The sequence below is a fragment of the Chlamydotis macqueenii genome, chromosome 2, assembly GCF_036417535.1.
Source record: "Chlamydotis macqueenii isolate bChlMac1 chromosome 2, bChlMac1.mat, whole genome shotgun sequence".
NCBI classification, from domain to species: Eukaryota; Metazoa; Chordata; class Aves; order Otidiformes; family Otididae; genus Chlamydotis; species Chlamydotis macqueenii.
Genome location: NC_141557.1, coordinates 64,296,046 through 64,584,403, shown reverse-complemented (window position 1 = coordinate 64,584,403; position 288,358 = coordinate 64,296,046). Strand labels below are relative to the sequence as shown.

The 288,358-nt window shown below is 41.6% G+C and overlaps 8 protein-coding genes and 1 long non-coding RNA gene across 15 annotated transcripts; 4 read left to right on the top strand and 5 right to left on the bottom strand.

Moving 5' to 3' along the window:
• Nucleotides 1-51,106: 51,106 nt before the first annotated feature.
• On the top strand, nucleotides 51,107-59,724 carry NRSN1 (neurensin 1). Of its 2 annotated transcripts, none has more exons than XM_086741782.1 (3): nucleotides 51,107-51,299; nucleotides 56,936-57,133; nucleotides 58,141-59,724. In XM_086741782.1, exons 2-3 carry the CDS (start codon nucleotides 56,945-56,947, stop codon nucleotides 58,537-58,539), a joined length of 588 nt encoding a protein of 195 aa, XP_086597908.1. In that variant the 5' UTR covers nucleotides 51,107-51,299; nucleotides 56,936-56,944; the 3' UTR covers nucleotides 58,540-59,724. The 2 variants fall into 2 exon arrangements, with proteins under 2 accessions (XP_086597908.1, XP_086597909.1); XM_086741783.1 differs by lacking the exon at nucleotides 51,107-51,299 and adding an exon at nucleotides 51,601-51,623.
• Nucleotides 59,725-74,767: 15,043 nt separating this feature from the next.
• DCDC2 (doublecortin domain containing 2) lies at nucleotides 74,768-131,628 on the bottom strand. Of its 2 annotated transcripts, none has more exons than XM_086741779.1 (10): nucleotides 131,269-131,628; nucleotides 127,098-127,149; nucleotides 109,544-109,620; nucleotides 109,295-109,426; nucleotides 104,568-104,714; nucleotides 103,418-103,472; nucleotides 100,757-100,958; nucleotides 88,545-88,645; nucleotides 76,128-76,475; nucleotides 74,768-74,884 (listed from the first exon to the last, which is right to left on the bottom strand). In XM_086741779.1, exons 1-10 carry the CDS (start codon nucleotides 131,559-131,561, stop codon nucleotides 74,777-74,779), a joined length of 1,515 nt encoding a protein of 504 aa, XP_086597905.1. In that variant the 5' UTR covers nucleotides 131,562-131,628; the 3' UTR covers nucleotides 74,768-74,776. The 2 variants fall into 2 exon arrangements, with proteins under 2 accessions (XP_086597905.1, XP_086597906.1); XM_086741780.1 differs by having other exon boundaries at nucleotides 100,763-100,958.
• A 764-nt stretch (nucleotides 131,629-132,392) lies between these two features.
• Nucleotides 132,393-136,982, top strand: LOC147601676 (uncharacterized). Of its 2 annotated transcripts, none has more exons than XR_015257786.1 (3): nucleotides 132,393-132,613; nucleotides 133,425-133,532; nucleotides 136,276-136,982. It is a non-coding gene; the product is annotated as an uncharacterized LOC147601676 (long non-coding RNA). The 2 variants fall into 2 exon arrangements; XR_015257787.1 differs by lacking the exon at nucleotides 136,276-136,982 and adding an exon at nucleotides 134,355-134,468.
• A 1,540-nt stretch (nucleotides 136,983-138,522) lies between these two features.
• Nucleotides 138,523-149,458, top strand: MRS2 (magnesium transporter MRS2). Of its 4 annotated transcripts, none has more exons than XM_086743152.1 (11): nucleotides 138,523-138,709; nucleotides 139,113-139,186; nucleotides 140,381-140,417; nucleotides 141,040-141,152; nucleotides 141,608-141,781; nucleotides 142,485-142,615; nucleotides 143,345-143,461; nucleotides 145,831-145,983; nucleotides 147,103-147,220; nucleotides 148,022-148,135; nucleotides 149,218-149,458. In XM_086743152.1, exons 1-11 carry the CDS (start codon nucleotides 138,523-138,525, stop codon nucleotides 149,326-149,328), a joined length of 1,329 nt encoding a protein of 442 aa, XP_086599278.1. In that variant the 3' UTR covers nucleotides 149,329-149,458. The 4 variants fall into 4 exon arrangements, with proteins under 4 accessions (XP_086599278.1, XP_086599281.1, XP_086599280.1 ...); XM_086743155.1 differs by lacking the exon at nucleotides 138,523-138,709 and adding an exon at nucleotides 139,275-139,394 and having other exon boundaries at nucleotides 138,976-139,186; XM_086743154.1 differs by lacking the exon at nucleotides 138,523-138,709 and adding an exon at nucleotides 139,275-139,394 and having other exon boundaries at nucleotides 138,976-139,186; nucleotides 140,342-140,417.
• Nucleotides 149,459-151,710: 2,252 nt separating this feature from the next.
• On the bottom strand, nucleotides 151,711-177,463 carry GPLD1 (glycosylphosphatidylinositol specific phospholipase D1). The gene is made up of 25 exons (XM_086743156.1): nucleotides 176,654-177,463; nucleotides 173,023-173,078; nucleotides 171,989-172,067; nucleotides 169,139-169,236; nucleotides 167,831-167,941; nucleotides 167,506-167,554; nucleotides 166,963-167,017; nucleotides 165,889-165,996; nucleotides 165,118-165,145; nucleotides 164,891-165,030; nucleotides 163,830-163,895; nucleotides 163,151-163,274; nucleotides 162,479-162,618; nucleotides 161,114-161,300; nucleotides 159,994-160,104; nucleotides 158,921-158,995; nucleotides 158,382-158,538; nucleotides 156,346-156,487; nucleotides 155,752-155,851; nucleotides 155,565-155,658; nucleotides 154,814-154,990; nucleotides 154,322-154,479; nucleotides 154,036-154,062; nucleotides 153,892-153,942; nucleotides 151,711-152,660 (listed from the first exon to the last, which is right to left on the bottom strand). The coding sequence occupies exons 1-25, from the start codon at nucleotides 176,748-176,750 to the stop codon at nucleotides 152,583-152,585; spliced, it is 2,508 nt and encodes an 835-aa protein (XP_086599282.1). The 5' UTR covers nucleotides 176,751-177,463; the 3' UTR covers nucleotides 151,711-152,582.
• Nucleotides 177,464-177,777: 314 nt separating this feature from the next.
• ALDH5A1 (aldehyde dehydrogenase 5 family member A1) lies at nucleotides 177,778-187,403 on the top strand. The gene is made up of 10 exons (XM_086743151.1): nucleotides 177,778-178,109; nucleotides 178,332-178,415; nucleotides 180,498-180,668; nucleotides 180,956-181,072; nucleotides 181,798-181,941; nucleotides 182,820-182,963; nucleotides 184,455-184,613; nucleotides 185,904-186,073; nucleotides 186,844-186,902; nucleotides 187,063-187,403. Exons 1-10 carry the CDS (start codon nucleotides 177,804-177,806, stop codon nucleotides 187,266-187,268), a joined length of 1,560 nt encoding a protein of 519 aa, XP_086599277.1. The 5' UTR covers nucleotides 177,778-177,803; the 3' UTR covers nucleotides 187,269-187,403.
• Nucleotides 187,404-191,150: 3,747 nt separating this feature from the next.
• Nucleotides 191,151-237,918, bottom strand: KIAA0319 (KIAA0319 ortholog). Its single transcript, XM_086743150.1, has 21 exons — nucleotides 237,820-237,918; nucleotides 229,136-229,908; nucleotides 220,671-220,854; nucleotides 218,425-218,529; nucleotides 217,682-217,779; nucleotides 217,207-217,294; nucleotides 216,567-216,659; nucleotides 215,800-215,932; nucleotides 213,696-213,924; nucleotides 211,787-211,910; nucleotides 210,199-210,331; nucleotides 209,176-209,324; nucleotides 206,631-206,782; nucleotides 205,358-205,496; nucleotides 203,936-204,095; nucleotides 202,516-202,658; nucleotides 201,036-201,158; nucleotides 199,161-199,251; nucleotides 196,876-196,967; nucleotides 195,813-196,001; nucleotides 191,151-191,374 (listed from the first exon to the last, which is right to left on the bottom strand). The coding sequence occupies exons 1-20, from the start codon at nucleotides 237,866-237,868 to the stop codon at nucleotides 195,823-195,825; spliced, it is 3,237 nt and encodes a 1,078-aa protein (XP_086599276.1). The 5' UTR covers nucleotides 237,869-237,918; the 3' UTR covers nucleotides 191,151-191,374; nucleotides 195,813-195,822.
• A 32,650-nt stretch (nucleotides 237,919-270,568) lies between these two features.
• Nucleotides 270,569-272,372, bottom strand: LOC147601675 (uncharacterized). Its single transcript, XM_086741477.1, has 7 exons — nucleotides 272,341-272,372; nucleotides 272,131-272,250; nucleotides 271,759-271,926; nucleotides 271,342-271,383; nucleotides 271,091-271,175; nucleotides 270,933-270,986; nucleotides 270,569-270,772 (listed from the first exon to the last, which is right to left on the bottom strand). Exons 1-7 carry the CDS (start codon nucleotides 272,370-272,372, stop codon nucleotides 270,569-270,571), a joined length of 705 nt encoding a protein of 234 aa, XP_086597603.1.
• Nucleotides 272,373-276,140: 3,768 nt separating this feature from the next.
• LOC104473551 (U6 snRNA-associated Sm-like protein LSm5) lies at nucleotides 276,141-279,375 on the bottom strand. Its single transcript, XM_086741778.1, has 5 exons — nucleotides 279,313-279,375; nucleotides 278,824-278,919; nucleotides 278,563-278,590; nucleotides 277,849-277,921; nucleotides 276,141-276,426 (listed from the first exon to the last, which is right to left on the bottom strand). The coding sequence occupies exons 1-5, from the start codon at nucleotides 279,356-279,358 to the stop codon at nucleotides 276,394-276,396; spliced, it is 276 nt and encodes a 91-aa protein (XP_086597904.1). The 5' UTR covers nucleotides 279,359-279,375; the 3' UTR covers nucleotides 276,141-276,393.
• Between the last annotated feature and the right edge of the window lie 8,983 nt (nucleotides 279,376-288,358).

The window sequence follows — 288,358 nt, the reverse complement described above, 5'->3', positions numbered from 1 at the left end:
TCATTAAGCTAGCACAACACCAAGTAGCATCCCTAGCAAAGCCTGACAGAAGTTGTGAAGTTGCTGGAGAGTGTGGAGCCTTCTCCCTTTAGGAGCAGCGGAGTACACGTGAAATTGCTCAAAGGCATCAGCAGTACCAATTTATAGTTCAGATATCTTCGTATTTCAAATCCACCAGTCACACACCACTATTTATACATCTCTAAGTCTATAAAATCCTCTAGACAGTTTCTTTTCTACAAACACCCACAGGCAGCATATGCAAAGTATCATTTTAATGCTACATAATAGGAATTCATTTGGCCCCCAATACAGTGTCAAAACTAAGAAAATATTGCCTGATGGCTTAGTTACTTACTAGTCATCTTGGATGGAGCAGAAAATAAGCCAGATGCCAGATTTAGGAAATTTTTGTTTATTTGCCTTTTGTTCAACAGGATAATATTACTGAAGTTCAGCATTAGACTGTGTGCCACCCTGAAACTGAGAATCATTTTCAGGTACTTCTGTATTTTTGCCTGCTATGATACAAGTCTTATTGACAGATGACAGACTAAAATATTTGGCAGAGATGGAAGAAATAACGTAAAAACAGTCCTGTGGCAGACACTAGGCTATGTTTCTGAAGACCTAGCTGTAGCACTAAGATCTGACACAGACTGGGTAAAGTCATTTGAACAGAATGCTCCCCATTTTCTTAGAGTAGGGTTAAACTTCCACATATTTTACACAAGAGATGCTCTGTTAAAAGTTAAAATATACAGAAAAAAAGCTACATATAAAGAATATAGTGAAAAGTGTTATACATCCTTTCTGCATATATAGATCCCACTTCAGGGGAGCTAGGCTTGCACAAGTTTTCTTGGCAAAAGAATATTTTCTGTGGCTACTAATATCAACTGCTTGGCTCTGAAAAATTAGTGAGATCACAAGAATCTGTTTTTGATGTTAAGTTGGGAAGAGGGTAAATAAATCCATCTGCAAAAATACATATGTGAGAAAATAAGCTTTTGTGCATCCTATAAGAAGGAGCCATTGCACCCAGAAAACTGTGTACTGTTTTCTCTAACTGCAGTAGTTAGCTAAATAAAAGGGTAGTAATTTTACAAATCTTGCCTGAAACACATAATGGCTACAACTGCAAAATCAATACTAAAATAAATTAAAAATATCCCCCAAATCATCACTTCTTAAAAAGTGCAAATCAAAATAGTACCTAGACCAGAGGACAGAAGAGAGAATGCACCCTTTGATCTCATTTCATTTCTAATTGCAAAATGACACGTGAAGAGATCCAGTGAGTCATAGCTGAGTAACACAATTTTTTGCAACAGCAGGGAAGAATTAAGGAAACCAAGCCATCATAATACTCAGAGCAAAAATTTACATGTGGATGAACTTAGGTCTTTTTAACTGTGACAGCAAGCATTGTTGTTTGAGTAGGTAAGCATTAGAGAGAAAGAATGGGCACAGAATATTAAGTTAGGAATACTCCCTTAAACGGTCAAATGGCAATTGCTCTAGAGGAAACATCCTTGTTTACAACCTTTACTTGAATTTTTTAATGATGTTGCAAGAGAGGCAAAGCACCATCTTTCCACAGTAATTTTTCATCCAGACTTAATGATCTCCACAGACCAGCAATGCACAAACCTTAGAAATAAATAATTGATTATTTTACACAGTCTGAGCTGGCTGAGTCATTCTCCAATAGACTATTAAAACAGCATCATGAGCTCAGCTGGTATAAAATGCCTAGAAATCCCCAGTTCTTCCTGCAACTGGAGCCTTTATTCTACTCAGCCTGAGACAGCGAGAAAACAATTAATTTCAGGAAAATTTGGGAGTTGGGGAGGGGGGTTGCTTGAGGGTTGTTTTTTTTTTTTTTTTGCGCTTCCCCCCACCCCTTCCCCCCAGCCTTTTCCATGAAAAGTTCCTTCTCTAGTTTGCACAGCTCAAGCTGCAACACTTCCACCACCAGCAGCTCTCAGGCAGGTGAGGAAAACATGAGCTGTTCCAATAAAAGAGCCAAGCTGCCAGTTCAGGACCACAAAGTCAACAGTACTGCTTCTGGGATGCTCCCAGGGATACACTACAATTACAGATCACTGCATTGTAGCTAAGAACTCCCATCTCCGTTTGTAAGCATAAATACCATAGCTCTGCCACTTGCATTTGGGGATGGGGGGTGTGGGTCTACTCCCTATACTGTAAATAACCTTAAGAACTAACAGATCTTACCTGCATCTTTGGAGAAGGGAGGAAGAACTAGCAGACCCCCAACACAGGACTTTAAGGACACACCATAGCTCTTATTAGAAGGAAATTGAGCTAGCTGGCATTTCAGACCCTGTCCAAGTACAAGGTTCTTATGGTAAGAAGTAAAGTACACAGAAGTGGAAAGGATTTATCAACAATCTGCCAAAATGGGCGAGATAGATGCTTTTGTTTGCAGCAAGAGTTTTACAGATAAAAAATACTTTTATGGTTGGACTCTAATACACATGATCTTGCACTAACATAGTTGGTTCTCAAACTCTGTTTTCCCATTTTCTCTATTTCCTCCTTAGACTTCTAAAAATTAGAAATAGAGAAATTAAAAGCAGGAAAGAAAATACTGTATTTTAATTTCTTCAGTTAAATTTTGTGTTCGAAGAATTAATGGTTCTCCTGAGAGAAACTTAAACATAATTACAAAAAGAATAGCATCCCAGCCCATGAGGTTTTCACCCTTCTAGCTGTGAAAGGCAAAAGCTCTGGAAAATTCCCTCACAAGGAAAAAATTATGTTAAAAAAAAACCCACTGACATTTTACATTTGAATGGAAACGATTAACCAGGTCCACATAAATAACTGCAATAAGGTATCCAAAATCCAAACAACTAACAAGAGTCATGACATCCTGAACTAAACATGCAGAGACCAGGTTTAAGTCCAGATACCACTTCAGTGGTATCATCTACCCATTAAAGGTCTCCCCACACAACACAATTATCTAAACCATTATCTTTATGCTGCCATTTACAGAACAGGCATGGGAATTTCCTATCAGTTATCCTATAGCTCCAGTGATTAAAACTGATTACATTTTTGTTAATGTAATGATGATTGTAGATAACAGTTATCCTATAGTGCCAGTGATCAAAACTGATTACACTTTTTTTAATGTAATGATGATTGTAGATTAGGCTGGGACCAAACAATTGGGACAACTGGGTACATTCAATAGACGTCAATTCTGGCTAATATCCTTAAAAATATACCACGCAAAAAGATAAATAAGAAAAAAATTGAAGTCTGTTTACAGCAACTAGCCCTCACCTAATTAATGATTCAAAATCATAGGTAGAACATCCAGATCCCATTTTATTGAACAACATTGTAAGAGTCTCTTTCCCTGACTCATCTGAACAGTGTGCTTAATGAAATTCCTCCCCCCTCCCTGCCCCAAAAAAAAACCCAAACAAACATCCAACGTGCAAGTCCTCTGAGACAGGGAGAAGAGCTGAGGACTTGACAAAAAAAAAATGAATCACCTTTGGAAATCTGAATAGTAGAAGTACTTTTAAAAAAGCAACTTTTTTTAATGACTGAGAACTCTGTCTAAAGCAGAGTTCAGGGAAAGGGGAACCGAAATGGTTAAGAAAAAAAATCTGGATCATGAAGGTACTGTTACCAGTGCCTAGAGGAAAAAATTGTAGTTTTTTTAAAATTAGGTACCATCTTCCAAACAATCTTTTCCTATGTCCTGACAGATTCTTAGTGCAAAATGTGCACTGCCAGAACTATCCTGTTTTCCAGTGCTTCTGATGGGAAGAAATATTATGCTATAATGAATCTAACAATCTTACATCTTCTATTTATAATGGACCCAGGATGCTCCCAAAAATAATTGGACTAGTTTCGTAGCTTCAAGTCTTGTACTATTACCAGTGCTTAGCAGCACAAAGAATTGAACACTTTGCTAAGTAATAACACAAAAAAACCTCAGAGAAAAAACTTTCCAGCATACTGTAAAATTTTATCGTGCATTGGGTGACTGAAGTTCAGTTCAGACTGTGGTCAGCTGAGGCAATATTCCGGACCTGATTTATCAGAGGTAAGGGGTTTTAATCACTACATATTAAAATACGGTATTGAAATAGAGCCTGGTGGCACATAGGAAGACTGAACTAAGCTAAATAAATCTCATTAAGGTGATCAGGTTTTACTTATCTTCCAAATGTAACTTGTAGATAAAATCCTTCCTAGCAAACAGATTAAGACTTATTCTTACCATAATCGTTACCTGGACAAAGGAAAATGGATCAGCAAACTATCCAAAAACAGAATGTTGTAATACTTCCTAGGTCAGCATTTCTGCAGCCTTAGTATATAAAAGAAAACCAAGTCATCCATCTACCTTAACATGGTACCTAACCTTTAATTAGCTCTGTAATATATATCCACAGTAGATTTCCATTTTGCTGCCTTTCCCACAGGCAGTGTCACTCCCACCAACGTCTCCTCTTCCTTTGAGTAACTGAAGGCTTCATACCATACATCCAGAGTAATTAGAAAAATCTACTCAAATGTCTGTATTCGCAACACAATTAATGCAATTCTAATGGATTTAAGTGTTACATAGAAGCAACACTTTCAGGTGGATTTGTCAGTTTCTGAAGCACCCTTAGGCTCTTCAGGTTTGTATATGTTCAGAGCTCCTATATAAACAATCTGACAGTGGCTGTGATTGTGTGTGTTACACTTAGCTTGTTTGCTATGGCTTTATAAAAGCCCTGATAAAATGCTTATTATAAATACGCTCCATTTAATTCCCCCTGCCCCAACAGCTCTAGTAGACAAGATTCTTTACTCCTAAGTATTCTAATTACACTCCACTGCAGCTATGCTTGCTAAAACACTATGCAGCTGCATGTTATTTCACAGACACAATCAACAAAATGAATGTTAAGAGCAGACTTCATTTCAATCATTTCTAGAGAAAGAAGGGTTTAGGTCAGCCAGGGCTTCTGATGGAAAAAGGATGACTCCCCTTTCATATCACTTGCGTGAAAACATAGTACTTGGAATTCCAATTTCTGTGTATTAGGACATAATCATTCTACTTCAATCATCCTATACTTAAAAAAAAAAAAAACAAAAACACACAAAAAAAACCCCCATACTGATAGGTCAAGCTTATGTTTATTCTGAAACAGAGCAAAAAACACCCATCTTTAAGATGATTTAAGGGCATTTTTTACATCCTGAAAAAAAGCAATTAAAGGTTTATTTTCTCTTTTTAGCCCGGGGAGATGCAATTTGCTGTTCCTTTCTGAAATAAAGTACAAGTGTCTTGCATGCAACATGAAAATTTCCAAGAACTCATTTGTTCAAGAATACACTTTATGTGCTTACTAGATGCTTCAGCTAATGGAAAAGTAAGTTCAGAACAGTGAAATTTAATTTTGTAATTAATGATCTATCACATCTACTCCTTTAAAGATGCTTATGCTTCAGCAGAACTTACATACTCCGAAAAGTAAGGCAAATGGCAGACATATTTTGAGGCATAATTTCACTCCAAAGCTTTATAGCAGCTTATGTGTTATCCTATTTATTTCATCACTAGATATTAAAGTACTTAACAAAATAGATCACGACAAAATAGATGTCGTGTCCCACACAACATCCTTCCCTCTAAACTAGAGAGACATGGGTTTGATGGACAGACCACTCGGTGGATAAGGAGTTGGGTGGATGGCCGCACTCAGAGAGTGGCGGTTAACGGCTCAATGTCCATGTGGAGACCGGTCACGAGTGGCATCCCTCAGGGGTCCGTGCTACGACCAGCCCTGTTCAACAACTTAGTCAGCGACATGGACAGTGGAATAGAGTGCACCCTCAGCAAGTTCACCGATGACACCAAGTTGTGTGGTGCCGTCGACACGCTGGAAGGGAGGGATGCCATCCAGAGGGACCTTGACAGGCTGGAGAGGTGGGCCCGTGCCAACCTCATGAAGTTCAACCAGGCCAAGTGCAAGGTCCTGCACCTGGGTCAGGGCAATCCCAGGCACAAATACAGGCTGGGAGGAGAATGGATTGAGAGCAGCCCTGAGGAGAAGGACTTGGGAGTGCTGGTGGATGAGAAGCTCAACATGAGCAGGCAATGCGCCCTCGCGGCCCAGAAGGCCAACCGCATCCTGGGTTGCATCAAGAGAAGCGTGGCCAGCAGGTCGAGGGAGGTGATTCTTCCCCTCTACTCTGCCCTGGTGAGACCCCACCTGGAGTACTGTGTCCAGTTCTGGAGCCCCCAGCACAAGAAGGACATGGACCAGTTGGGGAAGGTCCAGAGGAGGGCCACAAAGATGATAAAAGGACTGGAGCACCTCTCTTATGAGGACAGGCTGAGAGAGTTGGGTTATTCAGCCTGGAGAAGAGGTGGCTCCGGGGAGACCTGATAGCGGTCTTCCAGTACCTCAAGGGGGCCTACAAGAAAGATGGGGAGAGACTCTTCAGTAGGGCCTGTTGCGATAGGACAAGGAGTAATGGTTTTAAAATAGAGGGGGGTAGATTTAGATTAGATATTAGGAAAAAAATTTTTACAATGAGAGTTGTAGAACACTGGAACAGGTTGCCCAGAGAGGTGGTGGAAGCCCCATTCCTGGAAACATTCAAGGCCAGGCTGGATGAGGCTCTGAGCAACCTGATCTAGTTGGGGATGTCCCTGCTCCTTGCAGGGCAGTTGGACTAGATGACCTTTCAAGGTCCCTTCCAACTCTAACCATTCTTTGATTCTATGATTAACCTCAGCTTCCATGTGGAGAAAGATTCTCATTGACGCACACTGTTTTGTCCAACATTATATGGTTTGGCCCCTCCCTGCATCAATGGATCACCAGTCTTTGTAACAATGATCACATTATATTCTTTGTTATGCTTTCCTGGCTACAAACTTGATATAAAATGCAGAATTAGAGATACTGCATGCAGGAACCATGTGGAAGTCAACTGTAACTCAAGTTTGCGGCACACTGGAATCGGAGCTTTTTGGAACAAGTCTACTATAAAGTCATCTATTAAGACAATACTAGAAGCTAACAGAACTGAGTCCATATTATCTCCCACATCTGTTACAAAAAAAAAAAATTATCTGATTTTGTGCTGGCAGAAGTGTCTCTATTCTTCATACTCTGGTGTTGGGTCTAATGCCAAGAGGAAATGCACAGCCAGCGCATCATGTTTGTACGCACTCATGACAGCGCATTGTCACGTAGCCCTCAGGAGACACCTTTGCCTCTCAGTTACTGCACACATACAAGCACGTATAAACAAATGACAATAGATGTCATCATTTAAAGGATGCATTTATGCAATTGCTTGCAACATTACAAGGTTTAATGCCCTTGAGAAGTACTTTTATACTGGCTTGAGGTTAGAGAATGAATTAAACACTATGAGAGGCAATTGCTGAGGATATCTAACAATTCTTGCTTATATAAGTGTGTATTACCCTCACAAAATGTTTTCAAGTAGAAACACCTTGGCTTCTGTGGTGAAAAAAAAACTACTGAAGAACAGTTAATAAACAAGTTTCTCCACTAACCTGAAAATATTTATTTGCATCAGCCAGTTCAATTGCCAGTCTTTACAGCCACAACAAACACAAGCTTCCTTGTGAGGGCAGGGAGAGTAAACAGTGTTAATGGTACCTGTCAAGTATTTCTTGACAAGATACTTTAACACTGATATTTCGTAGTAGAAAGCAAAGGTAAAAACCATCATTACATTATCTAAAACGCACTGTGTCTCACTAATTGCAGCTCTGAGAGCCATCAGCCATTCTACTTATTTCAGAAAGGACTGTTAGGAGCTTCTATTGGAAAACACCTAATTTCGTTCAAGTTACTCTGCAAACCACATCCCTGACATTCACAAGCATGAAGGAACCCTAACATCATCTGGGCAAGACCACCGCGTTCTCAGGCTGGTTGTAAGGTAGCCACAGCACCCTTGCAGCACTCCTCCTCCATCTAGGACCCAGAGTCAGCCAGCCTCCCCTGTCCACCATCCTCCCACCCAAAAAAAAAGTCCCTTCAATCATTGTCAAGCTTGTTTCTGAAAATGAGTATTGTAGTTCAGCCCTGATTGGGACCAGACTAGGAAGTATCTCTCTCGCTCCCCCCCACCCTCCAGTGGGACAGAAGGGAGAATTGGTAAACAAACAAACAAAAAACAAACAAAAAAAAAACCCAGCAAAAACAGGTGGGTTGAAATAAAACAAACAAAAAAAATATATAACAGCAATAACAGAAGAAAGCAAAATAGTGATGGAATACAAATACAGTATAATGGCTTACAACAAATCTCCACACCTAGTTTCTTCCCACGTAGCAGGAGGCTCCCCTCAGCACCCTCCTCACTTAATATACTGAGCATGATGTCAGATGGGATGGAATAGCCCTTTGGCTAATTTGGGTAAATTAACCCCAGCTGTTAGCTAATTAGTTAACTATCCCAGCTGGGTGCCCCAGCCATAGGGGCCACCATCTCCAGTTCTCCTCCCAGCTCAGGTGAGTATTAACTCTATCCTAGCCAGAACCAGGACAATGAGTACTTGTCATCTTTGAAATCCTGCTCTAAAAAGGGAGCAGGAAATTCCTGTGGAAATTATAGGTTAGCGCTCTAGTAAACTCACAGAACAATGATGGCCTCTATGGCTTGCTGAGACCACAAGCACTTTCACATCACCATGTCTTGAATGCACTAGTTATTCATGATCCAAAATCAAAACATTTACTCTGAAAATGAATCGTTTTGCTGTTTTATCCTGTCAAATGAACCTGTGGGAGAGCAGTGATATTTCACCAGGCGCTGGAGGTGAATGACAAAAGAATTAAGCTGAATACTAAATTTAGCACTATCCATAGGAAACCAAGGTCTCAGAAACCAAAACTGATGAATCTTGCAATGACTAAGTATTGGATTTAGCAGCCTGAACACTCCATCAATTTAATCTTTTTTTACAAATCCTATATAAGGAAAGTCTCCCTGCTCAGTTCCTGCCTGTCAAACAGGTGCTGAATAATCAACTCCATACCAAGCAGGTTGTGGATGGATAGCAATGAAATCACCTTATGAATATGACATACAGGTTTTAAGGGTCAAAATATTAATTTCAAGTATCATGTTTTTTATTTAGCAGAATACTACCTAGCTTGCAGTATATGAGTCATTACCCAATTTTACCTTTTCTCTTGCAGTGACAGGAAGGCAACTTGCCACTGCCACTTCTACTAACCTACCTCCAAATCAGAAATTAATAAAATAACAGAGCTGCAAGGACACAGATAGTTGAACCTTCACCAGCAGTTTCAATAAGATTAATTGATAGGACATTTTTAAGCCCCCTTTGACAGCCTGACAGTAACACAAATGGAAACAAGAGACTGTCCCAGTTCCGTTTTCTCTTTGCTCATAAAAATGCCAGGCATCCCACTGCACAGTGAGGAGGGAGGCAGCAGAGCCAACAGGATGTTCCTTCTCCAAGCACATCAGCATAGTATATAGCAATCTTCACCCAAGCCCAGGATGAGAAAAAAGGAAGCCACAAAAGCCAAAAGTAGAAACATTCCAGCAAGTGATTCTCAGACTGCAAGACAGCCACTCCCAGAGAGCACAGGAACAAGCTGATGTGTCTTGCTGGTACCTGGGCACAGCTCATTCACCCAGCAGTAAAATACGTTCAAGGCTTTTATCAGTAGGAACACAGCAACTCCCATTTTTGCCACGTAATGACTTCCTAAAAGGAAAAAAAAAATTAAATAATTTTAAAAAATATATATTTCTTTTCTTATTAGTTTTTTATATCCACCTCACTTTAAAAAAATGTTTTAGATCAATATGGGAGATACTGTACAAGAGAGTTGTTTGCAGGATCATTGCTCTGCTACTGGCACCTCTTCCCCAGCATAGCTGTTCACTAAAAACAGTGGCTGTGAACACTTTCAGACAAGCAAGCTATTTCTACCACACTTTGCCAGACAAGAATTAAATCCAAGTACGCTGCCAAAGGAGGGCTAATGGCAGGCAAGTAATTCATCCTCTGTTCCAGGCTGTTTGCTTCCAAGAAGTTCATTTCACAGGATAGTTAACAGAGCCTCACATGGTAAGGATGACTGCTCAAAGCACCTAGGGTGATGTTGTTTTAACACCAGATCTATATTGAGGTGGTTGACACAAGTAGTGCCGTACAATTCTTGAGATTTAACATAGTTCCTAAGAAAAAAATGGCTTACAAAGGTTAGTGGAGTAGAACAAGACAGGAAAGTTTATATCAACACTTCCCTGTTTCTGAAAGTCCAGTTACATCTCCTGATGCTGTGGGTATTTCTCAGATATGATGCTTTCACACAGCATTTTATTTATAGCAAATAACTACGATTGCAGATTAATTTGCTGGGTAAAGATTTCACATGCAAGATTAGCTAGTGTTCGTCCAATTCTTCTGATCCTTGCACACTTGCTATCTTCAGTGATATTTATGCAGTGTAAAGTTATTCCATTTTTATTTCTTTGGAGGGAAACCACCTGAAAGGAGGAAAATAAATCACTGGATATCACCAGTTCAGTGCATTTTATGTGGTATGTGGTTGTTTATATAATAAATATTTATAATATAAGGAAATTAAAGATTATATACAGCTACTACAGTGAAAGATATTTTTAAGTATGAATGATGATAATTGAAGGCTTCATACAGAAGTCTCAAACAAAACTTTTCCCTTCTGTCTTACAGAACTGCTTTTGACTCGAGGTCGTCACATTTGAACTTGTCCTGGATGTTTCCACAACCATTTCTGAAAATATCCTCTTTCTCCTGCCATAAAGGTCCTTTAACTTCATTACTGCTTGGATCCTTTGAATTCTTTTCCTGTTCACTAGGTACCTAAATGTAACAGAACACCCCTAATGTGTGGTCTGTCCTTATAATCAGAAGTTGTGAGTATTGGGATGGTTGGTTCATGAACCGCATTCTTTAACAGCATTTTAAAAATATACTAGCTCAATTAATTTGGTTGTTAAGTTCTTTTGCAGCCTTTATTTTAACGAAGTATACACACACAAACCCATGTCACTTGCTTAGAAAATGAGTCACTTGCTTTTTATGCTTCTCATACTTTCACCCTTTACTTGCATTAACAATTTAAAAGTATTAATTGAGCATATAGATTGCACTGAAGGTCAAGACCCATTTTAACTCATGCCTAGCTATTTGTTAGGAACAACCATTGAATTATACCATCACTATGATATCTGTATATCAAGTGATAATGTACATTAATATTGCTTTTATCAATATCACCTTGTTTCATCAACTGCCTATAAATTACACTCCCCTGTCACCATGGAAGAATGACAGTGCAGGAATCTGAACTGTCAGCTACTCTGCTTCCTTTCAGGCACATGGAGATGAGACTATCTCAAAATTATTATTAGGCTTTGGCAGTTTCCCTGAATTTTAAGAGAACTTGCACAAATTGTTCATGGACAAACTTCCATATACTTTAAGGGGCCCAACCAGTGTTTGGCTAAGACAAATTCCCAGAGGCTCCCATATATCTAAGATGGTCATGTTCATAGCTCAGTTGGTTCAGTGTCAAAGTCACATTCCCCTCTCCATCTTGTGAACACTACAGATGTTGAGTAGAGAATAGTGTGTTTAAGTGCCAAATCTGCAAATGCCTCCTGAGATTTTGCACATGCAAAAATCAAATTCTGGGCATGGTGCTTAGTAGTGAGACACCAGTACTTGTCAGCCAAGCATTTATGCTCTCTAGTCTGTTTGCAAATACATTTACCAATATGATCGTTAGACATACAGATATTGAATCCATAACATGCAGTTTCCTGCAACTGTAGTTCATCTCAGTGATGATCGAGGAAAGGAGTGAGAAAACCAAAAGAGGCTGCACTTGCATCTGTTGTGTTGAGTTTTGCAAAAAATATCAAGGTGGGTAAAAAATGGAGGAGAAAAAACGTGGGGGAATAAATGTTTTCACTGTCATGAAAAGGAAACTTGGTCATTACAGGGGATCTATATGTACTGAATTCGATGCAAATTAGTAGGTTTGTTACAGATACCTGCAAAAATACACACACAGAGTATTTCTACTTTACGCAAGGGTCAAAAGATAGCTATTTAAAGAGCATCAACACTCACATGAGGTATTAAGAAACAACTCTAAAACGTCTAAAAGACCACAGCTTTTTCCTCCTCCACCTCAGATCATGTTAGGTAACATGATTACACAAACCCTGACACGCAAATGCCATATCAGAGTCCCACCACAACTTAGGTAACGGTGCTGCAATACTGTTGAACAGCTTCCAATGTCTAGATTAGCAAAACAATGAAGATGCTTTTAAATTTTAAAAAAAGTTCATGGCGTCAGTTACTTTGTACTATTAAAGTTCTCCATGGCCAGTATGAGTTTCTCACAGCTACTTCATGGCAACTATAGAAACTGAATCATAAAGCATCAGGGCGAAAGCAGAGTCCCAAAAAAAGCCTGTGATTCATTCTACAGCATCCTATTACTTCAGAGGAGTGAGTACTATTACCAGCACTGATGACAGTGAGCAAGCCTGACTCGTCAACCCGATTTTTTCCAACTCTGAACTCAGAAACCTGTAAGAAATCTTATTTACGGTTGCAATGCTCGTGGGTTTAGAGACTGGTAGAAGTAATATAGAATCTGTTGCAGCTTGGCAACAAGAGTCATCAGAACTAAGTTTAAAATGCAATGCATTTATTGTGTAATGAATTTTCATGTTCCCTGGTTAGCTTGGGTCAGTGCACAGAGGAACCTGAGGGACCTTCTGCAACCACTTCAAGAGGCTTGATATAAGGTCCTTTTTTTTTCTTCTAAGGATCTAAATGAACATAAGCATCAAAACAGTGGTTCTGTCTGTTTCAAGAGTAGTAGCTGACACAGTCATCCTCCTGAGTGCAGTGACCATCCTATATGCTGTATTTCTCGAGTGCATTGAGTTGTCAGACTTCAAAGAAAAAAAAAAAAAGTATTTTCCTGTAAAGAGTTTAAAGCTTTTCAGGTAACTCACTACCATATCATTACTGCCCTCCTCACTGGTATTTTGTTACTGACAATGCAGTGCAAATTAAGAGAAGTAAGCCTTTCTGCAGATAGAAGGGGACTTAGGAAGTTGGTTTGCAGCTTCAGCAGAACTCTAAAGAAAGTCCCTCTAGAAAATAAAAATAATTAAAAGTATATATGTGATAGACATTTGAAAGAAATACATCTCCCAGCCAGATCATCTTCCTTTGCAAGTGCTGTAGGACAACTTATGGACATTAGTCATTTGCCACTGCGATTGGCTTTCTGAATTTCTCCTTCAGGCAGGCAGAAAACTAAAACTGCACGTTGACCCTTTGTAATGGCAAGGAATGTAGGAAGCAGCAGCAGTAATATCTAGGTCCATTTTCTTCGCCCAGTGGAACAAGATAAGGCACAACCTTGATGTTGCCAGTTTTTAATTATTACTCCAAAAGTTATATATATACACACAACAAATCCAAAATATTAAAATGAAGAAGGGGTCTAGGGCATAAAGCTCAAATATCAGCCTCCTCAAGGCTGGGCTGAGTGGATCTGAGTATCCTTTAGAGTCAGCATCAAGGATCACAGGTGCACAAGCACAACACAATTTGGAGAGATTTGTGTTTTATCTCGTGCCTTGGAACTAATAAAATAGAAAGGACCATAGAAAGAAATAAAGCTGGTCTGCAGACAAATAGATTCCAGCCTACCTGCTCATTGTACTTCTGTCCAGAACTCTGGAAGCTAGTGCTTTTCTGTGCCATTGAAACTGTCATTGAATTGATTGCCTCAGTTGCCAAGGAAACCAAACAGATGATGCTAATGGATACTCTTTAGGACACTGAAAAGCTTAGAAAATAAAATTGTTGGACATGAAAAGCATGGTGTCTCTAGTTAGTTAAAAGCTATCTTGAGTCTTCACACAGGAAAGAGAACTATATAGGATTTCTTCCTTTTCTTCTGACTTTTTTTTTGTCAGATACTTACAGCTTTACGCACTCCAACTGATTTGGCTGTCAGCATCGCTTTGTACTGATTTTTCTACTTTTATTTCCAAACACAAAAGCTAACTCAAATACAGAGAGTCATTCTAATTCTACGCAGTGGAATCTAGGCTTTTTAAAAAAGAATCCCACATGGGGGGGGGGGATTTGACTTTCAGAATGCTCTCCAGAATTTGGAATTTTGAAGTCAAAGACCTTTGATTTAAGATCCTTCCATCTTTGCACCACAAACTGCAAGTTATGGAAGATTTTCATAACAGATGGGGTAGACCTCAAACACCAAACCTATTACTATATTTTCAGAAATCTATGTTTGTATTAAAAAAGAGACAGATTTCCTAAAACCATAAGAAAATACCAGAGAACTGTAAATTTTTTTTCATTTTCCACAAGCTATATGTTCACAGCATGAGTCATATATCAAAAGCAACCACACAAGTCTGAACTTATAGCAGTGAAGGATCAAGCTCCAGGCACATATTTATTTACAGAAGGCTTGAGGAGTTATTTCTGCACTGGAGTCACAGATGACCCACAGTCAGACACCTCGTTGCCATGGAAATCTCACACCACCACCCACTGTCTTGCTCCCATCCAAGATCCTCCCTTGCATCCCTTGTGATCCCTGCCTGCCACAGCTCCCATGGGCTCCTTGTCCTGGGCATACACCAGATGCTGGAGGACTGAAGCACACTGAACCCTGCCCAGCACTTCCAGTTACAGGAAGGTCCAGGAAAATAATCTTTAGGCTTATGACTGAAAGTCATCTGCCACCTGAGATTCTCATGCACACAGAGGTCTTCTAAAGTTGTGTCTTACTGCTTAATTAGTGTTACACAGAAATAATTACAGGAACTAGTGCCCTTCTGTGCCAGATATGGCGGCTGGTGAGAGGGTAGGAAGGCCTGGCCAATTAACAAGAATTTCTTCCCAGGGGAAGGAAAGATAAACAATATCCTATGGCCCCTTGTTCTCATAGGAGAGCTATTCATAGAGGCTATTCAGTGGCAGAGCTCATAAGGAGCATCCAAAACAACAAAAATCAAAACAAAGCCATACCAATCAACTAAAAAAAAAAAAAAAAAAAAATCAAGAAGACTAGGAAGCACACACTCCAATTGGAGCACACAGAATCATAGAATCTCTTCTGTTGGAAGGGACCCATAAGGATCAAAACCAACTTCCTGCACCTCACAGGACTACCGAAAACTAAATCATGTGATTAAGAGCATCATCCAGATGTTCCTTGAACCCTGACAGGCTTGGTGCCATGATGACTTCCCCAGGTAGCCTGTTCCAGTGAAGAGCCTTTTCCTAATGTACCAAAGAAGAATCAAGCACCACCAAAGAATCACAGAATGGTTAGAGTTGGAAGGGACCTTCAAGATCATCTAGTCCAATCCCCCTGCAAGGAGCAGGGACATCCCCAACTAGATCAGGTTGCTCAGAGCCTCATCCAACCTGGCCTTGACTGTTTCCAGGGACGGGGCATCAACCATCTCTCTGGGCAACTTGTTCCAGTGTCCCACCACCCTCAGCATAAAAAAATGTTTTCCTTATGTCTAGTCTAAATCTACCGTCTTGTAGTTTAAAACTATTACCCCTTGTCTATTGCTACAGGTCCTCCTAAAAAGTCTATCTCCATGTTTCCTGTAAGTACCCTTTATATGTTGAAGGGCTGCTATAAGGTCTCCCCGGAGCCTTTTCTTCTCCAGGCTGAATAACCCTAACTCTCATCCTGTCCTCATAGGTGAGATGCTCCAGCCCTCTGATCATCGTCCTGGCCCTCCTCTGGACTTGCTCCAACAGGTCCACATCCTCCTTATGTTGGAGGCTCCAGAGCTGAATACAGTACTCCATGTGGAGTCTCACGAGAGGGAAGTAGAGTGAGAATTTTCTCCTTTGATTTGCTGGCCACACAGTTTTTGATGCAGCCCAGGATACAATTGGCCTTCTGGGCTGCAAGTGCACATTACTAGCTCTTGTCCAGCTTTTCATCCACCAGTACCATAAGTGCTTCTTGGCAGGGCTGCTCTCAACCCCTTCATCACCCAGCCTATATTGACACTAAGGATTGCCCTGACCCAGGTGCAGGACCTTGCACTGGGCCTACATGAACCCGATAGAAGGGATGGTTTCCAGATTTCCATTTTCCTTATATTGGGAACCTTGGAGAACTGTTTCAACTCCCACTGGTGGCCAAAAGTCTACAGAACCTGCACATGCTCACCAGGAAGCTCTGCATCAGCAACAGTCCCACCACTCAAGATCAAATAGCACAGACCAGCCTAATATTGCCTTCTGTCAGGAGGGCTGTTCTATACAATATCATTGCTGGCTGCCTTATCCCAGTCCAAAGCATCAGGACTTAAACGGTTTTTGTATCATCTTTGCAGTTGCAAATCTCTACATAAGGGAATAATTATTCCCTCTTTTTTCTGTTGCATCCATATCACTACTTTAGACTCTAGTCCAGAATCATATGTCTATTTATGCATGAAGAATGTTCTAAAAGTTAGTTTTCCCTAATATAGCAGAAGGAACAAGGGCCTAAAATAACAGTTGAAAACACAGGATTCAGCAAAGTCATTGGAAAAAAGTATGGGACAAGAGATCATCATACCCTCCAAATAGATTCAGGACATTAAAATCACTTCCATTGGCATGACTTGGTTGCAGAGATTGACCCTCAGTGATACTTCAAAACATTAATCAACAGGATTACTCAATTTTGTATTCTCCATATAAGCACACAATTCCTTTTCCAGGAAGATATCTCAATTTTACCCAGGGTGTGAGCATTAAAACTGCAATCAAGATAAACATATTTGAAACAATTTCAATACGAGATGTTAGCATCATTGTTTAAAGAGAAGGGAACACAGTTATGCCATTTCCAAGTCAACTCTAGGACAAAACCCTTAAAGAAAACACCTTCCCACCGCTGGCCAGTGCTGCTGTTCACCTTTCAGGCTGCTCTGTAGCCTCAGGAAAGGAAGTAAAAAAAAAAAAGTGTTCCTGACACTTCTACAGCTTGTGAAATTTAAATAGCTCTCTTCATGGTTGAAACTGAAGGATTTTTTTTTAATTATTATTATTATGATTAGTCCCAGGACTGAAAATTAGCCCACTCCAATTAAGGCTTCAACAAGAAGTAATGTTTCCCTTTAGGGAATACACTGACATTTTAAATTAAGAAACATTCCTGCTAACAAGCCTATAAATCTTCCCAATTAACTCTACTCTCCACTAGTTTATGAGTCTTCTGTTCTATTTGACAATCCTGATCTCCCAGGGGGTGCAGGGAAGGACAAGACCTCTATGGAAGCTGCTTTTCATTTCTTGCAACAGAAGGGGATACAGACCTTACTGACCATATTTTTATTTGATGCATCCAAGCCAAATGGTACCTCAGAAGGTATGAAAAACCCACTAGTGCCAGATATCCCTTAATCCCACAGCTTTTAAGGAAGGGGCTGATAAGCAGGAGGCTGTATGTGCAGCATGTGCGCAGGCAGCACGTTCCCTGCACACTCTCTATCTTATTCTGACCTCAGACCGTATACGACATCTCGTTCCTTGATCCATCCTCAGTGAGGGGCTGAAAAGCCTGGGTACTTTTCATTGCTGTCAAGTGAAAGGGGCTTTAGTCAGCTAATAGTCTCTGTGACATATTTCTCACTCTCTGTAAAGCAGCTTTGTGTCAGCAGCTCTAGAAACACAGTGCTAAGTGACCACCCCACAGCAGCACTTCACACACTTCTCCTCCACGAATTACACTTTTTCTAACCAAAGCTTCCAGGGAATAACAGTCAGGGTCTGTCTTAGGAAGCACAACAGTCCCGCAGCGGTGCTTGGTGATGCCAGGTGAGGTAGGCTAGAGGAGAAAGCTAGCACAAGCGCTTCTGTCAGTGATTCTAAATGTAACTTTTCTTTCTGCGATACAGATGGGTTTATTCCCTTTTAATATATTAAGAGGGTAGCTGAAGAGAACAGCTAAGCAAGAGATAAGAGATGTGAATAGTGAACACCACAAGCAAAAAAGGAGGGGGAAAAGAAAACAATATATTAAGAGAGTCCTGACTTTTTGAAAGGCAGCTGTCAAAAGCCATTATCCTGATTCAGATGAGGCAAGCAGGGGTACTGCCTGACACACTGTAAAAACACACCGCTTCAGCTAAGGGAGTGTGGTAAGTCAGAGAGTGTAAGATGCGGTCATTACTGCAGCGTACAACAATGTGTCCTGACATATCATGTCAGGTACAAAATGGGAAATGTTCACAGCTCCCTGGGAAGGTGGTTAGCACAGAAATGGCAGAATGGTAGTCTGTCACAAAGGTGGCTTGTTACGCTCCTTCTTTGGGAAGGCATGGGTGACGGAGCTTCCCAATGCCACCTTTTCTTTGTTGGTTTGTTTTGTTCTTTTTCTTTTTTTTTTTTTTTCCCCCTCCTTTTTTTGGCAGGGGGGTGGTCTGTTTTTTTAGGGTTCTGAAAGAAAACAATCAACTCAATATGCTACTGCTAGGGAAGATCTGTATGAGGTTAAAATCTTTACCTCCAAGGACAGTCAAGAGGAAGTCACACTGACACCCTCTGCCCTACATCCAGGGATGCTGCAGGCACTCTCCCGTATATTCATTCATCTCCAAGTAACAGCATCTCCTGGCAAAAGTCACGAGCCTTGCGCCCTACTATTTCATCTGAATCCATGAGTTATGTTTCGTGTCTGGATTTCTTCAGCCACACAGAGGCAAAGAGCCAAAGCTCTTTCCACTATCAAAGCTCAAGGAATTGACTAACATTTAGACAACTCGAGCATGAAACTTGCTCCTCAGGTATCAGGTGACCTTAGAGAGACTCCTCATTGCATACAAACATGTATCTGTACAGACTTTCTCTCTGTGGCTGTAACCCACTTTCTCACCCATTTAATCTGAGCTATGCACTAAGGCAGATGAGTGCTCTACACCACCCCACCACACACCCTCGCAACAACCGTTCAGGATGAGGAATTAACCACAGAGGCAGAAAAAACAAATGGCACAGAAGAGAAACATGGAGTTTTCAGAGCAACACAAAGGTGCAGCGAGAGCGACATAGAAGGTAAAGTAAACAGAAGTAACAGTGGCTGCCAGCATTGCCATGGTGAAGACAAGACAACAGTGTCGGATGTTCCCAAAAGCAACACCCAATATCACTCACACAAATTCCCCAGCATCAGAGAAGCACAACAGCACACTCAGCACAACAGTATCACACCAGCGCACGTCTTGCAGAGGCAACTGTACCTCACAGTACCATGCAGACACAGCCCCAGAGACCACTTGGTCACAATATCTGTTCTCTGAGGGGTTTGTCTTCACTGTGGTCTTTTTCAGTCCAGGGCTACAATGTCACAAACCAGGCTCACAGATGGAGTGCCCCATTTTGCCAATATATATTAACTCCGCAGTCACTTCTGCCCTCCTCTATTCTACCCAGCTCTGGCCCCTCTTCCAAGAGCCCTCCAGACCCTTTGCTACAAGAAGAAAATTCTGTTAGGCTTTCCTTGGGTGCAAATTCTGCCAGGAGAAGGAAGAAAAAAAAAAAATGCATGCAACTAGGAGTATATAGTAATGTAAATTAATTAGAATAAATAACGGTATCTTGAAAACCTGCCCCAGTATTTATATTTTCTTCTTTCGGTTGCATGCTTTCACAACTCTAGTCGCGCTTTGAGCCAGAAGGACCAGAAAGCTGAGAAAACACACCCTGAGAGGTAAGGATCATTAACACAGGTACAGACTGATGAGCATACAACACTACGCTTTGGGACTGGAAGCTGTTAGCACCTCTCCTGGCCCACAACACAAAGTACCAGTGCGTTGCCTCCCAGGTACGGCCATGCAGGCACAAACAAAACACTTCAAAGACATTTTTTAAAATAAAATATTGCTGATTTAAAAGAAAAAGAAACTAAAATTATTTTCCCAAGCTTATCATCCTGGGCAGAACTGAAGGGGGGAGTGCGGGGGTAGAGGGGAAACACACGTACACACAGAGTTTCTGCAGCGTAGCCTTTGCAAGCCAAATACTAGTAGTCTATCACAATGAAGAACAGCCCCGTGCTGCTAGCTCTAGGGTCATCGCAGTTGACCTCAGTCTTCAAAGTGAGAGTTTGAAGAAGTCTCAAAAGAAAAAAGTGGCCCTTCCCAAGAAGCTCAAGATTGCTGGAAAAGCAGGTAGGAAAGGAAATGAGTATTTCTGCCAACCCTATAAACCATATGCTGAATCCAGGCAGATCTTGACTCTGTCTGTACACCAGGGTTGCTCTGAGGAACATCTGTGTTTGGAAGATCCTGAACACAGAGTGCTAGAGACACACACATTAACATCTCACAGGAAGAGAGAGAGAAGAAAAAAAAAAAAAAAAAAAACTAATTCCAGTGACAACACAAGCCCACCGCCAGCTAAGCGAGTCTGTGTTTACAAAGCCTCTAATGCTCAATTAGGCCTGTTTATCACCCTGCATAATTGTTGATCTTAATGCAGCTTCTTCTATTGATCACACTGCAGCAACTGCTATTGCTGCTGTGTGAAAATCTGTGCAGCGTTAGAAACCTTTCCACGTATGAACCTAAATGAGAGCATTTGCCTCATTAGTCAGGAAACACTGTCATGCTCTATTAATTCAAAGAGACAGAAAATGGATAACATATGGTTCCACTCTTACAGAATCAGTTCAAGAAAAAAAAAGAAAACATGTTTACTTGTATTTCCACTACTAAAAGATAATCTCTACACATTTGCTAAGCATTTACCACCTCTCCTAGAGGCACAGACAGCATCTTTTATAGGTACAGTTCACTCTGATGTTGAATGTGATGAAGTCTTAGACACAGAGGTAGACCACATAAGGGTTTCATTGCTAGTTAAAGCAACTATAGCCATTATAAAGCCAAATAGAAAAAAAAAGTGAATTCAGAATACAGGTTTCCAGTTAATCACTACAGTGATTATAATACCAAGAGTTGTTTCATTAACCAGATACATTGCAAAGATTCAGTAACATTCCTGCACATTTGTCCTTCATAACAACAAAGCAAGAAAAACCACAGAAGAGACTTAACATCCCTAGCAACACAGGTCTGGAAACTACTTCTTGGGTCAGTGAGTCCTACTTCTTGTTGTTTAATTTTAAGTCTCATTTAAATAAGTAAATAAATGAAGATTTAAAAAACAGTTGCAAAGCAGCTGTGGTCTGGGTTAAGTTGCAGAACTGTAGATTTCAAAACTCTGCAATTTGGCCTGGATAGGGAAGAAAAAAAAAAAAAAAAAAAAGAAAGTCTGTACAAACTATAAAGAATTGCTTTGTGGGACATTGTCCAACATCCATGGGTCAAGGTGAAACACAGGTTCCCCCTACTCCCTCATGCAACAGGGAGGGAGCCACGGTACATCACAGAAATACTTCGGCCTGCCTGACAGGGGCATGGCACGCCTCCCTCTCAATGGCCAAACTGACTGGAAACTAAATTAGGTTAAAATCAGATCCTTTGAGAAGGTTCTTCCCCTTCTCTCATCAGAGGCTTATACTATCAAAAGGCAGTTTTGAAAGCTTCACAAGAAGCAATATGCTTATACAATAAAACTTTTCCCACTCCCAAAGTCATCCTAGCAAGTCCTTCCTTTCATTGCGAGTTGCAAAGCCTCATCCCACCAAAGAGGAAACTGCCCTTGTCAGGGCTGGAGGAGGGACAGAGCAGCACGTCTCACCCCAAGCAGCCTACTTTTGAAAACACATATAATTTAGAATATATTACATGTTTATTGTTATTGCTTCCCATAATAAATTGCAAATCTCCAGGCACAAATACAGGCTGGGTGGAGAATGGATCAAGAGCAGCCCTGAGGAGAAGGACTTGGGAGTGCTGGTGGATGAGAAGCTCAACATGAGCAGGCAATGTGCCCTTGCGGCCCAGAAGGCCAACCGCACCCTGGGATGCATCAAGAGGAGTGTGGCCAGCAGGTCGAGGGAGGTGATTCTCCCCCTCTGTTCTGCCCTGTTGAGACCCCACCTGGAGTACTGTGTCCAGTTCTGGAGCCCCCAGCACAAGAAGGACATGGACCAGTTGGAGAAGGTCCAGAGGAGGGCCACGAAGATGATCAGAGGGCTGGAGCACCTTTCTTATGAAGACAGGCTGAGAGAGTTGGGGCTGTTCAGCCTGGAGAAGAGGAGACTCTGGGGAGACCTTATAGCAGTATTCCAGTACCTCAAGGGGGCCCACATGAAAGATGGGGAGAGGCTGTTTAGTAGGGCCTGTTGTGATAGGACAAGGGGTAATGGTTTTAAAATAGAGGGAGGTAGATTTAGATTAGAAATTAGGAATTTTTTTTGTTACAATGAGAGTTGTAGAACACTGGAACAGGTTCCCCAGAGAGGTGGTGGATGCCCCATCCCTGGAAACGTTCAAGGCCAGGCTGGATGAGGCTCTGAGCAACCTGGTCTGGTTGGAGATGTCCCTGCTCCTTGCAGGGGTATTGGACTAGATGACCTTTCAAGGTCCCTTCCAACCTTAACCATTCTTTGATTCTATGATGTCCATGACCTACAGCCCAAGAGGTTGGGATTGCTCCACACATCACAGATGAACTGATAACCATCTAGCCCATGGCAGCACTCAAAATAAAGAGTGAAAAAGGTGGCACAGCCAGTTCAAATAGTGTAAAACAAAAAGCAGGACTCATTTGCAGTGAACATACTCCCTACCATATCCAGCCCTTCAGGACAAGGGGCATCACAGGCACCTGATGTTATCTTCCCTCTTTCCTGGTCTGGCAGCCACAGCAGGAAACACCCCAGGCTCCCCACAGACAGGTGACTTGTAGCTGTCTATTAGTTACCAGCAGCTTCCATCCAGTTGTGGGAAGTGTCCCTTCATCCCACTCATTGAAGGGAGTCTCCCTCTCTGGGAGTATCTTTTGGAGGTGCTGCTGAACTCCTTAAAAACTGACAGTATCAGCTACTCCATCTCTTCTTGCTGCTGTCCCTGGTGGAGTTTTCTTCCCTTTGCTGTGGTAATAAATGACCTCTGACTGATGCAAACCCCAGTTCTTTCCACTCCACATTCCTTTGCTCTCAGCTGCAGTGTTTTGTGTCCCTTTGGTTTTTCTTATTTTCTTGCCCCATCATACACCCCTTCTATAGCATTGTTTCTACTGTGATGTCATGGTTTTGTTAGTGAGGGGGGGGCCTAAGGTGGCAGCTTCTGTAGGAAACTGCTAGAAGTTGCTCCCCTTTGTTCAGTGGACTCAGCCGGGCCTAGGGTGGACCCACTGCTGGCCAAGGCTGAGCCGATTGGTAGCAGAATGGTCCGTGATAACGCCTCTGCGATAACGTATTTAAGAAAGGGAAAACAGAAAAGAAAAGAGAAGAGAAGATGTGAAGAAGCTGAGAGGGGGCAGAGGCGCAGGCCTCACGGGCCTCTCGCCAGGCAGCCGACTGGGCCTGACTCGGTCCAGCCCAGCTGCAAGAAGTGGAAAGGAGATGAGAAATGAATAAGATGTAAAAAAAGATCCTGAGAGACATCTACCAGCCTGTTGTGAGGAACGGCTGTAGACGCCAAGGTCAGTTCAGAAGGAGGGGGAGGAGTAATGCAGCTCCTGGCCAAGATTCCCCAGCAGCCTGTGGTGACGACCATGGTGGAGCAGGTTGTCCCCCTGCAGCCCATGGAGGTCCACAGAGGAGCAGAGATCCACTTGGAGCCTGTGAAGGACCCCGTGCCAGGGGAGGTGGATGCCTGAAGGCAGCTGTGGCCCATGGAGGGCCCGCTGGGACAGCTGTTCTAGAGGGACTGCACCCCGTGGAAGAGATGACCCACGCCAGAGCAGTTCCACGAAGGACTGTGGCCCGTGGGAGGGACCCCACAACGGAGCAGGGGAGGAATGTGAGGAGTTCTTCCCCCGACCATGAAGCAGCGGCATGAAACAACGTATGATGAACTGACTGCAACCCCCATTCCCTCTTCCCCCCCTGTGCCGCTTAGGAGGGGAAGGTAGTAGAGATAATATTAAGCTTGGGAAGAGGGAGGGGTGGATGGAGGTTATCTTGTTCTCTGTCTCATTATCCTGCTGTTTGTAATAATAAATGAATAGTTTTCCCCAAGTCGAGTCTGTTTTGCCCGTGATGGTAACTTTAAGGATTTCACCCTGTCCTTATCTCAAACCTCTAGCTGTTTTTCCTTATATTTTCTCTCCCTGTTCTCTCGGAGGGCGGGGGGAGTGAGAGAGAGACTGCATAGTCTGGTCCTGATCGGGCCTGAACTACGACATGTGGCAAAGGCAAATTTGAGCAAGCGTCACATGAAATGAGGGATTGTGATCTCCCAGTGCATTTGCCCATCTGGAACACTAGGACTCCACCCTCCAACTGCTGCTTTCCCAGCATGAAGGAAAAGAGTTAGCGCCCTAGCTCTTCTTAAGCTGCAGATGTGTGTCTTGGTCTGAAAAGGAATCATACAAATGTCACTTTCTCAATCCCTGCACATGCACTCAGACGCACGTAGGCTGTTTCATCTTTCCACACATTTTTATGATCATTGAGAACTGCAGCTTGAACTTAAGATGCATTCTTACACAAGGGATGATGAGCATATATAACAGAAAAACAAGAAAACAAAACAAACAAAAAAAACCCAAGAAGCAATAAATGAAGAAAAGGTGAAGTAAAAGCAACAAGCCAGAGAAACATTTCACATGAGAAGGCTTTAGTTCTCCTGAAAATAATCTTCAGAGAAACTACACCATCTTACACCAGCAACTATGAAGCTTGCTATAGTGACACTTTGTACCTCTCAATGCAGAATCGTTTACTTGCCCAGTTTTCCTCAGACTGAAGTGTAGAAAAAAAAAAACCACATTCTTTGCCCCAATGTGTGTCAAATCAATTCACCATTTCCCTGGGGCTTGTTTATTAAGTTACAAAAGTGCGAGATGGATATAAAACATCATTAGAAAATATTATCAAATCTTATATGGATTTGCATAGAAACCAAAGTACCACAAGTAATCATGTAGGGTCTAAGTGACGTGGTGAACAGATTTGGGATTCCCTGCCATGGATGAAAGGAAGCTTAATTTAGGCAGGAGAGCAGAGGGGGAAAAAAAAAGAAGCTTATGTGTGTGGTAGGCTTAAGACTTAGTTTAAGGATTGGAATACCAAATATAAAATAAAATTTAAAAAAAAAGTATTTTCTCTGTATACATGCACTTTTTCTTGAGATTCAAAGAAACATACAATTAGTTTTCTTACTTTCACATTTTTGTGCTTCCCTTTGTAGGGAATGTACTGATAAGCTAGGGAAATATTTTGACATATCCAGAAAGAGCTTGGAAAACTACAACTCTAAGTCTTACAAGATTACTTTTTAGTAATCTGCAAATTGTTTTTTTCATACAAACTTTCATCAGGCCTTTGGCAGTATCAACCACCACTCATGAAAAGACATGAGACAGAGTTAAATGTTTAAGTAGTCACAACAAACAAGACCCACTTTGCTCACGCAGCAGGTTTGTAAGGTGCTCAGAAGGAAAAGAGGAGTCAGGACACCGCTCATGTTTCTTCATTGTTAACAAAAGAAAGGTGGTTGAAGAATGAAAATGCACGAGGAGGACGAAGGATGTCATCTGCCATCTCTCCCACACACAATATACTTTTCAAAATGCCAATAGTCTCTGAATGTTCTCCTAGTTTCTCCTCACATAGATCTCCCACAATGATAGGTGCTTCTAGCATTCTCCATTGCATAGCTTGCATTCTTCACAAAAACTCAAATCAAAGGTGCTCAACAAAACATTAAAAGTAGCTCTCATTCCTGGCACATTGCACAAGAGCAGCCTGGCCTGCTTTTGAGTCAGGAAACAAAGGTGACAGCAGCAGAAAAGCTGAAGGCAGAGATGCTGACTATGAAAGACAGGGGCAGTTTGGAACTAAAACTAGGTAACATGAACTTCTGCCCTAGAAAATGAGCACATCAGAAATCCTAGTTGGTGGCCTCAACCCTCTCAATACACCCAATTACATGAAGATCACTTGTGCCTAAGGGAATCGCCAAGGTCCATGGCCATAAGGTTTCTATAGCTTATATCCCAAATACTAGCAGAACTATGTGCTATCTAAATTATATTGGGGAATCAACATTGCACAGCAGCATGAGGATCAAAGGAATGTGCAAGAAGCTTTATGGTTCTCTCATTTGGTTTTTGGTTGGGGTGGTTCTTTGAGAGGTTGGGCGATTTTTTTTGTTTTTTTTTTTTAAATCTTCTTCTGAAATGTTCTGTTGTCACCTCAGCCAAGACAGCTGCTCACACCAAAGCTGCCTGGGTGTTGTAGTATTTCCAACATGACATGCTCCATGCTGCACACAAATGTGATTATATATAGGCAGTATGCTCCTAAAGGAGCGAATGAGGGACACACAATCACTCTATATTGTCTACGGAGAACAAGTGGGTTTTTTTTAAATTCTAGCACTATGAGCTTAAGAGTCATGACTCCTAGATTATTAAGACAACAGCCATAGATTTGCTCTTGGGGTGGGAGCATTATTTCCTCCCATCCTCCATAGCTGCAGCATATATATACATTTAATATTTCTGTACCATACGATGTCATTACAGCTTCACAGCGTTTCCACAATTACAAAACCATCCTGACCCCTAACACAATTACCCCCGTCCCTCCTTCTCTGCCTCCTGCCTTTTTTCCATGATTGTTTTCCGTTCGATAAGAATTTCCTTCCATCAGTGCCCATGGTAACATCCATAGAAATAGCAGCAGGCTAGACAGTGGCCATGAACAGCTCCCTGACCATGGAAACCTGCCAACATTTATCACAAATATAATAAGATGGGCCACAGAAGCAAAAAGCATAACAGCACTTCTTATACTCTCTTGCACATTCTTGACACATTGTGGAAGCCAGGGCAATTTGTGAGCATAGTGTCTAGCCTTTTTATGTTTATAAGTATATGGATGTACCTTCCTGGCACGTTCAAAGATTCTAGGGCTATAAATTCAACTAGATACCTTCATGTTAGCCATCAAGTTAACTCTTGAGTCACCATAATGTCAAGGATGCTATTGTGATAAACATGTACAACACATGGTCTGCCTCATGCTGAAAAAACACTGGACTGTTTTACATTGGAAAATTATGAAGATGTAACTTGAATATTTAAATTTCTCAGCAATGGCTGAGAAATGGCTTTTGGGTATGGGGAGGGTTGGTGGATTTATTTTTAAGTAACTTTTGTTACAAGATTGTGATGGTGTGATACGGTCATATCCCTGAGAATTAATGATGATAGCCTGTAATCCTGCAGTGATTTCTTTTAAAATGATCACCAGTCGCCTCCCAGAGTGTCCGTTTACTGAGAACATCAAATGATTAAGTTTACACTGGTGAATCAGAATGAGCAGCAGACCCAGGCTTATTTGGAAAACAATCTAACTATATTTAGACTGGAAGATGCTGAATGCAATAAAACAGATATGCATGCTGTTAGGAGGTTCCACACAGGGACAGAGAAATTTTCAGCATGCAGCAGAGAAGTGGTCCATCCAGACCTGTGTGGGAATCAAATCCTAATATATATGTACTCTAGAAAAAAGCACAAGAGAGTCTCTGCCTGGCTGCCATGTGATGCTCAACTACTCAAACTGATTGAAGGAGAGGAAAAACTGAGATAGCTTATGCCTCAGAGCACAGAGGTTCACATCCCTCATTTAACAACAAAGTTCAGATCCTCAGCTGCTGTTTAGCAGTCCTTGCCTTTAGGTTACTTATTTTCACCCAAATGCCTTCCACTATTACTTGGAATGCTTGGACACATGTAAAAATGCTTCTGCCTTCCAAATACCTGTCAATTTACAGGCTATAAGCCTGTGGATACATTAAGTCTTGCACAAAAGTTTCTACCATGGAGACTTGCTAATGGCTGTATTTTAGCATTTCTGTATAATGGGACTACTTACTAGAACAAGGACATGACTACTATAGTTGATAATATTATTGATAATTATGAGGCTTTACTTTCAGCTCCTCAAAGTGTGTAAGATCTAATGTGTTCTGTATAATGCGAGGTATGAATTTAAACTGGTGTACTACAGCAGTTTAACACCTGCACATGTGCACACACACCTAAGCCAACACTTTCCTATGAGAGCATCCACACAGAGTTATATTGATCTACCTACACCTATATAATTATAGCAATACTTCTTTTAGAGGGGGATTCAGTCCTTCACCTCCAACAGCTATTAAACTTCTTTCCTAATCCCACTCTCAATTCCTGAAGCTGCCTATTCCTTCTCCCACATATCCAGTTCGGAGGCTTATAGCCTCAGCCTGTGTAAGCTAGGGTAGCACTGCCAGCTTCCAAACTGTACTTTGTCACGTCAGCCTCCTGGCCTCTCCTCACATTCACAGGGCCAAGGTCCATAAGCAGAACTGCATGAACACCCAAAAATGGGGAATCACACCATCTAAAGATGTGTTGTGAGAAGCAGTGAGTCCCCAGTCAGGCTGCAGTGGGAATCAGGGGACTTCCATCACAAAGTGGGGTGCTGCTGTTTAGCCGATCCACAGCATCTTGTCTCATTTCAAGGGAGAAACTCCCTCTCTAACTGTGGTTTTTCGAGCACATGTAACTTTTAATTTGAAAAACTAAGACACCACCTCAGAAAGGTGATCTGCTCCCTTCCAGACTGTTCTGGTTTTGTTTGGTGAGGGTGGCCTAAGGTGGTAGCTTCTATAGGAAACTGCTAGAAGTCACTCCCCTTTGTTCAGTGGACTTGGCCGGGCCTAGGGCAGACCCGCTGCTGGCCAAGGCCGAGCTGATTGGTAGCAGAAAGTTCGGCGATAATGCCTCTGTGATAAGGTAGTTAAGAAGGGGAAAACAGGAAAAAAAAAAAAAAGAGAAGAGAAGATGTGAAGCAGCTGAGCAGGGGCAGAGAGGGGGAGGGCCTTGCAGACCTCACCCTCTGGCCTCCTGCCAGGCAGCCAACTGGGCCCAGCCTGGCTGCAAGAAGAGGAGAGGAGATGAGATGTGAAGAGAACCTGAGAGGCGTCTGCCAGCCTGTTGTGAGGAACAGCTGCAGACGCCAAGGTCAGTGAAGAAGGATGGGGAGGAGTAATGCAGCTCCTGGCCAAGATTCCCCTGCAGCCTGTGGTGATTACCATGGTGGAGCGGGTTGTCCCCCTACAGCCCATGGAGGTCCAGGGAGGGGCAGAGATCCACCTGCAGCCCATGGAGGACCCCACGCTGGAGCAGGTGGAGGCCTAAAGGAGGCTGTGGCCCGTGGAGGGCTCGCTGGGGCAGCTGTTCTGGAGGGACTGCACCCTGTGGAAGAGATGACCCACGCAGGAGCAGTTTCACAAAGGACTGTGGCCCGTGGGAGGCACCCCACACTGGAGCAGAGGAGGAATGTGAGGAGTTCTTCCTCCGACAATGAAGTAGCGGCATGAAACAACATGTGATGAACTGACCGCAACCCCCACTCTCTCTTTCCCCTGTGCCGCTCGGGGGGGGGAAGGTAGTAGAGAGAATGTTAACCTCCTCCCACCCCTCCCTCTTCCCATGTTATCTTGTTCCCTGTCTCATTATCCTGCTAGTTTTAGAAATAAATGAATAGTTTTCCCCAAGTTGAGACTGTTTTGCCCATGACAGTAACTTTAAGGATTTCTCCCTGTCCTTATCTCAAACCTCCAGCCATTTTTCCTTATATCATCTCCCCTATTCTCTTGGAGGGTGAGGGGAGCAAGAGAGAGACTGCGTAGTCTGGTCCCGATCAGGGCTGAACTATGACACAGGCCAATGTACGAGCTGAGTTTAGCATGAAAGTGAACGGACAGAGAGGACTGCAATAGCAGAACAGTAGTTCCACTGGTATTATTAGTCCTGTGACAGTCAGTCAGCCTTTATACCCCGTAAGATCACTATTGTACACGATCAGCACTTCAGTATTCTCCGATATTTTTCCTCAGAGTTGTTCCTAATGGACTCCGACTCACTAAGGAAGACTAAATACAACTTCTGCTTCATTCACCATTACTACAACTGTGACAGGAAAGCAAGCAGAGCCCAAGCACAGGGTCCCTAACAATACCACCCCCTCAACTCACAAGCTTAACATAAGCCACACTAGTTTCCTCTAAAGGCCAAATGATTTAGGCACCACCACTCCAGAAATAGCTGTAGAATTAGTAATATCAAGTGAACTGCAAGAAGTGGTATGGCTGCAGTTTCTAGCACTTTACTAATTACTGTCTGGGTAATGGAGCTGAACCTTTTCACACAGCTTGATGTTACTGCAGTGGTTTTCCTGATGTAGCCTACAGACTCCAAGAACATGATATTTCTTTAGGAGTTAAAAGGGAGGTTAATATCCAAGCACAATTTAAAGGATATAATTAAAATCTCACTTTCATGCTTTTCTAAGCAGCAGATCTCTTAGGATTTTGAAGAACAAAACCTAGTCAGGCAGATGAGAGAGATTTTCACTAAGTAACAAAGCTGGAATGTCAAGACAGAAATTAATTTTTTGTGCTACCATCCCCAAGAACAGAAAGTAGCAATAAAGAGAAACCAAGAATGTAATTGTATGTCTTGAGGAAGAAGGCCTTGCAATTATAATTTTAAAAACTAGCAATGGAATTGAAAATTATCCTAATGATTTAAATATCTCAAAATGATACAGAAAAAGCACTGTTCTCTCTGTTTCTATAAAAACAGCATCCTTGTAATGAAACTCAGTGGTTAGGGAAGATTCCTCCTTGATATTCCTTTTGAAAAGCAGTTGGAAATTCAATACAAGCACTGTATATGTATATTATATATATTAAGGCAAACACAGAAACTAGATAGCGCTTTTTGACCACCTGAATTTGGATTTTATGTATTAGTTTATGTAAACCAAGTAAATTACAAGTTCTTGATGTGTGTGCAGCCTGCAACCTGCCCTTTCATCAGGTTTAGGCTGCATGCATTTGTTTCAGCCTTAGAAAGTTGTCCACTTAACTTTGAACACAAGGAGTAGCTATCACAAAGATAATTGATTTTGGTTACTTTCTTAATTTTCTTTCCAGTGAATATAAGCAGGAGCGCATGCCCCTTTGACTTTCAAAATACAAAATTCCAAGTTAACACCTTTTGTGTTTCTGCCCTTTCCCGTTAACACATTTTCCATTAAAAGCATCTTTGATAGAAACGGTCAGGGGTTGAGGCTGACTCAGGTACACACAAGACTGATGAATCACCAAAGACACAGATGCTACCAGCACAAATGACTTTGGCTGAAGATGCGCGCACTTCTTACAGTGGAGTTGAACTGTGCTGCAAACCGCCAGAGAAAGCATGGTTTGTACTATAGAAAGTGAGAGTATTTGTCTAAAAGACAAAGATTAAACCCAGTCTCAAAGCAGTTCAGATTAAGCTGTGGCTACTTCCATGGCCTTTGGAACAGCATTCTAACCTGAAGTACCCATAGCACCTACCATCACTCCAACATCTATCACTTGATTTTTGGCATCTTTTATTCCAAATGAGTCCTAGCTATAGAACACCTGCATGCCCACAAAAGCAGTGCCTTACATTTCCTTTGCTGAGGAAAACTACATTCTGACTTCACTATTAAGGCTTATCTCATAAAGTTGTCTTCACAGTGATAGAGGCAGTGCACTGCTGATTCTAGCATGTCATGGTTTAATCCCAGTCAGCAATTAAGCACCACGCAGTTGCTTGCTCACTCCCCATCAGTGGGGTGGGGGAGAGAATCAGAAGAGTAAAAGTGAGAAAACTCGTGGACTGAGATAACAGCAGTCAAATAAGTAAAGCAAAAGCTGTCTGTGGAAGCAAAGCAAAAGAAGGAATTCATTCACTACTTCCTGTCAGCAGCCACTTGTTCAGCCATCTCCAGGAAAGCAGGGCTCCACCATCTGTGATGGTTACTTGAGAAAACAAGCAGCATAACTCCAAACATCCCCTCTCCTTTCTTTCTTCTTCCCCCAGCTTTATATGCCAAGTATGACATCATATGGTATGGAATATCCCTTTGGCCAGTTGGGGTCAGCTGTCCCAGCTGTGTCCCCTCCCAACTTCTTGTGCACCCCCAGTGTACTCACAGGTGGGGTGCTGTGAGAAGCAGAAAATGCCTTGACTCTGTGTAAGCATGGCTCAGCAACAGCAAACATCCCTGTATTATCAACACTGTTTTTAGCAGAAATCCAAAACACAGCTCCATGTACGCTACTATGAAAAAAAATTAACTCTACCCCAGCCAAAACCAGCACATAGTGCCAATCTTACATTTTTTTTTTAAAAGTGCCCTTGCACATCCTAAAGTTCCTGTTCTTCCTCCATGATATGTTTGAGAATGGGAAGCCAGCTGCATATAGCTTACAAAGCAGATGAGTAAGCATAGCTTTTGAGGTGACTGTTGGAAGACAGCCTTCTGTCAGTGGATTTGTTCAAGACCTCCTTCCAAATTTCACTTATGTTGTTCTAGACATCTTACAGACAAGGACCAAAGTGAGGCACAACTCCCTCCTTCACATGGGCTCAGTGTGCAAGAGGTCATGGAGCGGTCTCCGAACATCATCCACCCTTCTCCAGTGAGCACCAACAGCCTCATATGTTACACAATGAAGCTGCGTGAAACTTCATTTTTTGCACTAGAGGTTTCTGAGCTCAAAATCAGAAGCCTACAGGTTAAGTTTCATTCCTGCATCACAAAGCCTACCCAACCTCACTGGAAGCAGATGCACAAATATGCTGCAGAGGAGGGGAAGAGCAAAGACATATGGAAGAAAGACTTCCCCCAAATAGAACACGCACTTGTAAAAATTCAGTACAAGTAAGGACTCAATTTCAACCTCTCCCACGCGTGAAGATCTGAGAAAAAGGACAGCAGCTTTGCTAGCTATCTTCAGATTCCTTCCAAGCTCTCCCCTCACAGCAAGCAGTTTACAGAACAGGAAACCATTCACTTTGTATTGGAAATAAGTAATCTTCTGATGCAGAGGGGCCAGGAGGGTTAAGAAGCTTTACATAGAAGCGCTGAGCAAGTTATATGCATGTACTGAAATGCAGAGGGTACACGATATTAGGAGGGCATTGGTGATGTTGATTATAGCTGTTAAAGAGACAATGGAAAAACAAGAGAAGCAAAGGTCACAAGCTTTAAATATTAACATGCTTGAATATCAATCAACTTGAGAAAGTCTTTGCAGTGAGCAGAAAAGTGATGTCTTTGCAGGAGAGATGTTTCTAAAATATGACTAACCAGCAGAGCAGGATGATCACCTCATAGCAAACCAGGTATTTTCAAAACCAGCCTAGTTTGAACAGGGGTGGTAGTGTCCTTGACAGATCTGCTAACATCCACTGTGATAAGTACACGAGAAAATATTTTCAGAAGGCACCTATGAAGTGTAATAATCAAAAGGATATTAATTTTTATACATTCCACGGTTCATACATCAGTTTATGTTGGTACGTGGGACTAAGAACCTCAGATCAGACATGTTTAGGCACCTGTATCATAGGAAGAACAGTGTCAGAGGAGGTGGATCTCAAGGGGCTAGAGCAGCCTGTTGAAATATTCAGCACTTTATTAATTCCATTTTCAGAAAATACAGGAACAATTTATGCTCAAGTTCAGGGCTCTTCAGTTATTGTTTTAAAACCTTGCAAGGCCTCATAGTCAGATTTCTCAGAGGTGTTTTAAATATTTAAATCCCATTATCATATACGGGTTTTCACAGATGAGCACCTCAGCATGTAATTCAGGGGATTTTAAAGCATGCCTTTCTCCAACTGGCTCCTGTGGGATTTAGTAATAAAAAAAAATGTAGGACAGGACTAATTATAGAATAAAACCCAATAGAGATAGTCTATCTTAAGGAATTTCTTTGGAATAACAATTTTAAGAGCAACTATATTTACCTGTATAGCTGAATTAAGTTAAAAATATAGTCCCTACTATTCAAGATAAACCTGCTGTGCAGTATGTCTTGTTTTCTGCAGTGTTAGTGGGCAGCTGATTATTCCTGTTTTTGTAGCAGTCCTGAAATCTTATGCCCCACCTTCAGTTAATTTTTTTTAAACAGGGCACAATTCCTGCCTACTTCCTTTGAAGGGCATATTTCTGAAAGCTTTAGCTTTACTACTTCTGAATCTCCAACACACTCTTTCTGGATGCTTTAAGACTAAACACAGGAATTCAGCAATACCTCAACATTGCCAAGAGGAACATTACCTTGTACACAACTGTCCTGTTTAGAAGCTTTGGAATGGTATCTCCCCCATGGAGGAGCATCATACTGATGATTAGTTATGTTCACAGACTCTGTTAGATCTTTTCCAGGTCTTCTACTTTTACTCCCCTACTAGCTTTCTTCAACTATTTTAAAAATTGGGCCTCACTCTTACCCTTTCACTGGTCTCTGAGATGACACCCATCCTCTAATAGTCCTGATGAGGTAGCTGCCAATAGTACCCAGCTTCCTTTGGCTCACTCTTTGACCACCTCAGAAAAAACGTGCCAGCTTGAAGGAACTTGATTTAGCCTTTTGAAAAACACCATTATTGAAAAAAAAAAAAAAAAAAAATACTGCTTAGAACAGAGTTATTCAGTGGTAGATATCCCATTGCAAACCCAAGGTGTGACCAACTCACACACATGTGCCCACACCAGACTTAACAGTAATTATCCATCTCAGTTTTCATGTCCTTACCAAGTCACCATGTTCTTACCAAGTCTTACTGGCATCTGCTTCATGACTCTGGCACTAGGTCCTAAGTGACCATGGCTACACATTTCTCTCAATGTTCAAACACGACAATATTTAGCTCCCGCAGATATGTCCTGAACCATTGGAAATGGGATCTCCCATGTTAGCCCAGGTGAGATCTGTAGTAATGCCTGAACATAGCAAAACATGAATAAGAGGAGCACTAGTCCACAATGTTTATATAGTCTCCTCTCATGTATCTACGAGAAAAAAGTTAACACAACATAGTATACGTTTTCAAAAGAACCCCACATTTATTGCATGTCACTATAAGATTTATAAATGGATATACCTGTAAACATATTTCTCCATATCACTGAAAATTCAAGTGTGTAGAATCTAAGAATAGAGACCAAAGCCAGAGAAAAGCAGTAAGAAATGCTGCATTGTGACCTTACCACCTGAGGAAGGTGTTAATGCCTAACAGACGACATCTCTGTGGTAATCCAGTTAGCTCTTAAAATGCAATTACAACTTCACAGCAGCCTGGACCAGATAATTTACAACTGCAATACTTCCAGGACTTAAGCAGAATCTTGGTGCAATCAAGCAATTTATTTCTTGAGCAATGAATTTAACAAGCACAGGTGACATGGAAGAAAATATGAAAGTGCAGGTTTCTGAAAAGTGTCATGGTTTAACCCCAGTTAGCAACTAAATACCACACAGCTGCTCACTCACCCATCTCCTCCTGGGGGCATAATGGAGATAATCAGAAAGGAAAACTTGTGGGTTGAGATAAAGACAGTTTACTAGGACAGCAAAGGAAGATAATAATAATATATGAGTAATGATGATAATAAAAATATAGGGATAATAAAACATACAAATTGAAGGATGCACAATTTGTCACTGCCCAACGACTGATGCAGCTCGTCCCGAGAAGCAATCACAGAACATAACCAAGACCAATCTCAGAACAGCAATTTCCTGAGCAGCTATCTCAGAACCATGATTTCCCAAGAGAGAGGGTGCATGTGCTGCCTATTGGCCGACTCCAACTTATATACTGAGCATGACATCTATGGTACATTTCTTTGGCCAGTTTGGGTCAACCAGACTCCATCCCAGACAAAACCAGGACAAAAAGTTAGTCAATTCAGGAGTTGTTTGTTTTATTCACTTAGTAAGTTGTCCTCAGTTCTACGGAGTCAGACCAGGAACAAGTATTTTAAGAAGGGAAAGGTGAACCCTCTGTACAACTGGTAAAGAGGTCAAACATGCAAAAGCCTCAAGTGACAAATCATCCTCTGGCTATATATAGCGAATGCTTCAACAAACACAAAATATGTTGGAGCCCCTCAAGGCTTCTTCCAATACCGCTTGACCATGAGTGCTATTTTGTCCAGCCGCAGTTGACTGATAAGCTCTTTTAGGCTCAGAGCTGAGAAAAAGTCAAGTTCCTTCAGATTCAGACAGAAGATCTGGATGTGAGCATGGGAGTGACAGAAGGGAGGGTGTCACTAAACAAGTGACTCTGGAGCATGGATCTGGAATTTCATTACTGTCCCCCATGGACATGCTTATACTAGTGAACCAGCCAGGGCACAGGTATGAGCACTGTCTCGTGACACCACTTGTTGGCATGCTGCTTGACCCCAATTTGGCCCATGCCAGTCAGACAATACAAAGACATTGTCACAGAGTATGCTCCTCATATGCAGCACAGATGATGGGGAAAAGTGGGGACAGACATGGGTGCAGCCCTACAGAGAGAAGCCATGCCAGGCCAAGTTGCCCTCAAGACCAGAGTGAAGGACTTAGCCTGTTTTATTTACTGGTAGACATGTACCTTACTGAGAACTGCAGAAACAATTGCTTCTGTTTCTAAGAGATGCCAAGTACTATAGAAATTATAACAGTTTTCTTGGTCTAAAAAAAGCCTAACATTCTTTTTATTTTTGACATGGATGAGTCAGCAGATAGGAAAGGCAGTTCTCAAATATAGCTTCTTACGCCAGAGGACACAGCAAGAAAATCTTATCAGGCGTCCTCCCTCACACAGATCACAGCAATACATTGCTTGTGATGAGCCACATCAGCCAAACAGTATTGCCCATCACCAGTTCTTCCTTAATAAGTCCCTGAAGTATTCCAACATTGAGCAAAAGAAAACAGTATTTTGCTCGATATGAGATGAGGAGATGACTTCTATAACAGGCACTTGAGAAGATTTCTGATGCGGTTAAGCCTACTTGGGGTACCCAGTGGAACAAGAACAGTGACCAAATAGGTAGCAATCTGTACTGTCACACTCCACCCCATTTTAGGTAGATCTTTTACTAAGAGGATCTTCTCTGGATCATCTTGATCTTTCCCTGGCAAAGGCTTCTTGGATAGGCACTCCAAACAAGATATTTCTTACTATATATACTGCTCAGCATCAACACTCTGTGCTGAAAATTGTTTTGACCTGCAGGTCTGTTCTGTTGGCTGTATTTCAGTGTTGTGAGACATAACAATCCCATAGCAGTCCAACAGCCAGTCCCTGGCTCATCAGCTTTTTCTGAAGCAGTACTCAGAAAATCCAGTCACCTTAGAACACAAGCCTCACTGAAAGATGAGTATTGCAACAGGATTCAAATTTCAGAGAGCTCCTGGCTTTATGGCCACAGGTCCTAGAAGATGAAATTCACAGCTTTACCAAGTTCAAGCAGAGCTGTATTAATTTAGTCCACAGAGTCCTCCTCTCTGATGAAACATCCATGAAAAAATTATGATGTTTATAAGAGTTCGCTACAAAGATTATGGGATCAAATTTTCTTTTACTTTCATTTGCCCAGAAATCATATCATACCAGGTTTTTGAGACATCATTATCTTTGTAACTTGTTTGGTATTGTTACATATTTCTCATTAAAAACATAAAGATTAAGTTACTTTCACTAATATCTGAGAGCAATTTTTGTGTAAGCAATTATACAATGTAGGAAGTTCCCTATTTTGCAAGGTGCCTGTATATCAGGAAAGGGAATATTCTTATGAACACAGAAATGTAACCACCAGAGCCTAAACGTGTATTGTAGAACTGCTTTTTGAACATAAATACCAGGTAAATTGTTTAAGTTATAGTGTAAAGTGAACCTCATTTCTGAGTGCACCCCAAATACTTTGCAAACTGCTGTGTCTCACTAGACTACAGCAACAAGTTTGAATAGAAGTGTGGTTTACCAAAACTTCCTGTAACATTCAGTGTCTGTACTAAGCAGAGAAGAACTAGATTTTAGGAACATAATTTAATAAGCCTACATGCTAGTGAACATAAATCATGCCATCTACAATAACCACCACCTCAGATAACCTTGATGAAGCTGTCAACCATATTCCACTCCCTAACTCAATTGTCTGGTCTAAGAACAGAAAAAAATCTTGAGATATCTCCATGAATTTCAGAAGGATTTGAGCCTTCAATTTTGGTCATTTTTTTCTCATGCCTTCAGGAGAAAGTTTATACCTTTCCATAAAGCTGTACAGTTGCTAACATGTAATGAGAAATCACTAGAGTATACAAAGGCAAACAATCAAATAATTTAGCAAATTATACGTTGATTCAGGCCTCCAAATCCACAAGTTTGATACTCTTTGCCAGATATCAAACCACATAGCCCTATTTCTATCACTGCCTCTCTATTCATTTCCAGCCTTATCATACTCAAAACGCACCAGACGCTGAACATATTTCTATGCCTAATGGATTGCGCTGCAGGAGGATGGAACAGATTCTTGAAGGATCTGTGCTAAGATACCCCCAAAGGCTCAGAAATAAGACCTCATAGCTGCATCTTTTGCCAGTTTGCACTCTGAAGTCACTGAGTACATTATCTGTAGCTATTTGTTGAGCTAATTGTCTACTGTGAGGTATGAATGCATTGCTGGCAAGGCATCCTTCTTGAGAAGTACATTAATTACCTCAGTGCCACCCAGGGTTCAGGATGTTGTCAGATGAAAGAACAGTGGGCATGAGAACCCGTTACCTTGAAAACATGCCCTTAATAAATGATCAAAACAGTCACCAGACCAAAAGCCAAGAACCACAGATTCTCTTTTCCCCGCAGTTAGAAAGCACAGCACACAGCATCTCTCAGAAAATGCATTTCAGGCCTCCTAAGTAAAAGATACAAACCTTCGTGTAACATGTTCTAGAGACATAGACATCAGAAGCCTAGAAAATATCTGGTCCAATTAAACAGTAACTGGTAGCAAATTCCAATTTGTCTTGGCGACAATGAATTTCAGCCCAGTTTTTTCCTAACTTACCTCATAGTTTCCAAGATCAAGATCACAGAGAAACATGCAAAAAGTATAATAGAAGACTATACATACATTACTAAAGCAAACATATGCATAACAAAGAACAAGTTCTTTGCCAGCCTTTCTATATCAACTTTTTCCTCATCAATAAAAGCACAGCATGAATGTAATTAACATACAAGGGGAATAAGAGTCAAAACAAACTGGATCTCAAGAGAGGAAAACATAGCAACAACAGATGGAGGCAGCAGTAAACACTAAAGATGCTGGCAAGACCCAGTTCTCTCCTCTGGCATTTCTGAAGAAATATTTATTCAGAGCGAAGCATATGCACACAATGATCAATTTACAATGCAAGTATTATCTCTTGAGGGGTACCATTGTTAAGCACACAAACTCAATGTAGAAGTACATGAAATTACAGCCAACTCACACAACTGGTGGACGAGCATCCTTCCATCCAGCACTCTTGGGGACGAAGCTGGTTCTTGAAAGTAACTTTACTTTTATTTTGTAACATGCAATTTAAGCTGAGGCTTGAGAAACAAATTAGTAGCCATTACACACACCAAAAAAGAGAAAGCACTGATACCAGCTGTCTCACACTGACCACTTTGCAGGTCTGCAACCCTTCTATTGACTTTACCAGGAAGGAAGTTGAATTTCTCATCCCCTTATAGGCCAGGAAACAGGTGTGAGTGAACCTCATTATAGTGCACTCCTGATGCTGGGTTTAAATAGGGTAATAGATTAAATACCTATTAATTGGAAGTCAAGGGGCACAACAGTGTTAATCGTGCATTCAGGAGGCCCTTGAGCCACCCTGGCAGCAGGTGTTAATTGGGTTTTCTGTTAAGCCAATTCCTCCTTTGTGATTTATCATGAAGAAATGAAATAGCCCTATTTTGAAATGCTAATTCATTATCTAGCATAAGATTAATTTTAAAAACAACCACCAAAAAAAAAAAAAAAAAAAACACCCCACACTAAAACCCTATTATTGAGACCTTTTGTGTTATCCAGAGACCACCTAACCTCTGCCAAAGAAAGTCTGGAAGACCTCCTTGCACCACTTTATCTCCGTGTAGTAATTCTAAATGCTTGATGGTAACCTGTGGGTACACAGTAGGTACTAGAGGCATTTGAAAATGTCCCTGGCCTAAGGCTTGAAGGAATCTGAGACTGAGGAGTGCTTCAAGGCTATTATTCCCCATAACCACATCAAAATTGCATTTGGACAGCATTGCTACAAGGGTCAGGCAGGAAGTCAAACATCTTGGCAAAACACTTTTATCACCCCCACCCATACAATTAAGGTTCAGGCAAAGACAGCCTCAGGTTTTATTCCACAGAGCCACCTAAACTGAGGAAGCACTTATTGCTGAGCCAGTGGTGAAATATGAATGCTATTGTAGGGAATTTTGTTGTTTACTTCAATGGAGCTACACTATTGCCCAATAGGTAATAAGAGGTGTTACTCTCTTTTAAGACAATGCTGAAAAGCACACAAGTCTTATCTTACGCATAATTCAGGCTATACAATTTCAGACTTCTGAATGAAGCCTGTTATTTCTTGTGGACTGAGGTGTCTTCCAAAAAGACCACCAATCTTGATTAAGAAGTAGAACCGAGAAGAATCTAGCAAACTCCTGCTCAAATTGTTAAAACAATCATTTAGCCTTACAGTTAGAATAATGTTCCTCATTTCTACCCTGCATTAGCACTGCATTAGTTTTGAACCCCTTTATCACAATCCCTTATTTTCTCTTAGATTACAGTCATTAACTACCAGAAATTGCCTCTACTACAATAGCCACAGTGTTGATTCACAGCAATGAAAATACTATAAATCAACTAAAAAGCCTCCCCTATAAAAGCCATAGTCTTGTTCAATGTCATTAAAGAGATTATGACCGAGATGCACCTTTACAACAGCAAGAACATTTAACCACTGGAATAAGTAACGAAGAAAGCTATTACCCCCATTATAGCTGGAGAAACAGAGGGCTGGTTGGTTTTGTGCAAAACAAAATTTTTTTTTTTTTGACCGACACAAAATGAGAGGTTTTGTTTAAATTTGGGACTATTCCATTTCTTTGTTTCATCTTTTCTCTCTTTGCCTTGGTCCATTTATTAAACAAAACCAAGCAACTATGTTAAATGGAAGAATCAAAGGATTAAGTTTCAAAACAGAAATATTTTGACATTTCAAGTATCACTTGAAATATTTCATTTTGAATAGTACTTTATCAAAATGGTTTTTTTTTTAATTCCTTTTCCTTCCATTTTTTTTTGTTTTCACCACTGAACCAAATAAAACCTTATTTCCTCTTCCCAACCTTATAGAAACTCTTTTTTTTTCAGTGAATTTACAATCTGTCAAAATAAAATTATGTGTTCATTTTTGTAATAGGTAAAAATAATTCCAAAAGTTTAAGAAAGATTTGGAGAACAGAATTATTGCTCTTGGTTATGAGAGATGTTGAATAGAAAAGATGTCAAAATGGTATCTTTCAGCTTTGAAATTGATAACAGAAGCAAAGAGAACTAAAGAATTTTCTTTGAATGCCAGATATATCAATCATGAATAGAAGACACCAGTTTTTCCACTGCTAGCTGTAGAGCATTTAGATTGCATTCAAAACCTCTAAAGCTAGCTAACTGAAAAGGTGTATCTGGTGACCCAGGGAAAGTTCCAAGCTCTGTCAGTACTCACCGAACCATATCAGTGACATCATGACCATCTTATCATGAAGCAAAAAATGACTGGCACATTAATGCACTATAGAATTTGAAGTGGTTAAAAAAAAAATACACATATCAATTTCCTTAGATTAAAAAAAACAAAAAACAAAACACTCAAATATATTATTTAGGCAACTATATCTCATTGGTTCCAAAGCTCTCTTCCATGAGACACTGTTGCCTGAATAGACAGATCCTAAAGCAGATTTGAAGATCTGGGTCTCAGTCCTCAATCTTTCCTGCACAAAGCACCTGGAGCAAGCAGCTGTCCTAAGCATGATATTAAACAAGGTTATAGAATGAGAAACTGACTTACCTCTCAGTTAAAAATTCATTCTGCAGGGACACCTGGAATGCAATTCCCTTTCACACTGAATTGAGACCACAACCCATTGCAGCAGTTGCCAAAAGCAAAAGTGGTTTTAAAAAGCAGTGAGACTTCTAAGTTAACAAAAGAAGGTTCATTAATGGCTATTAAATATGAAGAGGTGGCTATGACATCCTCTAGTCCATTTGTCCCTAGGCTGCATGCTGTCAGAAGCAATGAGCTTAGAGAACCTGATGTGATTGTTCTGTTTTTATAATCTTTTCACATGCACCTGCAGCTGGCCACCATCAGACACAGGTGGCCAGAAGGACACAAGGACTGCCCAGTACTCTTAAGTGATGCCTGACTTCAAAGGAATTACCTATCTTTCCACCCTTAGGCAGCTAGCATGTAATAGCATATAACACCAAGCAAGCAAGCAGCAGGAAGAAGACAGAGAAGCAGATTTTGTTAGGGAACACGCGTACTATCTCCTCATGAAGTCTGCACACAACTGTTATTCTACACTCTTCAAATAAATGAGTGCTTATTACACTCTCTTTGTAAGCGAAACAATATTAGTCAAGATAAGTGCAGGTAATTCATCCTTGGGGAGCAACAAAAACCAATGAAATGTGTTAATCACGTGATCCGTGTTCTAAGCTCATATGCACCAGTGCTCACTGTGTCACTCCGCTCCTTTGTGGGTAACCAGAGAACAGATTGAAACTAGGGGAATTCTTCACCTGGCCACAGCTCGGGTCTTTACCTGCTCCAGAGCCTGCATCAAATCGCTGCCAGCCTAGTCAAGGGGCTGAGTGCACCCGACACAATATGCCCTTGTCAGAACTCTCTCTCCAGCTTTCCGGTAGGCCCCTTTTAGGTACTGGATGGCTGCTAAGGTCTCCCTGGAGCCTTCTCTTCTCCAGGCTGAACAGCCCCAACTCTCTCAGCTTGTCCTCATAGGAGAGATGCTCCAGTCCTCTGATCATCTTCATGGCCCTCCTCTGGAATCACTCCAACTGGTCCATGTCCTTCTTATGTTGGGGGCTCCAGAGCTGGATACAGTATTCCAGGTGGGGTCTCACGAGAGCAGAGTAAAGAGGCAGAATCACCTCTCTCAATCTGCTGGCCATACTTCTTTTGACACAGCCCAGGATATGGTCTTGAACCTGATCTTCTCCTACAGTGGGTGGTTCTTTATCCTCCCAGTCCCCGCCTTTGCCTTCTGTGACTTGGGCAGTGTGACTAGAGGCCTTGCCAGTGAAGACTGAAGCAAAAAAGTCATCAAGTACCAAAGCCTTCTCCATATCCTAGGTAACTAAGTCTCTCATTTCCTTCTGGAGGGGGTCCACATTTTCCTTAGTCTTCCTTTTATCCCCAACATACTTATAGAAGCTTTACTTGTTGCCCTTGATATCCCTGGCCAAATTTAATTGTTATGAGGGCTTTAGCCTACTTTACCTGATCCCTGGCTGCTTGGACAACCTCTCTGTAATCCTCCCAGGCTACCTGTCCTTGCTTCCACCCTCTGTAGGCTTCCCTTTCGTGTTTGAGTTTGTCCAGGAGCTCCTTGTTCCATCATTCAGGCCTCCTGGCATTTTTGCCTGACTTCCTCTTTGTTGGGATACATGACTCCTGAGCTTGGAGGTGGTGATCCTTGAATATCAACTAAGTATCCCGGGCCCCTCTTCCCTCCAAGGCTTTATCCCATGGTACTCTGCCCAGCAGATCCCTGAAGAGGCCAAAGTCTGCTTTCCTGAAGTCCAGGGCAGAGAGCTTGCTGCATATCCTTCTCACTGCCCTAAGGATCTTGAACTCCACCATCTCATGGTCACCACAGCCAAAGCTGCCCTTGAGCTCCACATTTCCCACCAGCTACTCCCTGTTGGTGAGCACAAGGTCCATCATAGCACCTCACCTCGTTGGCTCCTCTGTCACTTGCAGGAGGAAGTTGTCATCCATGCATTCCAGGAACCTCCTGGATTGCATGTGCCCTGCTGTTTTGTCCCTCCAACAGATATCCCCATAAGAATTAGGGCTTGTGACTGTGAGACTGCTACTATCTGTCTCATCTGCTCAGTCTTCCTGTTCAGGTGGCCTGTAGCAGACCCCCACTATAACATCACCTGTCCCTGCCCTTCCACTAATCCTGATCCATAAGCTCTCAGTAGGCTCCTTATCCATCCCCAGGTGAAGCTCCATGCACTCCAGCTGGTCATTGACATAGAGGGCAACACTCCCTCCTCATCTCCCCTGCCTGTCCTTCCTAAAGAACTTATATCCCTCCATCCCAGCTTCCCAGTCATAGAAGCCATCCCACCACACGTCTGTAATGCCAATAAGATCATAGTCCTGCAGGTGTGCACTCATTTCTAACTCCTCTTGTTTATTCCCCATGCTATGTGTGTTTGCAAAGAGGCATTTAAGTTGGGCCCCTGATGAAGCTGACTTACTGGCTGGAATTCCTTTGTGCTGCTCTTCAGGCACTTTCCTGCTGACCTGTGTCCAGGCTCTGAGCATCTATTGCTGGCACTGACATAAAACTTGCAGAAGTGGGATGGACTGAGGTTCCCCTCCCCTGGCAAAGCCCTCTTCACCAGTCTGGCAAGCCTGTGACCGAAGATGCTCTTCCCCTTCTCTGACAGATGGACCCCATCAGCCCCTGGTGGACCAGGTTTCTCAAAGTGAGTCCCATGGTCTAAGCAGCCAAACCCCTGGCTGTGGCACCAGTCCTGTAACCATCTGTTGATTCGCCAGATTGGACTGGCCCTTTCAAACCACTTGCTTTTGATGGGGAGGATTGAGGAAAAAACTACCTGCACTCCAGAGACATTTACTGCCGGTCCCAGGGCTCTGGCGTCCTTCTTGATACTCCTCAACAACGGAGGAACAATGGAGTGAACAATCACTTCACGCTCTCCTCAGTTTGGGGTTTTTCCTTCTAAATAGAGGTCAAAAGTTCTAGAGAGCCTTATAGCAACACAGCTGCTGTCTTTGGGTTGCAACTGGATACAGGTTCTCTAGAAAGTAAATATACAGTTGGTTGCAAAAGTTGAGCTGGCGTTCATCTAATCTTTCTCACAGCTCTCAGGGAAGTAATTGTTTGAAGATGGACTTTCATCGCTAAAATCCAGCAGTGTTTTCTGAACAAGAAATATAGATTAACAGACAATCAATGACAGCCTGGCAACTAGCACTTGATATAGTGGCTAATTATATTACAAATACAGTGTGATTACACTGGTTTAGACAACAAAAACAAGTAACTTTTTGAACTAGAAGATGCCTTTGTACAGAGGTTTGCACAGCATCCTCCAGACAATGTGGTTCCTGCCTGATAACAGCCACATAAAAACACTGCCGGTATACACATGCAAAAACAACATTACGGTGTTGTCCTTCCCATCTTTGGCCTTAAAATCAAAATATGCCTTTTAAAACTCTGTTAACATTGATGGCACTGTGTTTGTGTCCTACCTTCACTCCGCCGTGTTGTTAACATTCAGATTATAGATAAAGGTATATGAGAGACCAACCACAGAGTAATTGCATTATAAACTTACAATGGCTGCATTACAAAAGCCATCCAGTCTATCAAAAGCTGATAGGAAGCAATATAATGACTTCTGGGATAGTGATCAGCCAGATAAAACATTAATACTCCAGGCCATTTTGAGAGCAGTTATTAATGTTATCCCTCATGACCCTCAGCATTCACAGTAGAGGTCAAGTTTTCAGATGCTCTCATTTCCATGTAGGCACCCAAACACAGAAAACCTTGGCACGTGGCTTGTAGAGCATCTTTATCAACCTCACATATGGGAACAGAAAGCACAGGCATGCAAGAGTTACCAAAAGATGCTTCAGTTCACACACTTTTCCTCACAGGCGCAGGAGGCAGGAATACAGCAGAGAGAGAAACCCATCTGATGTGGCCTAAGCCACTCAAGCACAGTAACTCAGGCACGTGGCAGCCACAGCTCAGCATGCCTGGAAACTCAGCCCCTGGGTGGCTGTTCCACTGGGAGCCGAGCACTCTTGAAAGTTTGCTCTTGACAGGGGTGCTCAGCACTTGAACATACTTTACACCATATCTCCTCTTGAGAAAACTGAATTTCTTAGACTGAATCTAAATAGTTTCCCCCCACCTGCCCTTGACTTTGACTTACACTTCCCTTGAGAAACTAGATTTTATAAATTAACCCAAGCTCTTAGGCACTGATCTTCATAGGCAGTGTATTTTAAAACAACACAGCCGTCTAGCGGTAGTACTAGCTGCTACAAATAAAATACTCACTGCTGCGCACTTTTGCTGTCCAGCGCCTGACACTTCTAGAAAATAGTGGGTTTGACATTTTGCCATTTCATTGGGATCTAAATTAAGGCTTTTTAGAATCATAGAATAGTTTGGGTTGGAAGGGACCTTGAAAGGTCATCTAGTCCAACCCCCCTGCAAGGAGCAGGGACATCTTCAACCAGATCAGGTTGCTCAGAGTTCCGTCCAACCTGGCCTCGAATGTTTCCTGGGATGGGGCATCCACCACCTCTCTGGGCAACCTGTTCCAGTGTCCCACCACCCTCATTATCAAAAATTTCTTCCTTATATCTAGTCTGAATCTACCTCCCTCTATTTTAAAACCATTACCCCTCATCCTATCACAACAGGCCCTGCTAAAGAGTCTCTCCCCTTCTTGTAGGCCCCCTTGAGGTACTGGAAGGCCACTATAAGGTCTCCCCAGAGCCTTCTCTTCTCCAGGCTGAACAGCCCCGACTCTCTCAGCCTGTCCTCAGAGAAGAGGTGCTCCAGCCCTCTCATCATCTTCATGGCCTCCTCTGGACTCTCTCCAACAGGGCCATGTTGGAGACATTCCTTCTTATGTTGGAGGCTCCAGAGCTGGACACAGTACTCCAAGTGGGGTTTTAGGAGAGTGGAGTAGAGGGGCAGAATCACATTCTTCGACTTGCTGGCCACGCTTCCTTTGATGCAGCCCAGGATGCGGTTGGCTTTCTGGGCTGCCAGTGCACATTGCCAGCTCATCTTTAGCTTCTTGTCCACCAGTACCCCCAAGTCCTTCTCCTCAGGGCAGCTCAAAAGCTCCCTTTTGCCTCTAAACCCTGCAGACACACTGCATCTGCAAAGCTTATTTGCAAACAACCAGAGCAAACAAGCTTCTTACTGAACTCTGGAAACACAAACGTGTTAAATGGAGTCAGTCTCCGAGTGAAGAGGGGTCACTGGAATACTTCTAATTCCTCCTGCGTATCCCTCTTTGCCCAGCATCTACTCACAGGCAAATGTTTGCTCCCTCATACAAACTCCCTGTTGTTGCCATGTCTTCAATTGCTTGTCTATATGTGTTTTGGATCAGACAGCTCCCAAATATTCACTGGCACCATAATATTCACATTCATGAACACCAATAAGAATGAAAAAGAGAACTAACAATTCCTAGCCCATGTATTTTCAGGGTAAGACAGGAAAAAGCACTTAGATTTATGATTTTGATTGTCAGAAAAGTACCTTCTGTATTTCTGGCTCAGCAAATAAGGACAAATCTATATATAAAGATAGCAGTGGCAGAATATGACAAATTATCACAATTAATCATTTTTGCTAGCTAGAACATTCTGAAGAAAGCACTGGGAAATACAGCAATACTTGAAAAACAAGCAACCAAGCACAAATTTATAGAAAATATCAACAGGCACATCACCTCAGATAAAACAGGAATGGCGCAGCTGGCAGTATCTGTCTAGAGTCTGAAAAAAGCACCCCTTCCATTCATAAACCACTCTCTGCATAAGTTCTGACAAATAAAATACTCTTTATAATATACCCTCTCTGGCTACTTGATTCAAGTCTGTATGCAGAGCGAATGGCAACGGTTGCCTCTCCCAGAACCAGCCTGTCTCAGCAGGTATCTCTCCAAAAGCAGCTGGAAGAGGACAACAACAAGGCAAGAACCCAACATGCTCGCAAAGGTATTCATGTTTTTTAAGCTAGCATGTTGAATCTGCACTCGTGATAGCTACAGATTTGTCCCCCAGGTTCTGCTCTCATAAAACAGTGTGGATACTGGGCATCCTAAGAGGAGCATCTGTTCAGAATGTCACGTGGGACAGGATGAGAAACTGTCGCCTTTCCGCTCACACTCTCCTCTAGTCAATTTGAACTGCCATAGTGGCAGCAGAAAGAGTGCCAAAAAAAGCACTACAGACCTTAACTGACCTCTGCCTTTTTGCCTCATTGCTCCCCAGTATTTCTGCCCACTTACAGGCACCGCCTGAACGGCAGCAACCGCTCCTGGAGGAGGCTTGAAGCCAGAAGCAGGGCAGATGACGGCTATTAGATCCTCCTCCTCATGGCCCCCTTCAGCCACTTCTGTAGTGGACGTTCTCCCATCTCTCTCCCACTGCCCTTTGGAGTCTGGAGGATGAGTGGGATCACCTTTAGACGCCCGAGCTGCTCCTTGTGGTTCTGTGTCAACTAAGGGTTTTCCAGGAAGTGGGAGCGTTATGGGCCTTGCTCACCAGGTGAAGATGAGCCAGGCGCTAGAAAGGCAACCATGCCAACAATGTCACCTCAGCAGAACTATTCAGGCCACGGCTTCCCGCAACACAGGAAACAGCTCTGGAAGCTTGCCATTGCCATCAAGCAAAAAGGGATAAACATCTGCAACTCAGTGAACATGAGTCTCATACCAATTGCTGCATTTTGCTACAAGAGAAATGTGTTTTCCAGAAGCTGTAATTCTTCCTAGTCAGCACAGGCTCCCAGAAGCTAACTAAGCTGGCTGATAGAATCACTTCACCTCTCAGCAAGAGAGAAGCCTGTAAACTCTATGGCAACCAACACCACCACCTACAGAAGTTCTTGACAATACAGGACCTTTTCCTTGCCGTGCTCGCTACTGTCCATCACAAACCTTTAGCAGAGCAGGTGGAAGATAAGGAGAGCACTAGGCTTGGGTTCCCTCTCCACAAGGAAAAAAGAAATCAAGTTAACAACATCTACAGCTTGAGGCAGAATGCTACACTTGCTCTCCATGCCACTCCCAGCTGAAGCCTTCAGGATAAACACAGTCTAAATTTTGTGAAAGCAGAGAACTCAGGAAAAACTTGAATTTGGAAATTCCTTTGTATAACAGCAGCTCGCATCCAGAGTCACACCATGACCTACAGGTCCCAGTATTGTAAAACATCCTTTCATTGATGATGTTGATTTTAAGGCTAAACGGGACATTTACACTCTTCTGTTCAGCACCCCGCATAACCAACCTCAGCTATGCTTCGAGAACAGCTCTGATCTCAGACTGAGTTTACAGTTTTCCTGATGCACCAAAGTTCTCCAAAAACAACAACTGAGATTATCAGTGGTTAACCTTCAGGGCTGCTAATTTGGGAGTCCACAGATCATTTTTAGCATTACCGCAGATGTCCCCATTGTTACAATACTCATCTGTCTTGGTTCACTGAGCATATCTTGAAATTGTACTGGGCCAACACAGGTATTTCATATTCCTTTTATTTATTCCCTGTGTCAGCAGGTAAGTAATCAAAAGAAGCCAGCTTTGTGAATAGAGAGAGGACAGCTCGTGTAGATTAATTGCTTTTTCTATAGAAGACATCTTCCTGATCTGGGACAAAGCAGCCTTCAGTCCTAACTGTGATACCACACGTAAATCTGGCGTCAGTCTTAGGGGACAATCCATCTGGAAATCTCTTTTAAGACTGATACTCCAGCCTGCTTTTTACTCCTTTATCCCTTCACTGTATTTTCCTGTTCTTTCGCAAATAATTTTCAGTTTATTGCCTTGTTAGCTGCCCTGGGCTGGGGTATGCCAGCACTACTCACTGAAGAGCACACTGCTGTGGAAGTCGCTCTGCTCAGGTTGGGAGAACCACTTTTGGCATTACTCGTTACGTGAAACAAGAAAGGCGTAACAGCTTTGGAAGGGCAGGATGAAATCCGCTGGAATTGGCCTTTCTTCCTCTGAATGTAATCCCTTACTTGCTCTTTTTGAATAGCTATTTTTTATCATTCCTAATTTGCAACTGGCCAGACTCGCTGTTGTCATCAAATGCAGGGTTTTTTCAAAGGAGCCTGGGCATCAGGAATCTCACCTTCTTCATGTACTATCAAGATTTAAGCAGTTTTAAAAGACCTTGTTTTTCCTTTGGCTAATACTGCCCTAAGTTGCTTTAACATGCTTCTGGTTTTTTTTTTCTGCATGCAACCATACTCTACTTCTGTGCGTATTTCAGCAGAGAGCATTGAAATGACTCCTCAGCGCTCTTGCCCTTTACATTCTCATTATTTTTTCAGAGGAATCGCATTTTGCCTCTTTGTGGGAAACATTTTAGCATCTCCAGCTCTTAGTGCCTCATCAGGCTCTCTAGCTCTTCCCTCGCTAGCTTCCTTAATCCCCCAAACTTGCATCCTTAAGATCTTTTCCAAACAACCTGTTGTTACCAGGGCAGATCCCCAGACGTTGACGCTTGGCCCCCCACCTCGTCCTGTTTCTCTCAAGACTCCAGCGGGGTCTCCCGCTGACCGGTTTATTTCCCCAGAGCTCAGTGCCTTATGCTGTGTACCTTAGGTGTCACTTTTTGGGATGTCTGTCCGCTCGGATGGACAAAAGACAGAGCGCTGAGCCTCTGCGGTTTTTAACGATGACTAAATGGGGAGGGTGGAGGGGGCCGAGGGTGGCCCAAGGCCCCTCCTGCTCCCGCCGCGGCCAGAGAGACCCCCCCTCACCGCAGCCGGCTGCCCGGCCTGGTTCCCCCTCGCCCGCCTCGGGGAGCCACCTCCGGGCGGGGGCGGCGGGGCGAGCGCGGCCCGGCGCCTCTCCGCACCCGGCGGCGGCGGCGGCGGCTCAGTGCGCAAGCACGGCGCGGGAGCGAGCGGCGCTCCGGGCCGTACATAATACGTGGTGTCTGGGGCCGGCGCGGCGCAGAGCGGAGATGGGACCGGGGCGGGAGAGCCGCAGCTAGCGCCGCCGCGGTCGCTCAGCTGCCCGAGGGGAGCGGCGGGAGAGGGACAGGGACAGGGACAGGTAAACCCCGCCGCTCCCGGCCCCTCGGCAAACTTGGGCTCGGCAGTTTGGCGGGGGAGGCTCCTGTGACCGTCGGCGCCCGCGGGGGAGTGGCGATGGGGCACCAGCCGCTCGGCGGGGTATGGTGGGGGGCTACAGCGGGCCCCCGGTGCTTCGCCATCGGACCCGGGAGAGGGGGCGGCCCTCCCCGGGGGACCCTGAGCTGCGCTGCCCCGTCGCCGCCGGGAAGGGGCCGCGCCGCCGCGCTGCGCTAGGGGGCGCCACGGCCGGGGGCTGCGGGACTGGGCCGGGCCGGGCCGGGCTCTCCTCCGCCCTCGGGTTCCGGTACGCGGGGCTGCGGGGTCGGGCCGGGAGGGGAGGGGTGAGGGCCGCCAGTCGGTCGCGCAGCGGGAGGACGATATCTCCGGCGGGGTGGGGGCGCTGGGGATTTTTTCCGCTCTGCCCGGGGAACGAGCGATCGCCAGTCTGTCCCGCTCCGGCCGGTGCGGCCGTTAGCGGCGGGGAAGCTGAGGGGGGGCCGCCACCCCCCGGAGAGGAGACACTGGCCTGTGCCCCTCGCAGGGCCTTCCCCCAGCCTCTGCACAGGAGAAGGCCCCGCTCGCTCCTCCGTGCACGGCCGGGGCGCAGGAGTGCCCGGAAAGCAGCCGGGCAGTCCAGACACCCTCCGGGGGAACGGCGGCAGCTGCCTATCCCGCTCCCCCGGCCCCGTGTGAGGGCAGGGTGCCTCGGGGAGCCATGGCCCTGCCAGGGCGCCCGTCGATTTCGGTGGACTGGGTCAGGCCGAGCACGGCTTGGCACAGCCTCTAGCCCGGGCACTGGCGTGACAGCTGAGGCATCAGAAAGGCCATCTCGGAGGCCGCTGTCAAAGACAGGTTATTTGTTCCGGTATTCGCTCTTCACGGGGGTCTCACTTTCTGTAGGTAAAGTCTGGAAACAGGGCCCTCCAAAAAGAAGGGTGATGGTGTAAATCTGGAGAGGGGAACTTCACCTGTGCGAGCCCCTTAGCGTTTGTGGCTTACATTCTGCAGCTGTGTGGTGTCGCAGGGCAGTGGCACATCCTTTCTGGCTTTGTCCTGCCCTTCAGATGGCAATTCCTTACCTTTTATTTTTTTTTTTTTTTTTTTTTTTTTCAAATGCGTCCAGCTCTTCAATAAGAAGGCAAAGCAATTGGAAAATTTATTGTGGAATTTTTCTCGGAGCTTGCTCATCTTTTGATCTGCTTGTTCACCAATCCAGTCACATCTCCCTGGATCAGTGGAGAATAGTAAAGCTCAAAGTAAACAGGACAGCTTTTGCCATGGAAACAAAAGTTGCTAGGGGATAGATTGCTACTACACAGTGGTGTGCTCTGAAGCTGTGATCGTACATCCCACGTGTTCCTAGGCACCTCGGGTTTAGGCACTGAAAAACTTTTAATGATTAAACCACTTTGTGCTGCCTGGATACGTGTTCTCTGATCGCGCGTAATGCAGATTTGGGTAACAGTGACTCTTTTCAGCAGAAGTTTTCCAACATTTCAGCATTTAGTTTCTCAGCCGTGAAGGTGAGACATGCAAATACATATCAACGCTCATGAGATCTTAGCTACCACAGTATTTATTCATCCAGTGTCAATTGATGCTGTGACACACGTTTCCTTCTCGGTTATGAAGAACTGTTTTCTCCCACCGTACTCTGAGTCAGTTTCAGTTCCTCTGCCCCATCTGTAAGTAGCAGGAACAACATTATGTTTACATTGCAGCTGAGGAAAGAGGCCATCTTAGACCGAATTACCAGGCTGCTTCAATGAGTCATATAGGGCTGGGAAGCCTTTTTCTCTTGTCTCTAAGGGACAAGATATTTTGCAAAAGGTAGGAGATTACTTATCATAAGCGGAAGAGTCCGATCATAAAGGAAATGTTCAGTAGGACTAATAATATGTGGTGCTTGAAAAGAATTAATGATGCTAGCAGTCTTTTTTTTTCTTTTTTCTTCCTTCCATTTTTAAAGGTCGTATTACTTGATGCTATCACAACTCTTTTAAGCAAAAGATAATTCTTTTGTTTTCTGTTCCACCTCCCAAGCTCTTGTTTATCATTTTGCTCATAAGTCTGACCAAAACCACCCATTAGCATTTTAGATTGCTAAAGAAAAAGAACCTATGTGTAATATAAGTGATTCCAGGCTGTGTGGTTCTTATAGGCAATTCTTCATCAAGCTGTTAGAAACCCCACACCTTCATTTCTCTCTCTTGACTAAACCTACAGGGAGTGCAGTGAATGCAAGATAGTGTTTGTACAGCTTTCTGTCACATTACATTGAGTTTTCTTAAGTTAGTTGCAGTAACTACAGTTGCTGGTTCAGACTTGGGAATGTGCTTCATGTGCTTTCTGAAATCTGGAGAAACCAAAGCAGCTCTAAAGTTGTCTCCTGATGGCAGCTGGATTAATGCAGGCCAGCTTTGGCGGGCTGTGTTATCTGGTTGTGTTAGGTCTGGTGCTTCTGTTCATTAACTTTATGGAGTCACACTTGGGGAAAATATGTCCCTTTCTGCTCATTATGTGAGCTTACCTGAATAACTTAAGTTGGCGAGGAGTTAAGCATAATTTATTTAAGCAGGCAGGGGTTGATGTGAGAATAAACATCTAAGTAACAACTCGAGAGAATGAGTTTCACAGAGCTTTGGTTGGCCTCTTTACTTTCTTCTCTTTCTGATTGTCGCCGTTTAACCCCAGTGAGCAAACAAGCACCACACAGCTGCTTGCTTACTCTTCCCCCCTAGCAAGATGGAGGGAAGAGAATTGGAAAGGTAAAAGTGAGAAGACCCATGGGTTGACATAAAGAGTGTTTAACAGGTAAATGACCCCTTTGGCCAGTTGGGGTCAGCTGTCCCAGCTGTGTCCCCTCCCAAATTCTTGTGCACCCCCAGCCTACATGCTGGTGGGGTGATGTGAGAAGCAGAAAAGGCCTTGACTCTGTGTAAGCATGGCTCAGCAAGTCACTAAAACATCCCTGTGTTATCAACACTGTTTTCAGCACAAATCCAAAGCACAGCTCCATATAAGCTACTATGAACAAAAATTAACTCCCAGCCAAAACCAGCACACTGATGTGGCAGGCAGAGTGCTTGCTTACCAAAAGACACATGAAGGCTGTGTGACCCTGTGTTTGAGAGCTGGGGCAGCTGTGGTAAGCTATACTGCTGCTACATCCTCTCCTTTCAGCCTTAGGTATTTTTGTGAGGTGGGCAAAACTCTGGTTTTATGAGAACTCTTCAGTGCTTGTCCTGTGGAAGATGGCAGCTAGCTATTGAAGAAATGGTTCTCTTTTCGGGTCAGGAATAAACAGCAGCAGGAGGGAGTCCCAAGGGAAACAAAGAGAGCTCTTTTGCAAAAGAGTAAGCAGGCTCCAAAGGTAAAATAACTTTCAGCGTTTCCCCACAAGAGTTCTGATTATATACTTACATCCATACCTATGTCACACCATGGGGTGTTTTGTTTTGGTTTGGTTTTTTTTGTACCTCAAAAAGAAATAGTGTTCGAAAGCTCATAGCATTGTAAAAGAGCACAGCAAACTAATTTTTTTTTTCAATATATTAACTGTGGGAAATGTCAGTATTAGTGACATGCAATTTGACACAGTGGCCCAGGTGCCAGCCTCTCCCTGCTCACCTGGTGAGCAGCTGGTGCTGTCCAGGAGTTTCCTGCTGTCTCAAGGTCTTTGTCCACCCTGCCTGTTTCACTGCCTTGCCTGGGAAGGCCAGCGCCTTGAGCACACTTTGAAGGGCACCGATGCTGTACCGTCAGCAGAGAGCAAGCCTGTCCACAGAGTCAGAGAGCACTTCTTTGATTTCCTAATGCTTTATGGTGGCTGAAGAGGAAAAGGGAAGCCTGTGGGTGATGCAAAGGCAGTTCTAGGCTCAAAGAAGAGGCCCCTGCCAGAAGCTGTGCCTGGTTCTACCCCTGCTGCTCTGCAAAGCTCAGCCATCAGCACTGTCCCCTACTCTCCTGGAGAGAGCTCTGGCCCTTGCTAGGGCCCCCAGCGTCATGCAGGTCTCTTCTTCCACTCAGTCATGAGTTCTGTGGGAGCATTGAAACCTCATAACAAGTTGCAAGAGAGATATTTGCAATTACAAGATGTTGAGATCATGAAATCCCAAACAATATATATATATTAGATACAGAAAATAAATAAAATAAAAAATAATAATTATTACCAATAAAGAGGAAAAAGCAAAACTCTCTTTGTCCCTGAGTGAGCCAGGAACTCAACCAGATTCCAAAAGGCTGAAAGATCACTATCATACGAGCAGTGATTTCGGAGCCAGCCAAAAGCTTTATTCAGGCTGTTGCCATTCCCCATCGATACTTTCTGGCTTCTACTTAATTTAAGTGGAGCAGTGGTTGTTTTTCTTGCGCATTCAGATATTTCATAGCCAGCAAGATCACCCAATCCTGAAGGCCAGAGCGCTATAGGGCTGCAAAATTGGGAGGTCCTAGCTGCGATAAGCATGTCAAATTTTCCTTCCTTCCCTTTAAGTAAAATTGCTGTGGCAATCAGATGAACTGCTTGAAGCTGATATAAATTGAGCTGTGACATTCACATGCAAGTACTGATAAACAGTTCCCTTTGGACTAGGACTTTTTGAACTTCTTTCAAGAGAAGTCAGTCAGTTTAAATAACACTGACCTGTTGCTCAAGTTTTTTAGGAGCTAGTATTGCTTTAATAAATTCAGTAGCATTGCACCTGTGCAAGCAAGTTCAGGCCTCTAACCTGCATAGTTTAATACAAATTTTGTGTGTTAGGAGAACTTCCATGAAGTGGAATGAGTAGGGAACATTGTTGGTAGCTTTTGTAACAGCCAAAATTCTGATTTTATTAAAGTCAGCAGGAGCCTGGGCATTGACTTCTCCAAGGAAGCAGTGGTTCACTGGAAGTTTAGTATTTCCCTTCGGTGAGCAGATTGGTGCTGTTGTAGCATTTCATCTTTTACACTTTTAATTATCCGTATTTAAGTACAGGATAGATACAATTTCAATCTGTCTGGGACTCATTTTGTCTCTGTTTCTCATGGCTATGAATGTTATATCAGTGCTTAATCCTACAGTTCAAAAGCTCGGGCAAAAACATTATAAAAACATTACCCAGCAGTTTGGAAAGTTCCTAAGGTTGTGAACTCTAGTTAACTGATAGAAGCAGAGTCTGCATGAGAGGTAACATGAGCCCTAGAGGGATGCTGGCTTTTGTTGCCTGATATATTCTGCTCTTTTCAATCTCCACGGAAACCCAGTAGCACACTAGTGCGAAGGATGGAGAGCAGGCACCCTGCATATGGGGGAAGTGTGTTCCTTGTGGCTTCTTTAGGCTGTGCTGCGCCAAGATGGTGAGTGCCTTCGGTTTTCACTCTCCAGGTAACTCAAATAAAGACACAAGACTGACTTCTCTTTAAAGAAATTCAAAAAGTCCAAGTCAAGCTTGAGCTGAGTCGCTGTACGCAACTCTTCCAAGCGTATTTCTTGGTTTGGAAAAAAAGTGAAGAAGGGGAAAGGTCTCTCCCGGGCTGCTTTTCTTCATGTCACCTGGAGAGTTTGTAGCCAACTTTTTCTCTTGCCGCATTGGTAACTAGATCTGCTTTGCATGAAACCTCTCATTGCAGGTAGGAAGGATGAGCTCCTATGCTGACATCTGCGGGTCCAAGCATGCGCCGGGCAGCACTGAGGGAGGGTATCAACGCTATGGAGTTCGGTCCTACCTGCACCAGTTTTATGAGGACTGCACAGCTTCAATTTGGGAGTATGAGGATGATTTTCAGATCCAGAGATCGCCTAGCAGGTGGAGCTCTACGTTCTGGAAGGTACTGCCCATTGCTGGAGAAAGAAACTCCCCTTTTGAGATTTTTCACATGTAACTAATGATTTTAGGTATTCATCCAGAAAGGCCTGTTGTTTAGTTTTCACCGAGATGACTAAATAACAGTCTGTCTGAAAACAGGGCACTTTTACCAAAATACATCAGCTTCCAAGGGAGTCCTGAGATCTTTGGATTCTCTAGTTTCTCTGTCACTAGGAGCCATATCATTGAAACATCAAATTCTTGGTCTGGGAGACCCCACCCAGTGTAGTCTGCTGCTGCCTTGCACTCACGATAGTCCTGCCAGATTACTGGGAGTAGAACTGCTAGGTTAACAGCAGTAACTCTGGGACTGTGTGACCTAGGGATCAAGAAAACCACAAGATTTAGGTCAGGGAACCTGACAGAATTGGAGAACACCAGAGGTTGGAAGGGGCCTGGGAGGCCATCTAATCCAATGCCTCTGCTCTGATTGTTGGGGCATCCTACATAACCAAATTTTGCACTTAACACTTGAAATGTGCTAGAAATATTCTGTGATCTGTTCATGGCAATAGCAACTTCCTTCTAATCCCTGCAAAGGAATGACATTTCATGGAGTAAAAGCTGGCACGGACTGTCAGCAGGGACTGAACTGTTGCTGCTAACTACTACCTAAAGCTGAAGAAAAATAATCAGTCATGCAGCACTGGGGTTAAACTGTGATCCTCTCTGTGATGGGACCTTTGGACATGAAATGCTATTTACACGTATAGATGCATATTCCATTGTTTCCAGAAATGTCAGTACTAAATTATATAAACATGAGTTGTAAAAAGACAGTTTCTCCATATATTCTAGTTCTAGTAGGGCCACATATGACCTAAACCAAAAATATCAGCCTTTTCCTAGAAGAGAGAACTGTACCTGCAAGACACTGTGAAAGCTAAGTGCCTCCTAAGACCACTCACGAACTTAAAACTGGAAATCTGTATTCATTGGGGTTTTTTTGTTTCTTTCTTTGTTTTCCAGGTCGGACTCATCTCTGGGACGGCTTTTATGCTGATAGGTTTAACGGTTCTTGTAGTGGGTTTTCTTGTGCCACCGAAAATCGAAGCTCTTGGGAAAGATGATTTTGTTGTGGTAGATACCCGTGCCATTCAGTTTAATGGGTCCCTTGATATATGCAAGCTGGCGGGAGCAATCTTGTTTTGTATTGGAGGGTCCACTGTGGCAGCGTGTCTACTGATGTCTGCTTTTGCTAAAAGTTACTCCAAAGAAGAAAAGTACCTCCAGCAAAGATTTAAAGAGAGAATAGCTGACATAAAAGCCCATGCAAACCCAGTCACAAAAGCGCCAGCACCAGGAGAATCAAAGATACCTGTCACTTTGTCCAAAGTACAAAATGTCCAACCTTTATCTGAAACCTGACCCTTTCCTTAGGTTTTGTTTCTCCCTTGTAGATCACTTTAACTGGAAAATACCAGCTGTTGTTGGCATATGTGCTAGTCAGTTACAACATCGAGTGCTCTGCTGTACAAACACACAGCTGAATGGGAAGCTGCTCCAATACAAATTTAGGATTGGGAAAAGGGAAATTATGTGATTAGACCTGTGACCAATATATTCAGTGTATTCAAACATTTTAGTCTGTGTTGAACCAGTAAGTCCTTGCAACAACGATTAGGTGTTCAGCTTACCAGGTTGCATCTCTGGAAAACATAGGGTGCGTTTATGACAGCTGTACCAGGAACACCCTACATCCCACTGTTCAAAGTTTAGATGAGTTGGCTTTTTGTTTAATTTTTTTCTTGCCTTTAAAATATACTGTCTAGTCTTACTTTTGCTGCCTGGTTCTGCTGTCAGAGAAGCCAAGATTCTGCCCTTGAAATTTGCACTTGTCCTCCTGTAACATGCTACAGTCTGTATCAAAGTAACAGTGCACAGGTAAAAACATATATGACAGTGAGTGCCCTTAATTTGATCCTGACACATGTCACTTCCCAGCAATGTTACTTTCTGGGAAAGGCAAGTTATACTTGATCCTGAGTTACAATTAACCTGTGCAAAACTGCCACTTCTGTCTTAGTCATTGCCGTATTAACAAAAATACAAAATAAAGATAAGGAATTCATATGTGAGGAGGAACATTGTACCTGTGTATCTTTGGTTTGATATAGTTTCTTTCATTATATTGTATTATGTTTGAAGCTTATACAAAATGTTTCTGTTTTGGCTGGGTATGGATTACTAAATGTGGTTTGATATGCCCAGACCCATATTCTGTCAGTACATTAATGCCATGTTAGATGATGTTAACATACTTGTCTAAAGACATTTTGAAATGCTGTTTATATTTTTATAGAGGATAGAAAAAGTTATGCTTAACCAGATACATTTGTGTAAATGCTTACCTGAAGACGTGTCCTTTCATAGAAGACCATTAATTATTTTCCCACACAGGACAATTATTTCACTGTCTTAACCTATGGATTTAAATTAAATTGTATAAAGAAAGATGTGACATTTGTACTCTCTGACAATATGTGCCACCTTATAGTTCTGTCTATTTTTTGAATGGATTGAATAAAGTTCTAGGCGTGAGCCAACCATGGATTTTGTGAAAAGTTTTTTTTTTTCTAGTCAAACAGGTTTCTGTATAAATTTAATATTTCCGTTTGAAAGGAGAAATTGGCACTGGTCTTTTAACGCAGTCTGTGTTTTCGGCTTTTATAGGTGAGGAAGTCACTTCGGTGCTGAATTAAAAGGATTCTGGCACACTAATGACAGGTAGTAACAGCTGTGCTCTTTCCCTTGCTGATAAAATATTCTGTGGTCTGTGACTCAATTCATATTTCCACAGCTTAAATAAACCAGAACATACGTGTTTGGGAGTTTCACCTGAATCTGCAATAATTATCGTGGCTGACAACAGCATCGGAAGTAAAATTTTCTTCTGAAAAGAAAGTGCCGATCTTAGCAAGGCGATTGCAGTGTCCAAACATTAGCACTGAAGAGATGGCCAACCAAGAGCTCGTCACATGCACACGATTACAGAGAATGAAATGAAGCAGGCTTTGGTGCATCTGAAAATTCGCTGGCACCTGTATATTTGAACTGCAAAAGCATGTTGCACCCAGTCTTAAAAATAAGATTGTAATCTCGAGGAAGAGGCAGGTGAAGCAGTGCTAAAGAGGAAAAGATGAGAAGACTGGTAAGGTGAGGAGCTGTGTATTACTTGTAAAGACAGCCAGAACAGAGCTGATGGGTGCCGGTTACTCACAAAGCAGGTGGCAGGTCTAGGGCACGAGGACGGGCTGTCACCAGTGCTGTTTGTTAGTTACTCCAGGTGGAGAGGGTCTTCAGCACTTTCTTTTCAGGTTGGGAGGAATTTTGTTTACTGCCATTAGCTTTCGCTGCTGTCGGGCTATTGGTGCGTGGGCGGCAGGGAGTCAGGTTGTCCTGACCTTTTCAATGGAGAGTTTTTAATTAAAAATTGTGCATGGAGGAAATGTGACATTTTAAGTTTTACAGTGAAGTTCACCAGAGGAGATAAGAGTGAGGGCTCCTGACGCTATTACCGAGTCCCTTCTCTCCACCTACTTTTTGTTAACACTGTACTGGAAGTTTGACTGAGAAATCCATCTGGAAAAGAAAGCACAGGTTACTCGAAGTGGCTATACAGGTATATAGTTCTCCTTAAAACACACCCCAGATGTAAATACATACGTGCAAGCGTTGCTAAATTTTTTGTCCAGAGGACAGCTGACCTGACAGGTAATGAATAAAGCTGATCCAGGCACCAGGTGTTCAGTCACATTGCGCATCGCTTCTGTGGAACTGAACATGCTTTGACAGTACGAGAGAGGATGAGTCATGCATGGCATTACCCAGGCATTAGAGAGAAAGAAAAACCCTCGAGGATCTTACTGAAGCTTGCTGGGATGGGGAATGCATTTGGGATTTATCAGCAGCTGCAAAGCTGGTAACGCTGTCATGGCTAATACCGCCACACACATTTCACCTCATCAAACCCTTGATTCAGTTGCTTAGAGCTTTTCCAGAACTGAGACCTCCAAAGGCTGCAATCCTTCACAGGAAAGAATCAGTGCCACACAAGACTTTTGTAGAAATATGGAGCAGAAAATTGCTCTACTGTTATTAAGAAGCTACATGCTGGAAAGTTTAAGACATGTTAGAAACATTTTCAAGATCCTTTTCCTTGTAATGTTTTAACACCTTCAACCTTTGGTGCAGGAACTGAAGCATTGGCAAAAGAGCAGGGGAGATGCGCCTTTTCCTCTTCTCACGGAAAATGCCGGTGACACAGCCTCCAGCTGGGGAGCAGCGAGGGGCAGCCAAGCTCCCTGGGGACTTTCCAGTCAGGCTGAGGGCAATCTGTTCCTGCACATATCGTTTCCCTACCATGTGTCTTTTTCCCTTTTCCAACCTCCACCAAATTGCAGCACACGCTCCACTCCAGGACTGCCTGAGACTTCCCCTCCCAGCACTGGCTGCCATCACCTTTCCAAAGGGCACATTAATGGACTCCCTAGTGCAAATAAAAAACAGCTTAAGCAGCTAAGCTCTTCTTTTTCCAACCCTCTGACCTTCCCACTCCAGAGGCTTCTTTCTGTTTCTTCATGCTCATCTTATTTCTTACCCCACTTCTAGCCTCATTTGGCTTAAAATTACAATGCAACCACTCTTAGCCCAGCACCATTTTCTCTGCAATTGTGGCGAAAGAAATCACATTTTTCAGCCTGAGCGGTAATCACTGACTTCATTTTGATTAATACATGCTCTCCTGATGGTTGGCTCTCCTTCCCCTACCACACTGTGGAGAAAAGGCTTCTCTTTGACATCTGTTCTGTCTTCTCCCCTCTAGGCTGTCTTGACCCCTTTGTTTTCCATTTGTTCCCAGTGTACAGTGAATCACAGGCAAAGGCAGAGATGGAGAAACATCCCCTCCTCCCGAGCTGACGGTAAGCAGATTTAATTCCTGGTCTCTGCTACAGCCTCAGCCTGCCGTTTCCAAGTCTGAGATTTTTAATCATGCGCAAGTGGAAGCAAACAGCTCTTCATGGAAGCAGCGGCGGTAGCAACAAAGTGGGGAGGCTGCAGCATCCAGAGCAGCAGCCAGCAGAGAGGAGGGGGTTTGGCAGGGGGAGAGCAGCAGCAGGGCCTACACCCCAGCAAGGCAGTTCAGCCCCTTGGGGATATGAAAGCCAGGAGAGACAGCAAAAGACTACAAGACCCTTAGCTGGATGCGCTTCGCCAGCAGCTTTCTGTCGAAGGGCTAATAGCAGAGCAATGATTTTGGTAAAATAAAGGAATTAACACTTTGGCTCATTCAGCACTGACCAGTCACTCTGCCATTGCACAGCAAGCTGCCCTCTCAGCTCACTGCATGTCAGGGTAGCGAGACAATACGATGCTCCTCGAGCAGGCCTTGGAGGCACAGCCTCACTCACTCCTTGTCCCACCACTTCCACAGCTGAGAGAAGCAGCGTCTCTACGGAGCATTACCCTGCACCGGCTGTTTGGGGTTAATGCCCACGCACCACTCACAGAAGCGATGTTTAGGTTTCGCCAGGTCATCCCCATGGCACAGTTTGTCCCCAAGGAATGTCATCACAAATGGAGAGATCCACGTAACCTCCTCCTATTTCCAGTATTTAGAGACCATGCGTGCTCCTTCTGGAGCCTTCTGATCTCTGGGCAAACAATCCATCCACACCCTGATTTTCTTCAGCTCTTGTCTGGATGTGTGGCAGACCACACAGCGCGCATTTCCTGCATTAGTTCGTTTGATATACATTAAGCAAGGCAAAGCTCAGTTTTGCTGTCAGATATTTCACAGAGGGACTGTTACGAAAATAATCTCTGCATATTAACAACAAGTCAGGCCAATACTTTTAATGGCCCCACAAACAGAAGATACAGCATGCAAGTAACTGGTTTTATTGTTTTGCCCAATCATTTGCAGCTGGTTTTTTTGCAGGCCCACTTTTTCCATAATTTACCATTCATGGGTTTTTGCAGATAAAGATGGGAGATAATTTTTAAGCACTGCTAATGAGCCAGTCAATTTAACAATGTACCAGATATGCTGCTCTAGCAATTTCAGCCTCAAGACTGACAGCTTCAGGTTTGCCTGGCTAAAGGCAACCCACAGTCTGAGGCAGGGAGGATGCTCATTCGGCTGGCAAGAGGCCTTTCGGGAATGTCATTATTTCCCTGCGTCCACTCGCTTAATGACTTCAGCATCTGCTGCCCTTTCTCTCCCTGTCTCCTTCAGGAACCTCGTGCCCTGATATTTCCTTCCTCAGCCTCCACATCTATTTTCAGCACAGAAGCAGGGGTGAGGCAAGAGGGACCCCTGCCCCAGGGACATCTTGGAGGAGGTGCAAAACACACCTGCCTGAAACAGCAGCAAGGGGGAGGCAGGTCTGCAGCACAGGCAGGAGGGACGTGAAGGGGGAGAGAGGTGAGAGGGAAGGAATCCCTGGGGGAGATCTGGCAAAATGCAGCATTTCAAGCATCAATATCAGTCATCTGTCAATGAAGATCAGACGAGATAGTCAGTGAATATTGAAAGCACAGAAAAACTGTATATAGGTCTAAAACCTGTGACCAGAACAGCATCAATATAGTGACTAAAATCGTTATGGAAGTAGATATTTTTTAAAAACCCCAACTTTTAACATCAATATTGTGTTCACCACAGAGGGCTAGACAAGCATGAGGACCTTATTCTTGGACAAGTGCATTGTCCCTAGTGTGAGAACACATTTTTCTCTTTAATATACTATAATAAAGAAATCTCTTCTGATAGCTCCTGCTCAGACTGGGTTCAGCTCTCACCTGACCCCTTGCAAAGGGATTTCTCCTGAAATTGGAGCAAGTTTGTGCAAAGAAAAAAAACAACACTTCAAAGACTGCTGAACACTTTGCCACTATCTCTGAGAAGCACAGGTTGTCACAGACTTCCCCAGTATCCCTCACGCAGAGGCTGGCTGGCTCTCTGGCTCACTGCTTTGCAAGGCCACAACCAAGTGGGCTCACCTGCATCTCCCCTTGCAAAGCAGAGGTGACTGAGCTGTCCCAGAGCCAGGCACACCATCAACGCAAAGCAGAGCAGAGGCAGTCGCTGGGACCCAGTAGAACCGCAGGAGCCAGTGCCAGCTCCTTTCACCTCTGTCCTGTAGCTCAGCTCTGAGGGTGGGAGCAGCTCCAGCATTTTCCCAAAATCACCACAGGAGCCATGTGAACTTCCACATGCCCTGAGAGCCAAGGTTTCAGATTTCCCCAGGGTAAGATATCACCGTCTCTTGGAGTACTTATGACGTGGGCTGTGGTAGGAGCTTGGTCCCTTGGAGTGAACACCCATCAAAGAGATGATTGCAGCACATGTAACCAGCCCCTGTGTAACTCAAAATCACAAAAGAATGGACTGTAAGTAGCTTGTGCTGACCTCCAGGTGGTCACCTATCTGTGGAAAGTGATAGGTTGAGTTAGTTGGTTTAAATATGTTTAACCGTATGTCTACATGAGCTGCCATCAAATCTTTGCCCTGATGTGGAGCATTCTCTGGGTCCTCTGCCCTACCCCTGTACCTCCAGCAGCAGGGGCTGCCCTCTGAGGAGCACCCCAGGATTGCACTCTGAACCAAACTGCTCTTTCTCCAGACACCATACATGCTTAGCCTGAGGTATGACAGGAAAGCATCCTCCAGATGACACAGAAGTTCACCTGCCTGAACAAATGACGTAAATCCAGGGCCTCAGCTCAAAAGTAGTTCCAGAGCCAATAGCCAGATTGTCTTCTCTCTGCAGATGCATGCATGCATGGCATCCATGTTGAGAGGGTTCTGGTCCCTGTCTGGTACACTGCCAAGTCTCTTCATACAGGTTGTCTACAAGCAACCCAGCAGGCAGACGTACATAAGGCAGTTCCCAATCCACTCTCCAAGAGCAGTGTAGACCAGGCCACTGAGTCCTTACCTTCAAAACGCAGCAGATCACTCAGATGTTGGTTTAGAAGAACCCCAAAGCGCACAGCAAAGTGTCTCCAGATCTGCTCTGTAAGGAGGTCACTGGCTGTGTCTCCTGCACATCACACCTGCGTTCAGGCATGTGCACAGCAAAGCGCAGAAACCAGAGGTGTCAAAGATCACAATCTGCATCCTATGTGTAAGGGAATTAATATAGCACAGGCTCGTTGCTTGTAAGCAGGGGTGAGCAGCAAAGGGGGCAGAGCTGCTGGGAGCACCACATGGCAGGGAAACGAACCGTGGGTGCATGCTGGTGAGCGCCTGAGACATACATCGCTCTTTTCGGTATGGGAGCCCTGATAGGGAAACGATGCATGTAGTCCTTTTCATTTCCTGGTGGAAGCAACAGGCTTTTGGAGAAGTAGGCATTTGTCTGAAAGCAGTGGCAAGCATTGCTAGGTCAGTCAGCACGCCACGATCTCCTTCCCTCGCCCACTAGCCAGGCACCTGCCCAGCCCCAGCAGCCAAGCTGAAGGGCCCTTCACAGCACGGTGGCTCTCCCCGCTGCGGAGATGCAGCGGTATATTGGACTGTGGACAGCTGTTAGTAAGTGAAAAAAACCTAACACTAACCTTAAGGCCTTTGAGATAAACTATCACTCCTTCCTCGCAAAAAAAAAAAAAAAAAAAAAAAAATTACAGACCTTTCATGCAAGAAAAACCTCTGCTTCAGTTCACCCGCAGAAACTTGCACTTGAGAAGGCTCTGCCAGGGAAAGGCTCTAATCCCCTGCAAAGCTATCGCAGCAGACAGCTGCCTCCCTCCGCACACATGGGCCCATCTGCAAGCATCAGATGTGCTTGAGGGCAAGGTTCCCAGCCAGAAGCACCCAAGATGTTTAGCTACCCTACTTTCCTTGTCCTGGGATAAGCCACTTCTAACCACCTGATCACAATGCTTTAAGCGATGACCTCTTCAGTCACCTTGAACTAGGCCTTGTGTGGCATGAAAAGGAGAAATAGCCTTCATCCACTTCTCCTTCTCTGCAGAGAGAGACTACTTTTAAACAGTGGATACAAATCCTAGCTCTCAGCTTACCAAGTTAATTCCTGTTTGGTGCTGACTCTGGGGCAGTGGGAGCTATAAGAGAATGGCAGGGGAAGGTGTAAAGCTCAGGTTTCTCTGAGGACGCCAGCTTTGCACCAACAATCTCTAACAGAGAAATAACATGGAGCACTGACATTATTTATAGAAATACCATTTCTCACAGCCAAGCTGGAAGAAGCAAATGCAGCAGAGAAACAGAAGGATGCAGAGATGGTACACAGTAATGAAACCACAACCTGTGACAGTAGAGGAAACGAGGGCAACTTCTGCATGAGGACATCGAGCTGGGTATCCAAAGCACAGCAGCAGCACGGCTGCTCATCTCTGACACCACCACTTCATCACTGAGGCAGAGGAGTTTGAATCAGTCAAATCTCTAGTCAAATCAGAAGTCCTTCCCAACTAAGACAAGTAGAAAAAAAATCTACGTGTCATAGAGGTCTGAAGATATTTTCTTCCCTCAAGAGCAGGATAATCCACTCACCTATGTGAGCGCAAAGGCAAAGAGATCGTACCCATCCCCCGAGTACTCACAAATAAAATACCCATTCCCTCCTACCTCAAGCATTGACTTTGTGGTCTCCTGATTCCCAGCTCCTTGCTTCTGTAACATTCAACTGTTTCTTCTAAGAAACTGCTTTAACTGAAGGCTGGGGTACTTATTCCTCCACCTCAGGGCTGGCTGTTCCCAGCCTCTCAAGCAGGAGTCCCAAAGACTTCCACCAGCTTGTTTCCTCCCAAGCAGCCACAGTTCCCAGGCTGCAGCTATAGAAATGGGAAGGGGGCTGAGCCTGGCTCACACATTTCACCTGTGCTGGGAAGGTGAGCCAAGGCCTGGAGTAAAAGGGCACAGCCGGCCAGCAGATCTCCACAAGAGCTCCACTATGGCAGGCTTGAAGTCTGCAGGACGAAGGAGGCTGCTTTTTCCCCATAAGGGAAAGCAGAGAAACAGAGCAGACTGCAGCCAGTGGTACCAGGCATGCTGCCAGAGCCAATTCTGACCTCGCACCTCTGAGAGCCAGAGTCTTCTTGTCACCAGTTGCACCTGGGAAGCAGCTGGACCAGCTGCCAGCATGCAGCAGGCATACTCACCACCTGGGCGAGTCTTGCTCAGTTATAGGAGAAACGGGAGGTTGGGAGCAGTCTTCTTAATGACTAATTTCAGTAAATTACTTTTTTTTTTTTTTTTTAAATCTTGCTTAAAAATAAATGATGTCATAGTGTTTTTCAGCATCTTGACAGCATCTATCCTACCAGATAACGCATCGGATTCAGAGCGTGAGCTTCTAGCAATGCTTTTTCATTCTGTGGTGTTGAACAGTTTTTGAATGACGAGGAAACTCAAATGTTTTCATACTTGAAAGCTGACAAGTTGGGTTTTTTTTTTTTCAGTTTCTGATATAGATAGTATGAGAAAGAAGACAGAAAGGAACTGCCCTTAAAAGATTTGAAAGCAATGCAGTGAGTCTTAAGAAATGTAGTTTCCCTTAGACTCTTCTTTTAAAACCTTTTGTTCAGCCTCTGAACACAGTCTCCCGCTATGGGGAAAATGTGGTTTTGCTCTAAATGGTGAGCCTTGAAGTGTTTTACACTTAGGGCAAAAGTCACTCCAAACACAAGCACCAATTTGATCGGTAACACCCACCTTGACTTTGCCTCCCTTCCTCTGTGCAGTTTGCCAGAGGATGCTCCTTGTACCACTACAGCCGCCGCAGCTGTGAAACCAATGGCCAATTCACTGACTGCAGAAAAGTTTGGGTTGGTGGTGCTAGGGCACTCCTCTGTCTTTTGGCACCTTCCCCTTTATCATTGCTGACCCAAGCCAATTACTTCCCAGTCTCTTTCTCACTTTTCCCCATAGCCCTCAGGAGGCCTCAAACACTCTGTGTTGCTCAGGAAATGGGCTGAAGGAGAAGAAAACCCCAAATTGCAAGTAGCACAGTGAAAAAAAAAAAAAGCACACAACTCTTTATAGATACATACTTTTTTTTAAGAAAAGCATCCTACCACTTTACAGTACGGGGTTTGATTTACATATCACCTCTGCAAGCTATACCTTATTTCATGCTTGTTTAAAAAAAGTAAGTGCCTAACTTTGTGGCAAGGGCAGCTACAGAATGACTCTTAGTGTTCCTTTTCTTGCTCTCTGAACAGACAGGAGGAAATGAGACTGTGCTGAAGAGGGAACGACGTTTTGGATATGGCCGACCATTCATCCACCACCACTGGAAGTTGTTACAGGGTCAAGAGTGCTTTGGTATTATGTTATTTAAGCTTTATGGCATGCCATCATTGCCTTTTGCAAGCACCAAAGTTTCTCCTTCCTGTGAAAGTGAAAGTCAGCTTCTTCAAAGTAGAGCAAGGGGAAGGATTTTGAAGTGGACCCAAGTGGACATTATCCTTCCATATAATCCAGTTTCAGGCTAATTCCTAAGCTGCCTCTTCCATTAAGAGTGACTCAGACAGGATCTCAGATATTTCGCATCATCCTCTGGAGGGCAATTTTTCTCTAGTCACGACCTGAAGAGCCTAGAGGACTGGAGCCAGTATAAATACTGAGGCCAAACGTGTTAAGTGCGGTGGTTGAAGACCTGGCTGCTGCTTTTTTGCACCTCTGGAAGCCTGGAACAGTGCAGGACCACTCTTCTTGAAGTCACCAGTGTTGACGCTGTACCTTGGGTATTTAGGGGAGGAATTTACCCTTGGACAAAATTTTTTCATGTTTTATTTTGGAGTATGAAAAAAGTAAATGCCCTCAAAAACAATTCTACAGAGGGAGCTGGGATTAGGAACTTGACTTCACCTGCAACACACACATATCAGTGCCAGCACAAGGGCTGTGGTCCGGAATATGAGAGCACGTCCAGACAAATAATTCTTACAGAAGACAGACCTGACATTGGTTTTTACATTGAAATGCACGGACAGTAACCAGAGAGTTCACAGTATAAATGGTATGCATAAAACCTGTGCCTTTGAAAATCTATTAACCATAATAATGAATCTACATGTTCTTGTTATACAGAACTGTGATTCGTTTTATAGGGAATTAGATTCCTTCTAGTTTATACCAAACAAGAGATTTTGAAACCTTTTTAGGATTAGAGAGTAGAAGCTCTCAAATAATAACATCTGTATTTTGAATTAAATTTTGGTCCCGCTGAGGACAAGGGAAAAATACAATTGGAGATTCATTTATGAAATCACAAATATTAGAACGAAGTATCATCACAACTGTAGGCAACTGCAGGAAAAATATGAACATTTAAAGACATTCCTAGTAACTGCATAGGTTGCTGGAAGTCTGTCTACTGTTTCAAAATCTGTTTAAATCAGATGTTCCCTGCACTGTAGCTAGTGCTAAAGACCTTTGAAAGTTTTGGTAGCACATGTTTTGGTAAAGACTTGCACTTTCTTCCTTGAATTTTCCAAATCCTTTCCACTTCCTTATGGCCCATGTAGCTCCCAGTTGGTTTTAGGCTGCTATTTCCATTTTACTTCAAGGCTTCAAGCATTCTGAGCTTAGCTCAGCAAAGCACCAAAGTATACACGTAACTTAAAAAGATATGTCACCCTTTTACTGATGTTATTACCAGATTTAGCTATGTTTTCTTGTATAATTACAGCAAATTTCAACTACAATTAATATTTTTTCCATCACTAACAATATAACAAGATTAGATTATGTGTGTACATTATACGTGCAGGATGTGTGAACACACAGCAAATGAACAGTTACAGTGTTCACACACATGCCTATCAGTTAAGGCATACAAGATAGCAGACGACTTCACTATTGCCAAGTCTAAAACACTGCTTTTGAATAAAACTAAGATTGAAAGTTGTCAGCTACCCAAAACAATACATCCTTGAGCTGCATCCTATTAAATCATTCTGATTGCTACTACTTAATAAATACACCCTTCCTTGAGATACTTCATTTTGTACTTACATTTATTATCTAACAGTTCTTTTAATGTACCTTTGGGATAATCAATCAAAACACCCAAGCAACAATCCCTTCCTTGTATTTTCAAGTAATCAGAATACCAACATTTATTCTTTTTTTCTTCTGGATGCAGGCTTATTTTGCTTTACTTCAGATGAGACTGACCAGGGATTATATTTTCCTTATTTTTACCCTTTTCTTCCTGGAAACTAATTTTATTTTGGCTCTGATATGTCAAAGCACCAACGCATTAGATAAAATTTAATGAAAATTGCAGTCCTATGGGATTTAAGCATATGCTTTAATGCTTTGCTGAAATCAGGAATTTCAGCAGGGAGACATCTAGAAGTTTAGTAGTTTTCTCAAGTATTGCCAGCGAACAGATAAAACTCATGTTTCTTGCTGAGTAGCCGCTGAACAGTATATACATACTGATAATCCAGTCCTAACCTGAACAATGATATTAAAAAACAGTGGCCAGTTTAACTGTGCTGCTATTTTTAGATTTATAACTTAGATTTATAACTATATAACAGCTAAATTGTAAGCATATTTTCTTTCACACTTGCAATACAAAAAGTACCAAATCTGATTTTTTTTTTCCTAAAGTTCTAGTTATGGGAGAATCATATAAGCTGCAAAATCACCAGGTTTATAAAGTCAGTCACCCAAAGATAGACTTAACATCAAACAGGCCTTGATATGGGTCAAAACACAGGAACTGCTGTATGCTAGTTCTCTTTAATAGCAAATTATTTAAGAAAATAAAACAAGTCTTAAGAAGACCTCAGAACTGTTGCCTATAAGCTTAATAAAATAACATTATATAGGCTTAACAAAATAATGTATTTCTCATGTAAAACCGAGTTAAGCCATCACACACAGCAAATCCAGACAGAAAAAACTATTAGCAAGACCATCTGTATGCTTCTCATTTAATTTCTACGTTAACATCAGAATTATTTGTTATGCATAAATTAATTTCTCTATATAAAAGAACCTGATACAAAATTCATGTGTCAGTGTTGTAAGGTGAATGATAAAATGGTTATATTTCTATTTCCAAAAACTCTGATTTTCTATTCTGAAGAAAGATATCCTGTCTTTCTTACAAGAAAACAGAGGGGAAAATATTTTAAAGGCTGAATAACACTATAGGGATTTCACATTCCCATGAAAGAAAACTATCATATTACACTTCCCTAGAATGTAGTTTAAGCTTTTAAATTACTCTTATTGATATCTGTAAGTCTTTTAAGCATGGAAGACACCAAACCTTTGGGGAAAATGGAAGAAATGGCAGAAACTCTTGGTGGACAGGAGCTATAAATAGATCAAAGGGAGAAAAGTATCACTGTACAAATCCCTCAGTTTCTTCTAAATATTGTTTCTAGGTACAACATTTTAAGGCAAACTTTCTGCAAATTAAGTATCTCCATTAGAAATTTTTCAGGTGTCCACTTAACTTCAAACTTTAGAGGATGAAGGTTGTTCTATCTTAATCTGCAATAAGATTATGTACTTGGTAAAACATTTACTTCTAGCAAAGAGCTAGAAGTAATGTCAATAGTCACAGTAATGTCAAAACAAGATTTCTGTCATTTGTCTCCGTTCAGCAAAACATTTAAGCCCATGCTTACTGGTAAGGACATGAGCTATTCAGCTCTAAGTATGCAAAGTCGCAGTATTAGCCATTGTCCTTGGTCAGCTTTGCACAGTCTGTTCAGTGGGTAAATTCCCCTGAGCATCCTGAGGAGACAGAGCTGCCTTCTCTGGCTGGTTAAGTATTGCTTAAGGAGTGAACATCATTGCTTGAATAATATATGCTATTTCCATATATTATCCCCATCCAGGATTAACTCTGAAGGTACCTAGAGGATTTCTGTGTGTCATTGTTCCTCACTAGCACGTACAGTTATGTTACTAATTTTGTTTGGAGGGGTGGGGGAGAGGTTTGGTTGTTTTTCTGCTTAACTTCAAATGTCTTCTTCAATCCCAGTGAAATCAAAGATATTTGAGCATAGGCTTAATTGCTATATCAAATAAAAGAAGCATACATACTTACTTAAAAGTTTGGTTAAATTAGAAGCATATTTTGAATTAATGAAAATGTAATATTCCCTCAGATCCTTGTCAGACAGTTCAATAAAGGGCACACGAATCACAGACAATTCAGAGACGCTGCAGGGCAAACTGTTCTAACCCTGTTCCTATCGTTTTTAACATTGTGGTTTTTATACTTACATTGCCAATACTTAGAAACATGCTGAAGAATCTCTGTATTTCTACTTCATTGGAAAAATAAATTTAATAGTTAGTAGAAAAAGTGAAGATGTTTGTGAGTTGCAGACATGACAAGTGGTTCTTCATATTCCTCAAACAGTGCTTCAAGTTCAATTTGTTCATAAATTTAATTTTTGTCTTAATGGCATGAAATAAACAAAAATTATATTCTGTTTCTCACAGTAATAATTTACCAGCATTAATGACAAGGAAACCCACTATTTCTTTTGTATAATTAATGAAATTACGCTCAGGGCTGTATTCCTATCAACTACAAATTGTTCCCATTACTAACAGAGAAACGATATGAGCAATGGAATTGGTGTCATTAAGAGAACTAATACTGTGGATCAATCTCTTATTTACTAATGCAAATTAAGCCACAGCCTATCAGGAGCCAGCCTGCTCAAGAAGATGATGATACACTTCTAACCATTAAGGCTATGTAAAGGATTCATAAGTGCAGCACTTGTCACCAACTTTTACATAAAACTGGCAGGCTCATCCTAATGTGTTTCATATTAAAATGGCTCCATTGAGTGCAACAGTTCCACGGGAATTTCAGTCTGAATCCAGGTGGATTCATTTTTTTTTCATTAATAAATTAAATTTCACATAGATTGAATTACAAATCCACACAAAAATCAACTTTTGAAACTAATCTGCTACATACTCTTCCTTTACTTTTTTTTCACTATGGTAACAAACCACTGTTTAGTGAATCGATGCAGGACAATCAACAAAACTTCTTGCTGTAAATGGGAACAAGCTGCAGTATTGCACGCTGTTTACATACTTTCATAGTGCTATTTATGAATGTAAAAACTAATTATTCTAATTAATATATTGAAAATGCCCTGTTCAGTGACATTAGGAATGACACCTCATTATAGCACATTATTTTCTGTGGGCATAAGTCCATTAAGTGAGGAATGTATTCTAATTATATCTTAATAATGTGCCAGGAAATCATATTGTTCTGGTTTTATTGGGGGGGAGGGGGGGGTGTGGCTACTGTGGTAGCTTTTGTAAGAAATTGCTAGAAGTTGCTCCCCATTGTTCAGTGGATTCGGCCGGGCCTAGGGATGGAGCCGCTGCCGGCCAAGGCCGAGCCAATTGGTAGCAGAATGTTCCCTGATAACGTTCCTGCGAGGAACGGCTGCAGACGCCAAGGTCAGTGAAGAAGGAGGGGGAGGAGTAATGCGGCTCCTGGCCAAGATTCCCCTGCAGCCCATGGTGAGCCAGGCTGTCTCCCTGCAGCCCATGGAGGCCCACAGAGGAGCAGAGATCCACCTGCAGCCCAGGGAGGACCCCATGCCGGCGCAGGTGGAGGCCTGAAGGAGGCTGTGGCCCATGGAGGGCCCGCTGGGGCAGCTGTTCTGGAGCGACTGCACCCTGTGGAAGAGATGACCCCACGCCGGAGCAGTTTCACAAAGGATTGTGGCCCATGGGTGGGACCCCACAATGGAGCAGGGGAGGAATGTGAGGAGTTCTTCCTCCAACAACAAAGCAGCGGCGTGAAACAATGTGTGATGAACTGACCGCGACCTCCATTCCCTCTTCCCCCTGCCCTGTGCCGCTCAGGGGGAAAGGTGGTAGAGATAATGTTAAGCCTGGGAAGAAGGAGGTGTGGGGGGAGGTTATCTTGCTCTCTGTCTCATTATCTTGCTTTATTTTTAGTAATAAATGAATAGTTTTCCCCAAGTCGAGACTGTTTTGCCCATAACGGTAACTTTAAGGATTTCTCCCTGTCCTTATCTCAAACCTCGAGCCTTTTTTCTTATATCATCTCTCCCTGTTCTCTCAGAGGGTGGGGGGAGTGAGAGGGAGACTGCGTAGTCTGGTCCTGATGGGGGCTGAACTACGACACATATATATCATGTGGAATTCTAAAGGAAAAACTCTGTATGTCCTCATTAAAAGTCAAAAATTGTTTCTCTTTTCTGAACAAATCTGCAAGGAAGTTTTGACATTGAATTTAGGTGGGGTTTTTTCTTTTTCTAGAATAGTGTCATTTTTGTGGCTATCCTGTTACTGCTAGCCATCTTATACTACAGAATAGTTAATTTATTTCAAATACTACTATACAGTACTCTTGTATTTCACCTCTCAAATTCTGTCAGAAAATGTCACCTTGTAAAAAGAATTTGATGTTTCTCTAGTAGGTATTAGTGTTTGTTTTCTATACCAGTCCATATACCATTATCACTCCAAGACTCAATATGTGGGTACTCAACCTATCTTCCCATTATAAGTTATCAATCACAAAAAATAACATGTTTTATATGTAAAGTATTATAATCTTTAATTTTCTACTCATTACAGTTTTTCTATCTATGCAACTGCAGCACAGTCATTGCTCTGGTCATTTTTTTCACTTTCCTGTGGGCTGGTGATTGTCACCCTTGGATTTGTGGATGTTTTTTCAAGATGAGAATCAACCTAGAGAAAAAGGACAGGTACTGTTAACTTCATTGGGTAACAAAAATTTCATTTCATTTCAATACAGTGTTACCACTTCATAATAAAATTTCCACAAAGTACTCTTAACGTGAAAAAATATTTTCCAAGAGTGATCGCTTTTACATTTTTATTTGCATTGTACTTATATACTTTCCAAAGGAGAAAGTACTCAAATTAGAGGTCCCCCTCCCAGTTTTTTCATCAAATATCTAGTTATCCATATATCCATTTAAAGCAAATGCTCACTCCTTTCTCCACTTCCATAAATAACTTCAGCTTTTCTAAAAACAAACAAAAATCAATATTTTAAGCATAGGATAAATTCAGGACCCAAGAAAATGCCACATTATTCAGCTCTCTTAACTGAAAAATGTTCTTATGTGTCAAAAACAGAAGAAAGCCCAGTTGCAAGGTGCAAGAAACTATTCCCAGTGTCACAAGAAGCACAGTCTGTTTTTCAGCAGCCTATAGGCAGAAAAAATGCAGCAAGTTGTTCTGCTTCTGACACTCAAGAATCCCACTCTTCCCAGATCTAGATTCTCCCCATCAAAAAACCAGTTTGTTTCCTACATTCTGTTCGCTAGTCAGTTCATCTGACAGTCAGGGTAGTCCACTTTAGTTTTCTGGGCCGCATTCTTCCATCTAAGCGAACAGCATGTTACTGTGTCTCCTAAATTAACAGGATATTTGCTTTTAGACCGACTAAAGCCCCTTGCTTTGAGGATCTTGTTTATCTCCACCGTCTTTTCCAGTTTCTGAGAAAAGGAGATGAAACTTCCTCAACGCAATGGCAAGAGTCCTTTATGAAATGCAACTTTTGTGAAAGTCAACTCATCAAAAAAATGAGACGCTGCGGTTTCATGAACACACCCTTCTGCTCTCTCCTAAAGGACAATGTAGTGTGGAAATATATAATGGTTATGCTTTTCTGGAAACTGCAAGAACTTTTTAAATTACTTTTAAAAGAAAATTCAGCATACTCGGGGAAGCAGGAGATACAGATTCATCAAATAGCGAGAAACATCTGCTTTCTCAGTTGGAGAGCACATAATGTAATTATTGATGTAACTGATTTATACACATGGAAAACAGCTTTTCCCACAAACTGAAGTTCTCATGAATGCCCTCCAGACCTTATCAGAAGACTACCTGAGAAGCCTAAGGCTGAGATAAAGGAGGAACAATAATTTAAGAACAACCAAGTGAAAGAATAAACACTCACCTGGTTGTGACTGTCAGAATCTTCTTCTTTTATTTCTTCTGCAGGCTGAAGATCACCTTGGTAGTTCAAGTGCTCCATTCCCTCACCATTTTCTTCATTTTTCATGCCATTTAAATGCATAAGTTCCTCTTCCTCTGCTTGGTCAACATTGTCTGTTTCTTCTACTTCACCTTCATAATTGTAATTTAATTTCTTCTTGTTTTCTTCCACTTCACTTCTTTCTCTAACAGTTTCCCTGCTTTCCTCTCCATTCACTTCTGGATATTCTTCCTCTCCTTTATATGTCTCCTCTCCCTTGTCATTTTCCTCTTCTGCATTTTCTTCTTCATCTACAGTTTCTGCTGGTCTCTGGTGAAAGGAAAAACAGCAGCATTATGAGGCATTTTTAATTAGAATGCTCCACACAATTCTGAAACATGACAGACATCAAAATCACAATTACATCATTACTAGGGACTAAGTATGCTAATTTGAGGTTTGTCTACACAGACAGAAAATGATGCTCCTGTACTAACACCTCATAATGCACTCTTATGCTTCATAAAAACTGTTAGTGAGATTTAAATGTATTACACTGGGTTAATCCATTTGACCACACTCAGAACAACTGGAATGAGACAGATTTAATTAATACAGCAACAGCTATTCTGGGTTCTCCAACATTCTAGCATTTAGTATGTACTTGTTCATAAAATCCTGTCACAACAGAATATCATACACTAGCCCACAAACTGTTCCCCAAGAAGCATTTTACCTAGGGACCTGGCCATGCCATGCCAATCGGTCCCGTTGTGTGGCCTGTCTTCTTTGCATCCACAGAAAAGTAGCAAGAGAGATGAGGCAGACCTACTGGTGACTTCCATAACATCATTCCCCTTCCCAAAGACCTCTATGTAGGGTGGCATGGTTAGGATTTGTTTGACATTTAACAATTAATTTTTCCTACACAGAGTCAGACCAGCAGACAGGAGGAACAGGATCTTGTCCCATATTGAAGAAGAGTAAGCAGAAACTCTCTATAGATAAAGCTGCTAGCAGTATAATTTCATGACAACCTGGAAGACTGATGCAGATGCTATCTAGTTTTTGTCATTTGTCTTAAAGTTTCAGCTTTGAAGATTCACCTGACTATTCAGTGAACCAATGCCCTCGCTGCCAAGATGACTTATGTACTTGTGCTAAGGTTTGAATTAAAATAAAGAGAAAAAAAATCCCACAGGAGTGACAGTGTGTGTGCCTCCCACACAGCCTCATCAGACTCTAAATCTAAAGCAAACAAGCTGAGAGCTAAGAGATTATCTCTTATCAAAAGTGTCTTGAATTTTACTATCATTAGCAGCTCTTTTATGCAGGCAGCTATCTGCTACAGACCTCCAAGTTATGTCTTCTAAAAATCTCTTTCCCTCACTAATACTAACATTTCAAAAGAATTCTCTCATCACCTTCAATATATTAGTAAAAACCAGTTCAGCAATACTGACAATTGATTGAAGCCTCTTGATGAAACACCTTGCTTTTGCTTTGATATCTAAGTTGCAACATAAGACAACTTTATTATGCCAGTGCACAACACTGTATTGACACAGCTTCAAAAAGGACAAGTTATTGTGCTGTAATAATCCACAGAATGACAAATTACTAGAAATATTACAAGGTTACCTGACTAGAAAAATAATAGTTCCATAAGTAATTTATTTTTGAAGTACAGTAGTTTCTGCATGTTTTTTATTCAAGCCTTCCTGACTCACTTTCATCTGGTAATATCCAACTGGCCTTATTACCACTAAAAGAAAAATTAAACAAGCCAAGTCTTTACAGACACCTTCAAAGGCAGCACCATCCAAAGCAAACTTCAGCCAACTTTGGTAACTTTCAGCACATAAAGACAGCAAAGAATCTGTAGATCCATAAATTCTCAGAAGTTACCTGCTAGTCTTACACATGTGACCTACTAATTTGTTTTCAATCTGCTAAGGAAATTAGCAGCTCTGGATCCTGACCAGAAACAGAGGAGGGCAGGAGAAATTAAATGCACTAGACATCGCTAGCTAGAAGTAAGCAGTTTTGGTTTTGCTTAATGACACTTGCTTGCTATGACATTACAAACACCAAACAAAGAGAGGGTAAGAAAAGAAGAAACGTAAACCCAACTTTCTCAGTTAACTGTTGTAGTCATCCAAGATATTGCCGTTTTCAGCTTTTTGTTACTGCCTGACAGTGGGTACAATCAGAAGAGACTATCTGCCCTTGCCCAAACTGCTTTAGTACGGTGGCTCATACTGTGTGTACAGTTTATGCCATTCTGTAAACGTACATATCCTAATGCATATGCTTTTACTGGTTTCACTGCTGTGGAGGCAGTCTGTGGCATAGAAGCACAATGGAGAGGCAGTAACTTCCTAAGGTGCTACACTAGCTAGAATCATTAGACCTTATCCATCTAAAATGGGTGTGGATGCAAATTTTTAAGAGTTAAAACTGAGCAACATAGAAGACAAACACAGCATTATTGAACCGTACCCAGAAATTCAGTGGAAGCTCACAGGGAACTGGCATGAAATAACATTCAAATTTCAAGTAATTTAACTTGACCAGTCAAGCTAAATTGCCTGAAAAATAATAGTACAAAACAAGATCAGCAGAACAAATCCCATCAGAGCAAGTATAATGTTTTTATAGTAACTAAAAATTTCAAGACAGCTGAGCACATTACTACAACACTTATTACTACTACACACAAAAATAAAGTCACATTTACAGCTAATAATTGGAAAGCAAAATGTGTTCTTCATTTAACCTCCTTTCAAGCTGCATTACATTAGAATGGAAATGTCAAACAAGTTAAAATCAACATTGATCCAGAGGAAAAGATCTTCCGCTAGCTAATCTAAAGTGCAGTATGGTTCCCACTGCATGCAGAGTCATAGGTAGGCTTTGAAATGCGTATGACCACAGACGATACATTTCATAACACACAGCAGACCTAAGACAGGACAGCAGGGAAGGAACTGAAGGCCAAAACCACTCACCAAAGCATACATTGCTCTTTACATAAGAAGTGTGATACTTTCCACTGAGGTCTTACTGATCTACTAGCTATGCGTTCTCCACTTTAAGTACAACTTCTTCACTGAGAAAGATATATACTTAGCAAAAGTTAGATTTTTCATATTTAGGGAAAGAGAATGTTTAAGTGCGTATATACATGCAGGGAGGAAAACAGAAAAAGGGAGAAGAACAGAGTTTTTTATGGTCCAAATGCTGTACATGCTTAACTTTACCTTCTTGAACAGTTCCAGTGATTTCAGTGAACCTGAAATAGTGAGCTAAAATCTACATTAAAGTGCTCACTGGGTCAGGGTATAATTCAAAGTCCTCTGGAGTCAACAGGAACCTTTTCATTGAATTGGAAACACTCCAGCCATCCCTCCATCTACAACTGTACGAAATCCCTGTTACACATACATCAAAGTTACTGCAAATCACAGTCTCTCAGTCAGAACAAATCAGGATGGGTGTACTGAAAGCAAAACAGGTATGCTGATTCAGACCTAAATGTCCTTGCAGAAATTATTAGACTCCTTTCTAGAAGTCAGCAATGATCTTGTATGCTTAAGGAAAAACAGTGATACTGTACATCTTAGTTTTTAGCTTCTCATCAGTCATCTTTTAAATAATCAGAATATTCTCAGTAAGAGCTTCCTATATGGAATGCATTTGCTGGATAGCCAAGACAGATGTGGGACTCTGCTATTCCTCTTTGCACCGGAGAAGTAAAAGTTCGGCTTTCAGCCAGTGTGTTGGCTCATAGGAAGTCATACAAGTACATTACATTTGGGATTCCAGTAGAAGCTCAGGGCATTTCAAATCCAGAGAACCAACTGTATCTGCAGGCCTTAGTCAGTGAGGTCTCTCACTATGTTGTAACACAACTAAACAAAAATGAGCATCAAATATTCATATCAACATGTTGACATGAGAGATTCCAGGATTATAAGAGAGAACAAGAGGGACTTCAGAAGTTCATATTGGAAGCACCCAGTCAGTTGTAGCCCAGGGTAGCATATATACTGTAACAAACTACAGAATAAGTGTTCCTGTGTTACTTTAGCCCTGTGTCCACATCACAAATACAGCAGCACAACTTGAACCTGACAGCAATAAACCTAGGATGGGAGAAGCATGAGGTGATTACATTCTTATTCCTTGAGGCAATTTTCACAGAGAACTGAGCAACTTCTAGGACAGGGGACTTTTCTGGTGACTGTGATGGAATACCCTCATTCCTCCTAGTCAGAACTACTCATGGTAAGGTTTATAATTTTGCCTTATGTATGGTTGCAAGAAAAAAAAATAGGAAGTAACCTTCTTTCTTGTATTGCTGGCTGCATCTTCTAAGTGAAGATGATGCTTTTGTAGTTTCCCAGTTGGAAGTTAGAATAACCAGTCTTCAAACCGTTCTTTCATGACTGTGGGCACAATTCTTTGCTTGTCATAGACTAACAATAAAAAGACTCGCTGACAAAAGACTTGTGTATATATATTGAAAGGCAAATTCAAACAAGGGCATGTAGAACAACTGAAGCCATTCTCAAATTCATGCTGGAAATATGGACCCAGCATGCCTTCTGGAAACCTCCTGACTTACTAGCAGGTTGATGAAGAACAGAGTGGATTTCATTTCGCATTCAAGAAGTATGGTATTTTTAATCTCAGCAAAACCAAAGCATTTAAAAAAGAAAGATGCATTCTAATTACACTCATCATGCTATCATTCGTTAAGAGCTACATTACCAAATGCCATCATCATTCAAAAGCAATAAGTCAGGAAATCTTCAGACATTGAAGCATTTGGCTTCTTTTCCGCTAGGGATGCTAATGTAACCTCTCAGAAGGATTGTACATGACCGATACTAGAATATTGAAAAGTGCAGTATCACAAATCATTTGAGGCAGAAATTATTTTGTATCATTAATGTAAAACATAACTTTGCTTTATTGAAGCCATTTGGAAATGTTTGCTTGACTAATGGTCACAACAGACAAACAATGGAGTAGACAACAAAAATCTTAATGGTCACAAATATCAGCATGGACACATCTCACAAATGCAGCGACAGGAACACTTAACTTGGATTGCATCAAACCTCTCCAGAACAGACCTGCCCTTGCTCCTACCCAGTCAAGAATGCTTTGTAGCCACACTGCACAGATTCCAACAGCAAAACATTTTGTTCCTAAACCAGATAGGGTTGCTAAGTGACAGCAGCCCTCTTCCACATCATTTACAAAACCCAGGCTCTTAAAAACAAGCAAATTAATAGTTAAGGGTTGATCAGTCTTACACATCCAATGTAGTAAATGTACTGTTGTTCCTGAAGGCAAAAAAGTCTTTATCCCCACAGCATTTAAACTTCAACCTTTTATTAGTTGGATGCATTTTTTTCTTTTTTCTTTTTTTTTTTTCAACAAATGCAGCACAGAAGTCCACAGAGTCTAATTTTTCATAAGATCAGAGCACCCAGAAGTCTAACTGAAATGAATGGAAACTATGTAATCTAAAGTGTAGGAAAAAAAAAGCTTTTCAAACGGCATTTCTCAGTTTCATTGCGTGGTAGCTGGAAGCATGCGTAATTCCTTAATCACAAGATGGCCATGGCAGAGAAGAAAACATGTGATCAGATCCTTACTTTTCAAAGATGTACCTAAGTCAACAATATTTTTCTCCATCTATTCACTGACAATCATATCTAGTTTTTCCATAACGTCTTCCATGTGTACAGTAAAATTTACCTAAACTTCACACCCTACAATACAGTATGATCTGTTGAGTATCCCTGAAGACAATGAGAAGATTGATAAGCATGTAAAAAATTTAAAAAGAAGTTCTACTGAGGTTGCAAAAATACAGAATTTTTTTCCAGAAACAGATTCTTCTAATGTGAATGAAAAAATGCCTTAAAAATTAAGCAATTTGAGAAATTGTATGCTCTAGGATTGTTAGATTTTTTTTTCAAGACAGATACTCACAGAGAGAGGTAACTTTTTTCAAAGTGGTTTCAACACCGGTCTGTCGTGCCTGAACTACGACACGGTCTTACAACAGAACTGTGTTTGCAAGCTTCACTTAGAAGTAGTGAAAGCCATACAGGCCTTTAAAGAAAAGATCAGACCTTGCTGCTATAGCTTCAGAAATCAGTCATCCAATGCAGAAATTGAGGGAAGATCTCTGTTCTTACGCTAAGCTGCAAGGAACCAAACAGAATAAGTTTCCTAACCTAACAAAGGCAAACAATAAAAAAAAAAAAAAAAAAAGTGTAAATCAGTGGAGCTAAAAGAAGAACATGCAGGGAAAAATCTTACCAGTTTGTCAGCACTCAGAATCCAGAAGGTTTAAATTACAGCTGCATCATTTGTAGTGAAATTTAAGCATAAAAAGTTTTGCACATATTCTTTCCAAATGCCATTTTGAAATCCTTACTGAACCTTTAGTCCAAAATGTTTCCTCATCAAAAGTTCTAGCCTTTTTAATCAAGGAATGTCTCTTTGACCACTCAGCGTATTTTAATGTTGAATCAATGCAAACTTTAACATTTTGCCTTCAGCAATAGGGAGGATAAGCATTTTGTTCTGTTCACTGAGGTGAATCCTGGGTCTCTAAAGCAAAATGTATACTCCATAATGAAAACTGCAAATGAAAGGTGCAAATTTTCTGCTACTGATGATACACTCTAGCTACAGAGAGACCACCCAGGGGAGCTACACAATCTTACATCACACCACAGCCCAGGAAATGGGGAATAATTGGTGGCATCAAGATTGCATTAATCAGTGCACATGTCTGTAACAATGGTTCTTTCACTAGTCATTTGTTTTCCAAGAGTGTGAGCATCTACAAAAAATGCACATCAGTGCCCATTATACAAATTCATCATCCAGTGATTTTTACAAATAAACAGAAAAAGAGAGGGAGATGGGGATGATGATCTGGAGGGTAAAAAAAAAAAAACTCAAACAACAGATTCATTCTACATCACTTACATCTTAATAGCTAGTTTCACATACCCTGCAGCAAAGTAGGCTGGCACAACAACATGCCTGAATTCCTTGTAGGGATCATGCACTGGACAACTTCATATCTTATAACTCTCACCCCACCTCCCAAGGGCTCAGCATGGGAGAAGAACAAGCATGCTTATGGAAATGGATAAACCAATGCAAACTTGCAGTGTTATTTGAATACCATTACTAGCAATTGCTGCTTTTGTATTTCACAACTTATATAAAATTAAAAGTAGTAGTTTGTTCTGAAAGCTTTAGAAGTTAGAAAATTTTCTATCTCAGAAGGAGTTACTTTGAATATATTTATATTACTATCAGCAAATTCAAAGTAACATGCTTAATTACCATTTCAAATAAGAAACTTGTGGTGCTGTCCTGTCTCCCTACCAAGAACTGCAATAAAGCCACCTTGTTCCTTTGTTATTTGCACAACTGATTTCATAGTCTGTCATCTAGTCGGGGATGTCCCTGCTCCTTGCAGGGGGTTGGACTAGATGACCTTTGAAGGTCCCTTCCAACCCTAACCATTCTATGATTCTATGATCAGTTCCCATGGATGTTGACACAGTGATATAAACAACCAACCTGAGCTAAGTCTGCATCTCTAAAGAAGAAACTATCCATTTTGTATTTGGAAGCTGAAGTCTCTGTACAGAACGTAGAACAGAAGGGTCTGGTTTGGTTTTAGGCAAAATACTGATTTTTCCTCCTTGATGTTCAATTACAACTGTCAGCTAGTCTGGAGTAAAGCAAATCCTGTTCTTTTAATGTGTTCTCAGTTGGCAGACAGCATTTTACAGAATAGGACATAAGGGGGTGTCTAGCCAGTATTACACTAAGTTTAGTTAATGGCAAATCTGGCATTTGTTCAACCGTCTACTTCAAATGACAAGACAGAGAAGCTGCAGAAAACGAAGAAAGACTAAGCTCTATCTTCTCCACCTCATTTATGTGGCTGATGGAAACGACAGCGTATCAGAAGTGTCAGCATTCTAGTGAAAGCTGGCATGTAAATATTCATGCATTATGCCAGATAGTCAAGCCCTGGCTGGCTGTCCTTTTCCATATCTCTAGTAATAACAGAAACTGAGTTCAGATAAGAAAAAGCTATAAAGCTTTACATCACAGAATTTAATACACTTTTAAATGGTCATTAATAAGAACCTGAACATGTAAAATGCTAAATGCTTCCAAGGTCTCAGTAACCTCAGTTATCCAGGAATAAAAAGTACTCTGTGCTACTCAGAAGGACCTGGCTTCTTGCCAGATTACCTAGGAAACTATACATGAAGTTTTAAAATGAGAAATAAACCATGGCTTGAGTTGCAATAAATTTTGCAACTTTGTTTGGCTTTTCTGAAAATATGAAAATCAGATTATTACTAGGATGCATTACTGACTCCCCTCACCGTTAAACAAACCTGCTTCCAGTTCCTTGTCCAGGTAGCAAAATCAGTTGGTAGCAACTGAAAAATATTTCCATCTAAGGACGACGCGTAGGCCTTTGTACAGGAGCTTAGAGCTGTGAAGCAAGCTCCTAGTGTTGCAAAGCTTGCCAGCAAAACCGATGCTAACTGGCAACTGTACCAAAAACAACAGCTACCGCTGTCAAGTCAGAAGTGGCAGTGGAGAGTTAACTATTCTCCCCTCCCCAGTGACAGTCACCATCTTCCAGCTCAGGCAAACTGGTCAGACCCACTGGCAGAGCTGTTGCCTATAGCACCTCTGTCGAGAAGTAAGGCTGCCGTCTCCAGGGCTCTTGGATTTCATATGAATTGCAGTCAACCTAAAAACAGAGACCTGACAACCAATTTACACTGTCAAATGCTACCCAGAGGAATTCTTTATGCACCATCAGAGGCCAATAAACAGGCTAATCATTTCTCAATTTGATTATTATGCTGTCAAGACCAGGGCAGGATACACTTCAGGATGTCATAAGAAACAAAGATTAAGACAACAGGTGGCATGTTCTTCACCAATGTCAGTACTATCAGTACAACTCAACACATCCTAATTATCACAACACCTCACAAGGACAACTGGAATTAAAATGGCTGATGAGCCCAATGCTAAACACATAAGCCTCTGAGGCCAGGGCAGGTATTTGCTGTGAAAAGATACAGCTGTAGTATTCTGTATATCAGGGACAGTCATGCTCTTGCCTCTTTCAATCACCTAATTCATGTGTCTTCATTAACAATGTCTATAAAAGTTGATCAACACTCCTTCCTATTAAACTGAACAGATCACTGAGAATGATCCTTCTTACAAATAGCAGTCTAAAATAAAATTGAGAGGTCTTTTTTTTTTTTCAAATGGGTATGGTGCCGTTCTTCAACATGCCTACAGCAGCAATTTCATGTGTGGCTTTTGTTAATGTACAGATTGGTATCACAGGCAGAAATTAAAACAAAGTATAAGCTCGTAAAACTTCTGTCTATTTTCCCCTTAGGCACTTTTTAAAGGCAGAAGACAAGAAAAACGCTTATGTCATGTTTATGTCTAGTAAACTTTTACCCAATTCAAATAAATTTTAAAAAAACCCTGCCGGTTAAATAGTAAACACAAAACCCCAAAGCTTACTAAAAAAAAAATTAATTATAGGACTGAAACCATCAAAGATGAACAAATACAGAACCACAGAAGAATTAGGTTGGAAGAGATCTCTAGATCAGTAGCCTCCAAACTGTTTTGATTGCACATCCCATCAGTAAAAAAAATTTTGAGCACGTACCCCAGACATATGTATATTTACTTATTTTTACTTATATATATGTACTACTGAAGTTTAACATTTTCATCCTGCCCCCCAATGGATTGTCTTTCATACCCACTGGGCTGTGTACGCTCCCTTTGGAGGCAACTGCTCTAGAGATCATCTAGGCCAGTGCCTAGACCAACTTCAATGTAAAAATAGGTTGGTTGAGGCCCTGTCCAGCTTAGTTTTAAAAATCACTGAAGACAAAGATTCCCCACTCTCTCTGGACAGGAAAGTGCTTACAGTTCTTACTGTTAAAAATGCTTTTCTTACGTCCAATTAGTTTTTTCCTTGCTGCAAATTCTGACCATTGCCTCATCCTTTTGCTGTGCAACAGAGAAAAGGCTGGCTCCGCCTTCTGTGTAACTCCATCTGTAGCTGAACACAGCAATTTCGTCTGCCTTCTCTTGTTTAGCCTTTAAGGTGAAACAAATCCAGTACCAATGCACAGTTACCCTGTCCCTGGTAGCCCACGTCATTTCACTTTGTTGAACTTCATGAGGCTTGAGTGAGCTCATTCCTTCAAGCTGTTGCAATTGCTCTGGAAGGGAGCTCTGCACATCACCTGATAATGACAGTTTGGCTTTAACACTGAGCCTGGTTAAGGCTGCATCCTGTGCCATCGTCCATGTTACCAATGAACATGTTATAAAACTATCAGAACAAGTATCAAATCCACCATTCATAAATAGGTGCCAGTTAAATTTCAACCAACTGACCTCTTAAGTCTTATCAAAGCAGCCAATTTTTCATCCACTTTTGTAGCCCACAAATCCAGTCTCTACTTTCCTTAAGGATATCTTCCTCCCCATATCTACCACACTTCTTCCAATTTCTTCTACAAATACGGAAGTCTATGCTGAAAGTAAGATAAATGACAGTAACTATTCTCCCTTCATCCACAGAGCCAGTTATTTCATCACTGAGGCAGAGATTGGTTGAGTATAACTTGCCTGTGGGAAACCCATGCTGGCTATTCTCAATCACAAGCATCAGTTTCCATTCCTCAACAAGCTTTGGCTATCCAAATTTCATCCCTGCATACCCAGGCAATGCCTATATACAGCTCCTTAGCACTCCATCCCCTCTTTTACCTACCATACTCTACCTCTTTTAATGTGAGGAGTCCTCTGTTCAAACTGGCCTTCAGCTATGCCTGCTTGTTTTGTTGCATATGGGGATAGTTCTTGTGCTTTGAAGAAGATCCCTTTGGAGATCAACCAAATCTCCTGTGTTGCTCTGTACTTCAGGGCAATCTCACACAGGATCCTGCCTGCCAGTTTCCCAAACAAGCCAAAGTCCACTATCCTGAATTCCAGGATTTTTTTCTTTTTTTGCTATTTGCCATCCTCACTTCCTTCAGAGTCTTAAACCCTATTGTCTCATGGCCACTGCAACTAAGGCTGCCACTGAGTATCACATCCCCAATGAGTTTCTCTTCATTCATGAGTAGCAAATCCAGCAGAACGCCTCTCCTATCATGTATCCACTACCTACATCAAAAAATTGTCTCCCAACATACTCCAGAAATCTCCCAAATTGTTTGTGCTCTGAGCAGTTAAAGTGTATTTACAAACAACTATTTTTAACTCCCTCCTTCACATTTGTTTTCAATTGCACATTAACAATTGTTCCTCAGCACTGAGCTGACCACCAGGAAGTCAGAAAAATGCTCAAGAATGCCTTATGTTGTTGGGATGATTTTTAGCCTGAGAAATCAACTGGATAAACCGTGATTCCTTACACTGCAGCATGGATCAGAAATATTATCTTGTGGCCTAGGTGGCTGGCCCCAGGCCATTATCAACAGACACCAAAAGCACAATGTAACATGTTGTGGACTAGAAACAAAGTTGAACAATTTGGCAAATTTCTACAAACACAAAAAATTTAAGAAGAGGACTGTCCTGTAAGCAATTTGCTAGCAGAAAAAAAAAAAAAGAAAAAAAAGGTATGTTTTCAGCAAATAATTCAAGTAGTTCTACTCTTGACTTCATTGGAATAAACTTCAACTTACGTATTTCCTGTATTATTTCAGTTCATATGAGTTTCTTTTAAAAATAAATCAAAGTAAAACAAAGATGATATAATCTTAGGTTTAGTTATCAAGACCTATTTATTGCACATAAGTCTTATGATGAAAAAGTTGTCCAACTAAGTACTCTGTTGTTCCAAAGGAAGAAATTGCTGGCAGCTTTAATAAAAATAAGATAAATCCACACCTGTTTGTGGTTCAGGACTGCAGGAATTCTGACCTTGATTCTGTGCCACAGTTCCTTTACACTGCTCCATCAGTATAGAGGGATTGCGATCCAGGTGGACTTATTTGGTAGGTAGGGAGTCCTGATTTTCTAAGGCCCTGTAAGGGCTCTCAGAGCAGTTCTCAAGCTGATGTATGATGAAAGGGTAATTGATATTTGACACATTAACAGAGAAAGGAAGATTTGCTAAAGCTCCCATAAAAGAAGACGTATCGTTGAACTGTTAATCATTCCCACAGAATTATGCCCTGTACTTGAAAGAAACTGGGGAAAGACAAACAACCTAAAACCTGTGATCCTAAAAACCCCATTTATTTAAAGCTCGATCAATACCTGGTCCAGCGGAACTTCGACACGAGTATCTTCATCTTCCTGCACTTCATCTGCCACCCACATTTCAGACTGCTCTTCGCCGGCTTTGTAAATATTTTCACCTGCAGTGGGAAAGATACAGAATGGAAGGAAGTGAAGTCCAATTGTGACACTGTGTGGCACAACTACTGAACTGCATTCAATTTTGTTTCTAAGAGGAGGTTTCTGAGCTGACCCCACCATTCCCTATGCAGTTATTTTAATGAAGTTTTCAGTCTTTCATTATTGTCAATTTGTCTTCCTTTCCTTTCTATTAACAAATATTTACATGCCACACCATTTTGGGAAGGGAAAGGAAACAGAGACTGAACAAAGCCCTGGATCTGAAGTTCCTTCACTTCTGGCAAAGGTCAGGAGTAAATCTGAACTTTAAACATTACAACAACATATTACTTCTATTTCTACAGTCAATGAGAACACCCTCTAGTAAGTAGCGTTATAACACACATCTAGCAAAAATCTCAGGCTCTGAATCAACAACAAACACAGTGAACCAGGAGAGGAGTGAAAAATTAACAGAAACATTGGGATTAATGCTACTCTCCACCCCTGGGCACATACAAGTAGAATCATAACTGAAACTTCATATCCATATTTAAAAAGCACATAGTCCTATGGCTACAGTGATATTCAATTTCGCAAAGATTTTACACCATATAGTTTGAGTCATTTTTTTTCCCACAAGTGTAAGCAATAATTAGGGGTTTTCGAGGTTTCTAATGTGAGTCTTTCAGTATCAGCTAATTAGGAAAGTCAAGATAGGTATATACAGAAAACAACTTTCAAGTGACACACATTCCTCTCTCCCTTCCACTCAAACTCAAAACAACCCAGAAATTAAAAGCACGGGTTACTCCAAATCATCTCCCTCTCTGTCCATCTATCTAGGAAAGATAGATTGTCCTATGTTGATGTGTTCATGTCCAACATAATAAGTAACTACAATAAGAAAGAGGAAAAAAATACTTGTGCTGCTTTGGATTGCCTCTTAATTCTTCATAAAAAGATGTGAATTTGATAATATCAACTGACTAAGCAAATCTATCTACATTGCTGGACACTGTTAAATAAACAGCCCTAGTGAATCACTGATCCATTCACAGAACCATTGAGAAAGAGGAAAAAGAACAGATAAAAAAAAACAAGACTTAGAGAAATCCAGAGTCCACCTGCATAAAAGTTCAGCATTGACTACTCTGGAAGTTATTTTTCCAGTTACTTTCTCATCTCTACGAGAGCCAAGGAAATAGCTTACCCTGGAAACAAAATTCTGAGGCATACCATACCACTGCAAATGGCTAACTGGAAGGGAGGTGCCAGCTCATCCAGATGGCCTTACGTGTCTACCAACAGGCCACTGACCACAGCACCAGAAATGAAAACCGTTCTCACAGTTTGAAATGAAGAGGCAGAAATGGGGAAGTCTACGGAACATCACAATGATATTTCAGAGCAGTACTCCTGGCTGCGTCTTAGGAGAGAGATTTTCTGATGGACAGAGCAGCTTGCGTACCTGAGCATCAGAGTCCCACTGGAACCTTCCCACACAACCAAAAGATCTATATTACTTGTCCTCTGGAAGTATTGGTGCTGGAAATACCACAGAGTTCTCAGCATCATTTGTTGAATTCTTATCCTAAACATCTCACATATCACTTAGCGTGGAAATAATAATTTTATTTTCTTAATTTCATTTTTCGTGGATTATTAAATGTAATGCACCTGTTGAAGTATGTTCTATTAAAACCAACTAAGGACAGCCAATATTTGCTGGCAGAATGGTAAGTCTTGGACACTATGCGTACATAGCTCACTACAGACCCCCCTTGCCAAGAGAGGGGTTTTTTGACAAATTCAGCAGTAAGAACATGGAGTGGTCAAGTGCAGAAACAAAATGCATCTAAATGCATGTACTTTTTCAAATAATCAATGCACTTCACATTTCTCATTTTTCTGAGCTCTCTAAGGGACAGAAGGTTCTGTTTCTCTTACCTGATATTATGATTGTTGCCTCTCATCATAGACATTCGACTGACATACAGATCACCATTCTGAGACAAAAATGTAATGTGTTCCTTGAAAGCCACCATGATGACTCTCCTAACTCAAGGCCTTCCCTTCAGTATATAAAGAAAATAACTTTGTCCTAGATTTCTTGGCTCACTGAACTATAAAAAGTCAAATCAGTGTCTCAGATAACTACATTTAGACTCTGTAATAACATCTTTGCTTTCAAGATCCCGAAGTCTTTCAACCAAAATGGGGTTTGTCTGGCCTCTAGAGATGAAAGGATATTGGGGCAGAGGTAATTCTCGTCAGGCTTTTCCCTGGCAGGGCAAAAAAAAAAAGGAAGTACAAAGGATATGAAAATGTGTTGGCCCTGGAGGCCAAATCCACAAAATTCATCTCAAGAGTTGAGGATTCTCAATTTTAAAGCACTTCTCCTTAGAAGAGTAGATCAGCTTCAGGGCTATGCTGAATAACCCAGCAACTAAACTCCACACAAGGAAATAGACATGAAGTATTTTCAAAAACTTTCATCATGAAACCAAGAGGGAGTGAGGGAGAGGTAAGAAAACAACAAATTTCTACCTGGGTAATGCAACCAACTTTCCCATTCAAGAGAAAGGAAATAAGAAAATTGACAACAAAAGGGAAATTAATCATTTACCTCTGCACAAACCTGAAAGTATGGAAGACAAACGTCCAAAACACGTGTACCATTAATAGTCAGGGAAAGAAGAAAAACACTTATGTCTGAAATGTGGCAAAACAGGTGAAGAAAAAAATGGCACTAACTGAAAAATGGGAAAGTTCTAACACTTGAACAAATTAAAAAATCTAAAGAAGATGACAAGGAATGAAATTAGTCTTACATTAGGACAAGTACCCTTCTTGTCTTTTGGTATCAAAAGTGAAAAGAAAAATAAAAATTGTTTTTGTAAACAATTGTAAAATAATTTACAAAAAATTAACTTGATTAAATGGAGTATTAAGAAAGTAGCTTAAAATGTAAACTATTAGTGTTATTACTCTACTTCAGTCAGAAGTATTTACACTTTTGCATGTGAATTTACAAATAAGTGGAGCAGGGCAGCTGAGTGAAAGGCCAACATATTCCTCATTTATGTGATTCTGTGTCAAGATCTTGTCAGCAGGAGTTTGCAGACCACATTAATCACTATTATCAATGCTGTGAGTTACTTAGCACGTCCCAAGCAAATGTATTAGGTTAGGTAATTTTGCCTCATATTTTATAGGTAATACTTCAGAAATGCTTTTTGATTTAGGAAAAAAAAAATGCCCCCAGAGAATCTTATTGATGCAATATTTCACATCTCTGTCTCTGAATCATTAATCATTTTCTACATACATCTCTAAGGAAGGAAAAAACAAGAAGGCATTTTAGAAAACACTATAAATTAAACGAAAAAAACATTTTTGTAAGTCTTCAGTCTATATTGTTATGGGCTTATATTGCAATCTCTACTAAACTCAGAAATGAGTAGTGTATCTTAACTGAAAAGAGAATTCTCTATACTTCCATTAGATTGAACATTTATGCCTACCCCAAATGGTTCATAAAATATTGTAGATTAAACATGCTCCTCATACAAGAGCTAGTTCTAACTTTTCCGTGCCTCAAACTAATTGAGAATTGCCCACAGTCACGGTCATGGCAACGCTGGGGCAGAAGAGCTATAAAAGTGGATAAGAAAGGAAGGTAGGTCCAAGCCTTACAGTCAAGCTGAGGCATACTCTACGTGTTTGCTCCAAGTGGAGTAGAAGATGATGTCAGCAAAGCATTCAAGGGCACTTTGTGCTCCAAAATGTCTCCCTACAGCTTTGCTGACAAGTATAAATTAGAGGATTTATTTCAGCTAGGTTCTCAGTTCTCCATGCCACAGTAAGTGCTGCTTCTGTCAAGAGGCCAAGGAAAGTATTATTGAGAGTCTCTCGATCTTCTGTGAGGACATTTTTCTATGGTGTCCAGACAACCAGAAGAGACTGTAATTTTTCAAGTTTTGCCAGCCACTGTGTGAAAACAGACTGTGTTGAGCTAAAAATCACCACTATTTTTTATACTCTCTACAGAGATAAGTGAGGCAACCGAAAAAAAAAAAAAATCTCCCATTATTTCTGATTATTTTAAGCAGGGTCATGTAATTCTGGCAAGAGGGAGAAATAAAAGCCCGCAGAGGGCAAAGAACAGATTACAAGAGGGAAAAGGCATTCAAGAAGAGCAGCAAATTGGAGAGAGAGGATATGGACACAGAGGGGGATGATGAGGGCACAGTAATGTGAGAAGGAATGTGTGGAATGAGGAACTGTACAAGAGAAAATAGGAAGATGAGGAAACACAGGTGGAAATGTAGGGAAGAAATGGGGTCCAGCACACTGACAGGAAGGCAAAATAATGAATTACATGCAGTGGAAGAGTAGAAGCTTGAAATAATGAGAGGGGAAGAAAGAACAAACCAGCAGGTAACCACATCAATTTAAACTTCGTAAAGGAATCTTCCTTCAGGAAAGCCTGAGAAGAGGAATGTTTTACTACTACTTAACTGCAACTGAACTTCTATGTTCAGATGCTCCCACACATACTCATTTTTGACAGAGGTCCAGCAAAAAGCAATAATGAAAAAATGCTTATTATTTTTCTTGACTTCTTATTCTTATTTATTCCTAAAACAAATAATATTTAGTAAGACTCTGGATAGTGGCTCTACAGTCTGGGGAAATAATTCTTACAGCATTTTTTTGCTTCAGTTGAATGAAAACTGCAACTGCAAGTGCTTTTCTACAGAGCTTCTTCAAGAGTTATGTTCTATCATCTCACCTCTTCTCCAGCTCCATAATCCCACAGAGAGAAAGACTGATGGAATCTCAAGAGGATCCTGACTTCTTCAAGCTTTGAATTCCCCAAAGCCTTGTGAGGGTTACCAGAAAAAGGAACACTTGGAGCCTGATAGCAGCTCTACTGAAAAGAGGTAGCTAGTGTCTCAAAAAAAAGCAGTGAACCAACTCAACCTGCCCTAAGCAAAGTCAAATGATACAGCTGTTGAAACATTGGCACCTACTTTATGGCTAACCTCTACAGCTAGAAGCAATGGAGCCATACAAACAGTAAGAACAATAGAATATTTTCAGCAGAAAAAAGGTGGTGAAATTACATGAGGCAGGATGTTCTCAGAAGGCTTAGCTCATTGGAAATCAGGTCCAGAGGCTATGGATAGGAGGAAGGCAGAGTGGTCAGGTTTGGATCAGAACCTTAAGAAGGATGATGACTGATAAAAGAGGGTGTGGGGTTTCCAATTTTGTATTTGGCCAAGATCTGCTTCATAAAGTAAGTGGCTCTAACATCAGGTGGTTTAATCAAAGATAAGAAAAGGCGGTACTGTATTCCTACAGTACTTTTTCACCTCTGCGATTTTGTTGCAAATGGACAAATCAAATCAATACAATTTCAGACAATGTTAAGACTGCTGTACATTATGCTTCTTGCATAATACATCTTAATAGCCAAGGATCTTCAGAGTTACCTACTCTGTTCTGTCCCCTTACCCACACCAGCGATGCTGGCTTTGCAGCCCCTGAGAATTCATTTGTGTGAAAGAGAGTTCACTGACCGCTCAGGGGAATCTTCTAGGTGCTTTATACTTCGGGTTAATCTCCTGATAGGTACAGAGCAGATTAATTATCAGCAACAATAAATTCATAAATGTTCAAAACATTTTCATTAACAAAATTTCACCTGATTCATGTTACCCGCAATACACAGATGTTCGGTGTATTGTGCAGTCACTCAGTTCAGTATGTACAGAAAGAAGCAATGAATTGGTGCATGTACAACTGAGCAAATCTTGGTGAAAGTATAAATACCATTTTCTGTCTGATGTCTCATTCAGTATTTCATCTAGAATCCTTTTGTACTCTTTGATAAACGAAAGTTACATAACTTTATTAAATAGTAATTGAGTTATACATTGAAGTAACTCATAAGAAATCTATATGTTTTAAATAAGCACAGAAATTAATGGCTCTTGTATAAGCTCTGTCCTAACCAGCATTAACTATAAAACATTTATTGCAACACAAATTACAACATTACACAGTTATTAATGCATTTCAAATTTTAAACTGATTGAACTTTAGCAGTAGGGATAAAAAAAAAATACTTGTAATAATAGCCTGCCCTGAATATTTTATGGAAATCAGAGGCATTTACTAACTGCAAGCTCTGTATGTAAGCAAGTAAGTTAATATGACTATTAAAAAAAAAAAAATTAATGTGACCTACCACAGAGGCTGCCTCATAAAAATGTTAAGTCAAATTAAAAACAAAATATAAAAAAATCTGTGCCTCATTAAATTGAATAGATTGCTATGAGGAATAGGGAGGACATATGCATTTATGCCTGTCTACTATATAATTTTATTTTCTGGCTTTTTTTTATTGCTTTTTTGTTTTTAATTTTGAAGTATCACTGTTGTACAAGGCCCATTTCCAACGAAATGAAGCCACTGCCTTCATGATAGGTTTGCATATGTGACTTCTGTCATCAAAAAGTAATGGAATTAAAGACAGAATGGTAGCAATATATATATCAAACTGTTGTGAATATTTAAAAATATGTATTTTTCTTCACCTGATACTATTGCAGCCTCAAGCTTCTAAGCAATTAGTTCCTCTTCTCAGAAAATATTTAATTTCTGATAAGATTTCACTCCATTATAGATTGCTGACATCTGGCTACCTCAATAGAAACTGCATAAGGTGCTTCTAGAAGTTGACCTTGTATGCAGCAGTCTCCTGTACTGCTAGGAAATCTGGTAATGGTAGAGCAAAGAAAAAGCTGCCTTAGTCGGCTGCAATAGCTCGTTGTTACACATAAACAGCTACAAAAGTAAGGATTGCATGTCATAATATGAGGCTTTTTCATCCTTCTCCCCACTTTGGTAACTCACCTCATTTATTCTCTGTGTTTCTAAGCATCTAATTCATTCATTTATTTAAATGACAGATCATTAAGACTATTTGCATTTTTAAGTTAATAAAGCAGCTCCCATTCAGCCACATCTTTTTTAATTCCATGCCTGTTCCAAAACTCAGCTTTCTCTTGGGTACAGCTGGGTCCTAAGGGCTAAACTGTCACAAAGCAAATGCAAAAGCCTTGAAATGTCTCTTCTGGTCCAGTCATTCCAAACTAAGCATCAGTACACTGGCACTCCATCCTGCAGCAAGTTAAGCAAAATGGCTTTCCTCCTGCCAAATACTATTTGCCTGCTTTATGTTTTGCAATGTATTCATTTTACTAAAAGCAAACCCAAAGAAACTCACCACGTGCTCAAAGAAAGAGCAACAACGCAAGGTTTACCCTTTAATTAAGAGCTGGACTTTTCTTTCCTTTTTTTTAGCCAATGGCAAAACCAGGAAACTGAAATGATTGCTGACTTCGAAGACCTCATAATACTCAAAACTAGATCTGAAAAACTTTGGAGTGGTTCAGTCCATCTCCAGCATAGTACTTTTCCAAATCATAACAAGAACTCAAATTTCACATTCTATTATGTCTAGAACTTGTTTTATAGTATGGGTTTTTTTGCAAGCTGTGTGACCACAATTAAAACTACTGTCTGAATGGAATAGGCTTTAAAGTGAGGGTGCTCCCTTAGCAGAATTTTCTTCTGCACTTCTGAATTTGCTACTTTCTTGTTTAACTTCCTACAGTATACTATTTACAGAATATGTTGCAAACCAAAAAGTAGGTAGCTTTGGGTTTTGGGTTTCTCTAAATCTTAAACTGATGCTGATAACTAAAATTGGTGTCATGTTCATAAGCTCAAATTCTGCTGAACCAGCTGCACTAGTCTAAGCTCTAAATCTCACACTTCCAGTTGCAATTACTGTTACATGTAATACATTCAATATTATTTCGGTTTCTACCAGTGCAATGAGAGTCCAATCACAACTTTAATAGCATGCCTTCTAGGTTACAAAAACCAAAGCACCAGTTCACAGTTTACTGCATCTGCTCTAAGAAGTGCTGAATTTAAGTCTTGTACAATGAGCTTTCAACACCAGGAAATTCTTCAGTCATCTTGATTTGAGAGGATTATGACATGGATCAGTTGTAACATGAATGGCATGCTGCTGAAATTCTCAGTGTATTTAAAAACAAACAAACAAACACACTCAAAGTAAATACACAGCTAGTCCAACTAAACTTTGCTGGAAGATTAGGTTAAGCTTTAAGTATGCTATGAGCATAATTCTTTGGATGTTAAGTCCCAGGGAACACTTTCAAACACTCTGGCACTCAGAAGATTCCACATAACTGCAAAATTGGCAGTGACAAGGACAGTAAAGAATATGGGATACATTTTCTACCATTAATATTTTCTTTTTATCTATTTCAGTACACTCCAAAATGTATAATGTGTAAACTCACTGTGCAGTTTATTGCTTTCAGATTAAAATAAATTAATCCCACATCAGTGACAGCCAAATGCAGCCAACTAAAATGCCAAGAGTCTTTTTCACTGTGCATCAGGAAAAAAAAAATAAAATAAAAGTTGTAATATGATGATAAGTGCTTCTCTTATCCAATCCAAAGCCTTTGAATATGAAAGAATTTTTTTAAATAAACCTGCAAAGCCAACTGAGGAACTGCAATGAGCCTTCAGAGTAGACAATGGAGCCATACTGATCAAAACACTACTTGGGAGCAATCATTAGCACTGTATTCCTGGAGCTGGCTTCTATCTCTCCATCAAAAATCCATCTCCATTTCAGAATAATACTCTTCACTCTAAAATAAAACTGAAAATGTCATAATCCAAGGCAGGTATTACCTACATGATGCATCCAATACTTTAGCATCTGGTCTAAGCTAGATCTCTAATTTCACTGTCAGCTGAGAGAATGAGCGTCTCCAGACACACTTGTCTCTCCTTGACAGCCGAAGCCTAGAAGCCCAGCTTGAATTAATCCCCTAAACTTCACACAATGGGAGGCAGGTAAGATACATCGCACCCTCAACAAGTTTCCAGTACCAGCTGAGATCTGAAAGTGCACCACGGTCAAGAAACCTTTAGGATTTACTGCACCTTTCTTGTCGCTATGGGGAAACAGATTGAAATAAACAGCCCCTCCAAATAAACAGGCTTTTCTAAACTTCCGTTCATGCCTTCTGAATGAACAAGGCAAAGGTGAGGCCAAGTACACCACAGCTGGAGTCTTTGCAAATAATCCTCTTTTAGTTCTTGCTATGCAGCACTTTCGCTAAGTCACTAATGCAGGTGGACAATGGATGTGCTGAGAAGTCTACTGTGCTCATGCCCGGTCTTCACCCCGCAAGGGCAGAGCTTACAGCTTGGCATTTGTGGGAAAAGGTAGGAAGAGAACAAATGTGCCACTTGCATGCTTCCCTCTCAATTCCTGTTCTTCAAACACATGTTTGAAGCAGTCTTCAAAAGGCACAAGTAAACTGTGAAGAAAGCTGCAAAGCTCTTTTCCATTAACTGAATCTAGGTGAAATACTAGATCTAATTGGCTGTATGGCACCAGCTGCCTGCCTAAGAGGGAAGCTGCATCTTATACAGTCATCTCCAGGTGAAACAGAAGTGCCTTAATACAGAATAAACCACCCCTATTACCAGCTTTTAAAACCCTTTTATCATCCACTTCAGTCCCACTAGTCACACAACTACTGCAGGAATCCATCTCACCCAGAGACAAGGCGACAAACTAGGAGAGAGTGTCTCCCTCCTATGACAGGGAGATACTTCAGAGCACTAAAAATATACATGTTAAGAGAAGGGGAAGAGTTTGCACTAATACACAGAGCAACAGCCTATATTCTGCCCTTTCAGGTTGAACTAGATGTTAACGCAGGTCTTCGCTATATGAAGAAGTACTGAAAACAACAGGTGAAGAAAAACAGTACCCTAAGAAAATGGCATGTACCATTCATCTGCCCACTGGATCCCATCGTACTGCCCCAGCACTATAAGCTCCTTTCACACCCAAAGCACGATGGGCCCGCAGCATACATGTAAATACAGCATACAAGCACAGGATAAGTACAAACACGCACACAGCATGCCTGAGTGCCAGTGTAAGCCATAGCCACTTATTTGTATTCTGAAACTCAGAGGCTCAGTATCTTTAACATTAACGTCACTGAAGCTTTTTTGTTAACAGTTCTTTAGTTCTTTAGTTTTTAAACTAAATTTGTCCAGAGTTTGCTTATTGGTTTTATTTCCTTTTAACTGAATAAAAGATTTCTGTTCCATAGTTGGAGCACAGCATTCACATTAACTTGTAATGAATACTTAAAATGCAAAAACCAACATTCTTTGCTCTTTTCAGTTCTCGTCACACTTCCATTATTTTAATACAAACTATACTGCAAGTGCACAGAAAACTACTTTTGCTTTAAAAAAAAAAAAAAAATCACAGTCCATGAATCAACCATTGAAATCACACACAAGAACTTTTTGAAGAGCATCAGGACATATATTTCATGGATACATTCAAAAGAATAACTTTGTATTAGTCAGGAAAAAAGAAAGTTACATTTTACACTCATAAAACAACTTGGAGCTATAAATCACTCCAAAAGAAAGCTACAAAGCTACGAATGATGACTTGAATAAAGTCTAAAGAAAAAGTAACTTCATAGCATGAAAAGTTATAGGGATGCTTGTTATACAGCTGAGGGTGCAGTGTCTACTCTTCAGAAACACAGCATGTCACCACCTGTTGCAAAGGTACACATGGCTGAGTACAAAAGCAGGAGAAAAACAATCAAATGAGAGTGGTGTGTCCTCTCTGCTCCCAAGCTGATTAAAGGAAAAGGCTTGTGATAACCATGTAGAGAGGGAAACTAGGAGAGCTTTTGTCTTCCCATTCATCACCTCTGAACCTATACAGGGACTCCACAAGAGCCTTGGCAAACCAAGCATTTCCACAGCTGCTCTCTGACATACCCTTTAGTCACACAAAGGAAGTTTCAGAGAAGTACTGGGAACAGGTTAGGAAGGTTGATCTGTCTCCTGTTACACACACTGCTCTCCATGTAGATGCTTCCCCAGCCGCAGAATGTATCTAGGCCTAAGCGATTGCCCAAAGTCGAGCAGGAAGGCTAAGACAGAAATGGGGGCTGAACCTAGATCTCCAGATCCTGGTGAATCAGTGTCAGCTAGAAAGGATTACTTGAGGAAAGAACAACAAATGGCAGTGGAAGGTGTCCCTGCCCATGGCAGGGGAGCTGGAACTAAATAATTTTTAAGGTCCCTTCCAACTCAAACCATTCTATGATTTTATGAAGCTTGAGACCACAATTTGTTATTGCACACTTAATTATTTACACTTACACAGCAGTGAGAAGAAATGTCAAATGCTATGAAAAGTATCATTTCTTTCTCCTGAGAGATATTAATTGGTCTGTATCAATGAGTTTTTTAACTATTCCTAATGAGTAAAAATAGCCATCCCAGCATGTCAGTAATATCTGTAGTGATGGGACAGTCTTCTAGTCACTAAAAAAAAAAAAAAAGAACAGAGGAAGGGGGAATATCACACCATAAGATAAGCAGTTTCTCAAAAAGGATGTTTATGACTCAATTTCTACACTGCTGCCACAGTACAGTGGGGGAGAAATTCCCAAAGTACCTCCAGCAGCTCTGCTGAATGATTAGTCTCAGCAGCTATCAGCTCACTGTAGTTCGTGTTTTGTGCTAGTCCCCCAGGTCATGGTGTTACACAGAACCAGGCAGCTAACCAAGCATTCTAAGGGAGAGAGAGATGTTCTTTGGGCAGATCAGCTCCTTTTCTTCACTTTTTTTGCAAGGCAGAACAGTGGGAAAATGGTCAAAATATGTTTTCTGTTATGATTTTATCAAAAGCATAAAGATAGGACCATGTTAGTTTAATATCCCAGGTATACTAAATATCATACGCAGCCTCCTGTGGTATGTCAATGAAGCCAGGAACGTAGCAGTTATGCATAGGTACATTTCCTAAGCAGAAAGAACTTTTGTCAATTCAGTTGGCCAGAGTAAACAGACAAGTCAAGAACTACACAAGCATATTATTCCACTGTTTCGCTGTTTTAACTGAAGGTCAAAAGCCACTGTTCTATCATAGTGTTTATCTCAGTACTGACCATTACCTTGAAGGACTCCTGTGGAAGCTGTTACTCTTACTTTCTGTTTTCCTTTTGTAGAGTTATTAGAAAAGTGTCTTCTGGATACAGAATCCTCTGGATTCCGGCTTTTTTTGTCCTTCCCTCTGGGGGGCTGAGGTGAGGAACTGTTTTCTCCCGGGTCACTAGATCCAATGGTAGACTTAGACTGACGATCATTTCCCTGAAAAGAAGTGTGCATAATTATTACTGATGAAAATGACAAAGTTTATTTTTTAAATTTCAATATTATTTCAACCTTTTAATACTAAGGATTGTTATCAAGTTAGTTTACAATTAGTACAGCCAAGCGATATCTTAAACTATCCAGAAAACTGTAACTTATCTCATCACCTTACTACATCATTCAATTGATTAAACGCTCCTCAACAATTCCCAGAGGAAAATTACACATTTATTATAAGGAAATAATGCTTCATTTGATTGAAAGAATGGCCTGGTGAATCTATACATGCATGCACATGATATACAGCTATATCTCATCTATGCATATGTGTGGAAAGTTATAACAGGTAACACACACAACTCGTGACAGAACTGTGTAAATGAGACATGGGTATTAATCTGCTAAGCATCAGAAGCAGCTAGAATAGGATGACAGTCTCATGTGGCAGTAACACTGACTGCCAAGTGGACACTAAGAAAGCGGTCTGCCAACAGATCACCTCTGAATCACCTCCAAGGGTGTCAGTCAGTTTCTCTGCTTGCTCTGTGGTGTATCTAGAAACAGAACCAAAAATCTGTTCCTTATTTTTATAGCTTTGATGTATGTAGGTGTACTAGTCATAGATTTCATTACTTATAGACATTTTTCTTCACTCTAAATCTGTTCACAATCAACATTGTAAAAAAATTGAACTGTACACAGCAGCCATTTAGGGTGCTGTTTACATCGTGCTAGACTGTGTAAAGACTTTACCAACTGAACAACCTCATCATTGCCTCTCATCAGAGGCTGTCAGCCTCCTACTTTTGCCAGCCTAACAGTACATGTAGTTCCTTCCAAATCGAGTTCTGTCAAAACACTCCATAGAACGACAAAAAACTCGAGCAGATAGGGCAGAAAAACTTACCAGTATCTGGAACTGTTCACCTTATCACAGACTTAACTAAATCACAGAAGACAAAAATGCTATTTCATTGTTTCACTTAGTGTAGCTGCATGAACAATTCATGCCATTTTAGAACTTGCCCACTAGAAACTTCTTTCATTCTGCAGTGGTCATGGAGAATTATTTTCACCTCACTGCTAAATTTAAAAGGTAATACTACGTAAAATTAAAATCTTTCAGAAAAATAAGTCCTGAACAAAATCCCACATCTCTTTAAAAAATTCTGCATACATTATTACATTTTTAAGTGATTCTTCTAGTTTTCACATAATCAGTAGAAATCAGTTGTGTTTCAAATATCTTACTTAAATACCATCTAGTTTTTACCATCTAATTTATCATTTATCTACCAATACCATCAAATGTACCATTTATTCTTTCTCTATAAACAGAAATGAGGGTATGGCAATTTTTTAGCCTCTTCTAATTCAAACCGGAGACTGTTACCTCCATGCAATAATCATAAAAAGTGTAGATACCAAACTGAAGCAAACAATTGCATTATTTATCCCAGTTCAGGTGTTGCATTAGATATTTAAGAGCAGTCGTACATATTCCTGCCTCTGTAAGTTTTGACACTTGTTATCAGTGTGTGTTACAATCCCAATGGAATAAAAGTGAATATAAAAAAAAAATCTGTAAAGGCTGTTAATACAGAAAATGCAAGAAGTTAAAACTGTTAATGAGTTATTTTTACAAATACTAGAATTGCAAAGCTCACATTTTAAATCAAACACCACTTGAAAGCATGTTATTTACTGAGGTTTTATCTTCCACTGAATTTCTACAGAAAGGAACAGACTTGTATATTTTATTACGTATTTTGTTTAGTGGCTCCAGGCTTTTTTGTTCTGTAAACAGTGAATGGACATGATCAAGTACTGCAATTATAATGCCACACTGTGAGTCTGATTCTCCACTGTCTTGTACTTGTACATTAAATTGCCCTTGTAGAGAATCAGTGCAGATACTTATATTCTGATTTGGCATCGTTTTAAACCCACAGTGGACTCGTTTTGTACACATACAAACAGCTATACAGGATACGAAGCAGTGGAGGCTCAAGCTCTGTGTTTAATGGCTAGCTAGGGTAAAACACATCAGATAGGCAACTGGTTTATGGCCTTATTAGACTCAGCATGTAGAAACACCATCTTCTGCAAGATGTTTTGTAAAAGGTTCTGTGTTTTTCCTTTAGATCTATGATTTTAATAAACAAAGATAGCTGACAAGGTTTATGCGAAAGACCTTGAGGCAGCAGCTGATCTTTGGTATGGAAGGTTTTATAAAAAACAAAGTAGTCATTATTGCAATAATGTTTTCTCAGATTTCTTTTGTCTAATTGACACTGCAAATAGCTACAGATTCATCAGGCTTTAATAAGCATACCACCAGGTGGCTGTGGATTTCTTCTCTTCAGATTTAATTAAAACCCAAAGGACGGGGACATTCCATCTGCCAGAATTAAGAAAAATTAGAAATAAACTTTATTATGGTACTTGATACTTACACTCCCTTTAGACTTTCGAGATCCCACAATCGGAGGTAGTACAGAGCCTTTGGAACTGCAGAAATAAGCCATATCTTAGAATTGTGTACACTGTGACTATCATAGACACTACATATCTATAACCAAGTCAGATAACATCAAGTTGGCTATGGCAACAGAGTTAATTGTTTTATTCATTGCATATTTTTACTAAGAATCACTAATTTCTGTTACTAGACTATATTTAAATGCATAATCATTAACTTACTCAAACAAATGCATTAAATTTCCACACAATGCACCCTTTATAAACCAAAAATTTGCAGAGCAGTATTCAATTAATTACTATGTGAAAGATCCTTACAACTACTACAACAAAGATTTCCAGTAATTTCAACAAAACTCTGTTTGCATCAGTTGATCAACATAGCTTTTTACTGTCCTTAAATGCATTTATTGCAAATGCTGTTTCCCAAAATACTTTCAAGTTATTCATATTGCCTACAAGTTCTCGCTAAAAATATATATATATATATATATATATATATATAAAAATGATGCCCCAGTTTATATGCAGAATATGGGACAACTTCTCTAAATTACACCAATCTGTGGGACAAATTTCCATTTCTTTCCATTTATTTCAACAAAATGACTCCCAACTTTCCTATTTTCCAAAGATAGTAAAAGCCCAAGTTTCTCCTTACAGACACCTGGTATAGAACTCTATTATGTGATAATTCTAGCCTACAAAAAATAGATCCAAACATAAAGCATTCTTAAGGGAGTACATATTCCACAAAATACTACCAAGCAACAGTAAATCTAGATTAGTGTAGCCGCACCTAATCTCATTCAACTGTACATATGTATCCCAGGAAAAAAAAAAAAATTAAGCCAAGTCAAAATAATCCTTTCTTTGACATTAATTTTGTGATATGTGATCAATGGCATGTTTATGAGGTTAAATAGTCTTCTAAAATTCAGTTCTCTTTTGTTTTTGTTATTTCAGCTTTCTCAGAAGTTGTCAATAAAGTTCTGCATCCATAAGAACCCATTCATCCCTCCCTCATTCTTGGAATGATGATTTAGTACTTTACTGGTGGCACTTTCTAAACAAATTGCAATATACAAGCACATAAGAAGTATATCGCACACCTACAGAACTTACCCCTGTGGCCTTCTCACTGTAGATTTGCTAAACAGTAGATCAGCATATGGCAACTTCTTAAACTTCTCTCTACCAACTGCAACATAGATTTGCCCATTCTCCAAGTCTGACCCATTCTGAACAAGTTTTCCATCTAAAGTGTAAAGTCTGAAAAATAGGAAAGTGCTTAATATAATAAACATTAACATTCAGTTAGGTTTATTAAGAGGATTCACAATTACATTAATCTAAACTCGCTACATCATGTTGAATTTCCATTTATGAAACCAAATAAAGTACAGTGGATGCCATACAATGATCAGTAACTACATAAAAAACAAAAGATAAGGAAAGACAGAGCAAAATAATGACCTAAATCACAGTTTATATAAAACTAATGAAGTATGAAGCACTATGACAGACAAAATACTCTCATAATTTCTAAAATGAAATAAATTACTTTGTACTTAGAAGGTCTTTAATGTCTTTCCTGTGATACCTTGGAAGGGATCTCTTCCGTGAGTTCGTGACCTCGCTCATACCAAGTTCCACCTCTCATCTGTGCTCTGCGCGCTATGCATTAATCTGGGAAGAACCGGGCATTCATGGCCCCACGACTGAGAACCCGGGATCTGTCCGCCTACCACAGACCAAGTTTGATTATATTGCACTTACATTGTGATATTGTATAGATCAGAAGGTTGGAACATGGCTGTACCTGGTGGGGTAAGGCTGGAAGTAGTAGGAAATACAACAAGACATTCTAACAAGATGCAGTGTATCTTAGGCATTTACAATACCAACAACTAATAGGTCTACTACAGCAGGTAGATTTTTACCACAACATTGTGTGTTTGTACACTTTACTGAGAAAGAAATGCATTAGGGGGGAGGAGGGTGTCAACGCATTATTTCCACACTATCCCAATTACTTCACTGTATTTCATTACTTCATTACTTCCTTGAGTTTCTGATTTTATTTAAGGAAGGTCAAAACAATGAGGAAAAAGGAAACATTCAATAATAAATAAGCTCTTTCCTGTGAAGCATATTCCAAAACTCAACAATATTTATATTTAATTTAAAAGTCAACATTAACAGTTTTGCATTTAAGTCTTAAATGCAGGAATGTTGAATGGCTATCTTAATTGCCTTTCTATAAGCCTTCTACAGGAGCTACTCTATGTATTATACATAAATTTCAACACAATGCAAGGGGATACAAAATGATATATACACTTATACAATACAACTTTTAGGAAGACTATCAAGAGTCTGCCTTGAGAACACCTTTGACTTATAAAGTGCAAACATTTTCGGTTTAATACAGAAAAAGCTGCTTCTTAAGTTCATACACATGGTGCCACAACCTTGAATAAACACAGGAAAAAAAGAGATTCAGCTTACAGAACCAAGAATCACAGAATAGCTGAGGTTGGACATGATCTCTGGAGACTGCCTAGTCCACCTGCCCCATGCAGAACAAAAGCAACTAGAGCAGGCTGCTCGGGGTTGTGTTCAGGCGTGTTTTGGAGAACTGCAACAATGGAGACTCCACAACCTCTCTGGTCAACCTGTTCCAGTGTTTGATGACCCTTACAGCAAAAATGTTAGGGTTTTTTTTTCTGCTCATGCATAATTTCCTGTATTTCAGTTTCTGCCCATTGCCTCTTGTCCTATCACTAAGCTCCACTGAGAAGAGCCTGGCTCCAAGCTCTTCCCTCCTTCCCACCAGGTATTTATACACATGAACAAGACCCCTCTGAGCCTTCTCTTCTCCCGGCTGAAGAGCCCCAGCTCTCCCAGCCCTCCCCACGTGACAGGTATCTTCAACCTCTTCATCTTCATGGCCCTTTGCTGCACTTGCTCCAGTGTGTTTATTTCTGTCTTATATTCCCCTCATGAAAGTACCTTGATTTTCTAGGTGCCCCCTGCCATATAGAAGTACCTTGGTTTTCAAAGTGCAAAGACCAGACACGCTTAAAGGCGAAATTGCAGATTTAAAAAATCTTGATCACATTGATGCTTCCTTGCAAAGAGGTACGCTAACTCTGAGGCACTCCCTCTATTCTACTGATATTTACTTTTTAGAGCAAACGTTTCACAGGCATGCCAGCAATTCAAAGAGCAATTTATGTTTCACTATCACACAGATGACATCAGTTACACACAAACAATGAAAATAAAGCAAGCAATCTAAAAATCAGCAAGAAGCCTATTTCTGAATTAATCTCACTGTGTTTTGCTAGATTACATTTTGCCTTGGGGAACTTGGGGGAAAAAACAGCAAATCAGTGTAGCACAGTTTAAGAACTGTTTTATATATTTGTATGGTGCTGCAGGTATATAGGGGTACATACAAACAAGATTTTTTTTTGTTCACTTTGCTTGTGTTTTAACATTGTATTTAATTCTCAAAAGTTGTTTGCCTAATAGAACTCCCAAAAAAGTTATGGACAAATATCTGGCAGTCTCTAGTTGCATATTTCACCCTGCAAATAATAACAGTAACTTAATCAAACATAATCAGTCACTGAAGATTAAAATTAAACAAAAAATAAGTTTTTTTAAATGGAACTTCAAAGAAATAAATACTATCGACTTAACAAATATCACACAAATTTTGTGTGCTTACTTCCAAAACCTTCTACCCACCCACCTGGCCACAACTGTTCAAAGACCAACTGGGTTCTCTCCGGCTAGTATTATGCAAAGATGTCCCTGTGGGCACTTCTGGTCACTGGGGGAGGACCTAGAGCTTGTACTCTGGGATGTCAGTGGACTTCCATTTTCCCTCCTCAATCCAAGCCAAAAGTGGCAGCCAAAACGAAGCAAGTATACAGGCTGACACAGGAGACGGCAAAGACACAACGTGCAGGACCAACATCCCCAAATGCCCGCTTGCTGATGCACTGGGTACCTGCCCATCCCCATGTACAATCTGGCAAGCAGAAAAGCTACTTTCTCATTGTCTCCTCTCTCATATTTCTTTCTTACATCCCTATTGTGATGGCAATGATCAAGAATTTTTTTTTTAAAAGCCACATGTGAAAGTGTGTAAGACTTAGCAGCTTCGTATTGCTTTTAATAACATGGAAAAGAAAAACACCCATATACATAATGCAGGTTCTCATAATTCCACTTATCCTTCTACAATGAGAAATTACATCTTCCCAGCATCAGTGGTCTTACAGGACCTCCTCTAATGGTAACATAGTTTCAGTGAACCCCAACAATTAATGTGTAACTTATTAAAGAACAATGACCACTTCACTAATGTATTTAATATGTATTCCTAGCATTTTAAGAAAAAGAAAATGAAAACTGGGTTAATAGAGAACTAGAAAAAGGAACATATTAAATAATTCAAAATGTCATGTACATTATCTTATTTTTTAAAGGATTAAAACTGAGCAGTGAAGGGAGTTTCTCAAAAGCAATCCTAGCTATATACAGAATGACATATGCTTTCATGTACGTCACTCAATTTCACCAAGGAGTGACATGAAGTAATGAGAATAAAATGTGAAAGGTTTGTAAACTGCTAAACAACATGACAGCAGAAAGAATTTTTATGTTGTAAACGGCTGTTACTTTGCTCACTTCTAAGTTACACTAGCTGAGAATCAGATTCAGAAAGTTGCTACATGTGTGTAAGGTTTACTTTATTACAAGTAAAAGTGCTAAGTAACCAGATAATAGGAGCAAAGAAACGCAAGGCTGAGAGGAAAAATAAGATGAGAGTTAATAGTCAACAGACAACTTTACCTTAATCTTTATCGTTTGTACCAGCTCTGGGAAAGCAATTGGAAGAACTACCTTATCTCCACTGATTCGAGAAAGATTTTGCAAGCTCAGCCTCAGACACTGAGTAAGCTGTGAAGAATGATTTTTCCACAAAAGGCCCTTTCCCCTCTGAGGAATGGATTTCTGTAATGTCCTCTGCATGGGGCAACACTGGAATGTCAGTAATTTGCCAGCACACACCCTGGCACTCTGCTTACACTGCAATGTTTCTCATGGAAACTACATATATCATTTTGCTGTAAAACTTTCAGCAACTACCAAATCCTATTTTGGAGAGCTTATTTTACATTGTAAAGCCTTAAGGGATTGAAACTTACCTATCCAAGAGGTCACCTTCTATTCCTGGGATACCACAAAAACTCAGACCAGCTGAGTAACCGGAACGGGCAAACCCCCAGTGACAACTTTGGACTTGGCTCTTACTAGGAGGCTGAGCTAGCTTAGTATATAGCATAGCCTAGTCACAGCACAGGTCTTCAAAAACCAAAGAATCTATAATATTTTCCTTGAAATTGTTTGCCCCAATTAATTTAAAGAACTATCAAAATTAAAAGGTAACATGGATCGCATCTATTATTGCATATTTCAAACATCTTCACCAACTTCACCATGCTCATGGATTTTATTCTGACACAACTTAATTATTAATACTAAATACATTGCACTATTATTGCATTATTACACACCGGCTTAAATATTTAATTAAGATACAACAGTTGAAACAAATTGAGGTTTTTCTTTTTTTAAATAGCAGTTGAAACGAAACCTGAAGGTTACGTGGAGTCAATGTATTTCTATTTTGTGGCTTTTTGATGTATTTTAATGTTCTTATGGTGAAATTTCCCATGAAGCATGAATGATCCATTATATCTACCTATGGAGTTTTAAAAACATATATACGCATATCAAATGTATCTTGCAAATATTCAGCTTCCTGATACCTGTGAACAGCTCCACTTCGGAGGGTAACTTTTCCTGTAACCATTTCAAGAACACGATCCCAGTGGTTCAGTGTTTTCCTGGGAATGAGGAGGTGCACTACAGGGCTAATAAGGTCTCCATTAGCAATCAGGCTGAAATAAAGCAAAGCAAAATAATTTGCAGGAGCATTTTAAATAAAACTCATCCGAAGTTAAGGCACCACACCTCTGCCCAAAAAGGGCAGTTCACAAACTGAAAGTTCTACTTACAAAATAGTGTAGGGCTCCTGGAGTGGTTTTTGAAATCGTGCTGACACAGTGATCCTGCTGTGAGTAACCGGCTTGATCTGCAAGGACAGAAAGAGTTAGGAATTACTCAGTCTTCACATTGGGAAAGTTTGTCCCAACCACCACCAGCAAGGGGAGAGTGTATCTGCAGAATTTCCTGTTTTTAAAACATGTGTTTTATTCAATTCCAGCTTCGCCTTCCACAGAGCATACCTAATTACTGCTGGAGGTTTATATACCTGTTGAATAACACCCACAGCACAGCATACCATAGTGCAGCATGGCACAATGTACGGTTTCCACTGAGAGGTCAGAAGTGTATGGACATCTTTGGTAACTTCTCAGCTGTTGTTCCTAGAGACCCAAAGCAACACTCTCAAATGCTGTTCTTGCTTTCTTATTCCTTACTGCTCATAACCATGGCCCAGGCAATTAAACCATCTTCTCTTTCTAACAATAAATGCCATCTCTAGGTCTCTCTGCTATCATGGAGTACGTACTTTCGCTCTTGTACATGTCTTTAAATCCAAATACATGAGGGATTTATAAATGTTGCTGAATACCATGCTCATTTTAGGGTAGTGACTTACAAAAGAGGTGAACTGAAAATTTTATTCTGAGAGATAAAAACATAGGCTACTTAATTCCCAGCATCATTCCCTGTACTCTTTTCAACAGACATTGCATTGAGATCAGTCAGATGCCTCAACATTAATAGTTACGCAACACCACTTAGCTAGGATTTCCTATTGCATTTATAAATACACTTTCAAATTTAAAAAAAAAGGAGGAGGGGAGGATAAATCCAAACTCCAAAATCATTAAGAAGATTTTTTTTTTAATTCTTCTTAATTAGCAATCAAATCAAAATAATATGTCAAATCCAAACACTCATTCAAAAGTCACAGTACATGCATTAACAAGTTGGCTACATTTCTGAAAAACACTATAAAAGCTTAAATAATTAAATAGCCGGCATGCACAGAGATATGCCTTCAAATAGACGTACAAAGTTTATTTAAATTGGCAACGTTCCAATCACTATGCAAAGCAGTCTAATGATGTGATGTGTTGCAACTTTATCATACTCTGTGCTAACTTAGCCAATAATTCTCATTTAATTTATGGAAAATGGTCTGGGCTCCAGTGCTTTAAGTCTTTGCATGGATTTTCACACAAATTCAGTTAGTACTGACTGCTTTCCAGATACTTCTCTTGTATAGAATGAAAAAAGCAAGAGTGGTGCTCAACCTACAGATATTTCAAACTAGCTAAAAATTATTATTAAAATAATCAAATCTAACTTTCCACATAACCCAAAGAACCTCACACCAAGTACATAAATTCTGTAGTTAAAATAGCTCTTTTAGGGAAAACACAATCAACAAAATAAAAGCAAAACTGGCATTCCTTGATGTACAATCACTTCAAGTGAAAGACAGCAACAGGTAAATCTGTTGAACAAAATCTGTTCACAATGTCTGCTAAAAAAAGAAGCATATCTATTCTGAATTCAACTCACTTCAGCTTCTCAACTTTCTCAAAGGCCCTTGTGAGCAGTGTAGCCCTCCCAGTCTTCCACTTTCTAAGAGACTCAGAGAATCCAAAAGCCTTCACTGGTCACAGAGAGAGGAAGGGAGAGTCAGCCTTTGCACAGCAAAGTGACTAAATAGAAGCAGTCAGCAGCAATAGGGGCATGATGATCTAAGGCTCAGTGCAAAGGGATATTTTGGCCAGACTTCTACAAGAAGAGAGAGAGCAAGAAAAATGTCACTGCCACATTGTGCCAGCAGTGCTTGTCGAGCAGGCTAGGAAGCAGGCTCCTGGAACGGCTGGGGACCTTCCCTTTACACAAGCCATTTACCAGGCAGTGTATTTACTTCGTAACATCTAGTTCCTAGATACATGTTTGTCTTGGTCTTATACAATGACAAATTTTGTACTAGACTGTACATGAGCTATGCCTTAATACCTAAGGTAATTGCAATTCACAGACTTGCTGTTAATTCCAGTGTGCTCTGAATCAGGTGGGAGATTCACATCTACTACTGCAGGCTTGGAAAGAGAGCAAGAGGTTGTTATACAGCTCATTAGGGGATGCAAAGAAATTTTTGGAGACTGCCAAATAACTTAGGAGCTCAGCCATTCTTGCAGAAATATTTAAAGCACATTTTTCAGAGCATAACTCGTTGTTTACATCACCAACATTTGAGATGAAAATGCACTGAGTCCCTAGGAAGAAAAAGAAAACACACCTTAAACTGCAACATCTGAAAACATTTCTTTTGCTGCTCTCAGCCTGTGAGGGTTATTTGCCCAATGTAAGCAATCTAATAGAGAGCTTCAGAATACAGGGGGGAAAAAAAAAAAAAAAAAAAGGTAACTTTCTAAAGAGTATACTACTGAAGGCTGAGGCAATACTGATTTACTTCCATAGCATACCTGATGCTAATGGAGCCTAATATTTAGGCTCCAAACACAGGTTGCATCCAAAATGGAAATGACTTAATTTAGGCTGCCCTTACACCTCTCTGTGTAGCTGCTAGGTTGCCAGGCTAATCCCCTGTAAAGTATTCAATATATAAGCTCACTTATGCTGTTGATACCTGTACTCAAGCTCTCACATACTCCAAACAGTCCATCAAACCAAGTTCTCTGATTCAGTCTGCAACACTCAGGTTTCAATAAGCCACACTTCACTGGAACTAGTTAGAAAGCATTTGCTAAGCATAAAGGATCCCTTCAGGGTAGTCCCAGGTGTGCCCAATTATTTAGTTGTTCCCGCAAGCTGATGAAACCATTAATTTTGATGTAGGCTCCTCAGAAGGCCATGATGTTATTGCATGCAGCCCAATCATTGGGCCCCTGAGAAAACAAGCAACCTGACAGATGTTAAGGGCTCATTTATTATTCAAAGGATTGTATTTCTGCCAATAATAGGTACTGTGGCATCAGCTTGCAAGTTTGTATTTTGGGTTACTCTCTCAAAGAGCCACTAATACTTCTGGCAGCCTTCTGTGGCCTAACAAGTCAGCTCTGTTCCTAAACAAGCAAACTGCAGGAGACTGTAAGATGGGACCAGCTTGGGCAGAGAGTTAATATTTGTCTTTTCTACCTAAACATAGCCTAAACTAGAACAAAATGCAAACTTGCATTGTTTTCCTAAGCGTGTTTAAATCAAATGTACCTCTTGTATTAAAAGGTGAAACGAATACATTAGTGTAATATTACATTTCCTAATGTAACACCACAAAAATCAGTGCGTGGAAACATTAAGATGACTATGACACTACTAAAACACCCACAAGTACTTAGCACAGTGCATAGACAAGACCTCAGTTTCTGGGAGCTTGGAACAGAGTAGCCCAGACTAAACTAAGCAGACACTGGACCGTGGTGCCACAGAACTCTCTGCAGAGACTTTTGCCACACACAGTGTGAACAACAGGGGTAAGTGTACTGCATCTTTCCTTGGGGTCCCACATGCTCTTAGGCAGATGCTTAGGCTACTGTCGTCTGTCTGGCAGAGGAGGGATAGCTGACACCTTCTGGACTCCTTGCCTGCAGAAGGTACATTTTACACCTGATCTGCTTCAGGGGTCAAAAGACAGATAAATTCTTTATATTAATTCAGGACACAGGGACACTCTGATGCTGGAAATGAGAGAGAGGAAATGAGAAAAAAATATATATAAATTATACGAACATTTGAAAAAAAATAAACAGAGGGAAGTGCCTGCACAGGGTCCTGTAAATGATCTATGCACAACATCTTTAATTTTGAAGCTGGCAAGCATGCAGACATGCAAGCAACTACAACATAGCAGAATACAGTATTCCACAACGCACAAGAGAGAACTCCTACAGATGCCCAATGTACGTTCTAGCTACAGCATAGTATATCAAGCTCTCCAAGCACAGCAGCACAAAAATTCAGCACAAGCTACCCTAGCCTGCTCTGAAACCACTCTTTTAAAAAACAGTTTGGCTAGATCTACACTGCAGTGATTTAAAAGAAAAAAAAAGAGAGAGAGAAACAAACAAACAAACAAACCACCCTGTACACATTCTTCTAATTAACCTATCTTGTTGATTTTTTTTTTTTGGCACAGCCTTCAAGTTACTATCTCACATACCTCACAGAGTTTAGAACAACTTCTGCCTGACCAGTTTTAAACTATTTATGGTTATGAAGAGCAAGCCACATAATTTCATATATACAGAAGTATACATCAATAAAAGACCAAGTGCTCAGCCACTGTAAATCAATCTAGTTCCTTTGAAGTAAATGGAGTTATGCCAAACCACCCCAGCAGAAGACCTGTTTCCAGGATTTAATTAAAGAATACATGGTTCTGCTCCTATTTTGTTTGTAGGAGGTACCACAGCGTTGCAGTGTCTGGAATAGCCTGACCCTTCTGGCACTGAGAAGTTACATATTAACAGCAATGTGGTCTTGAGTGAAAGTTTGTGCTTACATTAAGAGACCAGCATCACTAGCCCCCTAAACCTTTTATTTTCTTTTAATTTCACCAGTCACATTCTCAACTGATGTAAATCAGCACTTTCCCATTTACGTCAGCAATTGTAAGCAGATTTACATTAATCAATGGTTTGGCCTCATTATGATTTTATCTTTAAATCTAGTACATTTTCAGTTTGTTTGAAAAGACCCATGCAAGGGCAGCTTCCATATCTTACCGACAAATGTCGCCAACATTTCATAATTTATGATGAGATACTCATCTGAGGTATTACAAGACAACACACAGCAGCAACACAAAACAAGTAGAAGAGAAAGTAGAAAGCATTTTATCAGTTGAAACTCAGAGGGAACTTTAAGAAAGCAGGAGGCAGTTAATCAAATGAGAATTTGTAAGGCAACAAGAGCTAAACACAGTTGGAAATACACCATGGGATTGCAGACGCTCAAAACTACCATAATTTTTACCTTTCTATTCTAAAAAGAATTTGTTATTTCCCACAGTGTCCCTTACACCAACAGCAGTGTGGATCTTTCTTGCTTCAGAGAGTAGTTACTACCTGTGAAATAACTTTGCAAAGCATCTCACACAGTCTGGGAAAAATAAAGCAGCTAAACTCAACACAGGCTAGGATCTGGGAGTGGGGATCAATCTTCAGTGTTTGAGATCTCTGTAAACACTCAAATTTCAGAATACATTCTACAGAGAGTCTCTTAGTGCCCAGCTTTCATCTCCAGTCATAATTCACTGTGGTTGAATTTGTGTTGCTGCAGCTGAGTGCCTCCTACCATCCTTTGGAAAACACAAAGCCAAGATGCAGATCAGCATCTAACTGAAACATGTCAAAAAAATCCACACTCTCACAGCTGCTTTATAACAACATTCTATACATTTTTCCCTTATACTAAAAAATATGCTAAGTACTATCAAAATTTAACAAACATAGACAAAACACTTAGCAAACATATACAACGCATTGCACAATCTACTTCAGGTACTTACATCTTCCACTGTTGACTGTTGGCAAAAAAAACAAACAAAATGATCAGCAGCCAAACCTCAGATATACTATCATATGTATGCACATGAAAAATATTTTTGTAACAAAACCATTTTGAATTAGTGTGTGTATACCCACATGTGTATACATGTACATAATGTGTGTATGCATACATATATACACCAATTTAATATAATTTTAATACAAAAATTTATATTACATTTATGTTCAGCTGACCACATGAAAGACTGAAGACCAACTAAAAACATGTTACGCCTTACATCCAACACCACAGATGGAGTAGCTCATGCAATGCTTCTAACTCAAAGCAGCATTACATTGAGAAGAGAACATCATATATATGGCACTACAGAAAAATTATAATTGGCAATGGCTATTCACGTAAGGACTCTGAGCAACTCACCCATTGGTTTGAAATACACAGATGAAAAAGAATGGCTTTCACTTCTTTCTTCAGAAATGTGTTAACCACTAAAAGGTAAAAAGTATAATCCCTAAAATGGAGACATAGCAAAATTATGTGTATTTGTTTTGGTTGGTGTGAACCTATTTGCTGATCCTCATACATGAGCTTTTTGCTTCTACGAATGCTACATTATACTTTTCACACTTACTATTCAAATATAGACTGGAAAACAGGACAGATCCAGCGAACTACCCAATCTCCTGTTGGCTACTTGGAGCTCACAAGACATGTAACACTTCAGGGAATCAATCCTTGTATACTAGAAAAGTACACAGTTCATTAAATAGTATTTTAATTGTCCTCTGAACATATCATGCTGCATATTTAGTTTCTAAAAAGGTGACTTTTATGTACTGAAGAATAGTTTCAAATGGAAATGTGCCATTCTTAGCTTTTCTTTTGCCTCCGGTGTGTGTTAAACAATAAGAGACATGCTAAATACAGAGGTCTGGCATGAAGATGTTGGCATGAAGGTCTGGCTGCCATGAAGATGCTGGTTAGTTATCCATAGCTAAGAAATGGTATGACCACCTGATTTATTTCTTTTCCTTACAAGAAGAGCCCCTCACCAAAGGAGGAAACCGAACAACTGCAAGATTTACAGGTTTACACATATTTACACAGCCATACTGGACGGCAGCAAAACAACAGTCAAAAAACTTAACCTTCCTGAACTACATGCTCTCTGCTAGTTTGATTTATACAGGTTTAAGAGCTGGCCTTTATTATTGCTGCATTAATATAGTCTTGGGTGCTACGAACATCTCACTCGTTACTCACGTCACTTTATAACTAACCTTTTGAAGTTTCAAATATTTCAACACAATGTCGCATTCCAAGTTTATCAGCTCATGCAATGAACCATGGCTTTGCCAGTTTGTTACAATGGCCCGTTTGTTAATCAATGTGCCCAGGAAAATTGAGAACAAATATTTGCATCCCCCTAGGGTGGAACCAGGGTCAAAAGAACCAAAATCCCATTTATACACATCATCACCACCCGATGATGTGAAAGAAAGGAATGCTCAAGGTTCAGTGATCAAAAGCAAAATAGAAAGATAAGTTTTCTAAAGCTATTACAGTACAGGAAACACCTTATCTTACCTATTTCATAGAAACACGACTTTTTTTTTAAATGGGCATTTTTATACACTTTGACGAAAGAGTCAAAACCCACTGACATGTTTGGTAAATAATTGCAGTTATCCTACACAGTAATTAACATGGATAATCTATATTTCCCAGGCACTACTAGATGGTACACTGGATAGTACAAAAGAGCCTTGAGCAAGAGACTATCAGCCTTTCTACCCATGTGGATACAGAGCACCACTCAAACTGCTATTAACTAACGGGATTTTCAGGCTTACATAAATAGGTCACAACAGCACGGCAGTAGACAAACTGCTCAGCCCACGTAAAGCATAGATGAGCAGGAAACGAACTACGCCAGAACAAACAGTAATGTACTGACTCAGGGAGCCTTCTAGACCACCAGGCTCCTACAAAATTGCCAAAGTGTTTAAAGCCACTCTGTTCACCTCCAAGGTATATCAACCTCCTTTTCGGCCATGGGAAGTGAAATGGAGTTCATACGTCCCATGCATCAGGAGGTAAATCTCATCCCACCTAGCTAAAGCCTGGAAAGAAAAATGTTTCACTTGAGATCTATCATAGTTTTGGGGCATCGGATTAGGGGGCAGATTTTCAGCTGGGATAAATCAGACAATGGCATGGCCTTAGCTGCCCAGGCACTTAGCCTGTGCAGCGCTCCAAAACAGATCACCTGTGTTGCTTCTGCATCCCAAGAATAACTCCCATTTCTTCTCTGAGTTGCATGATGCTATACTCTACACTGCTTACAACACACACAACAATGGAATCAGTAAGGTAGATTTTACTGAAACAAAATAGATCCTGATGCTCATTATTGTTGCTGACGTAATACTGCCAATTTTGACCATTTTTGCCTCTAACAATTTGTGTATTTTCCCCAAATTCCTTGGACTTCTTTATACCAAAAGAAAGTCTCTAGCCTTCATGGATGATCAGAAGAGCCTGAACTTATGAACAGTCGCAGCTGAAGAACAAAAACAACTCCCAAAAAAAAATCTTTTTTTTTTTCATCATTTTTAATCAAAGGTAAAAGCTGTTCCTGTTTCTAGTAAGTCAATTTAGCATGCAGCAACAAGTTTTTAATGAGACTAACGTGCCTCATTAAAAGCTTCAGTACTGGCCTCTCTTCCCTTCCTCCCAGCCTCCTCACAGACCAGAAAGAGCAGTTACCCTATAGAACAAGGCAGACACGTTAATCAAGGAGGAGACCAACTTCAAGTTTCATATTAAACTCAGTATAGACCATGAAACCTGCAGTGGCATGAACCAAAGCCTCTACAAGTCTTTCTGCTGCTCCAAAATCCACTACATCCACCTGTAAGCAAGCTGTTAACTAAAATACTCAGAATTACACAATTCAGGAATACATAACTATATAAAGAGAAATGTTACATATTCACAGGCCCAATAACAAAAAAAGGATACAGCATATGTTTTAACTGGGTGTCTGGTCACTTCTCTGATTCCTCCCGGTATTAGATTACGAACACTCAGTAAGAGTATCTGTTTTGTATGCCTTGTTGTGCTAATTATGTTACCAGGATACTAAATACCAAACAATGACAGATAAAATTTAACTATTAAAAATGTTGCTCTGGAGAATAAAGATGTATATAATTTTTTTTTAATCTTTGCATTTTGATAGTCCTATTAAACTACACCTACAAAATGCTTAATTAATTCAGTATCAGAAAATGAGACATTTCTTACTCAATCTGTTACACCAGCAATAGAACAAATCAAACTGATCCTTTATGTGGATCTTTATACACAATTTGTTTCCAGACTTACAAATATTCTACATGCAGTAATTTTGGGTAGCACAAATTGTGTCTGTTTCTGTCTAATTCTTAAGACAGAACTAGGAAAGAATATCCTGCGAAGGCAGATTATTTTGACATCAAGTGGTTGTAATTTGCTCATGCTGGGATCATTTCTAATATCTTTTTAGGCACTCTCTTACCTTCACAAAACTATGTCCTGTACAGAGAAAATATTGAATGAACGACTTCTAATTGACAGCTAAAAGTTACAGTGAATCAAGAGTCCACTCATTCAAAATCATTTTTCTTATGATTAGACAGGTACATTATTTGTCAGATACAAAAAAAAATGCTAGGTTTGAAATAAACAATAATTACAAATACCGGGATTTTTCATTAGAATGTACTTGGAAAAAATAAGCAAGTATGTTAGAGACAAGGTATATCCAGCATAAATACATCAAAATAATTTGTGAAATCAAGACAACACGATAAATTTCTAAAATTACATTTTTACAAATTAATCCAATCACATCACTGCTGACAGATGAGTGGTGACTCCACTGTCTAGTAACAAAGATGCACTTAAAGGATACAGAAGAAACTATTGCAATAAATAATACTAAAACAATCAAATTCTGAAATATGGAGGAATAGAGGGAAATAGAGAAATGACAGCTCCTCAAAACACTTTTACAGCAACATCTCAGATGCTTATTTGGAAAACTCTGATGGTAAGTTCAGATCTACCAAGTCTCAAGCATTGTATTTTCCACCTCACATCCCCCTGACACACCTGCCTCTTCCATCAGTGCTGGACAACTAGGGAGCCTTTCCTGACCCAGGATCCCACCAGGAACACAGTGGCCAGCTGACCTATGCCGAGATCTGTGAAATAACTATGTCTGTCCCACAAGACGCCATAGTAGAAGTTGCATTAAGCTGATGCGCTGCAGCTAGAGACCACCAGTAGAAGGCACATTCTGCCAGTCATAGTTTCCTTCCACAATCACGGTTCATCACAGGAACAGACACGCTCTGTGAGGGTCCCTAGCAAGCAAACATGCTTGCTAGCTCTACTCCACATCCTAGCACACGTCTGTGTCATCCAGCATACGACCAACATGAGGACTGACAGGCATTGGATCAGATAAAGAAATTTAAATGTTTCAAAATGTTCAAACATTCATTCAAATCTTTGTAGTTATCAAGTGTTTTCATTAGAGAGACATGTTCTGAGGTTGCATGCAGATGTAAATATTCAGGACACACATGTATGAAAGCTTTGAGGAATCTTTACTAATCCACTGAAGAATCATTAGTAAAAATATTTATTATTTTGTTCTACAAATACTCCTCCAAATATGACCACACCTAAACCATCTGATAAAAGAAGAAGCTGCAATTGAAACAGAGTTATGGAAAAATAAAATACATTTCTGTAAAACAGTGAAAAAAGTGATGAATCACTGGGAAAATGTGACCAGGACACAACTCCTACATCTGAGGCAACAGAACTGCAGAAGGATACTCAGGCTGAACATGGGAGGAACCTGGAGCTGGAAAGCTAGGACAACATCTGATGGGTGGTGAGCAGAGACTCAAATGTTATAAAATTGTGGACCAGTATGTTTTCATTGCTTAAACATCATAGAAAACAGTGGTGAATCTAAGGAAAGAAGTCTATCTCTCTATAGTACCTTATCTCTACCTTATCTCTACCCTTATTTCTCTATAGTATAGAGCTAACTCTTGATGTGCCTTACATAGAGTAAGACATATAAATAGAGTTTTCTTAAATAACTTTATAAATGCTTTTCTAGAATATAAGTCCGTAAAAAAATGCAAGTGGAACACAAGTGATAATGAATCTTGAGCAGCACAAAAAAATACTTGTGCCAGATCTTGCCACACAATCACCTTGTCCTAGAAGCCCAGGAGAAAAAGTGAAGTACAGACAAAATGCCTCAATGTTTTTACTACCCAAGAAAATCTGTCTGCTACAAACCAAGGGGAAATCTATCTATATGGCCAGTAAAGCAGCTTAACGCAAGCCTACTATAAACTTTTGATAAGAGATGCTGTTTCACACAGACACTGTAACCTTCCTTTATTCTTTCAGTTGCAAGAGACTAGTTCTTCAATAGCAAAATACATCTGCTTTTTTTAGGTGCCTGCAATTCTTTGCTTTTACATCAACACATTGCAAAGTTTGTTTACTGCAGTGTGTTCAAAAAACTGTTGGTCATACGAAGTCAAAGAGGTAAGGGAGTTTCAGCTGAACACATTTTTCTGAAACAAAGATAATTTAAAACAGAGTTGCCCACAGGATTTTCAAATACAAAAGCTCAGTTAACTCTTCAGAAGCTTACCCAGCTCCAGTGACAAGTAAACTTCATCTTTTTGAGTGCACAGTGAGAGACCATCTAGATCAGAGATAGTATCTAGAGAAATTTAAATGTCCATACTTTACACGCTATTATTGGAAAATAACATTCAGTAGCTTTTACAAACAATTAAGCTTAAAATAAACGAATGGTAACTCTGTTGGTCCGTACTTCCTCAAGAGATTAATTGCTAGATTCCTCAAGCACATAATTTGAAAGGTATTTGTACTTGTAGATCACCGGCAGTACAAAAGGGATCTCTCTTGCAAAACAAGAACCTCAGTTGCCAAAAGAACTGATGGATGGAAACATACCTGAGAAACAGTTTGTACCAAAGCTTTAGCTTGGGTCAGGATAGAATCTTTTTACTACTTTCACTACCAGTAACATAACTGTCTAATTTTTTGAGACATTACTACAGTGTGAGGGCTCTGCCAGAGAATTTAAAACAGCCAAGAGCCTGGCTGCCATCTGCTGAGACTGACACACAATTTTCCCCTGTTTCTGGTGCAAGTGTCTTCTTTCACCCTTAATGCTGTTCCTAGTTAAAAGAGAGAGAAGGCAGAAATCTGAACTTACTCTCTACCCCCACTCTCTGCCAAAAAAAAAAGTCTATACTAAGACAGAATGTGACAATTCTAGGGGATTAGTTTGTTGCAGAGGCCATCAAATGGGAACTGAAAAATCTGACTTTTCCTAGGAAACTAGCCTTCCATGCAGAACAACTACCATGATGCTACAGTGCAAGAGACATGTCATCACTTATCTGCTGGGATAAACAGCAAAACAGAAGGGAAAGAGTATTGCCATGTCAGTAAAAGGTTTGAGCCAGATGCAAATTTGTTCATACAGGCAATCTCTCTCTCTTCACCACTGTTGCCCACTGCTTTTAGCTCTGGTTTGGTATTTTCTTTCTCCTCCTTCATAACCTGCTGCTTGATCTTCTGACCATCATGTACACTCCTAGTTAAGTGAATTTGCGGCACTGTGAAAATAGTGAGTGGCACACTGATCTGGGGTTACAGCAGCATGAGAACTAAGGGGCTTTTCCTAAACAGCTGCGCTGCTGCTATTGCTAAGGAGAGCAAAGTACAAACAGGCAAGGCACTGCCCAATGCACGTAACAGTGGATGAAATGAGAAGAGACAGAGATGTGGCTTTTAAATCCCAACAGCTCTAGCTGCATGCAGTAGGATATAACTTGAGAGGATGTGCTTGATAATTGCTCAAACATTACTGCATTGAGGTTCTCAGAAACCAGGGAACTGAAACAGGGTGTTAATATGAAAGTAAACAAATTGCAGACTGATGTTTCAAAGTGAAAAGGATCTTGCAGGCCTTTCCCATTCTAAACTCCATCCTTTCTTCTACACAGTTATCAATTTTCTCTTGAACTATTCACTTCATCACATACATAAATATGACAGTCTGATGAAGATTTGCAAAAACAAAAATGGTATCAAGACACCTAACTATCCTTGAAATCTAGGGACTGTTAAAGTACCACAAATACCACTGGTATTTTTGCAAAACCAACAGCATCCCATCTCCTTCTTGGCCCTGGGCATGGCTGAAAGTCTACTGAAGTCTGAACTACAGACATCACCTGAAGTGACACTACTGGAACTCCTGCTGCTTACAAACATTTAATAAATATTCAGTATCATTTTCATGTGTTTTGCTTCTATTATAATTCATATCATCTTGCAATAAGATATCAGAGTGGCTCTCCCTCATTCATCATCCTATACTGACACTGGTCTACAGAAAAAAAACTTCACCCAGAAGAACAGGGCTATAAGTTCAAGTCCATATCTGGGGTAGATTGGTGAATAAAAATAGCTGTTTTCCATCAGCTGGGCATTTTGCCCATTTATTTCAGTTATTTGGTGGCCTTAGACAGGTAAACAATTAGATTGGAAGAAACTCAGCACTAAAGAAATCTATCATTTATATCAGAAATACTAACAGATAATGAGATTATTTCATTGAAGTCCACCTTGATACCTGATTTGTATCAGTAGCAGAATGACTAAGGGCTTTTAAAATATCTTTTTAAAATCTCAGCTCTAATGGTTGGGCCTCACAGACCAAGACTAAAATTATTTTGCAATATTTTTTCAGAGCAGTAAGGGCTCTGATGGAGTTTTTTTATGCTTCTCCCTCCTGCCAGAGCAACTTCCTTACAAAATCAGATTCATAGATTTCACTGAAGAAGATAAATCTGTGACTGATGGAGTACTTTTTCTGTCCATCAGAAAAGTGAGAAGAGAGTTTAGGAAGAAATTAATGCTTTATACTTCCCACCTATTCTTCTTTCTGAAAGTAGGTCACCATATTTACAGTGTATCTTGAACATGATTTTTTTCTTGTTTAATTCTAGTTTGACACACATTTTCTAATTATATGCAAATGTAAAGTAATTGAGATGGTGCCTTCAAAGAACAACATTAAAGTACTCCCAAAAGCAGATGTCAAAGATTTGGCAGTTTAAGTAACACATGAGAAAACCTACAGTTGCATACAAATACACAATGTACAGCTTCTGCATAAAGTTTTCTTCTTTTTGCCTCCCTCCTCACTAACCAGAATTGGAAAGAGTTGTAATTCTTTTACTGGAGAAAAACCTGCACTGAGGAGCACTCATCAGATAGGAAATGACAAATTAAATGTGCTTCACACAACCAGAATTTGTACCTTTGTACCTAAGCATGGTGATATCATCCCTAATCATTGGACACAAATTTCTCAAATACTGTTTCTGTGCCACCTTTTTAAAGCTTTCAGATCCTTGATATGTGGCACTATGCAGGAACAGAAAAATTGTCATCACCACCAGGCCAGCATCAATATGCTTCTAAAACTTGGTCTAGGGCAAGCCAGCTCTAATGGCCCAAGACCATCTCCTTCCATGGGCCACAAAAAGTCCTGCACCAATTCCAAATGCATCACCAGCACTCAGGAGTACTTTGGCTCAAGGCCATTTATTGCTGTGATTGCTCACCCTCAAGGCCATGGCCAGGAGCAACCCTCAGGAGCACACCTGAAAAACAATCTTTGCTGTCTTCAGTCTTTGGCTAACAGCAGCACTATGAAGGTCATGAAAATGAGCTGGCATCCAGAGCATTAATTTGGGAACCCTGACAAATTATACTGTGTTCTAAAATCATTTGGGGGGCTAGAGGGAAGAAGGAAAGGAAGGGAAGAAAGAGAAGCAAGGGAAGGAAGGAAAGAAAAAAAAAAAGAGGTGGAGCTACTGAAGGAGAGCAGGTTAATACTTCAGCACCAGCATAAAGAGAGCAAGAATTGCCCTGATAAAGATCGGTCTGAAAACACACCCTAATGTTAGCCTGGACCTGTCTGTGAGGCCATCAGTGAGCTTTTTATTCAACACCTAGCATACTGGTCCTTGATCTGCGAGGAGCCCTCAAAGCTGCCAAATAATTTTATTCATTGCTTTCCTTGTGCCCCGACCCCAGCCCACCAGAACACTAGAAACTCAGATCTGACACACAGATTTATCTACACATGCATAGCTGCACAATAATCTTCCTACTGAAGTCTTTGAGATGATTCACAAACTACACCTTGCTGTGCTTGCAGGACTAGACCATAAATTTCTCTCTTTAGTAATGTTGTCATTGACACATACAGTGATTTTTTTTTTTAATTCTTCTAATGAAACTAATAGGGAGGATTTAATTTCTGAAACTCAATCTAAAATAATGCCTTATGAAAGCAAAACACCTTTGTGGGCTAGGACTAAAGATCGCTACAAGGCTCCATGGAAAACCATGATTTTTTTGTTTGCTGAGGCAAATCCAGCAGAATCAAAGAGAATAAAAACGTAGCAATACTGCTGCCTTCCTGGTCCTAAAACACATCTAGATTTTTTTATTTCTAAGTGAATGCTTGAAAAAAAGTAAAACCAGAACTTGCTTCCTCAAATAGTTTTAACATAAAGATATTTAGGCATTGAAACTTCTGTTACTAGACCCTTGAAAGTTCATTCCTAGGACTAAATTATTAGGGCATGAAAGCAATTGTGTTATTCATCAGCCCAGATAAAAATCTGTAGACTACTACTAGGTTTCATTTCATTTTTATGACTCCTCAAATAAATAAATCACATAAAGTTAAACTCAACACGGGGAGCTAAAGTCTCCTCACAGACCATGGAGATTGCAAATACAAGTCAAATAGGAAGAAAGAAAGCAGAAATAATCAATGGTTTATACTGGTTTACTTAAGAGCACTGATAGATGGATGAAAGTGTTAATATACAATGAGCACCGATTCCAGAAGAAATAATACAAGCCTCTCTTAATAAACATGCGATTTGAAGTTAAAAAAAAAAAACCCACAACTTCTACAACCACTTCTCCACCTGCACAGAATTTCTATTATATCGAGAATCTTCTAAGGATTTGCAGCAAAATCACCAGTCTTAAAGCTAGCCTTAAAGTAGTAAGCCTGCAGTTGTCCTGATAACTAGCAGTACCAGGAGATTTGGTTAAGAGCCATCCATGAAGACAACTACCTTCTCAGCAAAGGGCATACGGAATCAGTCACACCGCACACTATTCATGGGAGTCACACATTATAGCAAATGCCAACCACTGCATTTTCAGAGATAATTAGAAGCAATTTCCTCACGTTCTCTTTTTCTCATCCTGGATACGTAAGAATAATTTTCTTTTTCACCTAGATGCTGTTTTAGCATAAAATACAATGCTATCCACAGATTTAGGCGTTCAGAAAAAATAGTAAAGATTGGTCATGCACCCAAAGGTGGGGTTTTTGGTTCAGAACTAGGTTTTATGTGTTGAAGGTTCACATAAGTGCAATACTGCTTATGTGAACAGTATAAGTTCACATATACTGTTTTAGTATTTTAGCTCCCCCAAAAATTATAATCACAGTTATAGTGTGATGAATTACTTGATTCACTGCCTGTGCACCTTGAAACACCACAAGTAACTAGTTTCAGCAAGATTCACAAAGTTTGGTCAGAGGAGACTCAGGACTGGAATAAGAAAATGCTGGAGGTCAAAAATGGCATTTATGAATAAAAGATACAGGAAAACTTAGATAGTGGATATGTGAAGATATGTTATTCAGTTTTATACATGTCAGCAACACAGTACAACCCTGCTGCCTCATCAATGTTTAATTATTTTTTTCCTATTTTTTTAGGTTGTTCTCTTTCTTTTGTAAAAAAGATGCAAACAACAGGGAGACATGAATGGCTACACAAAACCAACAAAACTATCTTTATAACGTTCTGCTCAATTGCATAAATAAATAAACTGGAAAAAAATCCAATTTAGAGTAAATTGTCATGGTATTTGTAGTCATAAATCCAATCTCCCCCTTGAATTTGATTTTCCTGTTGATTGTGCCCATTTGAATGAAAAAAAAAAAGTTAGAAAGTTACAATAATTTATAAAACGGGAGTGTTGTATTTCATAGCCTCTGAATAAGAAGTGTCCAAGTATCACAGAAAATGTCATTATGGCACTAAGCCCTCACTTTTGAGGGTCTTTTAGTACAAGGTCTCCTATTGTCTGGAAACACTTGCTACACAAATCACTAAATTGCTGCAAACTTGGCATGAGAGTACAAGTGAAAAAAAAATTACAAAATAGTGAGATGACACTTCTTGTCAGGAAGAAGCTGTAATTTAAGTCTTTGTTGGAAATCATTGTTATCTCTCTCTATGGAATAAAACAGTAAAAATAATGCAGAGTCATGCATCTCACAAAAATCCCCATACAGTGTTTTTTGAAGCCTGCGGTTATCTCCTCAGGCTATAGCATAGCACTGTTCAGGAGAAACAGGTGACTTTGGAGAACTTAGTTAGAAGTTTACAACTGACACTGGCAGTGACTGGGAAAAGTATTTAGATTAATGTGATTTTCTCAAATAAATATGTCCTTTCTCCAGAGAAAATACAAAATTTTCAAGAAACTCCCAAAAGTCTCATTCTCAACATCTTTTTCTGCATGAAAAAAAAAGCTCCCTTAGATTTATGACCAGATCCAATGACAACAACATGAGATTTTCTTTACTGAAAGTTTTTAACTGGATGCGGCAACTCAGAAAGCTGAGCTGAAGATAAGCAGTGCATTATGCTCAGAGCAATCAGAGTAACAATCACTGAAATAATATGTTCAAAATTCTAAATAATTTTATTATTATTAAACATCATCAATATATATTTAAAAATCAGGCATGAATGCAGGCACATCACTAACATTAACTTCAGGTTTACTTCTTAATTATTTCAGATATCTTACCTCATTATTGACTTCGGCAGGTTTTTTCTTTACTTCTCCGATGTCCAAATAGCTGTAGAAGGAAAACAGTACTAGATCATTTACAGTATCTAACTTAAACAATACAGATATTTCTACACGTGAAGCTTTTAAAATTTATCATGCCTCAAAATAACATAAAAACTAACTAATTCAATGTATGTTGCTTTTCCAGAGAAAAGGAATTAAATAAGCCTTCAAGCATGAGGAGCCCATAGACTGGCAAACAGGCAACTGTCCAGGTACCCAGACTACGCTAACTCCTTTCCTTTGTCAGGACTCTGAGAACCATAAGAGCAGCTCTCAGTAGCTGCTGGCACTACAAGATGTTTCTAGTTCTCAGCACTGTAGGAACACACACCTTCACAGGCAGTTATAACTCAGTACAGCAGCACCTGTCAGCACCTTGTGCCAAGCGCTAAACATAAGAACAAAAACAGCTGGGGCATCTATTCTACGCCGGGAGCATCTAATTCAACATTAGGTGACCAGCATTTGTCACAGGCTCTCCATAGTCCAATTATCAGTGGGAAACCACAGGTGCTTTGACAGGCCTTCAAGACTAGCAGACCTTATCCAAGAATGTTGGGTATATCTGATGGCAAGCATCAGCACAGGCGCACCAAAAGACCTCAGAGCCCATAGTGCATCTGCAGCCCTCCAGTCATGTCATGCTTTGTAGTTAATGGCTGGGATAAGACTTGTTTGCCAGAGGAAACTTTTCTGCCTGGCCAAAGTGGAGAATTAATGAGACCTGAATGAAGATGTAGAAGCAAGAAAGAAAACAAAGAGAAAGAAAAAGCATTGTTCATTCCCTGAAGGAATGGCAATTGCTTGTTAAGGTACCACAGAATGGTCATAAGGATTTCAAGGCTTCAGTGTGCCGGGACAGTAAGACACACCAAGTCTTCCAGGCAATGCTTGAAAGTGCATGCCAATACTTTGGAAAAGGTAAATGGAGCACTGGAGGATAACATTTAAAAATAAGGTGTTCAAGCCTCATGTTTAAAACCAAACAAAAACGACTGTTGCAAGCTTCTTGTTCTAAAAAGGAACAAGTTCTCTTGAGAAAAAAAAAAAAGTCTTACAGCCTGCAAGACTGAAAATAAATAAATGCATCGGACAAAATAGTTCCAACAGCCTATAACAAGAGCTGCTAACTGTGGTTCATGTTTTCTGTGTATCTGTGAATTACTTCTAGGAGAACTAAGAAAAGTGACAAAGAAAACTAAACAGATAGTCAAAGGCAAAAACTCACTATGTAGAGGTCTAGGCATTCAGTTATCAAATCCTAGTGTTCTACAAATCTGAAAAGGTCTAAATGGGGCTAAAGGCACCCAAAAAAAATCCAGAGCAAAAACTTTACAGTAGTATTTCCACTGCTAAGAAAGCAGAAATACTTCTACCCAGTGACTATCCAAGCCAGTGATGAAACTACAGTGTTATTTAAAGTGGTTTAAAGGAAGCAGGAGGGTAGAGTAGCATGCTGAAAAAAAACATAGACATCAAAACCAGCTCCAATTTAGATAGTTTTCTTTCAGGAAGCTGAGAGGCAGGGAAGAACTCCATAGAGGTGCAGGTCTGAATGTGCATTCTCACTCACATCTGTAACAACTACAACATACCAACACACCTCACCACATATACACCAAAAAAGCTTGTACTCACTTGGTACGACTGTAAATCACAAGACAAGTTGTGAAACTTGATGTATTTAACAGAAACTCCCAACATGGGATAATAATTCTTCCTTTAAAGAAAATTTCTACATAGTTTTCTAAAAGCAGAATTTTTAAATGCTGATTATGTTATTTTTATTTTTAAAATGAAAAACAGCAGCAGCAGCTTATATTGACTATATACCCTCAGAAGTATCTATCTGAAGATGTTAAGATTCAGGGCTTGGCATGACAGAGGTCCGTGTGCTAAAGGGGAGCACAGTTTAGTCTAGAATTCAGAGCAGACTACGAAGAAAAAGATTCAGTGCTCAGTACAAGGCATCTGAGATTAAACAAATGCACTGCTTGAAGTGGAGCAATGACACTTTCAGCTGCTGCTTCTCCTTGGATACTCTCTCTTTTCCATGATGTTCCCACACATTGGTGCCACAAGCCTCCATTTCAAAGTTCAGCCCTGCATAGTCTATCATAGCAGTGAACGTGTCCAACAAGCATCAATGCAAAGAAACTGTAAATATGTACAAACTTCTTGCTGCTATCATACCAGACTCAGATCCTTTAGGGCAAGTACTTTGGTCTCCAACAGCTGCAACTGCTTTATCTTTGCCTGTGACACATACACAGGCAAATATACATAGGATCTTTCATTTAATTCCTTCCATTCCTTCCAGAAAACCATCCATTTCAATTAACCCCTCCTCTCCTCTGATCTTTCTGGCTAAGGCGTCTCCCTAATCGACATTCTGTCTACAACCCACTCAAGAACAAGATCAACATGAAGCTCTTCAGCTTGTCTTAAATCATGCTTGGAAGAGTACTGCCAACATTTACAGCACTATAGAAATAAATACTAATAGGGAAGAACTCCAGCTCTGAACACAGAAATGCAAAAGATCTCAAGTCATCCCGTTTATCCTCCCTACAGCAGAGGACCAGGGCATACTATCATGGATATAGAAAACAGCCTGCTTTTAGCAAGTCCTTTAGGTGAGCTCTTCTTAAAGTATTCTCTTAGTTGACCTTAAATACTTTGGTATCTTGTTGCATGTTGCAACCATAAAAGTTTGAAAAGCTCTCACCATAAAACTCTGACCATAAAACACAAAATGAATAGAAAATAGAAATGCTTTTTCACACCCAAAATCAATCCAGAGTGCTCAATTCTCTACACAGTGCACGCTGATGCCAAACACACTTTTAGCTTGTCTGTTGAACAGAAAACACATTTAGGAAGGTGAAACATGATGTGCTAACAACTTTAAGCCATTCACAGAATCACAGGATTTAGTAACAAAAAGATACAGTAGATCTTTCTTGAAAGTTGAGCACTGCATTTGACATGGAAGAGAATACAGAGGGAAAGGGGCTTCTATTCAGCCTGTCATACATCTTTCTCTCTAGCTTTGCCACTGAAGCGCAAGAAGCTTCAATAAATCTTCAGAAGCAGACAGCGACCAAAAAAGTAAGACTGCTGATAGAGATCCCGTTCATTACACAGAGTTTCATCCTAAAACATCATGAGCTCTCCTAAAAAATGTAGTGTCTTCAACTCTACACAACCAAGATGAATGAGGTCCTGTGAAGCTGGTAGTTCAGCATACAAATTCCCAACCACTTACAGAAAGGGCTTGTTAATTTTTGAGATTTTTATTTTCTAATTCCATTGCAGGAAAAATGTCCACAAAGACTGAACAAAACAGATAATTAGGCAATGAGACCATGAAATTCACTGCCAGAATTAAAAACCATTACTGATCACAGGCAGAGCCACTTGGGAAATACACGTGAAAGCCCAGATCTCCTCCACGATATTCTCCTGGTCGCTCTCTAGAAAACAGAGAAACTTCTTTCTTAATTCTTGTTGTCTAGGCTGGAAAAAGAAAGCAAACAGTCATCTTTTAAATAACAAGAGGGACTGCACTGTTCTGGACATAAAAAAGCCTATACACCTACCCAAAATGAACAGAAGTGATGGAGAGGTGGATAGCTGGGTAGAATATTTTAGACTTTTTCAAAATAAGCAAGAAAGCAAGTGTTGGGAATTAAATTCCCTGGCTAATCAACTTCACAGCACCTTTCTACAGCTTTCTCCCTGTTACCACTGAGCACAAATACTGACACTTGTCTCCCAGTTAAGCACACACATCACAACTACATGCCACTGCCACAAGTCTCTGGGTTAAAGGGTTGTTTCTCCTTTTCTACCATCATGTCAAGGAGATGGCACTATGCGACTGATGGTAACAGCAGGCTTTCTGTGGCTCACCTCTAAAGCTCTTTCGCAGTTTTATCTGTTAAAAGTACCTTTATTTTTGCCTTGGCTCACAGCCTTTAAGCTGTCTTTGTGCAATCCCTAATAAAAGGGGTGGGGTCGGGGGAGGGGGGGGTCCTCTGAAGGACTGCCACAATGCCAAACCCCAAATGCTGATATTCAAGTTCCATATAAATCTTAGGTAACATTTTTAGCCACTCACTTGAGTTTCTTGAAGGCTTCCCTGCCACCAGCCACATACTGCTCTCCGCTCTGAAGCTCCTCAAGTTCCCGGACACGATGCCCACCGCGAGGGGTATAGATGTTACGCACAGCTCCAAAGGGCGCCTTCACCTCGCCTGTCACCTCTTGCAGAAAGACCTCAAAGTTGGACACTTTCTTCTCATTGATGACAATGCGTCGCCCCGGGAAGAACGGGTCCCCGTTGCGATACACCAGCACTCGCTTCACCACCGGCTGCGAGAGCCACGACCCCTTTGTGCTGGGTCTTGTCATGCTCGGTGGCTTCGGACCTCCAGCGCAGATCAGGCCGCCCCGACGCGCTGCCTGCACCTGATGATACAAGAGACTGTTCCTGCCTCAGCACCCCTCTCGCCTCCGCCCTGACAACTGCCTGCCACGGGCCAAGCGCCCACACCCACTCCCACGCCGGGGCCTGGGGACCAGTGCCCACCTCCAGGGAGGCAGAGGAGGGAGCCCTGCCCCGCGGGGAGGGATTTCGGCCTCCCCGGGGCTTACGGCACAGCTCTGCTCAGCCCGTGACAAGCGGCTCCTCCTTGGCAACCGGCCGCTGCTGCTCCCTGGCGCCTGGGGAGGTTAACGGGGGCTACGCTAACCCAGGCGAAGAAAAAAACAACAAACCCACCACCGTTGCATGGAAGTAGATCCGAAACAGCAGGAAAATGGACTGCAAAGGACCCATGGCCTCCCAGGGTGTTTATCCTCTGGGTTTGCCATTAGGGAAAGCGGCTTGCTGCTACCACTCGGGTTTCCTCGGGAAACTTTATCCCGCATGGGCTCGCCCTCCCCCTTGCCCAGCCAGGAGACTGGCAGACCCAGAGCTACCGGCCTCACGAGGGGCAGGGCAGCGCAGGGGCCAGCACAAAACACGGCTGACTTCTTCACCAGGCGATGGCTGGGGGAAAGGAGGACGCGGACGCGTCGTGCCCAGCGGGACGCGGGGGCAGAGGGAACCGGACCCAGGGCCCCGCACCTGAGCCAGGGAGGGAAGTCCCCGCTCTGCCTCCTCCTCCTTGACAACCGGGCCGCTGCCTTCCGCCGCCTCTCCTCTTCAGCGCGCCGGGGCTCCCCGCCGTAAGGGAAAGACCGGCCGCCTGAACTGCCCTGAGACCGGAGCGGCGGCGCGTAAACATCGAGCCGGCTCAGCGCTTCTACAGTGACCGGGGCGGGGAAAAGGCGGCGGCCGGGCCGCGCCGGGCGAGGTGGAGCTGCTCGGCGCTAGGGGGGCCCTGCTGGCTCGCAGCCGTTACCCTCCGGTAACGGTTCCCGACCCTGCCGCCGCGGGGCCACCCGTCTCAAGGGTGTCGGTGGGTAACAGGATTGACAGGCCGCGAGTCCGGCCCCTCACGGGCTCTGGCTGCGCCGCAAAGGGCCGGGAGTTGGAGGCGGCGGCTCTGCGGGCTGGCGCCTGCCGCGGCGCTGTGGCGGGCTTGGCTCCGCCGGAGCGAGCGGAGGAGCAGACCGCCTGAAAAAACACTTACTTCATTCCCATCTGGCCCGCTCTTCTTGCGGTTTCTTACCAAAGGGCTCGGCTTTTTCCCTCTCAAGAATAAAACAGGCCTTTACTAAACCTTCCAGATCGAGGTCGTGAAAATGCCAGGCAGCTGGCCCGGGCAAGCCACAACCGTCACCAAAAGGCAATGTCTACGACACAAATGGCTTCAGGCTCTCTGCCCTGGCTTCTTTTCCGTGTGCCTTAGCTGATTCTGATCTGTGCTTTCTCCACAGGAGATATAGTATTGGTGCCTGGTTTTGCCTTTGCTTCTTTATTACCATCTAACGATTACCACTTGTGTGTGCAGGATGGTCCATGTACAAAGCAAACGGACTACTGAAAAAGCATCCCTACTGTTACTTATTCCATTCTTATTTTCCTTCTTCTTAGTTATTAAAAATCCCACCTGAAAACTGGATCTTTGCTCCAAGCCACCTGTTGCCGTTTGCGGTTTATATTTCCTGCAATTCAGAAATAGAGCTGGGCCGTGGTCTTGCAGGGAAAAAACATATCAGTGGGGTTGAAATTAGGCTTTAGACTACACAAATTCGTTGCATATATGTATGGACAATCGATTTATTTTTTTTTTAATGTGCCTACTAACGTGATGCTTTCTTTTTGAGATGATACATAAATGTTATGGACGCTGAGTGCTTTTCCCCCATCTTATCATCTGAATGGGCAAAATGTGCTCGTAACACACAACTAAACTCTACTCGCCCAGTATTCAGGTAAGTTTATTTAGTTTTTTGCATTCCTGAAATACTGAAAAGCTTTTCAGTACTCCTGGCATTCTTTGGTTAAGTGAGGCTGTTGTAGTTTGTTTTCTTAAGAATCTGGGATCTATCACAAAAGCTAATATCACTTCTGCTGAGCTGGCCCAAATCTGCAATTCTGTCTGGATAATTTCAGTTAACCAGACACAGAGGTGACTTGTCCCACTAAACCAAGCTCAAATTCAAAATACACCATGAACAATAGCCTGATAAATCAGAATAATATCCTTGGGCACACTTTATTTTTAACGAAAGTACATCACCAGAATAAACCAGAAGAACAATAGACAAAAAATGTAAAATAACCCATTTGTGGTTCAAAGACCATAATGTAAAGTCAAATTTGGTTAATGTTGCACTTTTTCCTAAGACAAACAATTTCTATAATTCTACATAGTAGATACAGTATGGCATCTACGAAAAATATGTTAATATACATATTAAGGACCAGATCCAACCTCTACCATCATCAAAAGACTCCCTTGTATTTCACAGATAGATATATCAGATCATGAAATCATCCTGATCCTATTTTAATGTGAAACTATTTAGAACACTTCGTAAACAAGTGATCTACTTGAAGCTACATTTTCCTTGCTAATTCTCAGCCAAACATCTCCAGACTCTCCAATGTTTGGGAAGTAAGAGATGAGTCTCTGATGTGTCCAAATGAATTCTGACTATAGAGAAGTTCTCTTTACTTGAAAACACTTGAGGCATGCTGGGGACATGACTTTCGGCTCTACTTTTTAATGCCATTTGCTTTGCTCTTTCTAGGAAGCTACATAATGAAATATAGTGACTTTGATTCCACTGGATTTTTGTGACACTTTGGGTACAAGAAGCCATAAAACTTGTGAGAAAATAAACAAAAAATGCCTTCAATTCAAACTGAATTCCTTTAATGGCCCCTTTTCCCCACTGATTATTGCAAGACTAAAACTGGTCTAGACCTTCCTACCTGGAATTGTTTAGTGTACAGTAATGATTGTGCTTCCAAATGGATTTCAACATGTGATGGAAGGAATTTTTCTTTCCTTTTATCTTGCCTCCTTTGATGGCAAAATTACCCCCTTGCTGTGAGTTACAACAGGGCAGTTAACCATTACAAAAAGCAATTTTAGGGTGAGGGAAGTCAAATATGCTACTCTTACTGTTTTAACAGTTAAATGTCTCTGCTTGCTGTTTTCTTCTGACTAATAAAGGGGAGAACCAAGCATATTACCATCCTCCAATTATTAGTGTTTAACATTGATCTCTTGCAACCTGAAATAAAAAATTTTATTTAAAATATTCTTATGTGTAAACATAACAAATGCTAGTGACTTTCACATTGTTCTGCAGTCAAATGTCAACCGTCTGCTATTTTGTGCCAATTCTACCACTTCTGGTGATCTTAGGCCTAATTTGCAATCACATATCTTCTTTGGCATAGGAGTGAGCCACTGAATATTTTACTTGTGCACCCGTTTCAACACTTGGGCTACTCCAAAATCCTGTTAGTCTTTGAACATAGTTCAAATCCTGTTAGTCTTTTAACACACTAGTTATAATCACTTTTGTGGACTGCAATAAATTACCCCTTAAATGGTACCAGAGCATTGCTAGCCTTAAAGCAGTCCAGAACTGGTGGGCAAAATCTTTGTCCAAAACTGGGAGAATGTTACGAATCCTTTGAAGAATTGTAATAGAGAATTTTGTCCGTAGTTTTACATACCTAACAGCTATGCCTCTAAGGACTTCCTATTTCCCTCTATAACTTTACTTGAGTTGCAGTGGAATTGCACCATTTTCTTACAGCAACCCCTTCAAATTCAGCCCCTGAAAAGCAACCATGACTGTCCAGTCCACTGTGGGCCACAGAGCTCACTATTTCACACCAACCTTTTCAAAACAACATTTTATATTTTCTTCAGTAATAGGAACAAAGCAGAATGAAACCAATGTTTACAATGCAGTATAAAGTTAGTATGTTTTCCATCTTGCCTAAATACAGCCACTGTCCGAAAGCTGAGAAAAGCTCAAACACTAGCCCACGATAGCAGAGCCTCCATCCATGAGAATCTGCTCCATCCAGCCTTTCCAGGGCCTGACCTGTTATACCCACTATTGTTTCAGTCTCTAAGCCATCTCTTCTCACATTCTCAACAATAACGAGACAAGCTGCTGAACCCACTGACACTATGAAGATAAATGCAGAGACACATAATCTTTTTATGATAAGAGTAATGTCAGACCTCTCATCTGACTTGATGTTGATGCATGAGACCACAACAGTCAGGTCGTGTGTCAGGATCACATGATGGACCTGAGGTCACGTAACAAACACATGTTGGGGGATGTGATGAGAACAGAGCCGTGGTATAGTGACATGGCATAAACAGAGTCACTTTTTCTGCAGCAAAATGCTGTGAGGTGTCTGCCATTTCAGGACTGGGAAAGATTTTGCAGCTTGTTGCAGTCTCTGACAGGGCTCAGGCACATCAGGATTGATGAAATGTTCAAATCATACACGAAGAGATAATTTCCCTGGAGACAGACATCTATATGCTTTTCTACTGTAATTTTACCAAAAAGCTCTCTGAGCTTTTCCTCAGAAGGGATTTATAAAGACTCCTCTGATGATACCTGCAATTTCCTTCTATGGCTGTGTGGGTTTTTTTTGGTGTTTGTGCTCTTTCTCTTCCACGTACCGCAGCTGCAACCAGACCAGTCTCTCAAGTCTGCACTGACATTCAGCCAGCAGTGGGACTAGATACTCACATCATTCAGCGTCACAAATGGCTTCTGATTTGGATGGCAGTTTCATGGCTAAGCAACCCCGAGCGGGAGCTGTCTTCTCATTGTGGCTGAGTGGAGAACAGCCATCGTGCTCATTTCTGTCAGTGAGCTTCTTCCACAAACAGCAGATGAGCTTGACCCAAGATTTTTTGGATTAAATAACAGCAAATTGCTCCCAAAGGTTGGCACTGCAGGACAGTCAGGATACCTGACACACGCGTACAGCGGAAGCAACAAGCACCTTGAAGGCATTTAGAGCTGCAATGGATAGATAGCAGTTCTAGATCTCAGGTTCTCTTTTGTTAGCAGCAGTATGAAGTCAGACATTCTAGCTATGCTTCGTCGCTTAACCCTGCCTGCCAGTTGACACCAATGCGTTGCCTTCACCTCTAAAGACAGAGGTGATATTTGATTATTCCAGGCAATTGTGATGACTGATAATGCAGCTATTACGAGATACAATACCAATACTTAACTGGCATCTTGGCCTATTATATCGTACATGTCAAAGTTGATATCAATATATATTTGGTGTGAAAGTTACGTCATCTTATTTCCAACACTTCTGTTGTGTAAGCAGCCAGAATAACAGATGGACAAAGGAAAATAAACAGATCAAGCCAGTATCTTTTCCCTTTTTTTTTGCTGAGAAGTGTGAAATGTCAGCTGTGTGAGACTTACTGCAAATTCATTACATGTAAATTTCTGGCGGATATTCTTCAGATGCTCCCCTAGCTTTTGCATTCAAAACATACAGTGTCAACATAAGCTGCCCTTAGTTGCCAGCAACGGTGTATGTTCATTTCCTGCTCTCTGGTGTTATTTTCTGTGCTGTCTGGTATTTGCAAATTTTGTTTAAGTATCTCTGACATCCACGACTATTAAATTAGTCTTGTACATACTGCCACCTGCTGTGATTGACCAAAACTGGAGCTTAAATACTCCATTCCAGTAGATTTCAGCTTTTGATCAAGTACAAAGGCAGACTGCTTGCATTCAGGCATGCTTGCCCTGAAACGGAAAACCTCTGATGGCTTCAGTCTACACAAAGATGCTGTATGTAACTACTAAGGAACTTTTAAAATTACTTCCTTGTGAAGTCATTTATCTTTGCACAAAGTGTGTGTAAACTGTCCTTCTGATTCTGTACCTGTGAATTCACTTTGAACAAATGCTCGCCTATGGTTAGGGTTAGGGTCAAGGTTAGGGGGCATGCACTCAAACGCACACACAAACACACAGACGATGTGGTGTGGGAAAGCAGGGGACAGCGTGTGCGCTCAGGTGACTTCCCTTTAAGTTACAGCACAGCCGAGAGTAGAATTTGGCCCCAACTCCCTTGTCTTCAAAACCCAGACCACTGTTCAGGAGGGTGTTTAGATTTGTGCAGTCCTCTTGGGGCAGCCACGCTGTACGAATCATTTCATTAGCAGCATAATCACTTCCTCTTGTATTTCCTCACTAAGTGGGAACGAGTGCTGTGAGTACATTTGGATAGTGTGTCCCGCTGCAGGGCTCTCAGCACTGGCTTTGCCTCGGTGCCAACTGACGTGCCACAGCAGAACCAGCCAAAAGCTGTCTGCATTATCCTTTTGCGCAGGAAAGCTGCAGTTTAAAATAAATTAGCAGTGGAAGCTGCTATGTTACTAACGAAACTTAAATCTCAAACATCCAGCCTGTCTCTCTATTTCAGGTATGCGCGTAGGGCAAGGAAACCCAATGGCAAGACCTTTGCTGGGGGCAGAATTGTTCCACACTTGGAAAACTCCCCACACGTTAAAAGCAAAACCTCCATCAGACAGCCGAGCGCGGTAGGGCAAATCCCCGCCACCAGGAGGTTTCCGCGCGTTACGGGACGCTTCGGGTGGCGGGGGGAGGGCCCGGGGCTGCCCGGGCCTTGCGGGGAGAGCTCCGCCGTTGCGGACCCGCACACGCCGCGGTGACCGGCTGTAGGCTACGGCCGCCGCGCTGCTACCGGCCCCGCCTCCAGGTAGCGCCCGCCGGGGTAGAACTGCAGCCCGGCCGCGCCCAGGCACCGCCGGGAAGCCGCCCTCGGCCGCGCTCCTCCCAGGCTGCGGGGCGGGGTAACCCCGTGGGCCGCCCGGGCTCCTCCTGCGCCGCGGCTGCGCGCTGGGAGCCGGGCCGGAGCGGGTGGTGCGTGCCCATGCTGCGCGCCGGGCTGCTCCCCCGCGCCCTGGGCCGCCCCCGCGGGGCTGCGCGGGGCTCCTCGTCCTGCTGCTGCTGGGCGGGCGGCGGGTCCCGCCTGCGGGCCGCCCTGGGCCTGCCGCCGGGACAGGGCCGCCCCACGGGGCTGGCGGTGCCGCCGTGTGCCCGGGGGCTGCGCTGGGCGGGTGAGCCGTTGGGCTGGCCCTGGCGTGGGCTGGGGCTGGGGCTGGGGCGGGTCGGGTCGGGCCGGGCCGGGCCGGGTTTGCCGCCCGCCGCCCTCTGCGGCCAGGCCCCGCCGGGTCCGTGCCCCGGCAGGCCTCGCCGAGCGGGTACCGCTGTCAGGGAGGGAGGGAGGGAGGGTGACAGCCCGGCCGGGGACTGGGAAGCCAGAGCGGCTGCAGCCGCACTCGGTGCGGTAACGGCGTCCTGCCCGGGCTGTGCGGGACGGGCATTGAGCTCCTAGGGGCCTTGTAAAACCATCGAGGGTTCTTGGTTTCTGTGCCAGGGCGTTACGGAGATGGCTTGTAGCGGGGCACCACGTAATGAAAGTGCATGTGCTGGCAGTAGACATGCGTTGTCTTCCTTTAGGTGATTTTTATCAGCGTGCCACAACAGAGGCCTCCCAAGCCACCTTAGCTAGTGTGTCTCCTGTTTTTGCAGTGGTAAGTACACGCGAGCGTTTCCGCCAGCGAGGGCAGCTTGTGCAAGATGACAGTGCTCTTTCACAGTTGGGGTTTTTTTTTGCTCCAGGTATCATGAGCAAACTGATTAGTCTCCCAAAGAATGTCCCTAGTTCGAAATGGTTGCTTTAAGGTATTCTGACTTGAGGGACATTTTGGTATACAGCTTTCATCAAGATGTTTTTCTAAGGTAAAGCATCTACTGGAAGTTCTCTTGCTTTAACTGTGAAGGCAGGTGAAATCTTAAAAGTGCTGCAGTCAGAAGATTTCTTGTTAAGCTTGTTGAGGCTTTGTAATTTATTTTAATTCTAAGCAAATGTGGCATTTGGGAAAAAAAAGACCTGCTCTATATATTCTTTTTCCAAATGAGTCTGAAGGGCGTTTGCAGACTGCATAATAGACAGTAGCGCGTGTGAGGGAAGGTAAGGCCTCCTTGTCAAGAATGACAAGCTTTGTTCTGTGTGCAGCTAGGTCTTTGTGGCCACATAACACCTGTTGCAGCATTACTGGAATGTATGCTCAGGTATGTTTCATTTGCTTTTGGAAAGTTATTTTTAAAGCCAGTAATATAGAATTTAGCTCCATGGTTTATGAGCAAAACAGCAAACTTTCTGATTAAACCAGACCTGACAATCTTTCCAATCAAATAATTTACAACTGTTAAATGAATAATCTGAAGGACAAGTGCTACGACAAGAAGGTTTTAAGTACAGGTTACTAGCTGAATCGCATGTTAACGCAATACTTGACGTGGACACAAGGCCTAACTACCCAGTTCATGGTAGTCTTTACCTTTTCAATTTTATTTGTAAATTTTTCAAATTGCTCTAGAGGAAGTAACAAAATTTGTAATCCAAAATGTAAGATGGCCTTTCATGCCAAAACAAGTCTGATCCTCAGTAAATCACCTTCTTGGCAAGGTTTACATAGGAACATTGTCATGCAGATGACGCTGGGTTTGTTCCATTTGTGTGCAAACAGTGTAATAGATGGCAATTTGGTGCAATGTTTTTTTTTTAATTGGGACGAACTGTGAAGAGAGGAGATTAAAAAGTTGCTTTTTCTTCATAATGTATTTTCAATTTGACTTCTAGGCAAGTGCAAACAATTTTTGACATTTTTTTTCTTGATTTATAGTAGTTCTGTGAAAAAAATATTTTTTTCCCACTCCTTTAGATGAAGCTTGATAAAGAAGGAAATACTACCTATTTTGGTGAGTTTTCGTTGTAGTTTTGTTTGTTTGTTTGTAGCTTATTTTGGGTTTTTTTTTTAACTTTTTAAGAAAAGCCCAATTGGGAATCTACGTGGAGCAGAATATTACATTTGGGATACTTTACCATGTTTATTTGAGATGTTACAACATTTTCTCTGTTTTACTGCCTTTTGTTGGCCTTCGTAGCATCTTTATCATTACAGTTTTTGTATATTGTAATTTAATCTTTTGAAAATAAGATACACCATCTTGCACAGGAAGGTCATTTTTACTTTGTCTTTTCCCTTTTTGACCAGCATGCTACTTTCCCTGCCTTGTATTTCCCTTCCTTTAGGATTATGTGTGCTTTCTCAAACCATTCACTTGGTTCCTCACATGGAATTAGTTGTTATGGCCAACTTTCTCACTTACGTCTAGAATTTTTCTCTTTCCACTCGAGATACAGTCTTCTAAACTTTGTGAAAAATAAATTGCATTGAGGAATCAGTTGGAGGAAAACCATTTTAAAGATAGCACAGCTTTTTTTTTCCTTTTGTGGGACTGAATAACAGACTAAAATGTAATTTCAGAACATACATGCTTGTCCCCTAAATGTCTTAATCTAAAAATATTTTTATGATAGAAAAAAAGAAAACTGAATTGTACCAGGAATTGGGTCTTCAAGCTCGAGATCTAAGATTTCAACACCTAATGAGCATTGCAACTAGGAACAACAGGATCATCATGAGGATGGAGGTAATGCTTTCCCTATGTCTGAGTGTAAACTTGAACCATGTCTTATCCTTGCACTTGCATTTTCTTGCATGGTTCTTTTAATACCAGCTTTCTGTGACATGTATTCCAGCAGAAAATGTGTCTTTGGAGCTTTATCTAGTAATCAGATGTACAGGTTTATGATCATGTACGTATTAATGGGGCGTAGGAGAAACGTCGCTAACATTGTGACAGAAGTAAAGGCTTACAAGGAGCCTCCTCTCGATCGTACCACTACTAGCACAGTGCTGCGACGGAACTATGGGGAATGCACTGGTGCGCAGTTAGCATGAGATTCTGTTCTTTTCCTGCCTAAGACGTTTGAAGAGCGGCTTTATCAAAGCCTACATTATCAAATGCACTGCCGAGTCATGAGAAGACAGAAATCTTCAGAGGTTTTTTTTTTTTCAGACTCCTCTATTTACTGTCTTTTTCAGTTCTTGAAGGCTGTCATAACACCAGAGTTTCTTCTGATATTAGATTATCGTAATTTAAATCTGGAACACTGGCTCTTCAATGAACTAGCATCTCAGCTGGCTGGGGAAGGTCAGCTAGTTACATATTCCCTGCCCTTTGAGTTCCGAGCTATAGAGGCAATCCTGCAGTACCGGGTGAGCTATCTTATTTTTATTTAAGTTGGTTTTGATGATGTTGCTTCATAAAAAGGACAGTACTATTTTCTTCTTGTGTTAATATTTATACATACACATTTTATATGTATTTCCCACTTAACGGAGGAGGTCTTCTTTTGATTTTTGGCTTTTGATGGTTTAGTTTTTATGGGCTTGTGTGTATGTGTGTTTCCCAAGGAAGTGCTAATTGGAAAGTTCATTTTCGGAACAACATAAGGACGGATGCAATGGCTTGACTGTCATTTGGACAGATAAAAAGCAAGTCAGAGTACCTGCCTTTCTAGAGATATGCTTTAGCTGAAATAGAAGTCACGCAGAAGTGCTGAGGTTTTTTGGCCTTTTGGGCAAGAGTCAGATAATGAGTTCTAGCTATTTTTAAAAATCTGTACTTGCTACTGCTAGTATGATATTTCTAGACAAATAGTGTTTTAGCTTTGTCACCCTATTGGTGCAGTTGTCATTTGCTTTCAGTTCAGTGTAAATAATTTCTATAAATACTCTATTTTGAACTGACTTTATCTTGTAAGTGGTATCCCTAGAGCAAGTATATCCCAGGCATTGGAAAGCAGATTGTGTTAGCTGCCTGTTACTGTGAATTCTGTGTTCAGAAATAGGAGTCAGTTGCCCAAGTCATTCTAAAGGGATTGCTTTAATTCTTATGAAGGATCATGTTGTTATCTAGATCAGCAAACTGCAGGGGAGACTTAACACTTTGCAGCCTCAGATCCTTGAGACACTGGAAGCTCTAGTGGACCCCAAGCTTTTGTCTGTGGATAGGAGTAAACTACACATTCTCCTGCAAAATGGCAAGAGGTAAATAAGAGTAAGCTGTGAAGAGACTAGAAGATGACCATAGAAAATTATGTGCAATGAAATGTTAGAAAAATGGTATCTGATACTAATTTCCTACATTACTGTAATGCTGGGTTGTGCATCTTATTTATAAATGTAAAAATCGGTATTTGAAATGCCTAGGCATACGGGGAAAAACAGGAGAAGGGAAATCTATTCTGAGTTGTCAGAAATACAGTCAAGCTTCTTCCATAACATCTAATAGAACAAAGTAATACCAAAGAGTACAAAATAAGACCTGATAGAAGGTGATGTCATAATGACATCATGAAATGTTCCACTTAGTGTAAAACAAGATTAGCCTTTGGATCTAGACTTTAAGGTTACTAGTACTAATACAATACTAAGGTTCCTTTGTGCGTTAGCCCCTCTGACATGACAGTGCACATATGCACTCCCTACATGCTCACAGAGCGCTCTTTTTTTTTTTCTGACTTAGGAGTGTATCCAGAAAACACATCTGAATCCCTTTCAGTGTGTGTCTGTAACTTGCTGGTCCCCAGATGGGTCACTACCACCAAGTGCGTGGCCTGTAGAGAATTTTTTGAAGGAGCTCTTAGACCCCTGCAAGGAAATCTTCCCTGGCCACTCTGTCTGGCGAGGGTGCTGGCTGGCAAGCTCATTTGTAAATTACCTTTGTGCACTGGTGCCAGTGGGGATTACTTGACTTTTTGCCTGTTCTCTCTTCAGCTTGTCAGAACTGGAAACAGATCTTAAAGTTTTCAAAGAAACAATTCTGGAGATCTTAGATGAAGAAGAATTAATAGAAGAGCTCTGTCTATCTAAATGGACTGATCCACAAGTATTGTATGTATATTTTGAAACCACGTACTTTTCTAAAAGTGTGTTTTGTTTAAGGAGAACTTGAACACTAAACCAGGTGTTCTCTACCAAAACAGAAAGAAAAAGACTTTCTAATTTTTTAGAGGCCTAGTTCTTGCTGTTTCAGAAATTGTTATATTTGTCATTTTGGAGAGGGACTCCATTAGCACTAGTCATATTACACAGTTTCAAGTAGGTTTTGGCATAGCACTAGGTGAGTTCATCTAGTATGTAATGAGATGGGAGCAGGATAGCCGGAGGAGAAAAAGAAAATTGTATTTAAATATTGGGCATACAGACATGGTTTACATTTAAGCACGTGACAAAAACTACCTTTCAAGTCCTTTGTGAAGCTGCTGAATGATACTTTTGTCTAACCACTTTGCATGTGGATATTGATACTGTTGACACAGTATTGTGTGTTTGAAATCAGGAGATGGTTTCTTGCCCTGCAGAGAGTAGTCTAACTATGCAGCATAAACTCAGTGTTTCAGAAATACGGAAGTGGTTTGCATTTCTAATGCATCTGCTGGAGCAGTATTGGGAGAGCTCTGAATTCCAGGCTGCTCTCTAGCCAGCAGCTGGTCTTTGTCCTGGTTTTGCTCACAGCCTTCCTTTGGACTTAACACAACAAGCTGCTGGCAAATCTCTTCTCACCTCATGGTAGGCATTGTGTAGGGAACATCTAGGTCACCTTACACTCTCATGTTGGGAGAAACCTGAAGTCATCCCTTCTTTCAAACACCATCATTGCAGATGGATAGGAGAGAAGGCTGAAGGTTGCCTAAAGAGCACTGGAGCCGCACTATGGGATGTAGCGAGGCAGTCTGTGCACAGGGCACACTAGGAAGCACTAGGCACAACAACACATTTGCAGGCAGGCTGGCAGTATGGGGACAGCTCTTTTGGCCCCAGAATTGGTGCAGGTGATGTGTGATATTTTACGAACTCAAGAAGCCCGAGAAGGTGTGTAGGAACCCAGTTAGGCATATAGGTACCATCAGGAGGAATGGTGAGCTGAGCCCAAGAAGCAGAAAGACAAGGCAGACGTCTTTGTGTGAAGGGGTGGCAGACTGTCAAAGACTCATGAGACAGATGGAGGCTAATTAATGAAAGCAAATGAGGTGGCAGTTATTTTCAAGTCCATATGCCTGTTGTTTCACTTTGTATGTCCACAGAGGAGTGATATAAAGATACTCATCAAATAAGACCTTGAGCTGTATCTGCAGTACAGCAGATAGTGCTCTAAGGCTTTCAAGTCTGCAGCTCCTCTCATCTGTGTGCAATAAAAATCTCAAGGTCTGAAGGGCTTTAAAATCAGCCTAGCTAACTTAAAGTTTCTGCTCCTTAAGAGAGATACTAGAGGCTCTGTTAAAGGTCCTCAGGGATGTTATGTGGCTTGATTCTTAAGAAATTTCACTTATTTTATCGGAAAACTGTTTCAGGGAGGTTCCTTTAACAGTCAGCAATGCCAGGAGGAGATTATTTAAAAAATTCAGTGTCTCTTCAGAAATGAGGTCATACCACAGAAGAAAAAATTATGAACAATCTTCCTGGCTTTGCTTCTAGTTTTCAAGCTCTTGTAGGTCTTGGGTCCTGCAGCTTTCACCTACACAGTGAACAATCCAGTACACCACCAGAAGCATAGGTACTTGTTCCAGAGAAGGCTGTTGTGCCAGCAGTTGGACCACGAAGTAAGATTAAAGTTTATCAGACAGACTTCACTTAGGAGAGCAGCATCTTCCATTTGACGCCCACTCTCAGGCTGTTTCATGCTTCCAAAACGTTTTGCAGTAATTCCTGTGTATAGCTGAAAAACCTTACAACTAAGCTATTTTAATATCCACCTAAAACACGTCCCTCACCATGTAATTGTTTGTGTGTTGACTTTTGTTTATGTTTTCATCTTGTGAATTTTTGACTGCACTGTTGCCAACTTCAACCACTTGAGGGCACCAAGAAATTAAGCATGTCTTCTCAAAAATGTCCGTGCTTTATAAGAATATAAAGTTTCTATTACTAGAAATATTTATAAATATAACATTGTAACTTCTTAATATCTGAAAAAGTAAGATTTGTGGTGTTGTGCATGCCTTGAGCACATCAAATGCTAACTGCTCTACTGCAAAAAAATTGACTGCCTACGCTGATAGATACAAAAATACGCCTTTTATTTTAAGCTGTTGGTATTGATGGAAGTTCCTCACCTGAAAGATTGCATTTTGAGATCTAGTGTCTGACAGCACTCTTGCTGGCTGTTCCCCACAACTCTTGTGTGCCTTGTCTTAACAGATCAATAATACACTTCTATACAACTTGTAGCTAACCAGAAAAATATAAATTGTTGCTCACAGTGAGGAGAGTACATCTGGGATTGACCATGCAGAGGAAATGGAGCTGCTGCTGGAGAACTATTACAGACAAGCAGAAGATCTTGCAAATGAAGCTCGTGAACTCAGAGTACTGATTGATGACTCAGAAAGCATAATCTTTATCAACCTGGACAGGTTAGCTACCCTACCTGTTGGACTACCAGAAGCTGAGCAGAATTCAGTGCTGCCCAGTCTTTCTCAAATTACTCCCTACAAGGGAGGTTGGGGAATTCCCTCTTCATGAGAGTTTGGAATGAACTTACAGTCACAGCGCAAGAAGCTGCATTGCACTTTTCTTGTCACTGAACTGGATGAAACAAAGCAGCAAGACATCCTAATTAGTATGTGTAAAAACCTCTAGCTAGGCATGAGTTTTCACTAGCAGGAGAAACCAAGCTTCTCCTAAATCCTTCTGGGGAACTATTCGCTAACGGAAATGTCTGCTGATTTAGGGGCAAAATGAAATTCTACTCAGGAAAGTTTGGTGTTAATTCAGCAAAACTGAAACCCTTATTTAAGAGTCTGGCTAGGTGACTCAGGTGTTCAGTACGAGTTGCATTATCACTCTGGAGTGATGCAAGAACGAATTACTTTGGAGTGAGTGTTTTCTGTATGTATGCTACAGTTTTCACTACTGATCAGCTTTCTTACTGAAAAATTGTAGCTTGCATTTGCAAGCAGATGCCACTTTGTCCCTGAGGTCAGTGTTTAATATTTTTTCTCCTCTTTATTGGGGAGTTATCTGTAGACGCAATTGGTGGATGCTGCATCAGGAAACCACAAAAATCCTTTGGGAGAAGACTTGATTATGGAATTCTCCAAAACAAACAGGCTCAAGTTTATAGTCTGCAGCATTTACCAACTCTACTTCTTTGTAAGTATATTCATTTGCAAGGTAACAGTAAATTTTTGTTGCTTGTGAATACAGACCGATAAATTCCAGGCAAGTAGTGGTGAGAGAACGCAAATTTCTGTGGAAATTTACTGTTACGCTGTGTATATACACCTCTAAGAAGTGAGTGATGCTGGAAAGTCTGCTGCTGATTAAGCAGAACCTGCTGCCTTAGAGGTATCCTGATGCAGCAATTTCAAAATGATAGCCTTTTTATAGGGTTTTTTTCACTGGGTTGTCTAATTCCAGCATTACATCCTCTCTTTCGCTCTTTGGTTTTAGTGCATGCTGTTTGGAATTTGAGAATTTAGGCAGCAGATCAATTTTTGGGTTCCTCTTACAGATGTTTCTCCCCTCTTTAGCCACCGTAATGTGATGATGAGGCTGAACCTGCAGCTGACTATGGGGACTTTCTCTCTGTCTCTCTTTGGACTTATAGGAGTTGCGTTTGGTATGAACTTGGAGTCATCTCTTGAAGAGGTAAGGAACGGGTGCTGCTTTTATTAGTGACATAAAACATGGGCCCTGTTTATAGTGTCTTATAGTGCATTTTATATTGAGTACAACTTCATTCTTTCCATAGGTAAAGCTCCAGATTTATATTGGTGTCTGAACATAATTTAGTCCAGTCATTCATGCGTTCATGCAATCACTTTTTTGTAAGCAAATTACTATATGGCTAACTGCACAGTATTGCAGTCTATTTTCATCCACGGAAAAGAAACAGGAAGACAAAATTATGGTTGTATGAGAACTGACTATAAAGCAGTATTCAGGTTTCTTTAATTATTATCTATTCTTCTGAAAAGCCCAGCTTTGTCTTCCAGATACAAAGGTATCTGGCAAGCAGACAGGGCATTTCCAGCACACCAGAGAATACTCTACTGTCAATTACGTGGTTATACCCATACTGGTGGGGGTACAGATGGGGGTTACAAATTTACAATTCTCATGCTATCTTTAAAGCAAAAAAAAAAAAGCTAAAACAAAATAAGAAAAAGACTACTTCTGTTCCAAATCCATTAAATTAAAGGACTGAATTTCCAGACTTCTCCATGAAGGAAGGAGAACTGCATGGGACAGTAACAGAATACGCTAGGGTGATTACTAAATAAAATACTTTGCTATGAAACAGCCCTCTTCCCAAGGTAGGACTTAGCATTGATGGTAAAGTTTAGCCCTTCCCTCCCATAAAGGAGATGGTGGGGAGTGAGAGATCATCTTTGGATAATCCCTTTTCTGAAGAGAGAATTGCATGACTGATGATTGTTCCATCGGTAGGACCCCAGAATATTTTGGCTGGTGACGGGGATTATGTTTCTGGGAAGCGGTCTGATATGGCGGCGCTTGCTTTCCTTCCTTGGGCGGCACCTAGAACCTCCACTACCTCCTCACGTACGTATGGCTGGCTGGGGTTTCTGCTTCAGACTCTGCATGTATGGTTAATTTCTAAAGCAGGAAATAACCCGTTGTAGAGGGGCGGGCCAGAGAGCTTGGGGAAATTCAGCTCAGTTTCTGTTCCTTGACTTGACAGGTGGGAAGCCCAGCACTGGCAAAGATACACTTGAGCAGTAAGATATTGCTCAGCATTGCCAGCAGTGAAGCTGCAGGCTGTTCCTTGAGACATGCTGTATGTACTTTCACCTAGTAGCCCAAAGGAAGCTGAGGCTAATGGTAGAAGCAGCCCTAATTTTTCTTCTCAGCTGCCACAGCAGTCTGTTCATAGTGACGGACATCATGCATGCCGCCTTCCTTCTGCCACCTGCATACTAACTCTGGATCATGTGATCCCTGTCTCATAAAAGAGAAAAAGATAAAAGGATGATGAGGACAGATGCCAGCTGCAACATCTCTCTGGAGAATGATGCCATGGTCATGATGTCCTGACTCCCAGTCCAAAGTTTAGAATACCTACTCCCACGCCCACCAGCCATCTTTGCCATTGCTGCTGATGGCATCATAGAGCCTTAATCTGCCAAGATGTATGAAGATTTCAGAGACCACCTTCAGGTTAACAAGATTTTGTATAAGTAATTTTCCCTGTTCACTACCCTTTCCTGCCAAAGCTTAGGGGACGGTATTGTCTAGCTTGGTTCTGTTTTGCACTCTAATATTTGTAAGAGAAGTATCAGTGGATTCAAAAGTTGCTACAAGTGACTGAAGAAAGGGAGACGCAGATAAACTCCCCTTCTTCCCTTCTCTCCCTTGCCACTGCGAGGCAGATGGAAGGAGTTTGTTGTGGATTGCTGACTATGGCTACAACTAACTGGATTATCCTCAAGTGCTGCTCAGAACCAACTCCAGCACATACTGACTCTGGCTTTGAGAAATGTACTGAAAGACATAGGAGGGAGAAGCCAGAGACAGTGTTCTGAAAATAAGAGGAGAAAAATCAGGATCTGTGAAGCTTTATTTCCTTTTGCTGCATATAGAGCAGCTTCTCAGTGTAATCACAGGCTATTTTGTATCTTGCCTAGGTTCCTGCAGTTTTGAAAAAATCCCAGCCAGCAGCTACAAGAGCAGAGATAAAGAACAACCTTAAAGCGGAAACATTTGGGCTGAGCAGAAGCACATTAACAAACCAGTAGGAACAGCAGGAATGAAGAGACTTACTGTTACAGGGTGGACTTTGGACACTTTCCTTGCATTTGTTCTTCCTTACTGAAAACTGCAAGAATTGCTAAACTTGCTAATTTAATACATATTTTGTGCCAAAAACCTATGGTGAGATTTCAATGCTTACACACAGAAGGAGAGGAACACAAGGGAAAACGGTGACATGCTTTACACAGTCGTCTTGCGTCCACCCCACGTATGCTCCATTAGTTTTCTGTATCACATACATGTACTTATTTTTTGGACATTCTCATTTCAAGGGTTTCTGTCAAACGCTTCTTCACGTAATGTCCTTTCTTAAAGAAAGAGAACAGTATTTTGAGCTTAAAGGATGACAGCAGTCAGCATTCATCAATAATTATGGTTTTGAGCTGCAGATTTAGGAATCTGACTTCAAATATCAAAGAAAAATCCACCCCAAAAGTTGCCTTTTTAATAGATTTTCTTAAAGGCCTTATTTAATTGCAGAGAACAGATTTTCCAAAGCAAAAAGTCTACCTGCATCTCTTGTGAAGCATCACTTCTAAACTGGCAGTAACCAGAAATAATAATTTCCCTTATTTTAAGTGAGCAAAACCAGGCTTTGAAATGTAGCTACTTATCCTGGGTGGTCCTTAACAATTAATTCAGACCCCAAACATAGCCAGTTTTAGTAACAAGAAAAGAAAGCCTAATGATAATTTGCACTTGTGCTTGCCATCTGCCACTATTTCAACAGGCATTGATACAGCTGCAATTTAACAACTCCTGTTGTCATAACGACTGATTCAAACACTGACAAAAATCAGCAGACCAGTTGATTTCTCTTAAGCTGGGCTCTGCTTTCTCCCTTTTCTCTTCAAGAAGACGAGACGAAGCATGGACTAGGCTGCGCCACAGTAAGTAGCCAGGTTAGTAAAGGGTGTGGAAGCCTGGTGTCCTGTGATGGACTGAAGGAAGGAGTAAAATTCTTATGCCCAATATTTGTGGTTTTTCTTAGGATTTCACTCTCAACTCTAAGGGCGTAGTTCTCCACTGGTTTCTCTATCTGTAGAGGGTACATCAAATCCTTCTAAATCAGGTCACAAACTGTCTAGTTTTTGTTTGGGGTTTTTCAACCTCTCTAACATACAGTGAGTAGCTCCTTGGGTGTCACCAGCTAAATCACTGTGCTGGCGGGTGTTGACAATAACTGGAGCTGTGAAGACTTTTACTCAGGTCTAATGAGTCAGAAATGGAAATAAAAAGGTACAGAAATCAGAATTTTGCAAGCCTGTGATTTTAGTTTGGTTAAAATTGGTATGTAATTATTTTCAAACAATTGTTATTGCTCTGTATGTGACTTCAGCTACAGATATAAAAGGCATGAGAAGGTGAGAAAAATAATGGGATTTGAAATGTTTTTGAGTTTTTTAGCTGATTTTTTTTTTTCAGCCTTTTTGCTTAGCAGGTAGAGATGTAAAAAGTCTCTAAACTGAGCAATTCAGTGGAAAAAAACAATTGCTCACATATGTTGGTTGATAAAATGCAGGAAAACCCAGTGCATGAAGGGATATGGATACTGATGTTTTCAACCAAGTTGTAGTTGCATTAGGCCAGAACTGAACTGTGTTGGTGCAGCTGTTTGGGAAGCTTTCACATAAGCTTTCCAAGCTCTGTCTTTTGTGCAGAGAGGCTTCTGTGAACTGTACTGACTCCTTCTCGTGTACATAACTGACATACTAAAGCACAACAAAAGAACTGAAAGAAAGATATGTCTACATGATTGACTTTCTCTCTACAGACATATGCAAATATTTAATGGTTTTCTTACAATTCAAGTAATCAAAATGCATTCATGTGCATTAAAATTACTCTGAGATCATACATAGAAAAAAACAAAGCTAGTGAAAGCCGTATGCTTAGAATGGAATTCCTACAGAACATACTGCTTTCATCAATTTTAATTTGAAAAAGGAAAAGTCTTTATTCTGCCCTTAACTACATTGCTCCTTTTGCCTCACACAACAGTTCACAGATTTTTAAGGTAAGGACTGTGCTCCCAGTTCCATCCAGTTACTTCTTTCATAAAGTTCAGATTAAAAAAACCAAAACTTTTAAAGTGTTCTGCTATCCAGGCAAGTAAAGTCCCCAAAATTGATGTCAGAATGCATTATATATCAAGCTAATATTCACCTTGCCTTTTTTTTTTTTTAAACAACCTCCCTGATAGAGACAGTTTGCCAGAACATCATCTTGGTGTATGACCTTTAGAATTCTGTGCTATCCCACTGTCTTGTGTTACTTAAAATAACGCTTTATGTTTGTGAAGGAGGCAAGAGAGAGAAAATACATGCGTGTCTATGGACTAGTGTCGGTAATAATAGCATCACATCTTGCTGCTCAGGTTGTTTAATAGATAATTGATGCACACTTTGTTAAACCTGCATTATACAAAATTAGTGTTAATGAGTTGAAGGCAATACTGTTAACAATAAAAGCTGTTAAAAATTTTAAAGTTATCACGGTCATGCAATTTTACATGAAAACACAAAGAAGGGGTGTAGTCTTAGCCATGAGTGTGAAAGCAAAAGCATTTCCTAAAATTTCACCAGTCTTGCGCTTTCTCCCTGGCCAATTCCACCTGTTGTACACCCTGAATGCAGGCAGTCCTTTTGATTGGCACCCCCCCTTTCTGTCTGGCCTACAGCTGGCCCTCCTCCATGCTTTTTATCTTGACAGCAACTTTTGATATCTTAGAATCCCTGTCTGTATCACAATATACAACATACAAAGAATTTTAAATATTCTTTCCTGGTTTTGTCAAGAAAATGCTCCAATCTGAGCAGTAGAGAAGGTGGCTGCTGAACATACGTTCCTTACACAGCCAAATATTGCCACCAAACTCTAGCCTTCTGCTCATGTCAGCCTCTAAAGGGTTTTCAGACCAGTTTGCTTGTTCTAGGTTAAGTGATGCTACTACTTACAGCAGAACTAATTTGTGTTTTTACCTGACTGATGTAGCTCTGGTTGGTTTAAGTCAAATCACCATGAATGCTCATATTCCCCTTCACTTAAAAACAGGGACCATCTCTCTCTCCCTGAATACTATCTAGGACGCTATCTAGCTACCTGGGACATCTGTCTATCAAAATTTGCTGTCATGTAGTCTGTTGGTTTGTATGGGTTATGGAAAGTATCACAGATACTACAAAGATTCTTCACTAAAATACCAGCCGTGCCCTGGTTTTAAAGGCTACTACGAACTTCAGAGCGAGTAGACAAAAAGCCTTCCACCAAGTCGAGCTTTCGCCGAACTTCTCTCTGCTGCCACTACAACTTCTTTCTGCAGAGATACAGAACAAGGGTTAGCAAAATGCAACTGCAGATGTACGATTGCCTTAGGCTTCCCTAATGGAAACCAGATTTTGTCCGCATCATTAAGTGTCATACAGAAATGTGATGAAAAACGAGAGAGCAACCCACCTCACCAGAACAGCGGCTAACAAAACCATTTGCCAAACAGACTTTATTTCATTTGGGGAACTGGAAGAAGCTGGAACCAGTCAAATAAATCTCTTGCCAACGTAAACTGCTTATCAGGGTAAGATCAATACAGATGATGCTGGAGTGTGGACTGGATTGGTGCCACAGCAAAGGAACACAGCTGCTTGGAGAAGGGCCTCACTTGCACTCGTGCAGAAACTGTCAGCGATGCCTTTGTTTCGGGTGCTGGATTATGCACCTGAACCTCATTCAGAGGCATTTACATTTCCAGGCATTTCTCCATTGCATGTTTTAACAGCAAGAAGTCAAACCATTTGTTGAAGATCAGTCACATATATAACCTCCTCAGCCGAGTACTGAGGCTTTGTCAGTACTTGCACAGAGAACCTCAGTTCTCACACAGGTTATGTCAGAGTAAGCAGACCATTGGATTACCCTCAGCTGAGCAAGCCCTAAGTAACCTTCAAACTGAGAAAAAACTGGTTCCTCAGTGCATCACACAAACACAGGTGTAGACTTTTGGTAAAAATAACGGGCATCTAAGGGAAACAGAGAAACAGGATCCAAAATCATTCCGGTAAGAACTGGGCCTCTATGCTTGGAAATACTTGACATATGAACAGCACTCACTGCAAGTGACAGCTAGGACAGCAAGCCTGTAAATATTAAACGAGAGGGGTGGTTCGGTGTCTGGTGGTTCGGACCCCATAGCTGAGCATCCACTTTGCATACGGGCCAGCATAAACAGGAAAGCCAGCTGGTACCTGCACTTGATTTACCATGCAACCTATCAGCAAACTCCTAAGTAGTTCAGATTTCATTCTGTTTTAAAGTGATCTCTTTCAATTTAAGTGTCAGGTGCCAAAATTTTGACAACTCCATAGTTCATCCATCTATAAAATGGTTTTAATTAGCAGTTCAGAGAGTGACTTAAACAAAAACTTAATTAACCAGGTAAAGCACTTAAGATTTCTGCACACAAGTAAGATACATGTGTGAGATGTTGGTTATTCTATGCAAGTGAGGTAGAAAGATGTTACAAAGCAAGTGACAACAGTAATTTTTCTCACCTTTCTTTCAGATTTCACAGTGATAACAGAACTCCCAAATCTTGATAGTTCCTGCAAAATAACATTGCTTGTTATAATGCTGTTAGTTTTTTTTTAAGTGGGACTTTTTCGTTTCTCTCAGTAGTTTGTTTTCTGGTTACTTGCCTCAGGAGAAATCAGGATATACTGTGCCTGAAGAAGAAAGAAAAGAGAATAAAAAGTCAGTGGAGAGAACCACACTAGGAGAGCAGAAGACCAGTTCAATAACCCTGGCTCCTGAACAGCAAAAGTAATTCAAGAATGAACAGGAGGAGACGAATCACACAGATTCAAAAAAGTAAGTAACCTTCTGTTTTCTGAAACCAAGTCAGAAAGCCCTATGCATTTGCACTGGATTTAATTAGCTGTCATTATGACCTCATGTCCTGATTTCACTTTTATGTTTTCTTACCCAGTCCTCAGGACAGGGAGATACCCATGATCTGCAGTGGCCTGTCACATTCCCTGAGGATGTCTGCTTTCCGTTGTAAATGTAAACACGGCCAGCTGCCCCACCAAACAATACTGTGATATCGTTAGTTCGCAGAGGGGATGTCACAATCATTTCATCTGCAAATATTACAAGGATGACATAACACATCAGAAGTGAAATCATGCTAAACCAAAAGACGAGAGAGCTGGCATTTACATACCTCTAGATACCACAATTCCCATTAATAATGACAGATAAAATGTTTCCATTTCTAAGTTGCTTGGGATTTTAGAGATGCCTTCCCACAAGGCACAATGGAATACTTGTACAAGTCAATTGAGGAATTAAACTGTAGTTAGCACTTAGAATCATAGAATCATAGAATGGTTAGGGTTGGAAGGGACCGTGACCAGTCTTCCCGTTGGCAAAAGGAAAACATTTCACCTCTGATCTAGATTCATCAAGCTTTACCTAGTCCATCGTTATCCAGGTCACTCAAGTACAGATCTCCTCCAAAGCGAGAAAACCTCCTGTCCCCACTGAACGTGCTGAGCAAAGAAGGCTTGATGCTGTCTGTCAGATCATATACCAGAGCCAGTCCAGCCTGGCGCAGCACTGAGGATAGAAATGAAATCCTAGACAGGCTGTCTGGAAAAAAAAGAAGTAACAGAAGTTGAGCATCAGACATAGGAACTCAGGTTTAGTACTTGCAATACACTGACAGCAGGTAATACTGGCATTATGTAACATAGAGAAGATTAATATAATTTATAAATAAGATCAAACAGCATTAACACTCGTTAGCATAGAAACAATCTCTTAGCAATAGTAGCAGGGGAAAATGCATTCAAGGTAAGAGTTCTAGGTTTTGACTTTCCTAATACCTTACAGCCTACTGCAGAGTAAGGACAAAATACTGTGTTGGTTCAGTTCCAAGAAATAGGCAGCCTACTCACAAATCACTGCTACCTAAACAATACAAGGTAATAATGCCGTTAAGCTAATTTAAGGAAGGGAAAACCCGTTGAAGTTGAGGCATAGTACAGGGGACTCTACAGGTAAGGCACCTGTAGGTGATTACAGTGATTCTTTCTAATTTTTTTTTAATTACATGGCAATTAAAAGGTCTCTTTTCTAACTTTTAACTTTATATCCGTCCTCCAGTCACACAGAAATAGACATCCCAAAGCAGAAATGGTTTCCAGTTTTCCAAAGGACATACCTGCAGTAGGTGCACCCACCAGTAAAACTTTCCTTGTGATCCCAGCCACAGACATCACACCACTGGCCAGAGACAAACCCATTCTGCCCATTGCCTGTTAGATTTTTAAAACACCTATGTCATTTCTACAGAACGTCACTTTATTTCAAACTTTTTGTAAGGTCCCGTACTATAGAAGGAGCCCTACCTTGTCTCCAGTTACTGCAAACCAGTGCTTTGTGCTTGGCGGGTTATACCCATACACCTTCCCAATGCTCTGTCTGACATCCGATGAGAAGGGATTGCAGCTTGAATTACAATGCAAAATACATTTTTATGTAACAACATATTTTTATCTAGGATTGCTCCTCTTAAAATAGTTCCTCCTTTTAGTCTGGAATAAGAGCATCTGCCACACTCTAGAAATCTCTTTGAGTAATTCTCATGCTTGTTCTAACTAGTTATAAGACATTTAGGGCACAGAGTTGGTCTGTCTATCCACTTCTTTATCACCCAATACATTTCTGTGTTTGGTCTGCTTTTAAAAATGGTACCTCAAAGTAAGCGCTATCTATAGGACTGTTTTAGGCCGGCTGACCCGTTAGTATTTTTGTGCCCCCTCTCCCCCTCCCAAAGAAAACCCAAGAAAATCTTAAGTGTCTCTAAATAACAAAGACTCTCTCTATTAGAGGGTCTAAAACGACACACACCCTCCTTCATGAGGAAGGATGAAGGCATAAAAATATGAATTCAATAAAAGTAGGACAGAATGGAAGAAAGCAAGATGCCATATACCACACACCCAGCACAACTCTTCCATGTAGGGCTACCAATCACCAGCAATGTTGCGTTCTCTAGCTGGCAGCTGTCAAGTGCAAATCCAAACCAACCATAGTTTTCTTCCCCCTTCACCATCCAGTTGGCATCCTCTACCGATAGAAGTCCTGACAGATCAGAAAAATACGAATTAAATCTTGGTGCACCCTGGCGTAGAAAAATCTGTCAGCAATCTTCCACTGTTTCATCCTATGACTATAAGTTTCTATAAGCAAAGTTACACAACCCATGGTATGGCACCAGTTATTGCTAATTTTGCTTGCTCAGTCTCCAACTGTCCTGGCTGGTGAAAGTCTTTCTTCAACACAGCCTGCTTCTAAATCCTTGCAGTAGCCTACCCAAAGTATCATGAAAGCTATCAATCAAGCCTGCCCTAAACAAGTGACTCCTTCTTAGGGACAGACAACATCGAAACTGTTTATCAGAACTTGTAATTCTTCAAAGGAGCTTCAAATAATTCTAGCTTTAATTCAAATAATTCATTCTGTGTTTTGGCTTTGCAAAAATGTCAGCCCACAGTGTTTTGAAATGTAAAACCCATTTTCCTTATGGTTTCTAATTTTACAGGAAGTCGAATAAACTACAAAAATTAAGAGTTATTGGAAATCTCAAGTACATTATTCTGAAAAAGCTCTGAATAGCTGCGTATCTTGCCTGACCCCTATTAACTTTAACTCCATATATGGCCTTTCCTCCCTCATTCACAACAATCCTCATCACCTGTACTCATTGGCTGTACTCACTTGTAGCATTCTCCTTTACCCACAAGAATGAGCATATAGAATGGTAAAAACTCATCTTTTGAGGTACATTTGCAAATTTCCAAGGAAGAGCAGTGAGACCACCCTGGTATCACCAATGCACAGTTTAATCCATTGCTTTAGGAAGGCTTTAAACACTGTCTCCTACAATGTCCTTCTATCCAAGCTGGGACATTGCAGGCTGAATGGGTGGACAACCAGATGGGAAAAACCTGGTTGAGATGATTACCCTCAGAGGGCAGTGGTTTAGACTCACCCTGTTAAACACTTTTATAAATTATTTGGAGAAGGCAACAACGTGCCCTTTCATGAAGCTCTTGGATGACAGGAGATTGGGCGGGGCTATCACTTGAGGGCAGGGCTAGCATTCAGAGGGACTCGGACAGGCTGGAGGAACAGGCTAACAGGAACCTTGTCAAATTCAGCAAGGACAAATGCAAAGCCCTGCCCCTGGGAAAGGAGAGCCCCTGGGGAGCGGCTGTGTGGAAAAGGCCAGGAGATCCTCGTAGGCAGAGAGCTGAGCCTGAGGATCTGACAGCAGAGATGGCCAACAGGATTCCAGGCTACATAAACAGGAGCATGGCAAAGAGATTGAGCGAAGTGATTATTCCCCCTTTACTGCTCCCTAGACCACACCTATAATACATTGTTCGGTTTTGGATTCCACAAAACAGGAAAGATGTTGATAAACTGGAGCAAATTTAGTAGATGGCCCCCAAGATGGCTGGGGGCCGCAGCACTTGTGCTGTGAGCAGAGACTGAGGGACCAGGACTTACTCAGCCTGGAGAAGAGAAGGTTTTGAGAGGCCCTAACAGCAGCCTGCCAGTACCTGTGATGTTAACAAGGAGATAGAGTTAGGCTCTTCCCAGTGGACTGGGGTACTCAATGCCTTCTGTGCCTCTGACTTCACTGTGCATGCTGGGAGGACAATAGACAATGAGCATAAGCTGACACAAGACAGGTTCATCCTGGCTATAACAAGACATTTTTTCCCCTAGGAGGACAGCCAGGAGTGGAACAGCTGTCCAGAATGGCTGTGCAATCTCTATCATTGGAGGTTTTTAAGACCTGACTGGATAAAGCCCTGAGCAACCTGGTCTGACTTCATAACTGTCCCCTTAGCGAGTAGGAGGCTGGACTAGGCACCTCCTGAGATCCCCTCAAACCTGAATTATCCTATGATCAATTAGGAGCTGATACATAAAATATGGGAGAATTAATTTACTCAATAATTATTACCTTGGTCACTCCTGTTGAAATAAGAGTAAAATGCAGCCACAAATCCTCTCTGCTGCCCACCACCGGGTGCATATGGAGAGCCCACAACCAGATCAGCATTCCCATCCCCATCAACATCAGCTGCCAGGAGGGACCAACCAAGATTACAGTAGGAATACTGCAATAAACAGTTAAAGTCTGAAATGGAACTGAAACCACCAATTCTGTAACAAAATAAAGCAATCTCCTTCTAAAAAGCTAACTTTGCTTCTGATCAAATTACCCTCCCACTCCCTGACTTCAATTTTGTTTTCTTTGGGTTTTTCTGGAGGGATATGCATCTTTCTGTTCACCCTGCTGCCTCCCCTGCACTGGAGTACAAATGTCTCTCCCACATACAACCAACTTAGGCAAGCACCTGCTTGCACTATCGCCATCAGTGTAAATTCCCTTGCAATTAGAAGTTGGATTTTAACATTCTTTATTTTAAGCCCACAAGCCCCTTTCCCCTTTATCTCATCCCCTGCTTGTGTAGCCCTGTGTTAGCCTGATCAATATACCTGACAAGTTATGGTAATGTTTGGTTGAGATGCCAAGCCTCTTCCCTCAGTGCCAAAATAGACATACACAGCACCCTAAACCGCAGGAAAAGCAAATACAGCATGAGAACATCTGCATGTCAGCACCAAGTATGAAGTCCAAGACAAAGCACAAGGAATGAAACAGTTCTGCAAGGGCTATTAATACAACTGCATTTTTCCCATCAGAGTCTTCTCGTAATACACTCTATTCCACCTGAAAGCGAAGAATACCCATGCTGTTAATGGGTACTGCCATAACAAGACAACAAACTAGAGAAGTACAGAGAAGGACATTCTCACCATACTGTGGGTAAGGAGCAAGGGCAGTATACTGTCTATTATGTTTGTTATACACATACTCAGGTGGCTCAAATTTTGTTAATTATTATTTAATACAATGGCACACAGTGCCAAGCACAACAGATGCATGCAATTTTCCAAGCCAGTGGGTCTACATAAAAGCATTTAGATTTCTATTTAGGCAGATAAGTTAGTACCTGAAATTTTGAAGTGTTTTAAGCTTAATGAATGTGGTTTAAACCAAAACATTTTGCCTCTCAGTTTGTGTGGGCTGAAAATACTCAGGGACCATTACATAGGATTATCTGGTAGGCTGCAAGTCATTAAGCCTCTGTAACTTGATTATTTTAGCAAGTGAGTCTGTGTTCGTACCACATTTTAGATATCATCTGTTGGCCTGTGACAGCAGATGTATGAGCTCCCTTCCAGACTCTTCATTCCTAAATAAAAAGGGTACGCTTGTATTTCATGAATGGCTTCTTACATTTCCAGCACATCAGTGCTGCAAAGTTCCAATCTGATTTGGATTTCTTATGTGAAAAAAGGCCACTGAAAGAGAAACACAGATAGCTGTCATTGCTCTACTCAAAGCACCCACAAAGGTTAGAAACCTTTGTGTTTAAATTACGATGCCACCTTGAGCAACCACAAAAATTCTTTCTGTCATTTCACTGTTATAAAAAATATGTATTGATAAAAATGTTCTGTTTGGAGGAAACAAAAAAAACAACAAACTCATCTGTGTGCCTTACTTTGTAAGTAAGAAACTGAGATCCCACAGAGGGTGCTCCAATTGCCAGATCTGGCACTCCGTCCTCATTGAAGTCCAGGACTGCCACGGCAGAACCAAATCTTCCTGAAGGCTAAAAGAAGAGGGATTTCTCTCATGAAAATAATTAGACATTTTAAAGACAAAACCATCAAAACCTAATGCACCTTTCAACCACAGCACAGGGAAGAAATGGAAACAGAGATGACAAAAATCTATCCCAACAATTCGTAAGATTTTCTTAGCGTCACTGTTCTCCCAAGTAATAACTGTCATACTAATACACTAACTTGGAGTCAACTGTTCTGTTTGAAGATGTGGAGGTGTTAAAATATAAGATAACTGAACACAATATGGCGCTGCTGTGCTATTTCCTCTTCTGAGCATAGTGCACCATTGATGTCAAGCTATGATCTTTCCTGTTAACAGCATTATAGCTGTGAACCATGAAAACACTGTAAGAAGACAGCAGCTGCTGCTCCACAGTTTGTAACCACAGAAACAGATTAAAAGGAAATGTATCTCTTCTTTGTAAATAGAGATATGTTCTACAGAGGCTTGTCTTTATCACTTAAAAAGATTATCTGATCCTGCTTCTTAGTTATAAGCCAGTCACCATGATGTTGAATCATAGTTTTCTATTTTTTTAAAATAATATGTACCCTTATTAAAGACAAACAATGGTTTTGTGACAAGTTATCAATTAATGAAAAAAAATGTAGCTTCAAATGAATTGAAACTTATATTGAATTAATAATCTTAGATTAGAAAGGGAAAATCACAATATTTTCTTAAATGCAGGGATCCGAATGAGCTATAATGTAACCTACAGAAATACTACCTCAGTTTTATTCAAGGGTAAATATAATACCCACTTATCTGGCACAGTAATAAAAGCGAGCCTACAGATCACCACTGATTTAATTGTTCCTGTGACTTAAGTAACAGGTATTTTTCCTGAAAAGCATATGACATCCTTTTACCAGGAGGAGCATTTCAGGAATAATCCTCATACATACTAATGATACTGTTGCTCTGTCAAAATCGACTACATTTTCAGGCAAAAAAAAATTAAGTGACAAGTATCTGACTTGACCTCTCACCTGATGACCCTGTAGTACTTGGTCTGCTTTCCCATCTAGATCCATGTCCTCTGGCGGCAAACCTGACTGGTTGCCATAGACCACATACACCCGTCCTATTTGAATGCGACCCAGTGTGCTGTACCCTGGTGCTCCAACCACCAGATCTTCATATCCATCCTGGTTTAGGTCAGCTGAGATCATTGCCCTGTACAGCAAGGGAGTCAATAAAATCATAGCATTAACTTCAGACAACACAACGTTAGCAGAAAATGAATACTTTTGCTTCTTTCAAGACCTGTCTTCCCCCATCTATTTTTGTAAAAATCTACACAGCATTTTTCATATTATAGAATTGATTTTTGTTTTCTTGAACTAAATAAAAACAGAACCTTGAAGATTCTTCTTCCATTAATGCAGCTGAGGTCTGTAGGAAGGGCTTTTTACTTACTGACAGAAGGCACCTGAGAGCAATCAAAGCAAGGAGCATGAAAAAGGGCTGTTTGCATGACACACAGTACAAAAGACGAAATTAAGTATCTTCTTCACTAACCTCTGATTTATCAATGGACTTAACAGCAGATAAGCAAAGGGATCACAAGTCTCAGTAACATGTTAGAGTTTAGAGAGGGAACATGGAGAGAAAAAGAACAAACTACTGCTCATTTGAGTGGCGCAAAGTAAACTCAAGAATTAAATCTTCAATTTTAGAGTCAGAAGAAATAAAGCAAGATCAGCAGCAAAGTAAATTTATTTCATTACTCTTCTCTATTGCAGGTAAAGCTAGAATCTCTCCAGCAAGGAGAGAGACTATACCCATTTCTGTGTCCTGAATCTATCTTTGAACTCGCTACTAGTGTGGTAGTGTTTCCAAGAACGCTTGCTAGGCACCATCAGTGATCAATTCCGGACAGAAAACTAATTTTCTGCAAACATCAACCAATAACCAAAAAAGGGTAACAATGTCCTATACTGTTCAGAACTAGACCTGATGTTGGTTCTAATTTTGGTTCCTTCCATTCTGAGCTTGATCACACACAGAGCACTGAGCTCCTTCACTAAGGAGAGAATGTAAAAAAATGACAAGACAACTCTTCCAAAGAAAGAGGTTATATGAATAGAATTCACATCTGAATGGAAATTTTTCTCTTGATACAGTTTTATTCAGTACCAACACAAAGAGACTTATGCTAACATCTGAAAGAAAGATCTTATGAGTTAACTTGTTCTGGCCAGTCAATATAAGCCATTCAGCCAGATTTGTACCACTAATTGATTTGGACTGTCACCTTTAAAGAGTATCCAAAGAATAAACATAAATACTTTGGTGGGTACTCAGAATTTTCAGAAATTAAGAGGGAGGTGGGAAGAAAAAAAATTACCAACCATCCAAGTCTAGCATAAGGTGAAGTCAGAAAATACGAAGCTGCTGGCTTGGTGATGTACTTAGAAGATTTTTGATGCGTAGCTGCTAATGCTCTCCGGACATTGGTTGCAAAAGCATGGTTTATCAAGTGCAGGGAATTCTGAAATAAAAATAATAAAGAGACATAAGAATGGTTAAAACACAGGATGACACTCTAGGACACTCTGGAGCACCTCAAAACCAAGTCACCAACAGTGTTAATCACCATATTGATCTAAGTGGACTCTGAGTCAGGTCATAAGTACCATTTTAGAAAGAGACAAAAAACTGTATGCTCTAAATGAAGCACAGCTAATTGTTCACTTCTTAACCTCAAAAAGCAATCATATGATTCTGTAAAATGCAAATACTAAAGTGTAAGTACTAAAGATATATCTTGTCATTTTTGGCACTGCAAGATGTGTTCTAACTTCACTATACAATGAGGAAAGTGTAAAAATTTAGTGTTTACAATGTGCATATAAACATATAGATTAACAATGGCTGCTGGAATCTCCATGAAATGAAATCACAGGCTACTGTTAACATCCAGAAACACTGCTCCATCACACAGCATCTCAGACAGAAATTAAAACAATTTCATACAGAGCTGAATTTGACCTCACGTCTGTCACTTCTAACTTCTCACTTACTGTTGCCCAAGACTGTATGTTGAAGTGAACTCCTCTCTCTGTATAATTTATATTCTTTTCAAGTGTTTTTGTAAGCAAAGAAGTTGCATTCTTGTGACGTTCATTTTTTGATTGTTTGTTTCTGCTAAAATAAAGAAGGCAGTAATAACAATTAACATAACTGAATTAGTAACTCAAGTATTCTATGACAAAGCTAGGAGAAGCAATCATTGCATGCAATCAGGTGGCCACTTCTCCCATATATAAAGGAAGGGAGTACTCAAGAGATACCAATTAAGCTGATTTCTCTTGAGATGCTTGCTACAGGAATACATATACTTGTGCTCAGAACAGCTGAGTTCCATATTTCTGTACATAAATCAGAAGATAATTTAGCTATGGTAAGGTGAATCAGTAGTTTCATGATGGGCAGAACAAAGCCTGAAAACCAAATAAAGTGTGAAGACTTAGCACTTCAAGTGCTAGGTAAGTATTCTTGTCCTTAGGCTGGAAGGTAAAAGTCTCTCCTAGATTCTGCACAGTTCCTCTGTATGAAGCTTATTTATTCATGTGAAGAGATTCTCAAATTCACACACAAAAAAACCCCAAAATATCTCTAGTTTTCCATAGCTTACCGTCCACGTTAGTGGAGGACTCTCCTCTCATCAGTAAATCTTTGAACCTTCAGAGCTATACTTACATGTAGCTGTCCTTGTGCTCCCTTGTACAGTTTATAAACAGAGGGTTCTCAGGCAGGAAGCAGCCACTAAAGAAATATGCAGAATGCTTTTTAAAGATTTTCACGCAATGGAAGTGAAACTAAAAATACAACTTTAATTCTTACTGATTCCTCTATTAGAAGTCACCAATTTTCTCATGAAACCCTGCATATTCAAAATCAGAGCATCATTATAATCCTGAGAAACTCCTTTGATAATTATTTTAATAACCTTGACTAGATTCTATATGAATCTCACATGTCTTTGTATACCTCTTAAAGGAAACTTATTGTAACAGGTTCTGCTAATTCTAATAATCTAGAGCATTTTTAATGAAAGTGCCATTCTGGAACAAAGAACACAACAGATTATGCCATACTGTATTTCAAACATCATTTCCCAAAATAGCTGCAGTGATATTTTCCATACAAATGAAGGATTAACTGCCACTGTTGGTCTTATAAAGCTATTTACAGTAAGGTTACACTTGTAACAGAGCAGTACTGGGCCAGAGTTTCTATAAAATATACGATATTCTGAGTACAAGCTTGAGTTTCCAACACTAGTATATATAGTCTTACTCTTTCTAATCCTATCTGCCTTCACTGTCTGAAGGCAACACCTGCCCTCCCATAGGAAGGCACATCTTTCCTGGCTGATGACAGCAGCCAGAAGGTGCAGCCGCAACCACAGCCACAGCTCAGACTGCCGAGGCCAGGCAGAGCCTCAGGACATGGCTATACAACATTTACGCAGGCCCTTGAGTACATCTAAAAGAATGCTCCAAATTTTCCCTGTCGAGCACCAGCTGGGCACGCCAGAGCCTTGCCTGGGGAAACGGGTGTGAACATATAACAAACGTGAACTCAAGGCCTGTGTAATCCTCTGCACTTAGGGAAAAGACAGACACAGAAATCCCTTCATCCAAGTGAGAATTTAAAGCTCAGCACCTCTTCTAGGAAAGGACCTGCCTTCAGAAGAACAATTAAACGGGTGTCAGAACTTGACTACTGTGTTTTCATGTTGCAGGAAACAGTTATACCTGGTTCCATTCTCCAGCATATGGCTTGTCAGCTCAAAAATATTGTTTGTCCAGAACGCCATGTCATCCACTCCTCCAAGGAAATACTCATGGAACTTCTCCACCAGAAACGGAGATTTACTAGCATATGTTGGAAAAAGCTAGGAGACAAGCAACATGCTTAGTAAGATGGATTACATTGTCTTCGTGCTATATATGAATTTTTATCAAGGAAAGAGAAAACTGACCTTGGCAACAGCAAGTCTTTCTCCATGTCTGAAAAAAAACCCAAAACCTTCAGAAAGAAATTGGCTTAATTTAAAAATATTTAACTATTTAAATAGTTATTTTCAAGGCTTCTCTATGGTAAATACTATGCAAGTCATTACATTTCCTTGTTAGTTGTTAATATATTTTTTAAAGCAGTAATGTGAGAAGTAATGATCTTGGCTTTATTGCTGCCCTTAATTTGGAGAGATTTACAGTGTCTGTAAATGCTGCATGACTATTGGTAATTAACTGAAATAAGGATACAGCTAAGCTGTTTAGGATATTCAAAAGCAGAAGCAGACATTGCCAGATACTAATAGCGTCTTTTGAATTCTTCTTGGACTTGAAAGGATCTACATAAAGCATTGGTAAGCCATCTACTTGGGTGTGTACACCGCTCCATCAGTACATGAAAATTATATTGCTAACATGCCACAACACAATGGTACTTGAAGACACAGCTGTTCTCACATAAATAGACATAAATATGGTAAATGCATAAATGTGTTAAATAGCTAAGATGCTGAATCTGTGGTGTAATAATGAATTTTTAACAGCCATTAAGCAGTGAAAATTTGTGTTCTAGCCATTAAAAAAAATCAGGTATTTTATGATTTTGGGGTCTAGTAGGGAGTCTATATTGCTGGCCTCAATGCATAAATTTCTGAGCTAGCCTTTCAGATAGGATTATAATCATTTTCCTACATATGTTTCACTTCTGAAAATCTAGACAAATCTATTCAACTTACAGTTCAAGAAACAGCAGGTAAGTGCAGTCAGTAATCGTGCTTTCAGTTATGATCTCTCTTCCATAAAATTCCTTATAGATAGCTGCTAGGTCTTTGACAGGTACATACCTAAAAACAAGATGAAGGTATTATAACAAGTGTTTCCACATCATCTGATAAGATTACAGTTTCTGAAATAACAATAGCCTGCTTTAAAATGTTCTAAATTTTAAGAGACTATAGAAGGTCATGAAGATTTACAAAAGCCAGAAAGATCAGGATTGCAGGTGCAGTTACTCTCTGCACAACACTCTCCTCCTGTTCAGGTTCAAACTCGGAAATCTGTGGAAGCATTCCCTTATGGCTACTGCTGGTAAAGTTTTCACACTCCTTACAGTGGTTCCCTGGCTTGGTGATCACATAATCGTGGAAGATGTCCTCCAAAGATGTCCTCTCCACTGTGCCAAATCCACTCCTAGCCAAACAGACATTTCCCATAGCTGTGCCAGAGTTTTATTAATGAACTGTCCCTTCTACACCTACATGAACTACATCCTACTTAAACAAAACAACTCAACTGACTTACTTTATCAGCAGAAAAAAAAGGCATGAGAGTTTTTCATTTCAGTTAAAAACTGTTGGAAAAAAAATGTGCTTATCTGAACCTGCTGCTTCTTTTCACGCTTTTAAAACCTGTCTGAGTTCCACAGCATTTCTAACCATAAACATCCTCAACTTCCAAAACTTTAAATGGAAATCTAAGTGAGATTTAACTGAGTTATTTAAGTGACTAAGTCACTACCTTTTTCACTGATTATTTTATATATAATTACTTATAATTCCCTTCAGAGATAAACAATTTAATCTTTCTTGCTGTGGTCCTATATGCAAAACTTTTTTTTTCCTGTCCCTATAGTTTTTAATGCAAGAGAACGATAAATATGCGTATAAGAAATATCAAACTCAGGGAAATTCCAATACCTCCACAGACTTCTTTTGAAAGACAGACAAAGGAGGACGGCATTTTGTTAAAACACAGTGAATTTACAGAGTAAGCAGAAATAGTTATGAAAGAAAGTAACCTCATTATCTTACCAATTTGGTGCCAGATAACTGAAGTCCAGCTCAAACTGACTCAGTACATCTCCTCCTGCAGATGGAAGAATGAAAAAAAAACCACAAAGCCCAACAAACCAAACCCGTTAAGTATCTCTCATGGAAAACAGCACAGAGGAAGCTATGTATGGCTATGCTATCTATGTTTGTATGGTATATCCTCCACCTGTATATTTAGAACACATAAATGATTCACCTGAAAGTATGCTGCATATTTTATAATTCCAGAGAATAAAAATAATGTAAAATTCAATCACAGTAGTGACTCCATTTAAACTTTAGCCTGTGTTTTGGCTTTAATACAAGTGTCTATATGCCCTATCACATCTCCTGAAACACAGAGCACGAGGACAGGGAGAGTAGGGATTTGCAAGCTGTGGGAAGAGTGAGAACACAGTCTGCATATCACTCATTCGTGGCTCCTGTATTACACAGAGTACAAGCCAGAATCAGCCACTGTGGTTTTGAAGGGGACTAGTTATTCCAATAGAAGGCTCTACGATCAGTAAACAGAAGCATTACCAAAATCACCAACACTGTGAGCTTCTGAGTATGAACCATGAAAATCAATCTGGAGAAAAAGAAAAACAAGAGAATTGCCTGGATATTCCACTCATCCTTCCATACAAACATACAAGCAGAAACAAATTACCCAAGCAGCCCTGAAGTTTACAGGTCCCAAACCTGACCAACTTCATTGTTACAGAGTTTGTGACATTACATCTCTCTGAAAATCTTCCTGAAACAGGGCTCCAGCTTTTCTCTTCCCTCCTCACCAGAGTCCAAAGCCAAGTTATCAATTCAAATAAAACCAGTTATAGCAATAAATACATTAATACAGGCTTACTTCTCCCATGGCCTTTAGAAATCCTTGGTCGATGCCGAGGCTATGCCAGCTAACATCTGCCACCATATGTGAAGCAATTCCAAACAGGAAAGCCACCAGCTTCTCTGTAGCCTACACAACAATTCACTTGTAGTAATGTCAGTGATTTTACTCATGTCTTCAAGAGGAGGCGAGCATTTTAAGTTAGTGCATTATACAAAGATACAGGTGAGAAACTCTTACAATCCAAGAAATTACCATGACAAAGTGTTGCCCACTCATTCCTTGATGCTGGAGTCACTTTTTGTGACTGGGGAAGCTTTAAGCACTTCATACAGACCAAGGCCATACAGTTACATTGTTGAAGTCATGACAACTTGTGTACTTCAAGTTAGATGTATACTACAGTGTTTTTCTGGACTAAGGAAAGACACTTCTACTTCCAAGAAGTACACTCCCTCTGCCATCATGGGTGTTGTGCAGACACACACAGGAGAGAAAAACGACATTCCTGTGCAAGTGCTGTTCACTGTAAAAGAACCTGATTAAAGCCCAGGTATGAAATTACTGATCTTATTCCTACAAACAGAAAAGTTATTTGGAATAAATTTATGAGCAACAGAAATTTCATTTCTCCATAAAAGACTTCTATGCATTGAATCACTGTAAGTTACAGAGATCTTTTAAAAATCTTCTATGGAATCATGTTTTTTTGACAAATTTATACTTCCTGAGGGTTAACAGTTCACAAGGTCAGTATCACGAATAGGCAGTCAAAAGACAGGCAGACTTGCCTAGGTTTTAAAGAGTGCACACTCTCAAATACTGCTCCACCTGCATGACTCTCCTGAGCAGACAGAGAATGGCAAAGAAAATGGAAAAGAAAATATGACCTTTAAAATCATTCTCACTTTTGAGAATATGTTTTTCCTCTCCTGCGGTGTAGCTCATATACCACAAACAAGAGTAAATCAGGACTAAGTCAAATATTTCACAAGTAAGAATTCTAAAAGATACCTGGTTTTCAAGTGGCAAACACTCAAACAGATCTGACAATAATGCAAGACCACCAATCACATTTAAAAGTTTGGACCTATGAAATATATCATAAGCACCAGACCACACTGGAGATAACTGATAGACTTTACATGGAAATTTTAACTTTTTTGTCTGGAAAAGATGAAAATAGGATTTCAAATTTTCCTATATCAGCAGAGACTTTAATTTAAACATTTTTTTTTCCTACACTTCCCAAAGGATGAAATTGCAACAAGTAAAGGTGAAGAAAACAGTAAAAACCAAAGTCAAAAGTTAATGACATTTTTTTACCTCTTCCCAAGGCTGAGGATAATTCCTTCTGATGTAGTGAATACTTGCATTGAGAAATGGTGACCAGTGAGTGTCTTCAGACACATCATGGAATATTCCTATTGCAATAAAATTGTATTAGCATTTGATTTATTCTTTGTGAAAAAAAAAGGAAAAAAAAGGGAAAAAAAAAGGGTTTCTCCATTAAAAAACCCAGACTTGTTCAATTTAAAGTCATATAGATGAGAAATTTTGCAATCCACTTACATGAGAAGAGCCAAATTATATATATTTTTATATGATTTATACTGTCAAAAGACATAGTAGATTTACCTCCTATGATTTTTGTTTGAAGCATCTGAAAACCTTGTGCCTGCTCCCTTTCCCTGTGCCTGGGAGCAGGTACAGTACAACGAAGTATTGTTGCCCAAGTGGAGAGGATAAAAAGAGCTGACAGAGAAATTGTCGACTAAACGAATGCATCAAATTGTACTGCAGAAAAGCTGATGGGCATGGCAGCCAACTGAAAATGTCATGCTTTAAGACAGGCACTAGTTTCCATAGGGCAGAGGAGGGCTATGTGATCGTCGTCATCATCATTTGCAACAGAATGGCAAACTTGCCACGATACAGTCAGTGTAGGAGCAGAAGAAGGGCAAAGGAAGGCAGGAAAAATCAGGTTTTCCTTTGAAGCACCAATTATTGCTCTCACTTGGATTTATGTAGAAGAGATTATGTAGGATCTAACAGTGACCTTGCCTAAAAACTTCAGTGTACCTACATAAAACTGAGGGCAAAGTGATGCTGACAAGACCAAGCAGCACAATATTAAATTCTCTAATGGGGAAGAAGGTAAGCAGGAGATAAGAATGTTCGGACCATCAATACACTAGGAGGAAGAGTATGTGTATGTTCACACAGAACTGTGAAACTGCAGAAGATTAAAGTATATTAAATGCTGAAACTGAGAGAGTCGACCTTGTGGGCAATTCAGTCACCTCCTGGCCTCTTGAAATTTTACAATACAGCTGAACTAGATAACATAAGGATGGGATTTACTAGATCAAAATTAAACATTCACAGAGTAGACTTCTACATCTAAGTTTGTCTCCTGCCTGGAAAGGCAGTCTGGATGGCTTTGTTCTTGATCTAGAGGCACACAGTTCAGATCTGTAGAGGTACCTATTTCTTCCACATTGACTAAGCAGACTGCTGACAAGTGGCCCAAGCATAAAACAACGCAAGATGGACCCCAAATTTAATGAAGGCATGTGGGCTGGAGGCTGCAGAGAAGCTCTGATCACTGGTCTGGTATAAGGCAGAAGTCAAAACTGTTAGAAGGGAAAGTTGAGGTAAATAGAAAAAAATCCCAGAAGAACATCAGTCCTGAAAACAAGGCAAGTGAGACTGTAGTTTGGGACAAGATGTTAGCAGAGTCACATAGAAGACCAGGAACAGTGACCTGGTGAGTGACAGGAGACAAAACTAGTATCAAATGCTAGACCAGAGGGGCAATTTGGCTGGGAACTGAACACCACAACATAACCATGGAGAAGATCCCCTGCTAGGCAACTTGGATGGGGCAACCTGCCTATCAGAATATAAACCAAGCAGCCTGTAGCTGGCATAAACAACAGTCAGCATCAAGAACCTATGAGTAAGAAACAATGAGAAGTCTAGCTGCCTCTGTGTGATTTAAGACTCTAAGTAAAGCAGGTGATGCAAAAAGATAGGGAAAGTGTCCTTGGAAAGACAAACAAGGATTTTGCAGTTTGAGGCAAGAAAAACAAATACAGAGATAAGTGGAGGCACTGGCACTCAGCTGAAAAATATGTAAAAGATGAGGCAGAACAAATAAAGATCCTAAGAACACTTTGAATTTAATGGATCTGAATATGCATGATCCACTAAAATAAACCACCTCCCATACTTTAGTCTTTCAGTCTCAATAACCTCTCAATAATCAATTGGCCAGATATGATCACACAAACTATGTAGCACTGCCTTGCCTCTGGTATCTGCCTGAACATCCTAATAGCTTGTTTGTGGGAGAACAGCCTGTCTCTGTCCCATTTGCTAATTGCTTACTATCCAGATTTACTACTTTAGTAGCAAATACCCTGGAGCAAGCCTTAGCTGCCTGATTTACAGCTCTGGTGTTGCTGGAGAGGCTGATTATGATAAAGAGCTGACCTACCAGAGTTGGAAAATCAGAGGATCAGTTGCAAGTCCAGATGTACTTTTTACAGACATTGCGACAGGGAGCTAATTCTGTAGTGCAGTCTTTAGATCTGCAAGCAGCAAAACTAAGACTGACATTAACTTCAAACAGGAACCAGTAAAAGGCAAAAGACAGTGGTCTGGAAAAAGCTTTAAACTGGAATATTACTAACACTTCGCCCCTCAGCAAGTCCTACACTATTTTGGTTTTGTGAGTTTTTTTTATATTCTCCTATCATGTTTGTGACTGATCTGATAGAAAGTAATACTTCCTAACACAGAAATTAGCTCTAGGCTTTCCCTAAGACTTAAAAAAAAAAGATTATTTCATTCTCTCAGTTTCTCCCCAAGACAGTACTCAGTAATCTGACGTAATTTAATCAAACAGCATCCTTCTATCAAATTGTCCTATACATTAAATAGTTAAATTTACCCAAAAGTTACTTTCTAAAAACATTTTCAAATGTACTATTTTTTAGAAAGTTCTACAAAAAGGCTACAAATACTAACAAAAATCATGGGTTTTTGCAGGAAGCTATTTTTGGTCACACTTAATTTCTTACAACATAACTGTTTTCAACCCTACTAAATTCTGTAGGATTTTCACATAAAAATATAGTTATAATATTGGACTTATAAAGCTTTTCTTACCACTTTTGCAGATGGGAGGATAAAAGGCATCAGGATAAATACTTCCAGCCTGAAATGCATCTTGGTGGTTTAGTAATAACTGGGAAAGGATGGGAGGAAAAAAAGGAATCATAATGCTATTGCACAGCACAAAACCACAGCTCACCAGCAGTATTGAAGATAAAATTTAAATATCCGGGAAGATACATATATTATCTTGGTAAAATATGTTATTTCAGCGTCATCATCATCCCTCATCATCTTCCCCGTCCCCCCCTGTCAGTCCTTGTAAGTGAAACTAAACTAATCAGTATAAATCATAATTTGAAAGGCCATTTAGGAAAGGATTTGTATGATCTAATTTAAGTACTGGTGAAGTCACCTTCTGAAGGTGCCCTCCTCCTCCTGGACTAGCTATGAAGCTTGGGCTGCTAACTTCCATCCTCTGAATCACAGCATAGCTGTCTACAGGAGACCATGTGAACACTTCCCTTCTCTGATCTCTGACTTTGATAAAATATCAAATTATACAAAATTATCTTCTTTACATTGTCCTAAAGGATATTAAAAATGTTTTAAATGCAAAACACATATGTATTTTGTTTATGAAACTGTCCACATGCTTACAGTGCTCTGCTGGATACAACTCAAAAAAGAAAATGCTATTTGCACCAATCAGAATTGATTAAATTACGTGTGTGGTGGACTAAATTCAAAACCTTGCTGTCATTTTGCTATCCTTATGTTCACTGAATCTCTTTCTCAGAAGTCCTCTACTGATTCTTCTAATACAACAACCCACGGAGGATATGACTTAAGAAGATGGGAAAATATGCGAGAAACAACACACTGTATATATACATTATTATAAATACCACAGATTTGTATTAGTATTCAGAGGGAGTCAAATGATTTCCAACAAAAATGGTAAAAATACATTCTAGGCACAATAGTTACATGCATATTACTGAGAATAAATAATAAAGAAAAGCAAGAAGAGAGACAGAACATTCCGAAGAAAAGTGTACAAAATTAAGCAATAATATGCTTCCTACCTGTCTATAATTAACATTCCCTTCACGCTTAGTAAAAAATTCCAGAGCTCTATGTGCTGAAAAACAAGATATAGAAGTATTGAGTTAAAGGTACTGTGGCCAGGCCCGTGTTTTGTTAGAACATTATCAAAACCAGAATACACCACATCATCATATCAAAGCCAAGCGGCACATGTGCATGAAACATGATTTCTCAAAAAATCCTGGACGGGTGAGAGGGTGTGTTTTCTCACCTAGGGAGCTAATAAGGAAATGCTGCTTCTGTGGCACACCTGGGCAGTGAGGTCTCATCAGTCTCTCTCTAATCCCCAGCTCTCAAGCTGATCAACAAAGCCAAAATTACAGGGGAAAGGAACTCCCCGTGTCCAGAACTGAGCTACAGGAGTGAACTGACACGATCACACCCAGCTAATATAGAGTACAGATCATAAAGTTCTAGCTGTAAAGGACCCACCTGAACTGTATTTCAGTTTCATTGTTGCCCTTAATGTTGAAAAAGGTACCTCAGGAATCAATGAGGATGTTTAACAGTTTGATTAATTTTTAACATGCATGAAAACCAAGAAAAATCTAAAGTCGGCAAGGTAAATAATATTTGGTCACTGTATAGGCAGACATTCTTACTGCCAAAATATTTATTGAGCAAACATAACAAGAGAATAAAACAGACATCACTTTTCTTTAATGAAATCTTCTTCTAATTAATGTTAGATCCAGGGATAATCTATTAACACTATTCTAAAAATACCCAACGTTGCCTCTAGAATTATTCAGTTGGAACTGGATGCATGGGTTATATCATCTTGCCTTCCCACACAAAATTCTAGTCCTCGCTTGAAGCTATATTAAGACTGATCAGGATAACCCAGAATATGCTGAATTTACTTTGATCCTTAGCACATAAATCACATCACAAAAAAAAAACCAAAACTCCACTCTTATTCTGGAATAAGATCTAGGCAAAAGTGTGTGTTTGAATTTTACCCACTTTAAATTCTACCCACTGATCTAAACCATCCTTATACAAATACATTAAGATTCCTTAAGGACCAATCTTGCACTAAAACAGGAAAAAATTTAAAAGAGTAATAAAATGATTTTAAAGTAATAATATTACCTTTAAAAGTAATACAAAAAAGTCTATAATTTTAAGGCTCATCCATTTCAACACACTATTTCCAGCGCGAGAGAGTCTCAGTTTGGCAGTTTGCTTTTCCTGGCTCCTGTCCCTCCGACTTCACTCATTACTCATGTGGGCCCAGGTCCTACAAGTTCAGCTTTACAACAAATTTCGTGATGGATCCCCACGGTTCCACAGAGCCCTGTGGGTCTGACAGGAGCCCCTGGGTGAAAGAGCCTCCCCACTCAGACCTGCCTCCAGCAATGAGGTGGTGGCAAGCAGGACACAGCACAGCTCTGCCAAGCACACCGAACATGATCAACATTTTGAACAGGCAGAGCTTTTCACCATTTTAAAAGTACTTTCAGAAGTCTGTTGAGGATAGACTTTGGTGCTGGTTTTGAGTCGGAGGAGTTCCTTTCTACAGTTTGTTGGGTTTTTTTCCTGGAATACTCAGTGTTTGGATTTGGCAATAACTTTCAGTATCTTATCATCATGGACTTTCATTTGCACATTAATAAAAGCACTGATTTCAGCAACATCAGAGCTGAACACAGCTTAATGTCATTTTCAGACAAATGGACAAAATTTGTTGTAAACTATGACCCAACACACTACTTGTCAGACAACCAAGATATTTAAATTTCAGAAATGCAGTTTTTCTGGAATGTGCTTCTTTGATCAGAAAAAAAAAAAGACTGCTTTGAGATAGATCCATGTGGTGGTTTAGCCTGGATCACCACACAGTTTCTTACCCACCCTCCCCCTACCCAGTGGGACGGGGGAGAGAAATTCGGAAGAAATGAAAACTCATGGGTTGAGATAAAAAAAGTTTACTAAAAATACTAAAAAACTACAAAGCTAACAGGATATAAGGATATTAATATATACAAAATATACAAAATGAACAATGTACAATTTCTCACCACCCGATGTCCGAATGACCGACGCAGCCCATCCTGAGCAGCAATCACAGGAACGACACCGAGCAGCAAGCAAACGGGGGGGAGAGCAAGCTAGCAAGGTAGAGGGAACGATGCCAGCAAGCAAGAGAAAAGAAAAGGATGCCAAGTGTGCCCGAATGGATACCCGACAAGAATGCCCGACAAGAATGCCAGAAAAAGAATGCCCCCAACATGGGCAACCCCCACTTATATACTGAGCATGACGTTTATAGCATGGAATACTTTCTTTGGCCAGTTTGGATCAATTATTCTGTCTGTCTTTCGCCCAGCTTCCCGCATCTGCACGTTAACAAGACCTTAACAAGACTTGGAAAGCCAGTGTCCTTGGTCTCATTAACAACAACTCGTATCATCAAGAGTGTTTTTATCAATATTCTTCACACACGAAATCCAAAACACACCGGCTACTGAAAAGAAAATTAACTCTGTCCCTCCTGAAACCAGGACAATCCATGAGCTCTTGTTTCTCTTTGTAGATTTCTTGTAAATACACTCTATTCTGCCAAATCTGTTATTTCAAGTTTTCAGAAGCTCATTTTCAGTAATTGGAGCTCCGAGCTTGCAAAGATGTATGCGCTTGCCTAACCTCAGCCAGAGTGACTTCTCCTACGGATTACTATGGGTTTCTTGACATATCACTACGAAAAGTGAATGTTTGCAAGATGCTGACCAAGGGTACAACACTCAGTAACGGAACATACTCTCAGTCTCAAACAAATACCATGTATAATCCCATCCTTTAATTTGTTCGAAGTTGCATGTATTCAGTAGTTAAAGAAGAATTACCTGAACAGAGACGTCATACATTTTAGTATCTGTTTGAGCAACGGATTTAGAATCAGAAACAGAAGAACAAACAATTAAAACTGTCAATTTATTATGAGTAAACATTTCAGAATAACCTCACACTACTCATGAGTGTTCTTGCAAGAACTACAGCAGAAACCAGACAAACATACAAACAAGAAAATAAAAACAAATATTTCTCCACTTTGATGTTCACTCAGCTCTCTCCTTAATTCTGTAAAAATCTACGCTGTTCAGGCTACAGATAGCAACCCACCAGAAAGAGACACAGAACAAAATTTTCATTATGTCAGTCATAGATACAAACACATTACAGCACTTTATCTTTTTCATACAGATATGGCAAAATATTTGAAAACAGAGCTACCATGAATGATCTGTTTTTCTCGTTTGAATGTAACAGTCCCATAAATCGTGTAAAGTATTGCTCTTCTTTCTCCAAACAAACTCTGTCTGCACAAGACTCACAGACACAAACATTCCAGTTACATAATCCCTGTTTTAGAAGATGGAAAAATACGCAACCAGTCAATTCAAGCATTTTGCTTATAAAAACAGCGAAGTTTCAAACTCCAAAACCAACTACTAATCTATCCTATATGTTATTCAAATTTTTTTTAATTATGTAGAATGCTCATGACTTTAACATTTCCTCCTTTTGCTTTCCAGTTGAATCTGATCTTACTTCTCTTCCCAAGCAACTAAAAGGACACAAAAATTCATTCTGAACATGTCTTACCTATTTCAACATGTGTTGAAATTCCACTTGGGATACATCTTTGACAGAAATGGCATAGTATAACCAGCAAAACAGACTGAATCCTCAGATCAGCCATGATGCTGGCTCAAACTGTGATTCTCTGAAGCCTGGAGCAGTAGCACTGTGACCTTTGAAATGTAGGTTACGGAGCATGCCTTTTCTCTCAGACATTATTGCTGACACAACAAGTAAATGACTGCTGTATTTGTATGGTTGTTTTACACCAATGCTTTTCTTTACCTCAAATAAAGTAATTTACATAAAAAGAAACAACCTAGACATGTTCTCCCTTCTTGAATTCTGTAGTATCTCTGGGGTTTGGGCAATGTAACTGCCATCACTGCATTACTACTGTGAGATTTGTGTTAACATACAGAAGCACGGCAGAGAAGAGCATCCTCCCACAGACTGTCCAGCTCATGGTACACTTGCCCTACAACAGCTATGTCAGATTTCACAAAAAAAAAAAAAAACCCCTAAAGCCAACTGCCAAAGCAGTATTAGTAGAAACAAACAAACTCCTGACTTGTAGGCAGGAAGAATTCATAAGCTTTGGTGAGCTGATAGGACACTGCACACATACGTTTGGGTTTCGTGGTCCAGACTGAAAGCCCAATTGATATACAGGAGGAAATAATGAGAGTACTCCTGCCATAAGTATCGCTATGAACTGCTCTCTCACTGCAGAGGCTGGACAGGCTACGGCTCCCAGCCATCCTCCACACAAAGCTGGCCAGGAGGCGAGATGGCGGCACCGGGCAGGGGGCTTGGCATGGCCCTCCTGCCAAAGACCGACCGCAGCCGCCATGGCACCCGGCGGCCAGCGGCGAGGGCCGTTGGCCCAGCGCGACCACAGCCTCCCGCAGGCTGGTGCTCCTGAAGTCGAGCTGGCAAGCGCAATCTCCCTCGGGAGAAACCAGGTGCCTCCGGAAACCAGGTGCCCAGGACTCCCAACCCGGCGACAGCAGACGAACCGCCTCTACTCCGTTACCCCCGCTCCCACCGCCGTTCACCGCCGACAGGCGGCTGCTAGCCCGGCCCCTCCGCAGCTCCTCCTCCGGGGCGGTGCGGGTGCGGGCCCGGCCCCGGCCACGGACCCGTCGCCGCCGCCTGTCACCGGTGCGCGGTCATGGCGAGCCTCCTTCCGCGGCGGGCAGCCGCCGCCGCCCGCCGCTGCCGCCTTCTTCTTCTTCCCCCTCCGTCCCCAGGGCCGGCGGCGGCGCGACGCAGCAGCCGGGCGCTGCCCGAAGCTCTGGTGCGCTGGGGCGGCCTGGTGGGCGGCCGGTGGGTAGAGACGCCCGCCGCTTTCCCGGTGCAAGACCCGGCCAGCGGCGAGGAGCTGGGCCGAGTGGCCGACTGCGGGCCGGCCGAGGCGCGGGCAGCCGTGCGGGCCGCCCACGGGGCCGGCGCCGCTTGGGGCCGCCTCCCTGCCAAGGTGAGCGGCAGCGGAAGATGGCGGCGAGGGGGTCTCAGGCGGGGCGCGGCTCCTAGCGCCGCCTGGGGCGGGAGGCGGCCGGGGCGGGAAGGTCCGGTCCGGCGAGGGCCGCCCTTCCCTCGGCGGGCGCCAGCTGCGGAGCAGCTGTCTTCTCCGGGGCTTCGCTTCGCCTTCGGAGGAGCTTGTCCGGACAGCGACCACGGCAGCCTTCTCTCTTCGTAGGAGAGGAGCGTGCGGCTCCGCAGATGGTACGAGCTGATGATAGAGAACAAGGACGAGCTGGCCAGGATCATAACGGCCGAAAACGTGAGTACGGTGGCGGGGTTGGCTGCCCCGGTCAGCACAGGTACTGCCCTGTGCCAGCCTTACCGCTGCCTGCGAGACATAACACGGGGATGCTGACATTGAAACAAAATAACCCCGACAGCTGTCAAAACACCGTGTCGTAGTTTAGCCCGCAGTCTCTCTATCACTCCCCCCACCTTCCGAGAGAATAGGGAGAGATAATGTAAGGAAAAAGGCTCGAGGCTTGAGATAAGGACAAGGAGGAATCCTTAAAGTTACCGTTATGGGCAAAACAAACTTAACTTGGGTAAAACTATTCATTTATTACCAAAACTAAAGCAGGATAATGAGACAGAGAACAAGATAACGTCCCCCCCACCCCTCCCTCTTCCTGGACTTAACATTATCTCTACCTCCTTTCTCCCCTGAGCGGCACAGGGCAGGGGGAAGAGGGAATGGGGGTTGTGGTCAGCTCATCACACGTTGTTTCACGCCACTGCTTTGTTGGAGGAGGAGGAACTCCTCAAATTCCTCCTCTGCTTTGTGAAACTGCTCTGGCGTGGGTCATCTCTTCCACAGGGTGCAGTCGCTCCAGAACAGCTGCCCCAGCGGGCCCTCCCTGGGCCACAGCCTCCTTCAGGCATCCACCTGCGCCGGCGTGGGGTCCTCCCTGGGCTGCAGGTGGATCTCTACTCCTCTGTGGGCCTCCATGGGCTGCAGGGGGACAACCTGCTCCACCATAGTTGTCACCTCAGGCTGCAGGGGAATCTTGGCCAGGAGCCGCATTACTCCTCCCCCTCCTTCTTCACTGATCTTGGTGTCTGCAGCTGTTCCTCTGACAATAAATTCTTCACAACAGGCAGGCAGATGCCTCTCAGGTTCTCTTCACATCCATCTCCTCTCCACTTCTTGCAGCCAGGCCTGGCCGAGTTGGGCCCAGTCAGCTGCCTGGCAGGAGGCCAGAGGGTGAGGCCTGCAAGGCCCACAGGGCTCACGCCTCCCCCTCTCTGCCCCTGCGTCTTCACATCTTCTTCTCTTTCTTTTGTTTCTCTGTTTTCCCCTTCTTAAATATGTTATCACAGAGGTGTTGTCACGGAACATTCTGCTACAAATTGGCTCAGCCTTGGCCAACAGGGGGTCAGCCCTAGGCCTGGCCAAGTCCACTGGACAAAGGCGAAACAACTTCTAGCAGTTTCTTACAGAAGCTGCCACTGTAGGCCCCCCCCTCACTAAATAAAACCAGAACACACCATGTATGCATCTGACCAGTTAGCTGCCATATCTTGTATGAAAAAAGTTGAGCTTAGCGTACACGTTGTGCATTCACATCGCTCTGTGAGGTCAATGGATAATGTTTCAAACTTAGTTCTATTTCAGGCCAACAACAGTACCTAACAATCTAGCAGAAATCAGACCGATGTTGTGCTTCATGGTGTGCAAAAGTATACATCAAACTAAACCGTGGTCTTCATGGCAGAAACGTTTGTGTTTTATCAATCAGCTTCATTGACTCAGAAAACAATGCAGTACTGTTAAAGCAAGTCTCCAAGTTGAATTCACTCAATGTGCTTTGGTTTGCATCACAGAGCAGTCTGGGAGCTCACAGACTGGTATCCTTTTGGATAAAACCATGCTGGAAGATACTTCAGCAGCTCCTCTGTGGTGTCCCAGCAGCTAATGGTCATTCAGTCCACAGGATCAGACCTGGAGGTCATCCAAAGTAATAGTCCCTGAAACAGATGTCCCTGACATAAACTTGTAACTGTTTTGCCATGATTTTGCCATCTTCTTCAGAACGGTAATAGCAGCTAACTGCAGAGTGTGTAAATAAACATATGCTACATTTGCTATTGCAGCTTCTTGTGCTGAGCAAGTACGAATCCAGGCACAACATACACAAAATGTTGACTATACAATGACGGTATATTGAAGCCACACAACTATTGCTGCTGCAATCGTACAATCTTTTTTGGAGACTGTGGTGTACATGATAGGGGATTATAAAGTACTCTGATAATAACAGAAACTCCAAAATGACTTGAATTTGTTTTTATCGCTTCAGTTTGCCGCTTACAGTGTATCTTCAATCTGATTTAATCAAAGGGGAAGCCTCTGAAAGAAGCACAGGGTGAAATCCTGTACTCTGCTTCATTTCTGGAGTGGTTTGCAGAGGAAGCTCGCCGGGTTTATGGTGATGTCATTCCAGCATCTGCGAAAGACAGAAGAATCCTGGTGCTGAAGCAGCCAGTAGGAGTGGCAGCCATTATAACCCCAGTAAGCATAGCTGAATTTTTCAAATCGTATGAAGGTTTTCAGCTCTGCCCACAGCATGGGGCCTTATGGTTCCTCCTGCCCAGGAAACACCCCTGAAGGTTTAATTTCTACCTTGTACTCGCTTCTTCCTGGATTAGCAGTGCTTCTTTGTAATGTTCACTTACGACAAAGCACATCATGCATGTTTGTTTAGGTTATCATATAATTACAGAAAATGTCAACTATTTCTGCAAAAATAGGAGGCAGAATTTTCACAACCTTGATTGTATTTTTCTCTTTCATCCTAGTGGAATTTCCCCAGTGCTATGATTACCCGGAAGGTTGGTGCTGCTCTGGCAGCTGGCTGTACGGTGGTAGTGAAACCCGCAGAGGACACACCTTTATCAGCGTTAGCTCTTGGGGAGGTGAGCTGTTATGATAAGCTTTACATTAGCAGTGGACTGAAGCTGTAAAAGGGGATTCAGATGGGCTTCAAAGGTAACTTTGGCCAACTTCATGTATGAAAGACAAGCTGGCTGAATTGATCCAGAGGTTTTCGTTTAGTAAGAATCTTTGAAAGTTGCCTTTTATATGGTCTAGAGCCCCAAAGAGGACCCAGCCATTTAACTACACAAATGTCTTTAGAGAGTCGTAGAATCATAGAATGGTTTGGGTTGGAAGGGACCTTCAGAGGTCATCTAGTCCAACCCCCCTGCAAGGAGCAGGGACATCTCCAACCAGATCAGGTTGCTCAGAGCCTCATCCAGCCTGGCCTTGAATGTTTCCAGGGATGGGGCATCCACCACCTCTCTGGGCAACCTGTTCCGGTGTTTCACCACCCTCATTGTCAAAAATTTCTTCATTATATCTAGTCTAAATCTACCCTCTTTTAGTTTAAAACCATTACCCCTTGTCCTGTTGCAACAGGGCTTGCTAAATCTTTCCTTTGATTGCTTTGAATGACAGCCAACTTAAACTGGAGCAAAGCTGCTCTCTTGAGGCCGTGGCATCTTTTATTAGTTGTACTGTGCACTTTTGGCTTCCATTGACTTACAGACTGGTTTATTCAAAACAATAAACAAACATTTAAGTGACTATTCCTAATACAAAATGCACTGATAATGCAAAATATCTGTTTCTTTTGTTGCAGCTGGCGACTCAGGCTGGGATTCCAGCGGGAGTGTATAATGTTGTTCCTTGTTCCAGACAACAGACACCAGCTGTAGGGGAGGTTCTGTGCACTGATCCATTGGTAGCCAAAATATCTTTTACTGGCTCCACAGCAACAGGAAAGGTACGTAAGTGCACAGAGTATCTTTGAAGATTATTACTGTGGTTATACTGGAAAGCTAGGGGGAAAGTGTGTGCCTTTGTAGACAGCTGCCTTCTTTTCTGGCTACTGTACATAGATAGTCCAAATAATTGGATACTTCTTGAGATACCGCCTATTTACTTTAGTATCAGTACTTCACAGAAGGATGTCTATGTGCAACTTCTGGATTATTGCCCTTTATTAAATTATAATGAGAACAGTCCTGTAAAAGATGCTCTTATTTTATATTGTAGGATGACAACATGCTAATAAGAACACTGACATTGAATTTCAAAGGTACTATTCAGGAGTGGCTTCTGCAGTTGAGAGAAAGTATTAAAGAAGTCAGGCCCTTGAAACTCTCCTGTCAGCCTTAGTCAATAAGCAGTCTTGTCACCATCTGTAAATAAATAAAACTGCAGAGTGTGGCTAGAAGGTGACAGAATTCTATGGGATGGCAGTATGCAGAATGAATAAAAAGTCAGCTATCAAGGCAAATCTTAATTCCAAATTCTATCAGATCTTGGAAAAATTTTCTAAGCGTAGTCAAGATTTTTATACCAAAAAATAAAAGAACAAGCAAACAAGAGAGACAATATTAGTGTATAAAAACCTGACCTGAACTGAAGTTGATGAAAATCCTTCTCTTCATTATTTCTTGGCTAGAATTTAATCTCTAAAGATTTTAATGATGGAAATTAGTCCTTGATTTTGTCATAGGAGAAATCAGATGGTCTAGCATTATAGAGAAGATGCAGATTAATTCCCTGCCAAAGTTAGTGTTTCACTGCCTTCCATTTGTGGTTCCACAGTTCACATCTGGTAGAGGTACAGATTTATGTCTCCTCTGTCGCCTACAGATACTGCTGAAACATGCAGCTGGCACTGTGAAGCGAGTTTCCATGGAGCTTGGAGGACATGCTCCTTTTATAGTGTTTGACAGCGCCAATGTGGACCGTGCTGTTGCAGGAGCCCTTGCTTCTAAGTATAGAAACTCAGGACAGGTAAGAGTAACCTTTTTGTCCCTGTTTCTGGAAAGTGAAGAGCTGTACATATAGTTTAAGGTGTAAATAAGCTATTTTATGTAAAAGGAAAGCATGGAACACCTCATTGTGCAGAGAAAGATGCTGGAGTCACGCATAGCTCTGGGCACTCGAGCCAGTTACCAGCAAGTCTGAATGAATCACACTGTAAAATCTCATGTAATTCCACAGCATACATGGCAGTCAATAGTGTCACTGAGAAGGAAGACGTTCACTAGGACCCCTCGCAAGAGCGTGAGAAGTGATAAGGCATTTTGTCACGTGCTTTGTTAGAATTAAATTCATTGGAGAACTAGAGCTGTAAAGAGACACCATCCAGGCTCAGTTCTCAGGATTGTATTTTATAACATGTACCTAGCCATTCCTTAAAATAATGGCTTCAAGTCTCATGTTAAATGTTTCTATCTATAAGGTTATGTGTTTGATTCAAGCTTTTTTTTTGTGTGTTCTGAAAGCACCCAGCAGGAGTTAAGGGGATTGAAATCTGTTAAGACATTCATGGCTAGATTTTTCCACAATGAGTAGCTTTAAAAAAGCAATAGACAGGATTCAAGTGTACATTGCTTCAAATGTATTTTACTTACAGTCAAAACATTTTTAAGAGCATCACTTTCCAGAAGAGTCAGCTGAGCAAGGCGGCATGGAGACTGTTCCAGCCTTGAGTATTAGCTCTGCATGTGAACAAGAATTGATGAACTCTAGCTTTGGAGAGGCAGCAAGTTTTCGGTGGGATTAGGAGGTCATTTGGTTGGGAAAATGTGGCTTGAATAACACAAGAAGAAAACATAAGACTAATCTTGGGAAGAAAGAAAGGAAACAAAATAGAATGGAATGTGGACAAGGACCACTGACTGATCAGACACAGATTGGACATGATCTAACGTAAAAGGCACCTCTACTGCTGCACAGAAGGATAAAGTAGCTGTTACTTTTGGTAGACTGTAGCAATTAAAATCGGATGTAGTCAGAGCAAAAGTAGCACAAATAAAGAGGCCACTGAAAGCATTTAAAAACAAATTCTGGGAAGAAAGCAAACTAAATTAATGAAGGAGCTATAAAAAGACTGCACACACACCACCAAGTGTGATCGGAGGTTCTGCTGCTCAGTGCAGCCTTCTGCAGTGTAATTAGAAGGTATTTCTTACAGCTTCTGCACCTTAGTTGATCCATGTATCAGAGTCCACAGAACTCTTAAAACCTTTTCCCAGCGTAAGTGACTTAAATTTATCAGTGTGGCATATTTTAGACATAGAATCATCGAAGCTGTATTTCTAAAGTGAGAGGGATGATGAAAGAAATGGGAAAGCTAGGTAACAGTTTAGGATGATGGAGAAGAAGCAGAGGACAGATCACTGTAGTAACCTGATACTGTGGAATGAAGACCAGAATGAATTAATAGATTAAATACAATATAAACCCCTGTTTGTTTTTCCTTTTCATGTTTGTCTTCAGACTTGTGTTTGCACAAATCGTTTCCTTGTGCAAAAGGGAATCCATGACAAATTTGTGGAAAAGTTTGCTAAAGCTATAGAGAGAGAACTACACGTCGGAAGTGGGTTTGATGCAAAAACTACCCAAGGGCCACTAATTAATGAAAAAGCAGTGGAGAAGGTATAAATTAAAGATCTCATTTTTGACATCTTTATTTCCTTTTTATGATCCATAAAGTAACTTTAGATTTATATTTCGCTTTTTTTCATGCTTGTTTTGTTAGAATGTATTTGCAGTGTGGCTGGAAGTGTCTTCTGTGCTCCAAGTCCCTATATACATATAGATGAAAGATGTGGCCAGTTAATGTATCATTCCCCTATTTCCATTAAGGGAAAAAGAGAACCCTCCTGATTACTTCCTAGCTGTTCTCAATAACATTTACTGAAATTGGATACACTGTGAGAGTTGTATGGTGATCCTGCAATTCTGAAGCGCTGTGAATGACAATTAATTTTGAAGAACAGTCCCTCTGTTTGGAAAAAGCTAAGCAGAAGAATACATTGAGGTTAAAAATACCAGAGCTCTGGATGTTGTAATCACTTGAAACCATAATGCATGGTTTGGGTCTTCTGTTTAGGATGACTCATGACTCTAGGAAATTATTTTCTTTTTTAAAATCTCAATAAGTCACATTTTCTATAATATTTCACCCTTCCTAAGGTTAAAGATTACGTGGTTCATACTTGCTAAGATACTATGGCTCAGTTATATGAAGGCTTGGTTTGAATCCTGTTACACTTGAATGCTGCCAGATTCTTTCTGTTCATAAAATAACAGAATATGAATACTCAGAGTTATTTGAGAGACAAAGGATACAGTACTTTGATCTCTTCCCTTTGTGCATCACAGAAGTGTTTGTATCATATACATCTATATATACAAATAAGCAAGTACTGTATATAATCAATTAACTGCCTTTCTGTAATTTCAAAAGACAGTATTCTAGGTGGAATTCTAGTGCTACTTTAGTTTTCTCATTGCTTTCTTGTCTTTGGATCAACTGTAGATGTAGGGGGTGGAAAACATTCTTGCAGTAACATCTTGAAAGCCATCTGTTTCTCTTTAAGTGACAGTCATGTACTTCTGTTTTCATAGTGCTTGATCACCAATATCAGGTGTACTACTTACTCCTGCAAAGACCTTCTCTCATGTTAGATGTAATATTTTAATTTCAACAGAAAAGTTGAGACTGGGGCTATATGTATAATTTATTCCTCTGAAATTATTTCAGACTGAGAGAAATAAAAATTCAAGAGAAATTTTAAATAATACTGCAAATAGTCTTATGCAAAGTGCATGCGTATCTTCAAAATCTTCTATTTAATACTGGAGAGTATTATTTCTTCAGTGGAAAATAAACTATTGTTCATTCCTAAATGCTGATTGAGATTTTTGTTTTGCATACCTCAGGTAGAGAGACACATTAATGATGCAGTTTCTCAAGGAGCATCTATTGTGACTGGAGGGAAACGACACAGCTTGGGCAAGAATTTCTTTGAGCCAACATTACTTAGTAACGTTACAACAAAAATGCTTTGCACCCAAGAGGAGACATTTGGCCCTTTAGCACCAGTTATCAAGTAAGATTATTCATTTTCCAGATTAAAAATAGCAATTAAAAAAAATGAAAGATTATTTTGAATAAATAAGATTTGAATGACAGTTTGCCTTAACATATTTTTGTACGATCACACAAGTTGTGTAATAAGACTGGGGTACATACGTGAAAACTTACTTTGGATATGTAGTTTATTTGTTTCTCTCTCTTGACCCAATTTTAGCATGTCTGCAACTTTTTGAAAATTATTTTCTTTTAAATTGTATCAGCAGTTTAGCAGGGGTAGATAGCAGTAGAACCTTCATCAACTTCTTGATTTATGGTATGAAAAAGGAGGCAGGACTCTGCAGTTTGTGGTGTGATTTGCTAGTCCTAAGTTTTGCTGACAAAGGATGACTTAGAGCTCTCTTTTCTCCTTAAAACCTTCTGTGCCTTCATCCAGAGCAGCTGGATGTGATGGAAGAACATACAGTTATCTCTCAAAGTTGAGAGTGCATGTGTAGTTGGGGAAATTGGTGGGCTAACCCATGTGAAGTCAATGTTTTAGCTACCAGTATCTAGGGAGGATAAAGGCAATCTTAACTACTTAACTGCAGTTTAAAATAAGAGAAGTGGTAGAAACTCCTCCATTGTTTCAAAGTGAAAATTAAATTAGATGTTTAAAATACACTTTTGGAAAAAACTGCATATTGACTTTTTTTTTTCTGATAAGGCTGCTTCTTGTCAGTAAGTCAGCAAGATGGTAGATGAACTACAGGCCTCATTTGTACTTTTTTCTCTTTATATTGACAGATTTGAGACTGAAGAAGAAGCTATTGCTATAGCAAATGCAGCTAATGTAGGTTTAGCAGGTAAGCCTTTCTGTCAGATAAATATATTTCTGTGATTTTATGAGCTTTACTGTTATGGGGTGAGGATTTTTACTGTCAATAAGTCTCTTTTTTACAGTCTTCTGCAATTTTTCTTCCTGAGTTTAATTTTCATTCCTGTATCTCTTTGTCTGTGTGGCAGGATACTTCTACTCCCAAGATCCAGCTCAGATCTGGAGAGTTGCAGAACAGCTGGAAGTTGGAATGGTTGGTGTTAATGAAGGCATAGTCTCCTCAGTTGAGAGTCCTTTTGGAGGGGTAAAAGAGTCTGGCTTAGGGCGAGAAGGTTCAAAATACGGCATCGATGAATACTTAGAAATAAAATATGTCTGCTTTGGAGGCTTATAAAAATCTTCAAAAAGCACAATCCTGATAGCTTGGAAAAGAGTGCTCTAGTTTTAATATGCTTCTTGAACCAGAAACATGTATGAATGCAACTTCTACCTTCTTTAAAACTAAGCAACCCTGTTCTGTATGTGCAGAGATATTGACAGTATTCTGTAGTGCCATATGTTTTTACATGTTCTCCATACCTGTTTTTTCAACAATACGATCACAATGTGCACCATTTTTAGTAAGAAGCAGGGAAGAATCCACATTTATTATTCTTTCTTTACCGTTGTGTAACTGTGAGGACTTGGAATCTTGGGTATTATGAAAATAGATAATAACCTATGGCAAGGGGAAACTAGACCACCATTTTCTACTGCCTCTAATGCTTCAGCCTGGATGTGGGAGGCTTTGGGGATGGCAGTCTCCCTTTAGAATTTTGTGTAAATACTCACATTTGCTAATGTGGTTATATGACCTTCTTGTAGAAGCAGGTGTGTCTCTTTTTTTTTTTTTTTCTTTCAAATGTGGGAGAATTTGCTGCTTGTGAAAGGTGAGGAATTGCTTTTAGCTACAGCTAGGCATCCATGCAGGCAAATGGACAGCTTTTTCAGTGCACATTAATGCTGGCTGCAGAGCTGACACCTGTTGAGCTTTGGGATTCTGAGCAAAGGGCTGTAATTTGTGCCTAACAGCTGGCACACCTGGGATCAAATATGGTCCTTGTTTAATGTTTGTGAGCTCCAGCAGTCCTGGGAACAGGACAGTCCAGGACGAAGAGTTGTTAGCTTAGCAAGTAGCAGGAGTAAAATGGGATGCTTCCTTGCAGGAATAACTTGCAGACACTGTAAGGGCTGTGTGAAGGAAGCCCAAGTGGTGACATGATGATACAGATATACTCCCTTCCATGAAAAATATGTGACTCTCCTTGGGTAGAAGTAGTCAGTGATGTAAACGTTGCTGGGTGTCTAAAGGAACGTTACTCACCATGTCCAAAGAACATGAGCAGATAGATGGTTCTGTTCCTATGGGCTTTGTGCCTTGAATTAGATTTGTGGTTACACAGGTGAATGGCCTTTAGGGAGGAAGGTTTAAAAACCTTTGCACTGGGCTAACTTGTGACCTAATAAATACTTAAATAGAAGTGATTAGAGGTAAGACTTCCACACATCACCTATTTTTGTCATCTTCAAAAGATGGCATAAAGCTTCCTTAGTATGAAGCAAACAATGCTGTTTAAACATTATTTTAATGGCAGTCAAAAGAAGCACTTTAAAAAATGTGCAGTGTCAATTTGGCAAATTCATCAGCACTGCAGAGGTTAAGGGGAATAAATTTTGTTTCCTGTGTTGGTTAACTTTATTTGGTGGGACTTTATCCATTAATTATGAAAAAAAAAATTAAAGAAGGCAATAGAGCTTTTCTTCCTATACACTAATGAATGTACTCTATGAAATGAGAATTTTAAGATATTTTATCCAATCAGACAGAGGTACTAGGTACCACAAGACTGGGGGAGGGGGGAATGCAAGCCAGAATTGAGTTTCACAGGGTTTTTTTTAAAAGCGCACATAAGGTAGCATTGACTGCTACTTAATATTTCTAAATATTTTTTTATGGTTATATTTATGTAACATTTGAGACAAGGTAGGTCTGGAGCACATGATCTGTCATTAGAGTGCGTGCATCATGCCAAACTAGGGCAGTAAAAGGATGCTTACTGCCCTTCGAGTAATTTCCAGTGCACCCAAAAAAGCACATTTAAGGCAGAGATGACTTAATACTGGTATAATTGCAGCATACGTGCTTGTTGTCAAGAAAAAAAAAAGGATGGCCTATTTCTACCCTAGTTGTAGAAACTTTCTTATAGCCAACTTCTAAGCTTACACTATTGAGCACACACGTTGCCTGAATTTGAGGAACACTCTTGTGGAAGTTGTTTGCCAGCCTGGGCTGCCAATTCATGTTTATTTCTTATTGGAAAGAGTAACTAGGCAGAAGGAGGTCATAACTTCGTGCCTGGGTACCACAATACAGTGATGAAGGCACACTTACAGATATTGTATATGGGCAGAATATCTGCCACTGAAATTGCACAGACTTAAAATATGTCTGCCTGTGAACTGCAGCATAAGGTCAAAATTAAATTTCTCACGTACTGCTGTATGTCAGCGTAGTCTTGAATGTGGATGTATTTGGGACAGTGCAGTGGGAGGATAAATTCTTTAACCAGCTGCTCTATTCAGTGCAACATTATTGATCTGATGCATTGGAGCATTTAAAATCTTGATGTCTTTTCTGAGAATAGCACTGCTAATGAATAACTGTTTACTTTTTTTCTTGCAAATAATACCTTTTACTATGCTTGATGACAAGCACAAACCATAATTAAAGATAAGGTATTTTAAAAGTTTATTACATACCTTTGTCTAGATTGGATTGTGGTTGGATTCCAACATAGTATCTTTGTGTCCGTAAGATCTACATCAGTTAAGCACAGAATAATCTTAAAAGAGCTGTGATTCTTCAACAAAAGATATACTTGAATTCTCACACCTCAGTTATGTTGATTACATTTGTGATAGTTTAGCAATTTCTGGATATTAAAACTGTGTGAAGAAATGTTTTCAGTTAATAAATAACTTCTGTGAAAGCACTTGATTTTGTGGTTTGTTACCTTATTCAGTGTTGAATTGACAAACTGACAGCAGCCATATTAAATTCAGTCCCTCAGATCTGCACAGAATTTTTTGTTCTGCTGGCTTTAGCACTGGAAAAAAACCACACTTCTTTGTATCCACATGTTCATGAGGTGTAAGATTTTCGTTACCCCAATTACAGTCCCTTGAATCTAAATCAAATAGTTGACACTACTTTGACATACTAATATGCCGTCAGTCATTGTGTATGCAAGTCTTTTATGCTGAATCAAACATTTTACCGCACCATACAGGCTCTGTGAATCAGAATGCCTTTCCGTACTTCCAGTATATGATTACTTGCATAACTTTTTACTTCATTTATTAAGATTTAAAATAGATTTTTGGTAGGGTTTTTTTTTTTTAATTTCTATTTAGTTAATACAGTTTTGAAGCCTCAGAAACAGTCTTCTGATTTCCAACCCAACTTAGTCATGGCTAATTTCCATTTTATTTTGTTATGTGACCCTTTATACAGCTGTTGCTTGACCCTCACTGCCTGTCCTCTCTGTATAATAAACCCTAAATAAAGTGTTCACCTTTCTACTAGATAATAACATTTTTAGCTTAAATAGGCAGAAATTTTCTCCAGCCACAGTGCACCTAGATCACTCTACGTAACACTTGTCCATTGGTATGCTGAGCTGCTAAAGTTACTTTGGCTCCTCAGAACGAGTGAGGGAGGCTTTTGATGCTAGTAACACTGATCCAATACCAGTAAAGATTTTTCTTTTCCAGTTCAGAAACAGGCAGCATAATCTACCCCTAGCTAACAGCAGTATTTTGGGTTACACATTGCACACTAGTATTTCTCATTACTGCAAAGCAGCCATTATATTTACAAACACTCAAGTACTGAATTTGCTATAGAATAAGCCACACAATTTGTGAAAACACCACACTTGGCATGACAGCTGGTGAATACTTACACACAGCCAAATAAACCAAGTAAGGACAAGAACCACATGAAAGCTCTTACTGTGAACTACAGTATTTTTTTTCCCTCTGATTTACTGAATTATGTTACTCTCTGAAAAAATACACTGTTTTGCTTTTGTCAGTAGGAAGGGATCAGATATTGCACTGCTTTTAAGTTTGAGTACAGACATAACTATGCTAAACAACATAATCTCTATTATCCTGACCTAAGTGTTCAATCCAATACAGAATACCATGTCTAAAACAGTACCTGACAAATTCCTAGAAGGAAAGACAAAACTTTATTAGTAGTTACATAAATGTAGTAATTTCAGGTCAGAAATTCCAGTTACAATACATTATCATTTGCAATAAATAACATTTTCTAGAAACAGATTCCTAATATAAATTCTGTATGTAATAGCTCACCCATCCACCCACAGGGAGACGTGCTTCCATACAGAGACAAACTACTGATGTGTGGCTCGTCTGCACTTGATTCATAGCCTGTACAAAAGAAAAAATGATTTGCCTTTTCTCCCTCCTTTTTAACATTTTATTTCTAAGCTTTTAGGTTACCTCCTTTGCCTTGGAGAGTTCAGGATCTAAAAGATACGTGAAATGCATTCTCCTTTGCTGCAGAAGTACGGGATTAGTATTCTAGTCAGGGATCAACAATAAGCAACAGCTGATGTTAAGAAACTCTTTAATTCACCTCTATCCCATTTCTCTTATTCTAAAGGAATGTTTACCTCTCTCAAATCTTACATAAATGGCTCAGAAGACTAAAGTAGCTGTCATTTTATTACCACCATCCCAAAGCTCCAGCTGACTACAGCCCATTATCAGCATACTGAGGGGGAAAACTAGTCACTTGAAGCTTATAACAGGAATAGGAAATTTGCCTAAGAACTCAGTTATTTCAAGAACATCAGAACTGTCTAAGGAAAGTTAAAATTCAGCATAGAGAGCATACACATGCTCAGTCTCTCTGTTAAGTTCATACACTGTTAAGTTCCCCACATGTGTGCACACTTCTGTTTGCCCACAAGACACCAAGAAAGAAAAGGAAAATCAGCATCATATAAGCAAGCACAGCTGACAGCACAAAACAGATGCTTAAACAGTATCTGAATCTGATATATCTGACAGGAGGAGACTGCTGAGACTGTTTATCTAAAAGGAAGCAGTAGAAAATGTATTCTTACACATGAAACAAGAATAGCCTTTTTTCTCTTCCCCAATCCTCTGCAATTACACCATGCACATTTTGCTTGAATTTCTCAGCAATCTACTCAGTTAATATGAAAGGCTGAACCATAGGACAGAGAATTTGGATATGCATCTCAGCAGATTGGCCAAAATTTTGTTTTGTATTGCAGTAGCATTTTATTTAAGAAAATTAAAAACACAAGCAATGACCTGTTTGCAGTATGGCACTTTCCTGCTGCATGTACACTGCGCTGAGTACTGGAGTACTGAACCTGTGTAATGCCTCAGGCAGCAATGGTAACGACGTTTTTCTCCAAAATACACTCCTTACTTGAAATGCAAGCAGAGGCAGTCCTTCTACATAGCTGGACAATATCTGCTTGTGCATACATCAGCGTTTATAAATGTAAAACCAAGATGCAAATGAAAATCTAATGCTTACATCAAGGCACTGTAAGTATCAGCATGCTGTCTGCCTTCAAAGAGATGCAGTACCTTATCAGTGCCAAACTGAATTTATTCTTTATTTTCAGTGGACTCTGAGCCATACATGACAAGCTGTATCTGGTCTCCTCTGCTTTTCAGTGCCGATGAGACTGTTAAGAATATCCTCATCCGTATTTCACAAAGAAGCTGCCTGCACTCTTTCTTTATAGTTCCATATTACGAGCTAGCCTGGTCTTATGTAAGAGGAATGACTTCTTCTCCCAAGGAGGTAGAAGAATCAAACTAGTAGAATTAGAAGCAGCTCAAAAATTTAAACTATATTCAACTTCCAAAACATAAGTAAAATATTGTTAGCAACAAAGATGTCAAAGCATCATCTAGAGAACAGAATTTAGTAAGCAATTACCACTTGCTATTGCCTTCTACAGTAAGAAAGTGGTCTAATGTTTCTTATTTGTTAGAGTGAGAAACACTTAGCCAAATCATGCATATGTTCTCATGGTACATGAACTTAACACTGATCCAAGGATCTGAGCCCATAGCATGTGTGTGTGGGAGGAGGAATAGCCCTGGGAATTCTGCAGCACTGAGGAAAGCAGGTTTATGACTCCTGTAGTTGCTTTACTAGAGAATCAGTCTTTAGTTTTCTTTTAAAGAAACATGTCTGAATTTAAAGTCCTTGAAAGAACAACCTCCTAGGCTTCAGCACCAGCTTTTAAAACACAAAATAAACCCAAAACACTCAAGTGACTGACTTCACAAAACTGAAGAATGCTGCTGACTGCACTGACATGTCCCAAGAAAGAAGCTTATAGATGAAGGCACACTGGACGCTTTATGTAGTAGAAGCATTAATGAGAGCATGGCCAAAACAAAGTTGTAGTTGCTTTTGCAATTTTTTTTTTTTTTTTTTTTAAATGCATGTTTCCAAGAGCATAATTCCTGCCAGAACATTTTGGGAATTTGTGCAGAATGGATTAAGCTCAACATTTTTATTTAAAAAGGAAAAAAAAATAAACTAGTATTTTGTGTGGGCCTTAACTTTCTTCAGGAATGCTTTAAAGTGAACATTGTCTTATTACGTTAACACATTTGGAGCAAAAATCGAAAGACATCAAAAGCTGACCTTGCTTTTATTGACAAAGTTATTTAAATATATATAAAAAAATACATATATACACACACACACTCAGGAAGAAAGAGAGCGAGATAAAGTAGATTTGTTTCAATAAATAGCCTAAAACCCCCATACAGAGAGTTAAAACTTGACTTCTGAAGAAAGCAAATCATACTATTTATACTGTATCTTGCTGGTGGGTATGGGAAAAACATGGAAAACACTTGCATTAGCCCTTTTTAGCTCTTTACAGCCTCTCCCACCACTATGACTCCTGCAGCTACACTGAGCTCTCCAGAGAAATACAGGGCTGGCTGGGCACAAGATAAATGCTCCTCAGTGCAGCATTAGTAGCATTAGGGACTGTTGCTGGCTGCATTTCAGAATCAAAGGTACGAAACCAGTTATGAGCATGCCATGTTGCTGCAACTTTTGACTACTGCTTCCTTCCAACCTAGACAGTTCTTCAGAGTTTTGCCCAACTCCATTACAAGAAAAGTGTAGAAGCCACAGTGCTCAACCCAACTACTCTGTTGTGTCGGACTTCTATGAAAGGATGGAGAAAGCCTCAAAATTCTCCATCAAATTAGTCCTCATGATGGAGGTGGGCTAATGTCCCCTCCCTGACCCTTCTCATCTGCTCCCCTTGATCTCTATATTGCTCCACCCTTTTCTGTTAATGGATTCACCACTGCCATATTAAAAATAAATAAATAAATAAAATAACATGCTGTCCAAAATGCTGCCAGAGGAACATTTTTTCCATCAGAACACATAATTTCTCCAGCTCAGCCCAAGACTCCAGCATGTCAGTAAAGGATTCCCAGGAAAGGCTGACATCATGGCCAGAAAGTACCACTGGTACAGATGCCCCCACAAGTGAGACTTATGTATAAAAGCCAGGTCTTCATTTTGGGATTTCAAGAACAGTATTGGGGGCATGGCTTTAAAGCCTAATAAGCACACTGTAAAGAAATTATACAGATTGCAAACAAGAACATCAGAACTCCAACACACCTATGTTTCTCAAACAGCTAAAGGGATGTCTTTAGGCCAACACATCTGGTCACTGAAGAGCCACAGAAGACAAAGTAAAACAATTTAATGTCCAAATTAAAACCTTCCTCAGTACGAATTCCCATGACAACCAAGGTAGGTGTTGAGCCTCCTGCTCAGCACAGGGTATTTTGCCACAAGTATTTCACTACACAATGCCTAGCACATTCGTCAATTGAGTACTGAGGCTGACAGATGAAAACTCATCTCAGCTAAGGCGTCAGTCTTAAAAGGTTCGGAGCTCCTTCAAAGTGTTCTCTAAGCAAAAGGTTGTTTGGGATGCTCAAAATACTTCTGAAGGTGCATCGCACTGAGTCCTTCCTGCCTTTCTGCTACTGTTTGCTAGCTGGATGTGGCAGACTCCAGAAAGCCAAAGCACTTTCATTGTTACAGAAGCAACCCAAGGCTGGACTTCCCTGCAGGCACCATACTTTTTATGTAAATACAGGGAACATTGCACCCTACAGGACACAGATGTATCACATTTCTTTACAGCTGATTAAGTGCAACTGCTAATTATAAACTTCCCTTGAGAACAAAGACATTTCCATCTGATGAGCACTACCCCAGAAAAGGAAGTCACAAAGCACAGTCACAGATAAATACAATGCACTAAAAATGCCCTCTCTGTGTTCCCAGCCTAAACTAAAAATGAAGATGGAGCCTGTGGTCACATATTGCTTTTTATAGCTGTGAGGGAATTTACCTACATTGGCTTTTGTTATTTTAGGTCAGGATTACAATCACACTGCTTCTCCAAGAGAGAGACAGGAGCACAGGATATGAATCTGTATCAGTTACCGCTGTTAGTAGCGTAACAGCTCTGGCTAGTTTTGTAGCAGTGATACAAGAAAAAAGGCCTTCTGAAGTTCCGACAAACATTCAGCATGAAACATGCAAGAAATAAGATGTGCTTTCCTTGCTCCTACAACAGTGACAAGAGGAGTTAGCTGACTATCTAATCTTCCTTTCTTCCTTCCCTCCCGTAACTGTGCTAGAAATTTACTTGTCATCTGCAATTAGTTGATATTTTAGGAAGCTTTCAGTTTGGGGAAAACAGAGGTGGGCCAACATGTTTCAGGTGTGTTGGACCAGCGTGTCCTGTGCTTTTACCCTCATTCAGTTATCTGTCTTTGGAGCTGTAGTTGAAGGAAACTCCATTTCTGACAGATCCATTCATGAGTGTTTTAGGATTCTCTCTTTCAATTTTCTCTCTGCTGAAGATAGTGTCCTGATCACTGTCAAACTCTGACTCAGAGACCATCAGACTGGAGTTGTGTTCTGTACTTCTGTGTTTTATACCTGACAATAAAAAAGCAAAACGAATTAATTAGAAAATTTTCACATTTTAGTAACAACTAACCATCCTCTCCTCTGCTGTGATATGAAGTGAAAACATTCTCTGCAATCCAGCATAACAGCGTGCATCACTGCCACCACTGATACAAAAACTCATCTAGGAGGTATCATATACTGTCAGGCCAATACTCCTCCGACTTCACTGCAGGCCCATCACTTTATGGCTCTGAAATGTGAATATATGCATTGAAATTTGAAACAATTAAATGATCTTAGTACATGTACTTTTAGCTAATGTACTTTTAATAGCTTGAATCTGGAAATTAGTCCATCCATTCAACTATCTGATCAACATGAGTAGCAATGACAGGTCATGTTTTCTACAGAAATGTTGTGTCTGTCTTTCTAGGATAGCAATTTCTCAGGATGATTTTATTTCCCTGGATTCCAATTATTTCCTCTGCTGAAAACTGAAACTCGGGTAAATCAAAATGTATGTGAACAGAGGGTAACACCTGAAGTCTACTGATGTTTAACAGGGCACTTATGGACCAGGAGGGAACTGCTGCACAACAATAAAAATAGCTCCAAATTAAAAGTATGCACAGGGGAGGAAGGGTTACATGGAGAAAGTCTGTGGGACAATTAGGTGTTCTAAATTAAGATTAATGAAGAAGCTCAGAGCAGTGCCTGAGCCCAAGGCCTCATCAAAGTAATGAAGTGATTCTCCCCCAGCCATTTCATTGTCTATGCTTGCCTCTGCCATTCCTAAATTTGTAGACCAGCTTTTGGGCTCCTCCTGACTGCAGGTGTCAATTCAAATACACTGACTTTAAGCTTGGTGGATGAGTTCTCAGCTGAAACAGACAGTGCTTACCATATTTTGGCCGTAGCTCCATTCTCTCCTGCTCATCTATGTTATCTAGGATAGTATATTTTGTTTTCTTTCTTATCTTTGTCCTCTTTCTGCTAAAAAGAAAGTTACCACAGAGATATTCAGTTCTCACATACGCACATAAATCCTCTCTCTCTCTCCCTTTTCATGCACATAGCTATGTATCCCAAAACACAGAGCCTCATTGTATTTTCACACCTCCACTTAAAAAGCTCCAGTTTATACTGATACAAAGCAGCTGTACAATCTGGACCAGAGTATAATTTATTTTCTCTCTGATACACAAAGATGAACAAAATAAGAAAGATTGACTTGCTTTCCTAGGCTACAGGGGTTCAGTTTGCTCAATTTCAACAAAGTAACAAGGTACAATATATAAACATTGTTTATATATATTGTTTCCAAATAAAATTTCTGTAGGAACTGCAGTTTTGGTTGGGTCTTTATTTTGGTTTTTTGGGTTTTTTTTTTTTTTTGGTGGTTTTATTTTTTTTTTTCCCCTCTCTCTCTCTCTTTAAACTGAGAGAATTACGTGGTGCTTGTCTGGTTATGCTTACAGAGAAGACCAGACAAAAACAGAGACTGGCTCCCTCATATATAAGCAAAGACAAAGCCCTAGTCTGCAGGCAAATCTCCACCTGTTATTTCTTCATTTAAATTCTCCCGCAGCATCTGCTTCCAGAATGCTGCAGAGATCATCATCTCTACGTTAAGTTTCAGCTATTTGCAGGAGTTACTCATCTGCTTATTAATACAGACAGAAAAGTCCCAGAGCTAGAAGAACAGAGACAGAACTGGTTCGTTGTACTGGATCGAGAGGGAATAAACAAAGGATTTCAGGGTAGAAATAAGGGCATTCACACACGAAACCAAGGGGGCACCTCCTAGAAGACGCTGTCACACCTCCAGCACTTTTCTGTCCCTCTTTCTCATAACTTTGGAGGAGGGTGGGTGGGTAGTGCCCTTTGTCAGGGCAAGGATTGACTCTGGTAATGTCTGAAGAAGCACTCCCATCCAGACTGCACAGTTCACAGTAGAGAAGCCACCTATTGCTCAGCCCACATTACAGCAATAGCCAGCCACTCAGCCTCCCCCCTACAGTGTTCTAAAAATTGGAGTCCATTTGGCAACTCAACACAGACCTTTAAACCTCCAAAACTCCTGCCAAATCGTGGACTACAGTGTAACTTTCTCCTGCAATTTCCAGAAGGCAAAGGGCACCTCTTGCAGTTCTGTCCTGTGTAGCACTTCCTTCGTCTTTTTCACACTTATCTGTATCAACCAGCCCTCACTCTCTGGCACAGGCCACATAAGGACAAAGGACAGAAGCAGCTAAACTCCATAAACAACCCCTTTCTCATCAAATTCACACAAGCCTGTGAGGCTCCACCCCACACTGTGGGAGCGGAGCGGGACACGCTTCTATTTAAACCTTTATACTAACAGCACAGCTCCTTCAACCATTAAAAAGGAAATTGGTATCAACTCCCACGCATTTCAAATAGGACCCTGTACATAATGCAAAGACACCCCAGAAAGTTAAAAATCTAAAAAGATTTTGACAGCATTTCATTTTTTTTTTTTGCTAACACTTGAACAAGCCATCTATTTGCCAGGCTTCTTGAGTAGCAGCAAAAACACTTGCTCTGGTGACAGAACTTGCAGGTGCTTATCACTTGAAAGAGAATTTCTTTTTGGGTCACTAGGAAAGATGGGGGGTGCAGAGAGGAAAACAACACACAGTAGTTGGCAAAACTGTATAAGGAAAGAGGAAGCAAGATGTTTGTGTGACTGAGATCACTGGAGTATTCCTTGCCTCTCAGCCAGATGCAGATCACACCTCCACCCTTTCTGTCCAAGGCGGACACCAGGTTGGGAGCAGCTCCTTTCCCATGGCCTAAAACACTCCTACATCAGTGACCTTCACACTGTGCCTCTTTTTTTCCTTAGTATGAAGTACCTGGAGGACTCAGTGGGAGACGATGAAGATCTGAAATATACTCTGAGCATTTTAACATAACTTTTCTCTTAACATGAAGGATACTCCAGTATCAGCTTTTTGTTTTTTGAAATGCAGAAGAGCACAGAGCCAGAAATGGATATTAATTTTTTCAACAAAACTGTATCTATACAGAGATAGCTACAGGAAGCACCTCACATGTATGAAAAGAGTTTAGTAGTTTAGTGCCAAGGCCTGGACTAAAATGTGGCAGTTGTGTGCAGTTTTTGCATATACCCCATCAAAAAGAAACATAAATAATATTTACCTTTTGCAGCAGCAGATGCAGAACCAGGAAAGCCCTACTACAACCACAATCAAAATAAAAACAGATACAGTCACATAGAGTATACTCCACTCTGGAAAAAAAAAAAAAAAAAGATATGCAACAGTGCTTTGTAAAATAATATGAACAGGATAATTTCTAATACAACTCTATTAAAATAACCAATCCTGAGGAATGGGGAGTGGCAACAGGAACTAAGGAAAACTTAACATCTTAACATTCTCAGAAGAATCCCTGAAAATTTCAAGCTTCCAGACTGAAAAGTGCACTTTTGAAAATATTCTTCCACTCCAATACCTTTTGCCATCCCAAGATATCCGAAGCCTATGTGGGAACTGAAAGTCAAGGGGGCATGGTTCCCACTTTAGTTGCCATTCTCTAACTGAAACAAACACAGGTGTCCTCTCGGACTGGCATTTTAGTAATGATTTAAATGAGCAGCTGATTAGAGACAGATCATTCTACCAGCATGCTTACGTTTGTAAATCCAGGAAAACATGAGAAGGATACAGAGAGATGCGCAATAATGTGAACTCCACCATGTGTATACTCACAATTTGAGTGTTACTTTTACACTATGGAACAACACAGCACTAGGGCAGGGCTGCAGGAGGTCCCAGCCTCAGGCTTAAAACCTCCTGTCCCATTTCGGTTGGTCAATTAGTCTTCACTCACTGATAGACAGACACATAGCCCATGACGACTTAATGGCTTGTAGCAAGCTCCTTATAAATTTCTATAAGTTTACTTGAAGACTAGTGCATTGCTCATCATGTCTCCAAGCCGGCACAGTACTAAGGGTTGAGCTGAAGTAGAAGACCAATTTAGTTAAATTGGAGAAGAGGAGGCTCTGGGGAGACCTTATAGTGGCCTTCCAGTACCTAAAGGGGGGCTACAGGAAAGACGGGGAGAAACTGTTCAGTAGGGCCTGTTGTGACAGGACTAGGGGTAATGGTTTTGAAATAGAGGGAGATAGATTTAGGCTAGACATAACGAAAACATTTTTCACACGGAGGGTAGTGGAACACTGGAACAGGTTGCCCAGAGAGGTGGTAGATGCGCCATCTCTGGAAACATCCAAGGTCAGGTTGGACAGGGCCCTAAGCAACCTGATCCTTGCTTCTTGCAGGGGGGTTGGACTAGATGACCTTTGAAGGTCCCTTCCAACTCTAACCATTCTATGATTTTATGAAATTAATTTTCTAAATAATACCAGGCTTAGCTGGTATGTTAGGCATGCTACAGAACATAGATATGGCTAAGCTGGTGAAATTAAATTGCATTTCTGAGGTGCATCAGGCAAATTAAAAGAAACAGTGAAATCAATCATGTTAAAAAGCTGAAGTTTTAAAGGTGACTATACTGGTTAGTCCAGGACACTGGTACTTTCTTTCCTTAACTCAGATCATACTTCTAGCACAGAAGCATCAACCACTCAGAGAATTTAAGTCGTTGCCTCTTTTTCAGCTTTGCAACAGTAAGATGAATACTACTCAAAAGCTTTGCAATGTCCATGCTATTGAACAACCCTTCCAACTGGCCCCAAATTGTTGCAGTATCTCTCTCTCCCATGACAGACATTTCATGCTTTTCTCTTCAAATGGTGATGCTTTTTAAAACTTAATTTAAAAAAAATATTTTAAATGTAGGCTACTACTGTCAAGACATTAACATTTCAAGATGTCATTCAACTATCTTTCTATAAAAATATACTGCTGTGCTGGAAAACAAAGAGAGTGTTTTAGTCTTCCCTCAGCCTCTATCTCCTAAGTACTCCCCATTCTGATAGGAAATAATCAACAGTCTCATAAGATGACGAGTTACTCTTGAAATACATCCCACAACACCCAAACTCACCACAATTACTCTCTCCATCATTTAAATAACGATTAATCAAGTTTTCCATCCACAATTGGTAGCAAATGCAGCGCTTCGTTATGGGGTCACAGTGTCCATGTCCAGAGCATTTTAGAAGACAAGCTAAGAACAAAACCAAACATAAGGTCAGTTGTGTAAATAGACAGCTTGTTACACATCCTCTTACTGTGAGACTAGATTAGTGGTAAAGCATTCATTTTTCACAACATTCTGGTATTTTTTAAATTTCTCTCTCCTTTGGTGCTATGTGTTAAACAGATTTACAGCTCAGCAGATGCTGACTATGAAGAAAAGGGTAATATAATCTACGCATACAATATTGAAATTGTATGCAAGACAAGAACGGTTTATTCTATCCAGAAATATCGATGAGTTGAAGTTGTGGAATTCAGACCTGCTTCTTTCTGACATATTTGTAAGAACTTCTAAAGTACCTGAGAATTGAGGAATACCAGTGTTCTCAAATATTAGAAGACAAGCATCATACCAATAAACTAGTGTATTTCAGTATTTCAAAACTGAATTTCAACATCTGAGGCCAGAACATTTACATATCTCATATGCTTATAGTAGTAGCTATTGCTAGATCAATGCATCATATCAGACTAAAATAAAAAAAATTATTCCCCTTAAAACTTAGACTAGCAGATTTGCTATGTCAAGAAAAATATGAATGCACATTTTCAAGTGATACCTATGCATTTTGGTAATCCAAATACATTTACAATAGAACAACAGTTCTTTTCAAGAGGTAAATAAAGACAGAATTTACTACAGAATCAATGACTTTTTTATTACCAGAGCGCTCTCACTTTGTTTGCATCTGGATTATTATGCCCTGATTTTTAATCATGGAGAAGTCATATCTGTAATATCTGAGTATCATAAAGGGTTCATATTACTAGTGAAGTTTAAAAACAGGCTTAGAAGTTCAGGCATCTTTTTGGGGATAAGAAAAAGTTCATTGTAAGAAACTCCAGCAGCCTGTCTACAATGCAAATATTAGAAGACTAGGTTATTACACAGCGACCACCTGGCCATTTTGCCTGATACAGACAGACAAAATGAAATTACATTCCAAGCCCATTACTAAACACTAAAAGCCTTGAAGGAACTAAAGACATGAAACATTCTATATGATGGCTAGATTAAGTTTTGCTCATCTTTCAAGTGTAAGCGGAGTATCTTTACCCTTATTCCCCAGGTCTTCCTCATGCAGACCAGATTAAGATGTGCTTTTGCTTGCTGTTACAGATGACGTCTTAAAAGAACACAAGTAAGTGGCACCAGTCTACCACAAATGAACAAGTGTTTTGTCTTCAACATCATCTTTTGGAAAGCTACATCCAACCCTAGACACCAGGTGGGAGACAGAAGGCCATAACACACTGTTTCCAGGTGCTGTGTTAGCCAAATGCCTGCAAAGTTCTGAGATGAGCAAGCACAATACAAAACATACCAGCCGTGTCAACCCGCAGGACTTTAAAAAGCAGAAAGTCAGCCTTCTCTTTCAAAAGCTGCACATGCAGAGTTCGCGAGACATCTGATGCCTTGATCACCTTGGAAGGATGCCCGTTCTGCACGTAGAAAACAACCGCGGTGCTGCAGAAAGAACAGCTAAAGTCATAATTCCTGTGAAAGATCACTTTGTCAGGCATTCAGTTTACAGCCTTTGGTTTTGTTTGTTTCTGGAAAGCAAATGTCACCACTGATAAAGATTAGGGAACTCTATTCAGTCAACTCCATCCAAATGCCATGGACTTAATTCTCAGCTGGGAGCACCAGTAGTTCTCTGGCTTCTCAGTTTCACAGAAGAAAGGTGAGGACAACAGCAAGTGTAATTGTCTCCTTGTTCTTTCTGACTCTTGCTTTAAGAGATGTATATACATCTGCTTTCCCCACTCTCATGGAGAATCTGTCACAAAGCACTCTAAAGCAATCTGAGTAACTTTAGGAAACTGAATTTAAAAGAAGGAAAAGCTCAGGAGCAAGGGACCCAGAGAGCTTCATGTGGGAGTTCTCCCTCCCGCCCCCTTTTTAAGTTGGGTGGTGTTGATCTCATCCTGTATCAGACACTGCAGAGAACATCCACAACACAGTGGAAGCTGTGGTTAAAAATCCTACAACTATAAATGCTAGATTTTCCAAACGGCCTTTTTTTTTTAAGATGTTCCCCAAGCACCAAACAGACACCAAAATGGGTTTTAAATTACCAAGTAATTAACAAGAAGTAATTTAAAGATAACCCACACCAACAGGTTCTACTAATTGTGCTGAGAAGTTTCTCTTGGTATGCACAGCCACCTCCAGCCCTCTACACCAAGCAGAGGAGGTACTTCTACTTCAGAGTAAGATACCATACATAGGAATATCCACTGTGTAGTTTTCTCTGCAAAATATGGATTTTTGGCACCAGTTACCTGGGAAAAAGGTTTATAAAATACTTAAAACATCAAAACCTTAGAGAGGAAGTAGAAGAAAAGGGCAATAAAACAGGTTTTATCGGATACAGCTGGAACCTTATTTTGAAATACAATTCTCGCTTCACTGTAAAAAAGTCTGTCTCATTTGGTAAAATAATAGCACTATACAGAACAAAGACAATGAAACAGAAGCACGCACTTTCTTTAAAGGAATAAATTGAAAAAAAAGAAACTGTACAGAGAATTTTTAATTATTTTTTTAAAACAAAACACTTCAGTTCTGAGCCTCCAGAGAGCTAACTTCATCAATTTTATACCACAGCAGAAATGCACCTTTCAAAGTACATACTGTTCAGAGCTATCGCTTTTTTTTGTTGTCGTCTTAGAAACGATTATTTTGCAACGAATTATGAGCTGTGAAAGAAATATTCCTGGCACAGCAGGATATCTTTGTACCTTATATCTGAGTAGGCTTGTATCTTCTGAACTTTGATATCTGAATCCAAAACATTCAGCAATACAGCCAGCTGTCTCACCAAGGTGTCCTTCTGTTGTTCACTCAGCTGTCCCACTCCAACTTGCAGAATCAGCTCCACCAGACCACTCCTTTTGGGATCTAACAGAAGAACATGCTAATTCTTTCAGTGCCTGGCAAATATTTCAGTACCAACTGAAGACAACGTGCAATACTCAGAAGTTTTTATTAATACTTTATCTTCCTGCATAAGACCCATATCCCTTATAACCCAACCCTTTTGTTTTCTTAGAAAAGTACTTAGCCTACATCTTCACATTCTCTCTGAAACAAACCTGGTGGGTCCTCAGATAGCAACCCAGCTTATCAGTTGAAAGAAAGCACTTCAGTATGTAGTTTCGTTCAGTGTTAAGACGCTTCTATGTGGAACAGCAACTTCTGTTCCCCTAAATGCTGCCATCTTAAGGTCAGAGGTAAGCACTAGGTGAGTCTAATTCTAAAGTTCCCTGCTAGTCATCTACTACTTGCTACCACCCAGGAAAAGGGAGGCAAAGATGTACTCATATGGTAGCATGCAAGACACTGTAAGCAAGTCTAAATGAGGATGGTCAATTTGAGAAATATCAAATATGTTTACCTTCAGAAATCGAGGGCTCTGTTAAATAATACTGGAACTTCTAGAGTGCCTTGTAAACAAAACAAGCTTCACAGATAGCCAGTGAGAATCCTGAGCCAAGTATTGTGACTACATTCAACAATAAAGTGAGGAACAGAAATAAAATCATTGCCCAGGAACCAGAGAAACAAGAGATCTGTGACAGGCCCAAGATTTCAGACTCATTTACTGAAACCTAAACTTACGCTTCTATCATGTAGCCATTTTTCCTGCACTTGAAAACAAGTCTGTATACAAGCAATATCAAACCATGAAAAGACAATTAAAAAACCCCTGAAATTCTTTGAGGTTTGTTTATGTCCTTCAGGATGAAAGGCAGAAAACAAGCATAAAAACACACTTTCAACCACCAAACACACAACTGCAGCATTTGTACCTAATGTTCAGCTCCCATCTCTTACCATCGGCCAACCAGAAAAAAAGAAACAAAAACCTAAAATGAATGCAAAGCAACAAAAACTTAATGAAAATACTAACTAGGAAGTATGGTCTTTATTTATATATGCTTCCAGTAAGACAATGGTGTTATTGGTAGTTAAGAATCCTGACATGTCATCTTCTAACACACTCAGGCTTACTGAGAGAACAATAATAAGACAGGAAGAGAGAGATCTGTTTGCTATGTGTTTTAACTTGAGAGAATCTTGTTAACATTGAAATAAATAAGTGAAAAGGAGAACAAAGGTGAGGTATTCACAACATATCGATGACCTTTTAATTGTCCTACCAGGCCGCACTTCAACAGTTGCTGAATCAATATCTGAATCTCCTTTAGCATCCGTCACTTTCAAGTGAAAAGTATAGGTTCCTTCCACCAGATTAGTCAGCTGTAGTACTGCCTCATGGTCTGAGCCATGGATCACATCCTGCAGAAAAAGGTACCAGGATGATTACACCCTGAGAGAAAGTTGCAGGTGTGACTATCAAGTCAGGTATATGGTATGACAGTGTGAGTTCTTGCTTTGGCTTTTAAGACAAATGTGACCTACTCACAGTTTATAGTAGAGTAATGCAAATTTAGAACTGGCAGTTAATGAGGATGTTTGCACAGTATGGATATTTTCATTTAAAAAAAACCCAGACAGAACAGCAGACATTCTCAAGTACTCATCTGCTTGAAAATCTGAGACAGTTACATTATTATTTCTCAATTTTACTCCACTATCTTTCAGTTCTGTTTTCTTAACTGTCAAATTATTTCCTTTCCTTGGAGTTCAATGCATTTCCAACTATCATCTCTTCCAACTATGTTTAAGCTAACCTCTTCAATTTTTCTCATACCCTCATGTGAATCACTTCTAGAAGCTTTGTTGTTATTTTGCTGTTTCTCCTCTCCCAGTTCTTGCTGATTTGCCACTATCTTCCTGACTGTGAAGAGCTGCCCACAGAACTTTGTGCAGACAGGCAAAAGTAGTTATCAGTTTTGGTAGCTAACATATAAGCTTCAGTTTATCATGAGGTACTTCTGCTGTCTGTCCTCACTCTGACTCCACTGCACTACTGACCCAGGCTATTCACTGTGGTCTGCCAGGAAATGCAGTTCAAGACAAAAATTGTGTTTCATTCTAAATGCACAGATGCAAGTTTCACCTCATCTGGTACTAGACACGATTCCTTAGTCTTTACTGATACTTCTTGTTCTCTCAGACCCTTCCTCCTTTGGAATATCTGGATTTCAGACGATTTTTTTCCTCAAACATATTAGCTTGGTACTATCACCAATTACTCTTAAAGGCACACAACTTTATTCATCTGTCTCGAGTCTTTCCCAATTAAGTCCACACTGCTGCATTTTTCTTACTTAGCTACAATATTATATAGCTCTACCAGAAATATCACAAGCCCCTTGAATCAAAGCATTAGAGAGCAGGAGAGACAAACCAGAAATGGACACCATGCCTCATAGCATCTTATGAGTTGTCACTGCAGCAGGGCAAGCAGGTACACTACATGCGTAACAAGAGCCAAATTTGACTCATAACAACCTCCAAGAAACTTACCCCAGCTGCTGGACTTTGACCATCTCGAATCCACAAATAAGACACAATCCCCTGGTCATCAGCAGACCTTGAGCCATCCAAGGTAACAGAGTTATTTGGAAGCACTAGAACATGCTTCCCACCAGCATGTGCCTGGGGTGGATTGTTGTTTTCTAGCCATAAAAATAGTGGAGGAGAAGGATTTGTTTTCAAAACATGCAAAACGTGACATGCCATTGCCAATACACTCACACTGCAATTCTCTACCTGACGATTACAGGCAGTAACAGAATCTTGTGTCAAAGATACAGAGAAGGGATGAGTAGGCATACAGAATTTGGCTCTGGGTTTATTACAACCTGACAAAAGCAGAGCTGCACCATAAGGAGAATACCGATAAGAGGCATCATCCAAAAAAAAGACCTTTTTCAAAAAGCATTGTGGGGTACTCTATTTACTGTCTCACAATAACCTAAGAATCAGGTCTTCTAAGTCAAGTAAAAAGATCTTCTGCCTACTTAGAAACATAGCCCAGCATGAGATCATCATGTCGGGTTCTTCTCATGTTAAGAATCATTTATACCTAATAAAAGCTTGTGTAAGGTCTTATATCTTCACAATGGCTGTATTTAGGCAAAGTGTAATCAGGGAACTTAGAGTAAACTCAGTTCCCAAATGTTTTTTGCTTACCGCTAGCAGTGAAATCAAGGTATGTATTGGGAGTACAGCCAAAAAAATACCAAAGAAATAATTCTCTTTCCAAAAATCAGTCATTACTGACTTTTGTTAGAACACAACTGACAAGATGGAGCTCCAGGAAGCTGTGAGGCTGCGTGAAATACCTTGCTGGTCTGAATTAAGTTGGACATAACTCAATTTTCGGCAGATCTCCAGGGGATAGGCTGTAACTCTATTCTTCAGACTAGCAGAGTTCTCTGTGATACAAGCAATCACCTCATCTCTTCCAAATAAACCAGGTGAATAAACTTGGTTATTGGAGTGCTGAATATTTTTAATACTGAACCTGTAACTTTAGTCAGCACATACTGTGGCTACACTTCTCAGCGTGAATGAGACCATAAGACACATTTGGGCAGAGCTGTTGCCATGCGTTTCTGACTGAACACCTAAATGAAACTCAAACACTTCAACCAATGATGCACATTGGAAAAACTGAGTCCATTTTCTCCTCAAAGATTAGTTCATTCTGCAGTGGTATTAAGTAAAAAAGAAACAAGGCTGCATTTTTTTTCCAGAAAGTCAGCAGCTAAGATTCTAATGCAACTCTACCATCATTTCCTAAATGGTATAGGTACCATACTTGCAGAGCCAGAGCGCATCACTCCCCTCAAAAAACAAGGTATGCAACAGGAAGTCAAACTCTGGACCAAACAAGATTCAAAATTTATTATGTCACCTTCTTTAAAAGGAAGCATATGGAGATTGCTAAAATCACTCCTTAAAAAACAACATGAGGCAAAAGATGGTTGAATTATCACCACCTGCAAGCTTGAAGATGTATGCAAGTCCAAGCTATGAAATCTGTCAAGGGTACCTAACTACCTCTACCAGAAGAGCAATGAAGCTGGTGAGCGGTCTAGAGAACAGGTCTTACGAGGAGAAGCTGAGGGAACTGGGGTTGTTTAGCCTGGAGAAAAGGAGGCTCAGAGGAGACCTTATCGCTCACTACAACTACCTGAAGGGAGGTTGTAGTCAAGTGGGTGTCTTTTTCCTCTTACAAGTAACAAGTGACAGGAAAAGAGGAAATGGCCTCAAGTTGTGCCAGGGGAGGTTTAGATTGGATATCAGGAAAAATTTATTCACCGAAAGGGTTGTCAAGCATTGGAACAGGCTGCCCAGGGAAGCGGCAGAAGTCATGACTCCTGGAGGTATTTAAAAGACATGAAGATGAGCCACTTAGGGACATGGTTTAGTGGTGGACTTGACCAGGCTAGGTTAATGGTTGGACTCAACGATCCTAAAGAACTTTTCCAACCTAAATGATTCTATTATTCTATGATCTTGCACAATATGTATTATTAACCTAAAGCATGCATGTTGGGGGGAGAACAAAAAACCAAACAAAAACACCAAATCAGCATAGCAACTGTTTCTCTGTACAAAAAACAACCCCAAAATAAAGGCTTTTTAGTGCTAAGTTTTTAAGAGGAAATTGGTATACTCTGAGACCTCACTTCTTGGATGTTACTTAAAACCCACAGTAAAACTGCTTTTCTGCTCAAAGCTTAACTTTGAGAATAAAATAAAAATATATCCTCTTAAGGAAGTAGACACATCATGGTCAAAAATAGTATATTGGACCATTTTTATTACAACTAATTCTGCATATACTTAACTTTAAAAGAACTTGTAATAAGAAACGTTAATTCTACCAGTCACTCAATACTATTTTATCACAAAATAGCAGTAACTCTTCTTGAATACTCTTGAAATATGGCAACAAATACTTCATCCCTTTCTGTTCCAATTTCCTTTACATTCTGTCAGTGATTGAATTAACAGGCAAGTTGCCTACCATATCCTAAGAAGCAGCAACTGGGCTTACCTTCCTTCACAGTAATAGATAGCACAGATGCACTGCTTAAGCCCTGTTGGTCTTTCACGGTCAGCCTGAAGCGATAGGTACCAACCTGAAGACCAGTCACAGTTGCTATTGCTCTGTCACCGTTCTCCATCTGTACAGAGCTTGGTCCACTAAAACAAAACATCTCAGAAAATTAATCCTGCACACCCAGCCAAATTGTTCTTTCAGCAGCATCACTCATGCCTTTTGCTTTTAAGTGTATTGTAGTTCTACCACTGCTATAAGCACTGATGGTTAAAGAACTACACGAGACACGAGTTTAGTTCAGAGAACTCATAAATCCATTTTTTCCAGACATTCAAAGCACCAAAGCACCACATATCCAGTTAACAGAAGAGCAACCCAGAAGTTCAGCCTCCATGCTGCATTATTTCGTGGGAGCATGCAAATGGTGTTGCTCTAAGAGCCACTCACACCACAAACAGGGTACCAGCAAACCTCTTCCTGTACCACAGATGACAGCTGCACGAGGTAATATCTTGTCCTTTTATTCAGGATCAATTAGTTTTGCACATAAACACAATTAAAAACTTTTGTAAAACATTTTCAATCATCACTTAAGAGTACTTTAGCAACCTACTATTGAAAGCTCAGGCTAAACAGACCGTCAATTTGCTTTACTATTAAACAACCAAGTGACTGAGAAATCCTAGTTCTAAAGCACTGATAGGAAAACTTTGTACCTTACAGGAGGGTACCAGCCCTGTTGCTTGCTTTTTAACAGGAGGTTCCTGTCATTTTCTCTTAACTTTGTAACAGTAAGCCTCAAAATGACAAATTGCAAAACACAGGCAGAGATTGCCTGAACTCTCCAAGTTGAACTTAAAATTCTTATCTCTTACCCTATTACCATCTAGGTGGGAAGATCCTCAAAGCAGCTCTCAAACAGTGCACCACCCAGTGCAAATGCGTAAGAGGCTCTGTCACTCAACTGCTTTTAGTTTGTTCTCTGTTTTACTGGAAATTAGTAAAATCTCTAGATACCTGATATTTTCCCAATGATAGAAGACAATGCCTTGGTCATCTTGGCTTTTGCTTCCATCCAGTGTAGTACTTTCTACTGGGAAGATCAACTCCTTGTCAGGGCCAGCCACTGCTACTGGAGGACTGTTATTTTCTGTAAAAATAATATTTAGTGTATAACATTTGCTAGGTAGTCACTGGCAAGGGTTGCCAATCAGAGGGATGATTTTACACGAAGTATTACACTACAAATTTGATATATTGGCTCAAAGTTACAAATCACAAGTATAACATGCCCTTCTACTTGTGCACTTACACAACCAGCAGAAAATACTGGGTGGGAGAGACTAGCCCTGCAACAAGCCAAATCCCACAGCAAGTACTTCCTTTTTTAACAGCCATATCTGAAAGTACAGTCACACTCTAAAAATTCTGCAGCATGCTCAATGCATTGTATGAAATATTTTGTAACAACAGCAGTGGGGTACCCTCCTGGTTCCACTACTGCATCTACTTCAAGACCGCCCACATGAAAATGGTTCTTTGCCTTCAAAGAAGATAGCAACCCAGGTTTTCTGCTGCTCAAGGTCAGCACAACACCACTAAGTTAATACCAATTTAGAGTCTTTGAGGATTTAGTGCAGAAACATACAACCTACTATTCTGATTTCAACCTCTGCTTTTGCGGCATGGTAAAACTAGCAATGCTACTGTTTTCCTGGATAATTATTTACCCTTAGACCTGACTTTAGCAATAGCATCTTTCTATAATAACAGGTCTAGCTGTACTTCCAATTCATGTTCTTGATTTCTGCAGTAAATGCCTGCTGTAAAAAGTTTTCCCAGAAGGGGCATCTACAAAAAAAAAGTGTAATAAACAAGAACAGGAAGAGTTGCTCCATGGTGGAATGCAAGACCTTCAAGTGAGCAGAAAAAGCCACTTTGTAAGCCAGGATGTAACAGGCAAGTACATTAAAAAAAAAAAACCAACAACAACAAAAAAACAAAAACAAAAAAAAAAACAAACCCCAAACCGAAACAAAAAAAAAAAAAAAAATCCAAAAATGCATTAAAAAAAATCTCACGAGGCCTGGACCATTTGGGCCCACTCATCACTGAGCTCCCAAGTCTAAACAAACGTTTGAAAGATGTAGCTTTTGAAAACTCCTTGCTTGACACTTTTGGCTAGAACGTGCCATGCAATTCTAGCGAGAATGCAAGTCATGCAGGGATTCTTGAAGGACAACTGCAAAACAATAAGAAAACTGCATAAAGCACTGTTACTCTGAACAGCTTTGCAAAATAGTCTTTGAGCTACATTTTAGCTTTTAGAAGTAAACTCAAACACATCTCTGTGCAGGTTGCCTTATGTAATCAGGCTGGTGTGAGCCCTCAGGATCACCTCCTGGACGTTCTGTGATTCTACACTTGTTTTAACTGCTTGCTTTGACAGAAAGTGGAGGTGGAAGAGTCCTTGATGCAGGGATATTGGACATTCAGACTGACATCTCATGGTGCAATGCAGGGAGAGAAGGCATTCCAGGATGCTGCTAGGGCATCAGGCTGGCCTCACCCTTGAGGGACCCAGACATGCCTGCAGCTGACTTACCAGGCTGTACAATCAGTGTGACCTCAGCTGTGGACCGCTGCCTTGCAGAGTCTGTGACAGTCAGCTGAAATGTATAATCTCCTTCCTGCATTGCAGATAACTGGAGGTACGGCGTCCGCACTCCCTACATGGCATTTACAAAGAGAGAGAGCATGAGATCAACGCTTATGAATTATGAAAAGGTCTTACAGAACAAATGTAAGGAAAAAATAAATTTGCTTTAATTCATAAACACAGTGTTTGAGCAAGCAGTTTAAGCACCTTGTAGAGAAAAAGATGACTTAAAATTTGACACATAGACAGATGTAACCTATTCACTACTGCAACTGTCCCTATCAACCCAGTGAAGTGTTGGTATAATAGCTGCGTTGCTTCTGAACAACAGTAATTGTGAAACATATGGGACATTAATTTTGTCAATTAGAAATTGAACACTGATGGAAGTTACTACAGCTTATTACATTTTCTTAGAGATATTTTAAAAACAAACATCATTACCTTCTTTAAAATAATATTTATAAAAATTGTTAAATGCAAAACCAAGCTTGACTTGATCCCAGACAGACAGGCTTATAGAAAAAGCGTACTAAACAAGACAACTCTACCCTGAGTATACTCTTCCACCGGTATTGATATCTATATAGTTGACATCTATATAAGCTCACAAAATGACTGGGCCCAGACATAGGTCTTTTTGCTAATAAAACAAACATTTGTGGCCTCTCTCATATGAGGAATAACAAGTCACAATGCAATTAAGTTGGGGTTTTTTTTTTTGATAAAGATGATAATGAGAACTAAGGGACATGATAAATGATTAACTAACCAGCAGAGGTACTTGTTATATTGCACTTTAACCATGGTACCATGTAACACACCCAAGACCAGCATGCTCAGCTTTACGGACATGAAAAAGGTTACTAGGCTCTTGAAAAGAAACTGTAAAATGCTCCTGCATTTCCACATTAAATACCCAATTAATCCATTAGCTATCTCAAGCAGTCATTCCTTTCTTTCAGGAAGGTTGCTTTAAGATTGAACAGCTCTTAAAAACTACAAGTTCAGGTTGCATGGATACTTTTGGAAAGTGTTTGTCTTGGTAAATAAACAGAAATAAGCCATTATGCTATAAGCCCTTCCATAGTTTCATAATTGCCTCTACAGTATACGCTTGCATCAACATTATTCCTTTCCCAAAATGATCTACAAAATGATCTCTTTCCAGTTCTGAAGGTCTAAAGCATTTGCAACACAGGAGAAATCATGGCTTACTGAGTGGAAGTCCACTGAAAAATTTTAATAACTTTTCTAAGATTAAAAAACAACAAAAACCAACCATGAAAATAAGAGAACAAATTCCATTAGCCTTCCCAGGAAACACATGTTCTAGTAAGCATAAAAAAAACTCACCATAGACCATAGCTGCATAACACTGTCTTGTCATTTTTCACTCAGAAAATTAGGTTTCTGTTTGAGTCCTACTTTCTCCAGGAGAAAGTGTTAGAAGAAAACCCTAACTACCCCTACATTCTCCCAAAACCAGTTGTCAGCATCGCCAGCGCCTCAGAAGGTGGAAACCTGTGGAGCAGGCTCTAGGGTCCAAGGACAGACATTGTGAACTCAAAGTATTTCCAAATCACAAGGGAACAAACAGTAGCAGAAATCAGAAATGGCCACAACGAACGAAAAAAAGAAGTGTTGAGAAGGAATTAAAAGTGGTATCTAAAATAAGAGCTGAATACACCAGAAAAAAAAAAAACAGAAAAAAACCCAACAATCCAAAGCAAATAGAGTAACAGCATTTTAGACACTTCAGTGCTTTTGAGTATTTACTTAGGTATGTGTTTATTTGTCTCAGAGGCAAAAATAAAAGAGTTTTCCAACCCTATGCAATGAGAAACAGGCATACCTGCATTGCTACAACCTTGCCTTTGCTTTTGGGACTGAGCGACCACTCATAGCTGACAATTTCACGGTCATCACTGCTCTGGTTTCCATTCAGCGTGATGAAGTTCTGGGGCAAGGTGACTGCCTGATTAGGTCCTGCATTGGCAATAGGTGGGTAATCCACTGGTTTGTTGACAGTCAGGGATGCGATGGTGGAGTTGGCTGCTCCATCTGAATCAATCACTGTGAGTCTACAACAGGAAAAACAATATTGGAAATCTGTTAAGATGGACTTCTGCTAAGTCCTAAGTTCAAAGATTAACCTTTTCTGGCACTTTTTCAAACACCACCTAAAACAGAGCCACTGATTAGACTATACGAACTTCTGCTTCAGAAATACATATCCCTCAGCTAAGGTAGGAAAGAAATTCAGAAGACTGTTTTCAAATACAGTTTTCAACCTCTAAGAAAAAAGAAAAGCCTAGCTATTCTGGATCCCAGATGAAACCCTTTCCCTGCAGTCAATGGCAACTTCATCAATTTCAAATAGAATTCACTGCAAATTCTTAAAAAAATTTACTCAGTAAAAACCAGCGATTTCATTCATCAGCCATAGTGGAACAGTCCCTGTTAACAGCTACATTCAAAACTACTATTAATGTTCAGAAGCTCTGCTTGTAGCACAGTAGCAGTTCCTAACTTCTCATTTCTTTGTGGCACACTATAACTAATTTTAACGAAGCTTAATATCAGCTCAGATTTTTGAAGAAGCCAAGTCACAAAACTAAAAAAACTACAGGATTTAAAAAAACACTATTGCCTTTCAGAAGAACAACGACAAATCATCTTAAAACAAGACGGCTGCAGACACCTGAAAGTGATGAAGGACTGCCCTTCACACTGTGGTAACCAACTACATCTCTAATTTGCCTCTGTTGTGAAAACTGTATACAGCTGAACCACACAGAAGGGAATCACTCTTGAAGCCTTACTTGACTGGGAACAAAACTAGTACTCATTAATTCTGTCATTAAGGAACACATACTTTTGCAGTGAGTGCATATCCAAGCATATTGGGAGCACGGGAATTTGCTGACCAGCTATTTTCCTGTAAGCTTGAACACACTGCTCTATTGTCCGAGTACCTCAGGCTCCCCCAAAGGTGCACAGATAGAGCAACAAATTTCTTCATTTCCTAGGGTTTGGAACATATTTAAAGCATTACTTGTAAGCAAGCTCTGCCCACTTCAATACAGAAAAAAAAATCCCACACTAATTTCTGATACTGTACGATATGGAACAATTCCAGTAAAGAACACAGAATGAAAGCTGGAGCTATGCAATTTTTGGTGAAGTCTACGCAAAGCACCACGTTTAACGTATATGTATGCTGGCTTCAACATTCTGCTGACACTACACTGATACAAAATATATTGACTGGTAGGCTATTACCTACTAGCAGCCAAATGACCAAGGCTGAGTCAGTGGAAAGTCTGCCTCTGTGCAGATGAGGCTTTAAGTTAAAAAGTTCAGAAAATGAATTCTGATTTTAATTAAAGCACCCAGAACTACAAACATTGCTTCCATTGGCTGGACAAAATCCAGCTTCAGTAACGCATAAATGGAGGAAAACAGTAGAAAGACAAAGGCCTTTATGAAGAACAGAATGACTGGTATTAAAATCAGCAGACAACAATGCCTTGCGAGGATCAGTCTCCTAATATTGTTCTGTCTGACATGACCCTTCAGGGAGCGACTTTTTCAATGTTACTGCAGAGTTTCATCTCAGCACACTTGCTAACTTCTAAGCTGGGGGGGAAGCAGGGGGAAGTTCTGTCAGTTACTATTGCTGAGAATGGGAGGTACCTAATTTCTGAGACCTTGTTTTGCATAACTTTGTGCTGTAAAGCATCACTATGCCTGTATCACAAAATCACTGCAAGCACTTTTTAATAAAAGTACTCCCTATGTCTCTCCACTGTGCCAAATGAATGGTAACAGCATGTAGAAGAAAAACGAAGTTTTTTTTTTGTTTGAGGAGGTACATCTGGGTACAAGGAAAATCAAACATTTAGCTGACATCACAGAAATAGTTAAAACCCAAAGGAAAGCATCTGTGCAGGTACCTGAAAGTGTAGTTTCCAGGAACAAGGTCTGACAAGTGCAAGACAGGTGTGTCAGCAGATGCCTTCTGCTCTCGCAAAGGACCTTTAACTTCTTCCCAGTGGTAACTCACTATCTTTGTATCATCTATACTTTCTACATTCATTAAAAAAAAAAAACAAAAAAAACCCAGCACACATATCAGTTTCTTGTAGCAATTGCTGGAATGAATACTGAAGTCTTTCATGCACTGATCCCTAAATGGATTTCAACAATTATCTCTTCAAGCATATTCGAACAGGGTTCTTGTACCACAGCTGTTAAACTACAGATTCCATTACATTTGGCATGGTTTATCTAAACAAACAAAAAATTCTTCACACACACACAAACAGTCTCAGACTCTGCATATTCCAACTTGTCTGCTCTCAGCAATTATGAACATAATTATGACATCTTATAGTATCACTATGTGACAGCTCTCTACCATGGCCCCAGCTGTACTGTCACAGAGGCCTTCTGGGCAGGGTGGGAGGAAGCTGTAAGAGTAGCTGCTGTTTGGATGCAGCAGCCTCCAACATACTGCATCTCAATCTCAATCCCTGCACTTTACTACTTTTTTTTATTTATTAAAATAATTTGTAACTGGACTCAAATTCCCAAAATAAATCATGATTCAGGGAACTTCTGAGTAGAGTGTGAAGAAGGAATTTCACTTGTAATTGGCAAACAATGTTGTAACTGTATATTAAAAATACAGGATATAAGCACAGGATGGTCCAGTACATACGACTGCCATCGATGAAGGTAGAAGTTGTAGGCAAAGAAACTTCTTGTACTTTGGGTGAAGCAATGGCAACAGGCGGCTGGTTAACTCTGACTGCTGTGAGGAAGACAGGGAGGGGAAAAACCAAAATATAGTGAAAGCCCAGGCAAAACAAATCTGTTAACTTTACAGATCAATAGTGTTCAGTGATTTAAATCTACGATTGACAGCTTTGCAGCATCTGCTGTCCTTTTTGGACAAAAGAGAGAAAAGGTTACTGCAGAGCAGTGCACTGACACAGTAGTCTTCCGGTGCAGCCATTTCTAACTGCTATAATTTAGATCAGACCCATGCACTGTCACTTGCAGCTAGAGCAGGTTCAGCACCTAATTGCTGTTCCTAGCTGTACTGGAGAAGGGGATCATAAAAGGTGACATGATGCTATCTCTGGCCTTGTCCAGGGAGCATACAAGATCAGAGAGCACTTAAACACAGTGAGCAAGATCATTAACTCTACTTCCTTAAAATGTTTTATAGACACCAAGATATGAAACATCTACCAGATGTCTCTGACAGACAGTAACTAACAGACTACTAGATAAGCATGTTGTACAACTACTTGTGTTGAAGAAATTAATGTCATTATTTTAGTCAATTGATTTACCTGGCTTGACCGTGACATTTACAAAACCTTCACCAAAGGCACCTTCACCAGAAACTGTCACTTTGAAGGCATAAAGTCCTACTGATAACTGATAGGAACACAGAATAAATTGGGTTACATGAGGAATTATACAAAAGCAATACACATAAACCTGGCAATCATATTGTAATCAGAGAAAAATCTGGATATCTGAAACCTAGAGCTCCTTTTATAAACACATACACATAAGGCACTACTCACTGCCCAGGAAAAGGGAATACTGAGCAAACACTTATGAATTTTCACTCTATCTTAGAAAATTATTAGAGTACTCCAAAAAAAAGACACTTCTAATCTGGTAAAGACTTGGTGACACGTGCAAGTAAGGAGACTCTGGCAGTCATATGAACTCCTTGAATCAAGGTGTCCTTCCCCACAGGTTAGCTTCCTGTGAAAGGCTCACACACCAAGGAGCCTGAGCTTACAGCTCACTTACATGAGAGAGCTTCAGGGTCTGGCTGTGTCTGCGCTCCATTTCACCACCATAGTCCGCAGGGTGACTGATTAAGCTCCACTCATAGGTGTAGGCTGTTTCTAAGAGCAATAACACAGCGTAAGAGTAACCAGCTTTGCCTTCAAGACAAGCCCAGGAAACAAAGAAATCAAGTTCACCATTTGTCAGATAAAATGCTACAGTAGGAAATGATGACTACTACTGCTTAAGCCTGCAAAATGCAGCGGTACGAATACCTGTTAAACTTCCACAGTGTGTTGTAACTTGGTAAAGCAGCAAGGATGTAATGAACTTCACAAATAATTGACTTCTTCACAAAAACCAGCTTCACATGACGTGAATGTATTTTACATAGCTACCTATGAAATTTATATTATTTCCTGCTGCAGTTTGGAAGCTAAATGTTGCATTCAGAACCTATTTTTCTCTACAGCAAGATGTTATAACTTGGGCCACACCATCTTTGATAGAAACTACAGGCTTTCTATTGAATCATCTGGCTAAGGAGTTCAGGTTTTGAAAATAAAAGCCACTTAAAAAAAAAAAAAAAAATCTCTAAAATCCAAAGGAGGAAATCCTCCATGCAGTTGGAGCCACAAAAAGGGCAGGAGATGAGAAAGATGGTTTTATCCTGAGGTGCGGATGTTCACATAACCCAGGACTTGTCTGCATTTACAGGCTGGTAGTGTGTGCATCTCCTTGTATGCCAAGGCCATTCAACTCACCTGTAGGTGGTGGTGGGACAACAAAAGCATTCAGTTCAACCTCATTTTTGGGTAGCATCACTTGTATGTTATCTCCAGCAGACACAATAAGTTCTTTCACTGTATCTAAGACAAAATGAGCGCATTATATTTTAACAGATAGGATGGAAATACATTTAGTGTCTTCAAATATTATTTGTAATGGATTAAGTAAAATTTGACAAACACTCTACAGTAAATAAGCAAAGATAAGTAAAAAAAAAAAATTCCTCAATACATAACAAAATAATCTATTATAACCACTAATACAGCTCCTTCACCTTTTACCAAACCAATGTTTTTTTTTTTTCTTCCCAAAATACGAAGGGTCATTTCCCCTACTCCTGTTTTAAAGAAAAGGATTCTAGTTATTCCTGTATATCATGGGTAACATTGCTCTGCATAAAGAACTATGCACTTTTCTTAGTAATTGGATGAAAGAGCAAGAATTAAAAAACACAAAATTACAGAAGACAAAAAGCCACCTACACCAGAACAAGCTTAATTAAATACAATAATATAGTCCAAACTAGAACTCTAACAGTAGTGCTTCTTGGTGAAAGAAGGCATGATATGTTTGTGGTACTTGTGAGGCATGTCTCAATGTCCAGCTCAGCGTTCCTTTTAAAAATTCCACTTGCACAGTAGGACAAAGGTGTTATTTCGTAGCTGAACTGCACATTCAATCTATTTGCCATTTAGGAATACCCTCCCAGTTCTTATCTGTGAAAACTCCTTCCTCTTCCAAAAATGCCTCAAATCCAGTCCCCAACAGAAACACACCAAAGCACAACTTCAGGAAAGGTTCCCATAGACCTAAAACTCAAAGGTTTAAAATGTCTTCCTTTTAATACTGGGAACCCCCAGAACAAAGATTCTCCAAAGGCAACATTCACTACCGTCTAAGTGTCCAACTTACAAACTCTGAATAGAAGAGCAAGAGGCTACTCTAGTAGCTGACAGGTCTAAAAATGGATGAAGTGAAGAGGCCACATTGACAGCACACCTTTCTGTCACTGCTACTTAAATGTACCCAGGGCTCTATAATTGCTCATGGGAGTTGCTCTAAACACCAGTTGAGCAGAGGTTTGTACTTTGACTTCCACATGAGATGAGAATAGATGAGGGTCATGACCAAAGGAGAAAAGGAGGGACTGTCTTTGAGACTTCCAAGACAGTAGGGCTGAAAACACACAAACTTGAGGCAATCCTTGCACAAAGCAGTACTTACTGTGAGATTCATCATAACTTTCCATTCAGCTGCTTCTTCCAAGCTCCTTTTTGAGTCCTCTTCAACCTCCTCCTGTGAAGGAGGAGCTGCCCAGTCAACGCTCAATGGCAATGATGATCCATTGCCTTGGAGAGGGATCTTTTGTAGCTCATTTCTTACTGCTATCCTGACTGGTAGGTTGCAGTTTGGCACAAGGTGCCAAGAATGTCCCAAACCAGACTTATTCGACCAGGAAGCATAGGGCTTAGCTCTCCATATCCCTCAGTACATCAGGAGTGCATAAGAATACACATCTCTTTGTGCTTCTTTGCTTCTTGTGGCCCTTCTAACCCTTTGTCAGGGTGCACAGGGAGGAAGGAAACTCAGCAGGAGAAAGGAGATACTCTAAACATACACATAGAATTTAACACAACTACAGAGCACATAGTCATTAAACATGTCCTCGTTTTTTTCCCCCAGGATAAGGAGGCCATGTTGTCACCTACGAAGGGCCAGGCTTCTCCTCTATTAAGGGCTGAGCTTCCTCAGATCCCACCTATGTTGCTGCATGATATCTGACAACTATATAAAATGGGAACCCTACTGAAGAGTTTCTGAGAGGAAGCAATGTTCTGAAGGGTCACATAAAAATAATAGCATAGCTAGAAGAGACTACTCTGAAACTCCAGAAGGCCTCAGGTATTTCTCACCAAGTATAAAAAATATGCCACTAAAAAATGGCTCTGCTTTTTACTTTGCTGTATTTGCTCAAGTTATAATTTCACATTAATGATGGAGTTGGTCAGAGTTTTGCCTCCAGAGTAGCTAGCTAGCTAAGGGGTCTGGAGTTTGCAGTGTTACTGTAGGTCTACAGGCTTAAAGGGGTATGGTTTACATTTGGATAAAGAGCAAGCTCACACCTAACAATAGGTTGGAAGCCTGACAGTCATAAAGCCATGTCCACCTGTTCTCCAACCTGCAGGTATCCCTCAGATCTCCAGCTATATTGAAACATTACCTGCTTTAGCAGCAGTAGCAGGTGGTGTGAATTGCTGCACAGGCTCAGATGGCACAGTATTAGTGGGAAGTAGCACTATCCCACCTTCAGTGACATTCTCTGGGGCCACTGTGGGAGACTGCGTTTTCTCTGACACACCTGGGGAGAAATCCAGTTTGTCTGAAGAAGGAGAAGGTGTAGCAGCCTGAAAAATGAATTACAGGGAAAAAATTGTCATAAGTGAGTCATTTTTCACGTTTCTTTTACAGGGGTATGCTGTTTTTCAAGTAGCATATCGAGTGAGCCGACTGATTTATGTTACTAGGAGGTTTTATTCCTATACAGAATCTATCAAAGGCAGACCATAGAATTTTTCTACCAGGGTTTTTAAGAAACGCTAATTATTTTTCAACGTTCAGATGCAGAACAGTGCAGGCTATAGTCATCAAAATGAGGTAACCTGGAATACAACTAAGGCTATCAGTTCTCAAAATAATAAAGAGCAGTAGGACAGGTCTAAATATAGTCATAAACGGTTGTAAGCCAATGACAAAGTCTGTGTGGTGAGTATTATTGTCTTCATCCTGTACACAGACAAATATAACAGAATCCTTGTCTCCTACTATATCTGCTCAGACCAGAACTTGCTCATACCTTCTTATTTCCTTGCTACTAATAAAACGCCCTAAATCTCTCTATTTCAGTCACTAAGCAGTAGCATTCTCCTCACTGACCCACCTTGTTAGTAAATCAGAACTGCAGCAAAAACACAGCAAGTTTTGCAGAAATAACTCAGCACTGTGTTAGCCTTGCCCATCACCTCACCCCTCTCTCTCAGGCCCCATCACCTTTCAACCACGCATTAGTATCAATGGGCCAATAGTTCTTCCTTACGTTCTCAAGACTTATTTCTGACCTAACATCTAGAGAAAAGCATTTTGCCAATCATGGCTACTGTGTGTGGCACATGAAGACATAAAATACTGCTATTATTTGTACATGATCTATTAACATAACAATGGGATTATGAAGGTTGGTAAAATGAAGACTGTTATCAAGGAATGGCTGAGGTGGGAAGGGATACCTGGAGATAGCCTAGTCCAACCCCGCTCCTCAGAACAAGGTCAGCTACAGTAGGCTGCTCAGGACCATGTCCAGTCAAGTTTTGAGTATCTCCAAGGACAGAGAATCCACAACCTCTCTGGAAAACATGTTCCAGTGTTTGACCATCCTCATTGGAAAAAAGAAAAAGCATGCTTTTTAGTGTTTAAATAGAATTCCTTCTATTTCAATTTGTCTCCATTGCCTCTTGTCCTGTCACCGGACAGCACTGAAAAGAGTGGCTCCATTTTCTTCACTCCTGCCATAGTTACCTATACAGATTGGTAAGATCCCCCTGAACCCTCCCTGCTCAAGGCTGAACACTCCCAGCCCTCAAGCTTCTCTTCATATTTCAGGCGCTCCACTTTCACTCTGTAGTTTGTTGCCCTCCTAGGAAATCAGAGCAGCTCTGCCCTGGATGTGGACAGGAGGAAAAGCTTCCTGTGCAGCTGGGAACGTGAAAGCAATGCCAGGGACTGCTGCTTCCCAGGCTGCGAGGAAACAGAGAGCATGGAAGTAATCTGCACTTCATCTCTACCTTCAACGAGGACAGAGAGAAAAGATCCCTGTGGAGCTGGGACAGTGACAGCAGTGTTATGGACTGTGGCTGCTACTCTGTGAGGATGCCAAGGACCACACCAAGAGCCGCATCTCCAGACGGGTCCGTAACACAGATGATGCAAGCACCTTTGTGGCCACACCTCCAGCTCTGTTCAATATGCAGACAGTAAAGAAGATCTCTGAGCAGCTGGGACACTGACAGTAGGATCAGGGACTGCAGCTCCCCTAAGGTAGCGCCTTCAGCATGCCAACCCGAGACCCTCGGCAGGAATCTCACCCTTGACAACATTATCACGCACAGGGAGAGCCTCAAGCCCATCCTGCCTCATACCTTGACAAAAGGTCTGTCTTTCCTCCAGACAGCTCTCCTTTTACATACTCACTCATCTGACATCTTCTGAAAAGATCACCTTTACTACACTTTGGCAAATCAAAGTGTTTCTTTGCCTTCCAAATGCAAGATAAATCAACTTTTCTGAGCTTCCTCTGGCTTTCCTCCTCTACAGGCCCCTTGCCAATCTATCTGCTAAGAAGTAGCCATCCTAGTTTTGTAGGACAGATGAGGACAAAGTCACCTCAAATGTACCTTTCCTGGGACACTCACTTCTGCAACAGCACCAAATATCTCTTCAGTCAGCAAGCCTAGGCAATATCCTGCAGTCAAAAAAAGTGCCCTGTGGCACTGTCACATCTGAAGCAGTGTCACAGCTGAAAAGATAGCTTAAACTAAGAACGCTAGCAGGCAGCAGATAACTGGGGCAAGGGCAATATCAGAAATTGAGCTCTCGGGCAAAAATTATTGCTGAGAGATATGCTGGACCAGATGCAGAGGGCAAGATTACCCTAAATTCCAGCTTGGGAACTGAAAAGGGAAGAAAAGAAGGATCCTCTCTGGGAGTGGGTAGGGTAGGCAGTTCTCCTACTGTGGGCTTTGTAGGTTTTTTTGTTTGTTTTTACCCACTTGTACAGACACTGCTGCTTGTTACAAAATAAACACGCCAACCATGAGAGTCCACATCCTTCAGTTCACAGGGTTCGACTTGAGTGCAAGTCTCTTGAGAATTCCGACAGAAAACAAGAACGTATCCATCATCCAAAAGGAAAAAAAAAAAAAAAAAAAAAAGTCATGCAGTTCCCTGAGGAAGCTCAAAGTTACAGCACATGCAACAGCATCATGCCAAAGAAGATCCTTCCCTACTTCTTGTCCCCGGCTGACCCCACAGATTGGGTGCTTTCTTTTCTCCCCATGAACGGGAAGGACAAGCCCCACCACGTTGCCTTGCACCATCTTGATCCTCAAGGCAACCTACCTTTCCTTCCTCAAGGGAGCATCTTCCTCAAACACTCCTAAAGACAATTGATCAGGTCTCTGGTGAGACAAGGGCTGCCAGCATTGTGTTTTATACGACTGCTTCCCCAGCAGTGTTTCCTCCATGTCCCTCTGCACATATGACTACTACATAACTGTAGTACCATTTGCTCTTTTTCATTTATCTGGAAAACCTTATAGAGAGCAGTTCTGCCAGCAGTGAAACTCTGCTCCTTCACTGGTCTGCTTCTCCCTCCTTCTCTGCATCCAGTTATCCATCTAATGATTTCAAGCAATTTTGACCTCTACTAGTTACATAGTTGGGGAGCTGCAAAAGAGCAAACCATCATACTGTATGACACAAAGTGCAGACTTCAAGAAATAAACAAATATTTTGACAGGTAAATCTATCAAAACATATTTCAGGAGTTTTATACATCTCCTAGGGATCAAGCCAAAGCATTTTTAACCAAACAAGACTGTTCAGCACTTGCAAAACTGAAACAAAGCCAAAATAAGATATGAACATCTCTGCTATTCCACCTCATTCTAACTCTTAAATACCAATTCTGAAGATACCAATCAGATATTAAAAGACTCTTCATCACATATATTCTGTCAGCCACCTTAAGTTTTCTCAGGTAGAGCTTTATTTATTTTGACTGCAGAATTATTCCTGCAAATGCAATAAACTCAAGAACCACATCAGGCCTAACCTACTGAAGAAATGTTTGAAACACTGCATCGTCAACATAGCAGCAGCTGGAATCTAAGACCTGAAAAACCTCACCTTGTTCAACGTATCAGTAGATAACTAGACATTTTAAGACAACAATTAATACTTCACAGGTATCTCACTTCAAGGATGGGAAGGCACTGCAGATTTCTGTCTTGGGCAGAAGTTTACTCTGTACAGATTTCTAAATGTATTCATGTTATTGAGCTGCTAGAGGATGACAGTCCATAAGATCGCTCTGAACTCTGATGTAAACCCAAAAGACAGGTTACTCAGTTAACTGACAAACCCTATCTGCTCTATCTTAAGTGACATACAGAAATCTCCTACATCTGACTGCATTTATGGCAAGGATGCTCCTGGGGCACAGACTCCGGAGACCTGCATTTGGTTGGTCTCACAGTTTAAGATCTCTCTCTCGGTCTTCGCTCAAAGGACACAGCACCTGAGGACTGCATCCTGCTGATTACTGTGAAGGGAGGGCACCACATTTTTGCCACTCTGCTCTGTCTTGCTTGTTAAAACAGCTTTGTCTGGAAGCTGCAGAAGGGAGTGTGTCAGTACAGATCTAGGAACAGAGCTATAGAATTGCAGTGGCAGAATTAAACACAGGATAGGAAAATATTGTATAACATGCAATAAACAGAAGGTATTTCAGTAAAGTTATTAGCAAAAACGGTTTTCAGACTTTCACATTTTCAAAACCTATACAAAAAGATCAAAATTTAAGAGGTAGTTTTCATCATATACCATTGACAATACTATTTGGAGACATTTTGGCATTTTTAATCCAGTATGAAAACTTAAGATTTCCTAATAACAAAATCTGGTTTCCAGAGAAACATTTTTCAGAAGGAAACACAAGTCTGTGTCAGAACAACCCATATGAGATTTGATTAAGATGTCTGCTTGCTGGAGAAGGAAACACGTAAGAAGGAAGTCCTATCACCAGAATTCACAACAGGCAGCATCTTTTTCACTAGAGTCATGACTGCAGTTCCCAAACCAGTAAAACTTGAAGCCAAGCCAGTACAGTAGTTTGTGTCAGGCATAACCAGCAGAGTTTGAGTGGCAGGGGATTGGCTGCAGGGGCCATCCCTGCGGTCCCAGATAGTTTGGCAACGGACGGAAACAAGCCACCACACACTAACACTGCAACCACTCAGACACAGTGAAGAAAGGGCAATAACCACTGAGGGCAGGGACGCAGGAGAAGGTGGAGTGGATGCACAACAGGAGGCATGAAAGGGAACATGCAGAAGAGGACATTATTGGGCACAGGGCTCAAGACACCCTCTTGGAAGGAGGCACTTCCTGCCACCTCCCAGGGGACTGAGACACACAGAGAAGCCCACATTGGAGAAGAGGAAACAAGAAGGAAGGAACAGTGGCAGAAAAGAGAAAGAAGCAACAAGTGGCAAAAAGGAAGCTGCGCTGACCCCAACCTCCTGTGCCATCTCTCACCTCATCAAAGGGACTGAATACAATGCACTGTGAAAAGGAGGGGACTGGAAACTAAGAAGGGGAGAGGAGAAGTGTCTGGACTAAAGTTGAACCTGGAGAAGGCCAGGGAAAGGAGTTTGCCAAAACTGCCTGAAAACTTCATCTCTCTACAAATGTCTGAATTCAAAGGATTCCCACTTGGGAAACAAAGGCTGCACAGGTTTTGGCAGTTTCTCAAAACCTTCTGCTTCTCCAGATTCTTAACCTTTCTCTAAGTTTATAGGAAGCCCTTAGAGTCATTTCACAACAGCACTGAAAGCCATTCATGAAAGGTATCCCATCAATCCTCTACAGTTCTGCTAACAGTACACCAGACCACCTTCTAACTACAGTTGTCTTACTAGCTCTTCAACATCACTACCAGCTGAGGCTAAGGACTGACTCAGTCTTGGAGTTTCTTCCCTTCTGCACTGAAAGAAGCAAGCTCATTCCTCAGCTGTTCCACTGGAATTTCAACGGCTGTGCTAGCATAGTGTTAGCCTAACGTAAAGACCACACATGGCCTCCTCCATTTCCCAGTAAGAAATAGGTTTCTCTCCATTTCACTTTACAATAAACTCCCATCTACACAGGCAGTGCATGAAGAGAAAGTAAAAATCTTTCTATTCTGGCTGGGGTAGGCAAAAATCAAAGTGGTGACTTACAAAGCAGGCTTCATTGTATATATCATTACCACTGCAAGATGTGAAATCTCAACTTTCGTAAAGCTGTATTCCCACGATTCCTTAGAAATAGGGAACAAATTTGCTCAGCTCTGTTTGCAATACACTTTTGGTGAACTCAAAGTTGCATGGCTTCTCTAAGGCACGAGGCATAAGCAGCTTAGTCAGCAGAGATCCTGACAATTGACTAAAGCTCAGCACAGTGCTAATGTGGCTTCCATTGGCCAGCAAAACACAAACGAGGGAAGCTTCAAGTCTTCCTGCATGCCCAAAGTGCACAAATACAGTGATGCACGGAGCTACTGTAAGTTCTTTCCATGGCTTAATTTCCAGCACACAGCATAGGTAGTAACTAAAAGATGCTTGTAAGTTTCCCTACCAGATGGAAGGAAAAATGGAAGATTAACTCAGTACAGCACTGGCTAGGTTTCCTTAATTTTAACTTCGTAAGAAGAGCTCAGCTATTTTCCTTTGTTAGAATTAAATGTAACTCTAGAGCATGGCAGAATGCCACTCTAAGTTTTATCAGCAGGGATAGTATACTTTGGTATTGTACTTTTCATATGTACATTTATACATGCTTTTTGCATACTAACAGAAAAAAAAAATAGTATCTACCCCTCTCTTGCCTAAACTCCCATATTGAGTTATGCTCATTTCAAGGTCTGCATTGTAGATACCTTTTAAAACAAGTCTTCTCTCATAAAGTCTGCTTGCAGAAGAGGTATTCACTTTTCAACTTAAAATAGCACTTTACCTGTTATCAAGTGTTCTTCCATATGCACAGAGACAAGTTCTAATCTCTTCTTACTTGTGTCAGTACACTTCAGACCAGCTTGGTCAATCATGAAAGTCACAGGCTATTTTGACCCTGGGTGAGGTGATCCTTGAGAAGCAACCTGCTCCCATACTCGCCACTTATCTCCAGGACAGTCTCCCTTGGGATTCTTCCAAGTGGATCTCACAACAGGCCAAAGGCTGCTCTCCTGAAGCCTATGGCTGTGACTCTGCTATTTGACTTATTCCTGCTTCTCTCAGGAGCCTGAAACTCCACCACCTCTTGGCCGCAGCCCTGATCATTCCCTCCTTGCCTGCAAGGGTGAGGTGCAGCAGAGCCTCTCTCCACGTCAGCTCCACAATCACCTCTGATAACTTCTTGAAGTTGTCATTTACACACACCAGAAACCTCCTGCGTTGCTTATGCCCTGCTCTCTTGCCCTCTCAGTAGGCATTTGGGTGGCTTAAATCCCCCATGAGGACCAAGGTCTCTAGGTAGAGTTCCTAGGCCTCTCCCCTAGCACCTGCTGAAAGGGTGTGTTCGCCTCCATGATCATGAGCCAGCTATGGCAAAAGTCCAAAGCACCCTGTGATCAACAACAGCTAATAAAGCTTGTGAGAAGCTGCTAGAGGCCCCAGCCTCTGCTAGCTGTCCTCTCCCAGCTGCAGCAACCACTCATCTTCCTCACAGCTCTCCCAGAGGCCCCACAAGAATCCGAGAAGTTCTCAGAATATCTAGAAGATCTCATAGCAGAGCCCAGAAACTGCCACGCCTCTAGACTGCAATGGTATCCAAGTTAGATTTTTATCTCAAGACTTGCTGTTTTCCACACATACTTTTGCCATTTCAGTCATCCCCTCCAAGAACCTCAGTTGTCACAGATTTCATGCAACTTTCTTATTTACACATATTTTTCTCCTCTACAATAATGGCAATAAACTATCATTTTTACAGCAAAATCTGGTGGAATTTAGAGCAATCCAGCTAACTGCTTAATTTCCTTCTCCCTCCAGTGCACATCAAACTCTGTGAATGTTGACTTTACAGCCTGTTTCAACTTTCCAACTGATCCCACTCTGTTCTTAAGGAATCAGAGCCCTTTTAGTCCCAACTGATCAAACTGGTTGGCACAGAGAACACGTGCATCTTACTTAAGCATCTAAATTAGGTTTTAGGTATATAACTTTTTTTTTTTATTGCCAGATTCAAGAAAAGGATACTGAGAACAAAAACATCTTATCCACCTTATCCTGCTGTATGTTATGGTTTAAAACCACCACTGTCCCTCATTATGTACTTAGCCTCTCTTATATGTTTTAAAAGCATTATAAAAGGTATTTACACAGGACATTACATCAGTAACACTACTATGTGTTAAGAACACAAAATCCATAAAACAAGCTTAATTTTATTGATGGAGAAACTTATGTTTACTGGTCTTGACCTCAGAGGGTCCACCAGTATTGCTCAGCTAACTTCTAACAAGTCACCAAGGGATAAAAGGGAGGAATATCATAACACTATTACACCAGGTCCAAGCCCACTCACCTGTACACTTCCAAGGAAACCCCACAGTGCCCCAAAAGGAGCTCTGCTCCTTATAATCTGATAGAAAAAAAAATTATAAGTAAATAAATAAATAAATAAAGTCCTTTAGTGATCCATCTGCCTATTAAGAGAATCCTCTCCACTTCAACCTTTTCTAGGTTGTAACAGGATTGTAGGACATTTGAGTATTAGGGTTAAATTACAAAGCCATAACTTAATTTGATTTGAAAAAAAAAATTGCAAAGTGGCCTCACCATATGCTGCCTGCTTCCTGAGGGGCAAACATACCTCTTTTTGCAAAGCACCATCAGGTTGTGCAAGAAGTTGAACAGCTGCTTCACTTTCAAGTGTCTTCCCAGGGAATGGCGTTATCTCCAGGAGAGATGACAAAGTCTCTATGGAGTGCTCAGTGACAGAGTTCAATTCAGAGCTGGTTTTATTCAGAAGGCTTTCCACCTTCCCAACCTCCCCTTTCTTTTCAGCAAAGTCTTCCTGATTGTCTCCACCATCACCCAAGGAAGAGTTGAAGTCGTTTTCACCTGCCACCATCAGGCCCCAGTCAGCATAATCTGTGCTCTCCTTCTGCTCATGTTTGATGTTCACCTGGAAGGGGTCCTGTTCCAACTCTTTATAATCGTCAATATATTCAGGTGTCTCCTCAAAGCTGGGATCTTTGCCAAGCAGAGACAGCTCCTTCAGGCTACTCACTTCCTCAGATGGTTCATTCTGGAGTCCCACAGAGCGGATCATGCTTGGGATCAATTGCCCAAATCCTAGAAGAGATGCTGGCCTCTGAGATGGCCTCAGAACAAAAGTAAGATAGGACTTTACAGTTTCAATTTTTTTAGGTTCACAATTCTCTTTGCGTTGGCAGTTCACAATGTAACAGCGTCGTTCAAACATCCAGGACAAGTCGCAACTAGAGAGGTCACAACATGCTGCAATGCAGTCAGACACTGACATAGCATGAGGAACTCGCATAATTTTAGTGGTTTCTAAGTTGGGAGATATCACTGCACCTGAGTACGTGGCTCCTTCTCTGCACTGCTCACAAGTAGAACCTGAAACAACACCACCAACATGAGGCACAACAATACAATCAAGCCATAATATAGTTTATTGTGACCAAAAAAGGCTTATCACAGGAGACAAGATAAAGAGAGATGACATTCTGCTTAAATAAGATAATTTCCTTTCACTAATGTCACCACTACTCTTATCAGCATGTCCCTTGCAGTAGTATTTGTACTTTGGAAGATTTTTCAATGTAGGATCTTAGTATGTTTGCAAAGTACCTCTTACTCCCTTGCTACAAATACACAGAGATGAAAGTGAGTTTCCAATACTTAAAAACAAGAACAAAGCAGGGAATAAAAAACCAAATTAAATCATAGTGTACCTCCACCGCCCCCACAGCATCATTAGCAAAACATATTTTAAAACAAAACTCAAATAAAATGCTGTAACATGTCATTGTTTCATTTAACGGAAAAGGCAGCAAGAATCTACATAGGAGAAACATCTGCTGTCTCACTTGAACTTCATTAAGAGTCCCTCACACGAACATAACTGACGGGCTTAATTATCAATTTATCAACTTCATTTGCTCGATCAAATTATCAATTTTTTTCTGCTTTTCCCACTAGTTCATGTGATATTCCAAGAGCTTGCTCCAGTCAGGAGCATCTTTCCTTCCTTTGCAGTGAAGCAGAAGTTCTTTTAGTATGACACTGGAAGAGCAGGTTCAGGAACATCTAAGGAACCTGAAGGTGCACAAGTCCATGGGACCTGAGGAAGTGCATCTGTGGGTCCTGAGGGAACTGGCGGATGAAGTTGCCAAGCCACTGGCCATCGTGTTTGAGAAGTTGTGGTGGTCTGGTGAGGTCCCCGATGACTGCAAGAGAGGGAACATAACCCCAATTTTTTAAAAAGGGGAACAAGGAAGACCCACGCAACTACAGGCTGGTCAGCCTCACCTCTGTGCCTGGCAAGGTCGTGGAGCAGATTCTCCTGGAAACCATGCTAAGGCACAGGGAGAGCAAGGAGGTGGTTGGTGACAGCCAACATGGCTTCACCAAGGGCAGACTGTGCCTGACCAATTTGGTGGCCTTCTATGACAGGGTGACAGCATCGGTGGAAAAGGGACAAGCAACAGACATCATCTCCCTGGACTTGTGCAAGGTATTTGACACTGTCCCGCACGACATCCTTCTCTCTAAACTAGAGAGACATGGGTTTGATGGACGGACCACTCGGTGGATAAGGAGTTGGCTGGATGGCCACACTCAGAGAGTGGTGGTCAACAGCTCAAAGTCCAAGCAGAGACTGGTGACGAGTGGTGTTCCTCAGGGGTCCGTGTTGGGCCTGGCCCTGTTCAATATCTTTGTCGGCGACATGGACAGTGGGATAGAGTGCATCCTCAGCAAGCTCACCGATGACACCAAGCTGTGTGGTGCCACTGACACACTGGAAGGGAGGGATGCCATCCAGAGGGACCTTGACAGGCTGGAGAGGTGGGCCCGTGCCAACCTCATGAAGCTCAACCAGGCCAAGTGCAAGGTCCTGCACCTGGGTCAGGGCAATCCCAGCCACAAATACGGGCTGGACGGAAAATGTATCGAGAGCAGCCCTGAGGAGAGGGACTTGGGAGTGCTGGTGGACAAGAAGCTCAACATGAGCCGGCAATGTGCCCTTGCAGCCCAGAAGGCCAACCGCATCCTGGGCTGCATCAAGAGGAGCGTGGCCAGCAGGTCGAGGGAGGTGATTCTGCCCCTCTACTATGCTCTGGTGAGATCCTACCTAGAGAACTGCGTCCTGGAGTTCTGGAGCTCCCAACATAAGAAGGACATGGACCAGTTGGAGAAGGTCCAGAGGAGGGCCACAAAGATGATCAGAGGTTTGGAGCACCTCTCCTATGAGGACAGGCTGAGAGAGTTGGGGCTGTTCAGCCTGGAGAAAAGCAGGCTCCGGGGAGACCTTATAGCGGTCTTCCAGTACCTCAAGGGGGCCCACAAGAAAGATGGGGAGAGACTCTTCAGTAGGGCCTGTTGCGACAGGATGAGGGGTAATGGTTTTAAAATAGAGGGAGGTAGATTTAGATTAGATATTAGGAAAAAAATTTTTACACTGAGGGTAGTGGAACACTGGAACAGGTTGCCCAGAGAGGTGGCGGAAGCCCCATCCCTGGAAATGTTCAAGGCCAGGCTGGGTGAGGCTCTGAGCATCCTGATCTAGTCGGGGATATCCCTGCTCCTTGCAGGGGGGTTGGACTAGATGACCTTTGAAGGTCCCTTCCAACCCTAACTATTCTATGATTCTATGACACCAGAATTATTTTCATAGCACACCACAGACTGAACATGAAGTGTTGAAATCAAGCACGAATCAACAAATTGTATATCTCAGTCAATTTTAACATCTTTTCTAGATGTTTTTTTCCTGGTTATAATTGCTCTTCAGAATTCTTTGAAAAGTTCCTTCTTTGAAAGTTTCATTATTTATTTGTTCGAAAAAGAATGACCAACAATTCTTGTATTAGAGAGAGACTCAACATAATTGGCATAATCCAAAGCTCTAACCTGAGGCCAGATGTCCACAACTCAGCCTGATGTCAAACAAAGCTTCAAATCTCACTTGATGACTTTCAGTTTGATACATCAGCTACCACACTGCAGAGTCAATCTCCCACTAAATTAATGGTTTTTTCCATTAGCCATAGAGAGAAACAAGTCCAGCATATTCCTAAAATAATGCATGACTTTGAACCTAAATCTCCCAAGCACACATCCTAGCCATAGACCTTAGCTACCCTCTTTTTCAAATGCCATAAGGCCTTGGTTTCATCCTGATAAGGAATGGAAAAAAAACACTAAGCTTCAGAATTTCTGTACAATGAGAAAATTACTTCCCCACCAACTCTAAATTAAACCTAACAGTATAATCCAAATATCAAAGTAATCAAAGTTTCATCTCTTGCTGCAGCTAGAGTTACACCTGAGTTAAATTCTAGCAGTAGGTGGGCAGGATGAACTTAGCAGGCTATTTCAGCCTGACACTAGGCATGTCCATTAATTGTCTCTAGATGGAAAACAGATAAAATCTACTTAGAGTCAACTTAATCTGATTTCTAATTTCATATTCCCCTTCACCCTGCCCAATCTCCAGTCTGTAATGGGCTCAAGAAGAGATAGCAAGGTCTCGTATTTACAGAAAAATTACTGAAAGTGTGCCACATGAAAGGTCACATAGTGACATTTGTGTTTGATAAACCATTACCTGCTGTCTGAGGTCACAAAACAACTGTTGTCTTTTAGTCAACTGAACTCAGAAATTAAAGCATTGTTCCACTCTGACCAGTAATGGCAAAAAAAAATTAGCATCATGCAATTCTGTTTATTGTTTCAGAAGTACTCATTCAGTTTACCAACAGAAAGACTGCTTCCCTTTACAATGAGCCCTGAAAGCCCTCTGGTGCGTGGGCCATCAATAGCCTAAAAGTTCTGCAAGACAAGTGTTCCCCTTCCTTTTAGCTGTACCTTGTTATGCCTACAGTAGGACAACACTGACATAACCAGAGACCTAGTCAGGCAAGTTGGTTGTCCTAAAAAATAAAACCCCATACCCCTGCCTCCCCAAAACCCTAATAAACAGTCATACTGTGGACTATAGCTTAATTTTAAAGAGATTCCTTCGTTGAGTGAGGAAACACTCACACCCTTCTTTGAGCTGCGTGCTACCACTCTTCCATATCTTGGGGCATGAGTCCACTGATGTCAAGAGCCCAGCAGAAACACAGCTGTTCCTCATTTGCAGCTGGCTGGAGACTAACTGCAAAACCTAACAGATGCTCTACTCCTCTGGCAGGCTCACACAATCATGAACAAGGTGAATGACTTGGAGGCAAATATTCTTCAGTTAGTAAGTAGCAAATTGTGACAGTGTACTAACATTGGGTTCATCACGGCTAATTATCCCAGCCTGAAACCCTGCAAGCATAGAACTACCCATTTGTGAGCTGGTCTATTTGTTCTCCCTAGCAGCAAGCAATACAACAGGAAGCAGAAAGCACAGGTAAGATGGAATGTCCGATAGAGGAGAGCTCAGATTCAGATCTTGCACCAAGAAAAGTCACATTTGACCAGAATCACCTCCCACTGCTTTCTTGCTGGCAGCACAGCACCAAGAGCTCATTTGGCACGCTGTTCTCACAGCCTGAAAGCCTATGGACTACGCGAGCATAGAAGGTCGTCATACAGCAGCTCCCTACAGGAAGGGGAGGCTTATCTCTGCTTTCTTGACATCTGCTCCCTCCACTCTCTAAGCAACAAATTAATTCCATGCTATTTTTAGGGTTAATTTTTTTTTTAACCTATCCAAGCAACTTTCACCTCATTTTCATGAATTTTGAGAGGGAAGATGCTGTATCAGTAAGCGATAAGTTCTATCACCATAACAACACATTGAAGCAATTTTTATAAGGTTCTGTAAGCGAAACAAAAATACCCTTTTTTTTTTTTTAATTGCAGTCACTAAGAGGAAAATTTGAACTCCAATTTTCAATCTAGAGACAATTTCCACAGCAGAGTTATAAACCCCTAAAAAGCATGCTTTGTATCATAAATGGAGAAAAAAAAGCTTATACTCCAGCAGCTTTAGTAAGCGCCTATAGAAACCAGAAAAGCTGTATTACCGAGAACTTCAACATCTGAAGTGTCACTGCATTAGTTCCTCTAGCAACAGCTAACATCTCTGTATGCCATGACTGTGTTTTCATTCTTTTTCTACAGGCTGCTTTTTAGGTTATTTGGTGTTTCCCCTCCCTTTTTCCTAAAGTCTCACAGGTCTTTAAACAAGGATACATCTGGAATAACGAAGTGCTCTTCTGGGCCTCAGTAAGGATGCTGACTGCAGATTAAGTACTGCAAGTGGAGGAGGAGGAGAACAAATCAAAACAATGCTCAGCTACATAAAAGCAAATCCTCAACACAAAGCTAAAGCCAATAGTATTCTAGTTACATCTACAAAGAATGAGCTGCAAAGCTTTTGTGGCCATTACAGTAGCCTTCATGATGTTTGTAACTCATTTCTTGTGCCTAGGGTCTGCCAAAGCTCCCTAATTAGTTCAGTGGGCCTGATCATTCTCTCCAAGTATTGTTTTCATTACATTAATTGTTACCATCCCTGTTCGTCACTGCTAAACCAACTGTGTGATATTTTAAGGGGTGGGAGGTGAGGAAAAAAACCCTACACCTAAAGAACACGTCTCCCTGAGGAGAAGGACTTGGGAGCGCTGGTGGATGAGAAGCTTAACATGAGCAGGCAATGCGCCCTTGCGGCCCAGAAGGCCAACCACACCCTGGGCTGCATCAAGAGAAGCGTGGCCAGCAGGTCAAGGGAGGTGATTCTCCCCCTCTCCTCTGCCCTGGTGAGACCCCACCTGGAGTACTGTGTCCAGTTCTGGAGCCCCCAGCACAAGAAGGACATGGACCAGTTGGAGAAGGTCCAGAGGAGGGCCACGAAGATGATAAAAGGGCTGGAGCACCTCTCTTATGAGGACAGGCTGAGAGAGTTGGGGCTGTTCAGCCTGCAGAAGAGGAGGCTCCGGGGAGACCTGATAGCGGTCTTCCAGTACCTCAAGGGGGCCCACAAGAAAGATGGGGAAAGGCTGTTTAGTAGGGCCTGTTGCGATAGGACGAGAGGTAATGGTTTTAAAATAGAGGGGGGTAGATTTAGATTAGAAATTAGGAAAAAATTTTTTACGATGCGAGGTATAGAACACTGGAACAGGTTGCCCAGAAAGGTGGTGGAGGCCCCATCCCTGGAAACGTTCAAGGCCAGGCTGGATGAGGCTCTGAGCAACCTGATCTAGTCAGGGATGTCCCTACTCCTTGCAGGGGGGTTGGACTAGATGACCTTTGAAGGTCCCTTCCAACCCTAACCATTCTATGATTCTATAAGTTTTTAAACATATTTTTCTCTCATCTTGTTGAAAAGGGGAAGTGATAAGAGTGACTTACTGGGCATCTGGTGGCCCGCCAAGGTCAACCCACCACATTCAGGAAAAGCAGTCAAATACTAGCCAAAAACCACCACACACAAAATAAAAAAACAAACCACAACCAAAAACCCCAGATATATGTCATGTAAACTGGAGAGAGTAGTTCATCTCAATTTCTTTTGACAAATCAGAGCATATTTTTCAATAACCTTCTGAAGATATTCACTAATGCACCCATTTTTCTATTCTCTCAACAATGCGATGTCAAGTCTTTCTTACATTAAGTCAGCCTTCTCATTATCTTAAGTTAAAACAAGTGGTAAGAAAACCACTTTTTTTTTTTTTTCAAAGACAAAGTAGCCTTTAGAAGCACAAGCTCATGTGCAGAGAAAAACTGAAGAATTAACATTATCAAGTTCCTGAGGGAGAGTCAATTCACCTTAAAGCTTGCACTAAAAAAGAAGGGTGAGCACCTACTCATGTATTTCAGCAAACATATCCTGGAAACCAGCAAGCACCTTCCAGTTTAATTTAGAGTTAACATTAATCGGATGGAAAACACTGTAAATTATCAAGGTGGAAATAAATAAATACTAACATCTGTACTAAAATAATATGTGATACTAGAATGTATGAGCCCCTAGGCACTGTGTGCTGGTACCCGAGGTACCCCGAGAGGGGCTTGGAATACAGCTAGCTGTCTGAGTGTAATGGTCTTGTTCTCAGATAAATCAAGAGAGCATAGCAAAATTGCAACTAAAGAATGAAAATAAGACTTTCTATATGCACATGGAGGATATTCTAGCCTGCTAACAATTAACAGCATTATCAAAAGCATAAAACTGTTACATTCTCTACAGCCAAAATTCAGTATCTACTGCACATTGTTGCCTTCTATTGAAGTTGCTGTGGTTTTTTTTTGCTAAAGATACTAGCATGGACCCTATAGCAGGTACTTAGTATCTTACAGGAGACCATTTTATTTATTTACAAAAGGCATACTTGTTGTCTACTATGGCAACAAAAACTTCAGCTCCATGTCCTTGTCCTGCTCAAAAAGCTTGGCACTATGAGATCATCGGCGTGATCTTAAGGGCTACTTCAAACCAGCTACCAGCATAGCTGTAGTTAACACCTATCCCCTCCTCATCTAACATTTCCAAATTCCGTAGTCAATTTAAGCCTTAGCACATTAGCAAGGCTCCCCCTCTTGAGATAGCCAATTTTGTTTGTGCAGCAGATGAAAGCCAGATAACCAAGTATTATTTTCTCAATTCCTGCTAATATAGATACTGCCAGTATCTCCACAGCCAGAATTCAAGCACTGTCTTTTAAAGAAATAAACCCCATGTTTGCATATATTGTTCTGTAGTTGCCATGTCAAAACTGCCTGCACCAGATTAAGTCTCCCTCTAACACAGAAGCAGTATTAAGAATTACTATCATTCTTTTTCTGTCTGATTATGGAAATAATTTACCTATCTCTGGCTGAAGCAGAGACTTACAGGACTTTCCTGTGGTCTCTGAAAGGAAACACATGTCTGTAGAGCAGATGATGAGGTGAGAGATGTAAACAAATGCATTTATGCTTCTCGTAAATCAACCATCCTGTGATACTTCAGAAGAAAAAAGGTAGCTTAGAACACAAGCAATACACCATTCTTAAATTGCTGTCCTGCAAGAGAAAGAGAAGGAAAGCTCTTTGAACTCTCCCACTACCTCCTCTTGCCCCATGCATCTCCCCTAAAACAGCCCTATTGAAACTGGCTCCAAACATCTACTCACAACTGCCCTCCTCCGTTGCAATCAGTTGCCAGTTATGAAGCTGTACCTTACAAGAACTTTTTGCACTGAAGAGTCACAAAATTTCCCAGCTTTTGCCTTATTCATATTTCATTCACACCTGCATACACACTCCAGGAGCATTTGCTTCACTCAGCTGTGTGACTCAGACACACAAGAAGTGAACTCCTACCTGTTATTGCCCATACTAACAGGCAGAGAATACCAAGTCCAAACGCCATGCTGCACCAGGAAAGCAGTGACAACCACTTTTCCAACCAGCTGCGTGGAAATTGTATGTCTTAACATCGGTTTCCTCTAATATCCTGCTGTGGCCATGAAGCACTGCAACAGACAGCACAGAAAAAAATAGATCAGATGTGAGCATTAATTAGAACGTCACAATAAAAGCCAATAGACATGTTAAACGTAGACTTTGTTATTACTTCTTGACGGATGACAGAGATCAGGCAAGCTGAAGATACAGAACAAATTACCTACCTGGGACTCTCATTCTCTAGAGATGCAGAAATGTTCCAGAAAGATCTGCACACTTGGGCTCCCATACTTCAAAACCCACAAATATTCTGTCTGCAGTTTGCTCTGACTTAAAACAGAAACTAGCAGGTACTCTTAAATGAGGAGTCATGGAGAGTACCATCCGTGCTAAAATCCATGCAGTGTTAAGTCAGCTCTTGAGGAAGCCCTCAAGCTATTCTCTCCCAGCTATCAAGGTAGTGGAAGTAGACACTTCTCCAGAATTTCTAGGGAGACATTCCTTTCTAGGACACTAAATTCTCCAAACAAGGCAAACAACAAATACATCTGCTAAAGAATGAACAGTTCAAAGGAACATTACTCATGCAAGGAAAAAAAGTTAGTTTAGCCAAACTCACAACTGCCCCCACATAAAAGGTCCTAAGTATGAAAACATAGGCAATGCTTTTTTTTAGAGAACAGCCCTTCTCAAGGCAGAGTACCCCAGTCAATAAATACCCTTTGATGTTCATCACATGACTTGGTAAAGGTAGTGAGTTTCATATTTCAGCTGCCTGTATCTACATATGATAGAAACGCTGTTAACTGTCTGCTCTTAGGTTCCTTGCCACACATAATTTTATATGACGAAAGATCATCTTGCTTTTTTTCCCTTTCAAAAGGGTAAAAGAAGGAAGTTACTTAATCATGCTCTTCTTGGTAAGGCTGAGTGAACTAGAGTAGAAACCTTGGCAGCTCAGCAGGTGGACTTCTGCTCTTTGAGAAAGGATCTTTTATAGATGGCACATCTGTAAAGCATAGGAGCAACTGGACCCTGGTCTGCAACTTCTGCTTTCCCTACAATGGAAGACTGCTTGGAGGCGATGGGCAAGGGAAACGTGCCCAGGAAGCCTCAGGGAATTAAGGCAGGGTGTGACTGACCACAGCTTTTGCAAAGCAAGCCCTCTATTTCTCTCAACACAAAAGGGACCAGAGGTGCCCTTAGTTTGAAGTGACAGGTGTCGTTAAACACCTATCAACAGCTGAGTGGATCAACTGATAGTGTAAACATTTCTGCCCTTTACTTCATTAAAGCGTGCCAATGTCTCCCCAAACTAGCCAGACACTTTGCCCCATCATCCAGACAATTAAGAAAGATGTTAAACAGGACTGGATCCAGTACTGACCCCTGGGGTACACCTCTACTGTCTGGCCTCCAACTGGACTTTGTGCCACTCTGGGCATAGCCATTCAGCCAGTTTTCAATCCACCTTGGTATCTGCTTACGTAGCGCATACTTCAACAGCTTATCTACAAGGATGTTATCGGAGACAGTGTCAAAAGCCTTACAGAGGTCAAGGCAGGCAATATCCACTGTTCTCCCCTCACCTAACATGGCAGACTCCTGTAATGAAATGAGTAAGAGGTCAGTTCCCTTGGTGAATCTATCCCAGCTCCCAACTTACACAGGCAGTGATTTCCAGTTGAAAACAGACCATTTCTTAGGCCTTTCCAGCTGAACCCACAAGCATACACTTGCCCATGCTGATCACCTGCACATTTATTCTAACACATTACTAAGGGTGATTATTTTTATTCAGTGTTTTATTTTAGAACATTCAAACTAAACATACAGAGCATTCAATTTTTATAAACTTCACTTTTCAACAGTTTCCGGAATGTTTCTGTTGCTTTTGAGAATGAGAACACAAGAACATAGACGGCATGGACAACCTAATAAGTATTTCCAACTTATTAACACGTATAGTCCAAATACCTTTCCTCCCTTAGGTATCATTACGGTAAGACCGTAATTTCACACACAGTCTTTTTCCTGTTTCTATGGAAATCTGTCTAGATTTGGAAAAGTTGTTAGCCCCCAAAAACTGTGGTCTGCAGAAGAGCTTATTACTGAAACACAAGGTTTCTGAGATATTGTGCATTTGCTGTATGTAACCTTCACTTATTCCCAGACGCAGTCAAATGGACCAGATGTCTAAGAAAGACTTTCAGTCCCTTAGCCTAAGGAAAAACGCATCAGGCTCGGTATCAGGACATCATGGGGTCAGAATTAACCCTGATCAGAAAGCAGAAAAACAGTTTTGTTTATTTTATAGGCCCTTTTCCACTGCAAGGCAAACTTTACTATCTCACTGACACTAAAAGGCAACAACTAGCTGCTTCTGTATCCTGCAGAAGAGTTGACTGAAGAGTCCACATGCAGCATTACTTGTCCTGACTTCAGAAGCACAAATATTTGTAGCAAACTGTTGGAGGGGGTTAATTTGTATTAAGAAAATACGAGTTACCAAAGCTGCAATGTCAGACGTTGGACTGCGTGCACAGTCTCCATTGAATCCTTATGGCACACATCACATCAGGATACAGTGAATGCACAAAAGCAGCACTGTGTCCTCCTGCACTTCTTTGTGACCACACAACTACTGATGTTTAATTTCCACATAATAAAAGAGCTTGTGTTCGTTGCAAAACTAGCTTGCATTTGCTGATATTAGGATCAAGCCCAGGCACAAAACACACATGGTCAAAATTCAGTGAATAGCTTCTGATCCACAGATGAGAACATGACTACCAGAAACTGCATGTTTTCTTAAACAGTTAAGACAGTAAATACTGCTGCAGCAAAGGCATGCAATGCTCCTCTTACCTTCCCCATGATACTGTACTGTTCCCCACAAGTGCAAGTTTAATCACACAAACACAAGAGGCATTAAAATTTAAGAAGGCAGCCAGCCATGAGATTTCAGTATTTAAAAAAATAACTAAGGCCATAAAATTAATTTTCTAGTTGAATCTCTGTGTCTCACTGGTATCATAAAGCTTGTCATTTTTGTAACAATACGAGCAGACAGAACAGCTGGTAATGACTTTGCAATTTCTTGGTCTTAACAGTTCAAGTCTGACTCCACTCTTAGCTAGCTAAGGGATGGCAGCCTTGAGAAGCGTACAGCCAGGCATGGTAAAACCACGCATGTATTATACCTATATTGTCTTACTCAGAAAGATAAGTACTCTAGCCAGCAAGAGAAGGGGGAATTCTGAATTGCTCACCCAATACAAGCATTTCAACCTTATGATCTTCTAAACATACGCAGTGGCTGATCAAGACCACACCACCTTTTGGCAAATAACACACGAAGTACAGCAGCTTCCCAAGGAAAAGGAATTGCCTGTATTGTCCCCTTCTCCACTCCAAATCTCACTCTGCTTTTTGGTTCATCTGGACTTTTAATGTAGACTTCAGTAATTTTTTCCCTTAGAGACAGAAAGGGGTCAGCAAAGGAGAACTATATTGCCACTTTGTACACAAAATTAGCCCAGGGCTACAACAGTAAGAACACGTATGGACTGAATTACCTGTATCTGGGAATACACTCAAATCTAGAGCTGCAGAACAGCAAATACAGCATGAGGCAGTATGCTGGCACCCACAAAAGGTGTAGCAGAATACCTTCACAATAACAAAATCAGAGACAGGAACAAGAGGTGTCATGAAAGCAGCCAGAGAGCAATGCCAGAGAGCAGAAACCTCCAGAAGAGCAAGGGGCCTGAACACTGGGCCCAGCCACACTAGGGAAAAGCAAGAGAGGGGGGTTCTCACCTCCTTGCCCTTCTGGTCATTAGCACAGCTAGGTAACATGCCAAAAGAAATACTGAAACCGCATCTGAAACTCAAGCCACAGCTAAAGCAAAACCCCTATTTTTGAACAGACAGCATCTCTTACAAACAGCAAGATGGCCAAGTAAATGAACACATTACCCATTTGGTGGTCCTACATTTAATGAAAGTGTCTATAATAAACACAAATACACACATACATGTCCATGTTTCTATTAAACACAATACAAGACAATCCTTCAGGAAATCCACCCCTCATGAAGAATTCAAACTAGTTATTTCACCAGCTACTGTACCTCCATTAATATATCTAGACAGTTAGTTAACAGCTGAGCATTAACAATATATCAATACTGCAGAAGAAAGAAAAAATAGAACTCCATGACAGTAGCATTTGTCCCTATAACACAGGAAAATTTGGGACATGTGCTAGGAGTTCTAGCATTAACAGGTACTATACGAGCGCACATCATCAAAACAGCCACAGGTTAGGCATCTAAATAAAGTGGATAATTTTCAAGCCCTTCAGCAGATGCATAAGACATCACAGAGTCATTGATGCTTACGACCTATGCAAAGTCACCTTCCCCCCTCACACAATTTTCAAACAAGAGGTACCTATACTTGAAAACAAAAGCATGACTACTGATGGAAAGTTATTGCACCTACAGAATACAGCTATAACTGCAAATGTCTCTCTGCTTTAATCAGAGGGGCTCCACAGGGGCTCCACAATGGAAGGTTGACATTAGACTGGCATGATGTCCCAACTCTCATTTCCTCGGTCAGGTTCAGGGCACAAACAGCAAGTTAATGGTGATAAAACAGCAAACTGAATAGGTGAAAATAACCTGTCCTGTTACACTGAATGGAACTACACGCTCTGCTAGTTCCACTGGCACCCACAGCTCTGTCAACTGCTAGGTGACCACAACTGCACAAATAAAAACAAAGTAGCAGTGCTTCACAGAAGGAATGATTTTACTCCACAAGATTTAAGTAGCCTTTATTAGAACTGCTGTGGAGAGAGTAAACAGTGGAAATCCTAGAGATGGGACAATTACTAAGGGTAGATGGTGTCAAGAGTTACTTATAAGGAAGAAAAATATTTTTAAAACACCACTGGGGGACTTCAACCACCCTGACATCTGTGGGAGGGACAACACAGCAGGACACAGGGAGGTTCCTGGAATGCATGGATGACAACTTCCTCCTGCAAGTGAGAGAGGAGCCAACAAGGAGGGGTGCCATGCTGGACCTTGTGCTCACCAAGAGGGAAGGGCTGGTGGGGAACGTGTAACTCAAGGACAGCCTTGGCTGAAGCGACCATGAGATGGAGGAGTTGAGGATGCCTGGGGCAGTGAGGAGGGTGTGCAGCAGGCTCTGGACTTCAGGAGGGCAGATTTTGGCCTCTTCAGGGATCTGATGGGTAAAGTGCCATGAGATACAGCCCTGGAAGGAATAGGGGTCCAGGAAAGTTGGTTGATATTCAAGGATCACCATCTCCAAGCTCAGGAGAGAAGCATCCCAATGAAGAGCAAGTTGAGCAAACAGGCCAGAAGGTCTGTGTGGATGAGCAGGCAGCTCCTGGACCAACTGAAAATAAAGAAGGAAGCCTACAGAGGGTGGAAGCAAGGACAGGTAGCCTGGGAGGAATACAGAGAGGTTGTCTGAGCAGCCAGCAATCAGGTAAGGGAGGCGAAAGCCCTGACGGAATTGAATCTGGCCAGGGACACCAAGGGCAACAAGAAAAGCTTCTATGGGTAGGTCGGGGATAAAAGGAGGTCCAGGGAGAATGCATGCCCTCTCCAAAATGAAATCAGAGACCTGCTTACCCAGGACATGGAGAAGGCTGAGGTGCTTAATGACTTTTTTGCCTCAGTCTTCACCGATAAAGGCTCTAGACACGTCACCCAAGTTGCGGAAAGCAAAAGCAGGAACTGGGAGAACGAAGAACCACCCACTGCAGTAGAAGAGCAGGTTTGTGACCATCTAAGGAACCTGAAGGTGCACAAGTTCATGGGACCTGATGAGATGCATCCACGGGTTCTCAGGATGAAGTTGCCAAGCCGCTGGCCATTATATTTGAGAAGTCGTGGCAGTCCGGTGAGGTTCCCAATGACTGGAAAAGGGGTAACAGGACCCTCAGTTTTAAAAAGGGGAACAAGGAGGACCCAGGCAACTACAGGCTGGTCAGCCTCACCTCTGTCCCTGGAGCAGATTCTCCTGGAAACCATGCTAAGGCACATGGAGAGCAAGGAGGCAACTGGTGACAGCCAACACGGCTTCACCAAGGGCAGATCGTGCCCGACCAATTTGGTGGCCTTCTGTGATGGGATAACAGCATCGGTGGACAAGGGACAAGCAACGGATATCATCTACTGGACTCGTGCAAGGTATTTGACACTGTCCTGTTTAACATCCTTCTCTCTAAACTAGAAAGCCAACTGCATCCTGGGCTGCATCAAAAGAAGCATGGCCAGCAGGTCGAGGGAGGTGATTCTGCCCTCTACTCTGCTCTTGTGTGACCTCACCCGGAATACTGTTGGACTAGATGACATGGGGGGTTGGACTACACGACCTTTAAAGGTCCCTTCCAACCCTAACTATTCTATGATTCTATAAGTGCATCTAATTTATATTAGCCTTCAAGGGCTGTTCACAGATTGATTGGCAGAGACTGGCCCAAGCAATGTAAGTACTAATGTCAACAAAACTAATTGACCATTTTCAAGATTAGAGTATTGAACACCCAGCCACTGCCTGAGATATAATCACATGCACTGCAGGAAAAATGCCTGCATAAGGTGGCATGGGTACAAGAGTAAATAGCCAGAAAAGCCAAAATTTCGCAAGTGAAGTACATAAACACTCTCTCCATTTGTGTCTTGCTATTATATCATCTTCAAGAAAAGACTCTTAATGCAGTTGAATGCTGTACATCCATTTCTAGACTTGAATTCTGTGTTGATATAAGAGCAGAGAAATGAGTAAATTTTCTTGGCTAAGGGGGATGTCGGGGGTGGGAGGGGAGTCTCTTCACTCACATGAGCATGCCAAATTTTATGTCCATTGCTAGTCTGGTCTCCTGCAGAGAAAACACTTACCTGATTGCTGTGTAAATAGATCCAGTTTTTTACTTATAGTACCCTTTAAGCCACTGACTGATTTCAACCAGAGAAGAACAGATTATCAGCAGGTAATTAAGTCGCTATCACTTCTGTAAAAACAGCCAAGTCAGAGAAGGCAAAATTGCAATTTGAACTTCTACAGGCCCACTCCCAAAAAACATGTAATCCAGATTCCATAACTGAAAACGGTAGCCCATGTGTCACACCATCAGTGCAGTCTGTGGAAGGAGGGGACTACATAGAAAAAATGCAGAAGCACATGCAAAGATAATGGAAAAATCCTCGTTTCACTTCAAGACACAAATTCACAGAAATCTTCATTAACTCTACTGTTCAGAAAGCTACTTGTTATAAACAGATAAAGCACACGTGTGCACACACATTCCCCTAAGATGTAAATCTCTGGAGCCCCACCTCAGATGACTGAGCACATTCTATTTCTTCAAAATTTGTCTATATTTAACCAGTAGAACTTCTTGTAACATGCAGAAGAGTTAATAAGCTGCACAGAGGACAGATTTATCAAGGAAAATGCATTAGGACAGGAAATAACCACTAAACTGCCCCTTCATCAAGGTTAACTAGCTGAAAACCGGCATCAGGCTAACCGCATTGATATTACCTCCAACTGGATTGATCTAATTCCTATCTGCTCAGTACAAAGGCACATCATCCTGAAAAAATACTCAACAGTCATACCCTGGCACCATTCAGAAACAGATTAGGTACTTAAATGGAAAAGCAACTACATCTGCAGTTAAATTAGATTAAAAATTTGTACAGAAAGACACTTTGTGACAGAAACAGAAAGCTAACTACCTGACAGTAGGAACAACTTCTCCCCATGGGTACAATATCCATTACAGAGGTTCTGTGCTTCCTCTGCAGCACTGAAACTGGAGACTGCTGAATATACAGCACCTGATCACAACTCCACCTTTATCACCGATTTCCTACTAAGGATATACATTTAGTACACAAAACATCACCACATGCTTTCTTGAAGGAAAGATCTGTAAGTGAAGTCCATATTGTCAGTATGTGAAGAAGACCACAGCAAGCCTACTTTATTCCACACCACAGAAGGTGCAGCTGGAAAGGGTCTGAAGGGCTCCATCTGAATCAGATACTGTATTGGTGCATGTGGGGAGGAGAGGGAATCAACTGGTTTTAAAGCATATCTGATGGGCAGATATCAGTAGCACATTCAGAAACATGCCCATGGGAACTCCCTCATCTCCACAACATCGAAATTAGCAATTGGATGCTGCTCGGACAGTATCCAAAACCAGCTGTATGCCAATTTGAACTAAACTACAGCATCTCCAGGTCACCAAAACTTCTCCACTCATTATAACTGACAGAATTGCAGCTCACTGATAGGCAACTAGGGAAAATGTAACAGATTCATATTTGCATGTGTTTTCTGTGGAAACCAGGTTTTCATAAGTGTTACAGAAGTGCACCTCCAGCCCTCCCATCACAGTACTACTCCCTGAAGAAAAAAGTGAGAAAAGGCTAAACTGGGCAAGCACCCCCAGAGCACAGCCTCCTTCACAGACCACAAACATAACTCCAGTTATCTTCACTAACATAAAATCCAGGCTACGCTGCATTTTCTGTTGCCTTGTGCTTAAGAAAAAAACAACAGCCCACGAAGCTTTCACACATACACTTTCACCTTACCTGCACCACTCAGACACACAATCTGATGTGTAACACGCTGAGCAGCTCAATCTCCATCATCTAAGCTGCCAAGTATCACCTATGTTCAAGTATGGACAGTATCACCTATTAGCTTTGTACTATGCTAGGTTTTTAAACGATTCATATTTGGCTCAAGACAATGCCCAACTGTGAAATATGAGCTGCAATAGTCAATCTTGCCAAATACAAGGAGTGGATAATTAAATAAAACAAATCTCTATTACAGTTGTGTGGCCAAGGATCAGTCTCCTGCTACGAGATACTGTGAAGGCAAAGGCAGATGCAGAACCTACCCCAAAGAGCCTAAAAGCCAGTATATCCTATATCAACTCCACTATCTTGTCACGCAGTCATTATGAGGAACATGAGAGTGCTCCTACAGCACAAACAGACAGGGAGGAACAGAGGACAAAACAGTTTGTGCTTCATTTTGTTCCCTCAGCTGTCTGACTACTCACAGGCTATCCGCGATATGCTCCTGAAGAAGGTCAGGGAAATGATGGAACTGTCTTCTGGTTTTGTATAGCAATCACAATGTAGATAGCGCCCAAAACTGCAGCAAAATGAAAAGCACACACTGCATTTTCTTCTGTTTAAGCTCTGCTCTACTGCTCAGAATGCAATCTGACAAAGCGTTTCGCATACTGCACACTCGCACCATGCTCACCAGTCATGCGTAAACACATGTTCAGGCTGTAACACACACTTCGACAGAAGACTGGAGAGCAACTTGGCAAGAGTAATATTCTTACATTCTTTTAATATATAAATATCCACACAGACAGACAGACACAGACGGAGGAGAACATAAAGGTATGGTTTCCATGTGCTGATCAGATATAGCTAAACGCACACGCACACTTAAAAACCGTTTGATCTTTCACACATACATAAATACATAATTTTATGTATGTATACAAATAAATCTGTCCGCAAATGAAATACCATACACGCATTCCCCCGGCGCAGCCCGCTGTCCTTTCTCCCCACGCTCCCGGCGCAGATGGGGGAGGGGGGGAGAACTCCCTGAAGACCGGACCGTCGCTACCGCCGTCCCGCTAGCATTCCAGCACGACGCTCGCAGCCGTGCCAGAGCGCTCCATTCACCGGACCTCGGCCCCAGCTCCGGGCTGCGCACCCCCGCGGACCCCAGCCCCTCGCCGGGGGCAGCTGCCCGCCGCTCAGCTCGGGCAGTCACTCCCGCGGCGCCCAAGCGGGGAGCCGGGCAGCGCCGACGCCGTCTTCCACCCCCTTCCCCACCCGCGCCGGCACCTGCGGCCGCGCCCAGGCCGCGGCGGCGAGCCTACCTGCCGGTGGCGAAGGCCAGGAGCCGGCGGGGCCCCCACAGCCCCCTACCTCCGGCAGGTGCTCGGCGCCGGGGGCTGGGGAGCCGACGCGGTGCTGGGGTGGGGCTGGGACCGCTCGGCGGGACTGGGCCGGGGGGCGAGTTACCGGCTGGCTCCTCGCTGCTGCTGACTCAGGAGCAGGCGCCGTCCCTCCGCACACCTCCCGGGGGCGGCCGCCGCCTTCCGTGCAGGATCACTGCCCAGAGGCACCCCCCGCCAAAGCACCGCCCGTCGCCGCCCCAGCGCTGAGGCCACCGAACTCGCCGCAGCGGAAGGGAGCCACACCTGTGGACAGCGGCAGCCACCCCAGGGAAGGGAGAAGAGGGGTGGGAGGCGGCCCCCAGGCGGGGACGCGGGGTTGGTCCGACTCCATCGCAAGAGGGAGCGCGGGGGGCTTCCTGCCGGCAGCAAGGCCAGGAGGCGCCGCGCCTCCATCTTCAAGAGGGGGCGCCCGACGGAGGCCGGGCACAGGGGGCAGCAAATGGTGCCGCCCCTCGGCAGGGCTGCGAGGCCGAAATGGCGTCGCCGGCGTGCGGCACCAGTGTTAACCCCTCGGCAGCCACGGCAAAGGGTGGGCGGTCTCGGTTCCCCCTGTCAGCCGTCATCCCCGGTAGCGTGGTCCTCGCCTTCCGCAGGATTACCCCGAGAGGGATTTTTACCTTTCCAGAGCCTCCATCTTGGTGCTGTTGCTGGAGGTAAAGCAGCAAGAGGCCCCCAGGTCTTGAGACCTTAAGTAAAGGTCTGAAGATGTTGAACCAAAAAGCCTTCATGAGAAGGTAGCTGAGCCCTCTGTGCCACACGACTTTGCGTATCGGTGCTCGATAGGTGACCTGTTGGTCTGCCAAGGGGCCTCCAAGGTGAGATCCCACCACCTTTGTATCATCATGCAGCGTGATGGTCTCCAGACCTTTGCCTCCTGCATGGCACTTGATTGCTCTGTGTCTACACACAATGTTTTGGGGACACTGTGACTGGCTGCATGGGGACTGTGGCAGGAGGCTAGCACCCGTCTGGCATGAGCTGTGCTGGGGCAAGACCCTCAGTCTACATGCCCTCTTTCTACCTTTCTTCTGGTTCTTAGCGTTCCAGTTTTCTGAAAAACATTGGGCCAGGGACCAAACACTGCTCAGCTGGCAAAGTGCTGCATCCTAATGATAAATATCTCTGAAGCCTCTTGTAATAGTATCTATAGCTTATTCAGCGCAGCTTTTCAATAAAGTATTCAGCATTTCTGTATCTTTGATTTTGCTCTATCCTAGTTCTTACCTCAGTCATGTTTTCTGCTGAGGGACTCTGGCATATTTACAGTCAGAGCATGCAGAAATTGTTTGTTTGTTTATTTGATTTTTACAATTGCACTCCAAAATAATTGTCTTGTTTCCATTTGGAAAGAGGCATTTTTCTACTCAACACCAAAGTTCATGTGCCATAGAGAAGTGTTTGTCCATCTTAACAACATTTTAAGCGAGCCATTTCATTTTTGAGTGAAATAAAATGGAAAGAGCTGTGAATTTCAAACATTAACTGAAGACGTTTCATGCTGATTTGCATCAGCCTGTCAAGGTCCCAAATTCTCTGTTCCACCTGCTAGTGATGCTAGTGTATTGCCAAGTTCTGCTTAGTCTTTAATGAACTGCCAGTGCTTTACTCCGAGTAAATGGTATTTTGCAAGTGTAACAGGTGGATTAAAAAAAAAAAAAGTGCTCTAAAGATGTAAAAATGTAATCTCTTGAGTACATTTTGCCTGCTTTTGCCTCCTCTTTTTACCTCCTCTTCTAATTCCAGCCTTATCAACTTTTTTTACCAGTAGTCTGTATGATAAGTCCTGAAGCAACTTAAATCTTCCATGGTATGGGGAGCCCGTGACTCATGTGTTTGCTCTGTAAAGCAATAAATTAAATCTCTGAACCGTAATAATTGGTTGCTTGTGACTATATATGAAGGAGCCTAAAGGAATTGTCTGTTGACAATTTTTTTTTCTGCTATGTTGTTATGCCAATTTTGATTCCTCATTTTCTGTCATTTCTGTGCATTGACTCAGCCACCTCAGGGAAACTGCTGTCTGCTTATTGGAAGTAAAAAGGATCATCTGAATTTGTAACAATTATTCTAATAACAACATGAAAGGATCAATGAGAAGACGGCTATCTTTTTTCTGATGTTGACCAAGGCTACTTGACTTTGAAGAGGAAATGTGTGCACAGAGAGGAAGCCTGGCTATCTTTCATTTGTGAGGCAGCCCCACTTCTGATGCCTTGCAGCCTTCCTGCCAGCACTGAGGGCTGATATACTGACCCAATGGGGGAAGAGGATTGTCCTCCAATACTTTGCGTGGTGTGCGATCCTAATTTTACTGACTGCAAAAGCACCAGATATAGCAGCACAATTTTTTTTTTGTTATTCTTCTGCAGGAAAGATTATTCAGTTGTATACTCAATTGTAGCGCTTTTTGAATGATCTGTGCAGGTATGCAAAAAGCTCCTTAGCACAACACAGGCTTAGGGAGACAAGTCCTCTGCATGTCCTGGCAGGAGGCACCTCCCACCATCTTAGTGAAAGCAGGGGGAAAAGGATGAGAGCAGTAACTGCCCCTCTGTTTGCTTTCTCTGCACAGGTGTAGCTGATCCAGTGCCTTTGACTTTCTTGCACACAGATTGTCTCCTCTGTTGAATGAGCAAGACACAGCTCGTCCTCTGCATATGCAAAGGCATCAGAGCAAACAGCTCCCATTTGAGAAACCCAGCCGCAGCACCTGCTGCCTATTCACAGTCTGCATACTCCAAAAATGCTATGAAATGGCACCACAGACCGAGAAAGCAGGTTTGCTGCAGATGGCTGAGGCTAAGGTGATGTTTTCTTGCTGAGCCAATTCTTGCCTTTCATATCATTGATGAACTAGTAGGCTTAACCCTCATGAAATAACGAGGGTGCTATCTGTGTAATATAATACAATATATTACACAGCATGTAATGCTATCTGAAAATCATTAAACCTTCAAAATGCAGCCTTTTAGGTAAATGTTGATCTGGTTACCTCCAGCTGCCTTCCCACAGTAGGTGCATTCATTTGATCAGACAAAAGTCTTGTGAAGCTGTCATCACTCAGGACAACCAACTCACTGTCAGACATCCAGGGGCATTTCGGAGCACCTCCCATCACTGCCAAATGGCCCTTCTGAGCAGCTTAGTGCAGTGACAGGGAAGCCCTGGCCTGAGGCATAACATTAGTAGGACATGCAGGGAGGCTCCTCCCATCCCAGGGTGCCGGTGCAGCCCTCCCAGTCCCCTTGCACCCTGCTCTCTTTCCCCCTCTCACCTCATCTAGTCCAAAAGAAAGAGGTCTGGGAGATAAGCTACTTTGGTTACCAATATTTTGTTAGATTGTATGATGCTTTTCTGAAAATACCCTTTCCCACCTCCCAGGTAAAGCTTCTCCCTCGACAAATGATGTCTGAGTAAGTTTTTATTAGCTTATTTGTCCCAGCAGTGGCATTATCAGGAAATCCAGTAAGAGTGCAAAAGGTTACAGTGACATGGTATCATCCTTTCCTTTTTCTTTTGTTGAAGTATGTTACATTTCATTGAGGCAGATGTATACTTTTACCCTTTTATTTTAATCAAAACTGTAGTTTTACAAGATTTCTTTACATTAGTGTGTCCATGTCTTGTCATGTATGCATGCATCCATAAACAGTGATACGCTAGTGATTTTACTGTGGGTTGTTGCAGATAAAGTGTTACTTTAATTTCAATTGCAATTTAGCAACATTCCTGCCTACTGCACCTCCTGTTTAAGCCTCCTGTTTTCTCAGCCATTACTGAAATGGCAACGTTGCACTGACGGCTTCTCTGTCACCGGGGTTCTGTTTTCTCTGAGCTGATGTTCCACAGTATGCCTCGTCTCTCATACATAAAAAAGATGCTATTTATGAATCTTTATTAATTAGTCTTTTCTGTACTCTTAGCAAACACAAAACCTGGAAATCTTTACCCTAATGAAGTTAAGTGGAGTCACTCTGTAACCCCCACTTGGGGTTTACCTTCACTACATGTTTCAAGGCGCACCTGCATGCACTGTGTCTTCAGTAGAATTTTGTACTGGATTGCCTGCTACTGGGTAAAAACACACCAAATCACAAAGAAGTGATAACATGACCTTTCAAATCTCATTGAGCTGATACAGCTGAAAATTATGCCAATTACTCATTAAAACACAGCCATCTGTTTCTGTGTAATTATTCCCATCTTTATTCTCTCCTTGTTGACTACTTCCACATTATTTTAACTTCTCAGTTAAGATTTATAGAGAAGGACCTTTACTTTGTACACCAGCTGTAACAATAGTTATGGTTTTACAGGGGTTGCCATAACATAGATAATTTTGTTTGTATTTTGATCTAGCAATTTTGGATATGTTGTCTTTGTCCGTGTATCAAATTGACTTCCAAACCTTTATATGATGTGTGATATCTATAGCTTTAATCTTCCACGTACCTCCTCTGTGTAAAACAACTTTTTATTAGTTGTGGTTTCAGATTATTCCCTATACTTAAGAACATAAATGTTATTTAGGTGTATACTTTTAGTCATGATAACATAATTTTCTGCTATTACTGTGGTTTTGCCTCCTTTTTTTTTAAAAAAAAAAAATTAATCTATTTATTATTTACCCTCACAGATGTTTATTCTGTTCTATGCATATCTCTTCTCTTTTGGTGATTTCAAGCTATTTTGATGTAGGAGGTTTTAAAACTTTCCCTGGATCCTCAGAAGAAGTTACCTCTCAATATCTGAATTAAAGTGTTAATAAAATAATGCTTCTGATATTACAGGGTTTCCTCAAGGTCCATTGTTGCCAAGGTTTATCAATAGGAGAGAATTACTGCTTTGTCTTACATACCCATGTTTGTGTAAGTCCTTTGGGATGTATAGATGCCATGATATCATATCACTGAATCAGGAAAAGAAATCAAATTAGAAGTTGTAGCCCAAGAAATGTTTTGCTTGGTTTTACTTTGCTATTTCTATCCCTTTAAATATGTATGATGTTGTCTCACAATTTGTACTTGTTATATTCAGCAGCTATTTTACCTTTTACATCAATGTAAGAGGCAAATTGATATAAGGGCTCTGACTCTTAATTACCAGCAATTTGGGTACTTATTGAGTGGCTTAAAGTGTATTTAATTAAAGATGTAGTGCTTGCTTAGCATTCAATAGTCAGTAAAACATTTAGCCTTTATGCCCTCTTAATTTTTTTAAAATATGATGGCTTTTACTGTAGTTGAAGAAGAGTTTTAAAAGCTGTCCACATGATTTCCTCATTCTGGAAGAATGAGTAACCACTAATTACACCGAATATAGCCTTCCTTTTGCCTGTGTTTGTGATTAGAAAAATGAATTGGCCCTCACAAAGTATTATGACTCTGCTTATTGCTACTATTACATCCCCACTCACTCACTATTTCAAAGGTTAAGAAACACTGCCAATCACAGGAGGGATCACTTAGTCAATGTTAGAGATGGATCCACAGTTTAGGCATTTTGCTAAGTCACACACGGGTCTGAACCCTTTTTTTTTTGTTTCTTTGTTCCCCGATTTAAAACCCTGTCCTACAACATCAGTCATTAGCCTTTTTCATATCTTTCAAAATAGTCCAGAAGGTGCCCACATATACAAAAGTAGCCATGTCAGCTGTTTTTTCTTTGACAAAGGATGAGTTTCTTGTGCTTTCCCTTTCTCCAGGATCCTTGGGAATGTTAAATTGCCATCCCCTGTCTTCACCTTCCCCATGAATTCTTTGGCTGCAGCTACCAGGGAGGAGGAGATGTAAGTGGTGAAAGCAAACCTCATGACATTTCTTTCCTCTTAGTGAGGAAGAGGAGAGCATGCAGCAAATCAAAAGGTGTGAGCACTATTTGCTTGTGCTGGCTTTAGTGGCATCTGCCGGCATTGTAGCTCACAGCCAGCTGCAGGAGGACAGGGAAGACTTGCTCCAGCAAAGTTAGTGATACATCATATGGCACTAATGATTTGATATTGGACTCCCAAATATCATACCATCAGTATCATTTAAATCACAATCCCAGTTTCATATCTACAAAAGGGTTAGTATTAGACTTGAATATTGGTATAAGAAAGTCTTCTTTCCACCGAGTTCAGTCCAATTCATTTAGCACTGAAATGTTCCCACCTAAACTGCGGGGAGTCATTTAATTTAACATCAGATTAATTCCTCGTAAAAAACACACATAGGCTAAAGGAGTATAAAAGACACATATAAAAGACACAGTATGGCAATATGGGAAACTGTAAATGAGGTTAAATCCTACTTTTATCTGTCATCATAATTTCCTTGAGAGTCTAAGCAAATAAAAAAGCTTTTCAAAATGAGAAGAAAAAACGCATCCCAAGTACTCTTTCTCCTGCTGGTATGTTTGAGAGCTGTTCCGTAAAAAGTGATATGTATCTTAGGATGTTATGAGCTTTTAGTTATTTGGGAAAATAACTGAATAAATCAAGCGCTGAGTTTTGTGTCTTAGCTTTCATGAGACTTCACGCTGGTGCTTCTAAGCTGAGTGTTACTCGGGCATGTTGAGAAGAGTTCTTTTAAAATATGGCAATATTGCTGCAATTGTCATATCATGGTTGCCCTTCAAGAAGACAAAAATAATGAAGCGCTGTGTTTAGATGTGTCTTTTCTTTACACCTGGGCAGCTTGCAGAGGCCAGGAGGTAAGCAGGGCTCCTGATCTAAGAGGAAGGGTTACTTCTCACTGACTAACCCTCTCCTCCATGCAAATGTCCTTGGTGACATCACATTTGTCCTTACATGCTGTGACCTACTGCAGCAGAGAGGCATGCAGCCCTGTGACCGTAGCGCATGGGCAACCTGTTGCGTGGGCACAATGAGCCCCCAGCCGCAATTGACTGTGCCCCAGAGGAGCAACGCCAGGGTTGGGGTTCAGGCCCCAAGGAGGCTGGAGGGGCGTGCAGTGCCCACAAGAGCTGGGGTGGGGGCTCCTTCCCTTCTGATCCCTGCAGCAGTCTTTCCCTCATGTTTTGAAATTTTGTCACTGTTGCCTGCAACAGTTCATTCCCATAGTATTAATTGGTCATTAAAAACAAGTCAGCTGTAGAAATGGAGGAATTAAACCCATTGAGATGGTTTACACACATTTAATTAAAATAACATGACTGGCCCTGCTGCCTTTCTGGTTTCTTAGCTGGCTCCATAACCTTCAGTCCATGCTGGCAAAGATACTCAACCTGAAATGGCCCTGCAGGGCCACCCTTCCAAAAAGGAATAGCTGACTGGAATAGGGATATTAAAGCAGATAGAGGTTTTTGAAAAAAGAAGTGATGTTATCATGGTCCATTTTACAACCACATCACTGTACTGTTTATAGTTACGGAGAGCGATGGAGGGCCCGGAACAGAAAATCCAAGCTATCTGCAATTAGCCAGATTGAACTTCAAGTATTTTTGTGTCTCACAGTGTAATTTTATCTTGAGCAGAATCTTTTGTGTAACACTCCCTCTCTTTTATGTTGGAGAGCTGCTTGGTAAAATTACATGTCAAATATTTCTTATCTAAGTGCAGTCAAACCAAAGGTTCATCTAGTGCGGTACTCTGTTCCACATCGCTGCCAGAAGTAGATGGCCAGGGAAAATGTACATGATAGTTTTAACATCTGCCCAGCATCTGGCTGTATTTGGTTCGGTGGTTGTAAACTGTGGTATTTCTGTGTCTGTGTATTTCTAGTCCACAAGTACCCAAGTTCCTTTTGAACCTATGTTAGCTCTTAGTTTCCGTACCAGCCATTGGCAAGAAAATACAAAGCTCTAAAGCTTCAAACTACCACAACTTAGAAGCTGATAGAAAGCATAGGGAGGTTGAATTTTCAAAGGAGTGTCTCAGAAGAGGCATCAGAAAAGTCTGATTTCCTAAACACCCACACCATGCACTGTGCGCCACATTCTTGCTTTATACGATTTTCTTCAGTGTTGCTGAAATTCTGCAGTATATTTTCTCTGTTACTAGATTTACAACATTGTCTGTGCAGCTATTTTCCAATGCACAGAAGCACATTTCATGGATTAGAGTGCAACTCTTCTGGAAGGGTGGTTGCAGCCAGCTCTGTGACCAGCTCAGGTCACACCAAAATCTGGGACTCAAAAGCTCCCTAGTTTTGGGGATTTTATTTTTCTGTTCAGGACAAGCCTAGAGATACCATAGATTTAGCTCTGTACTTTGTATTAACACGTTTGACAGCGTTACCAGAATGTTTTGTGCTTGATTCAGGGTGTTCTGGGGACTAGCTTTTACATAAAGCTTGCAACCTCCTAATGAATTCCAGACATAAGTTTAATGCCTTATGTTTATAACACTAGTAGCTTAAGAAGTCATTCTCCATCTACAGTTAATAGAATTGAATTAGGTCTTAAATAAAGTGTGATCATTATAAATTTGCAAATCTCTTCATGGAGTTGTTTCATCAGCTGGCTACTAGCATTTGCCCCATCCCTGGAAACATTCAAGGCCAGGTTGGATGAGGCTCTGAGCAACCTGATCTGGTTGGAGATGTGCCTGCTCCTTGCAGGGGGGTTGGACTAGATGACCTTTGAAGGTCTCTTCCAACCCTAACCATTCTATGATTCTATGATTCTTAATCAGCTAACAACCTGAAAACATGAACTTTGAGGTAAGTCAGAAAAATCCATTTAAAAAAAGGAAAGTAGGCAATTTAACAGAAGAAAAAGAAATATCTCATTATATTAAAAAAAAAAAACCCAAACAGTTTTTCTTGTTCTGCAGCTAATCAGACTCTCCTCACAGATTCTGTAATGTCTTACTATAAGAATGGTCAACCATTTAAAATTACAATATAATATTTTAAAAGGCAAACTCTGGGTCTCTGGAAATTATTCTTATATTATGTTCCAAAGCAGACAGTAAGACTGTCCATTAACTTTATCTGACTGTAGAAGGATAGCGTATGTTTCAGAAATGAAAGCCATTTCTATTTTTTTCTAATTATTGCATAAATTTAGTGCATTAAAAATTACTGTCAATAATATGTTTTTAATAATATAAAGAAATTACTAAAAATTTCCTGTATGGATTTTCAAAAAAGTCTCTCTGTGATTGGATTTAAAGATAGCACCTTATACAAAGAAATAAAGAGATGCAGAAAAGAACAGTTCCATAAAATCACAAGACACAACAAAAACAATTCAAGATTTTATTTTAGATTCTTGATACTCAAGATTTATAGAACTTAAGGCAGAAAATGAACATCCATTAAAAAAAATGGGAGGAAAGAGATTTTTTATTCAGAGTCACATTCTGGCTGAGAAATGTGATCTGTCATTTTGGACAGCAACAATATTCAGAAGTGTTGGCCCGGTTCTGGCTAGGATGGAGTTAACATTCACCTGAGCTGGGAGGAGAACTGGAGCTGGTGGCCCCTATGACTGGGACACAGAGCTGGGATAGGTTACTGATTAGCCAAGAGCTGGGATATTTTACCCAAATTGGCCAGAGGGCTGTTCAATCTCGTGTGACCTCATGCTCAGTGTATAAAGTGAGGAGGGTGCTAAGGGGAGCCTCTTGCTACTTGGGAGGGAAGTGGGCATTGGGATTTGCTGTGAGCTAGTGCGCTATATTTGTTTTCCATCTCTGTTTTGTTTTCTTCTGTTATTTCTCTTAAGTTGTTGTTGTTTTATCTCAACCCATGAGTTTTGCTGCTTTTTCTTTACCAGTTCTCCTCCCTGTCCCACTGGATGAGAGGCTGCATAGCTTGGTCCTGAGCAGGGCTACACTACAAATGTTTTTTTTTATTATATTTTGCTTTGTCTTTTAAAGAGTAACTATTATAGTTACTAAGATGATATAATGTGGTATCGCACATTACAGCAATTTTTGAGTTTTTACACAATAAGAAGTGATTAATTTTCAGGAAGTTGTTTGTTTTTATGGGCCCACATGTCTGAAAAGTGTAGGTTAGGTATTTGTTTATTTTTTCAACTTGAAAGGACTGAAAAGCTTAGATATTGGAGAACTGTGTTATAATGAAGATATGAGTGTTCATTTTTAAATATATATGACTGAAAAATTACAAACAGCATCTGTTTTCTACATGCAATCTGAGGTAGGTCATCAAGGGTTCAGTTTCTGAATACACTACAATTGTTTCAGCTGTATATTCTCCCTGGAGATCAGATACTTGGACACATGAATGTCTGCATAAAGTTGTCTTTGCAATTTTGTGGGCACAAAAATGTAAACCTAGCTAAGTGCACTTCCTATTCTGTCTCTTTTGGTGTTTATAGGCAGTTTTGTCTCATTTTGACTGTTTAGATAGTACAGCAGATGTGCAAATATTTGTGATTCTTTTGAACAAGTGGCTGTTGTGCAGTGCAGGAGATCATCCCTGTTGGTAAGGTAATATTGGCCTTAAATGTAGAGAGTGTTCTGCTCTGATTCAGTTTCCGCTGGTCTGGGTTGGAATTGTATTTGAGAACAATATAGTTAGGATCAGGATATTCCTATCTTTGCCAGAAGGTACTCAAGCGCTGTATTTCAGGCAATGTAGTTATGCCATATACATTCTATTCTTGATAGCTTTGTTGACCATCCTCTCCTTTTATAACAAACTTGCTAACTTGGTTAACTCAAAGAACTCCACTGAGAATACTTTCAGGATTCAAATGCTGTGTCGGGCAAGATGTATTACATATAACTGCTGCATGCAGAACGACTATACCCCTGCAATCTTGACTTGTAGCTGCTGTATTTTATAACAACTTGTATCCTTGGCAACCCATAGTGTGGAAGAAAAATGCCAGAATTACCTGAGTAACCATGGAGACCAAAGCAATGTTTATGGGTAACTGGATAATCTAACATAGTGATGTGACTTAGGAAAATACTGGGTGTTTAATACCTGGAGAGACTAGCTTGAAATTAATCTTTTGGAATGAGTTATGTCTCACAACTGTAAAATGAAGCAAAAAGCTATGTACAAAACATATGATAAAGAAAAATGAGATGTCTCTTTTCTGTAGCCTGTTCCTTTCTGTTTGCATTTAAATCAAGTAATTGAGTCCTGTTGTTCTGTATGTGTGTCCACTAATAGCAGAGCATTTGTGCATTCCTGCACGTAGCCTGTATTGCCAGTTCACTGCACCAAACGTGTGTATATGCTCCTGTACCTCCCCACATAGATTAGCATCATACAAATACCATGGCAAATGTTCCCCAGGAGTATATCTCCGAAGCAATAAAATATCCTTGCACTGTGAGGATATTCTTTAGTCAGCATCTAGTTTAGATGTTGTTCAAGGAATTACTGAATTCTGATCTGGTCTTGATTTGTCTTTGAAATAAACTATTTTTTCTCCTGTGTCATTCAAGAAACAAGTTTCTGAAGGACTAAGAGTAGTGAAATCATGTAAAGTACTTTGATAATGAAAAATGGTGTCTGTTGCTGTTTTGAGTAAGATACTCAGATCAAGAGTTTTGCCTCAGAAATGAGGGAAAACCGTTTGAAAAGCAATCCGAAAAATCCTCTGGTCCTTCTGGCCTTGACTGCTCTCTACAGTTGCAGTAGAAAACTGCAACGGGTTTCAGCGGTACCGGGGGCACTGCTGTGGGAAGCAAGTCAGTGAGGTCCTGTTAAAAAAAAAAAAACATTAATCTTAGTTTTTACAGGGTACTTTTACCTAGGGACAGTACAGCATCCTTTAAGAAGAAACTGGCATGGAGGAGAGGAGATCTAAGTCTGGGTGTGGGAGGCTTCAAATTCTCATGCTGCATCTTTTGTATGCATCTGGAGTCCTTAATGCTCAGCCTGGTGGGTGAACATGGCAGGGACAAAGGAGAGGGAACTAGGGTTACTGCAGGGAGATAATGAAACTTGCAGCTGAAGGTTAATATACATAAAACTGCCTTTGCCTCATGGCGGCCAGCTACTGCATCCACATGGGAAGCATAAGGGCAACAGGAGGTATATCCATGCTAGCTCACTGCCCCAGGCTCACCCCGAGATGCTGGGAAGCAGCCCAGAGAGGGTACTTGACAAATGCATGTATTTATTTTTAAATCAGGGAAAAGGAAAGAATGCAAATGGCAGATACGCACTGAGAGAACCCTGGAAAGTAATTGCAGGGAAAGGAGAAGGTGTTTTAATAAATTAAAATTACACATGATGTCATCAATCTTACTGCAGGGAAGTCACCAGCACTGATTTAGTGCACAGACCAAGCTGCTTTTAGTCACAGAACAGAAAGGCAATTGCAGACAGGGACTTTTACAACAAGAAGTCAGATACTGAGATATCTAAAGTAAAGTTAAGTGCTAAAAAAGAGGTTTAATGAAATGGGAGGCATTTCAGAAAGCAACAGTGAAGGTCACTAACAAGTTGAAAGAAATGTCTGAAAAGTGAAAGATAAGAGCAAAATAGGATTCGTTTGTCTAACACAGAAGACAAATGACAGTCTAATTATTGTTAGGATGAAGGTGAGTTTTTGAGGCTACTGTTTCTTATTAGGAACTTACAATGAGATCTGAGAACTCCAAAAGCTCAGCCATTCAAAAGGCTCCTGAAAATGGTATTGACTGGCTGGAGAAACAAAACATGTCACAGAGAAAGAAACAGAGAAAATAATGCTACGATGGATATCTAATAGAATGACCACATCATGAAAGATTGAAACCTGAGCTGCTAAGAATATTAGGAGATATTTAACTGAGGCTGATGTGAGTAAGAGTTATAGTATGTGACCAAATTACTCTTAGAAAAGCATGACTGTAAACGGCTGCTTTGCAGTCATGGTTTGTATATGACCTTTTAACTTGCGGAATATGTAAGCTACTTCACCTGCCCTTTCTTGGAGCCTTCTTTAACTTAGGTATATGATAATAAATTGTATCAGTGGCTACTTGATGAAACTTCCAACACAGTTACTTCTTTAGAGATAGTTTGAGAGATTTTCTGTAAAAATGCTAGCGTTGTGTAACCAAAAAAAAAAAAAAAATTAAAAGGAGCTGAAGAGCACCAGCTCTTTCTGAGCAATCTGACATTGGCACAGTGAGCAGGTAAAGCCAGGCGATCAGTTAGCAAGGTGTATATGAGTAAAATGCCTACGGCTTGCTGTGTTTGTGTGGTCATGGTTGTGTCAGGCAGAAAACTCTGAAGCACTGGTGAAAATATCTGCAATACTAAACACAAAGGATTTAACATGGATGCTAATGGAGTTGGAGGAATGTTGTTCATTATTCCTTCATTCAAAGTTATTAGTTATTCTGCCTTTCTGTTCCATCATTGAAGAAAATATTGTGTGTCATATTTGACAGAGACCCTACCTTCCTCCCTTAATTGGCTATCAGCATATAATTGAAACAAATAATTTGTACAGTGCATAGAATGCATTAACTTGTCCAAATGATTAGAGCACTATGTGCAACCTAGTAATTTATTTGAAAATCAGGATCAAAACACTAGCTATGAACTAAAAGAACATTGAAAATTAGTTACCTCATTCTAAATGACTTCTCTAATTTTTGTGGGATTTACTCAAACATTACTTAAAGACCCGAAGATAAATACAGAGATTCAGACATAGTATGTGAGGAACATAATACAGCTTAAATCTTAAATCAACTTAAATACAGTAACCTGTATTCATCAATCATCAGCTTTGGGGAAACAAAACGGGAGTGGGAAGCATTCTTTTCCTGCAATTTCACAGCTTACAGTAACAAGCCCAGTAATAAACATTTTAGAAATGTCCTGAAAACTAAGGTAGAGAAGAAACAGTTATATTTCAAAGCCAGTCAAAACACTAACCTGATTCTGATGTGGACATCTTGCTGCATAAAGCATTTAAAGCAGAGAATAGGCATGTTTTTTTCCTCTTTCCCCAGTAACCTCCTCTTTTAGTCACAGATTCTTCATGAACCTGAGCATCCTTTGTCAGTCACACTCAAGCAGATCTGTAGAGGACAAGAAACTTCAGCAGGGCAAGAAAAATGATGATGCAAAAATAGCCAGTCTTATATATATAATGAACACAGAGTGAAAGGACCAGAAAATAATAATCTCAAGTATGGAATTGCATAATACTATTTAGTTTTTTAACCGTTATGTTGTGTAGTTTTAATTATCAAAGTTGAAGAATACTCCGACAAGCTGCTCTTTCTTTGAGACCACTGAACATATATTCCACATAAGGGCATTCACGTTTGCATTCAGAACAAGATAACGAAAAATCTGCTTCTGAAAATCTTGCCCAGGATGACTTCAGTATTAATTATTCATGCTATGGGTTTGTGTTTTTTGCTACTTTTCCACAGACAAAGAATGCCAAGAAGAAAGTGTGTTCTGCCTAAAATCCTCCTTAGGTCCTCACTTGTCCAGAACTTGAAAAAGTAACAGAATATATTGTTTTATTTGACATATGCTATACATTAAACTTCATTTTTTGAAACCAAATGAAAAATTAAATTTCTGTCACAATGTTTAACTCCCTAGTCACAAACTGTTACAACTTTATTTTGACATATTAAAAATTTGTGACAGAATATAATTTCTTCTTCCAGCAAATATGTGAGCGTAATGATCAGCCCCAAAATGCAGAAACAGCACAGTGTTCAAAACAGCTGCCACTTTCTGTGGTATGCAGTTTCAGTGAAAGGAAACCAGATAGAAGTACTTATTTATTTTCACCAGGTACTATGAAGAACTCTACCTTTTATGACAGTGTATGATTATGAAGTGTATTGTACACTTCTGAGTATAGCCCAAAGACAGAAGTATTGGTATTTTTTGAGAGATGTTTCAGACAGACCTAATCCCAAAATATGTTAGCTGGAACTATGAGTCCCCACAGAAGTGGCCAATGTAGAGAAATTTTGTTCCTTTTCTCTTGCTGGACTGAAGGTAAAAATAAAATACATCTCACTGATGTTTTGTGGCTGAAGGAAGCTCCCACCACTGTTTCTAGATGGACTGGCTCCACAAAATGTTCTCTTTGAAAAGGTATCAGGGGTAATTTTCTGGTAAAGAATTCTTGTTCCTGGAAGGCAGTCAGCCGTTTTGGTTTTTTTTCCCAAAGGCAGTTGAAAAATGTATGTTTAATTAAATGTGCCTGGCATTTCCATTGCCAAAATTATTCTTTACCTTTTGTTAGTGGATATAGTATAATTGACAGGGAGCAGCATGACCAGTATCTTTAATTTATAAAATATTTTGGGATATTTCAGTATGAAAGCGCTGTACAAATACAAGATATTAACAGTGATCTTGACAATTCCAGGCAGCTCAAATCTAAGGACAAATTCTCATTAGAGTGAAAAATAAAATTCAAACCAAATCCCACATAATTAAACTTTAATCAAAATAAAGCTGTATCTGTTGTTGTGGGCAAAACAGTCTTGAACTGGGGAATTTAACTTAATTTATTGCCAATTAACATAAATATAATTACTGGCTGTTGAGAAACAGAGGAGGCAGATATTTAGACGCTTGGGGAAAACACCTTCAGAGGTGAAACAGAGTGAAATGTCATGGATAGTCACTGCTGACTGGAATTGTGATCGTGGAGAGCAAGACTTACAGTCCTCAAATGCCAAATATTACAGCAAATTCAGTGAGTTTGTTGTAACTTTTTATTATTGCTATTCCTTTTCATTTGCCTTGTTATGTGTTTAAAATACCTGTAGGTATATTTTGGGGAAACATCCAGTGAGAAACCTTAAAAGTAAAGGGATAGAGAGACATTGAGGTACCTGCATCTTACCTCCTTGAACTGATGGCAGTAATTATTACGCAGTAATTGAGGGTGGTCATCCTTCATTCTTCTGTCCAGACAGGTCAGCTGGAGGGCCAGATTAGGCTAAAACTTCACCTGAAGAACCGCAGTGTGGTGGAAACTCCTGTATAAGGTATTTCCCTTTTCCTCTCTTGCTCCTGTGGAGTATGGGAATTCCTTCTTCCTACGTATGGGAGGTGTGGGAATAACCCCATCTGTCCCCACTCACACCTGGTTGTACCTCTCTTTCCCCCTTAGCACCTGAGGAGGAGGAATCCTGCTTTCTGAGAATGAGGGGTTGTGGCTCACTTTCAACCCATCTTGTCGCTGTGGAGAACAGCAACAGCTATACAGCTGGTGTTACTGGCCCTGCTTTGGGAAGAGAGAAGCATAGAGGTAGAAGCAGGGTTGGTGCAATGCAGCAGTGTGCAGAACTGTTTGTAATCAGGCACAGGACTTGTGTTGCCCTTATAGTGAGACCTCAGTAGCACGAGGACACTACAGTGTAGGTATTGTTCCCATGTAAAGCTGTTACACTGCCACGGCTCCATTGCTCATACTTATTGGGATAATGTGTAAACAGTAAGAGGAGATGCAATATGCCTGCAAAGACTTTTGCACAATGGTTGCTTTTGGTGACATATAATACTGATTTTTCATGCAATAGATATAACCAGCAGAATTAAATCAAAACATCAGAGAAACGTCTGATTTACTGTTGTAGTTTAGCCCTGATTGGGACCAGACTACACAGTCTCTCTCTCTCACTCCCCCAACCCTCCGAGAGAATAGGGAGAGATAATATAAGAAACAAGGATAAAGGTCTGAGATAAGGACAGGGCAAAATACTTAAAGCTACCGTTATGGGCAAAACAGACTTGACATGGGGAAAACTATTCATTTATTACTCAAAACAAAGCAGGATAATGAGGCAGAGAACACGATAAGCTCCACCCACCCCTCCCTCTTCCTAGGCTTAACATTATGTTTATCACCTACCCCCCTTCCACAAGTGGCACAGGGGCAAGAGGGAATGGGGGTTATGGTCAGTTCATCACACATTGTTTTATGTCGCTGCTTCGTTGTCGGGAGAAGAACTCCTCACATTTCTCCCCTGCTCCATCGTGGGGTCCCTCCCATGGGCCACAGTCCTTTGTGAAACTGTGTGGGGTCATCTCTTCCACGGGGTGCAGTTCCTCCAGAACAGCTGCCCCAGCGGGCCCTCCACAGGCAACAGCCTCCTTCAGGCCTCCACCTGCCCCAGTGTGGAGTCCTCCCTGGGCTGCAGGGAGACAGCCTGGTTCACCATGGGCTGCACCATGGGCTGCAGGGGAATCTGCCAGGAGCGGCATTACTCCTCCCCCTCCTTCTTCAGTGACCTTGGCATCTGCAGCTGTTCCTCTCACAAGAAATTCTTCACAACTGGCAGGCAGACGCCTCTCAGGTTCTCTTCACATCTCATCTCCTCTCCACTTCTTGCAGCCAGGCCGGGTTGAGTTGGGCCCAGTCAGCTGCCTGGCGGGAGGCCAGAGGGTGAGGCCTGCAAGGCCCACAAGGCTCACACCTCTCCCACCCTGTCCCGGCTCAGTGTCTTCACAGATTCTCTTTTTTCTTCTTCCTCTTTTTCCACTTCTTAAACACGTTATCACAGAGGCGTTATCACGGAACATTCTGCTACCAATTGGCTTGGCTTTGGCCAGCAGCGGGTCCGCCCTAGGCCCGGCCGAGCCCACTGAATAAAGGGGAAAAACTTCCAGCAGCTTCTTATAGAAGCCGCCACTAAGTCCCCCCTCACTAAATAAAACCAGAACATTTAGTCAAATTACTTGTGAGCAATTCCACTTGACTCTTATTATACAAGTTCCCGAAAAATATCAGCATGCCATTAAGTACTGCAGTAACTTTAGGCAAGGCACGAGTGACATTTTGGAGAGCGCTTTGAGAAGCAGCAACTTGTATGTATTGTTATCTGCAGTTAATAATACACTGCTTTTGAAAGAGGAATATTCGTTGCCATAGGAATATCTTTATGACAATTGTCAAAAATGCCCCACAAAAAAGGTTACTGAGGACTGGTCAACGGCCACCAATGTGCCTTTAAAAATACACTTTTCCAAGCCAAATCAGTGTAATACAGCAGATAGCAACTGTGAGAGTAGCTTTTCAGTTTTGAAAATATCATGTCAGTCTGGCTTCATTTTGTTTTTATTGAAGCTGCTCATGATGAGACTGGAAAAGAGAAGGAGAAAATTGTGTCAAAGATGGACAGTCAAAAGCTAACCAGACGTGAAGTCTGAGGAGAGAGGAGAAGGGAGAGGAGGTTCCTTGCCTCAAATGAGGATGCGTCCAGGCATAAAACCAGCTGTGGATAAAAGGGGAAGATGAGGGCAGGAAGATGGGTGGTGCAGACACCTCTGAAAGCAAAGCTGAGCTGAGGCAATGAAGAGCCAAAATGCTGACTGCAGATAAGATTTATACATTAGGTATGGAAAAAAAAAATAAAGGTTTTTCTATAGAAGTGGTTTTGTTCTTCATGGTGACAATGTTCACGGTCTGCTCTGATGCCAAATCTGCGCTTATACCTGCTGTGTGAACAGGTCTTAGACAGAGAAGTATATTATAAGCAGAACTGTTTTAAAGGAAAAGCGGTTCCTAACAGCAGAAAGGCAGGTACTTCTCTGACGGTATCTAACAGTGTGAGTGCTGTTTTACTCCTTCACACAAAATGCAGGTGATGATAAAACACTTGTGGAAGTGGCCTAGCTGTGTCACCTTACGCCTTCCTCCCACACTGCTGACCTACAGAAATGTTTTTTCACTTATACCGTTATCAGTAAGGCAGTTTATTAATAGGTAGTCAAATTGCCAGTATAACTAAAAAAAAAAAAAAAAAGGCAACTCATATTGCATTTTCTTTTTGCTCAAGTCCAAAGTGTGGTCAGAAGTTTAACTTTGTGCTGAAAATGCCGGGAAAGCCTCACAGTCTGACTGGAGTCACTCAGATGCGTACCCACGAAAGAGGGGCAAGTAACACGTTTTACAAGATGAAATCTTCTTTCTCACTTTTAACTCCCAGCCCCTGCTTTTGGTAGTGAAATGTAAAGTTCTTTCCTGATTTTTAGGAGGTTGATTCCGTGACATTTTCCCCACCTTTGAATGTGGGAGCCAAAGCTCAGTATCTTTCAGCTGCCAAGTGAATCAGCAATAGTTTAGCTGGGGAAATGGAAGATAATGTGCTGAATGCATCTGCATGTGTTCCCTTCCCCTTCAACTTGCTCCTGACCATGGTCTTTGTTTCTCATATTTGTGTGGAGGGAGTGCAGAGTGCAATCTAGTTTGGCAAACTTGCAGTTGCATTAATGATAATTAATGTAACGATATCTATAATCACATCTTATGTTATATGTATATCATAGCTTATTGACACAAAGCAGCTACAAATTATAACAAAAATCCCATGTATCAGCCTGTCACCAAGAACATCTGCAGTGAGGGTTCTTAAATTATGCCACAGAGCCTTTCCCCACATGTGGATTTTCAGTACCGCTAAGAAAAATGTTGTCTCTCCTTTTTGTTCTGGAAATTCATGTTGGGTTTGTAGTTATTTTCAAGTCCCAGCAAACCTACTTCTTATTTCATGCACAGAAATACTTCTTCAGAGTCAAAATGTTATGCTCTTAGATTTCTCTTGTGAGATAGGCTTTTTGGGAATGAGGTACACCATCACTACTGGGTATTAGATGTTTTTCAGTCTGTCACTTCACCAAGGTAAAAAATGTGGTTCATATCCTCTTTTTATTATTAGAGGAGGAGGATCAAGAAGAGATTGTCAACATTAGGAATTGTTACTAATCACAATGGTGAGGGTATCATGAAGGAACATATTTAGTCTCAGCAGAAGTAAATCGATAGACCTGTACTGTCTGCATGGTGGTTAGATTTGATTGTTGACTAAAATATACAGTGTTAAAGCAAAACCATTCAGAAAGGCCTGAGTTTTACTGTATTCCTATACAGTGTCCTGTATATTACATACAAATTCTACTTATTCTGCAAGTCTGTATAAAATATCAACATTGAACATGCATAGTATGCAAGAAAGTAAATTGAGGTCTGAAACTTTCCTGAACCAGAAATGATTTCATTTTGTTACCTTCCAGAACATCAGTTAAATTCAGATGCTATAGATGAGTTTCCAAGTAACTGGCACTGCAGTTTGTCTGCTGCACAAGACCATTAAGTCAGGAAGGTGGGAAATCAGTGTAAAGCAAGTTTAAAAGGTCCCATGAATAAAGATTATGAAAATCAATTTTCTTTTCACTGGGGACAGCAAGCTGCAGGTGACAGTGGCTGCATGAGGACCTTCAGCTGCCCACTCTGCCCAGTCTCTGTGTTGCCCCTGCTGTGAGCTAACAGCGCTGCTCAGTGTGTACCTCAGGCGTTAGCACGAGCCGCGTGTTCGCCAAAAGCCAGGTAGCAACTAAGTCAACAGTCACACTTCCAGAGCTCCCATCCAGCCTCCACCCTCCTGTATGACTGTGCTGTGGTTTCACTCCTCAAGCACCTGAACTCAGCCCTGAGGGCTGCTGGAAATGATTCTGGGACATGGCATGATCCCAAACTCCTCCACTGTCGTTCACCAAAAATCATCTACCCAGTCCAGAATATCACACGGCAGGCCCAGTGAGAAGTAAGAACAGATCCTTTTATTGTGAACATCACGCGCGAGAGCCCAGGAGTCACAGCGGTTCAACCAGTAACAGGAGGTGGACCCCTGCAACGACAGAGTCAGACAGCACTGATAAACCCACAAAGGCAGGGACAGGCATGGCTTGCCTCCCCTTTCTTTGGGGAGCAGAGTTTGCAAGGAATTGCTTATAGCCCAGAAGAGAGAGCTACTGCTGGCACTGACTGCGGGATGGCTCTGGTGCCTCATCCCCACGCCTGCTGCCCTTAGAGACCCATGCGTGTGCAGCAATGCAGAGTGGCCCTGTGCCACGCAGCAGGGCTCAATGGGGAGTCATTCCCAAACCCCGCTCAGCACCCTCCCTTGACAGCCAGCTGGACTGACTTAGAGCAGTGCTGAAAGTTGGGGAAGGTGGGCAGCAGAGCCTGGTACACACCTGGGCTTCCTGAGCTGCTGGACCTTCCTGCTTTTTTCCAGTCCCCGCCTTCTTCTGTCTTCCTTCTTTTCCTTTCTGGTTGGCATGTCCTCTCCTCTGCCCAAGTCTCTCTTCTCTTTCATTTTTTTTTCCTGGGTTTTCATTTTCCTGGGGCTGGCCTGCAAAGCTTTCCGTCGCACAGTGGCATTAGACAGGCAAAGCCAAAATCAGCTGGAATCAGTTCTTGTTTGAGGCCAAGCTGACTCATTTTACCTGCTTTCCTGTGAAAGGCTCTTCCCTTCTTTGGAGCGTCCCAGGGAGTCTCCCATGCTCCCTGGGGTGGCTGGACACAAAGCAACAGGTGCCTGCAACAGCAATATGAGCGTTAGCAGGTGGCAAGGGATGCCCTGGAGCAGAAAGCGAGTGTCTGTCAGATTGCTCGCTCGGCTCGCCTGAGAAGATCCCTTTGGCTGCTTTGCATCAGCCCTTTCTGCCAAGGGACTCCCTTTGGAACACAATGTCTGGGCGGGTGCATGACACTGCGTTGATCTGGGGGCGCTATTCAGCAGGGAGCCTGTGGTCCCCCTCTGGGCAAGACAAGGCTTGCCCACCCCACTCTGCTGGGGTTTCTTCTGCCTTCCCAAGGCAGAGTTCCGCAGAGAGCCCTCTGTGCAATAGCACCTTCTGTGGTGAGAGGCTTTGCTTTTCAAATCTGTCTTTCTGTGAGTAGTTTTGGAGGTATTTCCTTTCCTCGAGCACATGCCTCATGCATTTGAGCAGCAGCCTTTCCAGTTTTACTTAAAATGTAGTGTTCTGGTGGAAGGAAAAGAAAAACAACAAACCAAACAAAAAACCAAACAGGAAGCGACAAGTGATCTCAGGGCAGGAATATGCCAGCAGCTACTTGGACTCGTCAGGAGCTACCCTCCAGCACAAGACACGCTGTCCCAGTGTTTGTGGAGCTGCCATACCTCTGTGTTTCTGGCCCCAGCACCGGCTCTGTCCCCTGCTGCTCTCTGGAGGACAAGCAGAGATGGTAGTGCATCCAGGGAGGCTTTTTCCTGGTGCTCTGCGTCTGTCTCTGTGTCTTCCAGGGGCTGCCCAAAGAGCGCCTTGCTGCAGCCAGAGACCACCTGCCCTGGCGCCTGGGTAGTGGCCAGCCTCCACCACAGAGCAAAGGGCCAGGGCAGCCCCCTCCTCCTGCTGCTGCTGCTGCTGCTCCCTCCTCCTGCAAAGGAAGACAAGAAGAGCCCATGAATGGAGATGGCCAGGCCAGGGCTCCCGGAGCCTGCCTTGCCCTGCCCCGCCCTGTCCTGCGTGCAGAGCGCTGCTGAGCGGTGCAGCAGGACGGGCTGCGGCTCGGCAGCAGCTGGAACCGCGGCAGCGGCTCGGCAGCTCTGCTCGGAGGCTCCTGAGAGCCAGCATGCCGCTGGGACAGCCTGGCCCAGCCCTCGCCCTGTCCTCCTCCAAGCTGGCAGCAGCTGCAGAGGCTCCGTGTTCCCGCAGGAGCACGTCCAGCGCTGCTGCTCAGCGAGTGTCCTTGCTGGTTCAGGTGATGTCCTCCCTTCTGGTGCCCAGCCTGCAAGGCGATACTCAGGCGACACGTGAGCAGAGCTCCTGGTGGCTCCAGCTGAGGAGTGGGGACCCATCTGCCCGGCTCTGGGGACAGAGCTGAGGCAGGCAGCACCTGGAGCGCTCAGCACTGTCACCAGGTCCCGAGGGCTCAGCTCTGTCCTGCTGCAGCGTGATGGGCACTGACTTCCTCTGGGCAAAGGGCAGCAGCAGCATCCTCCTCATTTCTAGAGATGTGCCGGTTCAGGAGAACAGAAGGTCTTCCCTGGCCTTCTTTCCAAAACTGACCTGGTGAGCAGCAAAGTCCCCATGTGTTGCCAGATGGGGTCGGCGCAGGTCCTTGCTTGGGATCATCCTGCAAAAACCAGGCTGTGCTTAGAGGGCAGCCCTGCAGCAGAAAGGGCCACTGGCGAGCTGCTACCCGGAACCAGCAGCCTGAGCACGGCAGAGCCCGCAGAGATGCATCTCTGGCGTCCTGGCACAGCCAGAGGCGGGTGAAAGGCAGCCATTCTCACCTCTGCCTGGCCCTCTATCAGCCTCTGCAGGCTCCTGATGCTGAATGTCCTCCACTGGGCAAGAGAGAAGGAGTGCAAGAAGGTGAGCAGCGATGCCTCTGCTGCTCCGCTGGAGGACCAGGGGTCGGGGACCGAGCCCAGACCCAAGAGACACTCACGGCATGGCGGCTGCTCAGCTCTTTCTGGAGGAGTCCGAGCAATGGGACACTGGTCACTCGGGCTCTCTTGGCTCCTTCGGGTGTCCTGTGCAGCGGCAGGGACAGGGTGAGAGCTGGGTGAACCGCAAGCCACCTCTTCTCTTGTCAGGCAGCTCTGCCCGGGAGCTGCCTGCAGGTGTGGGGACACCTCTCCCCAGCTGAGGAGCTGTGTTCCCCCATCCGGCTGTACCCGGAGCATCCCCCTGCCTTACCCCAGCAGTGTGCCCAGCCACAGCTCCTTCTGTGCCTGGCAGCTGCAGAGAGAGAGGAGAAGCAGCATCAGGCCCCGCTGTCCCCCAGCTCATGGGTAGACTTGGGCGCCTGCACAGCCCTGCCCCATGGGGAAGGACAGAAGGGCAGGACGAAGCCCCGTGGGGCAGGACAGAGGTGCTGCCCAAACCCTGGCTTCCTCTGTCCTGCCAGAGCAGCTGCTTTTGCTCCTCCCTTTTTGGGGATGCAAAGGTGACTGGGGATGCAGGACGTTGAAATGTTGCCCCATCCCTCCCTGCGCCAGTGCTGCCTGTGCCCTGCCCAGGCTCTGTACGGAGGGCAGGGGCCATTCACAGGACGGCAGGGGCATGGTTGGGAATCTCTCGTACCCGGCCATGGGACGTGGCACCACGCCTCACCTGAAAGTGGCAACACAGGAGCCCTTGGGCCAGAGCAGGATGATGGAGGTGCTGTCCTCATCACTGCCTTCCTCCTCTTCTTCTTTCCCCGCTGCCTTCTTCCCATCGCTCAGCACCCACGGCTTGTCCAGGGCCAGGCGGAGCTGTGGGCGCAGGGTGGTGCCATGTCTGCAGAGAGGGGAGGCGGGCAGTGAGCTGGAGGTGGCCTCCTTGGGTCCCAGCGGGGCAGAGCCTGTCCCCCTCGTGCCGTTGGGACGGAGGTTGGTGCAGCCAGCAGCAAGGTGCCGGGGCCTGGGGCTGGTGGCAGGGTGTCCCGGGCCTGCTGGCAGGGCCAGGGATGGGGGAAAGGCAGCTGGGCGCTGAGGCTCTTACTGCAGCTTGGCAATGACCAGATGCTCCCGGAGGAGCAGAAGGCGCCTGTCGCTCCTCTTGCGGCCCCGGGTCAGCCGCACGTCCGTGCTCAGCACTGGCTCGTCATCGGTGGGAGCCTCCCTGCAGAGCAGAGAGCGGCTCGCATGAGGAAGGCCGCTGCTGCGGGGCCTGGCCGTGCGCTCATGTCCTGGAGCCGTGGGAGAAGCCTACCTGGAGCCATAGCAGCAGCTGGCCTGGCCCATCGTGCCCGGGACAGGAGGACCCTCGCTGTGCACCAAGGGCGCGGCCCAGTCGGCCGCAGCGAGGACAGGCAGCTGGGTGCTGGTGTGGGTGCCGGGGCAGCGCCGCTCGGCCAGACGCTGCCTCCTGCCAGCGCCTCTGCGTGCCAGCACAGCTCCGTCCTGCCGCCTCTGGTGGCTCTTGGCTCCAACTGACCAAGGTTCCGAGCCCAACTGACCAAGGTTCCAAGCCCAACTGACCAAGGTTCTGAGCCCAACGGAAAGTGGGAGGGGCCCTGGCGGAGCACTGGGCTGAGGCTCCTCCCCACTACGGCCATGTCTGTCTTGCCCTGGGGAGCCCAGAGCCAGACAGGGCAGAGGAGAACCATCACCAGCAGCGCGGGGCCTTGCAGGCATGCACTTTGAAATGACACAACCTGTCAGAGAAGGTTCAGAAACGCCGGGGGAAAATCCAATGCACTTTGTAGGCATTGCTTCCCCTTTTTATTCCTACAAACTCTGAGAAGGTGTTCAAACTGTTGCGTTTTTCATTTGAATGTCCCGTGTCTTCCTAGGGCTGATGTTAGGTGTGGCATCAAATGGCGTTGTACTCTGGCGGAGATGGTTAGACAGTAGGTAGCAGATGAACTGCAGGACTGAATGAAAAATTGCCATTTTTTCTGAAAGAATGGAGGAACCTCCCACCAGCACTGAAGAGCTGTTTGTATCCTGCCGAGAGCCATGGGAATGGAATGTGTGGTGAGCTTAGGCAGGAGTCCTCGCGTGACAGTGACACAGCACCAAAAGCCCCCCTCAAGAAAACCACCAACATTCAGATGGCTGGTAAAGAAGAAGATGGACAGAGGAATGGAAATGTTCTCCTTTGAGAGAAATCCCCTTTTCCTTTCCGAGTGCCACCAGTGAAGTAAAAAACCAGGAGGAAAAAATTCAGGTCAGCCACAATCCTAGGTTTCAGCTCTGAGCTTGTCCTTTTGTGGCTCTTCCTGAACGTCTTACGCTGAAAGAAGAGTTGGAAATGTCAGTCTTGTAAATGGATTTTGGGTTTCTTTGGACGCCATCAAAGCGAGCATGGATGGATGCCTTGATTAATTTCCTTCTAAATTAAGAAATGCAACCAAAGAAGAAAAAAGTGACAGAGTGACAAAAGCCTTTGGTGTGGCTAGAAGCACAGCCTCCTCCACACGGGCTTTCCTGGTGATGTCAGCCCTAGAAGAGCTGGGCACTGCCCTGTTTCCTTTCTGCTTTGTGGCGGTAGGGAGCCAGAAGAGCAGGCAGGAAAGCCAAGGGACCGCTAAGGGACCTGAGAGGGATGGGAGGAGGAACCTGCAGTGGAATTCCCAGTTGAGCATGGGCTTCTTGTCACAGAGGTGGCAAACGAACGAAGGCATCCTCTTCGCTAGAGCCGACCCTGATGGGAGGAGACGTATGATAGCACCTCCCTCCTTTCTTTCTGCACCAGCACACCAAATTGCAATGGCACAGCTGAGGAGAAAACCTAGGTGAATACTAGTGTCTCCTATGTCTTCTGGGAGATGGAGGCCTTCCCAAAGTTCCCAAAAGAGGAGCAGTGGAAATTTTCCTTCTCCTTGCCATGTGAGGCGAGGCTGAGAGAGCTGGCATTCTTCAGGTGGGAGAAAAGAAGGCTGGGGTGGGGAGTGTGTCTGATCAAGGTGTATCAAAACCTGCTGGAAAGGAGAGAAGATGAGGGAGCCAGGCTCTTCTCAAGAGTGTGCACTGAGAGGCCCAGAGGAAACGGGCACAATTGGAAACCCACGCTGTTCCAGCTGCATGTGAGAAACCACTGATTTGCCATTGGGCTGATCTATTTGAGTCGCTCTAGGTGACCCTGCTGAGCAGGTGGGTTGCACCAGATGACCTCCACAGGTCCCTCCCAACCTCAGCCATTCTGTGGGATTCTGAGCTTTGGTTTCACTCCTCAAGCACCTGACCTCAGCCACGATGGCTGCTGGAAAGGATTCTGGGACACGGCATCATCCCAGACTCCAAACCTATGCGTGCTGGTTAAATGGTCTTTACCAGCAACCGGAGCAGGGCTGTGGCCTTGAGGTCTCCCTATGTCCAGATGCCAGCAACGGGAGAGACTGGTTTCGGCAGCTAGCTTCCAATCAAACTGGGCATCTGAGCCCAGCTGCTGCGGTGAGCCACCTTGCCTGCATGGGTCTACCACCAGCGGACCTGTGTTGTGCTTAGTACAAACTGCCAGCTTCTGCTCATCACCCAGGGCTTCTCCTTCGCTGGACCTCTGAACTCATTACGCTAAAAAGCAGTAATCTGTTCAGAGCGCTGATGCATTAGCAGGGCAGTTTTAAAAATTCAATCTATCCAGTTTTGTGGTCTAAGAGGAAACTGAAGCCTTGCTGCTCTTTCCCCAGTAGAGGACTCCACAGAGAACGCTGAGAAACATCTGAAAATAACTTTTCCACTGACAGCGGCTGCTGAGGTTTCTGTTTGTATGCGCACAACTGCATGCAAGACTTCTGCTGTGCTACTGCTTTATAATCGCAGTGTAAGTAGATTCCATTCCCCTAATATTGACAGGTAGCAATGTTTATCTGTGACTGACTGCTTTTTGTGATGTTGCACCAGGTGAGTGTCAGCTTGTATCTTCAGTTCCAGTTTAATGAATATGTGAAACCCAGAAGGAACAAACAAGAGGCATTCTTAAAAATTAGTAGTGAGGCATCTTTAGTTTCCTAAGGACATTCACGTTCTCACTGTATTTCAAACTAAGTCCCAGCTAGCAGAAGGTACCTTTTCTGCCAGATAAAGCAAGGGAGAAGGATCTAGTACAGAAACTTCCTTGTGGTCTCTTGCTCCTGAACCCCTTCTTCAACTCTTAGTTCTTCCTCTGGTGACAGCAAGGCAAAGCAGTTCCTGTCCCTGAGCCCATACTGTACCTTGCTTGTCCCTATAGTAACGGCAAGCACCTGCAATTCTTCTCTAAAGACATTTACACACAGGCATCAGTTGAGTAGCGTGTTACAGAAGCAGAAGCTGCAAGGATTTACAATCAGGTTTTTGTCCATCGTGACAAAATAAAGACAGCAATTCCTTCACAGAAATTCTCCCAAAGGAGTAGTTGCCCCCAGTATCTGTCAAGCTTTTATATCACAGGAAAACAGAGGCAGTGAAAAGAACTCATTTAAAATGCCTACTCTGAACTAGGCAAGCAGGTATGGGTATCTCCCTAATTAAGGACACACAGCATCACTTAGTGGTGAAAGCAGAACCTCCGTTGACAAGAATGAGGTTTTTAACAGCAGCTTTTTTTTTTTTTTTTTTTTTTTTTTTTCTTTTTTAATACTCCCTGAACACAAACATGAACTAGGTCTGGTTTGTCTGTCCTTCCTTGTCAAATACCATTACAGTGCCTCTACTGTTAGAAAGTATAGGTACCAAGCAAAAGAAGTCCAAGAGAGCTGAACCTCAAGGCCAGCAGAACCAAAGGCTGCTCAGCATCAGATTTATCCACTTTGAAGAGCTTTCTGAATTCTACAGCATTCTACCACACGGTTTCTGGTGATACAGCCTGAAGCCGTGTTTCTAACAAATGCTTCAGCTTAGTATCTGCTTGTACTCCCAAAGAACAGCAATCTCTTTGCTCAAGAATTGTGGTTTACATAGACTTGGGCTATAAACAAACACAAGAGATGTTGAAAAAGACAGGCAGCCACTGGAACATAACTGGTTGACAGAATGAGAGGATAATAGTTATAACACAAACTTGTGCACTTACATAACAGAACACCATATCCAACAAAAATAAAGCCTTTTACTCAGAACAGATGAGTGCGTCTTTACAAGAAAGTCATGATGTCAACCTACAAAGTCAGCATTATCATTAGCAATGCACCTTTCATGAGGAGGAAAACACTTATCTTTTATCAACAACCAAATAACCCACATAAAAACCCACCCACATCCATACCCCAAAAGCTCTGTTTAGATTAAATATACATTTCTATATAAAAACCATGTCTTCACAGATGACAACAGCATCAATTTATATTTCAGGTCCTTCTCCTCCAGGAACCAGCTATAAAAGAATAAGACAATTTGGTGTTAGTGCCATAGATTTGAGTTCTACAAACCCGTATGTGACAGTTCTTGCTTTACAACACTTCAGCAGATGGAGACTATATGGTAGATCACAAAACGAGGTTTTAGATTCAATATTATCTTCCTCTCACAGCAGAGGAAGTCAGTTACTGCCAGAGGAGCACATGCCAAAAAGAATCTCCAAACTATGAAGAACGTTCCTAGATAACACACATATTTTGTTTTTTTGTCTCTGTGATTCACTTCAAGGAGATGATTCTGTCTAGAAACACTACAGCTCATTTTTAAAAGGACGAAGAACACGTTTCCTCTCATGATTCTTCCCCAGACTGTCGCTATACTGGGAAGTTGGTTTCCTCTTTCCAACTTCTATTGCTAAGCAGAGCTCAGAAACTAATAAAGAGTGGAACCCTTCTACAAGCAGCAGGGAATAAGTCAGCATAGCGTTTTCCTGTGAATAAAGTAAAGAACTGAACAATAGAAAAAGAAATACAAAAGGAAAAGTATGAATAAGAGGAAAAAAAAGAGAGAATAACCATTCATTTTACTTACATATATTCCTTTTTAATATATTCATATATACCTTTTTAAGCATTTTGGCCTCTTAAGCCATTCCTTTTCCTTTTTATATATTCTTAATAATCAGCTGAGCACTTCTAAAGGCAAGGAATAAGCAATACCCTTATGTAGGAAGTCCAGACTTCGTAGCCATCTATGCAGACAAGCAAAAAAATACTGTGGGTCTGCTTTTGTGGTATTTAGGAAGTTGCAGGATTCAGCAATTGCAGAATTACAGTATTTAATTACTGTTTCAGTACTGATCTAAATACATCAGCACACAAGAAACTAAAAATCATAGTGCTTCTCATTTGGTATAATCCAACAGATCTCCAGATTGTTTTTCAGAGCACGTAAAGGTACAGCTCTCTGGGCATCACACGGTGTCATAATCGCCAAGTGACTTGACAAGCTTGTAAGCACCTAAACTGCTGCGGAGGTGTTTATACATAAGACAGTGGATGAAATGTAGGTGTATCCCACCCTCCATACTTATGCAGGCAAACACTCACGGGTTAAAAGCCACTGTGTGAACCAGTCTACAGAGTGGGCAACAAAGTCAGTGATTCCCTTGCATACCTGAAGAGCAGAAACGCATTCACCACAATAAAATTAGGGCCACGCTCTTTTCATATTTATGGTAACACGTACCAAGTAAGGCAGTAAGATCACTTTTCTAGATAATTCATACACACATTATGCCCCGGAAGCTACCTGTACATAGCTTATGTAACACAATTGTCTGGAAAGCTCAGCTTGAAGTAGTTAAACTCAATTACTGATTGATTTACAGGTACAGAAAAAAAAAAATGCATGCAGCCTTTTAACAATGATAACTTACCATTGTTATGTTATTTCCATTTAGCAAGATCTGGTCTAGCTTTGTGATTCTTCTGCCCTCAGGTGTAATCTCACTGAAGCAGCGTTAGAAAAAGTGGGTCAGAACGCATAACCAGGGGCAATGATTACAGAAGCAACACAAGGCTCGGCATTAAGATGACATTTGTGGGAACTAACAAATAAATTAGCCACACTGCAGCATAATCCTGATAAATTGACCACCTGGTTAAAGAAAGCTACCTGGCAACTAAAAAGATCCATTGTACTTTTCTGCTCAGTATATAAACATACAGATTTACCCTCTAAATCTTGGCAATTTCTTGAATATCACCGATACTCAAAATAGCTTTCAAATAGCAACAGGGCAGGACAAAGTAATACATACTTATCCTGAAGTCTGCTTGCTTTTTAAATCTTTGCCTAGACCTCAAGGAAATGCAAAAGCAAACAAACTACCGGAAAGTTCAACACGCAAGCCACGCAAAATTAAGGCTACAAATTAGGAACCTAAATGCAAGTAGAAATCATGCAACAGGTACTCTATGACAGGGCTGCGTGGAATAGATCACCCTCTACAGTTTAAGTCCAAGGTATAAACTACTCAGGTGGCACATTTTCCAAAAATATAAAAACATTTTGCTTATAGATCTTACGTAACATTTTCCCTCGGGAAACCAAACACTAAATACCAACAAGAGGCAGAAATAACACTTACAATTCTGTAACGTCTTCTAATACCATATCTGAAAGTCCAGTTTCAAGGAAAATAAGGCCCAGAATTTTAAAATAAAAATATTTAAAGTTATTTTCACTTTATACTGAACTGTGATTTTACCCAGAAAATAAAAACAGCAGAACAACACAATTAATCCGTACAAAAAGGTTCCACCCAGCGAACTCAAACCGCTCAAAAGCGCCAAATGAGCGAGGCCAAAGCGGAGAGTGGACAGCCTGGAACACTGCCATCAAAGGATGCTGACAAAGTCATCGAATCCTAGAAGCGTTCCAACAATTTCCTTATCACTCTTCATCACAATATGAATCCGTGAGCCTATGCATTTGTCCACAAGCTCTGTAAAGAAAAAAAAAAAACAAACAAAAAATTGCAAGGTACCAGGGATTATTTCATGGAACGCACACTTTTTTTTTTTTTCAGAACAAAACCCCGCACATCGCGATGGCAAAAAAAAAAAAGTAATTGCCACGGACGCTGGTAAAAAAACCCACAAAAATAAGGAAAAACATTAAAACTGCCCGTCCCCGCCGACCCCGTTCAAACCTCCCGCCGCCCAGGGGTGCCTGCAAGCGGCCTCTCCCTGCCTCCCTTCCCGCCCTCCCCGCCCGCCGGTCACAAGACGGGATCATCCTCATCCTCATCCTCATCCTCATCCTCATCCTCATCCTCCCTCCACCCCGCCGCCCGGGCACCGGGAGAGCGCGGAAGCGCGGCGGCGGTGCCGGTTACCGAGCGGCAGGAGCTGGGACGGGTTGGTGCTCGCGTTGGCCGCCATGGTGGATCCAGACCCGAGCAATCGCTACCGCCGCCCAGCAACCACGACGAGCCGATGGCAGAGCCATCGCTCCTCCCCTCCGCCCCGTTGCTGCCCCTGGCCCGGGCCCTCCCGAGTTTCCCTGTAGATGGCGGGAGAAAGCTGGGGTGGCGGCACTTGCCGTGAGTCGAATGCGTCCCGGTTGAGATTTAACAGAAAACCCCCTTTTCCCCCTCCCTTCGCCTCCAGCCGGGCAGCGCCGCCCGGGACTGTCGCCGGTGTAACCGGTACTGAGCAGCCCGGCGGCCCCAGGGTGTCCTCGCACCCTGCGAATAACGCGGCTTTTCCTGGGGGTGGGGAGGTTTATAGCTATTTTATGGGCCGATTTTTCGTGGCTTTTTTTTTTTTTTCCCCTTCTTCTCAGATTTGCACGTTCATTCAGAAGAGAGCTGTTGCAAGAAGGATTTTCGGAAGCCCTGTTGCATCCACGCAGTTGGCTTTACCACTGCTACAGTGCTGTTTCGGCTTCCAGAGTCGGGGCACGCACGTTGGGTGACGGGGCAGACGGCGGAAGGGTCGAGCCTGAATAAACTCTGTCCCCGGCCTAGAAAGGCGCTGCTGCTTCCAGGAATGTGAGCCCAAATCTGGGTTCGTTTACCTGGTGTGCAGTACACCAGTCTTACACACAGAGCAGAGGTATTTGTTTATTTATTTATTTCATTTCTGCGCAGAAATGGGTGCTGGGTGGTAATTCCGCAAAGCTAGCACACCTGGATGCAATTGCATTACATATCTATACATTTCAGAATAAAAGTTCCACCTTTTGGTCACACTTACTTAACTACAATTATAGAATCATTACGGCTGGAAATCCTCCACGGTGATCAAGTCCAACTGGCAACCTAACACCACTATGTCTACTAAACCATGTCCCAAATTGGAATGTCTACACTTTTTTTTTAGTTTGTTTTAGTTTCATTTTAGTTTCATTTAAAATAAATGAAATAAAACCATCTGCATAGGTAGTACATTGTCAGGTACAAACTATATGTTAGCAGCAAAGTGATGATAAGGAATATTTACTTATTTAGTGGTTAAATAGAGAAAGTAAGCTGTAAAAAAGCACAACCAGACCTGAGCGTCTCTAAATCAATTAAATACTGTGGGACTGCTGCCATCTTCTGAGGCTTGAAACAAAGACGTGTCGATACTACACATTGAAATAGTTCCACTTGCAAGACCAGAAAAGGTTTAGCTTTTCAGATATAGAATAAACAGAAATTCTTGAGGGCTGGCTCAGTTGCTCACGATTTCTTGTATATACTCAATAATCCAGTTCCTCACCATTTTCATGTTTGACTTCTAAAAACTAGGTCAACATCATTGTCTAAGTGCAGCAAAATTATACTGCTATAATTTAAGCTGTGGGGAAGGTGCTTGTAAACACTTGTTGCATTCTACTTCTGAGACGTTTCTCAGAGTAATTGCACTGGAATAGTGTAATTTTTTTCATTTATATCATGCTGATTGAAGTGGCTTGTCAAGGTTCATGATTAGAGCTTGCTGAAGTACTGTGGTAATAAGAACGTATAATTCAGCAGATGTATGTGTGTGTGATGCATTTTGTAGTAACTTTATTGCATATTTCAGGCTTTTTCTGCTTTGTGAAGGGCTCCAAGCAGTGAGACAGGTATTCATTTTTCTTTAAACTTACTGTGTGTTCCATATGCTTGCTTCTCTGGTAAATCAAATGTGAAAAGTATGTCCTATGAATTTGATACTCAGCATGTAAGCTATAACTGATTTTGTCATGACCAACAACAAAGAATTGTTTGCTGCCTCCCTAGGTGACTGTAATTCATTATCAGGAGGCAAGTAAAAAGTTGCCTAGCACCAGGCTTCTCAGGGACAGGTTCTGTTTTAGGACCACAGAAAATAAATACAGTTAGGACTCTTAATTAGAATCATAGAATCATACAATGGTTAGGGTTGGAAGGGACCTTCAAAGGTCATCTAGTCCAACCCCCCTGCAAGGAGCAGGGACATCCCTGACTAGGTCAGGTTGCTCAGAGCCTCATCCAGCCTGGCCTTGAACGTTTCCAGGGATGGGGCCTCCACCACCTTTCTGGGCAACCTGTTCCAGTGTTCTACAACTCGCATCGTAAAAAATTTTTTCCTAATTTCTAATCTAAATCTACCCCCCTCTATTTTAAAACCATTACCTCTCGTCCTATTGCAACAGGCCCTACTAAACAGCCTTTCCCCATCTTTCTTGTAGGCCCCCTTGAGGTACTGGAAGACCGCTATCAGGTCTCCCCGGAGCCTCCTCTTCTCCAGGCTGAACAGCCCCAACTCTCTCAGCCTGTCCTCATAGGAGAGGTGCTCCAAACCTCTGATCATCTTCGTGGCCCTCCTCTGGACCTTCTCCAACTGGTCCATGTCCTTCTTGTGTTGGGGGCTCCAGAACTGGACACAGTACTCCAGGTGGGGTCTCACCAGGGCAGAGTAGAGGGGGAGAATCACCTCCCTTGACCTGCTGGCCACGCTCTTCTTGATGCAGTTGGCCTTCTGGGCCGCAAGGGCGCATTGCCTGCTCATGTTGAGCTTCTCATCCACCAGCACTCCCAAGTCCTTCTCCTCAGGGCTGCTCTCAATCCATTCCCCGCCCAACCTGTATTTGTGCCTCAGATTGCCATGACCCAGGTGCAGGACCTTGCACTTGGCCTGGTTGAACTTCATGAGGTTGGCACAGGCCCACCTCTCCAGCCTGTCAAGGTCCCTCTGGATGGCATCCCTCCCTTCCAGCGTGTCGATGGCACCACACAACTTGGTGTCGTCGGCGAACTTGCTGAGGGTGCACTCTATCCCACTGTCCATGTCGCCGACAAAGATGTTGAACAGGGCCAGGCCCAGCACGGACCCCTGAGGGACGCCACTCGTGACCGGTCTCCACATGGACATTGAGCCATTGACCACCACTCTCTGAGTGCGGCCATCCAGCCAACTCCTTATCCACCGAGTGGTCCGTCCATCAAACCCATGTCTCTCTAGTTTAGAGAGAAGGATGTCGTGCGGGACAGTGTCAAAAGCTTTGCACAAGTCCAGGTAGATGATGCCAGTTGCTCGTCCCTTGTCCACTGATGCCGTCACCCCGTCATAGAAGGCCACCAAATTGGTCAGGCACGATCTGCCCTTGGTGAAGCCATGTTGGCTGTCACCAACCACCTCCTTGCTCTCCATGTGCCTTAGCATGGTTTCCAGGAGAATCTGCTCCATGACCTTGCCAGGCACAGAGGTGAGGCTGACCGGCCTGTAGTTACCTGGGTCTTCCTTATTGCCCTTTTTAAAAATTGGGGTTATGTTCCCTCTCTTCCAGTCATCAGGGACCTCACCAGACCTCCACGACTTCTCAAATATGATGGCCAGTGGTTTGGCAACTTCATCCACCAGTTCCCTCAGGACCCGCGGATGGATCTCATCAGGTCCCATGGACTTGTGTACCTTCAGGTTCCTCAGATGATCCCGAACCTGCTCTTCGAGTACAATGGGCCATTCTTCATTCTCGCAGTCCCTGCTTGCACCTTCTACAGCTTGGGTGGTGGGACAGGAACTCTTGTCGGTGAAGACTGAGGCAAAAAAGTCATTGAGAACCTCAGCCTTCTCCATGTCCTGGGTAACCAGGACACCAGTTCCCTTCTGGAGGGGGCCTACATTTTCCCTGGACTTTCTTTTGTCCCCTAGGTACCTATAAAAGCTCTTCTTGTTGCATTTTATATCCCTGGCCAGATTCAGTTCTGCCAGGGCTTTGGCGTTCCTTACCTTATCCCTGGCCACTTCTTCCTAAGTGGTATAACATTCATTTTTAAAAACAAACTACAGTACCTGCCCAACCTTAAGGTCTTGCACCATTGCCTACTGGAATAGGCTGTCATAGAATCATGGAATGGTTAGGGTTGGAAGTGACCTTCAAAGCTCTTCAAGTCCTGCAAGGAGCAGGAACATCTTCATCTAGATCAGGTTGCTCAGAGCCTCATCTGTCTAACTTGGTACTGAAGGTATGCAACGCCTCTGCCTGCTCTCTTAGGTGTTAGCCCGTGGCATGGGTAAACGTAGGATGTTTTCGTCAGTTTTACCAGTTTCTCTCCATTCTCTCTCCATGTCAGGTTGAATGTCTCCCAGCCAGGAAGAGATCTGCTTGCCTCCTGGGCTTCTTTTCTGGGACAGCACAGGCAAACAAATACAAAATATTACCTGTTCATAAACTCTGCCCATTTGGTGTGTGTGTGGGGGGGTGTGTTTGTATGTGTGTGTGCGTGTGTGTGTGTGTTAAGAGAAAAACTGCAGCTGTCTAGCCACATTACAGCAAGATATATGAGATCTCAGGTGGCCTTTGGGACAGAGCTACAAAATGCATGTCATGCAAGTTGTATAATGCTTGGCACCTTGCCTTGGGTTTATCTTTACTGTTAATACTGGCCATCAATCCTGTTGCTCCTGAGGCTGACTGTTCCTATAAGAAACTGCTTTACTTCTTCCCACTTACTGCTTCTCACTTGTAAAAGACGATTTTTTTCACTCTTGGTGCAGCTAAGAACACCTACCTGTGCGGTCAGCTGAAATAACCCCAGGTCTTGAAGAAGTCCCCCATGCTCAGGTGAGACAGCAGAGGAAAGTGGTTACAGAGTCTGAAAGTAATCTGGCAGTGAGTTTGTGATAACTGGTCAGTGAAATACACCACTTGGCCCCAGGTCCATCATAGGAGCCATCAGCCCATCAAAGGCCCATCTCCACAAACCCAGAGGAGCACGGGGGTACACAGAGGTAGACAGGAAGCCAAATGGTGGATTCAGAGGAAGGGACACCCTGTTTGGTTTCTGTCAGGGCTGCCCCAGGAGACCTTCAGCCACAGTGTCCCAGGTGTGACAAACATCATGATGAGTCAAGCTTGGAGCATCTTTTGAACTGAGGGAGCTTCCAGCCTAGGGAAGTGGGACACATTATGGTATGCAAGGCAAGAACATTTGGGGATTGCACAGGAATTGTGAGGAAAGGGAGGGATTTGGATGATTTGGGGAGGAACAAGTGTGTAGAAAACAGAGGGATAAGGAAATAAGAGGGTTGGTTGCATGTACGCTTCTCTCGCCATTCCCTGCGCCTGATCAGTACGGTCTCTCCTGTCTTCTTACTAAATCCCTTTCTAACACTTTTCCTGGTTGAGGGACTCTCCATTCAGTATGGGGGGCAGGGAGTCTGGGTGGCAGTGACTGGAATCAGACCACAGGTCAGAATTATCCCTGTGCCTTGGCGTCAACCACTGAAGAGACCAGAGTGACCAAAACCAAGTGCTAGCCCCTGGAGCAGGATGACAGGCTACAGGAATGTGTGTTCCCCTGGAGCCAGTGTCTGGAATGAGCACAGGTATGCAAGTGAGTGTGTGAGCACTAGCACAGGTCAAGTGTGACTGGCCAGGGAGTAGGTGAAATGGCCTGGGAGCTGCAGGTGTCTCTAAAGGTGAGACCACAGTGGAGTGGGCTACTGGGGACCAGGAGAGTCCCAGAGCTGCTGGAGAGACCGTAGGGATGAGACCCTAATGCATGTGTGTGGCTACTGCAGGACCAGGGCACACCTGGCCAGCTTTGGGTGTCTGCACATGTGCATGTACGCATGCTGGTGAAATGGTCTAGACCATCAAGTGGAGCAGGGCTGTGGCCTTGAGGTCACGATGGGAGAGACTGAGGTCTGGGGTCAGCTACCAGGCAAACTGAGCATCTGAGCCACCTTGTGCTCACGGGTCTACCACCAGCGGACCTGCGTCCGGCTCAGTACAAACTGCCAGCTTCTGCTCATCACCCAGGGCTTCTCCTTCGCTGGACTTCTGAACTCATTACGCTAAAAAGCAGTAATCTGTTCAGAGCGCTGATGCATTAGCAGGGCAGTTTTAAAAATTCAATCTATCCAGTTTTGTGGTCTAAGAGGAAACTGAAGCCTTGCTGCTCTTTCCCCAGTAGAGGACTCCACAGAGAACGCTGAGAAACATCTGAAAATAACTTTTCCACTGACAGCGGCTGCTGAGGTTTCTGTTTGTATGCGCACAACTGCATGCAAGACTTTTGCTGTGCTACTGCTTTATAATCGCAGTGTAAGTAGATTCCATTCCCCTAATATTGACAGGTAGCAATGTTTATCTGTGACTGACTGCTTTTTGTGATGTTGCACCAGGTGAGTGTCAGCTCGTATCTTCAGTTAAAAGGACTAATTCCAGTTTAATGAATATGTGAAAACCAGAAGGAACAAACAACAGGCATTCTTCAAAATCAGTAGTGAGGCATCCTTGGTTTCCTGAGGACATTCGCTCTAAGAACAAATCCTTTTACCCTTAATAGATCCTGATTTTACTACTTTGAAATTCTGTTAATTTTAGCAGAGTTCCTGGTGACTTTAGCTGGATTTAGTGAGGGGCATCTTCCCTTTCTGAGAACTGTGTAACTACATTTGTTTGTGTGATACTTCAAATATCGCTAGCCATGTGTGACAAATACCTGACATTATACACACTCTAACTTAATTCCCATTTATTTAGGTAATTAAGCCTAATTGCATAAAAAAAAAGCATTATAAGGTGGAGTGTGGGCACAAACAGAACAGACTCCTGCATACTTTAGGAAGATGAAATAATGTTTACCCGCAGAACTGAAATTTAGTTTTCCTATTTATTACTGCATGCAAATATTCTGTTTCTGTTCTAATTTCCAGAACTTAAAACTTTACCATATTTTCTAGACTGCCTCTCAAATTCAGGATTGCTAAGTATGCAGCAGAAATGAGCATGCCCTGCATAAATGGGACAGAACAAGGCTCTAAGCATATAATAGAGGGAAAAGTACTAGAAAAAAATTTCTGAGGGATAAGTAATTTGCAAAAGCCCTTTGACTCTGTTTAAACCGGAAGGCTGCGGCGCTGACTTTGCACACAACTAACAGCTGAGTGCATTTGAACAACCCCCTGCCACGTCTGTTCTGCCTTGGTTTCCACTGGAAGAAAGGTTGGATGTGTAGGCTGAGGACAGATGGACCTCAGAAGCCCTGAGGGAGGCCATGGAGCACATCCAGTGATCAGGTTTGATGTAGCTTTGACACTTCTGAGGCAACTGCAGGGAAGACCAAAAAAAAAAGTCCTTTCTAATACGGCATCAATCTAATTGATGTTGAGGAGGATTTGGGTAGTGAGTAAAGAGGTTAGATACAGGGACACAACCCCCTGTGGAGTCTGTGATTGCAGAACAGCTTATAAAGAAAAAAGTCTTCACTTTCACATACTTTCAGCGAACCTCAAGAGCTGGTACTTTGTGAGCAGGGTCTGTTGGAGGAAAGGATGTGACAAGAATACGGTGATACAAGACCTGAGGCTGCAGGGTTTCTGAGCATATCCTGCCAATGAGCTATGTTGGTCTTCCCCGGTGAAGAATAAAGAAAAACTCTTTTCCAGATGGTTAGGCTTCTCTGCTGCCTCTAGCTCAGATCTTGCAGTTTCAGGTTTCCTATTAGTAGAATATTTTGAATTATTATGAAGCACTTTTTCTACTATGACATCAGGTGTTCAAGCTGCTCAATGACTTCAGGCATCCCTTTTTTTTGTACAATTTTGTACAGAAAAAATCCATCATGTTTTGCTTGCCAACAAGGACCATGGAAGCGTATAACATGCTTCATTTCTGTAGTTGCAGAAGTCTTGCTATTACTTATTGTCTAAATACTACTTCTACATTCTGGAAAGTTTAGATATAATTTGTTCTCAATAGAGTTGAGAAATCTAAGTTGGGTCTTGTGCCAGAAAGGGTTGTGGGTCGCAGGGGAATTCATCTTGCCTATAAGATTTGTGTAAGCTCATATTATGCCTCAGAGCATCTGCTGGATTAATAGAGCTCTATGGAATATGCAGATGTAGGGACCTGGATGATTCCAGTCATCTCCTTCATCCCCAGAATGGTCTAACTAGCAAAAGTCTAGCCTTAAGGTTGGGGATAAGTCAAAATTTGCTTGCGGTTTGTTCCTTCCCTCCAAATTTAATTATATTTATGAGTATTTTACAGTGATTAGACAGTACATTTATTCATCTATTGCGTAAAAGAATGAAAGATAGTCATTGCTGTCCTCAAAATTAAACTAAGCCACACCGGATTTAATGTCATTGGAAAGACAACTAAAAGTGCAAGTCATTTTATTATTAAATTATTAGGTATTTTATACCCTGATTCAGCAAGATACGTAAACCTAATTCTAGCTAAAAGCAGTTTCCTTGTTCCATTGGATACCCACAGCTTACAAGTTAAATGTGATTTAAATATTGTTCTGAAATATAGCCACTGAGCTGCATCTATGCACCTGAAAATCATGTAGCCATTTTTTATGCAAATAATAGCAAATTGCTTTGAAGATACAGAAGTTGTGTTAGATTGCTATGTCGGCTAATTTTGAAATATCCCATTTAGAAAGAATTATGCAATATCTGATATAGAGAAAGAATCCTCCTGTAGCAATATGTAGCATTTCTCCATTTTAAATATGTATATTCATATTACCCTTTATATATGTATGTACCGCATCTTTCTTCTCATTAATGAAGTTTGACAATTTGTGACAGAACAGAAAGGGAATTCATTATATTTAGTAATAGAAAACCCATTTCTCATTTTTCTAGTGCCAAGCAGCTGCAATGAAATTGCCTAAACCACTATATCACAATTCCCCACCTTTGTGGTTCTTAAGGTCACCCTCAAGGGTCTTCAATTTCCTTATGCTTACAGCTTGGCACCTGGTAATTTTCAGAATCAGAAAATATAAGGAAGCTATATATTTTTATTCTAAAAGGGATTTTTTTTTTTATTTGAGAAGAAATAAATCTGTCAGGTTGAAAATATTAAAAATCAGAAGCTTGACTGTAATAATCACAGCAATGTCAACGCCAATTTTGTTTAGAAAACTTTGGAATGAAAATTTTCTGCATGACAAAGAAACTTCCCCT

Excerpts from the sequence above, each read along its gene's own strand:
- NRSN1 (XM_086741782.1), top strand. The coding sequence starts at position 56,945 with ATGAGCTCCTATGCTGACATCTGCGGGTCCAAGCATGCGCCGGGCAGC. Across the intron at positions 57,134-58,140 it reads GGAGCTCTACGTTCTGGAAG|GTCGGACTCATCTCTGGGAC; the intron begins GTACTGCCCATT and ends TTTGTTTTCCAG.
- DCDC2 (XM_086741779.1), bottom strand. The coding sequence starts at position 131,561 with ATGACAAGACCCAGCACAAAGGGGTCGTGGCTCTCGCAGCCGGTGGTG. Across the intron at positions 109,621-127,097 it reads CTGCCGAAGTCAATAATGAG|ATCAAGCCGGTTACTCACAG; the intron begins GTAAGATATCTG and ends CTGTCCTTGCAG. Across the intron at positions 103,473-104,567 it reads ACAGTGAGAAGGCCACAGGG|TTCCAAAGGCTCTGTACTAC; the intron begins GTAAGTTCTGTA and ends TTATTTCTGCAG.
- MRS2 (XM_086743152.1), top strand. The coding sequence starts at position 138,523 with ATGCTGCGCGCCGGGCTGCTCCCCCGCGCCCTGGGCCGCCCCCGCGGG. Across the intron at positions 147,221-148,021 it reads TGGAGTCATCTCTTGAAGAG|GACCCCAGAATATTTTGGCT; the intron begins GTAAGGAACGGG and ends TTCCATCGGTAG. Across the intron at positions 148,136-149,217 it reads AACCTCCACTACCTCCTCAC|GTTCCTGCAGTTTTGAAAAA; the intron begins GTACGTATGGCT and ends TATCTTGCCTAG.
- GPLD1 (XM_086743156.1), bottom strand. The coding sequence starts at position 176,750 with ATGGCTGATCTGAGGATTCAGTCTGTTTTGCTGGTTATACTATGCCAT. Across the intron at positions 173,079-176,653 it reads TTCAACACATGTTGAAATAG|CACATAGAGCTCTGGAATTT; the intron begins GTAAGACATGTT and ends CTTGTTTTTCAG. Across the intron at positions 162,619-163,150 it reads ACATACAGTCTTGGGCAACA|AATTCCCTGCACTTGATAAA; the intron begins GTAAGTGAGAAG and ends TTTTTATTTCAG.
- ALDH5A1 (XM_086743151.1), top strand. The coding sequence starts at position 177,804 with ATGGCGAGCCTCCTTCCGCGGCGGGCAGCCGCCGCCGCCCGCCGCTGC. Across the intron at positions 181,073-181,797 it reads CAGCGTTAGCTCTTGGGGAG|CTGGCGACTCAGGCTGGGAT; the intron begins GTGAGCTGTTAT and ends CTTTTGTTGCAG. Across the intron at positions 186,903-187,062 it reads AGCTAATGTAGGTTTAGCAG|GATACTTCTACTCCCAAGAT; the intron begins GTAAGCCTTTCT and ends TCTGTGTGGCAG.
- KIAA0319 (XM_086743150.1), bottom strand. The coding sequence starts at position 237,868 with ATGGCGTTTGGACTTGGTATTCTCTGCCTGTTAGTATGGGCAATAACA. Across the intron at positions 217,780-218,424 it reads TGTCCCACCACCACCTACAG|AAACAGCCTACACCTATGAG; the intron begins GTGAGTTGAATG and ends TATTGCTCTTAG. Across the intron at positions 202,659-203,935 it reads CAAGCCTACTCAGATATAAG|CACCGCGGTTGTTTTCTACG; the intron begins GTACAAAGATAT and ends TTCTTTCTGCAG.
- LOC147601675 (XM_086741477.1), bottom strand. The coding sequence starts at position 272,372 with ATGGGCCAGGCCAGCTGCTGCTATGGCTCCAG. Across the intron at positions 271,927-272,130 it reads CTGGTCATTGCCAAGCTGCA|ACATGGCACCACCCTGCGCC; the intron begins GTAAGAGCCTCA and ends CCCTCTCTGCAG. Across the intron at positions 270,773-270,932 it reads TGATAGAGGGCCAGGCAGAG|GATGATCCCAAGCAAGGACC; the intron begins GTGAGAATGGCT and ends TGGTTTTTGCAG.
- LOC104473551 (XM_086741778.1), bottom strand. The coding sequence starts at position 279,358 with ATGGCGGCCAACGCGAGCACCAACCCGTCCCAGCTCCTGCCGCTCG. Across the intron at positions 278,920-279,312 it reads GTCCCAGCTCCTGCCGCTCG|AGCTTGTGGACAAATGCATA; the intron begins GTAACCGGCACC and ends TTTTCTTTACAG. Across the intron at positions 278,591-278,823 it reads AGGATTCGATGACTTTGTCA|ATATGGTATTAGAAGACGTT; the intron begins GCATCCTTTGAT and ends CTGGACTTTCAG.